Raw genomic sequence first — 288,358 nt, 5'->3', positions numbered from 1 at the left:
CTGCCCATACCGTATGCACTTATGCACCCCCATACCATCAGAGATGCTGGCTTTTGAACTGAACGCTGATAACATGCTGGAAGGTCTCCCTCCTCTTTAGCCCGGAGGACACGGCGTCCGTGATTTCCAACAAGAATGTCAAATTTGGACTCGTCTGACCATAAAACACTATTCCACTTTGAAATAGTCCATTTTAAATGAGCCTTGGCCCACAGGACACGACGGCGCTTCTGGACCATGTTCACATATGGCTTCCTTTTTGCATGATAGAGCTTTAGTTGGCATCTGCTGATGGCACGGCGGATTGTGTTTACCGACAGTGGTTTCTGAAAGTATTCCTGGGCCCATTTAGTAATGTCATTGACACAATCATGCCGATGAGTGATGCAGTGTCGTCTGAGAGCCCGAAGACCACGGGCATCCAATAAAGGTCTCCGGCCTTGTCCCTTACGCACAGAGATTTCTCCAGTTTCTCTGAATCTTTTGATGATGTTATGCACTGTAGATGATGAGATTTGCAAAGCCTTTGCAATTTGACGTTGAGGAACATTGTTTTTAAAGTTTTCCACAATTTTTTTACGCAGTCTTTCACAGATTGGAGAGCCTCTGCCCATCTTTACTTCTGAGAGAGTTTATGATAAAGTGTTGTGTTTAAAAAATATGTTGAGAATTGGACATTTGTAATTATGAAGTTGTACTTTAGTATGTTTAAAATATGTTTTATGTAAAACTGAATGACACACTACAGCTGAAATGACAATCAAGTGCTTTACATGTGCTTTGGTATGTCATTTAAAATCAGAATAAGTGTACTTTAAAGCACAACCAAACAGTATTAAAACAATTATTTAAAATGTACTAACATTTTCATGTAAAAGTTTTCATGTGACATTATAAAGGTATTTTTTAAAAGTGTACTTGTGTGTGTTAAGAAAGTGTCTTTAAGTCACTTAAGTGGTCTATTATTCATATGAAAATATCTTCAAGCACAGATTATAAAAATATACAATAACACTTTATTTTAAGGTGTTCTTGTTACACGTTACATGTACGTACTACTATAATATCAATAAATTACGCATAATTACATGCAAGTAACACTAAGCCAAATCCTAATCCTAACCATATAGTAAATACATGTAGTTACTTAATAACAGTGCTTTAATATATAATTACACTGTAACAAAGGCACCTTAAAAAAGAAAGTGCAACAAAAAAAACTTTTAATATTTAAAGTATACACATTCAATAATACATTGCACTTCTTTTCCTCGAGGGGTACTATGAAAATACTGTAACTCTTAGAACACAAGACTTCCTACCCAGTCCAAAATCAGTATTGAGTATTAACTGTGAAAAGACTGTGCTGAAAACCCTTCTGAAAAACCGCATTATTTGCAAATTATAGTATTATTCAAATGAAACAACAGTCAGAATATTTACCCTTCCATGGGGTGCACAGCGATGGCACGGGGTTTCTCCATCCTCTGCCATAAAAGCACTTTACGCTGTGTGCCGTCCAGATTGGCCACTTCGATACGAGACGTCCCTGAGTCAGTCCAGTAGAGCTTATTATGAATCCAGTCTATGGCCAGACCACCTACGAATAATAATACGGGGAAAAAACTATTATTGCTTCTACACGTTATGTATTATCCTTGTTTCCTTGCCAAAGCATTAAATTTACATTTGACATCCCTAATCTATCATTTAGTTAAAAATCACTCTGTAATACATGTTTTAGACATATATATATATATATATATATATATATATATATATATATATATATATATATATATATATATATATATATATAGAGAGAGAGAGAGAGAGAGAGAGAGAGAGAGAGAGATTTTGGTTGTTGTTTTACCTAATTTCATTAGTCTGAGTTTTTATAAAAGTCTTGTTTTGTGTTGGGAAATTGCATGCAATTATTTATTGTTTTAATCTAAGCTACAAAAGCATTAAAAATAAACCAAGAACTGTTCCTGGGTGACTTTAATGCTGCTTTATAAGTCTGTATATCAAAACCTAAACTGTCAAACTCAATGGTTAAAGGTATAGCTCTCTCAAAATTTAAATTCTGTCATCATTTGCTCGCGCTCAGGTTATTTGAATCCAGTATAAATTTCTTTCTTCTGCTTAAAACAGATGAAGAAAGCTGCTGGTATACATTGACTTCCATAGTATGGAGAAAAAAAAAAAGAAAAAAACATGGAAGTCGATGGAATCTAGCAACTGTTTGACCAAAACATTCTTCAAAATAAATCCGCAGAAGAAAAAGTTTCATATAGGTTTTGAACAACCTGAGTGTGAGCAAAATGACAGCAGACGTTTTATTTTTGAGCGAACTATGCCTTTAACCAAGCAGCATAAAGAACAAAACTGTTATTCAAACCTTGAACAAATTCTACTTAAAGTGAGCAACATAATGATCCTGGAACGCTTCCATTAACACTGAAATTGTCACTGACTACTTTAGACTGTTTAATGTATAGCTGCAGTTTAGTAGGAGTCTGAACTCCAGTTATAATCAATGCAGCGGTCTACACTCTTATGTACACTGTGTCCATGGCATGTTGACTATAAGTGTCTTTTCATTTTTGTTGCATCTTGCTTTTTATATTCAGCTAATTGGGAATAGTCATAAATCAGTGAAAATCTCGCCGTACCTGGGCTCTCGAGACCCGTGGACACGACCTCCTCAACATTACTACCGTTCAGACTGGCTCTCATGATACGGTCCAGTGTCACATCTGACCAGAACACCAGCTCTTCGCTATGATGAAAGTCCAATGCGATGGCGTTTTCCAGATTATTCAGTAATAATGTGTATTCTGAGCGGTGCGGCAGAACCTGACGGATATCAATACGATTCGCAAACAACAAAACCGGTTCTGGACCTGCAAGTAGAGAACAGTTTCTTTTAAATTAGTCATCCTAGTTACAAAATCACCAACTTTTTGCTGCTTTCACAGAAGAGATTCAGCCTCACCCAAAGCTTTGCAGCTGCGTTTGTCAGGTCGAAGCTCGTAACCTTGCACACACCAGCAGTGAAATCCTCCTTCTATGTTGGTACAGCCTTGACTACAATAACCTTCATCTGCACACTCATCAACATCTTCATTCAGACCACAGACACAGGAAAGTTTTAGAGTAATTAAATACATCACATAAAAACATTTATTAGTCAGTTTAACCTTTAACAATTTAGAACTTGCAACAATATCTAATTACACTGTGGTGAACAATGTAGAAAAGCCAGAGATATCCCTGGATTTCTACACTTAATAAAAAAACAAATGGATACGTTTTCATAAAAGAAACCACTTAAGTGACCACTTAAGCTCCTAAAATTAAACTGTCACACTTCTTACACTCTTGTGCTTGTGAAATAAATATACAGTACCGTGCAAAAGTTTTACAAGTTAGATTCTTAATTCACTTAATTGTATTGAGTCCACTTTTAATGTACTTCAAAACTTAAGTGTATTTTTAAAAAACACTGCAGATAATATATTTACAAAATAAAAGACATTGCATGATTACGTTCCTTTACACACTTAAGTACACTTTTAAAAAGTGCAATTTGTAATGGTAACATTAAAGGTTTACTTTAAAGTACATGTTAAATTGTTTTAAAAATATTTTGTTGTTCACTTTGATGTATTGACTAACATAATAAAGCACAGGTAAAGTACCTTATTATAATTTAAACTGCAATGTTTCATTTGATATTATAGAATACATTTTAAATGTATTAAAATGGCAATTTCATCATTACAAATGTGTAATTACAAATATATTTAGATATATGAAGTTTCAATAGAATTTACATTAAAGTATATTTTAGTTTATCATCAATGATTGTCAGTAACTTCAGCACTAACCGTATTTTAAAGACAATAGAAGTAATTGTAAGTATGTACTTAAGTCCTACTAAAGTGGGTAAAAAAAAATTTCTAATTAAATGTTTGATCGTTAAATAAAATAAAAAATAAAGATAACAGACAATATTTCAGATGATGTATCTATTTTCCCATAAGAAACGGGTTAATAAAACTGGCAATCCTGTTCAAAAGTTTGTCCCTTTGGACTTGTCTTAACAATCTTTTCTGCTGTCTTCTCATTTTGTAACTGTCCTTTGTTTTCCCCTCTTGTCTTTGGCCTCACCTCTGCATGCCTTCCCGTCCTGTGTTAATGTGTAGCCGGTGTGACAAGTGCACTGCACCAGACCTCGAGACATCTGGCATTTCTGTGAGCAGCCTCCATTGTTAACATTGCAGTTCTCTTCACTCGACTTGGAGCCTATAAACACACACAGGCAATGTTAACAAAGAAAAGAGGATAGAATAAGATCAATCACAGAGGAACTACCCCTACTAATCTTTTGTCAAATCTCAGGGGTACTGCATGTAATAGTGCATTTTTAGACTCACGACAGTCCTGGTGTGGATGCTCATCAGTCCCGTCTTCACAGTCCTTGACATCATTACAAACCTTACGCTGGCCAATACAGCGGCCATTTCCACACAGGAACTGATCCGACGCACATGGAGGAGTTTCTACGAAGGAGAATGTAAAAAAAAATATAATATCATAAAAAGGCAAATAAAATGTGAATAACTCTTTTACATCAAAAATATGAATATGTTTTCTACACATTATAAAAACAATCCAAGCAGACTTTTTAGAAACCATAACTATGCACAGCAGGTGCAAATATTAAATTCTTAAAAACATCACTTTTAACCTGTTTTAACAAAATGTGCATCCTTTTGTTGTCCCAAAGCACAGCATGTAGGCACATTCATTACTAGATCTTATAAATAATCTGAACAATTGAAAAAAATCCATTTCATTTGATCTATATATACTAAGTCTATTTTGGGCAGATTTGGGGAGAAATTTAGAATCACAGTGTCTCAGCGATGGTTTCTCTGCAGTGAATGGGTGCCGTCAGAATGCGAGTCCAAACATCTGATAAAAACATCACAATAATTCACACCAAACCAAACCATCAGTTAACAGCTTGTGAAGCAAAAAAAAAACCAAATCTATCATTAATACTTTTTAACTACAAACCATTGCTTCTGGCAAAAATAAAAAGTCAGTCACCTATTGTCGCTTATATCAAAATTCACCCACATATGTTTTTTTTACCAGACAACTTTTTCACTGGTGGAAGCGTTATTATGGACTCATAATATTTTAGCTGGAAAGTGAAGGCTTGAAGCTTAAAACATCTTAATGATGGATTTGATTCTTAACTGATGGACTGAAGTGAAGTGGATTACTTGTGGATTATTGTAATGTTTTTATCAGTTGACTCTCATTCTGACGGCACCCATTCACTGCAGATGATCCATTGTTGAGCAAGTGATGGAATGCTACATTTCTCCAAATCTGATGAAGAAACAAACTCATCTATATCTTGGATGACCTGAGGGCATCCTAGGACATGTTCAGCAAGTTTTCATTTTTGGGTTAACTATTCCTTTAAGAGTTAAAAAGTATAAATTGGCTTCTATGTTCCTTGCCTGTCTTTTCACAGCCCTCTTCATCACTGTTATCAGAGCAGTCATCCTCCCCATCACAGCGCCATGACAGCCGCACACATCGACCAGACGTACAGCGAAACTGTTCAGCCATGCACATCGATGTACCTGATGGTGAGAAAGAGGCGTGTGACGGATGGGAAATCCACTCACACACACACACACACACACACACACACAAATACTACAATAAACAGCTACTCACTGCAGTTCTTTTCATCTGATTGGTCATCGCAGTCGAATTCTCCGTCACACCTCCAGCCTGCATTGATACACATGCCACTGCTGCACATGAACTCTGCAGAACGGCAGGGCTGGTGGGAGGCTGCGTTCACACACACACACACACACACACAAAAATAAAAATAATGAAAATCCACACAGATACCAAAGAACCATCTTATAAAAACATTACAAAATATATACTTTATTATTGCTAAATAAAAATTAATAGCCTGAATGCACTGTAAGTTGCTTTGGATAAAAGCGTCTGCTAAATGCATACATTTAATTCAATTTTTATTTTATTTTAAATGAAACACTAAAACAAGTTCACTTGATTGTATTAAATGCACAACTGTAGTGTACATCAAATATTAAATGTATATTTAAAAAAAATATAATGATTTACTTGCAGATAATATTAATTAAATAAAGGGCCAGTTTTTAAGTGAACTTAAAGACAGACACTTTCATTCCTAACACACTTAAGTACACTTAAAAGGGCACTTTGTAATTATGTCAAAGTAAATGTTTTACTTTAAAGTACATTATAAATCATTGTTTTAATAATTTTGTCATGCTTTAAAGTACACTTATTTTGATGCGTTGACTAACATAGTAAAGAACATGTAAAGTAATAAATGATCAGTTTAACTGTAGTATTTTGTTTATTACATTTAGCCCCAGTTTCACAGAGAAGGCTTAAGTCTCGTCCTAGACTAAAATGTATGTATGGGTTAGGGTTAGTGTATGTCTGAACTGTTTCCAATAAAAGACTTGCACTGACTGATCTTAAAACATGTCACCGCCTTTGTTTTGTCTCAGATGACCAGAAAGGGCATGTTTACAAAAAAAATACTTAAATGTCCTTATTGAACTAGTCTAAGCCCTGTCTGTGAAACCAGGCCTTAAAAATAATATATTTCATTTTAAAATGTAAACAAAAATGACATTAAAGTATAGTTTAGTTTTTTTTTTATGTGCTTGTCTGTACATTCAATATTTCAGATACAATAGAATTATGAAAGTACATAAAGATGTACTTAAAACCTACTTAAGTGGCTCAAAATACTAAACTTAATTGGTAATACAAATTTAAACTATAATGCACTTGGATTTAATTACAAAGTATATTATTTCTAAGTATGCTAAAGTGTGCTTTTTTATAAGTTGAAAATAATTCAAATGATTGTGAGCAGAGAAAGAAAAGAGGCATTTCTAAACCAGAAATAAATAAATAGATTAGAAGAGAGTGAGAGTGCGATATTCCTTACAGCAGTCCGACTCATCAGACCAGTCCCCGCAGTCGTCATCTCCATCGCAGTGGTAGATGTCCAGAATGCAGCGGCCGTATGCACACTGAAACTCCTCAACACTGCATGTGGCTGTCATCACGTCAGATGCTGGAGAGAGAAATTATGTAACGTGATTTACACTCCCACACACAAACAATCCAACACATCCCTCTCCACAGCTATTTGCCATCAATAAAACAAACAAAAACAAATATTACAGAAATAAATACAGTAACAAGCAGAAGTTATGGGTTCCAAGCATATGAAAAAAGTGACTCTTTACACTATAGATGCACAGCTTTGGATGGCCTAGAATGAGCAGAAATGATTCAGAAAAATCTAAAATAATTGAATTCGACTAAAACATACATTTTCTCTTTAGCTTCACCAATATGACAATTTGCATGACTTTGACTCCATGTGTAGCGGTCAGTTATCTGAACCTTCTGCCTAAATTTCATGTTTCCACCATGTATGTTTTGTTCTATAGATTCTGTAGGGATGGATGGATGGATGGATGGATGGGTGCATATTGGATGGATGGATAAATGAATGGACGGATGGATGATGGCTGCATAGACTGATAGATTGAAACATGGATGCATGATTAATGGATGCAAGGATGGATGGATGGATGGATGGATGATGGATGGATAATGCATTGAGGGATGGATAGATGGAGACCTGGATTCATGTTAAATGGATGTAAGTATGGATGGATACAAAATAGATGGAAACATGGGTGCATATTTAAGAGATACAAGGATGGATGGGTGGATGGATGCATGGATGATAGAAGGAAACATGGATACATGATCAATGGATGCAAGGATGGATGGATGGATGGATGCATGATACATAATGCATGATGGATGCGTGGATCAGGGGATGCATAGATAAAAAAAGGGATGTTTATCTGACAAATAGGTGCACTTAAACTCAAAATCAACTTACGGCAATTCTCTTCATCAGTTCCATCTTTGCAGTCGGTGTCTCCATCACAGTACCAGTGTTCTGCGATGCAGCTTCCATCAGAGCAGCGGAACTCTTTATCAGAGCACTTCCTCTTATCTGGACACATAAGCAAGCACAATTCTTGCAGTCTGAAAAAATCTATTTATTTTATTTACTGGGGCTGGAATGAAGGTTGTTTGGAAGAAACCTTCGGGCAAACTCGGCAGAAATTAAAAATGAACAAATAAATCCCAATCCCACCCCATTTGGAAAAAAAAACTAATTAAATGGCAGGTGCAGACCTGACTAGATAACCTTGTTTTGAAAACTTCTGAATATTTTAATAAACTGATGGCTAGAAACCATAAGGTCTGCACAGCTGTCATTGCTGCAAGTGCAGGAATCTTTAATAAACAGTTTGAAATTTCGAATTTAATTTAAATTGAAATCGGTATGTGTAACATAATAAAGCCTCTGTGGGATGGCATATATATATATACACACACACACATATGCACAGTATATGCGTGTATAAAAATAATCTCACCGCACTGCTCGTCACTGTTATCTCCACAGTCATTGTCTCCATCACAGTACCACAGGCTCCTGATACAGTATCCATTTTGACAATGAAACTCATCCTCCTCGCATTCTCGTGGAGCTGAAAAAAAAAATCATAACAGATTAAACATTGAAAACAAACCATTTTCATTCAAGATGTACAGTAGATGATTACCTTCAACATCACAATAATCCACACCATTCCACTGCTTCAGTAATGTCTTGTTACAGTTGAGAAAAGCAGTTCGCAAGAAATTAATCCATTATTAAGATGTAACTTCAAAACATTGTTTCCGACTAAAATATCTATAAATCCATAATATTGTATTTTAAATGTATTTTGGCCAGAAGTGACAGTTTAAGAATAAAATATCTTAAAGATATATTTGTTTCTTACAAACACACAGATTTTGTCTTCTCTAGATGTTAACTGATGGACTGGAGTGATGTGGATTACTGGTGGATTACTGTGATGTTTTTATCAGCTGTTTGGACTCCCATTCTGATGGCACCCATTCACTGCAGAGCAAGTGATGCAATGCTACATTTCTACAAATCTGATGAAGAATAAAACTCATCTACGTCTTGGAAGGCCTGAGGGTAAGTACATTCATAAATTTGAATTTTTTTTTTTTTTTTGGTTGAACTATTCCTTATTCCTAAAGGTTTGAGAGTTCAAAAGTATATTATCTAAACATTAACCTTGTGCTCCTCACCAGTAGTGCTACAGAAAGAGCTAGCAACACACTGCAGCGACTCAATCCAGTGCACTGGTAGCGCTCATAGCATTTTATTGACACCGGTACAGGACACCAAAACAGCAGCATTAAAAGTGATGCTACTTGTATTTACACCAACCGCCGCGCCAGACAGACACACACACACACACACACACACAGGTGTATTTCTGCACCATGCTCTTTTACCTGCCATATGAAGAAAACATTTCTCAAAAGGAAAAACACAAATCAAAAAAGCACAAATCTAATGAAATCCATCACACTTTTTCTGATACCTCTTTTTTGATGGTTCCTATGTAGTAAAATATAAGCATATATGGTTAAATAAAAAAATCTCACAAAATTGCTAAAAGAAAGCCAAATACACACGAAATACAGCAGTTGTTAGGCTGATTGCATGCCACTAATTCACGATATATTAACTAATAATATAAACCAAAAGAAGAGACAAAGGCTGAAAAAGCGAGATGTTGAATGTAAGAGATGAGGCAGTGTTGTGGAAAGGAATGAAAAATTCATGGAAAGCTTATGGCAGACAGACCCCCCATCAAGAGACGAGCCTCAAGAGTGCAGCACCGAGAAATATGGGTCAGATGCAAAGACTATTGTTGCTTCTGTTTTCTGCCTCACAGCATTCAAATGTAACAACAATGGTAAGCACTGCAATGAAACTAATTCTTGGGTTCCACATCCATATACTGTACAACTAACACAAGACATTAATAGTAAGGTCCATATGCTGTTCCTTTAGTAAGCAGTGCTAAAATGAGTTTGAAAAAAGGTAAAATAAATTAAATTTCTTCTGAAGATACTAGTCATTGCATTGGTTTAAGTCTTACTGACTTTGCTCACACAGGATATAACCATTTGCTGTGTGCTCCCTATCAAAAATGACTGGCCTACAAAAAAAGGCTTAAATGTTATATTTATATAGTTATTACTAAATCTTGGACTTGATCTTTTTATCAACTGGTTTTCCCTTTGTATTTCCTTTTGGACCTGACTGATTATCAGCCTCGGTGATCTGAGGTTATGCACCTCAGTTTTGAAACGAACATCGACAAGAAAAAAATAAAATAAAATCCCAAAAATGATGTTTTTCTTTTTACTGAAAAAAGTGCATAAGCTCAAATCAATGAGCTCTACATACAGTCAGCTCCAAAAAGAAAAACAAAACCTGTGCTAACTGGAAGAAAACAAGCTGACAAAAAGATGCATCCAATATTTGGTGATAATACAGCATAACTGGACATTTAGAAGCAGTTTTTTCTGTGATTTTTGATCAGGAACACCAAATTAGTCTTGAAAAGGATTCCCAGAGCAGCACAAGAGTATATAAAATAGAAAGTGTACAACTCAGTCCAAACAGCAACCGCTGACTGGCACATATTCTAACATGTTAGTATATTAATAACAAATGCAAAATGAGGTTTTATGGCCAGTAACAAATAATTATGGTCAGTAAACTTTCCCAGTTTACCCATCATTGGCAGACGTGACCCTGGCAAACACATGTGTGACATTTTACTCATTTAGCTGGCTGGAGCTGAAGTCTATTGGATATTTAACTTTTTATGTTTTCATAACACTAATCCTCTAATTTGTGTGAACAAAGCAAGAACTGCAGGAGACATGTTTGAGCAAATCTGTGGTCTTATTCCACTTATAACCATTGCCAAAGTGAAGCCAATCTTGTCATACAGGGATCTGGAAACTATTTTATAATCTTTTATTCAATTTAGAATTGATTACTGTAACGCACTTTTAGAAAAGACAGAAAAGAGACATATTTCTCTTGTGCGGACCTCTCTTTTATTTAAGGTCAACAAAAACCATGTTGTTGTCCAGTCTAACACTTGATGGTGATCAGAACAGCTACCTCTATCTGTCATCACTCATCCTCAAGTTTTTCCAAACCTATGTGAGTTTCTTTCTTCCGTTGAGCACAAAAGTAGTAACTAAATAGTTGCTTGTAACCATTCTTTTCCATAATACACAAAAAAAATGGAATGGAAGTGAATGGCTGCCAGCAACTGTTTAGTCAAAATATCTTCGTTTGTCCGCACTTACTAATGACTGTACAACCACCTGGATTTAGTTACATGCTTGCTTTTCAGAGTTACAGTCAATAGTGACCATCTTTGAGCTTCAAAACGACTCGAAAATAGGCGTCAAAATACTTATAGCACAATTATTGTATGATAGAGCTGCTGCTGGCATGCACTCATGAATGCACACAAGAGAGCAGCTCCCCAAAGTTAAGATTTTCAATTAATAATATATGCCACTTTGGCTTGTTTCTCACCAAACCTTGCTGTATGCTTCCACAACACTAGAATATACAGCATGAGTCTTAAAAATCATTTCGAACCTTTTGTAGCTTGAAAAGATGGTCACTATCTGCTGTCCCTGTATGGACAGGAACAAGCATTTTTCAGATGTTCTCGAACTTCAGATCCCAGACCGAATTTCCTTTTTTCCTGTAGGTTATCAAAGTTTTTCGTCTTTAAACTATAAAACAAATACGAAATGTACTCACGACAGTCTTGTTCATCGGAGTCATCCTCACAGTCGTTGTCTCCATCGCATAACCACGAGCGCCGGATGCATTTTCCATTATCGCAGTGAAAGTCTAACGGTGAGCATGTGGGCAATACTGAAGAAATGGAGAAGTCAAAACCAATTTAACAAGTAAATAAAAGACAAATAACTTCAAGTTTGACATTTTGAAATTTAAGCAAATCTGGTTAAAATAGTAGTGTCATAATTATTTGATAAACATATAATACACAAAATAGTGTAATAAACAGTGTATTCATTGTACTTCACATTTTGGCTAAAATGGTTCATGTCGTATAACTGCTCTGCATCCCGTGTGTTTTGTGAAGTGAGCTCTTCAGTGTTGCTCCTCATTAGGAATCTATGGTAGCTTAGAGGAAGAAACCCCTCTGGAGTCAGAGAACGGGACATTGTTAGGGATCTTCCTGGTGCTTGTTCTGCACCTCCTGGACAAAAGTGTTGTCTGTATGGCCCTGTCGAGGTGGATACGCTCAGCTGAGCCCAGCACCCTCCGCAGGGTCATACAGTCCCATCAGGTGCCCTTTGTGAGGCAAAAAAGATGCTTTCTATTGTGCCGCCGCACAAGGATGTCAGGTATCTCCTGATTCATAGCCAGGAAATTCCTGAGCCCCTTTTTTACTACACTGTGAATGCAGGTGAACAATACCTTGTGAAAAAAAAAAAGAGCGCCTACTTGTACTGAACGTGCACTTAGTGTACTTCAAATGTTAAAAGTGTTATAAAAAAAAAAAAAACTTTTTGCAGATTATAACACTGAAATAAAAGATATTTTGAGTGTGTTAAGAAATATATATGTCACTTAAATACACTTTTAAAAAGCGCACTTTGTAATAATGTCAACTTAAGTTTTACTTAATCATTGTTTTAATTTTGGTTGTGCTTTCAAGCAAAACACTTATTTTGATGTGTTGACTAACACCTAATCTAAACTAAAGTACTTGAATGTACTGTATTTTAAAAGCACTGAATTGCAACTTCACTACAAATGTGCAATTCCAAATATATTTAAATAAATAACATACAAGTTTCAATAGAAATGTCATTATCAAGTATTTTGTTGTTTACTATAAATGCTTGTCAGTACATTCAGCAGTACTTATAACCAGATTTCAAATACAAAGGACGTATGAAATGAACTGAAGTCTTAAGTGGGTTAGAAAAAAAATCATGTGACTGCATTAAGTAATACATTTAAACCATAATACATTTTAATTTAATTGAAATTAACATGCACATAAGCATCCAAAACATTGTATTTTTACTTAATTTTATTTTACAGTACACTAAAGTGTCTAAGTATGCTTAAATGTGTTTTTTGCAAGAATTGTATACACATGCTAGACAAAGCTGCACTGCAATTATGTTAGGCTGTTAGTCCGACTTCACCAAAACAAATTATTTCAGTCAGGCTAATCTAGTTTATGAAGACAAATGATGGTTTTAGTCTGACTGAAATCGACATTTAAAGTGCATGTAAAAGCACTTTGTGATGTACAATCAATTTCAATTGATTGTAGATAAATTCTCACTTCATCCAGCGCTCTTTGTTCTCTAAAAAAATCACTTTACTGTTTTATTGAGTGTGAAACCACTACAGACTCCACAGCACTTGAAAGAGATTTCCGAATGTTTCAATAGCAAAGCATTTTGTGAACCCCTTTGACAATGTAAAATGAAGTGTGCTCAATACTACAACAACTGAACAAAGGATACTCCAGCACACATATAAATGTACACTACCATTCAAAAGAACTCGTTTCAGCAGAGGACTGAATAACAAGTTGACCTCAGAGCAACCGGTCTTAGAACGTATAAATAAATAGTTTGTGCATTTGTATGATGTGATTGCATTCTCATGAAGGAGTGTGATTAGAGACTCACTGCAGCCGTCTTCATCGCTGTGATCTCCGCAGTCATTGTCACCATCACACTGCCACTGCGCCGGGATACACGTGCACTCACCAAACGCACTGACCGCGCATGTGAAGTGATTTCTTCCACATGAGCATTCGGCGCCACCTAAAACAGCTACAAAACACACATAAACATGAGTCACCCATTACAAGTTCTCTGAAATGCTGTTTAAATATGCAAAGGAAATGTTTCACTTTATATTAGGTGACCTAAACTACAATGCACTTGCATCCAAAAATAAGTACGATGCACTTATTGTGTTTATATTGTATTGCAAAAACACTTTTGCTGCTATTGCTATGGTTTGGTACTATTGATTGGTTTAAGGGTGGGTTTAGGTGTAAGGGATGGGTCAGTGTAATTATAAAATGAAATTGCAGAAAGTTACTACAGATGTAATTATATGCATTTTTTTCCAGTGTAAAAACATGTACACAATAAGCTCATTGTATCAAATTATTATTTTATATGCAAGTATATACTAGTTCAGGCAACCTAATATAAAGTGAGACCGTTTTGTCCAATTAATATGCACTAATTTCCAAAACAAAAATCTGAACTGAATAAAATAAATGAATAATTGCAATTGACATGCAATTAAGTGTTCAAAACTTCAAAATTATATTTTCTCTTTGCTAAATTTAATTAAACTTTTTAAAAGTTAACTTTTTTTGCATTGTAAGTTTTCTAAAAATGTTCATTAAATATACAAACATGCACTAATCTGGTCAAATTTCCAGAATAGAAATCTGAACACTGCATGAAGCCAGGTTAATAGAAGAGTTAAAGGTTTTACGTTTTCTTTTTTCTTTTTGAATAAAACATTGAGATAAACAAATCCCTCAGTAAAAACCTTTAAAATATATGGCAATAAACCAGAAATTTGGTGTATTAAACTGCTGCTGAAGTGAAGCAAAAACTGATTTGGAGTAAATGGTGCATAAAATGAATGAAATCTACAGATAGAAATAGAGCAAAACGTGCCGTCTCTCAGTTCCTAGCTGTCAGTCTGGGATCTGAAGTTCAAGGAAAAGTCACTAGCCACAAACAGAAGATTATTATATGCATGTTTCAATCAAGACAAATGCAAAGAACGTTTGTGAGAATCGCCACTGGCTTACGTTCCCAAAATTGCACGGGGCAAATTATTAAACAAATAAAGATGACCCATGACAAGATAAATACATTAAAGTTCATCCAGCTTGTTTCAACCAAAATTAGTCCTCACCACAGACTAGAGTTAGAAAATTTCAACCTCTGCAATTTCTTCTGAACTCAATAATTCAAGGAAGCAGAAAAGTCTATTAATAACTATTCCAGCCCACCTCTCTTCTTTCAAGTATGTGCTTCATCATGTATAATGCATGAGAATGACGATGTACTTGGCTTAACTTCAGATCATTTGCATCTATTTGTTCCTCTCATATCGTGAGCAGCTCTGGACAGGACTGAAGAGAGTGACCGAATGAAAGGGAGGAAGACTGAAGTTGAGTTGGCGCTCAGCATCACATGGTTTGGTGCTCGTTTTTGGCAAGCTAAAATAATTACAGCCCTTCTCTTGTGGGAGATCAAGTTATATATGCCATGTTTAGTCACTAAATGGAGCAAGACGCTCATCATGTATGCTTTACAGACTTGCCATTTCTGTTTCAAAGTCAAAAACACTGTTAGCCTCAATATCTTTGAAACGGAGCAAACAATGACAGAGATAAAAATGGAATATACCCTTTATTATTCATAGTCCCAAAACCCTTTTTTTGGCATATTTTTACGACAGCTGAAGCAGGTTTTAAAAATACCTTTATTGGTTTTTATTAGTCACAAGACAACATAAGCTAACTAATATTGCTGGATAGACCTGTAGAAATTTATTTTATTTATTTATTTTTTATTATAATTTTTTTGTGAAGCAGACTTTAAACCGCAGCAAAAGTTTAAAGTAAAAAAAAAAAAAAGACATTATGCAAATTCTAAAACATTGAAATGTATTGATCTATAAATGTAAGTGTATCAATAAGTGTATTTAGCAGATGTTTTTATCCTAACATTGCATTTAAGGTATACTTTTATCAGCATCCATTTAGACAAAACACATTCTAAAGCAAATCAATTTAAATGCAATGAAATTAATACTTTAAGTATGGCTTAACTGCCCAAATATATTTTGAGGAAATTGGTTTTGAGATACATTGTAATTCATTTTGAATAATTAAGAAATTCCAAGCTTTTTAATTCTTTCATTAAACTATTGCTTTAATCCAATAGGTTTTTAAATGCTTTTTACATAAATCAACAATTCTGTGATTAATCAAGGCAAGAAATATATTGTTTTCCACTTCCACATCTAGTCATTGAATTGCAGTAATAATTACATTCTTAATTCTAAAAACAGATGGCTCAACAAAAGGTAATTAGTTAATAACAACTAAAAATTTAAAAACAACAGTTTGCATCAATCTTTTCAGTTATGACAACTTTAATGAAATTCTGTTAAACAAAATAATTAACGAGTTAAAGAAACTTAATTTGTAGCAAAAACACAAATCTTTAGGTTTTATTTAAATAACAATATTTCTGTAAAATATGGGATTATTTTTAAACCTCTTGGTAAATTTCTTAATTGCGCTCATATTTGCTTTTGTAATAAAATAAATAAATAAATAAAAAATAAAATACATATTTAAGAAATAATCAGAATCGGTACAAATGACAAAAAGTATCGGTATCATACCGAATCAAAAAGGTTTGGCATCATTCATCCCTATTAATTTAATTTAATATAAACAATTTAGTTGTTCCAACAAAATAGCAAAACAAATAGGGATCCACCGATACCAATATACACCAATAACATCAACTGCCGATTATTTAGAATGATGTCTGTCGATAACGATATTCTGATGATTTGGTTTTCTTAAGGAAACAATATCTCTCCCAGCTAATGCTTTAAATGTAGAGAGCTCTCTCATTTGTTCAATTACTATAATATTAAGAGGTTAACAATAGAACAGAGTCCAAACTGTAATATTCAACTTATATTTAATTTATGATATATTACACTAAAATAATAACGGAAATGTTTATGTTCAACTCAATTGCACAATCTTCACGTCAGATTTATTTAAATATGCATATGTAATTATCAGTAAATAAGTGTCCCCTAGTGTTTGTTTTTATAGCCAACTAACGAACTGTGAACGCTGGTTAACTGCCATATTTAGTGACACTTCATTCACAGGCTGTTTTATTGGCATCTTTCCATGGTTGAGACGCTGATTGAGCAATTATATGAGACATAATACATTTCAGTAAGTGTATCTTTCAACATACCTTCTGATGTTCAATCGTGTTTATTTCACGCTAGAACTTGCCTTGAATCTGCAATCTGAGATCATACCAACTAAATAGCTTGTTTACGCATGAAAGCAGAGCAGATTAGGACACCGATTGGCAAGATATGACTACTATTGATGGACATTATGTTATGTTAGTGTTTAGCATCCAGTAGCACCATCGTAAATTGGTGAAGGTGGCATATAAATGAGGATGCCAGAGGGAAAATGGAAAGGATCATGTTATGCAACCCACATATGCATCTCTTAAAGTCATTTACTAATTTCCTTATTTTTGCTCAAAGCAGATAAATATGGCAAAGCTTTAGAGACCAATTAAGTCCGATCACTTACACAATAAAAGAGCAGCAGATTTGTCTGTACTTGAATTATCCCAAACATCATCTTTTCATTTTCCACCCTTCCATTTTCTAAAAACCCCTCACATCTGGAATCTCTCCTCCTCTTCCCCCCGTGGCTACGCTTGCTCTCCGTTACAGACACTGGCAACAAAAAATGCCAATACCTCACTGTGTGTGCATGTGTAACTGCCGTTCTCTCTAATTTCTATCCCGTGAAATTACCCCTCAACCACAAAGATATTTCAACATGTCTTTCCAGAAAGCTGTCAGACTTTTGAGCTTAACCCCTCCAACGCAGAATGAAGACGCAGCTGCGTGGAGCCGCTCTTTCAGCAGCGAAAGAAAGGATTTACATCTAAAAAGTCCGTCAACACTTATGAAAGGTTTGCTCACAAGAGCTCAGCGGTGCTGCAAGTTGGTTATCTGATCTATTCATCGCTTTATAAATGGAAGAGAGGTTAATCACTGACATTTTTTATATTTCGCTCATTTCAAAAAGCAACTATTTCTATTAAAGTTATGCAAAGTGACTAAAACTTAAATAAAATAAAACCATAAAAAGGCATTTTCATTACTTGGGGGTGGAGGGGGGTGGCTGGGTGCACACACACATTTATATTCTTATTTCATTTGATGTTTATTTCAGCTAGACAACATAAATTCGAATCAAATTATTAACAATATTATAAAAGAATATAACAGTTCAATATAACTTAATTAGTGAAGTGAATCAAAATTGGCCTTAAAATAAACAATGACCTGGCTAAATACTGGTGAACTAAGAGCTATTATCTGATAATTAACTAATTTAGTTGATGATATCTTGTTTATCTGGAAAAAAAAAAAAGCCAACTGGATGGGCTTCAGGATCCCGAGACCCAACACTGATGGAAAAAGCCAAATGTTTTCCTTCAGACAAATGTGCAAATGGAAGAATGAGAAACAAATATTTGGGAAAAATTTGGGAAAAGATAACCTGAACTGTTTTGTAGAATGGCTTTGGGCTCACTACGTTTAAAATATCCGCTTGACAACTGTAACACAAGCCCTTTTTTAAAGACCCTAGAGAAAAATGGAAAGAGACATTTGTCTGAGATTTAAAACAAGGGTATCCTATTGCAGATGCCAAGTGTGGCTTTGAATGACGGAGGTACAGTAAAGGGGAAATGATTATGATGTATTTAGAGGGTTAAAAAAAGGACTGGCGGTTCTTTTCCATCACAGTCAGCCATTTTTAATGAACTTGGCTGTTGTAGCCTGCATTTGAGGCAGGGCTGAGAGTCAGTGGGCTGAAGGAATGGGATGGGGAAGTTTAACAGTGGCATGAACATAAAAAAAAGAGAGAGAGAAAAGAAGTTCAGCCGCAGCATTAGCAGCCTCGACTCAAACATCCCAACCGCAGTTTGAATCTGAACCAGACAGATATGAATGCAAAAAAAAAAAAAAAAAAAAAAGAGTTTAAGCAGAATAAACGAATAAACAAGTTATAAACATGCATGGATGAATAGTTCTTCACAACAAGAAAATGTGCATTTAGAACCGATTTCACGCCAACCCTCAAATCATCCACAATATGGAGTTCATTCCTTTATCAGATTTGGAAAAATGTATCATTCCATCACCATCTGCAGTGAATGGGTGCCATCAGAATAAAAGCCCAAAGAGCTGATAAGAACATCACTGTAATCCACACCACTCCAGTCCATCAGTAAATGACTATTGAATTGAAAAGCTGCATGTTTGTAAAAAAAACACAAATCCATCATTAAGATGTTTTTGATGTCTATTACTCTAATATTGCTTCATTAATTAGTCATGTCCTCTTAATCAGGAGAGAAATCTGCACCGTTTACAAACCAAAACTGCTCTAAACAAATATGTGTGTGGATTTTAATGTGAGACACAACAGGAGAAGGACTTTTTCACAGGAGGAACCATTATTATGGATTCACATTTTGACCAGAATTGACCATTTAAAGTTTAACACACCTTACTGATGGATTTTTCTCTTACAAACACTAAGCTGCTGGCTTCACAAGACATTTACTGATGGACTGGAGTGCTGTGGATTACTGTGATGTTTTTATCAACTGTTTGGACTCTCATTCTGACGGCACCCATTCACTGCAGAGGAGCCATTGGTGAGAAAGTGATGCAATGCTACATTTCGCCAAATCTGATGAAGAAACAAACTCATCTACATCTTGGATAGCCTGAAGGCGAATAAATTCTCCAGCATGTACATTACCTGTTTTTGTACAAATGTGTGCATGTGATCCTAGTTGATAAACATGATCAAATCTTTTCATTGTGCTCCATTTGCTTCTCTCACTTTAATTCCTGCTGTATTTGTGCCAAACAAGGAATCCTCTGGTGTGTTCAGACACAACGAGAAGACTGTCATACTGTGAAGTCGTATCTGTTCACACAAAACCACAGAATTTTTGGCAGATGGAAATTGTCATTGTTCTTCCAAAAAGATTTCTTCAATATCACACCAAAACCCTCACAGGAATTGTCTCGTTTGCAAAAGAGTCTGTTTTGGCTCCTTTGGAAGAGTATGTACTGTGAAAAGCACTACAGAAAAGAAATTGGACTAAAATGTGACTGTCTCAGTTTGGAAGAGAAATCAGTAATCTTGGATCATTGTACAGTCAGTCTGTGACAGTCTGAGGCGATTTGTGTAACTTGTGTAAAACCAGCATGAGCAAGGGTTACAATTTAAAACATTTGCATTCATTTGTTATGCAAAATTATGAGTGCCACAATTAAGGGAGACTTGGGTTAGCAGAGCCACGTAAGTTGCCCTCCAGGCAAGGGTAAAGGAGACGATTAAAATGAGACTAATATGACTAATTGCTAATTTCAGACTCTATTATCTAATAAGAACGTAGGAAAAAATATACTATATATAAGTCGCTGTATATATAGTATATATATACAGCGAGAAAGTGATGCAATGCTAAAAAAATATATATATATATATATATTTTTTTCAATGCTAAAAAAAAATATATATATATATATATATATATATATATATACCGGACTATAAGTCGCATTTATTTAGAACCAAGAGAAAACATTACCGTCTACAGCAGCAAGAGGGCAGGAGACGGTAATGTTTTCTCTTGGTTCATTTCTCTCGGTTCATGTCAAATTAATTTTGATAAATAAGTCGCACCTGACTATAAGTCGCAGGACCAGCCAAACTATGAAAAAAGTGCGACTTATAGTCCGGAAAATACGGTATTTAAAATCTGGTGATAATTTTGCTTTCTTATTGTAAGAAACATTCATTTATAAATAACATCTTTAAGACTAAAGACTAATTCAATAAAAATATATATATTTCTAAAGAAAATTAATTTTTTTAAAGTATGCATTTACATGAATACATAAAAAAGCTTATTTATCCAATAGTTACCATTTTTTAAATAATAATAAAAAATGTTTCATGTAATTCATGTCTAATCTTCAATACTGCATTTAAATAGTGTTTTGTCACATTCCTCTGATGTTCTTTCTATGAGATATTTGAGTTTGGCTTCACTCCAGTTGCCCAGTCACTGCTATGTGCTCTATATTGTCTGAACCAGCAGCTCAGAAAGACACCAGTGTAAAAGTGAGGCCACCCAGAGAGATTTTCACAGGACGCATGCATCAGCAATCTCCTCCCCACACACACACACACACAGAGAAAGAGAGGATCTGGATCTGGATCAAGCTGATCTAAGCAGATGTAATGACTAAACAATTCCAGCACTGAAATGATTTGTCTTCAGGCTTAAGTAGCTTGTCTGGATAACCTACAATCTCGTGTAGCCAAACTTGACTATCGGCATGAAGTCTGGTTCACTTTGCAGTTTATTCTGGCACTGAGACGGACGTTCTGACTGATTCAAAGCGACCAACCGTGATTTGTTTTGATTCTAGCAAGCAGTTTATGGGTGTGCTTTTCTTAAATAAAGCCAATAAAATACCAACATAGAGAAAAACACAACTTGAAATACAGCACTGAAGAAATGAGCTGAAACGAACAGATTTCTTTCCAGATATAACAAAATACACTATTATACTCATGGAAAGTTTCATACAGAGTATCTTAATCTCTGAATGTATTCAGAAATGTCACAATGTCACTTGATGCACAAGTTTTTGATTGAATTTGAATCCAATGTCAATTTCATACAACAACGATTTATTTGGATTAACTTGGATACCTTTCAAAGAAAATGCATGTCAATTCTTCAAGAGAAATAAATCTCTGTCAACTAAAGATGGAAAATATACAGACAACCCAGTTTACTACAATACTAATAGTTAAAAATAACACCAAAGCACAAATTATTAAATTGAATTGCTATTTTAGTTTTAGATATAATAAGTAACACTTAAAAACTGATTTGTCTAAAAACATTTATATTGCTGTTACGTCTCCTGATGGCATAGAGGTATGAGGAAGACGTCCATAATAAAATATAAACACAACCCTATAATTTTGGTCTCTGGGGAGTACTGGGAGAGAATGACACAAGGACAACTGACATGACAATAAGTGGTTCGCTTTAATTACAAAAAGAAATATACTTATACAAATGAAAACACCAACCAAAACCTTATTTACAACTATATACAAAGAAAGATAACACTAATTTGAACAGCCTCGGAGATAAGAAAATGAGTGGTGCAAAATAAACAAAAACAACAAAACATTCACTGACTAAATCTCCACCCTCCAACTGAAAACAAAACCCAAAAATAAAGTCTTCGGCGTTCGACACGCCATACCTAAAGCTTTACTAACTAACAAAACTTACACAAGGTTGCACACGCTCCTTCCCTAGTGTGTCTAACAAAGGGTAATTCTACGTGTTTGCTCAATGTAAGTCACGTGACATACTTCCTTTTCCTTCATCTCCGGCCTGGTGAAGTTTGTCAGACAAGATGTTTTGTCCAACACAACAAGCGAACCACCACTAATTCAACAGCTTCAAACAAACACTCCAAGCTTCTCCTCCTATGTTCTTCATGGGTGTCTTTTAAAAGACAGTTTTGATATTAACTTTATAATACATTGTTAAAAAGATTTATTTAAAAATATACATTAAAACATTTATAGCAGGATCAGAAAAATATAATAAATGTAATTAATTTAACAAGCAATAAAATGCATGTATCTATCAAAATGCTCCTTTCAAGTTATTTTTTCCTAGCTAACTATCAAATTCAGGGACATGGAATGCTTTTCTGAGGTAAACGTAATGTGCCTTATTGATTACAAGGACATCGTTCAATATACATTACGCAATTACATATGGCATTATATATTTCTAAGTTGTACAGTTTTTTTAACTTCTGATGTTCATTCATGTTTATTTCATAATAGATTAAAGAGCATAAAAACACTGTTTGAACATCATAGTAAAACTGGCAGAAATTAAAAAGCTTAGATTTTGCTTTATATCAAAACAAAGAGCACAAAGCTTATTTTGATTATTCGATAACAGGCGATACAAAATATTGTTTTGTGAAGTTCACATTTCAACAAAAAACTGGCATAAACGTAAAAAAAAATTTTTATATACTTTTGAATTGCTCGCATTTATTGCCAATTTCACTGTATGGATCACTTTGCATTGCCAAGATTTTATTTAAAATGCTTCATTTCAAGCCCACTGCTAAGAACTGTTGCATAGTCGTGGTTTCTTAGCTGAACATTTGTCTTTATCTGTCAGCAGGGAGGAATTCACCTTGAGGACTGTAAGACGATAGCTAAACTGACAAAGCAGCAGCACATACAGAAGTTAAGATTAATGGGATTCAGGGGTTTTGATGTGTCGGATGAAAGGAAAACCAAATTTGCCAGTTCCTCCACACAAAGATACTATACATACATTTCTTTGAAAAATCACAGATGGGCTCAAGCAGACATCTAGCACGCCTGTTTCTAATCACTTGCCAACATCCTGTCCTTAAGGAAGAACCAGCAGTGTTTTCTTCAAGGGTCACTTGTTTCCTTGTGATCATGGCTCATCTCACAAAGACACTTTTGTTGAACTATGGCTCTTCTCTCTGCTCTGATAGGTTGGAACTCTGATTTCAAGAAATCTATCCTCCCTCCCTTACACCTCTGTTATTTGTATCCAAAAATATTTAACATTTACTTGATTACCAACTTTAAAGCAACAGAAAGTTACACAGAGCCAAACACAAGAGTGGCAGATCTGTTACTGGTAAACTATAAAACTATAAACACAACATCCACTCCAATGACCAATGATTTAAGGAAAAGTGGTTTAAAAGCTATAAGTGTTCATCATAGTTGAGCAATAAAGTACAGTAAATGTTGCATTCTAACTATATGATACCAGGAGTTGCTACAGACATCCACATCCACAAAATAAATACATAGCTGCAAAGTAAATAAATATATAATAAAAAGTAAATGTATATACACTTTCGACTTTATTTTATTATGTTATGACCTTAAAACAGTTTTGCAGTAGTGCTTGATTTGTTTTATTTCTTTTTTGAAATTAGCATTACATTACCAGCTGCATATGTACAGATTTTCTGGTGTAGTAAACTTGCTAGTTAGCGCACCTGGTACAACATTGCACTTAAACCTCAAAACCTTGTATAAGGAAGCTACAATGTCTTAGTTGCTTCTGAAAAAGTTTTTATCTCGGGTTTGCTTTTGTTTACATTATCTGTTAGGTTAAGTGTAGGTGGTACATTATTTTCAAATGTAATAGAGCACTAACCTATAAGTGCTACTCACTTAGAGAGATGGTTCACCCAAAAATGAAAAATTATACCATTCCAATTGTGTCGTTACAAAACCATGAGACCTTTGATCATCTTCGGAACACAAATTAAAGTTTTTTTGATAAAATCCAAAAGCTCTCTGATCCTCCCATAGACAGCAAGGATTCTAACATGATCAATGCATCATATGTATTGCATCAATGCATCATATGCAACGTAGCAAGGAGATTGTGAGCCTTGATCATGTTAGAATCTTTACTGTCTATGGGAGGATCAGAGAGCTCTTGGATTTCATCAAAAATATCTTAATTCATGTTCCGAAGATGAACAAAGGTCTTACGGGTTTGGAACGACATGAAGGTGAGCAATTAATGATTTATTTCATTTCATTTTTTGGTGAACCATCCCTTTATCATTACATTTCCTAGCTTTTCTGATACATGCATTAACCGATGTAATAAAATGTTGCCACAGTCATGTTTAACCATTTTGGGGAAAATTGAACATGCTTTCAGTGCCACAGACTGGACATTTCACTGTGAAACTGCCGTGAAACATGCTACAAGCAATGCAATATCATGTTGCTAATTTGTAGCCACAAACAAGATCTTGTTTCATGACACTGGTCTGTTTTAAAAAAACCACATCTGCAATGGGGGAAAAATGATATGGATTCTCTTGTAGACATCACCTGAAAATTGCAGTAAAATGTACCCGTATTTCAGGTTTTGCAAAAATGTAGCCAGTTGTGCATTGTTTATTAAAGACTTGCATGAAAATGTAACCAATCGGAACGGTTTAGAAAACGTCTGAAATAAAAGAAAAAATATATATATGTGTCTTTGCTATTATTCTCAGCATTATCATCCAGATTCAATTTAAACCAAGTGCTGAGAAGCCTTTTCCCATGCCAGCCCAGCAGGACATCAGAGTACGCTGTGTGAACGCTTCTGTCTTCATCAAAAGACACAGATGAACAATGATGCCTGCTATGGGTGTGCTCCGAACAATTCCTGTTGCTCTGCCCCGCTCAATACATCCACCATGTCCAGCATCAGCAATACCTCCAGCACTGAATCCGTCTTGTGAAAGAAACAAGTTAAAAGAAATAGACAGAGAATGAAGTTACACATGTCTGAGTTCTCAGGACCCTGAATGACCTTATTATATATGAATCTTTTCCATTTTTTGTGCATCGCCCCCGGCAATGCCCACGCTTATTTGCTGACACATAAGTAATTCAAGTTTAACACCTATAGATTTTGGCAAAATGTTAGAGTACAATAGAAGGAGTAGTTGTCACAAATCAAAGATTATGAGGTATTTTTGTGTGAGGATCACTGCAAAGTTGCAGTGATTTGCACCTAAAAATATTTTTATAGCATAATTTAAACAGCATAAAAAAATGGCAGAAAGATATTGGACCTGTCTGTTGTGATAAAAAGTGATGTTTTAGCATGCATGTAGTTATGTTCCATCAGTGTCCCAATGTGTAGTGAGCAGTCACTAATTGTATCCTTCAAATTCATCTGTGATCATCAAAATCTTGGTCTTTTAATATAAAAATAATGCATTCATGCCTTAAAATGGCTTGAATGTATCACGACTCTCACTTCATTTAGTATATACGCAAACTCATGAATATGCAAATTAGCACCGCCTCCACTCAATCACATCTGCGCTACTTTAACTCAGTAACTTGTAGTAGTAAACACTACACAATGGCAAGTTGGATTAATTCAGCCATATATGTTTGATACGGACTTCAAAGAAGAGGAAGAGTGAATTATACAGAGTCATCTACAAGTCCATGTATCACAACGGAAATGCATCTACAAAGTCAGACACGTAATGCTAATCAATATCCTTAACCTCTGACTTGACTACATCATCAAACAGCTATTAACCTTCTTCTAATGTTACATAAACCATACTCCATTCACCGTCTTTGACAAATAGCTTCTAAAAAATATCAGTTATCCTTCGGTAGAAACGCCGGCTAATGATATGAGAAGCCTGGCCCATAAATTGACTGGATTGGTTATAGCTTTGTGACTCCAGGGGAAAAAAGGTTGGTTTCAATCCACGTTTCTGAGACTGACTTTGTTGCAGATTTGAGGAGAAAATGCTCAGCAATGGTGTCGACTGATGAATTTGCACATGGTTTGTCTGCATATTAAATACACCAGATAGACATGTCAACAGCATTTCAAACTAGATTTTCACTACAGGGTGTGGTGAAAAGCAGCTTTCTTACCGTGTGTATGTAAACTTACTCTGTGGAGTTCCCACAGTATTTCAAATACATTTTAAGCGTTTCTACCAGCATAATCTATAGCATAAAGCATAGCCTCCCGCTAGGCCAGGCCTAATAGTCATTGCCATTGTCCTCTGTTAATGGCACACTATATCTTTTCTTTCCACCTAAAGCGTCCTTCTCATTTTCTCTCAGTGCACAATAGAAGGGGGCCATGTCGCCAACTGAAATGTTTTTGGCTGTTAGCAAGGGTTCGGTGAATTTGGAGGAAATGTTCCTTTCCATGGAGTACTAGGGTGCAGGACTTTCATTATATAACATTTCTCACTACTATTTGGGGAGGGGGTCCCTTTTACTGTAACTCACAAAATGAGTTTAATGTCTTAGAATATGAAGATGGAACAATACTTAATTGTGCATATATTCAACACTGGACAGTGGACACTGAAATCCTTCTGGCTACTTAGTTTTTAGATCCTGCCATTGATGTTTATACATCAGTAAAGGTTTGCACCTTTGTACCAGTTCTTTGTGTGAAAGGCAAGATCATATTCCCATTGTGTATAAGACCATAAAACATTGAATCAGATGCAGAAGATAACAAAACATACAAACAGAGGCTGATAATCAAGGAAGCTACAAACCATAACAAGGAACAAAGGGGGTGTAAACTTTTGAACTGACTTAAAAATTGTGTAAAATTGGTTTATATTTTGTCTTGATAAATATATGTAAACTTCTGTTATGTGAAAGAGCTTATTCACAACCGTACCAAAAAAAGGTGTATTTAAAGCACAATGACATGGTTTAATTTGACCTCTGCTCTTTACATGGCAAAGTCACATTTTGTGTTCATGTGATACACAAAATTCATATCGCTATCTGAAAACAATAGATTGTGGAGTCAACCAACCAATGCTGTTTTATTAAACACAGACTGACACATTTTTCTTCTTGAGAGACAGAGAGAGAGAGAGAGAGAGAGAGAGAGAGAGAGAGAGGGTGTGTGTATAAGAGAGTATTAGCAGGAGGCGGACAGTCAGACTGTGTTTTAAATAGCCCAAATTATCAGCTGTTCGTATGGTGATGGCATTTGCTCAGAAAAGTATCTGTCATAAGAATTCCTTCAACAGGGTCATGCATGCTTTTAATAGAGTGCAATAAAGCCAAGACTAAAGATCACAACTTAAAGCTGCATGCAGCAATTTTTCCAGTTTAAAAGGAAATCTGATGCCTTTTAGGTAAGGTAAGATGCTCTATGAATACAGTCAGTCACCGATTTCTCTGTAAAAACATGTTTGAAAGATTCATGACGCTTCCAGATCTACTTGCTCCATCAATATTTTCACCAAATCTTTTACATTCTCATTTCGTTCTCTGCAACTTCTCGCTTTATCCCTTTCACAATATTCTTGCAATATCAATATTTGCACTTGCAAACAGCAAATATTAAGGCATTAAACAATACAAAAACACTTTAAGGATCAGATCTCACTTTATTTACGGTTTTTGGTGCTGACCTTCAATGAGCAAACTAAACCATAAAAATAACCTGCCTTTAGTTAACAATGTTTGTTTAATTAGACTGATGAAAATTAATTGAGCTCTTGGTGTGCCTCCATAAAGCATATGGCATGAAATTTCCAAACACACACGAAAATATCTCCATTTGAATAAGGCTACGCTTCATTAATACCCACAATTTTTTTTTACCCCAATCATGCCACTCTACTATGTCTGGTGTTTTTGCGCCACAATGTCTTACTAGGTATAAAGGCTGCACAATTTGGGGAAAATAATTTCCTAATACTGCTAGTATGTACTACAAGCTTGATCATTTTCAAACATAACACTAAACTTTTATTATGAAGAGTGAACTTTAATTTTCAGATCACAAGCTGCTCACATGTAAATGACCACAGTGCCACGCTTCACTCTGAAACATGCAGCGCACACATCGGTTTAATTCAGTCACAACCTTTACAATTTGATAACCACAATTCCGGCTTAATTATGATTAACCGCGGAGCCACACGTGATTAATTGCAATGTTGTACAAAAAATTCTATTAGCGTCTAATATCGATGAACATTTCATGCAGTGCCAGCTTAAACTATAATCTTTTTTAAAAGAGCAGTTTTCGATTAGTTATCAAGTAAAACTCACTACTTGCTCATTCCAGAGTGATGGAGATTCCTGGGGACCTTTTGATTTTGTCAGCCTTGATGAGTGAACCCACAGCTTTTCCCACAAGCCTTTACTGGGGAGGGTTTGTCCCACAATGCTCGGCAGGGGTGCGAAGGGCCCAACAAAAGCACCATAGGCAGAATGAGCTGCAGTTAAAAGTAGAAGAGAGTCGTGAAACTCACACTTTCTTATCCCTCTTTTCAGCGTCCCTCCACCTCCCCACCCTGCAGAAAACCTGAGCCACAGAAAAGGGCTAAAAGGAGGAAGCAAAAAGAAAGAGGCTGATTGATTGAAAGCTGTAGGTAGGAAATGCTTGGATCTCACACCAAAACACTAACAAAGCCAGCTCGCCACAGGACTCAAAACCAGCTTAGCAACACCCCTGAAAGGCATTTCACTCACATATATCCAAAATAAGAAGTTTAACATCTTGGAGCGATGATGAATCAACAATGTTTTTTACCGGTAACTACAAAGGTACCCTATGCGAACTCAAAACGGTGCGTTCACACACATAGGACTACAATGAATCACTAAACAACAGAGTTATAAAGCCAGTGCTACTTCTCGTGAAAATGTCACCGCATTTCAAAAGACATTTAACCGCAGTGAATGGTTTCATGATAGCATGATGAAATTAGAAAAGTGACACCAAGATTACACACAACCTTTGTGTTCATGTTCCCCGTCAGCATGAAACAGTGGCTATTATAGTCATTATATGGCCCATTCTCTAGAAAGAAAAACCACTGGAGTCCAACTCTCTCAGAACTGAGGTGGTTGGTGGATCAGTAACATGGCAAAAGTTGGTTCCCCTCATCAGTACAGATTCCACAAAGTACACAATACTCAATACCAAGTCAATACCACAGGAAAAAATTACAGAAAATACAAGTATAAAACTAATTATAGTGCCACTTATTATAAATTCCAAGGCTAAATTCATTTATTTAAAGCGAAACAAACTACCAGTATGTAGGATACTGATAAACCTGGGCTTCTGTATCTCTTTTATTCAGCACTAATATGAATTTGTGTGCTTTGAGCGAATTTTTATTATTAAGATTAGGCCAATTGTGTCTCTGTTCCTCACACAAATCTATTGTTTGGCTTGGAGTATATACACTTCATGAGTTTTGTAAGAAACTTTCATGATATTTTAGTTGTTCTAAAGCTTGACAGCTCCAGTTCTCATTAACTGTCATGATATGGTAAAGAATGGAAAGTATATGACCCAAAAACTCAATTTTTCTGGTCCACAGAAGCAGAATGTCATATGGGTTTGGAGACAGCGTCATAACAAGGACAGAACTTTCATTTTCGGCTGAACTAATCCGTTAGGAATACGATTGTTTTTTTCAGTGTGTTTGTGAACTCATGAGTCAAGCCAAGCTTATTCTAGCCATCCGTCTCAAGCTCCTGCTTCCTGTGTCTCTCTAATGTGGTGGGGCAAGAGAGATAAACTGTCCCCAGGAGGAGGATAATAAGGTCCGTTTGAATTAAACTGCTATGAAAGATTTAGAAGATTAGACATTTTGGGTTTGTGCATCCAGACTTTATACATTTCTATGCACATTTCCCCCCATTTAAACATTTACAACTTACAGAAAGTGATTTTGGAAAATATGATTGAAAAAGCTGGATTTATCTGAAGAAACATCTTATTTTCTACAAAAGCACTGCTGTAACTGAAAGATTGCATGAGATTCTGCATGCATACTCTAAAAAAAATAAAATTAAAAATAAAATTAATTGGCTTTGTAAATGTCACAATAATATCTATAGATCCACACACACACTCATGATAATAAACTAGTATTTTACTACATATTGCATTGCTAAAATATACTTGATACTGTGTAAAATTTTTAAACATATGAGGATGGAGAAATTATACTATTTATTTTCAAGAAATACAATTATTACTCATTCAATATATCAATATTTTATTTGTAATAATAACTTAATTTTAGTATATTGGAAAATTAACAGATCACACTCAATTATAGAGGGAAATCAGGTTTTCCCAGCATATGTTCGTATATGATTTGTTTAATGGTCTGTTATGTTGCAATTTATAGAGGTTTCTGTCACTTTGCTGTTCAGAGGACGGGCCAAGATACATAAAATGAATATAAATGGCATGTTGCTTTATATTAAAGGTAACTGTTTGTGTCATTGCAATTATAGTCTCCATGTTAATTTTGTTGGATCTACTGGAATTCATTTGTGACCCTGGACCACAAAACTTAAGTTCAGTTTTTCAAAACTGAGATTTATACATCTCAAATCTGAATAAATAAGCTTTCCATTATGGTTTGTTAGGATTGGACAATATTTGGGTGAGATACAACTATTTGAAAATCTGGAATCTGAGGTTGCAAAAAAAAAAAAAAAATTTAAATATTGAGAAATTCACCTTTAAAGTTGTCCAAATGAAGTTCTTAGTAATTTATATTATTAGTCAAAAATTTAAGTTCTGATATCTTTACGATAGGAAATTTACAAAATAGCTTCATGGAACATGATCTTTACTTAATACCCTAATGATTTTTGCCATAAAAGAAAAATGGATAATTTTGGCTATTGCTGCAAATATACCTGGTTTTGTGCTCCAGGGTCACATTTGTCATGCTATGAAATATGTATAAACAATTGGTGTAGAAACAATTTCCACTCAGAAATTACTTGTAAATTTCACAAATAATTACAATGATTCAGCAAGTAACACATTGAATTAAAGTATTTTCTTGTAAAACATACCAGTGTAGTTCTCCAGGTACTTAATATTTTATTTAACATTTTCTCAATTCATAAAAGGCATATCTCATTGATTACTATTTGTGTGTAAAAAAAAAAAAGCTTCACAAAAAAAAAAAAAAAAATGTTTTTAAAGTGCATGCGAAGAGATGTCGGCTATTGACTGGGCACAGCTGATGGGTCAGCGGAGAAAAGAAAAGGGGGAAGGGGTTCCCCAAGAGAGCTGAAGATCAGACAATGGTTCAAGGAACATGCATTAGGCCTGACTCTCCAAACAGCTGCTGTGAACCTTATGAGAAGACAGCGATGAGGGAAAGTCATAACAGATACCAAGACAAGCATGCAGAATAAAAAAATGACTAGTCAAACCATACTTTTTTGTATTGCCCAAATTTTTTTAAATCAAATGTCCATTGTGAATATGAATCGCTAAATACATTTTCACATCAACAATCAGGCAGTTCAATAAACATCTCCAAGTGGCACTGTAAACAAAGTAAATAAGTGAAATTTACAGTAAAAAAATAATTATAATAAAAAAAACAGTAGGCTGTGGTTTGCCAGAAATGTACACAAATATGGTCAGATTTTTTTTTTTTAGTTTAACGGATTGAACTTAAATGTATGGTTAAAAAAGTATATTCATTAACTTATAATAATGTAAATATACAAAATGACTCAAATCTTTGCCTGTATAATGCACTCACAACAAATTTAAACAAGTGGTAAAGAGATCAAAATGGATCAAAATGTATTAAGTAGCTTTTCTACAAGCTGAGGAAAATACCAATATATAATGCATCATGGTAACACTAAAATGCAAATGCAAAAACGTTCATCCAACAACATAAGATGTAACATAAAACCCTAATTTACATAATCAGAAAAAAAGGCTGACCGATAGTGGATTTTACCGATAACGAGAACAATGTTGAGCCGCGCTGTCCAATAACGGTTGTTAAGCAACCGATAGTTTTTAAAATGGACACTGCATGAAAAAAACTGCAACACTCCAAGTAAAATAGGGCTGATCTTTATTACAAGAATAAAAAAACAGTACTGGAACAAAGAAAAAGTATTGAGCTGAATATAAATATATTATACCTATTCATATTAGTTCATAGTATATTAATGTTAACGGACAACTTTAAAATGTAAAAACGCATTAGCAAATGTTGAAATTATGTTGAACAGTGAAAAATACAGCATTTTTCAGATGGCACAACATCTGACCAATAATCGTTTTTGCCGTTAACTGATTGTTTCAGAAATCGGTTATCGGTGCAGATTAATCGGTCGACCTTTAGAAGAAACAATAATTTCAGTGAAAAACCATCAAATGTTAATTTGTTTTTGTTTTTTTATTGTAAACTCTTTTCCACTTCCAAAAACTGTTAAATTAACAGTATTTTGAAATGTACTATCAGTTTTTCACCGTATAGAAATTTACTGTTGAACAATGTACAGGCTTTTACCATAACATTTGTAGTTTTTAACCATCAAAATCAGACATCAAACCGGAAATCATAACACATTATGGTTTATATGGCAGTTTGTATTGTATGACAGTCTAAGTTAAACTCTTACTAGTTACACTGCATATAAAGATCATTCATCCATTGATATGCTTCATTTAATGTTTGATTAATTTTTGACCTTTTCATGTTTAATCAAAATGTCATAACTCAATCTTTCTGTGGAAATGGCACACTTCTCTCTGGTGACAAATGCAGGGATTCTCAAATCATTTAGTTGCATGGAGTGTTGCTAAGCAGCTGAAAGTATAAAACATACTGGAAATATAAGAGTTTGTAGTTCTCAAGTCAACAGTAGTTTGCTAACATCTTACAACAAAAATCAGTGAAAAGCTGCAACAGTTTCACGTCACCAGTTCAATAAACTATAACTTGAATGAAGGGGCAGCATGCAAGTTTTTTATGGTTTATGTAAAAAGGTTAGCTAAGACTACTTTATCCTCTTGATATGCTTTAGACAAGTAAAACATCTGCTTTTTAGGCGTTTATTAGGCGCTTTAAAAATATACAACAATATTATTATTAGAGCCCGACCGATATGGATTTTTGGGGGCCGATGCCGATATTAACTCGAAAAGAGCCGATTTATAAGCCGATATTTTGATTTTAAAAATAATCTGGATATTAGACCCATTTCCTATAAACTGCATTTACACAACATTCAATAGCAAAATATCTGCCTGTTCTATGTATGTGGGCTGTATAAACCATTTTCCAGAATGGACTATGTTAAAAAAAAGCCTTAGATTACAGTATCAATGACTAAACAATTGCACATCAAAAGTATATATTTTTTAATGATCAAAACACAGTCTGGTTTTAAACATTTAACACTTTTACTTTCTTCCAGTTGAAGCTGGTTTTAACAGTCTGTGTATTTACTGTAAATAAATTATAATACTAAAGTTAAAGTATTTGCAGAAGTAGTCCCACACTTTGCTGCTACAGCATTCACCTTTTTCAGCCATCTGTAGGGCAGAAAGAGAGACGGAGAAAGAATAAGCATGTGTATTAAAAATATCACCATGTATCATTACTCATGTCATCATTAGAATTATAATAATAATAAACTGGGATCTCCTACATAGGCAAAAATGAGAAATATATATATATTTTTTTATTTGTCAAGCAATAGGTATTACCTACTTATATTTAACAATATTATTTCAACATTTTCCTGTTATGTCTGTAAAGCTGCTTTGAAACAATATGTAAAAAAAAAAAAAGCGCTTGTTCAGCTCACATTTATTTACATGTCCCCTCTGGTTTAATCATTTCTGACGCACCTACTGTAGTTACTGTAACTACACTATATTTGCTCTCACAGACACATTCACAACGGACCCGTATATCTTCTCCTCTTCTCTTTGTGCAGTCTGAATCAAAACATCGTCTTGCCTACTATTACCGGAAGATTACGGAATCAATTCGAAGTTGAATGGTTAACGTTAGTGTCATGAACACACCGCTGTCAATTTTGAGAAGAACCACCTTCAAACAAGTTAATAGCAAGCATTTAAGGGGCCTGCTAAAAAGGAAGCTATTAGCGTTAGAGTAACGTAACCAGCCTGAATTCACCAAATTGTTCTCTGGACCTGAGGGTAGCCTCTTCTTCCTTGCTTCTCTCTTAATTCTCATCAGCAGGACTAGCGCTATCGCTCGCTTCTTACAACGGGACAGATACATGTTTGCTGCTGACCGAAAGGGAGCTATGAAAGAGCTCCCGCTAAACGTTTTTAAAACTCCGCCTATGCCATAGCGCAGCGCAAATCGCGTTGTATCTGAAGGGCAACGCTGAGCCCAGCGGCAAGCGCCGTGCATACCGCGTCCTGTGTGAAAGGCCCAATTACGCGGTCATTATGTGGGAAACACACCGCAATAGAATAAGAATAAGTTAAACGCTAACGTTATAGTTTGACCTCCTATTAACGTTCGCGCTCTTCCACTGATAAACATGGTATTAGTATACAGATACATAACTTTTTCATCTTAGTATCAACTTAGTATCAAAGCAACAGTACTTTTTGAACTTTTGACATTAGCTTTAGTTTTCGCAAGTTGGGAGTTGATTTTACGCTGAGTTTTCTGTCCTCATTGACTGTGTCCCATGTTCAAAGGTCGCATTAAGAAATGGCTCCAGACATATGGAAACAGATGGCTACTGACCGGGATATAAAGGCTGATGTGTGAGACAGACTACATTAATCCCCCACCTTCATTTGACTGGAATACAGAAAAGGACAGAGCAGCAAAAGGTCTCGTCCACATACAAATAAGTTCTTCCTCCAGCAGGGAGTCGCATTTCAAATTCTGCCAGATAAGCACCATGACCCAGATTTGCCATGATGTCCTGTCATCCGCAGCATCCTCGTGTCTGGACACGGCCATGCTCATGAAAAAATTATCAGAGTAATGGCGGCATACTTAAACAGCTCCGCTGGGATGCCGAGACACATTTTGAAAAATGTCCAAAAGCCATTTAGAGAACATGACTTTAGTGAATGATTGACCTCAAGTGGAAAGAAAAGCATCAGTGACACAGTCCCTTTAAACAAGCAAAGAGAAAACAAGCCTTCTGACCCATGTATCAATCCTTGGGAAGAAGAAGTACATTGTAGCATACTTTTTAATTACAGTAATAATATACTTTAAAATAGAATTCTGAACGTAATGTTTTCTGGCAATTGCATGTTAACTGCAATTAAATGAAAAAGTATTATAGTTTACTTTAAATGTATTAAAATGCAATTAGACGAACTTTACAGTCCATTTTAAAGTTGGACTTGTACACCTTCATAAGCAATTTCATAAACCCTTCTACTGCCTTTGAAATGAGGCAGTTTTCTATTGAAACTTGCCATGCATTTCAGTATATTTGAAATTACACATTTGCAATGAAATTGTCATTTAAAATACATTAACTTTAAATGAAATATAGAATAACACACTAAGTTTAAAAATTTTCTTTGTGATGTTAGTCAACACATCAAAATAAGTGTACTTTTCTTTACATGAAATATAACTTAATTTGACATTATTACAAAGTGCATTTTTCTTTTGTGTACTTGAATGTGCTAAGACAACCTATTCATGAAAGTGTACTTTAAGTACACTTAAGTGGCCTTTTATTTCATTAGGTACGGTTTTAAAAAAAAAATTCAATATATACATTCAATACAATTAAACACCTCTTTTTGCACATTAGGAAATCATCAAATAATCGATAATGTGCATACAGATCATTTTGAGATAACATTATTGAACAGAAATGACCATCAACCAACAACTTATCCGAATACAAAACCCAGTCTTTATAGTTAGAGAAATAATGCAATAATACATTGAAAAATCATGGGACTCTGGATGGAAGCCAAAGGCAATCCACCCATTATCACTATTGTGGGCTTCTTTTTCTTTTTTTTTCTTAAGTCTTATCTTGCATGCTGGGAACTTAGTCCTATAAATGAATTCACTGTGGAGAAGCCAAAGGGTTTGTTTGATCTTAGCGCTATTCTACAAAATCATGTGACTCCTGACACAAGGCCCTCATTTGCACTCTATTCATCGCTTGCTGCTGCTGCTCAACATTGTTAGCAGAGTCATTCTAGCAGCGGCTCACAAGGTAATAACCTAATGGGTAAACAGTCACAAAACAGGCTCTCAAACAAAGACGTCTACTTTATCATAGTTGTCCTTTACCAAAACTATAACGCCACATTTAACAGAAACTAAATGTTTTTATACATTGTTATTTTTGTCTACAATCTACACCAGTGATGTGCAGTAATAAAGCACATTTTATATACTGTACACACTAAACAAAGGATTTACTTCACTCAGGATTAGGGCTGAAACGATTCCTCGAGTAACTCAATTACAAAAATTGATCGAGGCAAATTCCTCTGCCTCGAAGACTCTTTTAATTTATTTTAAATCTCACGTCAGGTTCTTTCGCATTGATTTTTTTAATGTGACAATGCGTTTACGTCAGACACAAAGCAGAGGGAGACACAAGCGCTGCGTCCGAAGTCACGTACTGCAAGGAGTCAACGGTGTTTTGATTTGAGGGCGCGGGCAAACGAAGCGCGTCTTCCTTTATCACACACACTGAAACTTTTTACCAAAAAGTTACGCTTTCAATAATTAAAAGATAAATTAAATTAATGTTTTATGTGTTTAATGTTTAATGTGCATCTCAGAAAATTGAACAACTGAATGGCACTTAATTCATCTGTCAACTTTATTGTCATTGTTCACAGTACAAGTACAGACAGAGAAACAATGGGTAATAATTAAATGTTTATTTTTGATGCATGCATTGCATTCTATGCATTTAACAAATAAAAACATTTTTTTTTTCTAAAAAAGGAAACTTAGTTGTTCATTTTAAGAGACCCAGGAGTCTTATTTTCTCTTGCATAATGAATATTGCACTTTAATTAAGCAAAAACATTTTATCTGATCACTCGATTAATCGATGGAATTTTTTGTAGAATACTCGATTACTAAAATATTCGATAGCTACAGCCCTAATCCAGATAATGTAATGTTAATGAGATAAAGTCTGTTAAGTGTGCCTGGAGTCAAAAAACACTCTTAAATTTCAACTAACTGCATTTAATATAAATGGAAACTATAATATATTTACATTGAATGTAATTAAAATGCAATGACATGTCTGAAAACCCTGCATTCAGTTTGCACTGAAGCGTTAAAGATAATTTAGCATACCCTATTATTATCATTATCACCAAAACTGATGAGGAAGTGCTGCACAATATGAATTCCAAAAAAATACACTGTATTGAGATACATTCTAGAAAATAATAGAAATACCATGGCAACTGAAAAGTAAAGCTAATTTTAGAGGGTTTTAAAATAATTAGAAATAAAAGTGTAACCCTCTTTTTGTATGTCAGACTGTGTGGGAAGAGTTCAAAGAATACCACATAAAAAGCAAGGGTGGGTGGAAGTAAGGGCAAGCTGCCAATGGAAAATATCTGACCATTGACTATGAAGCCAGGCACCAAATGAGCCATTTTTTTCTGTCCGCAGCCACAACTGCCCAGCAACTGGACCGCGCCATGCACCTGTCTCACACACACACAGGACAGACTCCGCGGATGCATATGCAGTAAGGTTTGTGCATGTCAAACACACACCCGCAGAGATAAAAGTGTGTACACACTGCTCTAAAGCCGCGGCACCTGTCAGGACTGTAACTGAAGGCTTAAGTATCAGACTGGCTGAAGAACACTGGCACATTCACAGCATTCCAGCCCAAACCCCCATGAATCACTGTGAAACCTGCAGGAGACCTACAGTATCCCGACACTGGAGACTAGAGGTGCCACGACACCTTCATTTAGTCTCACAGTAATACAGCAGCTGAAGGATCACCATGCCAAGTAGTATCGTCATACCATGCGTACCGCTTGTTTGGAAGAGCCAGGGTCTGTTCTCCATTAACTCATTACAGTTTGCAAAGTTTGTTACTACTGTACACTGAAGACGTATAGGAAAAAATAACATTCAGAAATTGCTAGGAATTTAATAAATCATTACGAAGAAATGACAAGTAACACGTCAAATTAAATGTGAAATCTTAGTATTTTCTTGTAAAGTTTCTCTAGTAATCTTTGTATTATTTCCAACTAATCTGAAGAACTTTAATATAAGAAATGTTTGGCACTGTAAAGGAAAGACCAAGATGCAACCGGCAAAGAATCAAGAGCATTCAAATGACATGACTTTTAAATGTTTTTAATGAAGTCACTTCTGCTCACAAAGGCTGTATTTATTTGATCAAAAATGCAGAAAAAACTGTAAATATTGTGAAATTTTATTACAATTTGAGATAACTATTTTCAAGTTAAATATATTTTAAAGTGTAATTTATTCCTGTGATGCAAATCTGAATTTTTAGCATCATTCCACTCTAAAAACGTAATTAATTAGCCTACTAGCTAATCACATCTTCAACAGTATAACTGGAGTATGAAAAGGTATGAATTATTACTAATTACTTTAAAAATTCCATATTAACCTCAAGCAATTAAAAACAGACATGAAACTACTCTTTTAGTTCTTTCAAATAAAATTGCATATTATTCTTGAGCTGACTTAAGTTTTTAGAGGTTACGTTTTAATGTTTAATCCACTACTGTTTTATATAGAATTGTTCAGTACTTTACATCATTACATCAGAAGTAACTAATTAAATTACAGAGGAATAAAGAGTAAAATTTTTAAAGTATTAAGCAATTCCATTACAGTAATAACCTAGTAATCCATTACACTCAATTGAAATTAGTTAAAAATCATGAATCTCAAGTGCAATGTTGCTCCTCTCAAGAACATATTGTGAAATTTTAAGGCCATGACTTAAATGGGTTCGTCGCCTGAGATTTCATATGTCTAAATCTCATATGCCCGTTGCTAAGCAACCACAGCAATAATCATCCCATAATTTAAGATTATTACATTTATACAGTGACAAGCTCAAAAAATAGCTCATGATTAGTAGAGGAAGCCACAAAAAGCATGAAGACACCAACAGCAGCTTTAATATAATTTTAATAAATACATTGTGCTTCTGACACCTTCTGTTTTGTGCAGTCGGTGCCAGTAAAGAAACTACTGAGCAGACTGGAAATCCTGCTGCAAAATGTCATAGAATAGACTGTTGCCATGGTTTTTCACGGTCTTTAGGCTCTGCTACCTGGAAGAAAAGCTACAGAGCTGGAACAAGACAGTGAAAAAAGTGACAAAACAACAAATTGGTGGAAAACTAATTGTGAAGCACAGTCAAAATGAAAATCATCAGTCAAATCATCTTTATTCATACAGCGCGTCATACAATACAGATTGTGCCAAAGCATTTTTATTGAGATAAACAGGAAAATAGCAATCATATTATTATTATGATGATGAGGATTATGGAAACTCAGCTATGGAGAACAAGATTCTGCTCTAAAAGCAGCTCTAAAAGACAACAATGCCATTATTTAGCTCAAGTTAGTTAAATGTTGAGTTCAATTCCAGTGTTGATGTTGCAAGATGCAACTCAGCCGTAAAGCAGCCCTACAGAAGATGATAGTGCCATAATTAGTGCTTAAGTTCAGTTCAGTTAGTGCACATTGTGTGTACTGAAGATTAGCAAATAAAACTTGAAACACATTTGATTGTGAATTTCAGAAATAGCCAGATAATGTTTGTAAACAAACTTTAGTGTTGGCTTGGCAAAACTTCGAAATAAGTGAAAAGCTTGAGGTTTGAAGATTGTACTCAGAGTCCGTAAAATGCTATTGACTTGTTCTAAAGCATTGCTAAAATGTTAAAGCAAGTTGCTAACATGATTTAACATGCTGTTGCATAAGTTACCATTATACTACCCAGTTCTTATACTTTTCTCACATTTTAACAATGTGCTAGCATGTTTTAATATGCTGCTAGCATGTTTAGATAAGCTAATAGCATGATTTAAACATGGGGCTACCAGATCACTATTCAAGGCTTAGTGTATCCCATCATGCATCAATCATGAGACTTTCTGCCGAGATCTCGCGAGAGGTCACGGAAAACTTTCCAATGCAAGTGAAATAATTTGATATTGCATATATTTTTCCAAAAAAAAAAAGGTGTTGCTATTGGTGATATTTTGTATAACAAATCACTTAATTAGAAGTTTGAAATAAACACCTGCCAACCTGCCGAATGCAGGTAAAAATCAGCTGTGGTTGGTATCACTCTCAAATCACTAGTCAATTTGGTGGGTTACTTTCCGTAAATTATGTTCTTTCATTAATTTCTTGGGCAAGTAAATTTGAACACTTGGGCCAAATACAGGAAATATGTTGTAAGTAGTCAAGTGCAAAGACCTCATGTGTGGGTATTTGAACAATGCAATAGTGTAAATACACAAGTCTTATTGTACAAAAGTTTTGACACCCTCAATGAAAGCTTAGGGAATTATTTTGTAGTTTTGATCACTCAGTTTACAAAAAACAATAAATCAGATCAGTTAGAAAGATACAGCAACCCGAAGAAGTTCGGTCTAAAGGTCTTACCAGAGCTTTGTTGTTGTAGCTTGAAAACTCTAGGTGGGGAAACTTACTCTCAGACGAAAAAGAAGAAGAAATAGGATTTCAATATATACAGCTTTGTCAAGCCAACCTAATTACATAGAAATGGCACCGCATAAAAATGGTAACATTAAACATGACTAAATGTGTAATACCGATGTAGAAAGTCTAAAATTGTACTTGTCAAACTCTGACCAAAAAAACAAAAACATTTTCCATCGTTTTCTGGCAGCAAAGATAATGTGTATAAGTTGCCCTATGTTTTTCCTCTTGTTTTTGTTTTACTAGCTCAAAAAAAAAGTCTGAGGGCTGTCCTTGTTGGGAAGTAAAAGAAAGAGGAAGAAATATGAAATTGGCCAACTTCTCTGTTTGATTCCAACTAAAACCACTTTAACTCACTTTGCGTGGTAACCACAATTTCCAAACTCATCAAATGTAGCATTAATCTCTACATCTGGCCCTTCAGAAGAAAAAGAGATCAAAGGGAAACAAAACAGTCACCGTCAAAAGCTCTTGTTTTCGCTCAGCGGGTGATTGACAGGTGAGTAGGCGGTTCTTCAGTGCTGTCAGGGCGCATCATAGCACTTATACCACATATGCGTGTTTCTGACTACCTCTAAAATGTGGTTTGAGTAACTGGATCACATTCTGGGCCCGTATTTAGAGTTTTCTACTTATGATTGAGTGACTCAAGACAAATCGTAAAACCAGCTGTAAAGAAGGTCATTAAAATCGAGGGATACTAAAAACTCTTAATGAAATGATATGCTGAAATGTTTTTTTTAGTAGCATTCATGCCCAGAAGTTTTTAACCCAAAATGTCAACACCAGAAAACATGCCAAATTGCATTCCTTTTTACACAAATTATGATTAAAGTGGCAGATTAATTGATTAACAAAGACTTATTTTCTCATGGTTTATTTTCTCTTGCACAATACCATGTTATGACCTCAAAAAACCATAGTGCATGGTTTGAAAACTAAAATATTTTGATGTTTACATCACAGTAAACATCAAAACCACCTCCATTTGTTTGCCTTTTGTGACGCAGTAAACTTGCTCGGCAGCGCACCCGGTAGAGCACTTTTTCAAAACCCACACATTATATCATGCTTCAAAACATATCCATCATAAAAATAACCATTTGAATGTCAAAAGCTTGGGAGAAAGTAATTAATGCAGCTGTTTGAAAATAAAATGCACAAAAACAGACAGGTAACAGGGTAACAATAATGCTGTATTTGTTCATTTTATGCATTATTTAATGCTAACAATTTCAGCAATTAATTTTAAAAGACACAAATTGTTCATTGTTAGTCAGTGTTAACTAATGCAGTAGCTACAAACAAATCTTACCGTAAAGTGTTACGATAAACATTATTCCCCTAATTAAGATCCTAAATTGAAAATTAATTCAAATAAAACAAAGATTATTGGAGTATGTTTTACAATAATACTCTATTTCAGTTTTTCTACTTTTTCTGTGTATTTTCTACTTCAGCTTTCTACTTCAGTTTTTGTCTGCTTTCTAGTTTCTACTATAAAATTTCACATTTAATTCAATGTTACTATCCATATCTTTGTAAATATTTCAGAAATTTCTTAGCAGCTTCTGAGTGAATTTTTTGTTTTTGTTTGACAATCCCTTTTCCAACTGCCTCCTTGTTGACTGCAAGAGAAGAAACACACACACACACACACACACACACACAGACACACAGACACACAGACACTACACCGAGTCAAAAGCTATTGTTTGCATTGGCTACATCCTATACTTCTAAGCAGAGAGGCTGGCTTGTTTGGACATTTTGTCCCTACACTAAAGGACCACTTAAGTTCTCTGACTTCATTAGTGAGTGGAGCTTTTAACTTGCATACTGCTACTTAAAACCTTGTGTTGTTGGACTATTTCTATTAGAAACCCATATTGTCCCTTTAATAGAGCCTGTTGCTGAGGCCTCTTGGATGGATGAGGGTATGCAGACATAGTGGTGTGAATGTATTTCTCTCTGTGTGTGTGTGTGTGTGTGTGTGTGTGTGTGTGTGTGTGTGTGTGTGTGTGTGTGTGTGTGTGTGTGTGTGTGTGTGTGTGTGTGTTGGGGGTTGGAGAAGGGTTTTAGAAAACGAGGGACCACAGAACGTGACATGGATGAGTGAAAGATTTCTAGGCCAAGGACACAGAAAGCCTTTGACAGAGCGAAAGAAAGACAGAGACAGCCTGGGAAAAAGAGTAGTGAGAGTTCATTAGACACAATGCACCCAGTAAATAAAATTACTTACTGCTTCATTCTATAGCAGTTCTGGATTCAGAATGGTTTCTTTAAACACTAGGAATGCAAGCCATTGTGAACACACTAATGAATACAACAGATAGCAATTAAAAGGGTAATTTGCCAATAACGGACACTAAACACCTACATGATGCACATACTAATGCTGCATACTCACTTAAATTACACACATTTTCACGTCTGAATGATATTTTTACCTTTATTTTCCTCTTTGACCATATAGATATCACTAAATGTCAATTAATAAACACCTATTGAAGTTTGCACCACATAACCAGTTCCATATGTGTGGCTTTTCTGATTTTGTAAACTTGCTCAGTAGCGCACCCGATACAACACTGCAATTGTGATGTGAAGTGATCTGATAGGAGTACTGTAAAACACAAGTCATAACACTCAGTAAATAAGATCAATTACTTCCCTAAGGCAGCAAAAATAGCACCGTTGCCTCAGCAAATGATTTTTAAGCCGAATGCCATGATATGAGCAATAGCCAACATAAAACGTTACGGCATCTGTTTATGAACACGCTTTTAGCGCCACTCCTTGGACATGTTACTTTGAAAATGTCAAGAAAACGGTAATTTAATATCAATTTCCAGAAATGTCACCCCAGGCACATTTCTCCACTGAGCCTAAGTTGAGTAAAATCATGCATGTCTCATCTTTATCATGGTATCAATGTACTTTAGTGATGACATGCAGATTGAAAATCCTCTTAAATGCAGTTGACCACTGCACAACAAAATAAAATGCCTACTCACAAGGTTTCACAACCATTTCCTCTTTCCGAAAAAGAATTGGGCTAAGTGGCAGAGACCAAGTGTGAGCGTGAACCGAAATTAACTTTTTGTCCACTTTAGCCCAAGTTCACTCGTGGTCCAATACGCACGTAACCCCAGTGCACCTATAGTGTAAACACTCATGCACTGAAAAGGTCTACTCACTTGTCAAATTAACCACTGCACTAAAACAGGCATTTCTTTAAATAGTAATCTTCTTGAAAAAAAAAAAAACCTTTACACTAGCCTAGATCTTTTTCAGTACACCTAATATGACAAAGTAACACAGTTCATGTACAGCACACACGTTAAGATAATGCAGGCACTCTAAAATAACCGATAATCCTGTTAGAAGTGTCATTTGTTGCTGGATTTAAAAGTACATTTGCAAGAAAAAGTGCACCATTTTTTGTTTATGGTTTCTACACTGTGTGACACTCTGATATTGAGAATGATGAAAGTTACTTCACATCCCGATAGCAAACACTAAGTTAAAGGGTTGGTTCACCCAAAAATGAAAATTATGTGATTAATAACTCACCCTCATGTCGTTCCAAACCAGTGAAGCATCGAAAATACATTTTGGTACAAAAATAGCAAAAACTATGACTTTATTCATCATTATCTTCTTTTCCGTGTCTGTTGTGAGAGAGAGTTCAAAACAAAGCAGTTTGTGATATCCGGTTTCGCGAATGAATCATTCGATGTAACCGGATCTTTTTGAACCAGTTCACCAAATCGAACTGAATCTTTGTAAACGGTTCGCGTCTCCAATACGCATTAATCCACAAATGACTTAAGCTGTTAACTTTTTTAATGTGGCTGACACTCTCTCTGAGTTCAAACAAACCAATATCCCGGAGTAATTCATGTACTCAAACAGTACACTGACTGAACTGCTGTGAAGAGAGAACTGAAGATGAACACAGAGCCGAGCCAGATTATGACTCGTTCACGAGAAGAGAAGACAATGCTGAATAAAGTCATAGTTTTTGCTATTTTTGGACCAAAAATGCCAGTCAAATATATATTTGGATACCTGATACATGATACGTCATCAGTGCGTTCCAGTGAGAATGAAAGACAGAATTATTGTAACGTGCTTTGTACTGTAATGTTTTTTCACCAGTAAATAAGACATGAGGTTATCTGACAGCATTGCATTCAATCCTTCGCGCATCCACTGCATCTCTCATCATGTCGCATGTTAGTTTCTGCTCTGCCTGTGCAAATTCATGTGTTTTGGAGGAGCTGTGGCTTTCCAAAGTGATTATGCAGGGAGGGTGGGATCTTATGCTTTCAAAGCTAGCTTGCTAGCCATAGCCTTTTTGGAATCACCTACCCAACCTTTAATACACAATGTCATGTCTTAAGGGAGCATAAATGGTTGGGGAAGGGGAATTGGATCTGCATTCTGTGTCAATATATGGAATCTGTTAATTAAGTCTTAAAGTGACAGCAGCTTAACATACCAGCAGTTGTGACTGTCTGCATCCTTAATGTTAATCAAACAACTAAAGGAAAAGAAAAATCAATTACTGTACTTGACTGAATAACATTTGTAGCTCTAATATTGATTAATTTATATTTAATTCATGCAGTGAGGTTTATGCAGTTTTTTTTTACATTTGATTAATTTCTGTCGTATTTCTTAGTTGAATGCTACCGTTCGATATCATATCACCTACCTCAAGGCACAGGATTATTCTGCAATTACTCACACTAGGGCTGCACGATATTGGGAAAAAAATGACATTGCAATATTTTATTTATCTGCGATATATATTGCGATATGAAATCTAATCTAATTTTTTCTTACAAACAAAAATGGGGTGAGCACACTTACATTCTCATTTTAAATTATTTAAACATCAGAGTATTATTTAAATTAGAGTAAATTATTTGTTTGTAACTTTAGGATAAGGTTTGAATTGTTAACATATTAACTAACATGAACTTACCATGAGCAATACTTTTGTTACTATATATATTTATCTTTGTTTATCTTAGTTTATAAAAACACAGCTGTTCATTGTTTGGTAATGTTACTTCACAGTGCATTAACTATGTTAACAAATACTGTACAACTTTTGATTTCAACAATGAAGGCTATAGCCTAAATGTTGAAATTAACAATGATGTAGAAGTGCAGTTTAGTAATAGTAAATGTTAAATAATGTAGTTAAATAGTTTAATAAATAGAACATTATTGTAAAGTGTTACAGATTTTTTTTTATACAGCAATTCAGACGTCTCGTGAGTTCGGTGTTGGACAGGTCAGTTGTTTAAACCATTCATTAAATTGAATTGTTTCAAAGGAATCATTAGTTCGCGAATCAAACGTGTAATTATCTCTGCAGTTTAGGATATCGCACAAGATTTGACAACACAGAAAACATTTCATCACTGGATAGTTTTTTTTTTTTCTCGACACCATCATGTCAATTGATTTTGATTAATATGCACGAGGGAGAGAGAGCAAGACAGCGCTCATGTTGTTTGAAGACGGTGAAGGTGAGCGCGTGCAGCCATGGCTCTCTCTCTCTCTCATGCTCGCTCTCTCTGCTCATTCTTATATGCGCCCTGTTAAACTGACAGGACTTAAAAACACATGCAAATGATAAACTTTCACTCTATGATGGTTAAGCTGTGCAATTAATCCGCGAATCACATTCGTCAAGGGCCGGGGAGCAGCTGGCCCGTACAGTTAATGAATAACGGATCAATTATGACAGCCTACATGGCACATCCTGCGATGTGACTATTGTGGATTTGTACATCGCGATATCGATGCTTAAACGACACATCGTGCAGCCCTAACTCACACCCACCAAATCAAACAGAAAAACGCACCATAAATGTTACTGTATAAATTATCAAACATTGTACCAACATTTAGACACTAAAATGTCTTTTCAACTAAAAACTTTGGTCTCAAGCAATGCTGCTTTAAGTCCCTTTTCCAGCATCTGCACTTGTAATACCTATATTTCCACGCATTATTCTCAAATAACAAGGATTTTTACAACAACAAATGATTCCAGAGTCACAAAGATCTCTCAGCATTTTCTTAAAATTCTTCTGAATCACTTCTTAAATTACATTCAGTAAGAGAAATGGAAAAAAACTATTATACATGTAAATGTTTACAAATCACCTGATATGTTGCTGAAGTATGTTTCTATTGATTAATTACTGAAAACCTGTTGTCCACTGTATTTAAAATATTAAACTGTTCAAATATTCACAAACACATATACACATATACATACATTATATATATACGGTATATATATATACACACACACACACACACACACACACATATATATATATATATATATACATATATATATTATACACACATATATATATACACACACACACACACACACACACATATATACATATATATTATACACACATATATACACACACACACATATATATGATTATTTTTCCAATTTTTGTTATTTTTAAGTGTTTTTTCCCCTTCTTTATGACTATTATAATATAAAAAAAACTATTTATGCACAACAAAATTTCCATGCATTTAAGAACAATATCTTCAATTAATTATTAAAAATATTAAAAACCTTTTCACTGCATCACTGAAAATGCTCCTTGGCTCTGCTTTGACTGTTTGACGGCAAGCCTCCTACAGTAATTAGGAGCATATATATGCATTTTATGAGCAGCTGAATGGGATCATGATATTAGATCTAATGCCCATAGGGGTTGTGAGAAACTTAAGACACTGCCACACATTTTCACACACTTTAAAAAAAGCCTATACACTTGTAAGCAGGACATTGATAAAGCTATATGGCTGCTAGTGACTATAAAAACAAGTATCAAGGAAGCATCATCTTAAGAAAACACCAACAAATCATCCTGTTATGGGTTTCAGCATCTCAGAAAATCTAGACCAATGGATTACGCACAATTTATAATCCTGTAACATTAATGACAAAAGTTGTAAAACCAATTCTGTACAGCAACAAGTTTAAAAGTACACAATGCAGATTTGCGGGAAAACATTAACCTTGACATTTGTTTCCTAAATGGTCAGAAATTAGTCTCTATATAAAATTCAATCAAGTAGCATCAGGTCTAGTCTTCTGCAATGTCTTGCAAAAAGAAAAAAGAAAGAAAAACCTCCAAAGAAAAACGCAAAACAAATAATGTCCATGTGACAAATCCTAACAAAATAGCTGAAATGTCCTGCCAAAACTAAACAAAGTTGAATCTCATAAAACATGATCTAAATGTTTAAGTGTGTGAACCTCAATGCCGTTTCATTCACATGCAGAATGACCTGAATGAGGTGTAGTTGAACATGACATCAAGCTGTAGCGAAACATTAGAGTGATTTGTCATTATGATGTGAATATAACACATAAGGCAAGGCTAACATAGACACATATAATTAGTGTTATGCAAGCGCTGTAATTGCATACAATTAATCATGAAATTCACAGAGCTACACTTGATCATGCCTTCTGTAATCTCGTTCAATTCAAAACTCAATCAAATTGCATTAGTGTTTCCCAAACCCTGGGAAACGTAGTGTGTCAAAGTTTAGATATTGTAGAACATGACTTCAAGCTGTGACATTTGAATTTGAACGATTTGACCGTATGATGTGAATAGTGTAAGGCATGGCTTAAATAGATGCATATAATTAGTGTTATGTGAGCGCTGGAAATGTTTGGAAAGCATACAATTAATCATGAAACTCACAGAACTGCATTTACGCACGCTTTCTGCAATCGCTCCAATGGTCTTTTGTTCCCTGTTATACAAGGGAAGACATCTAGTTGACATTTACAGGCCCAGCCATCTATTACACGACATTTCCACCGATGCAACACTCATGTTATGCGTGTAATTGTGTCAAAGCGGCGTCCGTGCGTTTCTTTCTTCAGGCCGACGCCGCGCTTTGAAGTCGCGGCATTCCTGTGCGCGTGCAGCAGCGGCTGTTCCAACATGTTGCGAATACAGCGAGCGGACACTGCTGACTTACAACCAAGAGGCGATTTTGTCTTTTATAAAAGACAGTGCTACTGAAAAGACAGCCTACCTGGGGAGTTATATTGTAGAAACGTGCACGCAAACCAAAGGCACCAAGTTGGTTTCAAAAAAGAGGGAATTTCTCTGCGCGTTGGATCAAATACTATTCATCTGAAACTAGATAGCAGTATCAGTTTCATATCTGAAAGCGGTTTTCTGTTTTAACGCGCTTTGGATGTATCACGACTCGCTGTTTTGGTTTGTTCAGTGTTTGTGTAGGAGTCTGCTGTAACTCTTAAAGATCACACGCTTCGATTCTGCTCGCACAGACTGTTTTGTAAGCTATTTTCAAACTGGATTTACAAGCACCGATGTGTTTGTTTCTCGAAGCCGAAGCAAAGAGCTCCAGAACACTTACCTTCGACGAGGAGCATGAAAGTTAGAAGACTGCCACAAAGCACCGCGGTGAGCCTCATCGTGAAGAATCCTCTCGCGCTTTATTTCGCAAATGTTTCTCTTTGAAGTATCAGCACCCTTCGGATGAACTGCGTTAGATTAACAACTCTTTAAAAACCATTGTTTAAGGCAAGTGTGATCCCGTTCAGACACAGAATGAGTTGAACTACCGACACGGCTCAAATCAGGACAGCGCAACTCCAGCAGAAACCTCGAAATGTTGTTCCACACACACTCACTCACACACACACACAGTCAGTCCGTCGCTACTACTACTACTAGTGTTTAATGGCGGTTTGGCAGACCAACATAAATGGTGCATTTCCGCCACCTACTGATCTGGAGTGTGGAGTGTACTTGGCTTTGGAAGAGAGAGAAAAAAAAAAAAAAAAAAAAAAAAAAAAAAAAAAAAAAAAAAAAAAAAAAAAATTAAAAAAAAAAAAAAAAAAAAAAAAAAAAAAAAAAAAAAAAAAAAAAAATTAAATTCTATTTACTATTCCTGTTTTATTTAGATATTTAAATAATAATTCATGAATTCTTGATTGTCTTATTCCATTTCCTAGTAATACTTTAATTGAAATTGTATCAACTCCCATCCTTCCTAACTCTTGACTTAACTGTTGTCTCTCCCTTTCATATGCAGCACATTCTAAAAGAATATGCTGCACTGTTTCTAACTCCCCGCAATTGTCACATTTTCCTGTATCATGCTTCCCTATTTTATAAAGACTATAATTTAATGCAGTGTGACCAATTCTTAACCTTGTAATAATGACATCTTTTTTCCTATTTCCATATCTTTTCCTCTCATTTCCAACCCGTTCCTGAATTTGATAAAGATGTCTTCCTTTAGAGTCATTATTCCATATCTTTTGCCATTTTTTACTAATTTCAATTGCTATTAACCTCTTGATTTCTGATTTACTTAATGATACCTTAATTTCTATTTGTGGATGCTTTAATGCTTTCTTTGCCAACTTATCTACCTCCTCATTACCATCCACACCCACATGTGCTGGCACCCAGAGGAAGAATACCAATACCCCTAACTGCCTTGCTCTAAATAAACCTTGCAAAACTTCAAAAATTAAATCTTGTCGAGATTCCGATTTTCCACTCATAAGACTAGTGAGAGCAGCCATTGAATCCGTACATATCACAATTCTTGATGGTTGCACTTCTTCAATCCACTGTATTGCTAATATGATAGCTAGTAATTCAGTAGTAAATACTGACACATGATCCGATACTCTTTTTGCAATTTTTATATTAAATGTAGGAATGAATACTGCTGCTGCTGTTCTACAAGACTCTGGATCCTTTGACCCATCTGTAAATACCTGTAATACTGAATAATATTCTCGATTTACATACTGTTCAACTACTAACTTAGTTGGTATGCTTATTTGATTATTTATTTCTTTATGTATTTGTAAGTCAATTAATGGCATAGGATACATCCAAGGGGGAATTGCTGGTATAGGAACAGAAGGGGCTATTAAATATTCTTTCAATCCCAAGCTATTTGCCTCCTTCCCTACTACCCAACCAAAGCTTTCTATTTCTTTGTATTCATACTCCCAACATTCCTTCAAAAGTATTTTTACTGGATGACTTTCCAGATGTCCACATACACCAGACCAGTATCTCATCCTCAATTGAAGTCTGCGTTGTTCCAATGATAATTCTCCTAATTCAACTTGTAATGATACTACCGGAGAAGATCTAAATGCTCCACAACAAATTCGCAATGCCTGATTTTGTATTACTTGTATTTTTTTAAGTAAAGTTTTATTCGCAGAACTATATACCATACTTCCATAGTCTATATTTGACCTGATCACTGCATAATAAATTCTTTTCAGTGACTGGCAACTTGCTCCCCAGTCCGCACCTGACAAGCATCTTAAGACATTTATTCCTTTTTTACACTTTTCTATCAATTTCTGAATATGAACTCCAAAGTTTAATTTATAATCCATCCACATACCCAGAAATCTCACTACATTGACTTGTTCCAGCTGATTACCATACATTTTAATATTTAACATAGGATTATTTTTCTTATTTGAAAAACAAATTACTTGTGTTTTTACCACAGAAAATCGAAAACCCCAACTATTTGACCATTTCTCCACCTCCTTCACTGCTTTTTGCATTTTATTCTCTACAAGCAGCCTATTACGCCCCCTTTTCCACAATGCCCCGTCGTCTGCATACAATGATCTTCCTATTCCAGTCTCAATATTTCTAAATATATCACTAATCATTAAGTTGAAAAGAATAGGGCTGCTCACACTTCCCTGGGGAGTTCCATTCTCAATTGAGAGAATCCTAGAATATGCAGACCCTACTCTAACTTGAATCGTTCTTCCAAACAAAAAACTTGAAATCCAGTTATACATTTTTCCCTCAATTCCCAAACTTTCCAATTTCATTAACAGCCCTTCTTTCCACAACATATCATAAGCCTTTTCAACATCGAAAAAGACTCCCACCAACATTTCTTTATTAACTTGAGCTTTTCGAATTTCCGCCTCCAAACTCAGAATTGAATCCATCGTATTTCGCCCTTTTCTAAATCCGCTTTGACATGCTGACAGCATACCTTTACTCTCCATTTCATACGTCAACCTATTCATAACCATCCGTTCCATAAGTTTGCATAAATTGGATGTCAATGCAATTGGTCTATAACTAACTGGCTGGGAATGGTCTTTTCCAGGTTTAGCGATTGGCACTATTACTCCATGTTTCCAACTCACAGGAATCTTCCCTGAATCCCAAATTTTATTAAAAAGTCTTAAAATTATATTCAATGATCCATCTGACAATTGCTTAATCATCTCATAACAGATTTCATCCTTTCCTGGGGAAGTATGTTTAACCCCTACAAGTGCTCTCTTTAACTCATATAAAGTAAATGTTGAGTCTAACCTACTTCCTGACGGAATCTTCTTTTCATATATATGCTCATTCTCTTTCACTTTCTGTTCCCTATACTTCTTCATATTATCTGTAATATTATCATTACTATGCACCTTTACAAATGCTTCCACTAACATCTCTGCTTTATCACTATCTTTTATCGCTATTTTCCCATGTCCTACTAAAACTGGAATATTAATATTTCTCTGAATCCCTCCCATCTTCCTAATCATGTTCCAAACTTCATTTATTTCAATGTCTTCCCCTATTCTATTGCAATATTCTCTCCAGAACATTCTTTTTGCTATTCTTATTTCTCTCCTAACCATAGCCTGAGCTCTCTTAAAAATAATGTAATCAGTAAACAATACAGATTTTCTGGCTTTCTTCATTGCTTTATTTCTTTCCCTCACTGCCTTACTACATTTTTCATTCCACCACGGGACTGCTTTTCTTCTACTTATAGTTTTCGTTTTTCCTATTACTTCCTCTGCCGTATTTCTTAACACTTTAATTACTTTCATACTTAACTCTTCTATTTCTTCAATTTCTCCCATTTCGTTCATATTGTTATTACACAGTTCTTTAAAAAGCTCCCAATTAGCTCCCTTAAATTTCCATCTTGGCATTCTCTCCACCACAGTTTGTACAATATCCACACCAATTTGACACCATATTGGATAGTGATCACTTCCCATTGAACTTTGCTTGCTTACACTCCATTCACATTTTCTAGCTAGATCTTCTGAAACCAGAGTAATATCTAATGCTGAATTACGCCCATTACTCACATCTATTCTTGTTATACTTCCATTATTAATACATACTAACCGTCCCCAATCTAGCATTTCTTCCACTATTAACCCATTATAATCTGTTTTAACACTCCCCCATAATGTATTATGTGCGTTAAAATCACCACACCATACTACCTTCTGACTAGTATTACCTCTTATTTTTTCCACTGCATTCTTACATAGCTTTTCACATGGATTATAAAAATTAATTATTTTTATACTTTGATTCCCTTCCCATACTTCCATCATCAACGCCTCTTGATCCTCACTCACTTCTACATTCCTGTATCCCACCCCTTGTTTTATAAATATTGCTACCCCACCTCCATTACAGTTTTTCCTATCTTTCCTAATTAGTTGATACCCTTGCAAAACAAAATTTAACTGAGGTTTAAACCATGTCTCCTGTATACATATAATATCTGGTCTTTTATCCAGATCAGAGATGAATTTTTTTAAACTCTTGTCCATTAGCAATTAAGCTTCTCGCATTCCACTGGAATATTAAAAGCACCATTATGAACCACCACATCCTGCTTGCGTATTTGTTAACTGCATCTTTAATTTTTCATTAATCATTTCCACAGAAATCCCCTCAATCTCTAGATATTTTTCAGCTGCTTTTATTATTATTCTGATTCTTTCAGTCCGGCTTTCTGTTTGCGCAGAACAATTCACCACTTCCGCTATAAAGGTTACAAATGCCACATTATTCTTAATCCCAAAGCTCTCTTTAGTTTTTCCCTGAGCCGTTTCCATCTTTTGTTGAGGAATTCCTTTACCTTTATCCCCTGATTCCAAAGTATTTCCTACTTTCTTCACCGCCTCCGAATATGACAATCCTTCCTTTATTCTTACATTTTGCACTTGAGCTGCATTTTTCCTCACCTCACATCCTCCATACCCCGCACTATGCTCCCCTCCGCAATTACAACACTTGGGATCAACTCCTTGCTCGCATTTGCCATACTCATGCTCTCCACCGCATCTCGCACACCTTTGTTTACCTCTGCATACAGCCGCTACATGTCCAAACTTTTGGCATTTGTAGCATCTTAGTGGAGGGGGTACGTAAAGCCTAACCGAGAAACTCATAAATCCTAAAAAGACTTTACTTGGCAGCTTATCCTCATCAAACTGAATCATCACTGATAGACTATCTCCCCTTTCATTGTTTCTATTACATTTAAGTCTTTTCACACCAATTACTGCGCCTCCCGTAAGACCTTTCTTAATCTTTTCCTCTGTTACATCAGTAGGGATCCCTGTAATTACTCCTTTAACCCATTTCTTTTCTTCTTGAACTGAACAATTCACACCCTGTCCCATGATCGTTTTAATTTCTAGAGCCTTTTTCTGTTGTCTACTGTCCTTACAATATATAATCAATCTACCATCCCTCAACTTCTTCACACTTTCAACCAGTCCTATTTTTTCCTTAATCACTTTAGATAATTTCAGTGGATTAATGACACTGAAAGATCCAGCATCTAATTTCAACAATACCTTAAACTCTTCTTTCCTTCCCCTTGTCACGTGTAATCCATTCTCACTTTCAGTTTCCGATTCATTTCTTCTATTTTTCTTCCTTTTCCGATTTCCTACTGTACTCCATTCACTATCTCCACCTTCCGCGCCAAAATTTTCATCCTCCATTTCCGGATCGCTACCGGATTCTACTCCACTTCCTACCATGCACACTCCAGTCACAGATCAGCTGTCTTCCGCCAGCCACAAAAAACACCAGTCACCCACCACCCAGTCCGTCGCTTCTGCTGGAATGATCAAAAGGTGCATTGGGATGTACCATGTGTGTTTCGGGGGTAGTTCCCATTCCAGTGTAGGATCTCTAGAGGGAAACCGAGGGGACAAATTAAAAATCGCCGTTCACTAGTAAGAAACTTGACCAAGTTCGCACTCGAGGTTTCTGCCGCTCTGGAAGTCCAATGTAGTAAAGGACTGTTTTGGAAATGCGCGCGGTTTGTGTCTCGCCACCAAAACATTGAAGTTCTTTGGACCATTTTCAACGGGAGACTACAGCCCTTCTAAACACAAGTGAGGCAATCCAAGTCAAATAAGGAGACGTCAATAGACCAGTTGACTGAACTTACCCTGACGCCTTTAACTTTCGGCTTCAGTAAACCACACTTTGCCTGCCCAGAATATTTAGTGGATGGTAGTATACCATTGTGGCCAAAAGTTTTGAGAATTAGGCCTACATAAATATTAGTTTTCAAAAGGTTTGCTGCTAAACTGCTTTTAGATCTTTGTTTCAGTTGTTTCTGTGATGTACTGAAATATAATTACAAGCACTTCATACGTTTCAAAGGCTTTTATCGACAATTACATGACATTTATGCAAAGAGTCAGTATTTGCAGTGTTGGCCCTTCTTTTTCAGGACCTCTGCAATTCGACTGGGCATGCTCTCAATCAACTTCTGGGCCAAATTCTGACTGATAGCAAGCCATTATTTCATAATCACTTCTTGGAGTTTGTCAGAATTAGTGGGTTTTTGTTTGTCCACCCGCCTCTTGAGGATTGACCACAAGTTCTCAATGGGATAAAGATCTGGGGAGTTTCCAGGCCATGGACCCAAAATTTCAACATTCTGGTCCCCGAGCCACTTAGTTATCACTTTTGCCTTATGGCACGGTGCTCCATCGTGCTGGAAAATGCATTGTTCTTCACCAAACTGTTGTAAGAAGTTGCTGTTGGAGGGTGTTTTGGTACCATTCTTTATTCATGGCTGTGTTTTTGGGCAGAATTGTGAGTGAGCCCACTCCCTTGGATGAGAAGCAACCCCACACATGAATGGTGTCAGGATGCTTTACTGTGGGCATGACACAGGACTGATGGTAGCGCTAACCTTTTCTTCTGCGGACAAGCCTTTTTCCAGATGCCCCAAACAATCGGAAAGGGGCTTCATCAGAGAATATGACTTTGCCCCAGTCCTCAGCAGTCCATTCACTATACTTTCTGCAGAAGATCAATCTGTCCCTGATGGTTTTTTTGGAGAGAAGTGGCTTCTTTGCTGCCCTTCTTGACACCAGGCCATCTTCCAAAAGTCTTCGTCTCACTGTGCATGCAGATGCGCTCACACCTGCCTGCTGCCATTCCTGAGCAAGCTCTGCACTGGTGGCACTCCGATCCCGCAGCTGAATCCTCTTTAGGAGACGATCCTGGCGCTTGCTGGACTTTCTTGGACGCCCTGAAGCCTTCTTTACAAGAATTGAACCTCTTTCCTTAAAGTTCTTGATGACCCTATAAATTGTTGATTTAGGTGCAATCTTAGTAGCCACAATATCCTTGCCTGTGAAGCCATTTTTATGCAACGCAATGATGGCTGCATGCGTTTCTTTGCAGGTCACCATGGTTAACAATGGAAGAACAATGATTTCAAGCATCACCCTCCTTTTAACATGTCAAGGCTGCCATTTTAACCCAATCAGCCTGACATAATGATCTCCAGCCTTGTGCTCGTCAACATTTTCACCTGAGTTAACAAGACGATTACTGAAATGATCTCAGCAGGTCCTTTAATGACAGCAATGAAATGCAGTGGAAAGGTTTTTTTGGGATTAAGTTAATTTTCATGGCAAAGAAGGACTATGCAATTCATCTGATCACTCTTCATAACATTCTGGAGTATATGCAAATTGCTATTATAAAAACTTAAGCAGCAACTTTTCCAATTTCCAATATTTATGTAATTCTCAAAACTTTTGGCCACGACTTTAGGTTTACAACTACTAAAATACAAAATATAACCACAAATGATTCATGTAATGCTATATAAGTGCAATAAATATATGTGTCCCTGGACCTAAAAAAAACAGTCATAAGGTCAATTTGAATAACCATTTGAATAAATAAGCTTTTCTTTGATGTATGGTTTAGGACAACATTTGACTGAGAATCAACTATATGAAAATTTGAAATCTGAGGGTGAAAAAAAAAGACAATCGAAATATTGAGAAAATCGCCTTTAAAGTTGTCCAAATGAAGTTCTTAGCAATGCATATTACTAATCAAAAATTAAGTTTTTTATATATTTACAGTAGGAAATTGACAAAATATCTTAATGGAACATGATCTTTACTTCATATCCTAATGATTTTTGGCGTAAAAGAAAAATGTATAATTTCTACCCATACGATGTATTGTTGGCTTTTGCTACAAACATACCCCCTGTGACCTAAGACTGCTTTTGTGCTCCAGGGTCAAGTGTACTGCTGAATGTACTGTCAAGAATTTGTGGTAAACTAAAAGATAATGCAATTTCTATTGATACTTGTTTGTCACATATTTCGATATATTTGTATTTGCACATTTGCAAATGATAAAGCTGCATATCATTTAGTACATTTAAAATATATAAGCTTCAAATGTAATATCAAATATCACACAGTTTTAAAAAAGTAAAACATCCGATTTGACATTATTACAAAGTGCACTTTTGTGTTAAGAAACACACAAAAATCCAATGACAGGAGAGTAGGGCTGTAACAGTATGCAAAAATCACGGTTCGGTACGTACCTCTGTTTTAAAGTCATGATTCGGTTCATTTTCGGTACAGTAAGGGAAAGAAATGCAAACATTAAACTGCAGGTTATTTATTACTAAAAACTTTTTTTAACAATTTGTTTACACTTTTTTAAAATACTTTTTAATAAAATATATATAAAATAAAAAAAAAACAAGAAATAAAATACTGCTGCAAAGTTCTCCACTAAATAAAATACTTTAGTCTTAAACCAATATCACATAATAAAATATAATGAAAAATATAAATAAATAACTATGATTACAGTGCAGCATTACCAATCCCAGCTTGTAGGCCTGCTCATATTTAAAAAATATATATAACTTTTCCAAAGTGTAAAGTGCAGCATCAACAGTTTCAGTTTTTAGACCTGCTCAGATTTCGTTATTGCGTTGGACCGATCAAAATTAAGAGCAAAAGGTCTGTTTAAATGCCGACGGGAGCTGCGTTTGAATTAAAAATCGTTTTTTTCCTAGTTGTAGTGATGTTCACACTCACGTGATGCCTTTTAAAAAACCTTAGGCCGGTGACACACTGGCATATTGCACCTGTCAAACATAGTCTATTTTGCCGTCAATACTGTTGACGGTGTCCTTTATCAGTAGGCTTTATATTTATGCTCAACATGAAGTATAGATATTGTTGTCGTGAAGACAAGATCCTGGTCTGTCGGCGGTCTCCCTCTATGTCACCGACAGGTGCGCCGCGTCGGGCACGATTCTGGTGTGTAAAGACACAGAAAATGCGAAGCAGCCATCACGCGACTGACACGCAGCAGAAACGCCACGCTCACGCCACGCAGCCAGTGTGTCACCGGCCTTAGAATCAGCTGCAGGGCGGGATTTGCGCTGAACGCGGAGACTTCCGCCACATGTTTGTTTGGAAACACGAAAATTTACCTATGTTCCGCACACAAAATATTGCATTAGGTCATTCGGTACACACGTGCACCGCACCGAAAGCCCTGTACCGAAACGGTCCGGTACGAATACACGTACCGTTACACCCCTACAGGAGAGTTATATTTACACCAATTATAATCCTGTATGAAAGTCATTTCTTAATGTTTAGCAGTAAATACTTTTCTGGGAGCGTCCTAGGCTGGGCCTGCACCCCAACAGAGTCGGAGCGGAGCTGCTCTCTGACAACATCTCCAGGACACTTCGCTCCATGTGACTAGTAAGACAAGTCTCATATAACTATTATGATGACTTTTCTTCCACCCACTTGAATGATAAAAGTACTTGCGCTGTAAAATCTATTAAGACTGTGTCTGTTCCCCGAACAGTGATTTTAAAATATAAATTTGATGTAGGATCTAGAAAAAATCTTATCGTGATTAAACCAGAAACATGTAAAGTAAATGAACAAAAACGTTGATAATACAAATGATGCATTAGCTCTTGCATTTACTGACCTAATAAACTCTTTTGGAGTCAAGCAAAATGTCACCGGGCCCACTCATAGTTTTAATCATACACTAGATTTAATTATATCGCATGGAATCGATCTTACTGCTATAGATATCGTACCTCAAAGTGATGATGTTACAGACCATTTCCTTGTATCGTGCATGCTGCGTATAACTGATATTAACTATATGTCTCAGCGTTACCGTCTGGGCAGAACTATTGTTCCAGCCACCAAAGACAGATTCGCAAATAACCTGCCTGATCTATCTCAACTGCTACAGTATTTGTACCCAAAAATACACATGAATTAGACGAAATGACTGACAACATGGGCACTATTTTCTCTAATACATTAGAAGCTGTTGCCCCCATCAAATTGAAAAAGGTTAGAGAAAAACGTACTGTGCCATGGTATAACAGTAATACTCACTCTCTCAAGAAAGTATTTCGTAGTCTTCAACGCAAATGGAGAAAAACTAACTTGGAAGTTTTTAGAATTGCATGGAAAAACAGTATGTCCAGCTATAGACAGGCTCTAAAAACTGCTAGGGAAGAGCATATACACAAACTCATAGAAAATAACCAAAACAATCCAAGGTTTTTTTTAGCACAGTGGCTAAATTAACAAATTACCAGATGCCACCTGATTCAAATATTCCACCAACGTTAAATAATAATGACTTTATGAATTTCTTCACTGATAAAATAGATAACATTAGAAATACTATAGCGAATATAGATTCTACAGCGTCTAAAGGCCAATTTATACTTCTGCGTCGAGGGTACGCCGTAGTGTACGTCGTAGGCTACGCACGTAGGTGACGCCGTCGTGAGCATTTATACTTCTGCGTTATGTCTGCGTTGCTCTGCAGTTGCACCGCCGAAACGCTAGTTGGCGGGGGCGGGTTTTAATGTTCCACTGTGTTTAGATTCCGACGTTGGAGGAAATCTCTCTCCACGAATTCGCTGCCATCTGGCAGTCTTTGTATTCTGCAGAAGACGAGTCATACAGATGGCGATGTATTTCCGCACTTCTTGAACTAATCGCTCGGTCACTTGGTCCATTTCCATTTTCTTCACTGAACTTTCACCTGAACTTCTGAATTTAAAAATGGCGGGCGGTGCAGAAGAACACGCCGGAAATGCGTAGCCGGAAATGCGATGCTACCAAGCCGACCAATCACAGATCTTGCGGTCAGTTACATTTTTGAGGAGGTGCGCGTCAGGGTACGGCGAAGGGTACGACGTATGGTACACGTCAATGCGTATGCTACGCCGTACCTTCTACGCGCACCCGACGCAGAAGTATAAATTGGCCTTAACACTTCAGTTTCATGCATCGCACCCAAAGATAAACTGCAGTGCTTTACAACTATAGGACAGGAAAAGCTAAATAATCACTGTATCTAAACCAACAACATGTTTATTAGATCCTGTACCCACTAAATTACTGAAAGAGTTGTTACTTGTAGCCGAAGAACCGCTTGTCAATATTATTAACTCGTCGTTATCTTTAGGTCATGTCCCAAAACCATTCAAGCTGGCGGTTATTAAGCCTCTTATTAAGAAACCAAAACTAGATCCTAGTGAACTGGCAAATTATAGGCCTATTTCAAATCTTCCATTTATGTCTAAAATTTTAGAAAAAGTTGTGTCTGCTCAATTGAGCACCTTCCTGCACAAAAATGATCTGTATGAAGAATTTCAGTCAGGTTTCAGGCCCCACCATAGCACAGAAACTGCACTTGTTAAAATTACAAATGACCTGGTTCTGCGTCAGATCAAGGCTGCATCTCATTTCTAGTCTTACTTGATCTTAGTGCTGCGTTCAACAACATAGATCAGGGGTTGGCAACCTACGGCACGCGTGCCAACAGTGGCACGCAGAGGGATAATCGCTGGCACGCAAGCAATAAGGAAAACTGTATAATGACGAACAGTTTGATGTAATAACTTCTCATAGTCACACAGCCTGTTAGGAGCTACAAATACTATTAAAGTGTGAGAATTAACTTGCATGGATGCACGTGCAAACACTGCACATACTAGGTGCTTCAGATCAAAGCCTCGGTCTAACAGCACTCGTCAATGTCAAAATGACTGAGATGGCCAATCAGATCAAAGTAGGCGGGGTTTACTGTTCACAGAAGCAGAGCGCGAAGCGTCAGTTTAACGTTAAAGAGAGTGAGGTAAGATGAAGCTGCAAATCAATTAACATTAGTCAACTTTGAATAATACGTTTTACCATAGAAATGTTAAATGACCTAAAGCTATATCCAGTGATGAAAAATTTTCTGAAATATGGCCATTTTGAGAGAAAGAAAGTGGGGGGGGGGGGTAAATTGTCTCTCTCTGCAGACAATGAAGCAATTTTGCCCCTTTGTTGTTGAGAAATATAATGTAGCGATTCAGTATCGATTAATAAAAGTAGCGTGACAACACTCATAGGTTTATGAGCTTCTGAATGCTACTTTTTGCACAGCACGATCTCAGATCTCTGTGTGCGAGTGGTGTGTGTTGTGTGTGTGTGTGTGTGTGTGTGTCTGTGTGTGCACGTTCATCAATTAAAGCAGTGCATTAACGTTGATTTTTATTATCGTATAATAAAAAATTGTGTATGTACAGTTTAAATACAGAATTATATCGGGGTGTGGGGGGGGGCTGTGCACACTTGGCACAGTGGTTAACCATAAAAATAAAAAATGGCACGTCATGCCGAAAAGGTTGCTGATCCCTGCCATAGATCATGACATACTCATAGATCGATTACAAAACTATACAGGTATTCAAGGGCAGGCTCTAAGATGGTTTAGATCCTACCTGTCCGATCGCTACCATTTTGTTTAATTAAATGGGGAGTCATCTCATTTATCATCAGTAAAATATGGAGTGCCACAAGGATCCGTCCTAGGTCCCTTTCTATTTTCAATATACATGTTGCCCCTTAGTAATATTATTAGTTGTCAATAGAAATTCAGATGGCCATACTGTCTGCAAATGTGTTCTCTGCTAAATTTGGACTTTTAATCTTCTGTTTATTTCAACAGCAAATATAATACTTCATGCCATCGGCTCTTATTAATAAACTGTGTAGCGAGAGTCGACTTAATGCATTTATTTAATATTGTAATATTGTAATATCAACCAGAATACCTCCATGAAATTGCTGCACCAGCATTTGCTATATTTTGTCCTTGGGATTTAAAGTAATAGTTTGCCCAGAAATGTAAATTTGCAAAAAATTTACTCACTCCAAGATGTAGATGAGTTTGTTTCTTCACCAGATTTGGAGAAATGTAGCATTGCATCACTTGCTCATCAATGGATGGCATGCCATCAGAATGAGAGTCCAAACAGATGACAAAAACATCACAATAATCCACAAGTAATCCACAGCAAGTCTTTTGAAGTAAAGAGCTGTGTTGTAAGAAATATTTAGGTGTTTTAACTAAAAACAATTTTCACTTCTGGCCAAAATCCATAACACTTCCTCCAGTGAAAAAGTCTATCTCCTGTTGTCTCTCACATCAGAATCCACCCAGTTATTTGTTTAGAGCTGTTTTCTCTTGTAAACGTTGCTTGATCTGTGGAGATTTCTCTCCTAATTCAGATCAGATGACATTTTCACTTGAGAAAGCAGTATTATGGAAAGAGGACTCATATTTTGGCTTGAAAAAACAGATTTCTCTTACAAACACGCATCTTTTTTTTTTCTCAGGACGTTAATTGATGGACTGGAGTGATGTGGATTACTGTGATGTTTTTATCAGCTGTTAGGCGAGTCACTCTGACGGCACCCATTGCTAGTAATGTAATGCTAAATTTCTCCAAATCTGTTCTAAAAAAACATCTATATCTTGAATGGCGAGTGTTAGTACAGTTTCATTATTCCTTAAACTTACTCTGTACTAAGTGTCTTAATTTGTTGTGATATTTATTATTTTGGGAGTGTAATGGTGGTGTGCAGAAATCCACAAAAAAATGAAGAAACAAACTTATCTACTTCTTGAATGGTCTGAGGTTGAGTACATTTTCATTTCTGGGGGAACTTATCCTCTAAACAGACCTGGGTTTGGTTCACTGGTACGAGTTTTGAAGACAAAGCAACTGAAATTGCCCAAAAAACATGGATCTGCTCATATGTTGAGCAAAAGGTTTCTAATTTTTTAAAAGTTTTACTTACTCTGTTTCTGGACTGATGTTAATCCAAAGTTTTGCTCAGTTAAAATTGAACACAGTCTGTTGTGTGATGTCTGCAAGGCATTTTGAAGGAACTGCATATTCAGAGGCCATCTGTTCAAGGACAAGCCACTACTTTACAAAGACTTGAATAACACTCACAGGATGAATATTGAACACTGCTGCAGCACCATCTGTTTCTCTATGAAGGCGTGTTGACACAATGTTTAAAATACTTTGGTAGCATTGTTTTTTACAGTCCAGTTCTACATGTATTTACTAACAACTTGTATTAACCCTGAACCCAACCGCAGCCCATATTAAAGGGACCGTTCACCGAAGAAGCATAATTTACTCACCCTTAGATTGTTCAATTTCTTTCTTCTGCTGAACACAAGAGAAATTTTTTGAAGAATGTTAGTAGCAGCTGCTACCAGTCCATTGACTTCCATAGCATTATTCTTCCATACTATGGGAGTCAATGGGAACCAACAATCTATACAATATCTTCTTTTGTGTTCAACATATTGCGGGTGGTAGAATTACCTGCATGGTCAAAGAAAAGCTCAACTTGGTCACGATGAAACACAAAAAATACTACTTTTTAGACCATAACAGATATGCACATGTCACATTTTAAAATAATGCCATACACACAAATGTATGGTTTAATGGAAACTAGTATTTTATATTAGTTCTAATTTGAAAACAAACTGAAAGTGGCATATAGGGATGGTTTGTCGGAGTGATTAGAAAGAAGGACACACAAGGACATGTTCGCATTATTCATGAATTGATTTCCATCTGGGACATGACAGCATCCTCTGCACAAACCAGCTCCAACCAGATCAAGTTTCCAGTCTGAAGACCTTGAGTAGTTTGTTTAGACACCAGTCAATTTCTGGACTTAAGCAAGCGTGATTTTATTATTGTTATTATTATTTTGATACTCATTTTGTGTCATTTAGAAAGAAATATCCATGCATATGTCTTAAAGCATCTCTTAAGTTAATTAACCATTTAAAATTTTTGTTTCAGAGAATAAGTTGCTATTGCTACTTACATACCGTGAAAGTTACCTCAGGTTTTGGAGCCAAAATGTGATATTGTCCATTAATTTACCCATTTATGTTCCACAACCTGTTTTCTGGAATAAACCCTTGAAAAAAAAAAACAAGTGCTGTAAAAACAAACTGATGGAGGTGCTCTGAACTAATATTCAGGCGAGGGCTCCCTCTAGTGGGCTGGAGAGGAAGATGCAGGTCACAGAATCTCTTTCTCAAGGAACTGGATTGATTTGTTTAAGGGTCTTAGGTGGTCTTAGGGGTTTAGGCTGGCTGATATCAGGGATCTTTCATACCAGAATCGCTGGTATAATATTATGCAATGCTCTGAGCTCTGTGCACTTTCTGCATCATTTATATCCAAAACCTCTGGCCCCCTTTTAAGTCCTTTTTATACAATCTGAGATTCGTTCTCAGCTGTCAATCATGACAATCAAGATAAATCTCAGAATTATGCGATTTTGATTAATATTGATTGCAGGGTTGAGGTATATGTCTTCAATCTTTTAGATTAGTGGTTCACAAGCATTTTTAAAACCAAGTATCACCTTTTTTAAAAAGTGTAGTGTGTAGTTTTAAAAACAGTGTAATATAGGTACTTTAATACAATATAATTAAGTGTAATGTTTTCAGACACTTAATTATATGGCAGTTGCAACTAGGCAAAAATGGATTATATTTAAAATGTATATTAAATTCATTAGCTAAACTTAAGAGTGTGTTTTTAACAAGCAGACTTAAGTACATCTTTATGAGTAATTTTATAATTGTCTTTGAAATACGGTTAAGGTGTATGAATGTATTGACAAGCATTTATTGTAACCTAAAATATTTCATTTCTATTGAAACATATTGTATCCATGTTTAAAATGTATTTGTTTTTTGTTTTTCTCATAATGTACCAAACTGTTGATTTGGCCTCTCCTAATGTTCCTGCTATCTCTCTGATGGATTTGTTTTGATTTTGAAGCCTTCTTTCACTTGTATAGAGAGATCCTTTGACTGCATGATGTGAATTCACAGCAACAGCTCCCAAATGAATCAGCTCCGGAACTTTCACCTCAAGATTCAAGATTCAATAATTTTATTCGTCACATACACAAATATATAGAGCATATATAACCAGCAGTGAAATGTAAGCCAGGTCCACTCCATGGACAGTGCAATTGTTAAAGAAAACAAGAATACCTACAGAAATAATGAAAGAATAGCCCATGCCTGTCCATGAAACAGCCTTTGAGTCAATTGTCCAATTACTTATTACTTATAAGTGTACTATTTATATTTTTACTATGCACACTTTTTAGGATTAAAGAGGTCAGATATTAATTTATATGTTTAACTGTACTTTAAGAGTAACAGTAGTACATTTTGATTCTTTTGCAACTATCCTTGAACAAAACTACGAGGGAACTTAGCACTTTATTTTACAGTCCTGTTACATTTTTCCATGCAATGTACTTGTTATAACAATTATAATAACTATGTAATAACTATGTACTAACACTGAACCGACCCCTAAATCTAACTACACTGTAAATATGTGTAATGTAAAATAAACTTTAACTCTGTAGGATTATACTCCTAGCCAAACTTTTGTTATGTTATGGAAGTACTGTAAAGTCTTAGTAAACTATAAATATTAATAGCAAACATGAATGAACCATGGACAGTACAGAAAAAGCTGTTGAACGTTCTAAATGACATACTCTTATTTCAACAGCATCAAGATGAACTAAACTAAGTACTGAAAATATTATCTAACTATATCACACTTTATAATCAGTATACACTAACAAAGTACTTACAAATCATTAACAAACTATTCGTTTTTTTTATAGTTTAGAAATTGCAGTTGCTGGATTTGTAATGTATTAATACGCGATTTATAAATAGCGTGTTCTTCATTCATTGTCACTGTGATTAACTGTAATTAATAATTAATTGTTATTGTTTAATTAAGTCATAGTAAAGCATTTGTTAATTGTTATAAGGAGTGAATAGTTCTCACTTTAGGTCACTGGAAATGAGAAAATGTCATTATTTAATAACCTTTATTGAAACTTAATTGCACTCACTATTTGTATCAAATCTATTCATGTATTAAAGGGGTCATATGATGTTCTAAGAAGAACATTATTTTGTGTATCTGGTGTAATTAAATGTGTTTATGCAGTTTAAGGTTCAAAAATCACATTATTTTTCACATACTGTACATTATTGTTTTTGCTTTCTGAAATGCGTGGTTTTTTACAAAGCTCATCGGTTTGAAAAGCGAGGTGTATGCTGATTGGCCAGCTATCCAGTGCTTTGTGATTGGCCGAATGCCTCAAGCGTGTGACCGAAATGTTACACCCCTTACTATACAGTGATGCATGTCCCGGTCACAACACCGGTTCCACAAAACGAGCCATTTGTTGTATCCAGTGGGGACATTATTACGGATTATAGTGACTTATAACTGTGTTTTTACACATTGCGTTGCACCGCGCTGCATAAACATAAAACCATGAAATCTACCTCACTTCAGAACATTCATTTAGGGATTTGCGCTGCATCATATACCTCTGTAAATAAATAAATACAATTTAAGTTCACGTCTCGCTCACTTCAATGCACTTTGAACGGGACATATAAGTTCGCTTTGAACTGGAGTCATTGCGGAATATCCTGTGATGTCCACTTCGCAGAGCACTTACGTTCGAATAGAACAAACATCTGAAGCCATAAGAGAAACGTGTGCAGAGCAGGGGGTATGAGGACTGGAATTGAGAACTGCTGCTCTACACTGATCAGTGGCAAATCCTTTACATATGTGAACATACTTACAGACTGTGAGTCAGAACAGCTGGCATTGTATTCTAACATACTCTCCCAGGATCAGGAAACAGTCCTCTACTAACTCTAACTGTTCTGGAATAGTGTTGTAAATTCAACTTAACCACTGATTTCTATTTGGGTCCTTTTTTGTAAGACCAAACAAAGTATTTTCGCTTTCACAAGAAACAGCGTCTCTACAACATGCTGCCGGCAGCAGGAGCGAGAATCAAAGTTATGCCTTTTATCTTTGCGTAAACTTTTGGCGTCGTTACGCAAATCTTAGCACAACATGACATAGACATGTGGGAGCGTGTCAGAACGAGCCGTTTTTGGGGGCGTGGACAAGTCTTTACTTTTATAAAGAATAGCTCTTTGGGTTTGAGAGTATATTCTCTGCAACTTTACAGATCTTCTTTATACACCATGAGCTTGTAACACTCCAAACAGAAAGGAAAACTTAAAATCACATTATATGTCCCCTTTAACCACAGTTTATAAACTATTAATTACTAATAGTTTGCAAATGCTTTTTAATTGGTTTATTACTGTACGCTTATTATAAAGTGTGACCTATCTATTTATCTGTCTATCTACACTACTGTGCAAAAGTCTTACGTTTCCATATTTAGTGAGTTTTCCAAAAAAAAAAAAAAAAAAAAAACGGTCACAAATCAGCTGTTGAGAGCAGTTTTTAAATGGGGGGGAGTTTGGCAGCGCTGCTTTGGGGAAGGAGAGCAAGAGGACAAATGTACAGCGTTTCTCACTTGATTGTGAGGAGACCTTTTTTTCTGCTCACATCTGTCTTATGTTATAGTCAAAACCACAGAAGTATTCAAAAAGAGGCTGGATTCTGAAGACGTCGAGTGTTACTTGCATTCAGATACATCACAGTCATGTGTACTAAACATTAATGAATTATAGGGCTGTCACTTTAACATAAAAATTATCCCCTGATCTGTATGAAGTGTTTTTTTAGCATGTATGTGAGTGTACATGTGGTAATGTGCATGTCTGAGAGCATAGGTTGTTTGTGGGATGGAATGTCATGTTTTTTTCTTAGCGTGGGAAAGAGAGAGAGATTTCTGGGTATAGCAGAGTAACTTGACGTAGTTTTGGGAGGAGAGAGAACGTCGTAGACGAACACACCATTCACTTTACAAGCACATATTTGAGCCCCTTCAAACTCAGCCCACAGGAGCGAGAGGAAACCGCTCTTCCCGCTCCCCCTTCTCTTACTGGGACTGTTTGTAGAGCAGCTGGGTGGAGTAGAGCTCTCTGTCTCACACACACACACACACACACACTCACAGATGTTCATAGACATGTACCTCTCAACCAGCGAGGAGTCTGATTTGGTGAGTCCCAAATATCTTAAGTTTTTTGTCATTCTTTGCTATGTTCGACATCCGTTTTCTGCTCTTTTAAACAACGCTGGGCTCCCTTCTGGAAGTTTCTAGGCTAGGATTTTGTGGGTGGGAAAAACACATTTCCTGAAAGTTTCCTGAACTTTTTTTTTTCTCCACAGTCTTGCATTGATGTGTGAGTGTGTTAGAGACTGTAAAAGTGTCTTCCCTACATATGAGATGTGTTTACACTGATTATGGAATAAACACAGCTTTTAAACATACAGAACTTTAGGTTTCTAAACTACTGTCTGCACGCTTTGGCATCATAAAACTCAAGGAATAATTAATGTAAATCCCATTAGGTTTCTGTAATGTCTAGATCACTTCTGTATTTTCTCTTTCTTTGTTAAGATTATATTAATGTGTAACAGACAAATGTGTATTCATACGTGTTTCCTCCTGGGTTCGTCATGAGGCTATAAATAAAAATACATTGCTGAAAGTTTTAGTTTTCAAGTTTAAAGGTTGTATTATTTATAGATTGTAAATTATTATCTGCTTGATTAGCAAAGTACTTTGATGGAAATATGATGCATCCACCTTTTTTATTATTATTATTTTTATTTAGTATGTGTTTTTCTAGACTGATGGACCCAAAGAAGTCTGGGTAAATATTTTTTTAAAATATCTCCAGGACAAATAGCTCTCTACAAAATAATAATAAAAAAATCTAAAGATAAATGAGAAAGAGAAAGACACAGATAACTTAAACAACTAATTACAACCTCTTAAATGCAAGCAAATCCCTTAAATAAATGACTAAAAATAAGAGCACATAGTCCTAGTATGTGAGCGTGCATGCAAATCTGTGTGATTTAGTCAATATGTGTAATTATCCATATTGATGTCTGGTGTTCTACTTCAAAATGACAGGGTGGAACAAGATCGAATGCATCAGAGTGAATTTGTGTGTTTGTGTGAGTGTGTTTTCATGATCTCTTTGACCTCTCAGAAAGAAAATCTGTGCTTAATAGCTTGAGGAGCACAGCTGTGACATGTTGACTCTATGTGACTGTGTATGTGTGTGTGTTTGTGATAAAGATAAAATAATACCAACATAGGATCATTGGGAAAATATGCCTCTACGTAGTTCTTGCGAAACTTAAAAAAATTACTGCAGTTTCCTGTTGAAGTGAACACTAGTGGCAGAATCCCTTTTCACATCTTATGATCACATGGGCAGATTACAATTTAACAAAATACTTATTTTTTCATGATATTGCACTATTACAATATTGTTTCATGACCTTAAATCACTATTGCCACGTATGATTTGTAAATGAACATATTTTGAAGTTTGCATCACATATCCAGGACCATATGTTTTGGCTTTTCTAGCATAAAGCATCTAGTAAACTTGCTCAGTAGTGCACCCGGTACAACATTGCACTTGAGTGCAAAAGGTAGTTCTGGTGCGTAGGTAGTTATAAATGTAATATAATAATGCAATATAAATATAATATAATAACAAGATGAATCACAGAAATCTGATTTATAACTAAGTGCTTATATAAGTGAAATCATAGAATAGAGAGAATGTGTTTGTTGTTTACAATTCACAAGAGTTGAACAGTTCCTGGGTAACCAAACAACTTAAGTGAAAGTGAAAGTGTCCGTGTCATACAGCCACAAGTATGGTGACCCATACTCAGAATTTGTGCTCTGCATTTTACCCATCCAAAGTGCACACACACAGCAGTGAGCACACACACACCCGGAGCAGTGGGCATCTATTTATGCTGCGGCGCCCGGGGAGCAGCTGGGGTTCGGTGCCTTGCTCAAGGAAACCTCAGTCGTGGTGTTGAGGGAGAGAGCACTGTACATTCACTCCCCGACCTACAATTACTGCAGACCGAGACTCAAACTCACAACCTTTGGATTACGAGTCTGAATCTCTAACCATAAGGCCACGACTACCCCTTTAAGAGTAACAGTACTTTAATAGAATATAATTAAGTGTGATTTGTGGTAGGAAAATGGTAGGAAATTTACAAAAGATCTTAATGAAACATGATCTTTACTTAATATCCTAATGATTTTAGGAATAAAAAAAATATTTATTGTCGGTAATTTTTACAAAAATAACAAATGCTACTTATGAAAAACCAGCCTTGGAAAAACAATGTGGTTTTGTGGTCCAAGGTCACATATATTAAATTCAAATGCAATATAAAATAAGAACATTGCTTCGTTGGTATATTAGTCAACACATCAATATAAGTGTACTTCTTTAAGGCAAATCAAAATATTATTAGAACATGATTTAAAATGAATTTAAGTAAAGTAAGCAACAGTGGTTCCCAAACTGTGGTATGTATACCACTAAACACATTTTATTTTATACCCCTTTTGAGTAAAACCTTTTAAATCTAGGACTCAGTGAAAGTCAAGTGATTTAAGAGGGGTATTTGGTGTGAGATGTTTGCAAACAACTGATGTAACATATTGCATATAACACAAAATCCCAAATATAACTAACAAAGTTAACATCACTATATATGTACATATAAGTACATTCATATATACACAGGTACATAACATTACACAAGTCAATGCCAAAATCTGAAATGCTAGAAACAACTGAGAGACTATTCTTCTCCTAACCTGAAAGTTAAAGCAGTCTAGAGATTGATATAATGTTTTAAGACGAAAGCTAAGTTTGTTGTTAAGAGCGTGTACATGAGCTTTGAATAAAAGATCAGTTTCTAGCCAAACACCAAGATATTTAAATTTTTTGGTTGGCTCTAGAGGAGAAGAATCCAGAAAATGCAGGTTAAGATTATTTCTATCTTTCTTCTGGAAAAGCATACAGTAAGATTTTGATTTATTCAGAAGGAGTTTATTAAATGACAGCCACTGCTGTACGGAATCAAAGTCATGTGTAAAGAATAATTTATGTCGGGAATATTTGGGTTGGAGCAATATATAATTGTATCATCTGCATAAAGATGAATGTCGCATCCTGAACAGTAGAGCGGCAAGTCATTGATAAAAATGGAAAATAACAAAGGCCCAAGCGAAGAACCCTGAGGTATGCCTTTATTTACACCTGACTGCCCCTGAAGGACACACACTGGTGGCGGTGATGAAAATATGAGTTAAACCAAAGAAGTGATGAACGGGAAAGGCCAATAGAATATAATTTATCCAGGAGCAGATAGTGATCAACTAAATCAAATGCTTTTGTAAGATCTAAAAAGATGGCACCAGTACACATATTGTTATCAAAACTAGAAAAAAATATCATTTGTAAATTTCAAAAGAGCAGTGGTAGTTGAGAAGTGCTTCCTGAAACCTGACTTTTTTTTATCTTACTTATATTGTATTTAATGCGAGTACAGTTTTTTTTAAATATACTTTCATGTGTACTATAAGAGCACATTCAAAACAAGGAAATTCTTTATTTTCACAAGAACACACATGCACATTTTACAGAAACAGATACACACACACACACACACACACACAAGTAAACGTGCAGTGGGATTAATCACAGAAGACGACACACAGATGGAGCCACTGTGAAGAGCAATGAAGAGCGTAGAGAGCGAGGAGGACAGGAGGGGGGGGAAGATAAGTGAATGCAAAACAGAGGACATACTGGAGAGAGACAGGAAGACTGTAGAGTGTACAGAAGCCTGGATGCCTGAGGAACACTATGGACATACAGAAGACAGAAAGGACAACGTGTAAAAAACGAATTGGCAGTTAGAGGTGCAGATCACTGCAGCAGAGGTGCTAGCGTCTTTTGCATCGGTGCGCCGGGCTCTAGTGAGCGGGGAAGGGCTCTTCATAGAGGAGCATGGCAGCCTGGTTAGCTGGTGTTGCTGCGGCGGGATGGATTGAGTCTAATTCATTATTCTAGAAGAAAACACACCTCCACTGTCTACACAGGCCACTGCATCATCCACTATGCGCAGGGATCGAGAGCAAGCACATGGAATTGCGTGCCATCGTCAACAACACAGCAGAACTCTACCTTCCCACAGCAGCAGCACATCTAGCATTGATAACATTAGCCCGGGCAACAGCCGAGATATTAGGTAGCACTTTATGTAGCTTAAATTGCAGTTTTAGTGAAAGCTAAACAAAAAAGCAGTGTCTGAATTTTTTTTTTTTTTCTTATAATTGCATTTTTGATACCAGTGGCTCTCAGGTTTGTGTATAATTTTTGCATATCATTTGGTAGATGGTGGGCAGTAGTTGTTGTTTGAGTTTACTGAAGTTTGTGGTTGGTATGGTGAGGAGAGCAGATGCTCTAACTGGATTGGCTGATGAAGGCCTCCTGGATACGACTGCTGAAACGAGCAACAGGGAACCAAGTCAAGAACAACATCGGTGTAAGAAACTACTATAACTCTTAATACACTATTTGCGTGTGCAAGTGAATGCAAAAGGATATGCTAGTATGTTGCTGATATTCTTAACTTTTGATTTAATCTTTATATGCTCTTGAATGATTAATATTAAACGCACATTTCACTTGTGACCTTGTTTTGATATTAGGTGACCGTGATTTCATGTAAACATCAACAATGTCTATCAAGTATGTTCAGGTTTAATTTCTAAATATTCTATTTTATAATCTCTCTATAGTCTATATGCAGGAAACTACATACAAAGATGCACACATTTTAGTGTATTTATGTCTTATTATTACTAAAAAGAAGTGCACTTAATTGTATTGAATGTGCACTTGTAGAACTTCAAATATAACTGTACTATAACTGTAATTGCAGATAATACAAACTATTGAAATAAAAGGTCACTTAAGTGACTTGACTGTTTCACACTTAAGTACACTTTTAAAGTTTAAAGTTGTGCTTTAAAGTACATTTTTAATCATTATGTTTTTTTATCCATTTGTCACGCTTTATAGAAGTACACTTGTTTTTATGTGTCGACTGACATACTAAAGCACATGTAAAGTATTTGATTAGAATTTTAACTGCAATGTGTTATTCAATGTTACATTTAATGTAAATATATCTTAAAAGGACCGAATTGCAACTTCATTATAACAAAACACAAATATATTTAAATATATGACATACAGGTTTCACAAGTCTTCCAAGAAAATTATATTCAGTTTGCACTTAAGTATATATATTTTATCTATATATATATATTTTTTTTTTCTTTTTTTTTTCTTTAAGTAACCATTTTTAAAGTATGTTAAAGAGTATTTTTTATGGGAAATTGTGAACAGTTGTAGTATTTTCTTTTTATCAACCCAAAAATGCAGTAATTAGGCTGTGTATCCAGACAATGTTTCAATTAAATTGAAATCCAATTTTAGTAGTAGAATGTCATGTATGTGCTGTAATTGGTCAGATGCTTGGAGTTGTTTTATATTGGACAGTCGATCCTTTTCCATCCCAACCAGTGACAGTGGTTTTGGACTAGACCAAAGTCCCTTTCATCTCATTTTTAAATCTAAATTCTTTGTTTATACGGACATCTATTTAACTAGGCATGTCACTCGTTTTGTATTGTTTCTTTTCGTCCATATTTTCTCTTTGTCTAAGGCTAGCCTACAAACGTTACACTTATTAGGCTTACTATACATATTTTTCTTGGTCATACTATACACATCGATAACGGAGATTCTTGGAATCAATCTCGACGTTTGGTGATTTGTCCATGTTTGTCTACATTTTCTTTAGCGTTTGTCCGTCGGTTCGTGTTTACTGGCAGATTACTTTTAAAGACAGATGATATGCAGTATTCCGGTTTTGTTTTACTATTATTCATTTCCGTTTCAATTAAATATACTTTATTATTTTCTAGGGTCATTGCTAAGTAGGGAGCATTCTATACGCTGCGGTGTAAGATCCTCAGAAATGATAGTGTGTACTCTGTAGGGGCAGCTGGAGCACTTCCCTTTCACTCCAATAGCACAAGGAAAATCCAAAATAACGTTTCTATTGGTTTACCAGAAGAGGAAAATATGTGAGAGACTGATTACGTTAGCCGTTGTGAGAAACACGCTACGCTTAGCACGCTAGTTCTCTGAAATAAAACGCCAAGTTAATTTAAAGGGACAGTCACCTAAAAATGAAAATGATCTTCATTTACTCACCCTCATCATTTCTTTTCAAACATTTCTTTCGTAAAATAGTTTGAAAAAGGTTTTTGTAGTGAATTTTTTTTTTTTTTTGTCTGTCATGCTTAACTTTGGCCTCAGTAAACACATAATTTGCTATTTATTACTTATTTGTAATAAGGTAGATGTTATGTTTAGGTATGGGCTGGATTAGGGGATCTAAAATATGGTCATGCAGAAAAAAGCATTAAGATGTGCTCTATAAGTACTAATAAACAGCTAGTAATGGCCATGTTAATAAGTAACTAGTTATTAGTGAGAAATTGTCCCCATGCAAATTTGTTTCCTTTTTTTCATACAATGCAAGTCAATAATAACCTAAACGAGTTACCTTTCTTCGAAATGATATATGAGAAACTATTCTGCCCTGAACAAATTACACAAACAACTTTAAAGTAGACTAGCTGTATATTTATCCTGAGCAAATTAGTAAATGTCATGGTTTTAAAATCAAGGAAGACAATCAACCATGTGTCATAATCCATGTAATTGATGAAATAAATGCACACACATAAACAATGTGTATATATAAAAAATGTCTCTGCTTTTTCCACAGGGTTCAGCGGACTCATACACCAGTCGGCCGTCTGACTCGGATGTGTCTCTGGAGGAAGATAAAGAGACATTACGCAGAGAAGCTGAGAGACAGGCTCTGGCTCAGCTCGAAAAGGCCACGGTATTGCTGCATGTTTTACTCAGTGTCTGATTAATTGGCAGTTTGACAACAAGGGCTTGTTTGAATCTGTTTTTCGGTCTAATAGTGTGTATCTGTTCAAAATAGCATAACTTCGTACTATATATAGCCTAGTATATAGGGCTCAGAAATACAGATTTCTGGCATGAAACTCTAGATGGCACAGTCCGATAGGTCTAACTCAATCTGACCTAATGACATCATTATCACATAACACAGCTGATTGGTTCTCTCCTGTATTGCTAGCCAATGAGCTCGCTGCTCAACATTCAAATATATGACTAGTGTTTGCCGTAGCAGTTGCAGCTTGCTTCAGAAACCCTCCACCTTCCCCAGCTCTACCTGTATAGATATGCTACGAGGTGATTTATGTATGCTATATGGGGGTTATTTCATGTTTGTTATATTTGCATCAGCAATATTTCTTACATGCTAACAGCAGCATGTTGTGGATGTGTTGGAAGTAGCAAGTCTTGGTCCTTGCTTTTCCACAGCAGCATCAGCGTAGCAGATCTATTCCGCCAAGACCAAATACATTAACATTGTCACGTAAATTACCATACTAATCCCTCCGAAAGTTGTCGTGACAGAACTTCTATTCTGACAGCAAAGGGACTTTTATTATGGCAGTGCAAAGAACGGCAGTTAAATTCTTTGATGTGAGTCTATGTTGCTTTTTATTTTGTCACTGTTATATTCATGTGTCATGTGTGTAGGCTATTTTGTTTAAGAAAATATAGTTTAGAGTGCTCACAAACTTGCTCTGTTGGTCAGTGTTTAGGCTACTTCTGTTTGATTCGCGTATAATAGGATTACAGAATCAAATCCTTTTTATTTTATAGACATTTTTATTATATAGATATATTCCATTATTATTATTATTTATCAAGTTCAGCTTTTTCATATTGATTCATTTCACAATTAATTATTTCTAATGTAGAAAATAGGCCTATATAAAATAAATTAATTAATTGCCTTTTTTGTGCAATTGTTATTGCTATTGCGATGCATGTTATTTAAATTCATCTTATTTAATATTTCAGAATCTGCATCAGCCATTCAAAAATGTATATGCATGTATACTGTGCACATTTTGTAAATTTTCTGTATGTATGTATGAATGCATTGAACCATATTTTTAAACATTAGCCAAAATATGCAGTATACAAACTGCATACTGCAAGGAATATATCCCTCAGTACAATGCAACTGACTTTCCATTTTCACTGTTACAAAATAATTTTTTACACAATTTTTGTAAAAGTTGTATCTAAAAATGGATAAAACCTGCTTTTTATTGAGGAACCAATACCATGAGGAACCAACAATGAGGTTGTGTGACAACAGTGTAGCATTTTATATAACCAGCTCCAGTTCGTCATGACTGGTTATAATCATAACTATGAAGTCTAGCAGGTGATTATCCTGTGACTGGTATGAATAGATTTCTAGTATTTTGGAGAATACAGTCTTTCTCATGAGACTGTTATTCTTGCTTTATAAATCATGCACTGAATTACTAAAATAGAAGACACAGCACCTTCAGGGTTTGTCAGGACATTGAGTGTGATCTTATTTTAATGCTTAATTTATAGCTGAATGCTTTTAAACACTTTCTTTGAGGCAAACCAAAGCTGTTTGGAGGTGATATATGAAATCTCCCCCCGTAAGTCTTTCCAATCTATTTTTATTCTTCTATTTAATCCTGTTTTTGTCACATTTTCCTTCACCTCTAGGGGTGATAGCTATTTTTAGAGGTTTGACATCAATCAGATTTTATAATTTATTTATTGAATGCTCACATAAATATTGATAACAAAGCCAGATGGCCTGCAATATTCTTCACTGACCATGTTTCTAGAAATATCCACAACTATTCTCTCTTCTCTCTCTCTCTCTCTCTCTCTCTCTCTCTCTCTCACACACACACACACACATACACACACACACACACACACACACAAACACACACCCACTGCAATTGTTACCTTAAAGAGTTATTTCTGCCTGATTTAGCATATAAGATATAGTTTTGTTGGTATAAATGTATTTATATTATAGCTTGGTTCAGTAAAACCAGTTAGTTTACCATTTTTAAGTTACCACGTTTTGCATGTTAAACCACTCTTGGAAGAGCCTTAAAGGAATAGTTCACCAAAAATTGAAAACTAGGCTGCATGATTACATCGTCCACTGAACATCATACAAAGAAATGCTCCAAAACAGCACAATATATTTAAAATCTTCATAAACCACCCTACAAAAATGTATTTGGAGGCATAAAAATAAAAAACAAATGAAACATAATAAACATTAGAGCTCTAAAATTGATTTGGACAGCATGAAGTAAAAACAAAAGTTTGGAAAAGAATGGAATAATGAAGCTGAAAATTCAGCTTTGATTACAGAAATAAATTACATTTTAAAATATATATCAATAGAAAGCAGTTCTTTTAAATTCTAATAATATTTCCACAATATTAATGTTATTACTGTATTTTTAATCAAATAAATGAAGACTCTGTGAGCACAAAAGACAAAATAAATATGTAAATAATTACATGCTTTTGATTGTACATAATGAAAAAATGTTCAGTTTTGCTTTCCTAGGAATGAAATAATTTCACTCAACCAAAAACAACCTGAATCTGTGTTAAGATTTAGCATAAACACTCTCAAGTAAAGCCAGCAAGCTGTCAGATGTGTGTGTTTCTGGTGAATGTGAATGAAACTGTAAATGCTAATCAGTCTGAACAGATATTTACACAAAAGGTCACAATCACTCTGTCTGATCAATACTGCATGTCAAATGGAAAGTGGTGTTACATAAGAGATAGACAGTGGCTGTGAAAGCCAAACAAGGGGTTCAAAGCTGCACAATATATATAAAAAAATGTAAAGCTATAATAAATGTTGCATTTTATTACAACAATATAGTGCATAATATAGTTTTGCATATCTTTTTATTTTAATAGAGCATATAAAGATGACGAGTGAGATAAAGAAAGGAAAGATAAAGCAGCATTGTCTTGACAGATCATGGAGAGTCAGGTTTGCGTGTGATCAACGCATCATCCCCATTACCTTTACAGGACACTGTGTCCTCTGTTTGACACACCCATAATTCATTGCGTGTGCTGCCCATCCTGTGGAAGTGATTTGCATACTGATTTTGCCCTTGTGTGTCAAACACTCATGTTCCTATTTATTATTATTTTTATTATTATTCCTGAAAACACTGAAAAATTTGTAGATAATAATTTACTCTTAATGATTTACTACGTTTTTTCCATAGAACACAAAATTACATTTTTTTTTATCAGAAAATACTGTCAACCAAAAGACAAAAATACCATGTTTTTAGGAATGAAAGTTTGTATAAAATCAGGTAAATGATGAACAAAACCCTTTAGAATATAAATAGAAATAAAACTGCTAAGTTTGGTCTATGTTAGTGCTGCTGCAGAGAAAACAGCCTGAAAAAATATGTTAAATATGTTAAATTTAAATTTTATATGTAAAATATGTTAGTTTACCCAAAAATGAAAATTATGTCATTAATAACTCACCCTCATGTCGTTCCAAACCCGTGAGATCTCCGTTCATCTTGGGAACACAGTTTAAGATATTTTAGATTTAGTCTGAGAGCTCTCAGTCCCTCCATTGAAGCTGTGTGTACGGTCTACTGTCCATGTCCAGAAAGGTAAGAAAAACATCATCAAAGTAGTCCATGTGACATCAGAGGGTCAGTTAGAATATTTTGAATATTTTTTGGTCCAAAAATAGCAAAAACTACGACTTTATTCATCATTGTCTTGTCTTCCATGTCTGTTGTGAGAGAGTTCAAAACAAAGCAGTTTGTGATATCCAGTTCGCGAACGAATCATTCGATGTAACCGAATCTTTTTGAACCAGTTCACCAAATCAAACTGAATCGTTTTAAACAGTTCGCATCTCCAATACGCATTAATCCACAAATGACTTAAGCTGTTAACTTTTTTAATGTGGCTGACACTCCCTCTGAGTTCAAACAAACCAATATCCCGGAGTAATTCATTTACTCAAACAGTACACTGACTGAACTGCTGTGAAGAGAGAACTGAAGATGAACATCGAGCCGAGCCAGATAATGAACGAAAGATTGACTCGTTCACGAGTCAAGAACCAGTTGCAAAGGTTCTCGGATCACCAGTACTTCTTTTGGACAGTTCAATTCAATAAACCTGTTGAAGAAAACGGTTCACTGGTTCTTTTGTGATCGGCGTAATGGCGTCATTGGCGATGATTGCCCTTGATTCAAGCCTTCGGTTTACCCGCGCTCATAACATTAGCACAGAATCAGTTCAGAATCAATCACCAAAAGAATCAGTTCAGTTCAGACGCTCTTAAACTGTGTTCCGAAGATGAACGGAGGTCTTACGGGTTTGGAACGACATGAGGGTGAGTTTTTAATTACATAATTTTCATTTTTGGGTGAACTAACCCTTTAAGTAATTGAAATCCACAGACACAAATGTATAATATGCAATACTTGAAAGTGTATTTTGGATGTTTTCTTTCACTAGTCATGAAAAAAATCAGATTTATTATTATTATTATTTTTTTTTGTAGTGTCTTGCATTGAATGTCAAGAAATCAACATAAAAGTTAGAGCTTGTAAATCTACTAAACACAAACAATGATTTTGTCAGATTTTTTAGTTTTAGTTTTATTACAATTTTGTAATAATTTAATTATCCTGCTGTTCCAAACCTGTATGGCTATCTTCTTCCTCCTGCAGAACACAAAATAAGAAAAACAACTTTATGTATTTTTCAAAATATCTTCTTGATTTGAAATGCTTTGAAATTAGTTGTTGTTGACATCTTTCTCTCCTGCTATTTGTTAATATTTCATTCTGAACTCACTCTTTGTTCTTCTACACAGTCTAAACCAGTGGCGTTTGCAGTACGTACTAATGTTGGCTACAGTGCTTCTCTTGAAGACGACGTTCCTGTGCCTGGAATGGGAATCTCATTTGAGGCTAAAGATTTCCTTCATGTTAAAGAAGTATGTACTTAAACATGTATCCATATCCACATTCACACGTATGCAGATGAAAATGAAGAAGAAATGATTATAAAAGTTGAGTAAAGTGTTTTTAAAGACCTGAGCAAATAAAATAAATACTGTATTTCGCTCACAACAAACACTACACACTTAAAATTCATCATGCATTACAGCTTCTTTAACTAAACGGACTTGCACACATATATAGCAAGGCCTTGAATTACAGTTTATGGCAGAAAGTATATCTGCAAATTTAAAAATAACCAAGACCATAGGCGGAAATCGCGGGGGGGTCGGGGGGGTCCGGACCCCCCCCCCCCATCAGAGGGTTGTCCCCCCCTAAAATATAATTGAAATATGTGTATTGTAAATAATATAATGATATATAGTTAAACTAATTGTGTAAGTAGTAAAACAATACAAATGCAAACGGAGCAACAACAAAAAAAGTTTTAAATCTCGATTTCCCCCTGCTTTGCCTCACAGTGCTTTGGTCCAGTGCCTGCTCCCCGTTTACCTCACCACCACACACACACGCACACACACACACACACACACACAGTCCGGTCCGGTCCGGTGCGAGAAAACAACGTGTTTCAGTTGTTGTGAAACTCCATAAGTCAAGCTTATTTTATTCACATTAAACAGCGGATAACGTGATTATTTTCTCTTTAATATAGATGATGGTGAGTCATTAATAAATCGTGTCCAAAAAATATAATTGTGTACCAATTTACTTGTCATCGATGTAGTCTGCGCTGTTAGCGATTATAACGTTTACCCTTGTTTTATACAGGCGTTTACCTAGCTTGTTTAATAACCTCTTACACACACCCATAGTGTACGCATATACAAGTCTTGTACGTTAGATTAGATTAGTGCGGGTGCGCATTTAGATTTTCCCGCATTCACTATGATTTAGTCAGTTTCAGTGGTGGCTCCAAATTGTGAGGTGAAAATGAGGAAGATTTAATGTTAATAAAATTCACTATTCATTTCAGTTCATGTCTCAGAATGTATATAATTTTGTTTGTAATTTCACACTTGTAATACCATTACATGAAAGCTCCGCTTTTCTATCGCAAGTGTGCCGAATCTGCTGATGTTATTACAACCGCTAAGTGAAAGAGAAGGGGAGGGGGAGGCCAGGGGAACCAATCAGCATCGTGTGTTCTCTTTCAGCGCTGAGGAGTGCTGAGAAAAGTAACATCATAGAGGAGGCTAGCCTCCCTTTATCAACCAACCATCATAGAGACATAAATTACGTGCTATTAGTTTGAACCTGTTTTTATACAGTATATGGTTTGAACGTCTTCCGAAGCGGCTGGGCTGATAATTTACCAACTATTTATAATGAGTAGCGATATTGAATATATTTTCTTTACGGTTTCTGACTAAAAGCTGCCAACAAGCCATTTTAAAGTGGTTAAGCAAATAATAATAATAACAATCGGCAGGGATCCCCAGACCAATACAATTAGTTTAACTCCTCTATATTAAAATCCACGAGCCGCCACTGGTCGGTTTATTTCATTTAATATAGTTGATCTAATATAACATCATACTAAGAGTGCAGTTGTTCTCCAGATATTAGCATAACAAATGTGATTTAGATTTTTATAAAAATTGAATAAACAAAAAGTTAATATTAAGTGCAGTTTAGGCACCATATTGCCTGTTTTAGCTCTATTTCACCAACGAAAAAAGTTGAAAACTAAGCTACAGCAGTAACAGCACTAATTGTGTCTTTGAGAAACACAATGAGGAGGTGTTTCCTAACTGAGTGAATTGAACAAATCAGTCATTGACGTAATAAATTATTACGTTTCCCCCCTCTCTTTCATGTCTATACTGATCTCACTATACAGTTGTGTGAGGGTGTATGTCTAAGAGTGTGTATGCCTTCATTTTGCTAGGCATGGCAAATGTTTTTATATATGCATGTTTTAATTATAACTGTGAAGCAACAACATTGCTATTAAATGTGCTATATAAATAAATAAAAGTTGAAGTTAAGTTCAAATTCCATTGTATTTTGGTGGCTTGATTGTGTAAACAACTTCAAAAACATTGCAAAAAAAAAAAATGTTTTGAAGAATGTTTTGGTCAATTTAGTCAGCTTTTTCATTGAACCAGAAAGACACTTTGAGAAGAAGGATAATGGAACGGTCTCCATGCAATAGTAAGGCTTTCCTCTTTGTACACATATCCTTAAGTACAATTTTGCCTGTTTTATCGGTGTCCTCTTCAAAACTTGCTTGTGAGAAATGTTATGTTTATTGTCCCCCCCAACATTTAGATGAGATTTTCGCCCCTGACCAAGACTGATTTTTTCAGTTACAGTTTTCCACTTTGCAAACAATAATAAAGCTTTGCTTTGTAAGGTTCTGTGGGAATGGTATTTTAATGAATAAATATGCACCATGGATGACTTCTGTGTGTTTAATGACAGAAATTTAATAATGACTGGTGGATTGGTCGCTTGGTGAAAGAAGGGTGTGACATCGGTTTCATCCCAAGTCCAGTGAAACTTGAAAGCATTCGCATCCTCCAGGAGCTACGTGCAAAACAAGGGAAATTTTACTCAAGGTATATGTTCCACTAACACACAACACATCGTTTTTCACTAAACTAAATATTACAGAAAAAAACAGAGCTTTAATTTGGCCACTTTTAACAAAACTAGGCTGTTTCCCAAAAGCATCCCTTCTGAAAAGAAGTGTGCTTAATTCAGTTAATTGAATTGAATTAATCGTGTTGAATGTGTGCTTGTAGTGTATTTCAAATCTTAAAAGAGTATATTTCAAAATCTCTACTTGCACATAAAAATTTTAATCCAGTTAAAGGCCACTTAAGTGAAGACACTTTCATGACTGTTTCTAAAAACTTAAGCACACTTTTAAAAAGTGCAGTTTGCAAAGTGTAATTTGTAATGTCAAATCAAAAGTTTATTGTAAATTTGGAGACAAATAATAATACAATTACATATAAAGATGCAGTTAGGTCCTACTTAAAAAAGCACTCTAAAATTCATTTAATTGTCATTAGCATGCAATTAAGAGTTAAATCATTACTTTTTAGTTCACACTTATTCTTTAAAGTATATGATTTCCATACTCTTTAAAAGTACTTTTTTTTCACAGGGGATCTAAAGCCTAAGTAGATTGTAGAGACGATTGGTGCCAATGTTTTCTACAATGTGCTTAGGCTTACAATGCTTTTTGTTAAGGACTTTATGTTGTTCTTTTGTTTTACAGTAAACTAGGGGCAAACTCTTTATCCAGTTTAGGAGACATTGTTTCTAACTCACGTAAATCAACCCCTCCATCCTCAGGTATGTTATCGACATTGGGTGTCACTTTAGAACTCAACAATACCTTTTATTTACATTATTCAGCACATCAAACAACTTTTATTGTGAAATACTTGGTTAATATTATATTGCAGTTTTCAACACATTGTGAATGTGGGGAATGTGAATGTGATTCACTTTGGGAATTTTATACTTTAAGACAGACATTTTCATGACTGTTAAAGGGTTAGGTCACCCAAAAATTAAAATTAGCCCATAAATTACTCTCCTTGAAGTAAGGGTGACCCCAAATAGTCCCAATAAGTTAATGTGCAGCCTATTATGAAAAAGCTGTAAGAATCTGATGGATCTTAATGGATGAGCTTTTAATTAAACTTCTCATGGACCGATGCAGTGCAACACCCGCTGAGTGGCATCAAAGCAACTTGAAAGATCAAAGACATTTTTAAATATAAAAATAAAATAAATATATTTTTAAAATAACTCATATGAAATATGATTTGTATGAATGAAGAAAGTCACATACACCTGGGATGACTTCAGGGTGAGTAATTTTATGGCTTAATTTTCATTTTTGGCTGAACTAACCCTTTAAGTACTGTTTTAAAAAGTGTGCTTTGTAATATTGTCAATTTTAACGTTTTATTAGTCTATTATCATGCTTTAAAGAAGTACACTTTAGTGTGGTAGAAGAACATTGTAGTGTGTTATTTGATGTTACCAAAATATATTTTAAATGTATGAACTTACAAGTTCATCATTACAAATGTGCAATTACAAATAGATTCAAATACATTCATACATATTCTGAAAAAATGTTATTAATTAAATATTGAATGTGCACTTGTAGTGCACTCAAAATCTCAAAAAGTATATTTTGATAACCTGTACAGATAATATAATAGTAATGAAATAAAAGGCCACTTAAGTAACTTAAAGTAAGAAACTTCCATAACTAATTTTCTAAACAATTAAATACTTTTTTAAATAGTGACCTTGTTTTTTAACATTTTTGGTTACATTTTATTTTAAGGTGTCTTTGTTACAGTGTGATTCTACATTTAAGTTCTGAGTAATATTAATTAACTACATGTACTTACCATATGGTTTTAGGGTTAGGATAAGGGTTTGGCTTCGGATTACTTGCATGTAATTATGCATAATTTGTTTTTATTATAATATGTAACAATATAATATAATTATATTATGTAACAAGGACACCTTAAAATAAAATGTTAACAAAATTTTACTTTTAAGTTTGTTCTAATGATAATTCTAATAATAATTAACACACTAAAACACATGTAAAGGACTTTATTATAATTTTAACGGTGTTGTGTTATTTGTTAATGCATTTAAATGTATTAAATTGCAACTTAATTAAAATATATTTAAATACATACGTTTCAATAGGAATGACATGAAAGTATATTTTAGTTTACCATAAATGCTTGTCTGTACACTCAGCAGCACTTAACCATATTTCTTAGACAATAGAAGTAATCATTTCCAACTTAAGTGAATCAAAAAAGCTTTAGTTTATCTAATTGAATTAAATATTAACTTAAACTGAACTAGTTTTATTTAATTGCAATTAATATGCAATCAAGTGTTTAAAACAATTACATTCAGTCCATACATAAGAAATTAAGCATTCTTTTAAGTATGTTACTCCTTTTTGACAAGGCAATGTTTTTACTGAAATGCCGTGAGCTTCAATTGTCTCATCAATTATTATCATGCATTGTCTATCTTTACATTGTGTATGAATTCCCCGTGTGTTTTGCTGAGGCTCATATGTGCGTGTGTGTATATATGTGTGCGTAGCTGTGGACATAGACGCTGCAGGGTTAGATCCAGAGGAGAGTGACCCTCCTCTCCATCAGCGTTCACCCAAAGCCAGCCCAAATACAGTAATACCCCCTTTAGCCCGTGAGAAGCGAATGCCTTTCTTTAAGAAGGTAAAGCATGCCGATGGACGCTCCCTCGCTCTGAATCTGTCCCGTCACAGCAGCATCACGCAGAGCCTGTGTCGCTTGTCTTTGTCTGATGCAAGCTTCCTCCACTCACCCTTTCCCTTCTCTCCCGTCTTGTCTTTGTTCCTCTCTATCCCAATCTTTCACTCTCCCTTTGCCTTTTCTTTTTGCCTGTTTCCTTCTTCCTTATCTCAGCCAATCAGAGGCAGAAGTCGGTAAGTCTGGCCTCACAGAGAGCCGCGTGTCAATGGATCATTCCTGTTATGCAGTACTTAAAGAGTTTATTAATTATAGCTTATTGTTATTTACACAACGACGGGAAAATTAACAAATTGGAATCTACTCACTGACCGATTTACATGATAGTTTTATCTGAAGATAATGTTGATACACTGAATATATACTAGTAAAAGTGTGGAATTACTTTTTCTTTATGTTTTTGAAAGAAGTCACTTCTTCTCAAGGAGGCTGCAGTAGTATTGTGAAATATTATTACAATTTAAAAGAAATGCTTTTCAATATATCCTAGACATGAGGGAGGCATAAAATGTACAACATAGTAGGAATGATTGCATGACACTACTTAGTAACCACTTCACTGTGTTGGTCTCTCTTCTGACATTTCTGTTATATAGCTTCAGATTTGCATTTGTTTGCGTGTGCATGTTTAACCAATAATTTTATTGTCTGTGCAATTACATAGAAAATTGCATAAATACTGATTTTCTAATTTGCTTAACACAGCACTGTTCCAAAAGCTTGATATTAATTAATCATTTCACTAAAGCCCGAAGTATGTATGAAACACCCAATCTATGTAAACTGTTGTTTTTGTTTTTAAGTTGGGTGTCAAACTTGATTTGAACTCAGGCAAAACAAATGCATTATTCAACTACAGAAATGCATTCAAGATTGTCCTTAATCTGCAGTCTACTTTTTAAATGTAACTTCAATCTGAAATCATTAACAATACAGCAATGTAAAAACTGGACATTCTGAGCCTGCTGATATTAAATTTGACACTTGCAGTCTAGATCTTGATATGCATTAGTATTTTCAAACAACACCTCTCTTTTCTCTGTGTTCAGTGTGTGTTCAGTGTTTGTGTTCTGTGCGCACACTGAAGAGGTTAATGCTGTGTGTTTTGTGCTGCTCTACAGACAGAGCATGTTCCTCCGTATGACGTGGTGCCGTCGATGAGACCCGTGGTGCTGGTGGGACCGTCGCTCAAGGGCTACGAGGTCAGCATAGAGAAGATACTAAAGGGTTAATCCACCCCTCATGCTGTCTTTGTTTTGTGGAGATGTTTGGTAAAATGTTCAAGCTGCTCGATTCCATACCGTCAAGGACTAAAAATGACAAAACATGGCAAACATTGCATTACGTTGCACTGAAAATAAACTACTTAAAACAAATTACTTTGAAGCAATTATCATTCAGAAATCACTTGTAAATTTAACAAATAATTACAAAGAAACAAGATTGAATTCAACTGGAAATTCTGAAGTAAAAAAAACTTTTATTTCTTGTAAAATGTACTCCAATACTGTAACTTCGAAGTTAACAAATCCACAAATGTTTTTTGTACTAAGTAAAAGAATATATATATATATGGATGGATGGATAGACAGATTTAAGGTTTTTTATAAGTTAAACATCTGTATATTAAGGTGCAAAAATAATATTATAAATAAAACTATGATTTAAATTGAGCTCACACATCCAAAAAAAAAAAAATACATTTAAATATAAGTAGATGCATTTAAAGATTTGTATAATTTGAATAACGTGCAAATTATTATTATGTACGTTATTTTTATTCTGTGCAATTTTGAGTTTATGTCGTTAGTGTTTGAATTTGTTGCACAGATTATTCTTGATCAAATATGATGCGGAGAACAAAATAACAGCGACTAGAGGAGCTGGGGGAAAGAAAACAAAACTTTATCTTTCTAGGAGGAACAGACAAGAACTTAAGCTGTTTTTCTCTGAAAATTACTCCATACAGTTTGAAAAGAGACACCTGGATATTTTTCTAAATATCTAACTTGTTTATAACTTCTGAAGAACTAAGGACAAACTCTGACTGGCAAAAAGATTTAGAGTAAACTATTCCTTTAAATGCCATAAATCATTCATTTTAATACATTTACAGCATTTGAGTGCTTATATTTTGACTAAACATTTTCCAAGTCTAACATGATTCCTTATTACTTCACAATTACACTTAAATTGTAAAGCATTTACTGTAGATTTACATTGAAAACATGGTGAAAAAACCCTGACATGATTCTTTCTGTGTGTGTAAACAGGTAACAGATATGATGCAGAAAGCGCTGTTTGACTTTCTGAAGCACCGTTTTGAGGGGAGGTGAGTCTTTAAGCGGTTCTCTTCCTCCTCGAGCCTCCGTTGGGATCGTTTATATATTTGTGTGTGTGTGTGTCACGTGAGTGTATGATGTTTCTTTAAATAGTCACATCTCATTGCCTTAATTGGCCATGCTGGTCCACAAGCACACAGCCGGGTCTCATGCCTGCAGCTTCCCTTGACTGCCGTTTCCCGAACACAACTGCGCAGGATTTGCAGTTATAACAGTTAAAATTATACATATCTTTTCGGTATTTTACAAAATTAAACTCCTTGCCAAATTCATATGTGCTTTAAAAGACGTTTTTCATGTGTGTTACGTCACGTACAATGGATGTGTAGATGCTATTTCCATGTTTTCTTATAGTATCTCCTAGTCATTTACAAGAAAAATAATGGACTGCTTAGAGAGAAGGGATGTGTGCACTTGTAACGGATTAGTCAGAAAACATGGTCAGATTTTATATTTGACGGCATTATGTACAGTACACTTCCGGTTAAGTGTAAGATTGTTTTTAATGTCTCTTCTGCTCCCGAAGGCTGCATGTATTTGACCAAAAATACAGTGAATATTATTAAATATTATTATAATTAAAAAAAGATGGTTTCTATGTGAATATATGTTAAACTGTAATTTATTTCTGTGATGCGCAGCTGTATTTTCAGCATCATTCCTCCAGTCTTCAGTGTCACATGGTCTTCAGAAATCAGTATAATATGCAGATTTGCTGCTCCAGAAACATTTCTGATTAATATCGACGTTGAAAACAGTTGTGCTGCCCAATGTTTTTTATGGAAACTGTTATTTATTTTATTTTTCAGGATTTTTTAATGAGTAGAACATTCAAAAGAACAGCTTTTATTTAAAAAGAGAAATCTTTTGTAGCATTATCAACATCTTTACTGGCAATAATTTTACTTGAATGGTAATGCATCATGTTTCCAGAAAAAATCTGAAGCAGCACAACTGTTTTCATTAAACAGAAAAAAATAAATTTCCCATTTAATACGATATTATGCACATACATGTGCATTGTAACTACATTTAAAGAGCTTGCATTGAATTAACATGCGTGGTTCCACTGTGTGCTCTCTTGTTTTGTGTAATTCAGGATCTCGATCACTCGGGTGGCTGCTGATATTTCTCTGGCCAAGCGCTCTGTGCTCAACAACCCCAGTAAACATGCCATCATCGAGCGCTCGAACACACGCTCCAACTTAGGCAAGTGAACGTGCTTGACGGTTCAGTGTGAATGACTAAAAAAGGAAATCTTATCTAAAATGATGAGATTTAGTAAATAGGTTTTTTGCATTCTTGCTTACAGTTGTATTCTCTTATTATTGAATATATAAACACATATAAACTCTCACATAGGGATGGGCAGTATTTTATATTTAAATATATTTCATCTTAGTAATTTTTGTAGTTTCAAAATACAACCTCTTTTACAACCAAACCTCTTTATTAGACTGCTGATTTCCTGCATCAACAAGTATACAAAAATACTAAAAACAAAAATTACTAAGATCGAATGTATTTAAATACAAAATACATTGGACTTTTCCAAAGGTTTAAAATACATGTATATGAAATACTGCCCATCCCTGCTCTCACATAATAAAATATATCTGTCATAGTATGTTTTCAAATCTGGAAATGATTTTAAACAGCGCTGAGAAATGTTATTAATATCATACAAATATCACAAATATGAGCATTTCACCAATGTATTTTATTTCAGCATTTTGTTCATTTAGATTATTTTTCTGACCGACAACCGAAGCTCAATATTCGGTCGTTAACCAGTAAGATTAGAATAAAAATTGTTCAGGGCTTTATTGCATCATGCACCTGCAGTGGAGAAAAGCAGAAATTAAATCTACAAGCGTGGCTTGACATTTCAGCTATTCCTCATCAAATTACACTGCAGTCGACCAAACATAAAAGTTACGCTGTTTATTTTAAAAGGTCCACTGTGAAATCAGCGTACAGTGCCCATCAAACATTTTTACGCTTTTGAAGGGTTTTACGTGAATGTTAATGAATGTTATATCTACAAGTCTACTAGTCTAGCAAACAAATGTTACAAATATGGCAAAAATGGAAACATCTGCATAAGACAGGCTCATGAGCCTGTTTCAGCTTTGCTTGACATTTTTGTGCTGTTTATAATAAATGCTACGAGCTTATAGTGTATATATATATTCGTAAAGGTTTCCTTATATTAACTGGATAATTAAATATAGATAAAACAACGGATGTAATTGTTTGCAGTTACAAGGTTAACAGGTGTTCTCTTTCATGAGATTACTTCCTCGTCTTGGCTGGGTTTTGTTTCTCCGTGTTGTAAACTCTAGGGGTGAGGCTTCTGAACCGGGGTGTTTTTAGGGGCTTTATGTTCAAACGACAATCCTTTTCAGCCTCCACATTTATCAATATACAATCATTCGTACGATGAGATGGTGGCATATCACACGTGAACTCTGTCTTAAGTTTCTACGTTAGATTGATAAACGAGGCCCAATAAGTTTGCGTTTGCTTTTACCACATTATTATATACTGCGTATCATTATGCTTATTATGAAATTCAATGCAGACAAAATACTACACTAAAATACATCATGAATTAGTGGTTTCAATCAATATAACAGCTCAGTCACTTATCGTTCTTCACTGCGCATAGAAAAGGTCAATTTGCCTGGTAAAAATAAAATAGAAATGTAATAAAGATTTACAAGAGTATTGTTACAATGAATTTCACTTTAAGCAAAGAAAAAAACATTAATTTCAATATGTCACTGTATTGTTTTTGTTTAGTATATGGTTAGGAATGATTACTGGACTTTAGTTTTTCAACAAATGTACTAAAGTGTTTATTAAAGGGAGGACAGTTCACCCAAAGATGAACACTGTGTCACTAATCGCTCACCCTCGTGTCGTTCCAAACCTGTAAGACTTTCGTCATCTTCAGAACACAAATTAAGATATTTTTGATGAAATCTGAGAGCTCTCTGACCCTCCCATAGACAGAAATGTAATTACCACAATCAAGGTTCAGAAACCTAACAAGGACATTGTTAAAATAGTTTATGTGAAATCAGTGGTTCATCTGTAATTTTACCAAGCTACGAGAATGCTTTTTGTGTGCAAAGAAAAATTAAAATAACTTTATTCAACAATTCTTCTACTCCAAATCACATTAAAATTATGGTTGAACCACTGATGGACTATTTTATTGATGTCCTTTACTACATTTCTGGGCTTATGAATGATTCAGCTACATTCAATTACATACATGTCTAAGGAAAGTCAGAAAGCTCTTGGATTTCATCAGAAACATCTGACTTGAAGGTGAGTATCTAATGACAGAATTTTAACTTGGGTGAACTATCCCTTTAACGAAATCAGGGAAATTGAAATGATTGAATTATTATTATTTTCTAAACCGAATCAGAACGAGAACCAGAATAGTTCTGACTCCTCATGATTCCCTTCCATAATTGTGTGGCTTTAAAGATGTTCCAGTTTTGTTGAATTCCTTACATTGCATGTTACTTCACATTATTCTTTCTGAATTGTAATGTTAGCTTAATTGGTTAAAGTGTTTTGGTTCTCTGTTATTCTAAGTATTACTCTCAGACTGTGGTGCGTGTGTGTGTGTGTGTGTGTGTGTGTGTGTGTGTGTTTATAGCCGAGGTTCAGAGTGAGATCGAGAGGATCTTTGAACTGGCTCACACGCTGCAGCTGGTGGTTCTTGACGCCGACACGATAAACCACCCGACTCAACTGGGAAAAACATCTCTTGCTCCAATTATTGTCTACATCAAGATCACCTCTCCAAAGGTACACACACATATACTTTAAAAGAGTATACTTAGTCATATACTTGCCATGTCCTACTCGTTTCGCTTCGATGGCTTCTTCGCTTCTTTAATACATTAGCTCATCCATGAACAGGATTTCTGCCGGAGTCCCATCATGGCGTCATCTAACTATTTTTTTGTTTGTTTTGAATGTGCGCCCTCTAGCGGCGAAAACCCACATATTGTAGCTATAATTGCATGTTAATGACAATTCAAATAAATCAACTTTTAATTTGACTTTACAAAGTGCCCTTTTTAAAAGTGTATTTAGGTGTGTTGAGAAACACTTGTAGCCTTGTATTTCATTAACACTGTTATCTGCAAGTATTCTTTTTACATTCTTATAAGATTTGAAGTACACTACAAGTGCATACATAATGCGATTAAGCAAGCATACTTCTTCACAATGGATCCTCTATCAGACTGTCTTTCTGTTGTTCAACACTGATATTTTGCTGGGATATTGTAAACTCTGGTTTGTCAATCCTTTAGGTTTTGCAGCGGTTAATAAAGTCTAGAGGAAAGTCTCAGGCAAAACATCTCAATGTTCAGATGGTGGCAGCAGACAAACTTGCCCAGTGCCCTTCAGTGAGTTAAACCCATCACCCGTTCTCTCTCTCACTCTCTGCTCTCTAACAGTTCATTTCCCTCCTCACACGCTTGTTTGTTCTCTATCCAGGGGCTTTTCGACATCATTCTTGATGAGAATCAGCTGGAAGATGCCTGTGAGCACATGGCTGATTATCTGGAGGCCTACTGGAAATCCACTCATCCTCCCAGCGTCCCGCAGACAAACCCTCTGCTGGAGAAACTCACCACCGTCGCCTGCAAGGACTCACTGACTAATCCACAACCAAAGGTGCCTATGAGACTTCAGCCTGCACTTACATTAGCAAACTGAGAAAGCTATAGTAAATGTAATCAATCATTGCTGCTAGCATGCTAAGATAAGTTTTGCCCTCACATACAGAAAGCATAGGTGTCCAGTTACAATACTACAGGACGTCCTAACAAAGACTTGAATAAGGAAGTGCAGTAGTGTACTTCAAATCTAACAAATATTTTAAAAACTATACTCGCAGATAACATAATAGTCATAAAAAGCCATTTAAGACAGTTTCATGACTATTTCTTAATTTACTACATAAGTGGGTAGAAAAAGAAAAAAAAAATCACATTTCCATTTAATTGCAATTATTACAAATAATAATAATGCAGGCCTTTATTGCAATCATCTGAAAGAAGATAGTCATATAGACCTAGGATGGATCAAGGGTAAGAAGTAATGGGCTAATTTTTATTTTTTTGGTGAACTATCCCTTTAACATTGGAGAGTAATAGTAGATCTATGGAAACTTGCTCGATTTATAACTTGCGATTTTTACTTTTCTGACACAGTTGCGAGTAATAAAGTCAGAGCTGTTAGATATGAACTAACTTTATTCAATTCTAAGGAAAAAGCCCAGAATTGTAAGTTTAAATCACACAAACCCGGGAGAAAGGTCAAAATTAAGAAAAGTAAGAATTGAGAGTTTTCTTGAGAGAAAATCCTGAGAGAATTGAGAGTTTATAATGCACAGTTCCAAGAAAAATGTCAGAATTGTGAGAAAAAAAACTGCACTGAGATGTTTACTTTGATTTCTTACACACAGTTTATTACAAAACAATAACAATCTTTTTGGTAAAACTTTACAGTAAGGTTCCATTTGATAACATAAGAACATTTTTAATTGCGAGGGGAAAGTAAAAATGTATAGTTTATCTCTAAATTCCTAGAAAAAAGTCAGAATTGTGAGGAAAAAAGTCATGGTTACTATAAAAGTTATGCATTGAGATGTTTACTTCGATTTTCTTACAAAACAATAAACAATCTTTTCTGTGAAACTTTACAGTAAGCTTCCATTAGTTGTCCACATTTAGTTTGTGTCTGCAAATCCACATAACTGCATTATTCCACACGTGTTGCTAAATCAGGGCAGAGCGGGTGAGCAGACAGCAGAGAGACCAGCGGACGACAGGACAGGCTTTTATGAAGAATACCATCATCATCATCATCATCATCACTACCAAACTCAGAAGCAAGGAAGTTTGGAAGACGACAACGCTGAGGAGCGAGATGCTACAGCTAACCACGACCAACAACCGAGTGAATGGAGAAGCGGCCACAAACACCACAGTCATCTTCATCATCATCACCGCCATCACAGTCGCACCACGAGGACGCTTTCCAAACAAGAGACGTCAGAGTCCATGTATCCAGAGCCTCTCGCGGGACAAACACAGGAAGAGGAACCGCCAAACCATCACCATCATCACCACCGGGGTGACAGAGAGAAGGAATACGACCACAATGAGAGGAACGGACGGCAAAGAGGAAAGCAGAGGTCACAACGAGACCCTCATCACGAGCGGGACAGGAAACAGGGAGAGGAGGAACGGGCGAGAGAGCATTACATAGAGCAGTGACACACAAACACACCGACCTCAATCTCATGTGTTCTTACAGGCCAATGACACGTGTATCCATACAGGACTTTTCCAAGTGTGGACACATTCAATAAAGACAATTATATATGATTTAACATGGCATTGATGATGAAATTCTCTTTAAAGATTGTAGAATTTTGTGTATTTATTTTTAGTTCTGTTTTTTAATTGATTTGCATTCCTGGTCTTATTGAACACATCATAGACGCATGTTAACCCAAAGGAGAAAAAAACGGGGAAAAAAGTTTTTTGGGGGGGTTTTTTTTAAATCAAAATTTAAGACCTTGCACTGATTTGAAACAATCAGCTGATGTGAGTGACAGTTTCAGAAATTAATGCAAGTTTGGGGCAAAAACGCCACCGAAAGTGACAAAAATGGCAAAATGTGTCCCCATATAGAAATCTGCTGTTTAGTTTTTTATCGTATATATTTCTTAAAATTCTTTAGGTCTTGTTAATTACTCAAATTATTATAATTATTATTTATGTAAGCTTGTTTCCGCCACAAAAAAAAAAAAAAAAGTAAATGTGACCATCTGACTTTTCTTCGTTGCAATTCAGAGAAAAGTCAGAAATCTGAGATGTAAACCGAAAGAAAAAAAAGTCAGAATTGTGAGGTAAAAGGTTGCAATTACTTTTTAGTTTTTATTCTGTGAAAAAAAAAAAATTGTGAGATAATGAATAGTTGCGTATACCTTTTTCTTTTTTTTTTATTCCATGGCGGAAACAATCTTCCATAATTATTATTGTTGTTATTGATTATTCTGTTCACATTACAGGAAACAAAAATGTTTCATATTGAATTCTCGATTTCAACTTCACTGCTGATTAGTAGGAGGTTTATTTTATATTGTGTGGCTGTCATTTCAAATGGTTATTTAATGTTAATGACTTGTGTGTTAATGTTGCAAAGGTGTGTATTGCCTTGCATATAGGATAAAGACATTACAACAACATCATGATAGTTCTGGTTTGTTTCTCCCGCAGTCCTGAACTTTTCCGATCAATTGAGCAAGAGTTAATGAAAAGACACAGGTAATTCGTTAAATTAAAGAAAACTGTTTTCGGTTCGTTTCCCCGGCCTTATTGTTTGTACTCTCGTTTGGAGTATTACTGCTGCTTATGGGAGAATAAATGAATTATAGTTGTATTGATTTGTATTCCCCATTCATTCTGATGCAGAAATACAGTCTTCTGTGCAAGTGAATGAGGAAAGAGTATCGTCAGCCACACAGTGTGAACATAAGGCGATTAATCAGTTTTCTTGAGTTGATTATGCAATTTAATGCATCTCACAGTGCTCATGAAGTTTCAGAATAATTATTGTTTAAAAAAAAAAAAAAGAGGTATCATAGAAGAGGTTTTTTTATTATTCAATTTTACTTACATTGCACAAGAAAAAATAACAGATTTGCACACACAATCCTGTTACTAAAAAAAGTCATATTCTGGTCTGTTTTTTATATTTGATGGTTGTTCACGTAGTGAAACACATACTGACAATTATACCCATTATGAAAAATTAAAAACATTATTTGATGCTCGTAAAGGCAATACACTACATTAAACCAGTAAGCATTTGAAACAGATTATCTTTTTAAATAGTCATTTTGGGAAATGCGTAAATATATAATTACAGAAAAGGCATAATAATTTACAAGGATGGCGTTTACATAACCTTCTGTTTCCTTTCTGAGGATTAATAAGTAGCAATATTTTTACGCTATGTCATTTAAATTGTGTGCTTCAAATAAGTGGTTCAAGTGCACGAAAACCTGCTGCAGAAACATCACCTCGCCTGATATTTATTAAAAATGTCTGTTTTTTGTCCATACGATAAAAGTCAACGGACCCACAACATATCTTTGATGCATTCAACAGTTTAGCAGACAAAAGTGCCATACTTCTTCAGCTTTCTACCTTTTCATGAACTTGGCAATGAAGAAGCCGATAGTATCTGCGTTGGCGTTGTGTAGGAGGCTCTCGGGGGAATGTGGGACGCCTGCTCCTCTCCAAACTAATTCTGGTCTAAATCTCTGAAGCAGTCGCCGCTGGTCACGTGACAGACCCGCTCCCGACATCCCCTCCGATCCTAAAACAGGCAGCTGGAAAAGAAGACACATCACTAACACTCATAGCCACCAGATTATAATAACCCAGTCATTCCCAAAAACACAGCATCAGTGGCTGGGCTAACAGCACATTGCTATCAGAAAACAACTGTCTAAAATACAGTAGTTAATTAATTAGATACAGTGATGCCAAAATCATTAGGATATTAAGAGAAGATCATGTTCCATGAAGAAATTTTGTACATTTCCTACGGTAAATATATTAAAACTTATTTTTTTATTCGCAATATGCATTGCTTAGAACTTCATTTGGACAACTTTAAAGGCGATTTTCTCAATATTTAGATTTTTTTGCACCGTCAGATTCCAGATTTTCAAATAGTTGTATCTCAGCCAAATATTGCTCTATCCTAACACACCATGCATCAATGGAAAGATTATTTATTTAGCTTTCAGATGATGTATAAATAACAATAAAAACTATGAACTACCTTATGACTGGTCCAGGGTCATATATATATACATTATATACTGTATGCATACATGAGCAATATCAGACTCGTAGCAATGCTTTACACCACATAGGTAATAACACCATGCCATTATACACATCTTCAAGTGTGATATTGCATTTATACAGCCGTTTTAAAAACCCTCTTTTTTGCAGGACTTATGATGGCTGAGTGAGTTCAACGCACTGCGAATAAAAATGCATGCAAACAGAAAAAACATCTGCAAATTAAGGAATCAGTTTGACAACACACACGCTGCAAATACAATTTAAACAATAAAGAAATGCGCTGCAAGCAACAGAAACATGTTGCAAACACAACAAACAAAAATGAAAACACTGCATATATATATATATAAGTTAATTGTTTGGTTTGTAGTTCAAGCAGTGTTTTATCCTCACCTGTGGCTCTAGTGTTAGACCGGGGAATGTCCTGAGAGCCCAGGACACCTGCTCTTCATTCTCCGCAAGCGTCACGGTGCAGGTGCTGTACACCAAAACACCTCCTCTTTTCAACAAACGCACAGCCTGCAAACAAAAGGGTGTAAAACAGACACATTTAATGAGCTGCACAAGACTAACACTGCACTTCACAGCTACACAGAACCTCCTCCTGTTCAGGGACCGAAAGAAACGTTCAGCCAAAACCATATAAACCACTGCAAGCGGTGTTATCATTAACTAATATTATTAAACAGACTTTTTGCTAATTGAAATAAAATATAAATATTAGACAAAACAAAACTTAAAAATGTTAAAAACAATTTCAAATGTTGCCTTAACTAAGTTTAAATTGCTCAAATTTAAAAAAAAATTAAGGCTAAGTGATAAGCATTTTTAAAAGATAAAAACACCGAACAAAACTGACTAAAACTAAAAATAAACTGAGAATATAAAATAAAAGCTAATAGTACAAGAAGACAAATAACAATAAATATAAAAAAATACAACGATGTATAACATAAAACTTTTCCTTCAATATCAAGACTTCAGTGTATGTAAGCTTGTTCCCACCACACGATAAAAAAATGACTTTTTAGCTCAGCATTCAGACGGTTTCCCACAGTTTATATCTCATAATTCAGTCTGTTTTCTTGCAATTCTGAGAAAAAAAATAATTATTTTACTTTGGGCATTGCGGAAACAATCTCTCATGCATCTTTGTTGTCATTGTGTTTTGTAAATAACAATTTTAAACGCTGAATTTATATTTTACCCATCATAAAGAAAGCTTACATTGTTTCTACCTTTCAGAGTCTATGGTTATAGCGCCACTTAGAGGTGGAAGGCTGCAAACAGATGTTACTGTGGAAAACACTGAAGCATAAAAACGTAGACTGGCTGAACAGCATCAGAAGATGAGCGTTATAGTCCTTCATTACCGTAGTGAAGAGTTTTCTCTGCAGAGGCTGGTAGGAACAGACTTCTCTCAGACTGCAGCTGTAGCTCATGTTGGGTCTCTGACCCAAACCACTGCAGGGAGCGTCTAATAATATCCGGTCGAAACTCTCCTCAGGATACGGGGGACCGTCAACAAATACACACAAATATACAATCAGTACCCCTACTTAAAATTAGGGCTGAAACGATTCCTCGAGTAACTCGAGTAACTTGATTAAAAAAAATGATCAAGGCAAATTCCTCTGCCTCGAAGCCTCTTTTAATTTATTTTAAAATTATTTTTTTAATGTGACACAACGCGTTTACTTCACCCACAAAGCGGAAGGAGACACAAGCGCTGCGTCCGAGATCACATACTGCAAGGAGTCAGCAGTGTTTTGATTTGAGGACGTGTGCAAACGTAAAGAAAACGTCGTGGCATGTGTCCATTGCAAGATAGAGCTGGCATACCACAACTAGCGCCCTATGATTTCCGCGATGCAGCAAATGCGGAAACCAGTCATAAAAACGGAATTTACAGTTTAACGCGGAATGGCACAGAATTTACAAAATTTTGAATGAATTAATCCAAAATAGGTCATTGCACTTACATCAAATCACGATATGGACTTATATCTGTAAATATTAAGCCGGAACAGACTATTTAAATATGAATCCTGCATGTTCTGCGTGTCTCTGTCAAGGAATGGAGCAGAAGCGCTTCTTCATTCATTAAACACACTGAAGTGCGCGTGACGCTCCGGTGATTTCAGCGTCTGCTGTCTCACTAAATAAGGAGGTGAACACATGAACAACATCTCCAAAACTGCTCTGACAGTCACTTTATGAGCATTTGACTGTTTGATTTGAGTAAAACTAACGTCACATCACATACACAGAACTGTAAAGGTACATCAACCCGTCAAAATAAAAGTCCGGTTAAAGACAACATTTCTTCCATGTTTTATTTTTAATAGTAAATCCCCTTTGTTTACCAAAAAGTTAAGTTGATTTTCAATAATTAAAAGATAAATTAAATTAATGTTTTATGTGTTAAATGTTTAATGTGCATCTCAGAAAATGCTTTATTTAAAACCCCAACTGAATGGCACTTAAATGCACTTAATTCATCTGTCAACTTTATTGTCATTGTTCACAGTGCAAGTACAGACAGAGAAACAATGGGTAATAATTTAATGTTTATGTATGCATTGCATTCTATGCATTTAAAAAAGAAAAAGAAAAAAAATTTCTAAAAAAGGAAACTTAATTGTTCATTTTAAGAGACCCAGGAGTCTTATTTTCTCTTGCTTAATGAATATTGCACTTTAATTAAGCAAAAACACATTTTATCTGATTACTCGATTAATCGATGGAATTTTTTGTAGAATACTCGATTACTAAAATATTCGATAGCTACAGCCCTACTTAAAATATCATCCAAACTCGAAAATAAACCTTTTTACAAATTGTATCTGCAGTTAATTAAAGTAATTCAATGAGAGATTTTATTCTTTGTCTTAAGAGTCACTTTGAAAGATGGTTTAAAATATTTAAAAAATAATGAGAAGAACTTTTAGAAAATATAGATGTCAGGAGCTTGTGTGCATAATATGTAGACAGTCCATAATGCAACTGCATATATATATATATATATATTAAATTAAATTAAATTACAATTTATACATTTAGCAGACGCTTTTATCCAAAGCGACTTACAGGGCATTCAGGCTATCAATTTTAACCTATCATGTGTTCCCGGGGAATCGAACCCCCAACCTTGCGCTTGATAATGCAATGCTCTACCAATTGAGCTACAGGAACGTGTGTGTGTGTGTGTGTGTGTGTGTGTGTGTGTGTGTGTGTGTGTGTGTGTGTGTGTGTGTGTGTGTGTGTGCGTGTGTGTGTGTGTGTGTGTGTGTGTAAATCCCAATTTGTTCTTCACTGTTGACGTAGAGTGAAATCGGCAGTGAGTCAGGTCTGTGGTGCTGGTTTATGGAGATTATGGAGGCTCACCTGCACTGCACTGAGCGGGATCTGAGCTCACCGCATTCACACTGTTACAGCAGTATGCTTTAATACAGTCCAACTGCAGCTTCTCTGCGTTCTGAACCATCTTTTCAATTTTGGATCGGACTTTTTCCAAGGCCACAACAGTACCCTGTGGAGGAGACACAGCAAAACCATGCAAGAGTCTGTTTGTTTTCATCCAGGGCTACTTTTTTCTTGCCAATATTTGGAGTACTCTTATCATATAATGCCCTCACAGGATTGCTAACAGACACACACTTGCCTGGTTTCCCATGAGAGCAGCGATGTGTGTGGTCTTTCCTCCAGGAGCGGCACACATGTCCAGGATCCGCTCTCCCGGACGAGGTCCTAAAACATGACCCACGACCACAGACGGCAGGTTCTGCGTGAACCAATCACACATGCACACTCAGAAACACCTCCACTCGGACTAATGTGAAAAAACTACAGAATCATACATAGAAGCTCCTTTAATACTGTTTAAAAAGCATCACCAGTGTCAAATTTTATATACATTTTTATAATTTTTATTTATCCCCCTGGAAGGGATTTTTGCAACAACAACAACAAAACAAAAAAAAACCTGATTTACAAAAGTCCGTGAATTTGCCAGTACTGAATGTAACATTTCTGACAAACAAAACATGTCCGTCTCTGAGTAACATGTGGTTTATTTAAATCACGATATCAACTTCATTCTGTAAACTAAGAATGAAATATACCCAATTAAATAATTACCCAAAAATCAAACAAAGTTGAGCACTTACACTATATACGAACAGACTCCTATATAAAGACTCGTTTGAACAGTGATTATCTGAGACACAGAAGCATGTTACCTGCAGAAAGAGCTGATCTGTGAGAACACCATCAAAGGAAGGGCTTTGATAGAGAGGCTCAGTCATTCGAACCGCGACACCCCTGAGAGACACACACACCCACACACACACACACACACGAGTTAAAGTGAGTCTGGCTTCCAACAGAGCACATGAAGACTTATACAGAGACCTCGACTCACTTCCCGGGTCCATCTGAGCCGAATATCTCCGAGCGATCCACCTCCGAAATCCCGTTACCCAGAAACACCTTCTTGCCTTTGAACTCTTTGGCTCCGCGTGTGCACTTCCTCTCCACATCAGAGAAAACAGACACCACCTCGCCCACTTTCAAGTCTGAAAAACACACAAAGATTTTTAACATTTAACATTTTAATGAATCTAAATCAGATATTCATGGACTGTAGAATCCTGCGGCGCCCAAAAGAGAAAGGGAATAAATCGGCGGTCATTAATCATTGATCAAAAACACAGAAGCACTCGTGCTTAGAATTTGGGCTCTGCAGTGAAATTAACTATTTCTATATGAATTGTTCATTTCAGTGCAACCCATAGATAAAATATTACAAACGAACAAATCATTTCTAAAAAGAAACACTTGAATCAACCAGCAATGAGCTTGATTTCTCGCATTATTATCAATAAAAATGTGAGCCAGTGGCTTCCAGGTGGAACTGGTTCCTTTCACTCTTGATTTTTAATGAACACGATGTTTAATATAAAGTGAGAGCACAAATACTCAGTATTTAACTGAAGATAAATGTAAGGTTAGGTTATAATAAGGTTATAATAATATATTTATTTCGGCAATTTGCCAAGACAACTTCTCATTCTCTTTTAGTGTAGCTCTGAAGTACTAAAGTAACTCAGACTAAATAAAAACCATGAAATAAAAATACAATATTTAAAATAAAACTGTATAAATACTATATGTGACCCTGGAGCACAAAACCATATCTGTAGTATTTCTGCAGCAAGAGCCAACGATACATGAGAGAAAATTATTAATCTTTCTTTTGTGCCAAAAATCATTAGGATATTAAGTAAAGATCATGTTCCATGAAGATATATTGTAGATTTCCAACCATAAAATATATCAAAACTGAATTTTTGATTAGTAATATGCATTGCTAAACACTTAATTTGTACAACTTTAAAGACGTTTTTCTTTTTTTTTTTAAGATTCCAGATTTTCAAATAGTTGTATCTCAGCTTAATATTGTCCGATCCTAACAAACCACACATCAATGGAAAGCTATTTATTCAGATTTCACCTGATGAATAAATCTCAGTTTTAAAAAACTGACTCTTATGACTGGTTTTGTGTTAAAGGGTCACACATACATTAACACTGTCATGTACATCACCATGTAAATTTCTACGAGTGTTGTCATGATAGAAATAGGGATGTCACAAAACCAAATATCTAGTAGTCAGTACCAACAATGTATTGTTGGCTGTTGCTACGAATACACCTGTGCTACTTAAAACTGCTTTTGTGCTCCAGGGCTCATTTGTTCTTGGCAGAATTGATCTGCTGCTGCTGCTGTGAGCAGGTAAGAAACACTGCTGCTGCACAGATAATGTTTATGAATAACCCCCAGATCTATACAGGTGGAGCTGGGGAGGTGGAGGGTTCCTCAAGTGTGCTGCTCCTGCTACAGCAAAGACTAGCCAAGTATTTGAAGTATTCGAATGTTTCTACCGATATTTGAGAGAACCAATCAGCTGTGCAATGTGATGATGTGTTTATGTCAGATTGAGTAAGAGCTATCACACTGCGCCATCTAGAGTTTCATGCCAGAACATTTGGATTTATCATATACAATTTATGGCATAGTCAGCAGGATCTACCTCTAATTTTAATGTCTTAAAAAATAATACTTTTCATTCAACCCCCAGGAAACAGCACACTAGCGTGAATACTTAAAAATAGAGATGTGTATGTGTGTGTGTGTGTGGGTGCCCGCTGCTCACACTTTGGCGTGCTGAGGATGCCAGGCGTGAACACATGAGCTCCTCGAAGGACAGCATTACCACACTGAGCACCCACTATCACTTCAGAGGCCAGAGGATCCACGGGTCTGCAGAACAAACACATGCAGACAAGTCAACAGCCACTGTATAACTGACACAGTCCAGCTTCTGAGAGAACACACATCATGCTGGAGATAATAATAATACACAGATCTTCTATTTTAAAGCAATACAAGTAAGTGGGAGAATACTATCATTTTCTACAACCCGAATTCCGGAAAAGTTGGGACGTTTTTTAAATTTTAATAAAATGAAAACTAAAGGAATTTCAAATCACATGAGCCAATATTTTATTCACAATAGAACATAGATAACGTAGCAAATGTTTAAACTGAGAAATGTTACACTTTTATCCACTTAATTAGCTCATTTAAAATTTAATGCCTGCTACAGGTCTCAAAAAAGTTGGCACGGGGGCAACAAATGGCTAAAAAAGCAAGCAGTTTTGAAAAGATTCAGCTGGGAGAACATCTAGTGATTAATTAAGTTAATTGATATCAGGTCTGTAACAAGATTAGCTATAAAAGCTTTGTCTTAGAGAAGCAGAGTCTCTCAGAAGTAAAGATGGGCAGAGGCTCTCCAATCTGTGAAAGACTGCGTAAAAAAATTGTGGAAAACTTTAAAAACAATGTTCCTCAACGTCAAATTGCAAAGGCTTTGCAAATCTCATCATCTACAGTGCATAACATCATCAAAAGATTCAGAGAAACTGGAGAAATCTCTGTGCGTAAGGGACAAGGCCGGAGACCTTTATTGGATGCCCGTGGTCTTCGGGCTCTCAGACGACACTGCATCACTCATCGGCATGATTGTGTCAATGACATTACTAAATGGGCCCAGGAATACTTTCAGAAACCACTGTCGGTAAACACAATCCACCGTGCCATCAGCAGATGCCAACTAAAGCTCTATCATGCAAAAAGGAAGCCATATGTGAACATGGTCCAGAAGCGCCGTCGTGTCCTGTGGGCCAAGGCTCATTTAAAATGGACTATTTCAAAGTGGAATAGTGTTTTATGGTCAGACGAGTCCAAATTTGACATTCTTGTTGGAAATCACGGACGCCGTGTCCTCCGGGCTAAAGAGGAGGGAGACCTTCCAGCATGTTATCAGCGTTCAGTTCAAAAGCCAGCATCTCTGATGGTATGGGGGTGCATAAGTGCATACGGTATGGGCAGCTTGCATGTTTTGGAAGGCTCTGTGAATGCTGAAAGGTATATAAAGGTTTTAGAGCAACATATGCTTCCCTCCAAACAACGTCTATTTCAGGGAAGGCCTTGTTTATTTCAGCAGGACAATGCAAAACCACATACTGCAGCTATAACAACAGCATGGCTTCGTCGTAGAAGAGTCCGGGTGCTAACCTGGCCTGCCTGCAGTCCAGATCTTTCACCTATAGAGAACATTTGGCGCATCATTAAACGAAAAATACGTCAAAGACGACCACGAACTCTTCAGCAGCTGGAAATCTATATAAGGCAAGAATGGGACCAAATTCCAACAGCAAAACTCCAGCAACTCATAGCCTCAATGCCCAGACGTCTTCAAACTGTTTTGAAAAGAAAAGATGCTACACCATGGTAAACATGCCCCGTCCCAACTATTTTGAGACCTGTAGCAGAAATCAAAATTGAAATGAGCTCATTTTGTGCATAAAATTGTAAACTTTCTCAGTTTAAACATTTGCTACGTTATTTAAACGTCCCAACTTTTCCGGATTTCGGGTTGTAATAATGCACATATATTGTGAGCATACCGAGGGCCGTGGACTGGAAGCAGCAGAACATCTGGAAGCTGTGAGTGAGTGTAAACCGATGGACATCTTTCCTGCTGCAAACAGACATTGAGAAAAGAAAAAATTATATATTTCACTATACATTTTAAACAACAGTATGCACAAGATTCATCACTGATTCACAGCACCATACAGTGGCCACAAAAAGTGCCAGACACTTACTAATCACTACTCTCTGAACTTCTGTTTACTTTTCTGTGACTTTTCACAGTCGCATGTTGATGGATCTCTAATGTCAATTTCGGCATTCACGAAAATAAATAAACCACATTCAATATTTTATTTTTATCTTTTTTTATTATTTATTTACAATGTAGTTTTTAGTTGTGATAGTGTCTCAGTCCACAGTATATTCATACTATTGTTTTTAGGATACCAGTCAATTTGAATAATAATAATAATAATAAAAATAATAATAAAGTTTACTAATTTAAAACTCTAGACAGAGATATATTAGTATTATAATACTTCTATTTAACTTTAAAATAAAAAAAATTATATTTGATCAATTTAATAATATATATAATAATAATAATAATAACTGTATATATATATATATATATATATATATATAATAATTTTTTTGGGCAGAAAACTGCAAGGAGACTTTTAAGTTTGTGTTAATTTTTGTTTTATAAATATTTCATGAATCTTGTGAAATTCTAAAAGCTTCCGTCCACAAAAATGTTGGTAAGTGTGAAAATCAAATGATCACAAACTTTGCAGTTTGATCATCTCACTAAGGCAAATGGCGCTATTATTTAATCAGCCCCTATAAAAACATGCACATGGTCTTTACAATTTTTTACGGGGCCATTTTTGCAAGAAATTAATTCATAAATGCATTTCTTCATATACATCTTCTGTCAGTGTGATATTACTGTATATATAACACAGCAGGTGAATGTGCACACACACACACACACACACACACACCTGTGCTAGATGTTGCTGGAGCCGGAGCTGGACGTCCTGAAGTGAGTGCAGGTGTGTGCTGGCTCTCAGACAGGTGAACAGAGGCGGATGAGACAGACAGGACAGCAGCGCTTCAAACACCACATCAGCCTCATCTGCTCCAGACTCACACACCAGCTACACAAAAACACACAGAGGACACGTGCACTGAGACACTGGAGCACGAAACCAGAAGCAGCACAGGTACACAGCCAACAATACATTGTATCATATAAATATATAAAAAAGTAATCTTTGATTAGTGATATTCAATGCTAAGAACTTCATTTGGACAACTTTAAATGTGATTTTCTCAATAAAATTTTTGCACCCTCAGATTCCAGATTTTCAAATAGTTGTATCTCGAACAAATACTGTCAGATCATAATAAACCATACATCAATGGAAAAATTATTTATTCAGCATTAAAAATGCCCTTATGACTGGTTTTGGGGTCCAGGGTCACATATTTAAAACTTTGCCCATGTCACGAGGCAAAAACAACAACAACAACAACAACGTATTTAAGTTATTAGACTGAAAAGTGCCCACCTCGTTGTTTGTATAAACACTGCGAAGATGTTCTCGCACATCTGGATTCATGGAAAGCTGAGGGAAAACTGACATATCCGTGTCTTATGGAAAATAAAATAAAAAATACATATATTAGTATTAGCGGTAAAATAACTAACTTATAAGCTCAGTCGTACAGTCTTTCACACTGTCATGTAACGATGACAAAAGATTACAGTACAAGTGTTTCAGTGTTCAAAAACTCAGATTTAGCGGTATTACAGCTCAACATCAATCATCTGTGTGCTTCATAAACATATAACTTTCACAATGACACAAGCTCTCACCGTCTTTTACTCTGTATCAGAAGTAAACAGAAAATGAATCGTTCTTCTTCTTCGTCGTCGTGTTGTTCAGTGATCCGCTCCCCACACCGCCACCTACTGTTTCCTTCTGTTACTGCTCAAAATCTCAAGACAAGATCAGGCTTCTCGCGTTAAGTTTCCATGTATTTAAGAGATTCAAGTATTTAAGAGATAATGTGTTTAAGAGATTCAAATAATAATAATAATAATAATATATATATTTATTTATTTATTTACACTGAAGTTTTTTTGTGTGTGGATGTGATAGCGTCTCAGTTCACATTATATTCCAAGCACTGTTTTGAGGAAACCAGTCAATTTGAATAAAAATAATAAATAATAATATTAATGAAGTTTATATCATTAACTAAGTTAGAAATAAATAACACTAAATATTTGAACATCATAATTGTATTTTCGACTGCAGTACTAACAATAGTTACAATACATAACATGTCCCAAATCCTTCGTTTTCAAATGTTAAAACCATCATTTTTTATTTTATTTTTTGGCAGAAAACTGCAAAGAGATTTTAAGTTATTTACATAACGTAATATTTAAAGTTGGAATATTTATGTAATATTTAAAGTTTATAATTTAAGAGATTAAAATACCGATATTATTGTGGATTGTAACAAATGCAAGACGTGCACTGTACAAAATAAATCCGTAAAATAATTGAAAGAGACCTCAATACACATGACATTATCCATTCATTTTTTACAGACATTTCTGTTAACTCTAAAACAAAATGCAATGAAGTATAAAATTCTAAATACTTTTAAAACACCAGTAAACAATAAAATACGGGAAAAAATCATTCAAATAAAAGTATATGGTGCCCTATTTTTACCATGCACAAGTGCACCGAGGCCAAAAGCTGCTTTAAACACACAGGATGCTCACTCCAAATGCTGATGTAATTTAGTTAATTGATAAAGAAACTATTTATAACATCATTTTACAGCATGACTGTAGTTTTGCAGTAGCATCTTCTGGATTGAGTCTGTCTCAGTTTGTTCTCTGTGTGGAGCACTGGCTGTTATCAGACAAAAAAAAACTCACTGGATTATTACAAATAATGGATAAATTAATTTAAATGAATGCAACTAATATTACCTACTGACACACTACAACAAAAGATAGAAATAATGGACTTGAAACCACTTTTTACATCCTGTACATACACACATACAAAAACAAGAAACTGAACATGAAAGTTTTAATAAGAGAGATTTATTCAAAATATTTAATATCATAAAATGTAAAAAGTTAGGCAATGAAATCAAACGCGATCAAATGCATCTAAAACATCAACACGTTCACATTTTTTATCATCTGAATCAACAACAACTAAAAAAAAAAGAAAAAAAGAGACTGCTTTCACCAGTTAACAGTGAGATGTGATGAAATCAAGTGGAATTTGTTCCAGTTGGCATTAAACAAAACACCGCCACGCAGGCCTGAAAAAAAACAAGTTTAAACACCGCCCAAGAAAAAAAAGAAAAGTGCATGGTTCAAGCTCGCATTTTACCAGCTCAAACCATGAGTGACATTAACTGTGCTTCTATATCATAACCTGCTCAGAATATGAGATCTTCTTCCAGTGAGTCGCACAGAGTAAACACTTCATTTTCATTCAGTATATTAAAGTTAGAGGTGGGCTCTCATGGGGATCCGGGGGAACAGACAGCACTGATTTCTCTCAACTAAAGAGGACGTGTGTCTAATCGTCTTTATCTTTGGCTCCGTGTTTAAGAATACGGGTGAACTCCACGTAGTTGAAGTTGCTCTTTTTATCGATCGGCGCTTCTCTGAAGAGCTCGTCGACCTCTTCGTCTGTGAATCGATCTCCCATAGTGGTCAGCAGCTCTCTCAGATAGTCCTCCGGAACGAAGCCTGGGGGGTAAAATATAAAAATAAAGAAATCACTGCTTCATCTTCATCCGATCTGTGTGTTTGTTAAGAGGAAAGTCTACAAATGTGAGCATTTTCCCCTCAGTAGTGTCTCTCCACAGCTGCATAATTCTTCACGCTCAAAAAGATGAATGCATTTCACCTGCATTACACAGTTTTCTCAAACTAATAGACTTAATGTGATGCATACTTTTATATTTGTCAGTCTCGCATAAATGAAACAACACTAATAATCTGAATATGCTTTGAATACACTGTATCCAGTTATATATATATATATATATATATATATATAAATAAAACATACTTAGCTACTGGTTTTAAAGGCATGCACTGATGTGGAGCACGACTGTAGCATAAATAAATGGTGTTGCGTGGATTCAATAAGAGACGATCTGTTCACCTGTTCCTTCCTCATCAAAGCAGGCGAACGCATTACGAATGACTTCCTCTGGGTCTGTGCCGTTCAGCTTCTCTCCGAACATGGTGAGGAACATGGTGAAGTTAATGGGCCCAGGGGCTTCTGTCATCATCGCCTCCAAATAGTCTTCCTTTGGGTTCTTCCCTGAGAGACAGAGATCAGATCCACAAACATATGTGACCCTGGACCATAAGCTATAAGGGTCAATTTTGACTGAATAAATAATCTTTCCTTTAATGCATGGTTTGTTATAATAAGACGATATTTGTTCGAGATACAACTATCTGAAAATCTGGAATCTGAGGGTGCAAAAAATCTAAATATTGAGAAAATCATCTTTAAAGTTGTCTGTATTAATTCTTAGCAATGCATATTACTTATCAAAAATTACGTTTTGATATATTTACGATAGAAAATTTACTAAATATCTTCATGGAACATGATCTTTACTTAATATCCTAATGATTTTTGGCATAAAAGAAAAATCAATAATGTTAACTGACCCATACAATGTATTTTTGGCTGTTGCTACAAATACACCCCAGTGACTTAAGACTGGTTTTGTGCTCCAGGGTCACATATTAACGCCTCCTACACAAACAAGCATTACACAGATGTGGTGTAATCTAGATCAATTTTACATGAGGCACCGAATGACCTACAACACGTTTTACAAGTACGAGGTGTATAAACGTGAAAAGCAGCATTGTGATCTTCCAGATGTCTGCATCATGCACTCGGGAGAAAGTACAATTAAACCGAAAACAATGAAGTGCAAAACAAAAGCACGCGTTCTCAGAAGACTCAGAGGCAGTAAAATCTCACCGAGAGAAGCGAGCATGTCATGAAGATCCTCCTTATCGATGAAGCCGTCGCGGTTCTGGTCGATCATGTTGAACGCTTCCTTGAACTCCTGAATCTGCGACTGATCGAACATAGCGAAGACATTGGAGGTGGCCCGCTGAGGACGCTTCTTGGTGATCTTTCCCTTGGTGCGACACTTGCTTGACATTTTGGCTGTTTTTGGTTTTACCTTCAAGCTGGGAAAAACAGAAGACACTTCAGAAGCAAGTCCAGACACTTAAAGATTCACATAAACAAGCTAAATATAACCACTTTTAAAAAAAGATTGAATTGTGCATTCTTTCGGTGCACCGAGCAAAATGAAAAGACATCGAGGAAGTCTTAGTGGTTTTGGAAAACTAGGTATCTGTAGGCTTTCCTTTTTAAGAGCATGTAAAGAAAACTTAAGGAATAAACTGAATATGTCACTACAGTAAGTTGACTAAATGTACATCTCTTGGGATCACGTTTGAAATACAACTTCCAAAATATCTACTGCATTACTGTGACTTAGTTTAAAAATAATAATAATTATAATAAACTTTACTGTACATTCTGATCTAATAAAAAAAGCAAAAAGTGCTGTTCTTCCCTCAGTATTTTTCTTATTTTCCAGTTCACACATCTACAGTCTTTAATCACAACATTCACTTGAGAAGCAAATTTACTAACTCTTGTTTTCTAAAACAAGAACAAATACCTGCCAGTAGGCTCAAAATCTATTTAATTCAAAGGGAAAACAAGTTTTCACACCCCTTTGATGTGTTCCTGTTTTACACAAACTCACTTCGATATCTCTAAACAAGACTTTGACTATCCTCCTTCTGCATCTCAACTCACTTCATCTTGATTTACTGCTGTTTAGATTATTCATATTGGAAAACATACATCGCAGTGTGTGCAACATTTAATGCAACGACTTGATGAAGTGAAGACATTTAAGAAGTTGTGAAAGCAGTAATTATTAAGTCTAGACCTGCAGAAACCATATAAAAGCAAACGTTTCTTATTAAGAATGTAACTTTCCCATAAACCCTCACAGGGCTTCAGTCTCTGCTGAAATGCTGCATGTTTGAGATGCATGCTGGGACGAGTTGTGCTGTTACCCAAGACACAGACTGAGCTTGTGTTGAGATCTTGAGACAAACCCAGTAAAAACAGATACAAGAGCTGCTTCATTGTTATTTCAAAGGACAACGAAAAACTAATGCGTCTCAGTGCGTCTGCGGAAGGAGCATCATCATAACCTACATTAGTGACCCATCTGATCTAATTATAGCACATCTGAGTTAATGAGGACACTGTTTACAGCTCAAGAGGATTTTAGCATGTTTTCGATGACAAGGTTAAATAAACCACGAGAAGAGACAGGAAGCAGATATAACGATATAACTGCACTTTAGCGATAGCTGAACGTTACGGAATTACAACATGTTAAACTACAAGTGAATAACACTTGTATATACTAACGTTACAAGTTAGTAACGTTAAATAGCATTTTCCGGAAAATGTTTTGAGAGTTTTTAAGAGCAATATTTTGGCTGTTCGCATAAATTTGATGTACAATTATAAACGTAATTCGATTATATCGTTAATAACTAAATCGTAAAAAACAGCCCTTAAGAACAGTCACTAAAGATCAAATAACTAAAAAAGAAGATTAGCGTCTCACCGAAGAAGTAAGATCGACCGTTTCGAGCCTCGTTCAACCACCGCCCAAACTTCCGGACTTCAGCCTAGCTTCCGCAAACCTGGACCAGACCAACGTGAGACTGAAGGGGGGTCCTGGGCGAAAGAGAAAGATTCACAAAATGCGCCGTGACCTGCCATAACCGCGAGGAAATTCTTTTAAAACGCTCTACATTATACTTATACTTTTATCATTACTTTTATTTATTTTACCAAGCTCGTTAATGAAATGTTATAAACATGCGACAGCCCTTTATTTTCAGAGTTGGTTTCTCCAGACACGCCCACAACAAATTCGACGTAATCGTTCTTAAACATGACCATATACGGTCTGAAATCTATTCTTTCCCGTTCAGCGTGAGTAGACGCGAAACTCACTGCATCGTACGTCACTTATTTATCGATTTAATGATTGATTTAATCATTGATTGAAACATTTGTTTATCACACATAGCCTACCTGAAAAACTGTTCGTTTACAACAAAAAAAAAAACCTTCAAATGAGCTACTATTATATTTTATATTAAGATTGACAAAACAATTGAGTAACTAAAATTTATTTTAATTTATAATTAAAATTGCATTAAAATAAATTAATTGTCTGTTATTATAAAACCATCTTTATTTAATTGGACAGACTTCTGTCCAGTTGTGCCTACTCTGCTTCACTGAGTTTAAACTTGACTTTTTAAAAAATTTAAATCAGATAAATTAACTTACAATACTGTTATACAAAGTTGCAACACTGTATGGTTGAAGCTTAGATAATTTTTTTATTTATTTGTTTGTTCGTTTGCATGTCTGTTTGTTGATTTGTGACTGATTGATTGATAGCAAGTATACTGACAAAACCTCATTTTAATAAAAAAATAAAAAGTCCCACAGGAACAAATTGAGTTCAGCAGTGAAGTATTCAGCAGAAGCTGAGATTCAGCTGGACTGAGTGAATTTAGACCTGCATGTGTGATCTCTGACACAGCTGCATCCAAAATTCAATCTCTAAGATCTGAGTGGGCGTGATACATTCATAATCAGGATATCAATGCAGCATTCCATCATACTCTATGGACACAAGAGAGCGTGCTTGTGCTGTCAGTGTGTATGAGATATTACAGCATGTACTCCCTACAACACTTTTCTCACAAATCTAGCTGTGAATGATAGAATATAACTCGTTATTCGTATTATACTCCGAAGTTGTATTTTTCCAGAAGTCGGGTTTAATTCTTTATTGCATTCAAAATGATGCCATATGAAAAATATCCCTATAAATTAGTTCTAGAGCTTTGTTGTCAGTCTGAATGTGCACTGGAAGCTTGTTTCACCAAGACAAATTCCCTGTGTGTGTATAAGCATACTTGGCAATACATCTAATTCTGATTCTTTTCTGATTGTTTGTATAGTGCAATCTATTTAAAGAAAAAAGCAATGATATGCTGAAAGTTATAGCCTATATTCTGCAGAAGACGCAGTGTTAAACCCATGCTACAATCCCAGGGTCAGCCAAATGTGTGCTCTTCCACACACTATTACAAAGATGAAAATACACAGGCATATTCATGACAACAAGAGTCTCATAAACAGGCAGCTGGTGTGAACATGCACACACACAAACACACGCTTTTCCAGGAAGAGTAGGCCTATTCTCTCTTGGTTGGACTGGCATAACTGGAAGTTTGTGAATTATTGCTCAATCTCAAGTGTTTTGGGATGTTTGAGTGGCATTAAGATGAGCCATAATATTTATTACTACAAGCACTTGCTCAATTTATTAGTGACATCTACCTGCTTTTACTAATTGGAATATGCCATTTTATATAAAATAACTCTTGCCTCAATGACAAACATAATGATTTTTAATAAAAAGAGTTTAAAAGGGATGAAACAAAACATGCATCCGCACATAAAAATCTAGAAAAATAGCTCTGAAGGATCGTTTTAAAGTATATTCAAACAGAGCTATTTTAAATTGTATTACATATTACTGTTGTTTTGGTCAAATGTACCAAATGTACTTGGTGAGCATAAAATATTTCTTTCCAAAAAAGTAAAAAAATTAAAAATTAAAATCTTAATTATTCCAAACATTTGAGTGGCAGGCATGCTGTGATGTCTCACGCAAGTCTAACAGATATGCTTAAATGGTGCCAGACTGCCACACACACACACACACACACATTGTTTCTGGCATGTGTTGTATGTCATGAGGGATAACAATAGCATGACTATTGTTAGTGCAGGCCACAGCTGAGATGAAGGCCTTTGAAAGGAAGAATACTGTAAGGTCAGAGGCTTATGAAGGTAATCTCTCCATGGACAAAGCGGAAAAATCTAGTTTGCTTGTTTAATATAAATACAACAGGCCCAACCTTTGCCTGCTGGTCTCTGACAGCAAATGAACCCACACTCAACCATACTTTCTTGATATGCAAGAACAATCCTCATTGCTTCTCAGGTCAAACAAGTGCGTGTTGAGCTTCAGTTTACCATATTTAAAGTTCTCTATTTATGTGCGCTGATCAATGTTTATATGCAAATAAAAGCCTTCGACTCTGGCAGCACTCTTTTGTCTCTCATGTCTTACAGGATTTGGCATTTTCATCTGAAACACTTTCCTGTTTGGGATCTATCAGTGGTGTTAGAAGTGCTGTCGAGCCCTTATTATCTGTATCTGATAAGGTTTTATTGCTTGAATTGGCCCTGCAAATTGGTCAGACTGATGCTCCAAGCCTCATCTCTGTGTCAATTTTCACAACTTCATACCAAACCGTTAGAAAGTTATCAGTGTTAAACATCAGTGTATATTCTGCCCACTGGAGGCAATAGAGAGTTTGAAAGACAGACCACAAAACTGGTCAGATTAAAGCTACAAACCTCCTTTATCTCTGTGCGAATTTTCACAACTTTTTACAAAACAGTTAAAACGTTATTAGCATAAACATCAGTGAAATTTTGACCAACTGGTGGCGCTAAAAGGTTTGAAAAATCGGAACCCCAAATCGTCCAGATTGAAGTTCCAACCCTCTTTTATATCTGTTCCAATTCTCACAACTTTTTACATATACAGTTGTGGCCAAAGGTTTTGAGAATTACATAAATATTGGAAATTGGAAAAGTTGCTGCTTAAGTTTTTATAATAGCAATTTACATATACTCCAGAATGTTATGAAGAGTGATCAGATGAATTGCATAGTCCTTCTTTGCCATGAAAATTAACTTAATCCCAAAAAAACCTTTCCACTGCATTTCATTGCTGTCATTAAAGGACCTGCTGAGATCATTTCAGTAATCGTCTTGTTAACTCAGGTGAGAATGTTGACGAGCACAAGGCTGGAGATCATTATGTCAGGCTGATTGGGTTAAAATGGCAGACTTGACATGTTAAAAGGAGGGTGATGCTTGAAATCATTCTTCTTCCATTGTTAACCATGGTGACCTGCAAAGAAACGTGTGCAGCCATCATTGCGTTGCATAAAAATGGCTTCACAGGCAAGGATATTGTGGCTACTAAGATTGCACCTAAATCAACAATTGATAGGATCATCAAGAACTTTAAGGAAAGAGGTTCAATTCTTGTAAAGAAGGCTTCAGGGCGTCCAATAAAGTCCAACAAGCGCCAGGATCGTCTCCTAAAGAGGATTCAGCTGCGGGATCGGAGTGCCACCAGTGACTCTTTGCATAAATGTCATGTAATTGTCGATAAAAGCCTTTGAAACGTATGAAGTGCTTGTAATTATATTTCAGTACATCACAGAAACAACTGAAACAAAGCTCTAAAAGCAGTTTAGCAGCAAACTTTTTGAAAACTAATATTTATGTAATTCTCAAAACCTTTGGCCACGGCTGTACATATATACAGGTCCTTCTCAAAAAATTAGCATATTGTGATAAAAGTTCATTATTTTCCATAATGTAATGATAAAAATTTAACTTTCATTTATTTTAGATTCATTGCACACCAACTGAAATATTTCAGGTCTTTTATTGTTTTAATACTGATGATTTTGGCATACAGCTCATGAAAACCCACAATTCCTATCTCAAAAAATTAGCATATCATGAAAAGGTTCTCTAAACGAGCTATTAACCTAATCATCTGAATCAACTAATTAACTCTAAACACCTGCAAAAGATTCCTGGGGCTTTTAAAAACTCCCAGCCTGGTTCATTACTCAAAACCGCATTCATGGGTAAGACTGCTGACCAGAAGCAGGGCCGGCCCTGACCAATTTGCTGCCCTAGGCAAGATTTTACCTGGCGCCCCATGCATCACAGCCCATTTCACCCTGTCATTGTGTTCATGATTTAGCATATATATATATATATATATATATATATATATATATACACACACACACACACAAACACACATTACAGCAGAACTGCTTCCAATACTCATAATAAATCATCATATTAGAATGATTTCTAAAGGATCATGTGATAGACCGGATGTCACATGTGACACTGAAGAATGGAGTAATGATGCTGAAAATTCAGCTTTGCATCACAGAAATAAATGATAATTTAAAGTATAATAAATTGAAAACAAATTATTTTAAATTGTAATAATATTTCACAATATTACATTTTTTTCTGTATTTTTGATCAAATAAATGCAGGCTTGATGAGCAGAAGAAACTTCTTTCAAAAACATTAAAAATAGTAATGTTTCCAAACTTTTGGCCTGTACTGTATCCCCCCAAAACTGCACAACTGTAGAGTAAAACATTAATAAAAAAAAGGGATAATAAAAAATGCGTGTTAAAACTGACATGATTCACAGTCTGGGGACTCAGAACTCAGAACAACTGCTAACATTAAGTTTAAGGTAAAAATAACTGCCATGAAATTATAGTATCTTACTCCTATGCAATAAATTGTTCTTTCACTACATCTCTTTACCTCTGTCTTTATCCTCTTCTCTTCTTTTTGGCACTGTATCTATGGCAGACTATGCTCATTTATAATGTGTCATGTAAATTCGGCCTTCCGTCACAATCAGGAAACTTTCACCGTGTCTAGAACTGGCGCGAGCTGCCAGGACCGTTTCTGCGAGCTGTGTGTTAACAAAAGCAGTGCTGTCTACATTGGATGCGGCGTCGGGCACGCTACACAACAAATTACCAACAACTGATCGCGCGCGCGCTCTGTTTCTGACGCACTTCAAGCACTCGATGGGCGGGGGAAGATTGAAGAGCCGGACTTTTTTTTTTTTTTTTGCTTTATTTGGTAGTATTTTGAATTAATGGTTTTTAAATAGTAGCCTATTATAAAAAAAAATATGTAAAAAAAATAAATAAATAAAATTCACTCGTTCACTCAATCTGGCGCCCCTATGGATGAGTGGCGCCCTTAGCATTTGCCTATACCGCCTATGCCGCGGGCCGGCCCTGACCAGAAGGCCATCATTGACACCCTCAAGGGTGAGAGGGTAAGACACAGAAAGAAATTTCTGAACGAACAGGCTGTTCCCAGAGTGCTGTATCAAGGCACCTCAGTGGGAAGTCTGTGGGAAGGAAAAAGTGTGGCAAAAAACGCTGCACAACGAGAAGAGGTGACCGGACCCTGTGGAGAAGGACCGATTCCAGACCTTGGGGGACCTGCGGAAGCAGTGGACTGAGTCTGGAGTAGAAACATCCAGAGCCACCGTGCACAGGCGTGTGCAGGAAATGGGCTACAGAGAAGCAGCACTGGACTGTTGCTCAGTGGTCCAAAGTATTTTTTTCGGATGAAAGCAAATTTTGCATTTCATTCGGAAATCAAGGTGCCAGAGTTTGGAGGAAGACTGGGGAGAAGGAAATGCCAAAATGCCTGAAGTCCAGTGTCAAGTACCCACAGTCAGTGATGGTTTGGGGTGCCATGTCAGCTGCTGGTGTTGGTCCACTGTGTTTTATCAAGGGCAGGGTCAATGCAGCTAGCTATCAGGAGATTTTGGAGCACTTCATGCTTCCATCTGCTGAAAAGCTTTATGGAGATGAAGATTTAGTTTTTCAGCATGACCTGGCACCTGCTCACAGTGCCAAAACCACTGGTAAATGGTTTACGGACCATGGTATTACTGTGCTCAATTGGCCTGCCAACTCTCCTGACCTGAACCCCATAGAGAATCTGTGGGATATTGTGAAGAGAAAGTTGAGAGACGCAAGACCCAACACTCTGGATGAGCTTAAGGCCGCTATCGAAGCATCCTGGGCCTCCATAACACCTCAGCAGTGCCACAGGCTGATTGCCTCCATGCCACGCCGCATTGAAGCAGTCATTTCTGCAAAAGGATTCCCGACCAAGTATTGAGTGCATAACTGAACATAATTATTTGAAGGTTGACTTTTTTTGTATTAAAAACACTTTTCTTTTATTGGGCGGATGAAATATGCTCATTTTTTGAGACAGGCATTTTGGGTTTTCATGAGCTGTATGCCAAAATCATCCGTATTAAAACAATAAAAGACCTGAAATATTTCAGTTGGTGTGCAATGAATCTAAAATATATGAAAGTTAAATTTTTATCATTACATTATGGAAAATAATGAACTTTTATCACAATATGCAAATTTTTTGAGAAGCACCTATATAAATATATATATATATATATATATATATAAGGTTTGTCCTTTATTATTAATGAGGTTCTGGTAATGTCGTTGAACTGTAGGCACTCATGACAATGAGATCGTTTCTGTTAAATCTAGTTTAGTGGACATGTTCAATATCACAGGTGTTGTTCATCATAGCATGTCCTATCATTTTTCTTCAACTTTTTTAAACAAACGGTGTTTTATAGGCTACTGTCATTCCTTAAATAAACGCCACTTGGTTATCATTATGTAAAACCCAAAGTCATTCATACTTTTTTTTTAATTATGTAGGCTATATGACAACCGTATAAACCAACACCAGTGTATTTACCGCGTAAAGAGTTACGTTAAGTGCAGAACTGCAGTGTTAATGCGCCGATGCTCCTGTGCACTACGGCTATATTTAACGGCTCCTGTGTCCATAAAAGGCCGTGAGAGTCGCTTGGACATTCCTGCCATCGCCAATATTATTTTAGTTGTGTGGAGAGCAGCTCGTTCACAGCGGCTCGTTCAGTGTGCGTCTCTGCTCGGATCTGGCTCTTGGTTCGGCTCCTGACGCGCTGCTCTCTTTTGACAAGGTGAGACGATCCGCTGCATGAAGTTTGTCAGATGAAACGGGGGGTAATTTATGAATCGTAATTGGTACCAAATCTGTAGGGAAGACTGAGGTTGGTTGTCACAAAAAGAAAAAAAAAATTGAAAATATATTATTTAACACGCTGGCTATTTGTGGGGTATGTTGTCGCATTGCATGGGCTGGTAATGGGGAAATTATGCATTTTGACACTGATACTGGAAATATTTAATAATATCTGAAGTTGCATGCATTTAGAATAAGGTAGCCTATATTTAGCAAGGATATTTAAAAAATATAAAACAGCACAACTGTAAATAACAACATGCAAACATCAACCACAGTTTTGGCCAATGGAAATTTATATAATTAATGAATTGTGTAAAACTGTAACATAAATTCCTGACATTAAAATAGCATGAGAACTAAGAGCATAAATAAATATTATATAAACACATAATGCACGAAAAAGCTGTTTAAAATTCTTTATTCTTTAAATTAGTTAAGTCTAAACTTTGTATCTATTTCTAAATGTACTGTTTAAGATATCAGTCAGATATTACTGCTGTCAAAAAAAGAAATAACAATGAAATTCAAAGCTTCAGTGCTTTAAAGCAACAGTGCAAATTGCTAATAAACAGGACATGCATCAGATATTTTCAGACTAGTTTGAGTCTTGCCTGTGAAAGTATTACTTACAAATCACTGGGTGTAATACTCATATGTAATGTGTTGATCGAAAGCTTTGAATCTTCTGACTAAAAGAGCTTGAGAACTGAAGACAGTATCTGAGCTCAAGAGGACACAATGTCTGGATCGATCCCGTTCTACCAGAAACACCACCGACATTATGATCGCGGCTACCGTAGCCGAGAGACGCAGTCTGCTATCAGTCAATACCAGCAGAGCTCTAGCACTTACTCTTCACATAGCAGCAAAAGCAGCAAGGGGTAAGAGAGCATGGAGAGATCTGTCACATCAACAGTAGATCCTTTCCAGTCCCATAACCTGAACCCATTCCAGCAGCCAGCTCTTCCTTATAATACACTTACTGTATCCTTCACCAGAACACAAAAACGGCTCACTACTGTCGCCTCTCTTGCTTTGTCTAATCCATATCTCCCACTCAACCTAAAACATCCTTAAAACATGCCGTTTATAGCTGTTTTCTGCATGCAGTGTGCTTATTGCTGACACTTATAATTTCTTTGGTTGACAGGTCACGTTCACTTTATGGTATGTGGGTATTGGCTTTACTTTTGGTACATTGGTGTTTTTTGCAGAAAAGTGTCATTGGAGCTGGTTCTGCTATCTAGAGGACTATTAGCTGAGTTTAAACGAGGGACAGTCACACATTTACAGGATCTAAGACTCATAGATTCAAAACTTGCTTTGAATTGTTTTAGGCCTTTCTGTGGTTTGGATTTGTGCCTGTGTTTTGTTTGATTTACTCGCTCTGGTCACGTGACGGTCGCCTCGTTTTTGTCTCGGCTGTTGCTTACTGGGTCACTCTGAATGTCAGAGCGTAAGCTTATCTTGTGTGTCTTGTTAAGGGACTAATGTAACTGCAGCCTCAAGAATCTTACAACAGCTCGCACGAACTGAAATCTTCCAATGCTCAGTCATGATTTTATTGGTTTCTTCATCACTTGGTTTCATGTCGTAATATAAAAAGCATTCATAACATAACTTGCCCTTTCATTTGGTGTTCTTGACGTCATGGTGTATTTACAGAGGCTACACAAGTAGATGTTATGATGTGTCACATGCACTATGCATTTACTTTTCTGAAAGACCTAATGTTTAAAGTGTATTTTATTAGATTCATATAGCACAATAAAATCCTTAATAACAGATACTCATATGCAGGTTTACTTTTTTTATCAACAGAGAGACACAAGGCACCTACAGGCTGCCAAAGGATGATTTCATTTTTACGGTTCATGGTTTCACAGTTTTTACTTCCTCGTATCAAAAAACTTAAGTTACTTCTATACAAAGGATAAACAATAATAGTTCCCCTGATGCAAACTGTCTTCTTTACAGAGTTGCATAGATGTCCACTATCTTCTTTAAATACAGTTTTGCAATCGAATATCCATACTGCTTCATATCCAGGGAACAAAACGTCCTTTTTTTTTTTGCCTAAAATGTCCTAGTTTTGTCTTTGTATTTCTACTGATCCTCTCTACAGTCCTTGTAGAATGCATGCATGCTGTTGGTCAAACTATTCTCCAGTCATTACCATCAGCAAGTAAAACAAAGCAAATCCCAGACATTTTAGAAAGGCCAGCCAGGACATGTCCAGGGAAAAAGAGGACTCATGTATTTGTTTTTATCCCTCTTTTATGAGCTGATACTGTACAGGATTTAAGCAGGATGGCAGGTTGGCTCTTAGGTTTCTGTTTTGAGCCCAAAATAACATTATCCAACGATATATGTGCTCCCAAATGTCTTTGCTAGATGTGGCAAACTGAAAGCTTTTCCATGCTAGATGAATACAGTTTTTGTCCAATCCCGGTCTTAGTTTTAGATCACTTTATCTGTCCTAAAGGCCCCCACCATCTCTCTCCTGAACTCTTGAATGTCTATTTATACACACACTCATGAGAGGCATGAGGAAGACAGTGATATGTCAAGGGTATATGAGGGGTATAGGTAGTCTGAAGGCATGAGTGTAATGACAGATTAAAAGCAGAAGAATTGGGATGTAAACACACTATGTAAATCTGAGCAGTATAATCTAAAGAGCAAAACAAATGTAGCAGGGAAACGAGGCTCAGATTTACAGTCTTATGGAAAACAAGACTTGACAGACAGCTGAGGATAACCCAATGTTTAAATACTCAAAAGTTACATGTACAAATGAGCAGCAGGTGTGCTGACTGGAGCGAGTGATTGCGACCTCTGCTAGTGAACGTCAGGCATTGCTTTGTGTGTTACAATGGATGGGCTTTTTCATTTATGAGCACTTATTTGTGTTTGCTGTTACTCAGAAAAGAATGCACAGGTCAGAAATTAAGCTTAGAATTTCATTTAGCAGATTCAGTCAAACTTACAAATGAGGAATATTACAACACAACAAATTAAATTAATTTAATATTATACTTGCCGTATTGAGTCTTTTTAACAAATAAAATTAAGTACTGCCCTGAATTTATTTTAACATTGAACATCATGTTAAATATCTTGGAAAAAAACAACAACTACACTCTGACATACTTGTAAAAACAGCACTTCCTAAGAAAATTTTACACACACACACACACACACACACACACACACACACACACACACACACACACACACACACACACACACACACACACACACACACACAACACACACACAAATATATATATATATATATATAGGGAACAATGTACTGTATTAATATGAAGGATATTGTATTTTTTTATTTTTTACAGGCATATTTTACATTTTTTATTATTTACTTCATTGCATTGCATTTTAGGATTAATGGAAATTTCCATAAAATTTATTTAACAGTACCTCTTCCTTTCTATTTAATTTAAAATAAAATACTTACATGTGAATGTAAATGTAATGCTTTTTGGAGACATAAATGCATGTAAATTGCAATCAAATGGAAATTTATTATAGTTAAAATTCAAATGCAATTTGAATTTTAAATGCAATTAGCTGAACTTTACAGTACTTTTTGACCATTATATGTTTCTTTATGTTTAACTTCTATTGTCTTTGAAATATGATTAAAGTACCACTATTTCTATTGAAACTTGAATGTTGTGTAGTTAAATCTATTTGTAATCACACATTTGTAATGATGAAGTTGCAGTTTAGTACATTTAAAATATATTAATCTCACAAGTAATATAACACACTACAGTTAAAATGATAATCAAGTACTTTAAGTGTGCTTTAGTATTTTAGTTAACACATCAAAATAAGTGTACTTCTTTAAAGCACACAAGGTCATAAAAAAACAAAAATGTGAATAATGTACAACTTTTAATTTGGTATTATTACAAAGCGCACTTTTTCAGAGTGTACTTAAACATATCAGTGAACAAACCCATAAAAGTGTCTCTCTTTAAGTCAGTTTCTTTATAGATTTTACATCATCTGCAAGTACAGTTTTTAAAAATATATATGCTTTTAAGATTTGAAGGACACTACAAGAGCACTTCCAATACAATTAAGTGCACTTGTTGTATATCCTGTAACTGTATCTTGGAATATTTCACATTATTGAAGTAAAATGGGCAGCAGATGCTGTTTTAATGTATAATTGTTTAGTTGGGTGTAGAAAAGTAAAAGAGTTCTTCAGATGTTTCTTGGAGATTAGACCACTAAAAAGCATCCCACAATTGAAAGACAGGCAATTTGAAAGTTCATAGACTTAAGTGTATAATACTAAGTGTAGATTTGAGGGTGTAGATTCTACTACTTTATACTTTTGATCTTTGATGAAGCATTTATTGGTGGTTTATTGTAATTCAGGATCACTGAGGTGATTAACCTCCTTCCCACTCACTTCCTTAACCTCATTCAATCTAAGAGGTTTTTCATCCTAACATCCTTTCTTCACAACTCCACACCCCTTCCAAAACTCATAATAGCATGTGAAAGTAGTGCTGGATACTCACAAACGTGTGTATGTTGCAATTTCTGCACCATTGCAGCATCAGAGCTGCCACATACACGGCTCTAGGTGAGGGTGGGCTGAGCCCTCAGAGAGCCAAACCAACCTATCTGGCCATGGACAAGGAGAACCAGATCATCGGTTATGTGGTGCCCATCTTCAGGGGCAGGTAAAGAAACAGTCTGGGATTTGTTTCAGTGTTGGAACAAACACATGCAGCTGCTCCGTACGTCATGATTTCTATTGTCAGCATGTGTTTGGTATTATCAAGCACTTCAATAATATGCTATTTATAGCATAGTTTAAAAAAAGACAGTGCATACTATAGGACTTTATGGCCATATCCCATTGAAGAAATGGTTTCGCATTGCTCTTTAACCCTTGTTAAAAAGAAGTACACTTTAGCATACTTTAAAAAAACGACTAAAATTATATTCTTTAAAAGCATATACTTAAGTGTGAACTGAATGTAATGTTTTTGGACACTTAATTTCATAATAATTGCAACTAAATGAAAATGTCTTATATGTTACATTTATATTAAATGCAATTAACTTGACCCACTTAAGTGTAGGATTTAAGTACTTAATTAGAATGCCTTAATTAGAATATAATTAAAGTCTATTTCTGCTGAACTATAATACACTTTAATGGCATTTTAATTTAAACTTGTATGTCATATACATTTAAATGTTTAATTACACATTTGTAATGATAAATATGCGATGTGAATACAAGATATTCATTTTAAATCTAATATCTAACAACAAACTACTCTTTAAATTATAATCAAGTACTTTAAATGTGCTTTAGTAACACATCAAAATAAGTGTACTTCTTTAAAGTACAAGAAAATAATTAAAAATGTCCTTAAAAGTAAAACTTATAATTTGACATTATTACAAAATGCACTTTTTAAAAGTGTACTTATGTTAATAAATATAAATTCTTACATGTGATTTAGTATGTTAGTCAACACATTGAAATACGTGTACTTTAAAAAACAACAAAAGATTATTAAAACATGATGTTAAATATTTAATATAAAAGTTAAGATAAAAGTGCCCTTTTATATTATCTGTAAGTATCTCTTTTAAAAAAAAAAAAAAAAAAAAACACTTTTAAGATCTGAAGTACACTACAAGTGCACATTTATTACAATTAAGCACCTTTCTTTTTCACAAGGGAAAGCCTTTGATGGGAACTATAATTTAACTTTGACAACCATTTTAATCTATGAAGAAATCTTGAGCCCACTCAGGAGTACTATACAGCCAGAATGGCATTTGGTAAGAAAATTTGCTGCAATAAAGCAATAGTTCACCCCAAAATGACAATTCTGTCAAAATTGACTCACCCTCAAGTTGTTCTAAATCTATATGTGTTTCTTTTCTCTGCTCAACACAAAAGAAGATATTCTGAAGAATGTTGGTGACCAAATATTTGATGGTAGCCAATGACTTCCATATTATTTTTTCCATACCGGGACAAAATACAAGTGTTTGGTTACAAATCTTTTTCAAAATATCGCCTCTTGTGTTTGAGGATGAGTAAATGACAGAACTTTCATTTTTGGTAAACCCTCCCTTTAAGGCTGGATGTGAGGTTGCCATAGCAAGGTGTTAAAAGTTCTCTTAAAGAACATAAATGTGACCTGGCTTCCTGTTTTTATTTTTTTTAGAAACCTTGTGTATATATAATGTGACGAAAAAATATGCTGTATTGTGCTGCACTGCTTTGTTTAATTCGAGAGACGTGTGAATGTGATGCTACATAATTCCCCCTCCCAGTCATGAGTTTCAAAGCGGCCTGTCAGACACTGAAGAAGCTCGCGCTAAAGAGAGCGCCGGGTATCTGGCACGTCGTGACCTCTTCGCTAGCGGCGTGGAGTCGGAGCGCATCGAACACAAGTCCCACAGAACCGTCATGAGGGAGTCGGCAGAGCGCATCTCGCTTAGCAAGAGGGTCAGTGGAGATCCTAGTCCTGTTCCTAAACACATAACTCACTACTGCTCTTGTGGTTAGAGATTAAATATACATTTCTCTTCATAACAGTTCTTAATGAATGGATATTTGTCAAGTAACACTTCCATCTTAAATTTACATTATAACAACTACAAATTGTTGAACTAAGCTGCAATATGGCTCTGAGTGCTCTCTTGCTTTATTACACTTGTGAAAAAGAAGCACATACTTTTAAAAAGAGTACTTACTATGTAAATGATATATTATGAAAGAATATACTTAAGTGCTAAGTGAATTAAATACTTTCCAACAATTAGCTGCATTTTATTTGCAATTAAAATTTATTTTGATTTGATTTTAAGAGCATATTTAATATAAATAGTTGAATGCTAGAATGCTTTTGACCCAGTTACATAGGACTTAAGTGCGTCTTTTATTAACAAGCATTTACGGTAACTAAATTATTCTTTAATGTAATTACTGTTGAAACCTTTATGTCATATTTAAATATATTTGCATTCACACAATTGTAATTATAAAGTTGCGATGTATTATTTTTAAAGATTTTAAGTTTAAATGTAATATCAAATAACACACTACAGTTAAAATTGTAATCAAGTACTTGGCATGTGCTTTAGTACATTAGTCAACACATCAAAATAAGTGCACTTTTTAAAAGCAGAACAAAAGATTTAAACAATGATTTAAAATATACTTTCGAGGTAAATTTTTTACAAATTATTTGTCACTTAAAGAGTACTTAAGTGTGTTCAGAAACAGTCATGAAAGTGTCTCTTAATTCACTTAAGTGTTTAATTTCATTAATATTATATTATCTGCAAAAACAATTTTCCAAAAAATATTTGTTTAAGATTTGAAGCACAGTACAAGTGCACATTCAGTACAATTAAGTGCACTTCTTTTTCACAAGAGTAGAAAAGAATCACTATTTGAACAATCTCCTAACCCTGTGTATCAAGCTTCATCATATAACTCAATTGACTTCAATGGTAACTTAAATTGTACATCCGATCGATAACAAAACCATCAAAAACATCCCAATTATGATGTAAACAGACACTAATTTTATTCAGAAATCGTAGATTATTTTTAGTAGTGCAGCAGCATTTTATGATATAAGCTTTTATTAAAAACAAACTCATACATTTGCAAACTGATTTGGCCTATGGGTAACACATTATTTTAAGGTGTCCTTGTAACAGTGAAATTATACATTTAAGTACTGAGTAATATTAATTAACTACATGTACTCACTATATGGTTAGTGTCAAGATTACGGTTATGGGGTTTTTTTAGGGTTATTGCATTATTTATTATTACTATAGTATATTATAGTAATTACATGTACAGTAACATGTTCAACAGGGATACCTTATAAAATAAAGGGCTATTGCCCCATGTTACTAAACACAAAGGTAAAATTACACACTCAATTAACAAATGAGTTTCATTGTTTCAAGTAATTTACTGTTTGAAGATTGGATTTTTATTGTTTGAACTAATTGTGCAACAGAAGATGCATTTGAGTTTGCTTTGATTGTAGGCTTTGAGGAACACTATTAAACATACAGTATGTTTCCTATTTTTAGATAGAAAAAGAGCAAGAAAGTATCACGACACAAACTTTATTTAGTTCTGATCCTGGGGCCAACAAACCGTGCCACCATGGTGCCAGATTTCAAGGGTTGTAATGTTTTATGTGGTTGTCTGGTGTGTTAATCTGTGGTGTGTGTTAAGGCGACTATGAAACTACTGTTGTCGACAAGTGATGTGCTGATCATTGCTGAGGGAATCCTCAAGGAGATTATATTTACACTGACACGACTGGACAAATAAAACCAATGACTTGTAAGGAGGCGCTTGATCCAAATGAATGTTCTGTTGAACAGCCTGAGTCTCAATGGACACATTATAAATGCTTAACACATTTTGTACAAATATTTTGGGAATCTGTTATAAATAGAAGATGCAATTGGAAGAATCACATTTATGGTAAGTTACCATAACATTCTTTGTCAAAAAGAAGTGCACTTAAGTGTATAGAAAAATATATAGGTATATAAATATTTAAGTTTATAAAAAACTGTAACTGCAGATAATACAGTATTTTAATATACAGTATTATTAAATTAAAGTTCAACTAAGTGACTTAAAAAGACACTATCATCACTTTTTCTTAACACACTTAACCACTTCAGCTGTTATTTTTATTTTTTTAAGGAATTAGGCATATGCAAAATTGGACCCACCGGTGGGTCCCCAGAGTTGATGTGGTTTTAAGTACACTTTTAAAAAGTGCACTTATTAATGATATGAATTAAATGTTTACAAAATGAAGTACACTTATTTTGATATGCTGACTAACAAAAGTCACTTATTTTAATGTGTTAACTAAAGCACATGTGAAGTACTTGATTAAAATTATAATTTTAACTGTAGTGTATTAGTTAATATTACATTTAAAGTTCATATATTTAAATTTTCTAAATTGCAAATGTAAAATGTAAAATAAAAATATATATTTACACATGTATTTAAATACAGAAGTATTATATTAATATTATATTATTATTAATATTAATAAAATAATTCAAACTAAAATATTTTAGTTTGAATTAATTAATATTTTAGTTGACCATAAATGCTTGTCAGTACATTCATAAGTGCTGTAGCCATATTTTAAAGACAATAGTAGTTACTTATAAATCAATTTCATATAAAATGTACACTTAAGTCCTATTAAAGTGAGTAAAAAACACTCTGAAGTTCAGCTAACTGCATTTAATATAAATTCAACCTATAATACATTACAATTTGATTGCAATTTAGTGTGCAAAAACATTACATTTAGTTCACACTTAAGTTTAATTTTTTCAAGTATATTATTTCCATGATAAATGCTCTTTTTAAAAGTAATGATACAGTGCACTTCTTTTGCACAAGGGATATTTATGACAGGAGCTGAAAGTTTTTACTTTGCATGAGCAAAGTCAGTAACGTATGATGTTTGATTCTTTTTAGAACAGTGTTTTTTAATATTCATTCCATTGCAATGCCTTGCCTTTTAGATTTCCATTGTAAGTGAATAACTGTAAACTGTTTTTATTTTTGTTATTTATTTTAAAAAAAATTACAAATCAAGGGATTAGTGAAAATCTTCTGAGGCAGTTTGCATCTTGACTTAGTAATGCGTTTAGTCATAAATGCATAACTGTTTTTTCCCTGCATGTTCATTATGCATTTATCACCAAAGAGTGTTGCCACGTTCTAAACACTATATGAATGGTTGCATGTCCTCAGATCCATGAGAACGAAGAGTACCATAAGCGTCTGAACGAGGACAGCCTGATGCACACACCCGAGTTTGTGATCAAGCCACGATCCCACACTGTTTGGGAAAAACAGTGTGTGCGGCTGCACTGTACCATCTCAGGATGGCCTGAACCACGTGTTGTGTGGTGAGTTCACACAAACAAACACACATGCACATATTTACACAAACACACATGCACATACTTACACAAACACACATTCACATACTTACACAAACACAAACACACATGCACATACTTACACAAACACACATGCACATGTCTACACAAACACACATGCACATACTTACACAAACACACATGCACATACTTACACAAACACACATGCACATGTCTACACAAACACACATGCACATACTTACACAAACACACATGCACATACTTACACAAACACAAACACACATGCACATACTTACACAAACACACATGCACATACTTACACAAACACAAACACACGTGCACATACTTACACAAACACACATGCACATATTTATACAAACACACATGCACGTATTTATACAAACACACATGCACATATTTATACAAACACACATGCACATACTTACACAAACACACATTCACATACTTACACAAACACAAACACACATGCACATACTTACACAAACACACATGCACATGTCTACACAAACACACATGCACACACTTACACAAACACACATGCACATACTTACACAAACACACATGCACATACTTACACAAACACACATGCACGTGTGTTTTTTTATTTTATTTCAGTTAAACTTGATGATTGAACAAAATGATTTTGAAATCAAAATTGCGTCCATTCGGGATATGTGTACACAACACCGCTTTCAACTAAAAACTGAAATATTTTAATGTGTTTTGGCTGTTCGTTTACATGATAAAGGCATGTTTCAAAGTGCAATTTTTTAAAAACGATACCGTTATCATCTCCATTTCTTTGTAATATTTGTATTGCGTTTGAGATTCTAGGGAGGGTAAACTTGGCCTTTTCAGTCAAAAAGCTCTGATGCAGTACATTATCCCAAAGTATTTCAATTAGTTCTTCTCTCCTAGGTACAAGAACAATGTCAGCATTGATCCGATGGCCAAGCCAGGGAAGTACAAAGTGGAGGGCAGCTACAGCGTCCACTCCCTGGAGATTAACAAGTGAGCACACATCCTCTTAAACAGACAGAGTGACATGCAATGATCGTGTGTGTAACATGTCTGTCTGTAATTCCAGGTGTGACTTTGATGATACCGCACAGTATCGTGTGTCAGCCATGAACAGCAAGGGCGAGACTTCTGCCTTTGCTTCTGTTGTCGTCAAAAGTAGGTCTGAAATGAATCATCACAAAATCTTCCTAATGAGAAAAACTAAAGAGTCGTAATAACGACGACACTAATGGTCAAATAGTCTGAATTAATTACGATTTTTTTAATGCTTTTGATTTAGCTCACTAAGTGAAATTAGTTTTTACAGTGAAAACAAGTTAAAAGGACAGTTTTCTATGTGAATATGTGATAAAATGTCATTTATTTCTGTGATCAAAGCTGTAAACTGATAATAATAAGAACCACTATTGATATCAAATAATATTAAATAAGTGCAAATAATAATTAATAATAACTAAGCAAATAATCATATTAGAATGATTTCTGAACGACCAATAATAATGTATGAATAATGTTTTTGAGCTATGGTGAGCAGAAGACGCTTCAACAACATAAAAAAACCTGATTATTCCAGACTCTTGACCCATAATGTACAACTTTCACAAAGACGTAACAAAAGTACAAATAAATCAATTTACTTATTATTTTGCTACTTATTTATTGTCTAATTCATTTAGTTTAATTAAGATCGTTTTTTATTTTTTTTTAACTTGAAATGTGTAAAGATGACCTGATATGGATCAAATCCAATGGTGAACACTTTTACTTGGCATCTACAGTATGTTCAAGGTTTTTTTGTATTCATTGCCATTACTTATGTCCCACTGATGGTCATAAATACGGCAGATCAGTGGAAAACGTCATGTGACTCAAATGTATAAATAGTGAGTAATTCAAATTCTGCTTACAGTTTTATTAGAAGAGTAGTTCAAGAAAATTCATAGTTTCTGTTAGGGTAGGTCATTGCTAAATGTTTCAAAATGGGTCATAAGGGGATCATAAGGAAAACATTGTCCAATTATCTGATAAAACATAAAAAATCTTGTTGTTTTGTTATATAACATTAGGATTCAAAGGAGAAGTTGATGAGTCTCTGCCGTCTCCCAGACTCCGTAAGTATTTCAGTATAAAACCTGATACTTAATTGCTCTCTTTCACAATTTCTGTATATGTGCTTTGCTGAAGTGTGTGAAGCTTTGAGCATGAGGCTAAAGTTTTTCATGAAAGCTGGCTAATGGCTATTTTGTTTTGATTCGCTGGTGCAGAAAGCAGAAATTTCGGCTTCAAAGGTAACCTTGAAGAAGGTTTTTCTAGTTCTTTTAATGTTTCAGTCTCGTCTGGTTTCAGTGACCATCTTATATGCATGATCCTTTCTTCTCATTGTTTTACTTTTCTATAACATTCAGGAATGCTTGGATAAGTTACATGCAATGTGCTGGATTAATACCCGGTTTTAAATATGGAATTGCTATTATCCCAATAGTGCATGTTTGTTTCCAATCTTGAAAAATTAAACATTCAATCGTCCAAGATTTAAGCTTTACAAAAAGGCCCGTTGTAAGTTACTTGATAGAGTCAGTTTGGAGAATAAAAATGAACTGTTGAAAAAATCTAATGAGTTTTACAGAAAATAATTCCATCACTTAATGGAATTATATATATATATATATATATATATGGATTTGGATTTGGCAAAAGTGGATTTGGACACGTGCTGAGTGCACTTGTGCCTTGCGCTTTACACTTTGCGTTTAGATCGTTAAAATAGGGGTCCTATATCTCGCAATTACAACTTCTCAATTCTTGCATCAATATCTTGTGTTTATTATTTCCGTTTCCAGTTTCTGTGTGTGTATTTGTATTCATCTTCATGGAAGTGTCTCTGTTTTTTATTCTTTGTTTGTCTCAGCATTGTTAATGCAAATGTCTTCCTATAGTCACTTACATTCATCGCTCTTTTGTTTTCTTATTGTGTTTTTTAATAATTTGTTTTGTACCTAAATGATGCCTGCTGTCAGTCTCCTTTCAATGTGAAAAGTTCCCAGATTCATTGTACATGAACTGTATGTGTATCATCTTAAATACCTGCATATGTGCATAATCCTGGAGTCTTACCCATGGATATTGCATTTTGATTATAAAGCTGAATTTAATGTGTGTGTACTGCAGTACCGTGTCTGGAGTATGGAGTGAAGTTCGAGACGCACATCGTGGAGAAGTTTGGTGTGTCTTTTGGTCGTGAGGGTGAGACGCTGAGTTTTGGCTGCTCTGTTATCATCTACCCGGCACTGCAGCGCTTCCAGCCTGAGATAGAGTGGTACAGAGACGGTAAGACTGGGACCTCTGATAGCATCTCTCGCCAAATTGATCAGTCATCAGGGGCCAGATTTACTAATAGTTTATGCCAGCGCAAACCGTCTTTAGGTGCTAAAATACAGTCAGGATTTACTAAAGACGCGCAGTGAAGAATTAGTCCTGAAAAGGCATGGACACAGTGTGACCTTATTGAATATGCATTTGTAGGAGTTTTTCTTTCAGATGCAAAATTTATGGGAGGAGAGTATTAAAATGAATCATGCAATGAGATTTACTAACATTTGTGCCATTATTTAAAGCCCCAAAAAAGCATGTCTTAAAGCAGACACTAATTTGTGCTGCTCTTGGTAGATTTTCTTGCTCATTATAGAAAGGATTTGGTTGCGTCTGTGTTCTTACGTATTGTAAATAAATCACACGCAGAATCACCAATGTTAAAACACTTCATATTTCTGTGGTAACTGAGAGTTCAAAAAGATTCATGAGATATTTGAAATTTAAATCTTTTAGATGGTCTTTATTAGCACTTTTGATCAATTTAGTGCATTTTAGATGAATAAAAAGTATAATGTTTTATTTTACTTGGTAGTGCATCGCAGTTTCCACAAAAATATTAAGCAGCACAGCTGTTTTCAACATTGATAATAATCAGAAATGTTTCTTGAGCACCAGGTCAGCATATAAGAATGATTTCTGAAGATCATGTGACAGAGACTGGAGTAATGATGCTGAAAATACAGTTTTGATATTTCACTTTTGATTTGTTATTTTAAATTGTAATAATATTTCATAATTCTACAGTTTTTACTGTATTTTTGGTCCAAAAATGCATTCTTGATGAGCATAGTTCTTTCAGAAACATAAAAAACTTTTGACTGTATATTTTCCTTTATTTTCTAAAGTGTATTTTCTGCCTAGGGACACATAATCAGAATCAGAATCAGAAAGAGCTTTATTGCCAAGTATGCTTGCGCATACAAGGAATTTGTTTTAGTGACATAAGCTTCCAGTAAACAGAGACAACAACACACAAAAAAAAAAAAAAAAAAAAAAAAAAAAAATTTACAGGAGAATTACAAATTGGCAAATAAATAAGTGTATAAACAATTGTGCTATAAATGATAATGGAATAGGATTGAGTGAGATGCAGGAATGTTCTAGGATGGAGGGGTAACAAATAAATATAAGGATATTGCACATTTTTGCATAAGCATAAGTTTAAGTGGGAAACATTTAACTAATGCATGGATGTATTTATTTGTGTTTCAGATAAACTGCTGGTGCCATCAAAATGGGTTCAGATGCACTGGAGCGGCGACCGAGCGACTCTTACTCTCTCACACCTCAACAAGGAGGATGAAGGACTCTACACACTTCGCGTCATCACCAAATCTGGCTTTGAGACTCATTCAGCATATGTCTTTGTCAGAGGTGAGGACTAATACACTCAGCTATTTCTAATTGAGCCTGCTGCATTATTACAGGCCAAAAGCTTCATACTGGTAATATTGTGACACACTATTTTGGCTTGTACTGCATGAGAGATTTGCATGTCTCTGTAAGCCTCGTTCCCAGCTCATGTTTCTTTCTAAATTTATCCCAGTCATGCTGTTTCTGTGCCGTCATGACATTCAGATGAAGGAGCTGTGAAACTGCCTTGAAGTTCTCAACACTCCCTTAGTTAAAATACTGCGATACACTTTATAAAACTTCATTGGCATTTAGATTTTAATCAACAACACTGTACTATGCTTTGTGAAAAAGTACACTTAAGCATAGTTACAAAAAGAGTACTTTTTTGAAAAAAAAAAAAGTATTTTTCTTTATTTTATTTTTTTATTATTAATTATACACTTGCTATACAAGTAAACACAAAAACAGGTGCAGAAAGTTTTCACAAACAATTACAAAGAATTAAATTCAAAATTTTTAAGCTGAAAAACTGATGTAGAGCAGACTCCAATAATCTTTATATTCAACTTTGAAAAATCTTTTTCTTTTTTTACAGTTATATATATATATAAAGTAAATTTCAATTAAGTTATATTTTTAAATAAGTACTGTTAGCTGAACTTTTAAGTGCTCTTATGATCCACTTAAGTAGGAATTCTATGTAATTTTAATAACAACTTCTTAGTCTTTGAAATGTAGTTAAAGTATAAAAGCCAGTTCAAGCCTATATGATAATTTGAATATACTTTGTATGTTTTTTAGTCTATGCATCAAAATAAGTATGCTCTTTAAAGCACAACAAAATATTATTAAAATAAAACAATTTAAACAGTAAAACTTAATTTGACATTAATACAAAGGGCCATTTAAAATATGTATTTAAGGGTGTAAATAAACAGTCATGAAAGTGTTTCTCTTTAAGTCACTTAAGTGGCCTTTTATTTCTTTAACATTATCTGCAAGTACAGTTTCATAAACATATGCTTTTAAGATATGAAGTACACTACAAATACACATTTATTACAAATAAGTGCACTACTTTTTCACAAGGAATAGCATGCAGTTACTAGATGCAAACTAATTGTGATTGCTTAAAGGATTCATTCAGACTTTATTTGACTTGTGTGCTTGTTAGATGCTGATGCGGAGGTTGCAGGAGCTCCTGGTGCACCTTTAGATGTCCAGAGTCTGGACGCCAATAAGGACTATGTCATTGTTACCTGGAAGCAGCCTGCTGTGGACGGAGGAAGCCCCATTTTAGGATATTTTGTTGACAGGTCACTGCATCTGTATACAAACAACACACAGATTCTAAAGAAAACAATTGGTTTTCTTTAGAATCTAATTGAGAGATTGATATGGCTAGAATAGGGAATTGATTTTTACTATATCTTTTGATCAAACTGCAAAAAGTGTCTCGTTTTCCAGTGCAAACCACTAAACAGTCTTAAATCAAGATACAAAGCTTATTTTCTGAGAAACTGATTAAAATGAAGTGAGTTTATGTTTGGAAAAGAACAAATATCTGCGAGTGGGTTTAGAAAATAACATAATTCAAAGGGAAAACTAGTTTTCATATCCCATTGACAGGTATTTGTTCTTGTTTTAAGAATAAACCGACATCACATTATAAATTTCTCAGAAAACAAGACTTTATATCTTCATTTTGCATCTAAATTAAATGTATCTTCATTTAAGCAACATACTTAGGAATATACTGAGGAACATCAGATTGTATTTCTTCATGCATTAAATTGTATTTCCCTCCCTCTTCTCGCTGCAGGTGTGAAGTTGGTACGACACACTGGTCGCAATGCAATGACACTCCGGTGAAGTTTGCACGCTTCCCTGTAACAGGTCTGGTGGAAGGACGAAGCTATGTGTTTCGAGTGCGTGCGGTGAACAAGGCAGGCATGAGCCATCCATCCCGTGTGTCTGAACCAGTAGCTGCTATGGACCCTGCAGACCGCACTAGAAAAGGTACAGCCAGGTCAACAGAGCAAATGCACAAAAACTAAACGCAAAGCAAGCAGTAAAATTCACTGTTGTTCTGTAGGTCCCTCTGCTCCTTGGACTGGACAAATCATTGTGACTGAGGAGGAGCCTGTGGGTGAGAAATGTCAAATCAAAATGATATTTTTTACGGGTTTAGGCTGTTATTAAAAACCTTTAAATATAGAGAGTACTATAGAAACCACCATAGTTCAGCTAAACATGTGATTCTGTAAGTCATAATAGAGAGAAACTTAATAATCATGACTTATACTCATTTTATTGAGAAAATATTTACTTCCTGTATCATTAATATGGCTTAGAATCTCAGTATCTCATAATAAAAAGAAACTTTCTCATTACAAGGAATTTCTCATAGTAAAGACTTTCTTTATCTCAATAAGAAACTTTCCCTTAATTCTGACTTTCTCATAATACTGATAAACCTTCTTGTATTCATGAGTTAATGTTATAATAATAACAAATCTCTTTATTATGACTTAACATCTCATAATATTGAGAAAGTTTCTCATAGTGACTTAATATCTCATAATAATGAAAACTGTGAGTAAATGTTATGAAATTAAGAAAATAAATATCGTTATTATGATTTAACATTGCATTAGTGAGAAACTCTTTTACAATAAGTAATGTTTTCATAATATCTCATTATAGAAAATTACTCAAAGTAATGACTTTCCATATCATATCCATGAGACACTTTCCTGTAATTATGACTCAGTATCTTATATTTTTTATGACGTAATGTTATATTTAAAAAAAATCATACATCTTAACATCTCACAATAAGAAACTTTCTCTAAAAACTTCTTGTAACAAGAAACTTTCTCATAATAATGACTTAGTATCTCATAATAATGTGAAACTCCTTGATATTAATGAGACATTTTATCGAGTTAAAAAAAGAAAATAAAAGAAATCTTATTATGATGACTTAACATTGTATTATGAGAAACTTTCTCATAATGACTTCGTATCTTTCAATAAGAACATTTTTCTCATAAAAAACAGTTCTTGTAATTTCTCAAAATTAGAAACTTTCTCATAATAATGACTGATAAGAAACGAATTGCTTATTTAGAGAAGTTTCTCAATTTCACAATTTTACAAGAAACTACGGCATTGCTAAGAGAGCATTTCTCATTATTATTAGATGGTAATATTATGAGGAAGTTTCTCATTCTCAATCTTACAGATTTTTACTCAACTTCCACAGGGAATCTCTATTAAATAATTGTATAAAAATCCTGATACAGCTTCACAAGCACATGGAAAAGTGCATTGGTCAAGTACTGTATTTCCTTGTCCATTGTATTCTCTTTCAAAATCCCAAAGTTTGTTACCTAAAACTGATCAGTTAACTTTCGGTACCAATATCACATGCTGCATTTTGCATTTGATCTTGAATTCATGTAGAGGGAGTGGTTCCCGGCAGACCTCGTGATCTCTCAGTCATTGAAGCCACTAAAAACTATGTGGTGTTGAGCTGGAAGCCTCCAGGGGACAAGGGCCACGAAGGGGTTATGTATTACGTGGAGAAGGTCAGAGAGCAAAACAGAAATTAACTTCATAACCACTGCCAGTGGCATTTATATATTTATTAATGCTTTAGTGTATGTTGAAGACTTGTTGTAAATGGTTTAGTAATAATGTATGTGTGTGTGTGTGTGTGTATCCAGTGTGTGTCTGGCACTGACAGCTGGCAGCGAGTCAACACTGAAATCCCCGTCAAATCTCCACGTTTTGCTCTTTTTGATCTGGCCGAGGGAAAATCTTACCGCTTCCGTGTTCGCTGCTGCAACTCAGCTGGTGTTGGTGAACCATCAGAACCGACTGAAGCCACCACGGTTGGGGACAAGCTGGGTATGATATGTTCAATATCAGCCTCTAAACCAAGCAAAAGATACAGGAATATTTGATGTTTTTATGAGTATGACCTCTTTAAATATATTATACTGTAGCATATATTAATACATGTCTCTCTGGAATACTTGTGGTAATTCTGATTGGTTTATCGCACATCGGGAAAACGGAATTCAGTGCTACTTTCATGTCCTGCTGTTCTTGTTTTATACAAACGCAACTAGTGGCATCTTGTGTCTTAATTATTGATAGCTATTAGAGCACTGAAAACTTAAAAATTGTAACATCTAACCTAAACCTAAATACATTAATTTATGCCAAACAATACAAATTTTTATGGATTAAATCAGGTAGAAAAAAACTCTTTCAGGTAGAAAAAAACTCTTTATGGTAAAAGTTGCTGCTTTTTACAGAGCAGTTGTTTTGAAAATTTAAAGGGTTGGTTCACCCAAAAATGAAAATTATGTCATTAATGACTCACCCTCATGTTGTTCCAAACCCGTGAGACCTCCGTTTATCTTTGAAACACAGTTTAAGATATTTTGGATGTAGTCCGAGAGCTCTCTGTCCCTCCATTGAAACTGTGTGTACGGTCTACTGTCCATGTCCAGAAAGGTAATAAAAACATCATCAAAGTAGTCCATGTGGCATCAGAGGGTCAGTTAGAATATTTTGAAGCATCAAAAATTCATTTTGGTCCAAAAATAGCAAAAACTATGACTTTATTCAGCATTGTCTTCTCTTCTGTGTCTGTTGTGAGAGAGAGTTCAAAACAAAGCAGTTTGTGATATCCAGTTCGCGAACGAATCATTCGATGTAACCGGATCTTTTTGAACCAGTTCACCAAATCAAACTGAATCGTTTTTAAACGGTTCGCTTTTCCAATACGTATTAAAGAGATGGTGTTCTGCATACCTTGACCGTAACGAGTGGTTATTTGAGTTACTGTTGCCTTTCTATCATTTCTAACCAGTCTGCCCATTCTCCTCTGACCTCTGACATCAACAAGGCATTTTCATCCACACAACTGCTGCTCACTGGATATTTTCTCTTTTTCTGACCATTCCACGTTCAGAGTCACTTAAATCCCCTTTCTTCCTCATTCTGATGCTCGGTTTGAGCTTTCACAATCGTCTTCAGTTTCTGCCATGTGATTGTCTGATTAGCAATTTGTGCTAATTGAACCGGTGTACCTAATAAAGTGGCTGGTGTACAAGTGGGTGCAAGACACAATAGTTCATTAATGTAAGTGAGGATAGCAAAATAAAGTAAACTGTGACATATTACACCCAAAAACTCTTCAACAGTGGACTACCAGTAAAATTGATAAAAATTTGGGACCAAAAATGTTATTTGTTACTTTGACCTGATAATGCTTTGTTGCATACCATTCTATCCAAGTTATCTGACATTATCAAGATGAATTTGTTCTGGCACAGTTTAACTCTTGAGTTCTTGTCATATGTTATTAACATTTTCTAAACTATGGCGAATAAACTGTGATAATGGGAATGTGTCTGAATAAATTTAGGTTTGACTGTTCTTGTGGGATTTTAAAACCATTTAAACTCATGTGCCTATTTCATTTCCATGTCATTATTTTTGGCGGGTAAAAAGCAGAATGACTGTACATGTTTGTCTTGTTAAAACTTAAAATCTTGGTTAAAAGCTGTTTGCTGTTTTCCTTTGCAGAAGCTTTGATTGTATTACCAAAATAATTACTGCATTCAGATAACTGTTGGTTGGTCTTAAATATAATACATTACATTATATAATAGCATAATGTGTCATAGTTACATTTTTATGCAGATATCCCATCAGCCCCTGGCCGTGTGGTTCCTACTCGCAATACAGACACATCTGTGGTGGTTTCATGGGAAGCTTCACGTGGCGCTAAAGAGCTGGTGGGCTACTACATTGAGAGCAGCATTGCAGGGAGCAACACTTGGGAGCCATGCAACAACAAACCAGTTAAATGCACAAGGTATAACGATGCATACAATGTAATTATAATTAATGAAAACACACAAGCAAGAGTGCTGCTATACTAAATACCACAACTGTAACATGGCCACAGGTACAAGGCAGTGATCACAATCTATAATTCAGTACAACAGTTTGATTCCAAAAGTGATATTGCTTTTAGACAACATTTCTATAAACTATAAAACGTTATGAGGTGTCACATTATTTTCAGGGAAACGCACGTCTAAAGTAGTTCCAGGCAGGTTTTGACCGCATTACAATTCCATATCACTTCTCCAAATGATTTCAGATTTATTTCAAATGTCCTTAAACCTACTGCAAAACAACCAAAACCTACAAATACACTGACCAAGTTCAAAACATTGTAAACGATAGGATAAAATTGACTATTCCCCACAAATTCACAGCAGAATGACTGAAAGCATGCTTTCTTTTCAAACACATAGAATAAAGACACTGTTTGCGTCATGGCCGCATTGCCACTTCAAGTGTGGATTACTTTTCTGATTATTCAATGACCTATTGGCAAATATTCTGTATTAAAAAAACGCTATGCAAATATTTTATAATCTCTTTTTCCCTCGCATTTTTAATAAATCAGGCCAGCCAATAAAATTGTCTCTTTTAGTCACATGTTAACAGCTCTGCCGTTAAAGCTTCGACTTTTATCTTTTTACTTATGTATTTGGTGTTACAGCAGTTTGAACAGCAGTTTAAAAGCAGTTAAATATTGTTAGCCAGGTTTTCCCCCTCGTTTTCTGTGAGAAACAGAAAGTTAACTGGGATATTTCTAAGCGCCACCCGCTGGCTGAGAGTGAAGTTATTTTTCTATTCAGGCCATTCGCCTTTTTTATGCATTGCTCTGAAAAGACAAATAGTCTATATGGAAGCCCCATTTCTGCCACTGAATACTTTTTTTTAAAAGTAATTGCAGCTTTTTATCTCAATTCTGACTTTTGCGAGTTTTTGTGAGAAAGGAAGTCATAACTGCAAGATGTAAACTCGCAATGCTGAGAACATAATATTGTCAGTCTTTTTTTTTTTTCCTCAGAACTGGGCTTTATTACTCGCAATTGTGAGTTTATATCTGACAGTTCTGAGAAAAAGTCTGAATTGCGAGATACAAACTCACAATTGCAAGAAAAATTGTCACAATTGTGAAATACAAAGTCACAATTGCAAAAAAATCATAATTGTGAAAAAAGTCCGAATTGCGAAATATGAACTTGTAATGCAAAAAAAATCAGAATTGTGAAATACAAACTCGCAATTGTGCAAAAAGTCAGAACTGCAAGATGTAAACTCGCAATTCTGATAAGATAATATTGTCAGTCTTTTTCACCACAGAACTAGACTTTATAAATTGCAATTGCGAGTTTATATCTCACAGTTCTGAGAAAAAAAGTCAGAATTGTGAAATGTAAACTGGCAATGTGAAAAAAGTCTAAATTGTTAGATACAAACTCACAACTGCAAGAAAAAAAGTCAGATTTTTTTTTAAATACAACCTCGCATTGCGGAAAATGTCATAATTGTGAAATACAAACTCGCAATTACGAGAAAAAAGTCAAAATTGCCAGAAACAAACTCGCAATTGCAATTTTTTTAAAGTCAGAATTGCGAGATGTAAACTCGCAATTGCAAGAAAGAAAAGTTACCTTTTTTTTTTTTTATTCGGTGGTGGAAATGAGCTTCCATACATCTGCGAAATGTGAATTTTTTTAACTGGTTGTTGTAAAAATGTCAATAGGGAGTGAAGGGTTTATGAAGGGTAAATTAACAATAATATAAGCAACAATACAATGTTCGTCTTAGCACGCTTCACTAATAAATGCTTGAACTGTTTGTTTGAGATTTAAATTTTAGGTTGTAACATTAATATCTGTTCATGTGTTTATGCAGGTTTATCTGTCATGGCTTGACCACTGACGAGAGTTATGTTTTCCGAGTAAGAGCCGTCAATGCTGCAGGAATCAGTGAATTCTCCCAGGAATCAGAAGCCATTAAAGTTAAAGCTGCTATTGGTAAGTCATTAATGCACTCCTATTGGTATCATTAAGGTCTTTAGAATATGATTTCACTGTTCCAGCTTTCACTTTTTAATTCCGACCACTGTACTCGACTGTAACGCATCCCACATGTCCTATATGACACATTTGTGTCAAGGCCACCAAACTCTAGCTCCGCTCCCTGCATTCCTCCCAGGGGTCAGGACTTGTAGACCTCCTCTAGTTTGGGTCACAACTGATCCAACATAGTGGTGACTACAAAACCAGCTCACCCACTCTCCCACGTACACTCCTTCCCACTCCCTCAATCTTTTCAAACCCGTCCCTTCTGCATGTCTTTCACGCTTTCTATGTCATGACCTTTAACAGACATGAGACTTTCTGTTGAGCGTCATGCTCACTTATTCAAGCTTTTATTAAACACACCTTTTTCTAATCAAAGCAGTACTCTCTGGCATAAAAACTCAATGTGAACAGATACATTTACAATAATTACAACAATAAAACACAATTCAACATAAAACAGCGTAAATTGGAATTGGACTTTATAACATTATGCAAAGAGATCTATTTAGAAGAGTGTTTTTTGATTGCTGTCTCTGTTTGTTTGCTTTTTAGCTTGCAAGATCAAAAAATAATAATAATAAAAAATTTTGATTGGCAAAAGTAGTTTCATATTGTAAAAGTTATACTATTTTTAACGTAGCTTCAGATATGAGGAAAAATCGGTGCCGGTTAAAATATAAAACTACCCATAAACCATAAATATTAGTATTGCAATTTTACTGTTGTTCTGTTAATACACACACACACACACACACATATATATATATATATATATATACTTGAGTTTTATGTGCCTTGATGTAACACAATAGTGTGATGTTGTTATTTCCTTTTTTCATAAAGGTTTAACAATTGCTTAAACCTGTGTGACTTTAAAATGCACAAACTAAACTAAATAACTTTATCATCTGCCTAAATTAAACTTTCCTTTCATTCCCCTTAGCTCATTTCTCCTGAAAATAACTTGCTGTTTTATTGCTTGTTTTCATTGCCTCTTTTCATAATTTGAACAGAATATTGCAGAAACAAATGTGATTATCTCTTGCATGCATACAGACTTATGCTTAAGTTTTCTACTGAGATGAACTTGTACAGTTAGACTAAAATAATTAAATGTGAAGCATTCTGAATGTGATTGTGTTTGAATTCATGTCTGCTCTCTCTTGCTGTTTCTCTGCTAACTCCTATAGGGGGCGGTATTCTTCATGGTGTGTGTCTGGAGTCAGGGGGTAATGGGGTCGAACTAACCCAGCACAGCTCTTGCGGAGTGGGCAGGCATGCAGCGCCGCACTCCCCTGCTGACACGCATCTAACACACGTAGCTAATGCTAGCAAGAGGGTTGAGGGAGGGGGTCAAAACACTGGCCACAGAGGCCATCCAACTGCATCAGATGAAGGCAAACTGGGCAAAAGGGACAGTCAGCGAGAAGCAGAACCTGCTTGTGGGCAGGAAACTACTAAACAGGTTGCAAACTCTAGCACTGAATTGTTAAAGCCCAAATGTATCCTTAAGGAGTCGGCAACAGAATTGCCGGACAGTCGTAAGTCTGCCGTAAACTCTTCTCCGGAACAAGAGAATGCAGGAGAGCGAAAGAGAGGACGAAGAGGCGCAGGTGAGAAGAGAGAGAGAAAAGCATCTCTCTGGAACGTCACCCATCGCCATCCCTCCTCAGAGTTGGCCTGCCTCCATTTTCTCCTTTCCTGTTGTTTTTCCATTCATTTTTAATTTCACTTCTTTTGCATCTTGAATTTTCACTCTCTATCCTTTTGAAACACTTATTTAGTGTACTGCAGTTTATCCACTTATCCGCTCATTAATCATTTATTTGCTCATTATTGTCAGATTGACCCTTGAGGAAAAGATGTACATTTTATCATTTTTTAAAAAGAGTACTAATTACAGAAAGAATATAATCTAACAGTATATACTTAAATACAAACTGAATATAATGTTTTCATACACTTAATTGTAAGTTAACTGCAATGTAATAAAAACATTGTATTTTACATTTCTATTAAATGCAAATATAAACTATAGTTTACATACATTTAGAAGATTTAATACACATTTTTATTATACATTTAATACACTTAAGTGGGTCAAAAAAGCACTCAAGTTCATCCTATGCAACTAAATGAACTTTAGAGAGTGCATTTTTGACACACTTAAGTAAGACTTAAGTACATTTTATAGTTACTTTTATAATTTTTGAAATATGCCAAATTTTTGATAGGCCAAATATATTCACAATCATTTAAGGTAAATTAAAATATACTTTAATGTAAATTCTATTGAAATGTGTACATCATGTATTTAAACACATTTCTAATTACACTTTTGTGTAATGTAATAATTTGCAATGTAATAAATTTTAAATATATTAGCTCTAAATGTATTGAATAACATACTAGAGTTAAAAATATAATCAAATACTTTGCATTTGATTATTTGATTTATTATTGTTCTTAAGTGTGTTTTTGAAACAAAAGATTAGTGAACATTAATTTAAATAACTTACAATGGTGTAAAAGTAAAAGTTTTACATTATTACACTTTTTAAAAGTGTGCTCAAGTGTGTTAAGAAACTGACATGAAAGTTTCTCTCTTTAAGTCACTTAAGTGGCCTTTTATTACATTATTATATTATCTGCAAGAACTGTTTTTAAAAAATATAATTTTAAGATTTAAAAATTCACTACAAGTGCACATTCAGTACAATGAAGTGAACCTCTTTTTTTACAAGGGTCGACATAAGACTCTCATGAAATTAGCATATTGCAGTTGTTTTATTGTGCTTGTAGTTATGCAACATGCAGATAAGACTGCTAAAATCAATTGGTTGGTCAACCACAACCACATTGGAAAATCCAGATAAGACCAGTATCTAATGGTTTCTTGCTGATCCAAGCTGGTCTACAACAGTTCTAAAAACAAACATGACCATCTTAAACTGGTCTAACCTGGTTTTTCCAATCAGGAATTTTAATACATGGTAAGTCTTCTCAGCTGCAGACTTTGAAACCCTCAAATAACATCACTATCCACACAAATGCATCAAGGGATCCTCTTTGGCTTCTTTTATGCCACCAGCCACAACTGGCAATATGCTGGACACCTCCATACTATACAATACCCTCCTTAGTGCCAGTCTGTATTTTTACTGTTCTGTGTTTGGTTTAAATATGTTACTCCACATACGCTGGTACACGCTCAGTCTATCATAATTTCCTGTATACTGTAAATATGCTTCACTGCTAACTGTAGTGTTCTGTTATGCCAGCTTCACCCACCCCACCCTACGGCATCTCTGTGCTGGAGTGTGTGCGGGACTCGATGGTATTAGCCTGGAAACAACCCACTTTCATCGGCGGCGCTGACATCACTGGTTACTTCGTTGATTACCGTGAGGTCATCGGTGGAGTCCTGGGAAAATGGCATGAGGCGAATATTAAAGCTGTCAGTGAGCGAGCTTACAGAGTAAGTAGGACATTTGTGTATTAACAAGTAAAATATTAGACCATGCTGTGGCTGATTTGTGAACTCCAACCTTGTCTTTCTGTCTAGGTTTCAGAGCTAAAGGAAAACATGCTGTACCAGTTCCAGGTACGTGCTGCCAACATGGCTGGTGTGGGCATCCCGTCTCTTCCCAGCGAGACATTCAAGTGTGAGGAGTGGACTATTGCTGTACCAGGTAGACACACATGAAATATGTTATAAATCTGTTAGATACTCAATGATTTGTATGCTTGCTCCCACACACCTTGATACAATAACACACACACACACACACACACACACGTTTGTTTTTGTGAAAAGTGTGTTCATCCCATAGGCGTTATGGTTTTTATACTGTACAAACTGTATATTCTATGGCCCTACACCAACCCTACACCTAACCCTAACCCTCACAGGAAACTTTGTGCATTTTTACTTTCTCAAAAAAACTCATTCTGTATGATTTATAAGCGTTTTGAAAAATGGGGACATGGGTTATGTCCTCATAAGTCACCCTTTCCTTGTAATACCTGTGTCATACCCATGTCATTATACAGAGTTGTGTCCTGATATGACACAAAAACAAGAGCACGCACACACACACACACACACACACACACACACACATACCATACTAACACTTACAAGAATACATTTACAGGAGTTATCAGAATGATCTTGAAATGTTAGCTATCAGTATATATGTTCGTTTGTCCAAGTCATTTTGTATTTGGCACCTATAAACATTGTCACATTCTTTACTTGCATAATAAAAAATAAAATAAAAAATCCTAAAGAAATCCAGTTAAAATCAGAATTTGGAACTTATCCTTAAGGATTCTATATATTCCAAAAAAAGCTAAATAAAAACTAGACCTATTTGAACATAAATTTCCCATGACTGTTATGATTCCACTAGAATAAAACAGACTGTAGTTTTAAAGCATGTGCTTCTGAATTTTAGAAGAAGTGTTCATATGATATTTAACTTCAATCTGAAAATTAAAGACTATTAAACTTAAAGACTAAAAGTACATTTTCACTTCATTCATCACATCGGCTCTATCTACATTAAAAACCTGTTTTTAGGACCACCCCATGACCTCCAAGTGCAGGAGGTGCGTAAGGACTCTCTGGTCTTGCTCTGGAAAGCGCCGGTCTATCAGGGTCGTGATCCTGTCAATGGATTCTACATTGATATCAAAGAGGCTGACGCAGACTTTGAGATGTGGAGAGGAGTCAATGAGAAAGCTACTGACAAGACATTCATGAAGGTTTGTATGCATTGTGACATTGGTATACCCTTGAGAAAAAAGTACTCTTTAGAAAATGTTTAAATCCAAACACTTTTTCAGTAAATAATATAGTGTATTTAAGAATTTACTTAAGTGTGAAATTGATGCAACGTTTTAGGACACTTAATTGCACATTAACACAAAATTCTTAAAACCCAGTGACTCAAAATGTACTTTACAACTTTTAATTTGACAAAAAGTAAATTTCTTAAAAGTATACTTAAGTGTGCCATGAAAGTGTCTCTCTTTAAATCACTCCAGTGACCTTTTATTTCATTAATATTATATTATCTGCAAGTACTGTAAAGTTTTTTTAAATGTACTTTTGAATGTTTTAAGTATACTCAAAGTTCACATCTAATACAATTAGGTATTTGACAAGGGGTAGGTTTATGGTAGTAAATGTTGTTTCTGTTGTCCTAGATCAAGGATCTGAAGGAGGGGGAATCGTATGTTTTTCGTGTGCGTGCTCAGAACAAGGCTGGTGTGGGAAAAGCATCAGATCCTACAGAACCAGTTGATGCAGTGACTAAACCAGGTACTAAACTGAACTAAACCAGAATTTGACAATAATAACATATTATTGTACTAGATAGATATGGCACATAAACTTAAAATAATGTGTAATGAAAAATACTTGTGTACAATTCACCTGTCTTCATTATCTTTCTTCAGATAACTTGAAATCATTTTTCTTTTTTTTCTTTTTGGGGGGGGGGGGGGGGTGACATCACCTCTCCTTATTTTTCCACCCCTATCCTCCAAACACAGGTTCTATAGAGACTATTTTTCATGACCCAAACAATTCCTGATGGATAAAAGCAGTTCTGACATTTTTCCATTGAATATCCTGTTTGAAATCGGTTATTACAGTAGTGAAAAGGATTGTAAATACGGTTGACTTTAAGTTGAAGCAGGCCACGCTGAACTTGATTCAGAGTATATGTTGAACAAAACCATATGTGGCTATATCAGACTGAACAGGAAAGACCAAAACAACACAAACACATCATCTTTACAGTGGGTGCTTTAGGAAGTGAGGCGTCTGTCTAGAGTTCTTCTTAAATTCAGGTTAACCCTAAAACAAACCAAAATCGGCAAGTCCTAACAACTCTCAACAAAAGCCAACAAGCTATTTCTTTCTTCACAGGTACGGCTGAGATAGTCGTGAATGTTGACGATGATGGTGTCATTTCACTGAATTTTGAGTGCTCTAACCTCACCGCTGACTCCAAGTTTGTCTGGTCCAAGAACTACATGGAAATGACAGAACCTGAACGCATGACTTTAGAGACCAAGGGTAGCAAGTAAGTGTGTGCGTAAAATGGGTTTTGTTCAATTATTGATATTTAAAATAATGTCTTCAAGGGTTGGTTCAACCAAAAATGAAAACTCTGTCATTACCACCCTCATGTTGTACCAAACCCATAACACTTTTATTCTTATAAAAATGAAGGAAAATAATTTAATCGGAAATAGCGTGCGTCCACAGGTTTTTATTGTTTAGGGTTAGGGCGCGCTTTATCCCAAAGCAGCATCCATTTAATAATTTTAACATTTTAAGTTACACTCAATACATTATTATTGTATACTGTTTAATAATGTGCTACAATACTGGGGAGCAGATATCTGCCACTATTTGCACTAGATAGCATCCATAACCATTATTACTGCAAAGAAAACACTCCTTACATAGTGTCAATAGAATACATAGCATCTACCTGCTGCATTTTTAAAATAATAGATCAACCAAAAATGAACATTTGCTGAAACTTTACTCCATTCAAGATTTAGATTAGTTTGTTTCTTCACCAGAAAAGATTTGGAGAAATGTAGCATTGCATTACTTGCTCACCAACAGATCCTCTGCAGTGAATGGGTGCCTTCAGAATGAGAGTCCAAACAGCTGATAAAAACATCACAATAATCCACACCACTCCATCAGTTAATGTCTTGAGAAGCAAGAAGTTGCATGTTTATAAGAAACATGTTTGTCATTAAGATGATTTTTAACCGCAAGATTTCAATTTTTGGGTGAACTATTACTTTAATATTCATTTTTGTGCATTCACTGAAAGCCTTGGTAGTCAACATTTTCAAGTGTCAAAAAATACATAAAGACCAATAATTCATATGAACAGAGCGGTTTAATCCATATCTTTGGTAAACTGAGCAAATCTATGACTCAAATATGCTTGATGGACCTCATTGGTTCTGCATGCACATTTGAGCTTCTGTTTGTTATCTGACTTTTTATGGATTAACAAAATAATGAGAGAATATGAAAATAAAATAAAAAATAATAGTTTTTTTTTGTGGAAAGATTAGAGTTTTAAAAGATGACAGACTTTGTGTTTTTGGTTGAACTATCCCTTCAATCCAACTTGTATACCTTCTAATCGATCATATTTAAAATCTCTTGGGCTGGATATTTACAAAAATATATTATTTATTAAATGTAGGAAATAATTAAATCACATTTCCAGAGCTGTATCTAAAAAAAGAAAAAAGAAAATTAGCATCTTTGCAGTAATTCTTCGATATTGATCTGTAGGTCCAAAGCCATCTTTAAAACCCCTTCAGAAGAAGATCTGGGCATCTACTCTTGTTTTGTGACACACACTGATGCAGCCTCTGCCAGCTACACACTCTCTGAGGAAAGTGAGTTCACTGACCGTTTTCATTTTTACATGTTTGATTTTACCAAGCTAACGCTGGTTATTGATTCTGATCCCTTCTCTGTCCTGTCCCTCGCAGCTCTAAAAGATCTCCTGAAGATCAGCCACGAACACAAATTCCCCAGTGAGTAAACATCACGTCACATGCACTCTTGAAACGTTTCATTAACTTCATTTTGAAAGTGTGAGCACTTGATCAATCCTGTACACTTCAGCATACTTGTAAGAGAAATAATGCTTTATACTTGAGAAAGTAATACACTTAAAGGGTTAGTTCACCCCAAAATGAAAATTAAATCATGAATGACTCACCCTCATGTCGTTCCAAACCCGTGAGACCTTTGTTCATCTTCAGAACACAAATTAAGATATTTTTGATGAAATCCAGGAGCTCTCTGACCCTCTCATAGACAGTAAAGTTCCTAACATGATCAAGGCTCAGAAGCATAGCAAGGACATTGAATAATCCATGTGACATCACTTTTGCAATGGAATCATTTAAGTGTTTTTATTTTTAATGAATTTGCAAAGATGTGAAAACCTGTTTTTTGATGCTTTTCCATTATACTGTATGGAGTGTAGACTGATGTAGGAAATAAAATATTTAAAGCAGTTTAACATAAAACAGCAACTGAAAAAATGAAGGGATATGAATGCATTCACAGGGCACTGTAAGTGTTTTAAATAGTGCAGTTTTTAATTCATTTGCTCAATAGACATTTTTCACAAGAGTAGTTCTATTAAATATACAGTATTTAAAATAGCATACTAACCACTAACTGTTGTGCTCTATAAACAAAAGCAAATTAATGTGTAAAATAAAAAAAAAAATAAAAAAAATACATTTCCTACATTTAAAATACAGCTCTGTGATGTAGGATTTTATAAATTAGATTAACAAGAGTGACAAAATATTGTGCCGTCTGACACTTACCCATGGTTAAGACAAAATCTTGTTCACCATGAAAGATGTATTGCTTGGCAGTTTATCGATTGCATCATGCCTGGTTACGACATTGCGTTTCAATACAAAAACAGAGCATATGTATCAAGGTTCAGTACAACTCCCATCCTGCCACAGGTCTCCAAAACAATAGATATTATTCAGCTCAAAATTAATGATTTCAAAACCTTTTCACCCCTCTTCTCCAGTCATCCCTCTGAAGACAGAGCTGGCCGTGGAGCTGCTGGAGAAGGGCAGGGTTCGCTTCTGGTTGCAGGCTGAGAAAATCTCTGCCAATGGAAAAGTTGAATACGTGTTCAATGACAATGTGATCCACCAGGGAGAGGTCAGAGGAACACCGAAACAAGCACGCAGCACATGAAGCATTACACATGCTGTTGACTGGAAATAGACCTTTGGCTTGCTTCTGCGTGAACACTTTCTCTGTGTTGTAGAAATACAAGATGAACTTTGATAAAAATACTGGCGTCATTGAGATGTTCATGGAGTCTCTGGGCAAAGAAGACGAGGGAACGTTCACTTTCCAGCTTCAAGACGGCAAAGCCACCAACCAGTCCAGTCTAGTGCTGATTGGAGATGGTACATTTGGAAGTCCATATGCACATACATATATATGCATCTCTTGTATAGAGTGTGTACCAATAACACCATCTCATTTCCTTCAGTGTTCAAGCAGTTACAGAAGGAATCAGAGTTCCAGAAAAAAGAATGGATTAGAAAGCAAGGTGTGATTATATATGTGGAGTATTATTTGGTATAATACTGTATACCCACTGTGCTTGTGCATTAATCGTGCCGTTCATGCTCTGTAAGGTCCACATTTCGTGGAGTATCTCGGTTATGAAGTCACACCTGAGTGCTGTGTGAGACTGAAGTGTAAGGTGAGACGTCTCTCTCTCTCTCTGATTAAACACTCCCATTCAACTGTAATGCTGGCCATTTCTTTATTATTGGCATATTAACATGTGACGCAGGTTGCTAATATGAAGAAAGACTCTGTGGCGCTGTGGTATAAGGATGGACGAGAGATCAAGGTCAATGAGAAACTGGATTTCTCTGAAGGAGTGTTGACTTTGGAGATCACTCAGGTGAGCAGTGTTATCCAGACACTGAAAACATGGTCAACGATAGACCAGGTGACAAATATGGCCTCCACAAGCATTTAATTATAAGGGGAGATGTTTAGTTCATGATAGTTCAAGTTAATTGGTATTGCTAATGTTATTATACTGTAAATGGCTATCTTCCTTTATTCATATCAAACTGCACAGGCAATACAAACACTGAAAATCCTGCAATAATTAACTAATATAACGTAAATATAACGTAAAACCTAAACATATTAAAGGTACAAAGCCCTGCACATGACGTGAAAAAGTCATTCCCAATAGTTACAAGCACATTGTATTCCTTCTTTCCTTGGTTTTAGTTAAATCATTGCTTTGTTTTTAATGAATTAATAAATCATGCTCAATGATTTCTAAATTCATGGCCACAGTTAATTTTTTTCATAGGAATAAATGGGTTTAAAAAGGACAGATAATAAAACTATGCAGCATGTTGAAATACATGCATTATTATGTTTTATTTATGATAAAAATCTATTCTAGTCTTATTTTTTATAGCAAGTAGATTATAACATACAATACAATGATATAAACACTTGTTTAATGTTAAACAATATAATATATCGGGGTATTAATAAACTGACACAATGACTGTTTTGACATATATATTAACGTATAAATCACAAACATATGTGACCCTGGAGCACAAAACCAGACATAAGGAGCACAGGCATATTTGCAACAATAGTCAAAAATGTATGGGTCAAAATGATAGATTTTCCTTTTATGCCAAAAATCATTAGGATATTAAGTAAAGATCATGTTCCATTAAGATATTTTGTCAATTTCCTATTGTAAATATATAAAAACTCAATTTTTGATCAGTAATATGCATTGCTTAGAACTTCATTTGATCAACTTTAAAGATGATTTTCTCAATATTTCGATTTTTTTGCACCCTCAGATTCCAGATTTTCAATAGTTGTATCTCAGCCAAATATTGTTGTATATAATCCTAACAATCTATACATCAATGGAAAGATTATTTATAAGCTTTCAGATGATGTGTAAATCTCAAAAACAAAAAAATGTGTTTGTGTATGTCAATGGCAGATCTCCAAAAAAGATGCCGGTATATATGAAGTAGTTCTGAAGGATGATCGAGGCAAAGACACCTCCACCCTCAACCTCACAGACCAAGGTAAATGGATTCGAAAGTACTATTACTATTTTTTATAGCTAATTTGTGCTGTATTTTTAATGCCATGCTATATATTTTACATCAAAATCGTCCATTAACGCTTGTACTCTCAGCTCCAGTAAAACATTTGATCATATTTAAATCCATTCCACAGATTTCCTACAACAATCGCTACAAAAAAATTCCAAATTTTCCTTTTTGACCTACTTATTTCTTGTTTATTACTGATATTATCAGTCTGTTTGTTGCTCATCATAATTCATTCAAATTGATTTTCAATCATGTGTTTTTCAGGATTCAAAGACCTGATGAACCAGGTTTTCAGTGTTATTGGTAAGACTTACAACATCATTTTCAAACCTAAATTAATCTTCACTCTCACAGTATATCTTTACATTTAAACGTATAGTTTTAGCAGCATGACGTTCTTTCTGTCCAGCGAACTCCTCCACTCCACTGAAGATCCAGAGCACTGAGGAGGGAATCAGGCTTTACTCCTTCGTCAGCTACTACAACGACGAGCTGCATGTCACCTGGCATCACAAGTAAGAACATGTGACTCTGTTTAAAGGGACAGTTCTCCAAAATGACCATTTACTCACCCTCAAGTTGTTCCAAACCTGTATGAGTCTCCTTCTTTTGTTGAGCACAAAATGAACAGCTAATGGTAACCACTGAACATAGATGGAATAGAAAACAAATAGAGCAATAGCTAGTTTTAGAAGCCCTTTTGTTTTGTTTTTTTGCTTTTTGTGCATTTGATAATAAGTAAAAAGAAAACAAATAGAATACAAAAAGAATAGGGAGACTAGTCTTTGTTAAAAAAAACAAAAACACGCAGTTATTAAATGAATAGAATGCAAGTTTTGGGTCGTTATATTTCTCACAGATTTCGGCTCGTTCTAAATCAGATATAGATAAAGTAGCACAGTAAAGATTACATTTATGTGAATGCATTAGTGAGAGCGATCGCGTGTGTGAATTAATTCTACATGGAATCGTCTCTAGTAGTGACGCTGTGGGATTTAATTATTAAGAAATATATTGTTGAACTTTTCAGTTTCTAAGCTATTTTATTGAGAAATCACAGAACAGTGTTGACAGTAAATTTTGGCGCGGAATGTTTCTGTGCACGCGATCTGCGCGTTACGTATGAGCTACTGTCTGTAGCCTATGTGTGTGTGTTACAGTGCAGCATTAGATTAGAACGGTGATTAATTTACTCTACAATTGGCTGTTTAAAATGTGCATTCTCCCGTTCAGTTTCGAGCATCCAGTAATATAATCACGCATGTCTTGTGGAGCTTTTGGAATATACATTTATTTGTCATTTTAACTGTTAGGAAACGGAGCATAAATGTGAAAGTCCTTTGAATATTTCTTATCCTGTTGCACCCCCTTTAGGACCAGCGACTAGTCGACGTCAAGCTTAAAGCGTCATGGCAGAGCATTAAAGTCGACTAGTCAACCCCTAATATATATTTTAAGTTAAGTTTAGTCCGAAAACTTTATGTAAATGTTGAAAATTTCTAAATTACAGAGCCACACACATGACATGCAGAAAAATACACAGTGTCATTCACGAGACACATGCACATTTTATTCTTTTGTTACTTCATTTTAGTTAATCCGTGGCTATGGTTTACTTCCTATATTGTAAGGAATTTTTTTTCAGCAATAATTTTGTTCTATGTACTGAAATATGCAGCTTACATACTATGTGTACTGTATGTGTGTGTGTGTATATATATATATATATATATATATAAAATCAACATACAATTTAAATACGTTAAGTACAACATCAGTATGTGGGCTTTCACAAACCAACATTATTAGTTTCTCTGTAACTAGTGTTCACTGTAGTGTATGTGTGTGTTTATCAGGGACGCTGCGATTGCATTCACTGAGCGCATTAAGAGCGGAGTGGTGGGAGAGCAGCTGTGGCTGCAAATATCTGAACCCACAGAGAAAGATAAAGGCAAATACGCCATTGAGTTCTTCGATGGGAAAGGAGGCTTGCGCAGAACTGTGGAGCTGGCTGGACAAGGTGAGGAAACACACAGAACATGCTCCAAACCTTGCTGCCTGCTGCCTTCATTATATTACGACTGCGACTGAGTGTTGACTGCAACAGTCAGATCCGTTCTCCTCTGAATAATGAGTGAAAAGAATTTCATTTTTTATAATCTTTTGTAATGTTTCAAAGTACACTTATGTGATGTGTGCCTAGCATACTAAATAAAGTACAGTAATAAAGTACTTGATTGCAACTGTAACTGTAGTGTGTTAAATTTAAATATGTACATATATTTTTAAAATGTGTTAAACTGCATATTTAATATTTTGTAATGTGTAATACAGATATATTTAAATATATTAAATACAAGTTTCAATAGAAATGGCATTAGAGAATATTTTAGTTTATCATAAAATCTTATCTGTACATTCTGCAGTACTTTCAAAGACAATACAAGTTATTATAAAGAAGTATTGAAGTACTACTTAAGTGGGTCAAAATGACTCTAAAGTTCAGCTTAATTGCATTTAATAAAAATTTAGACTATAATCCATTTATCCATTTATAATCCATTTATAATCCAATCCAAAACTGATTTTAGGCTATACTCATAGGAGTGTAGGATTTTTAGAAGTACTATTAATTTTTATTTATAAAAAATATATATTCATTTAAAATGAGGACTATATTTAATGAGAAACTTAAAATGCTGTTTAATTAGGTAACTCAGGAGGCTTTGAGACAGACTGTTTATGTAAATCATGCATTTAAATAGAATTTTTATATTTTCAGCATTTGACGATGCATTTGCTGAATTTCAAAGACTCAAGTGAGTACCAAAAATGATTTGTGATTTTTGACAGATACTATTCAGATTGAGCGGCTGATTAACTAATGATATGATCTTGTCCCATCTTCATTTTTTTCCCTCAGGGCTGCAGCTATTGCAGAGAAAAGTGAGTATATATGCTTAAGCCTTCATTGCCATTGTTTCTTCTGTAGATTGTACCGGAAATCTTCTAATTATTATGCTTTTCACAGATCGTGCGCGTGTGGCAGGTGGTCTGCCTGATGTTGTGACCATCCAAGAGGGCAAGGTAGTCTACATGCTTCTCCGTATGGCTTGAAAAGCCAAAAATGACGAAAAAATAACAAAACTGTCTCTTCCCTCCTCTCTCGTAGTCTCTGAACCTGACCTGCAATATCTCGGGCGACCCTGTACCCGAGGTCACCTGGCTAAAGAACGAGCGCGAGATGGTTTCCAACGATCATTACATTCTGAAGTTTGAGTCGGGCAAGTTTGCCAGTTTCACCATCACTAGCGTCAATACGTCTGACTCCGGCAAGTACAGCATCCTGGTAAAGAACAAGTACGGTACGGAGAGCGGCGACTTCACCGTAAGTGTCTTCCTCCCAGACGAGGAACCCGGCAAGAAAAAATAAAACAAACCAAAGAGAAAAAAATAAACATTAGGATAATGCAAAACTAGAAAAAAAAAAAAAAAAAAAAACCTGCAAGATTTAGATGACACGTTGACAGTTATACCCTATTTACATTGACAATCTGAAGCTACACTACTGGTCAAAAGTTGGGAATAATTATGATTTTTTTCATGTAAAAAAAAAAAAAAAAGAATCTTCTGCTCACCAAGGCTGCATTTATTTGTTCAAAAATACAGTAAAAAGGCAAAATATTTGTACTATTTAAAGTAACACTTTTCTATTTAAATACATTTTAATATGTAATTTATACTCGTGATGTAAAGCTGAATTTTCAGCAGCATTACTCCAGTCTTCAGTGTCACATGATCCTTTAGAAATCATTCTAATGAAATAATTTTACTGTATTTTTTTTTAATGTAGCCTTGATGAGCATGAGAGAATTTAAAAAAGCCTTTATAAAAAAAAAATCATAATTATTCCAAACGTTTGACCATTAGACCATGGTGCTAATATCTTGGTTGCAGATTGAAAAGAGTTGGTCCAAGTTTTAATCCATCAATGTCAAAGTAGTGCTATAATTGGAAACAAATCTTTTTCTGTATAGATCTAGTTTCAGAGCTTGCATTACTTGACCATTTTCTCCATCATGGTGTTAGTAAAATATTTTAAAGCCCAGATTAGAGAATGAATGCAGTTTGACTCCAGGTAGTTGTGAGTGTAGTTTTACTGAGAAGAAACAGGTGCACTGAAGTGCATGAAAGATTGACACTTTTGAATTGAGGGACAAATGGATGCTCCATTTCTGTATAGCTTATCATTACTCTGTCCTGAAAAGCAGCGGCTTAGTTTCACAAATAAACATCAAATCGTCCATATTACCATCAATGCTGAAAAGAAATCTTTAAATGGTGTTTAAATGAATCCATGCCCCTGCCGTTTCGATTAAGATTTCAGTGGATTCTCTAAAATGTTCTAATGAATCACTGCATGTATGATCCCAGTTATGACTTCACCTCCTGTTTGACCTCACAGATAATGATGACTTCCTCTGTTATTTCCAATAAATGGAGCACAAATTCTCTCGACTCCTCTCTGTGTGTCCCTTGTTTTTGTCTTCGCACTTTCCTCATCATGCACATCCCTCCTCTTCTGAAATCTGCATCTGAGACGGATGATGTCCCGTCATCTGGAACCAACCTGAACACCGTCACTAACTTCACCCTCAACTTCAGATTTAACATGCACACTCACACAGAACAGTTCATAAATACTGTTTTTCATAACCCAATCAAATGTTCAGAATAAATGGCAAATATGCACCACTGGAACAATACTACATGCTTTATTTTAAGGTGTCTTTATTGCAGTGTAGTTATATATTTAAGTATCGAGTAATATTAATGAACAACATGTGCTTACTATATGGTTAGGGTTTAGTTTAGTCTTAGTTGCACGTAATTATGTATAATTTACTGTTAAGCATATAATAAGTACATGCAACATGCAACAAGGACACTGAAAAATAAAGCTTTACCTTATTTTCCTTAACAACCTGTGCAAACAGAGATTGCTGGATGCACACTGAATTAAATCCAGACTGGAGAAGGAAAATATATATTTATGAAAAATATATTTTATTTATATTGTTATTTATATATTATTTATATAAACTACTTAAACAAGTATAGTGTAGTAGACTTTCTCCAGTCTGGATTTAATTCAGTGTGCATCCAGCAATCTCTTTGTTTGCATTGACTTTTTTGGCTTTACACACCTAAAGCAAACTGATTATTACTCAGAGAGCAAAAATCTCTTTTAGTACATTAACAAACTGTAGAAATTGCAACAAATTGAAAAGCAAAAGGTTTTTTTATAAAAACATTTTTTTAGTGCAGCAGAGGGGGTTTAATTCCAAATAATAAAATTATCAATTTATGCCATAATGAAAAACAGTCACACCTTGATTTGTTTATTGGTGCATCTCTAAATTCAAGTCATGAAAAACTAGTTTACTAGTGTAAAAATACAAAACATCAGCAACGAACATGATTTTATTCAGTATTCACACAACTGTAAAAACAAAAATTACTGTAAAGGAATAAGGGTAGATTTGCATTATGCAGTGCATTTTAGAAACTTTCTGTATGCATGTACTTTTGGTCAAAGACACACAAGAATACAAGATCAACTCACATCACCTCACTACCTCGCCAAATTTCCCACTCTCAGGGTATAATGAATTATGTATAGTATCCAAAATACAGATAAAAAAGAAAATCAAGATTAATATGAGAACTGCACTTGTATGTCCACGTAACTTGTGCCTCTTGCTCTCGCCAGTTGAATGTGATCGAAAGCATGGTCGATTTTGGTGTGATGTCATATCTGGCCGACGCAGATGGAAACGTAATTGTTGGACCGACAACTCCTGTGCCAACGCCTTCAACCAGATCAGTTCCCACAACACCCAGCCCAGCTGCCCCAACCCTAACATCAACCCCGGCCAATACAAACCCCCAAAATAAAACTAGAGCTACCCCAACCCCCAAAAATCAAACCCCAAGTATAGAACGTTCCTCAACCCCACCTGCTCAGATCCCCAAAAACCAATCCCCAGGTTCCCCGACCCCTCAAAATCATACGTCAGATACACTGATCCTCTCCACCTCAAACACATCCACTCCTCAACCCTCCACTCCCACATCAGGCGAGAAGTCAGCCAATACATCAATGGACAATGAGAAGATAACATCGATGCTGAAAGGTGAGAAATGGTGCAGGAATACACATGCACCTGGAAAATACAGACCTGAATGTGATTTACGGGTTTTGTTGTTTAATACAGATTCTGTGGATAATCTGGGGTTATCCACCTCAGAGACGGAGCTGGTTGATGCCATGCATCTCACAGAACATGAGGCCACAACTTCATCAGAACCAGACGAATCTACACCAGCCCTTGAAACCGAAAACCTCGAAAATGTGTGTGAAACCAAAGATGATTAAAAATGCTTGAGGACACAGCTTAACTGTATTAATATGCTTTAGATCTTGATATAGGACATGAACCATGTTAGTTACGCTTTTAGAGATTTCTTTTCTTTGCTTGTTCACCAGTGCTTTAGAAAAGTTTGATGTGAGGTAAAATTATATTTCAAGGCCTTTGCGTTGTCTGAAATATGGAAGATGATTAGTGCCAAGCAGTAAATATATATATATATATATATATATATATATAAACATCTTAGGATTTAAAATCATTATAATGCGATATTAAACTTGCAGTTTTTTTTTTTAAGTCTAAATAAAATGATGAAAACAAATTTTTTATTCAATAATAAAGTCATGGTTTTTCAAGAAAAAATACAACTCAAAATTTCCAAGAAAAAAGTCAAAATTAAATGTTGAGAATTAACAGCAATTTTGGGAATAAAGTCTTTGTATTTTGAGAGAAAAAAAAACAATACATTTTGAGTAAAAAAGTCGAAATAAAATGTTGAATATAATAAAAATCAAGAATAAAGTCATTGTGTTTTGAGAAAAAAATAAAACATTAAATCGAGAAAAATAAAATGTTGCGAATAAACTGTTAATGTACAACAATACTGAGGTGCAAATGATATCTGTCACTATTTAAAAGAACTGTATAAACAGCATCTGATAACTATTTACACTAATTGCAAATATCTGCTACTTTTACTTAAAGTAAATAGAATCACTATTTCCACTTAGTGTAACACGTCGCTAAAAAATGCTGCTGTCATAGTGTAAAGAGAATATATTAATATTTTCAATAGCTGTTGACCTAAACTAAAACCTCAAGGCATTTCCATTAATGGCTGTACAGATGGTTACAGTCATTTTATTCTATTGAAGGAGGCGTAGCCATCAATGATCCTATAGTTATAGACAGTTTTTCTGGAAACACAACTTTTTCTCGTAATTTAATGAGTTTCTTGAAATTTTTTGTTTAATTTTGCATTATAATGACTTTAATCTCGAGATGGTTTTATTTATTTTATTATTCCACGAACCAAAACACAACGCTTCTCTGAGAACTCAAATGTTTTTACGGAGCCCCTAAAAGTACAAAATGGTGGGTTGAAAAAAAATTCAAAGCTTTGGCGTTCTCGTGCAAACGTTTGCGTTCGGCTGAACGAAGACAGTGATATAAAAAGCCCAAATTTGGTATACAGTTTATTAAAAATATAAAAGCAGATGACCCCAGAATATAAACGCAACACAGTGAGCTGTTATGTAGAAAACGCCTACACAGCGAGAGAATGAATCTGATTTTTAAATAGCACAATTTCACAATGCCTGGTTTAATTGTGTACAATTAGTCATTACATGTTACTCCAAAGAAAACTAAATGTAATTGAATACACCCACTTTTCACCATCCACCCATCTACTGCCCTTTTGCTGGAAATCTTTAAAAAATATATTTTTTGTTTTAGCTTGCAGTAGTTTTACCGACACTCACCTAGCAGATGTTTTATTTAAATTAGCTTGCAAAAAAAAAAACAATACAAGCACAATATATTAATCTAAACTATGTTATTATTGTATTAATCTATTACAAGTAGTGCTACTATAACATTTCATGTATGCATGTTTAAATGTTTGATTAAATAAAATGTAGAACCAAACAATTGAGCAATAAGTGTATTACTAAATGACAATCATCAATAAACCAACACCTCAGTTATTGTTACTCCATGTTTATCACCTTTTACCTCATTTGCAACCTTGGTTAATAGAAGAGATGCAGAAAGCCACTCATTAAATGGTCACAAACACAAGACTTCCAAATCCAATTATTCATAACAGGACATTTATTTGCTGATGAGATTCATCTTCACACGCCTTTATAGCAGTTTGATTCTGATTTTTACTGTATATATTTTTCTAGAATTTCTACAAGAAAGATACGAAGATGGCAGCAATAATGACATGATTGTGAACATGACATTTAAAATGATGAAACTTTCTATAAATTGTTAGATAAGATACAAAGATTCAGGTAGTTACAGTTAATCGAAATAAAAACACATCTAGGAGCAGGTTTTTTTTTTTTGCACAAATTTCAGTAAAATGATTGTTCTATAGACAAAATATCTAATGTGTTCTTCACATAAAATAAAACTAATCTGCCATACTATTTATGCATTTAAAATGTATATGTAGGTAAAATATCTTCTTTGAAAGAAATGATTTATCTGTCAAAAACTGGGTGGAAATGGTATGTAATAATGTCTGAGTTTGGGAAAAGGCATAAAGACGTTTTCATTCAGTCATTGGGTGAGGTGATTTCTATTTTAAGCCTGGTGAGGTTATTGAAAACTGATGAAAAACGTTAGTGTTGAAGGTTTTAGTGATGTGTGGAAAATTCAGATCAGTGAATTGACCTAGATCTGGTGTAGGGTCAAGTTTGCTACAATTTACTGATATCTTGGTAGCACTTTATTTTACAGTCCTGTTTCTCATGTACATACTATGTACTTATTATAGTAATTACAATAACTATGTAATAACTAGGTACTAAACCTGAACCTACCCCTAAACCTAACCCCACCCCATGTAGTTACCTTGTATTACCAGAACTTTCTTGGATAAATACACTGTAAGTACACTATAAGTACATGTAAGCACACGTACTGTAAAATAAAGTGCAACCGATATCTTTGTGCATCCCTGTTCAATTTTCCTAAAATTATTGAAAAGATTTTCTTTTCAGGCATTTTTTTTCTTCCAATAAATGGACTGCGGTCCACATTTGGATCCAATATTGGTTCCACCCAGAATGTGAATCATTTTGTAAAACTCATAGCTTCATCATTATATTAACCACATACAAACAAAGCTGTTCTGACTGCTCTGTGTGGTATTAACTTCTGAGAAATGACTCTTTATGATTGAAAAAAGATCAGTAGATTTACTAGCACCCTACCAGATAAACTTGCAAAATCATGTTCGTTCTTCCAATTAATAATCAATACAAAGTTTCTAAATGCTGTAGTCAGTTTTTGTTTTTAAACGGATTCTCATTCTGTTTCTCTGCTTTAATATATGTCTCAGTTGTCAGCGCTTTACTTGAAGCCTGTATGTATAATGCATACATACAGTGACAAATGCATTGTCACTTTACAATTCAGTACATGATCTCATGGGTAATTGCAACCAAAGTTATAAGGGCCTTTCGCACCGCGAAGTTTAGTTCCTCAACTAAAGATACAGTATTAAAGTACTGGGACGATTTTGAGTGAACTATTTCCCAGTGCCATTCAAAGGGTTGCATTTGCACCAGCAGTGTGTACTAAGAAGTGACATAAGCCGGTCCACAGCGATGCCATTTGTGTGCGGTGTTCAACAACGTTAACAAAGAAGAAAACGTTAACAACAGGAGGATGGAGGTCACTGTGATCAGAGCTGTGTTTTTGTTATGTCTCACGGGTCTCATTGTGTCTTCACAATAATGGACATGGAATGTCGACGTATATGTAAAGTGATTGAAAGAACGGAAAGGAGGACTAAGAATCCCCAACGACAACTGGCAGTGCTACATTTGCTCAAGTGCCTGCATCGATTCATTTATCGTTGTTCTCCATACTTGCGAAATAAGTGGACACAGTGTTAACAGTATGTTACACGCCGTATTAAATCATTGCTGGTGAGGGCATTTTCAAACACGTCTGGCCAATCAATGTCTTCTTACGTCACAGGTAGTACAGCTGTGCTGGTTAGACCCTTCTCCGCAGTAGGATCTAATTTGGTTCTCAAAAAAGGCAGTCCGGTACTAAAATAGCACCTAGTTCCGGTGGAGCAAAAAAGTCCAAAAGTGGGTAGTTCCATAATTAGTTCTGGTACTATGAAGATGTTCCAGCGGTGTGTGTGGCCCTATAGCTAAAGGGTTACTTCACCTGAGAATGAAAATTTGTCTATCTTCTACTCACCCTCGAAGCATCCAGGGTGTATGTAACTTTCCTCTTTCAGAATAATCCAATCCAATCAAAGTTATATTAAAAATTGTCCTTGCTCTTCCAAGCCTTTCAATGGGGGTAAGCGGGTGTTTGTTGTCAACAGTTCAGAAGATGTAAAATAAAGTGCGTGCATCTGTAATAAAACGTCTTTCAAACGGCTCCAGTGCAATCAATGCATTTTTGTACGATAAATATCCAGATTTCAAACATAATAAACACTTTTTTTCTCACTTCTGTTGACTGTTGGGAACCGGAAGACGTGCAGCTGTGCAGACGTATGGGTCACGTGTGCACCTATGGCAAATGTAGGAGCAAAGGAAACAAAGTTTCCATACTTTAGCAAAGGAAAACCAGTTTCATCTTGGCTTATTTTGAAATCCTCCTGATGTTTTTCTTTAAAATCCCCCCGGAGCCGTGTGAGGGATGTTTTATTTCAGATGCACGCACTTTATTTCACATCTTCTGAACTGTTGACAACAAACACCTGCTTACCCCCATTGAAAGGCTTGGAAGAGACAAATTTTTATATAACTTCCACTGGATTATTCTGAAAGAGAAAAGTCACATATACCTAGGATGCTTCAAGGGTGAGTGGATGATGGACAAATTTTCATTCTCGGGTGAACTAATCCTTTAATACTTAATTTTTACACCATTAGAAACTAGCATGATGATCAACCAATTTCTAGTATAAGAAATCTGCAAATATTAAGCAATCTGTGCATAATATTTATGCAAAATATAAAGTTTTTTAATTTTGTATACAATTATTCATGAAAGCATATAATGCTTTATAATGCATTATTCATAAAGACTTCGAGTAAAGTGTTTTTTAAACAAAAAATATCTTTAAAGCCATATAAGCATCTCATTATTCAGAAAAATGTAAGTCAACCCTACACTCTCAGAAAAAAAGGTACAAAATCTGTCAGTGAAATAGTACACTTTGAGAAAATATTCATTTGTACCATTTAGGTACTAATATGTGCTCTTCGGGTAATAATATGTACCTTTACAAGTAAATAAGGTACAAAATTGAAGGTACAATTCCAGTGAAAGCTTTTTTTCTGGGAGTAACCTTGTAGTTCAGCAAAAATGAAAGTTTTAGCATCATTTACTCAAATTGTTCCATACCTGTATGAGGCTCTTTCTTCTGCTGAACACAAAACAAGATATTTTGAAGAATGTTGGAAACCAAACAGTTGATGATAGCCACTGAGTATTATTTTCCATACTGTTGAAGTCAAGGGCCACTGTCGTCTGTTTTGTTTTTGAACAGAAGAAAGAAACTCATACAGGTTTAGAACAAGTAAATGATGACAATTGTCATTTTTGGGTGAACAGTTACTTTAATGTTTGCCATTGGCTGTGGGCTATCGCTTGCCTACAGTTGGGTAAAGCAGAACTCCGCTGAATGAGGACAGGATTTCACTGGATGCTGAAATCGCCAGTTTTCCTGATGTGAGCACCAGTCCCGTCCTCTGGCCCCGCTTCAGATGAAGAGCAAGACTTACAGAGACGGTCCCTCCACAGACGCAGTCCTGAGTGTCTCTGCCGCCTGTTGCAGCAGTGGAAAGCTTCTGGATGTTGCGATTGGCTACTGAGAGAAAGGCCTCGAGGCTTTCTCCCGCTTGAGCGGTTAATACAGCGCTAAGCAGGTACCGTCCGTCCAGGGGAACCATGAACACACCTAGAAACAACAATGGTAGAATGCTACTGTTATTGTGTATGATTTTTCTTTCTACAGAAAATTCACTGGCCGGTGTGGAAAAGGTGTATGGTATTCTGTTCAGAATGCATGTTAAATGCAATTTTATTAAACTGTATTATAGTTTTATTTTGTACCGTTTTTTCCGGACTATAAGTCGCACTTTTTTTCATAGTTTGGCTGGTCCTGCTAAATTAATTTATCAAAATTAATTTGACATGAACCAAGAGAAATGAACTAAGACAAATGAACCAAGAGAAAACATTACCGTCTACAGCCGCGAGAGGGCGCTCTATGCTGCTCTGTGCTCCTGTAGTCTACACTGAAAACATAGAGCGCCCTCTCGTGGCTGTAGACCGTAATGTTTTCTCTTGGTTCTAAATAAATGTGACTTATAGTCCAGTGCGACTTATATATGTGTTTTTCCTCATCGTGACGTATTTTTGGACTGATGCGACTTATACTCAGGTGCGACTTATAGTCCGAAAAATACGGTATTTAATGCAGCTAGCTGATTTTTTTGGAGCTGCTTAAGGCTCCTTTATATGTAATTTCATAATTGTATTGTCTATGGTTAAAATACTGCTGAATGTTCTGACAAGCATTTATGGTGAACTAAAGTACACTTTAAAGACATTTCTATTTAAGACATTTGTAATAATGAAGTTGCAATCTAGTACATTCAAAATTTATAACTGAATAACAACAAAAGAGCATAAAATCATTTTCAGATACTTCACGTGCTTTGAAATGTTGGTCAACACATTAAAAATAAATGTACTTCAAGCATGACAAATGATAAACGATCAAAACGTAATAATTTAATTTGTACTTTCAATTAAAACTTTTGATTGGACATTACAAAATGCACTTTTTAAAAGTGTACTTAAGTTTATTAAGTAACAAATCTTACGTGTTTACTGTGTAAGTCAACACAAAATAAGTGTGCTTTAAAGCATGACTAAAGATTATTAAAAGAAAGATTTAAAATGTACCTTAAAAGTAAAACTGTTAATAGTTATACTTTACATTTCAACTTTAACATAATATAGTTATGAAAGTTTCTCTCTTTAAAGTGATCTTATTTCATTAATATACGATTTGTAAGTAAAATTTTTTTATAAATATTTATATATATTCTTTTAAGATTCTTTTAAGATCACAACAAGTGAACATTCAATACAATTAAGTGCATTTGTTTTTCCACAAAGGTAGCTTTTGAAAAACAATATAATTAAGTGCTGATTTATGATTTTGTCTTGTCATAAATTAATGTACCTGTTTGTGGATCATAGTGTCTTCCATCATTTAACAGAACATTGTTGAATCGGATGATGCCGATTTCTCCAGGGAATGGCACAAGTGTCAGACCAGCCGAAAATGACACATAGGTCATCATTCGCCCTTCTCCTGCATAAACACACATACACACACACTCACTTTTCTGTCACTTATTGACAACACAACTCTGTAAAATATATGGGATGTTTAGTTGTACCTGTGGCCATTTGTACTGTCCTCAGTGGAATCTGTGCTGTAGATGCAGGAAAGAATCAGTTGTGAATACACTGTATAAAACTGTAATATTCAATACATACTTTATTTGTTATATTCTGCCAGTGTTGGGGAAGCAGCTTTAAATTATGCATAACTTGTAGTCTGGCAAGCTACAGTTTTAAAGTACTTAATCTACAGTCAAGCTACTAGAATTCAAACTACTGAAAAACTATTGAAAAGCAATGAGCTTCACTACTAGTGAGCTACACTGCAAGTTAACAAAAAAGTAGCAAAAAAAGCTTTCTTTGTTCATTTCTAAACACTACTGTTATCAGTATGTATATATCAACATAACTCAACACTTTGAGTGATAAGAGGACTGTCACTTGTATCTTACTGCTGATACAGTTTTGACTTTCATGGAGCCTGTTTCATTCCACCCGTCTCTTACATCTCCCCCTTAGACAATCTAGCGGCATGCTTTAATCTCTCCAGTCCAGGGCTTTTAACTCTGTTGCCCCCTTAAAAAATCAAGTCTATGGTCTCTGTGAGGTCTCTGGGACCCCTAAAATCCCATGCAGAAATAATGTTGGCATTGTATAAATTAAAAAGTACCCGAGTGAAATGCTATTTAAAGTTATAGGAGTCATCTCTCTAATCTACTTCTTTTAGATCTCAGTGCTGCTTTTTTGACATATTTGATCATGATATCTACTTGACTGACTGCAGAACTGGGTTGGGTCTATCAGGTCCAGTCTTAGACTGGTTTAGACCCTACTTAAAAACAAGGAATACTACATTACACACAATCCTCACACCTTTAGACAACATGTGATATCTTGTGGTGTGCCTCAAGGCTCAATCCTGGGTCCTCTATTATTTAACTTATACATTCTTCCTTTATCAAGTGTAATTCATGAATATAATATTTAATTTCATAAGTATGCAGATGAAATGCATCTCTATAGTACAGCAATTATCCTGTCTCCACATGAAGTGTCTAATGCATCACAATGCACAACAATGAAGGATGTCCTTATTTGCAAAGTTACTTCAGCTTTGAGCAGACAGCGGATTGGTCCGGTGAAGGTAGTTTGAAAATGAACGATGATATTTATGATTTGAAAGTAAAACATACTTTAAGTATTTCATAGTTATATCATTGTATAATTTTATTTCTATGAAAGGAGAGCTATCTGATGCAAAACCAATAAGTATCTTGAAATGGAATGGGAACACATACTTACTGTACATGGCAAGAAAAAACTGTAACCTGTACATCTGTACAGTGAATGTGCGATTGCTATGTGTGTGTGAGAGAGAGGTAAAAGAAGTTAATGAATGAGTGTTATGTGTATGTGAAAGGTAAAAGCTAATTTGTTGTGTGTTTCGTGTTCGTGTGTAAGCATTTTGTGAGTGTGTGCATGCATTTTGTTTGTATCTGTGAATGTTTCCTTTGTCTATCTGTGTTCTTCAGAATTGATGCAAGATACACTTATTAGATTGTAAATTTCTTTTAAAAATAAGTTTACTAAATGTATTCCAGCAAGATCAGTTAGACCATCCAGGTTTATTGCTGATTTCAGGCCATACCTAAACACACAGACAAAAATGGTGGGCCATTGGGAAAATTATTATTAAATAAGTTGTCTTTACATACTTCATCAGTTACTTAGGAAAAATATTTGAATGATTTCATCACTTAATTTAAACTAAGGGCAATTAACTTTTATTTTTCAATTTTTTTCTTCTATTCACTGAAGTAAATTTTGGTTAGACATAACTGAGTATTTTTTTTTTTTGACAGTACCCAAACTTGAACTTCACTTTGTTCAGTTGTGAATGGCTGATCCCTATAAAATTTGGCAAATACTAAGAGGGTTTTCTCCAAATCATGTAAAAATCAGACACAAGATTGCATTATGATAAGCTAATTAACTTTTTGTATCCATTTCTGTAAGGAAATCATTTTGTATTTGCTATTAAAATCTTACTTTTAAACTCCTGGGTTGTATGTCTGATTTAAACAAAACTTAGTTTGAATCCAGTATGAGCTACATAAAAAAGCTTGAACCCTGATAATTGTGGCTATTTAGTTTATTTAGTAATTCCCCAACACTGTTCAGCTACAATGAAATGATGAATACCAGAAACGGAGTCAGGACTGATAGCGGCAGCTGGAATCCCTGGATAACCTGTCAAGAACAAATTAACAGATTCTTTGAGGTAACCCTGATTTTCTTTTATGGTTTTTATACATACACACACATACATGTATCTGAATACACTTACCTGGTGCTCCTGCATAGCCTGTGATGGACGGCATGCTCCCATTGATCCCCTGAGGGGTGCGAGACAAGACTTTGGTTACTCGCGGTGCTGCTTCCCCAGACGCCAGCGATGGGAGTGGTTGACCTCCCTCCGTGGAAACTTTTACAGCCGCTGTACCTTCAAGAACACCTGGAGAGATGCAGAAGAGTGATGGGTGAGACGGAGAGAAGACCACGACATCAAGATTGCCTGACAGTTAACAGGTGTGACTTTGCTATATATAAAAACTTAAATCCATCCGGTCCAAAAGAAATCTCAGCATTAGGAAGAAATGGAGAAACTAGAATTCATGATCCAATTTCAAAATAAGTATTTTATGCATCTTAATTTATAGCAACAGTGTAGGGGAACAAATGAACTTAAAGTGGCTTGTTGCTAAATTCTGTGTAAGGATTTTACATGTAAGTCATACTTAAATATGTGTATCAGCCAATAGAAACAGAATATGCTGCAATAATAATCTAATATTACAGGCAGCTCCATGGATTTTGTTCTGTGCAAAGAAAATGCTGCTTTAGAGTAATCTTAAACTTAAACTTAGCAATCATCTTGATTTCTGTGTATAAAAACATTTAAGCTAAATTAAAAATAAGGATTTATTTGAAATAAAAATGGACATTTTGTAGATTAATTAAATATACAGATTTGTTTGACCATATATATATATATATATATATATATATATATATAATTGGTAAAAGACTAAAGAGTGTAACCCATTTTGATCTCTACGGTATCTTAACAAGTTCTAAAACTTGACACTATAAGATGTACTCCAAACGTGGTTAAATTCTGGACTTCTATAAGTACTTTGGTTTAACTGCCTCTGAGCCCAGGGGTTTGTATGAACGCTTGTGTGTTTCTCACTAAATACTGTGTGCTCAATGAACAGAAATTACATGCTCTTCAGCTACTGCTTGAGTATATCATGCAGACAGATGTTCAACATAGAAAAGCCCTAAAAGGCACAATGGAAAAGGTTTTTATATTTTCCTGCTGTAAAGCTTTTCTTAATTTTTCTTAATCAGTGTTAATATTTAGTGTGCTAGGAAACTGCAATATATGAAAAAAAGTATCTTTTGGCTAATAATACCTAGTGTCAAATGTTGGCCACGAGTCATAAGAAACAAATCATCCCTGAAAAAAAAAAAATAATAATCTGAGAGCTAAGTGTTCAAGAACTGCTATTGTAATGACAAGACATTTTTTTTTTTTATGGTAAAGTTCTTACAACCACAGTTGGCTTCTTTTTTTTTTACTGTAGATTTCACAGTTTTTTTAACAGTTTTCTCATGCTACTGAAAAAAGGAGAGTTGGAGCTGCTTTACATGTCACACCCACTCGCTCACATGATCTCATCTAGCCTGCTAAAACACACACATATGTTGGCACTCCTATTATTATGAAAACTTTCCATAAGCGTCATGGTTGTTGTGCTGAGCTAGGACTACTCTCTGTTCCCTAAACCAACCCTTAAACAGAAAACTTTTTACTTTTTACATTATTTAGTGTGTTTATTTAGCCATTTAAATCACAGGGTCAAGTGTGTTTATACAATTAACACAATGATGCATGAGCCTATTATTAATTATTTACAGTGTGATGTGAATGTGAGGGTGTTGCTGAGAACCGCAGGCGCTGCCTCTACATCACTATATTTGGCTGATTATGTGATTATGTCTGCTTGTCATGCTCACAAGTCACCCTGGGTGGGTCAAACTAGCGGAGTGGGCAATCACAAAGTGTTCATCCACTTTCTCATCAACACTTTCAGTCACGTCCAAATCTAAATCAACTTCATCTGTGAGTTTCCTGGGAGTTTTTAGCGACATCGTAGATTACTCAGATATCAAAGCACATAATTTTGGATTAATAAATCAAAAGTAGGTCAGTACACTTCAAATCATGATTATGATGGATTAGTGCACTAAAAAATTATTAAATTGACTATTTATTTTTTTTAAGGTAAATGGTTGCAATCAATTTATTTTAGCTACACTTAAATTTAGGTCACTACCATTAAACTTTTTTTTAACCGCATCTAAAAATTAATTGTTTGCAACCACTTACCTTAAAAAATTTAGAATATTTTTTTTTCAGTGTGTTTAAGAAAATTAAACCAGAAAAATAAAACAATTAATTGAATTCTGTATTTTTGAAAAATAATGTCATTTAATTTGAGAGTATAATTAATACATTCATTTAATTCAATGTAATCTTCAAAGAAAAAGTAAAAAAAAAAAAAAATGGAATCCAGAAAATTGAAAATGGAGCAAAGATAATTTCGGAAAAAAAAAAAATTATAAAATGGAATGTGGGGAAAAAATTTAATTGATTTCATAGGCCCGTAATTATTGTAATTGTTAGTTCTTAGTTAGTTTGGTAAGCTAATTTGTAGGCCTATAACATACTGTAGTGTTCTGTTTGCATTTAAACTGTGTAAATAAAAAAAACCCTGCACTTTTACTGGACTTGAAGCCTGCTTCCTCATTTCAGTGGCATTCTAATAAGATGGAAAGGGGTCAGAGACAGGCATGCAGGAGGGTTCGATGACCCTCTACATGTGTTGCATTTATCTTAAGAAAGGAATGCAATAAAAGAGAGCTCCTGTTTATTACAGAGAAAGGAACAGGAAGCAGGAACAAAGGGGACATTGAATCGTGAGATAGTGCAGTGGTTATATCGATGTCTTTCTGATAAACTAATAGCCACTCTCCCAGAATGGAGTCCCACAATTAGACCAGCAGATAAAATATATAAAAATACATGTGTGAGCAGTGAGACATGCTTGGAGGAAAAGATCCTCTCAGAGGTCAAATGTCACATGTGACCGAGAAGGACGAGGCCATTACTATCACAAAGCTGCTCACTTACAGATAAAATTCACTCACGCACACGTGATTTTTCACTTTTATTTACATTAGGATCTGCAAATGCATTGGTTTAAATAAAAGATTCCTGTTATAAGAGACAACTCAAACATATTAATTAGTGCATCATAACCTCTCTTTTTCCCGTTTCATATTAGCCACATGTTAGTTTCTTATAATTACAATAACTAGGGAATTACTAGGTACTAATCCTGAACCAATCTTAACCATGGAGATTACCCAGTACTTACACTGTAATTACAAGTAAGTACATGTAATGCAAAAAGGTCAACCACATGCACACAAAATTCATATTATTAAAGAGACCTTGAGTATATCCGTTGGATTTACTGCGAACAAACCTATGTTTGCTATGTTTCCCTAAGTGTGTTGCAATAGTATCAAATGCATTATTCTGAATGCTGCTAGGTGAAACACCAAGCTGAACATCTTGTAAATTGCAAACACAAAATCACCAAATGAGAAGCAGATGCCCACATGCGTGTTCAAACACGCACACACACTATAATCCCATAAAGGTCCAAACGTTGCACAACTCTGGAGTCAGTCCAGTTGCAGCATGTGTGTACAATTAATACGAAAAGGGGAAATACTACTTACAACACTCACACACATTCTTGTGTTTGTAAAGGAAATCCCTCTAAAAACACAACCTAATGCGCACCGTAGCCTACATTTGCATTGTGGAGCTCATCCAGCAGAAGCTTCCAAAAACCCAAAAGATGACCAACAAAATACATCGTTTTGACTAGCAGCATTGGCAAAAACAGACCAACTGCTCACACACTTAAATACTGATTATTCATTGGCATCTATCCATGAAGATCCTTCAACATTCATATTGCACAAAATGTTTTTTCAAATGGTTCTTTTAAGAGTTCTGGAAGGTTCTTTTTGGAACCAGAAATGGTTCTTCTTTGGTATCACTGTGAAAACCCATTTCTTGGAACCATTATTTTTATTTTTTCGATCCATTTTTTAGACTTTTATTGGAAAGTAGGGACAGGACGTTACTAGGGATATTGGGAATTTCACATATACAGCCTTTTTATGGAAAATAACAGTTCGGTGATCATACATGAAAAGGGCATTTTGAAAAAGAAAAAGAAATCCATCCTTCCAGATTTCTGGGAAGTTGTAAGCTAACTGGTAAATAACTGGTCAACAAATACACAAAATTACCAGTTTAAGCACATAAAAGGTCAGGACACACTAGTGTAAGAAGTCTGCTTTGGGCCAGTCATAAAGATCTAATGGAGGTGATGTATGATTGAGGTGATGTCACTTTTTATGGTAACATTTTAACTCGAAAGTCAAAAAAGGTTTTTAAACTGGACAGAGAAAGAAACGTCACCGGTTACTATCGTAACCTCGGTTCCCTGAGAGACAGGAACGAGACATTACGTCAGCTAAGACGTATATGGGAACTCCTCCCTTCTCCCACTTTTGCTGAAATCTTATTGGCTAACGCCAGCTGGGGACAGCTGGCCAATTGACGCGAAGCATGCAAATACTGACAGGTTCGCGGGCAGTATAAATTGCATGGGCGCGAAAATTACGTCAGAATCACGACTGAACGCTAGCACAGCTGATCAAACAGCGACCACGGCGGCTAACGTAATGTCTCGTTCCCGCCTCTCAGGGAACCGAGGTTACGATAGTAACCGGAGACGTTCCCTTTCGAGGCGGGAACTCAAAATTACGTCAGCTAAGACGTATATGGGAACTGTATAAAATCCCGCCATGAGAGCAGTGAAGATAAGCCCTGAACGGAGTCAATCACCCTCACACATAAGCAGGACAGTTCTAGCCAATGGCCGTGTCGCTAAGAGTGCTTGCTTGCATCTGATAGGCGGAACTAGACCAATGAGACATAGCTCCGAACCCTAACAAAATTAGCATATCTTTATGCAGTAAATGTGAAGCCCGCACTAAACAGGGCAGACACAACACAAAAGCACTCAAGCTTGAGAGTAAACACAGAGTCGACAGTTTAGCGGTGACAACTGCATAAACCATTTAAACCATAACACAGAGTTAGCAGCCATGGTAACTACTGTATAGCTGGTTATAACAGAATGAATAAAACTTAACTCACCGAAAGTACATGTGACGCAACAGAGGGTAGATCCAGCTTGTAAAACCTGGCGATTGTGTTCTGGGAAGACCAGCCAGCAGCAAAACATAAATACTGGATAGACATACCTCTAGACCAGGCCCATCAGGAAGCATTTATATCGTCCTCGCAGAATGAGCTCTGATGTTGAGGGGATAACCCTTCCCCTGGCATTCGATAGCGTCTACGATCCAGTGACAAAGTCTCTGTTTAGAAACAGCACGTCCCTTATTTCATCCACCAAGCACACGAACAGCTGGTCCGACTGACGAAAGGCGGCCGAGCGATTCATATACATCCGTAAAACCCTAACAGGGTCTCGGCGCTCTGAGTATCAGCGTCACGCGAGGCTGAAGGCTCAACAGATAAGGCGGGCAGGGAAACAAAACGGTGTATTGAGTGACTTCGGAACGAAACCAGGTCTCGGCCGGAGAGTGATGTTACAGTCGCCAGGTCCGAAACCGATGCAATATCATTCACCAAACCCAAAGCAGACTTCAGGGAAGCTCCTTAACCGCAATCGAAGCTAAGGGCTCGAATGGTAGTAAGAGATAGAGCCCTCAAAACTAGAGCTAAATCCCACGGCGGCACGGAGGGCGGCCATGAATTACACAATCTCCTTGCTCCCCTGAGAAAACTGATTACCAGAGCGTGCTTACCGATCGCTTGCCCGTCAACCGGGGAACGAAAAGCGGCACTAGCGGTCACATACACCTTCAGCGTGGATGGTTTCAAACTCCCGCTATCCATACTGTGCTGTAGAAAGCGCAAAACATCCGACACGGAACAGGTCCCCGGGTCAACATAAATGTCCTTGCACCATTTTGTGAAAACTCCCCACTTCTGCGCGTAGCAGTGAATGTTTGATGGTGCTCGCGTCTCCGTAAGTGTGTTTAGCACTCGTGAGTGCAGAGCGTCCCGCTTATTATAGTCCACGCAGCGGCCACACATGAAGGTTCCACAGCTCGGGGCTGGGGTGCCATATTGTGCCGTTCGCCTGAGACAGCAGGTCCTGCCTGAGGGGGATTGGCCATGGGGGAGCCATCACTAACTCTCTCAGGTCCGCGAACTAGGGCTGATTCGGCCAGTTCGGGGCCACGAGTATAACTGACGCTCTCTCCTCCCTGATTTTGCACAACACAGGCAGAATCTTCACCGGAGGGAACGTGTAGGCCTGGCTTCCGGCCAACGCGATGTCAGAGCATCTCCCGGCAGGGGGTAGTGAGATAGCGAGAAAAACGTCTTACAGTGTGCGTTCTCGCTCGTGGCAAACAAATTCACTTCCTCCCTCCCAAATCATTAGATCTGATCCTGGGTGAAGCCTCCATCTCCTTGAGGAATCCCGTTCCTCGAAAGCATGCTCACTCCACGGTTCAAAGTACCGGGGATGTGCGACGCTCTTATGGAGATTAAGTGTAGGTCCGCTCACAACAGGAGCCTCGCTGCCTGTTTGAATAGAGATCTGGAGCGCACGCCGCCCTGGCGATTTATGTACGAGACCACAGACGTGTTGTCGGTTTGTATCAGTACAAGTTGCCGCTCCAATTTCGACCGAATGGATTGCAGGGCTAAGGACAACGCTTTCAATTCCAAACGGTGTGTGCCACCTTCTCTGTGACTCCGACCACAGGCCTGAGGCAGGTACACCCAGACGCACTGCTCCTCAGCCTGAAGTAGATGCGGTCGTAGAGAAAAGAGCTCCTGGGCTGAACATATCCGGGCTGTTCCACGGTCTCAGAGTGCTGACGCAACTGTGAATGACCGTATGTGTTTGTGGACCGAAGACCACGCCCTCGGCGGAACTCGAGTTACAGCCAAAACAGTAGCGGCCACAATGTAGCAGACCCAGATGGCAGACTGAAGAAGCCGCCGCCATTCAGTCCCAGAAGCCTCTGAAATTCCCTCAGTGTAAACGACCTGCCCGGTCTGAAACAGCGCATAGTCGATGAGATGCTCTAGAGAGAGATGGGCTCGCATCGCCATCGAGTCCAAACATATTCCCAGATATGTTACAGTCTGACTCGTAAAAGCACGCTCTTCTGCTTATTCACACGCAGTCCCAGCGTATCCAAACGGACGAAGCATTGTTTTCACGTGACCGATAGCACATCTCTCGAGTGGGCTAAAATCAGCCAATCGTCCAAATAATTCAACATGCGCATTCCGCTCGATCTGAGGGGAAAATTCGCTCTATCGCTCCCTATCGAGCAGACTGAGAACTTCCTGTTGCAGAACAGGACGGTTCTGGGGCAAAGTCAGTGATGGGACCACGCCATTGAAGCGGGGAGGTCTGCGTTTGAATTAGAGAGAATATCCATTGTGAATATTCCCAGTATCCACGGTGAAACGCCCGGGATAGCCTTTCTACCGTCCATGAAATGACACCGCGGACGCGTTACCTCTACAGCCACGGATGGCTTATTATGACCAGGGCCCCGCCCCCACGAGGCTGGAAGCACTGGCGGGAGGGCGGGTCACGTCGCGTAATGGTGTGACACTCTTGCGCCATCGAGAGGCCATTATAATCATGGGTTTGTGGCTCTGCGCTGTTAGAGACAGGGCGAGTGACACAATGTTGGGTGCAAGAATTTGGATACATGCTTCTAAAGTAAAATTTTGACTCACACAAACATCATATAACGCATATAACAATCGTCACCCATAGTGACATGGGGGACACGATGCATGTTTTTTGTGGTGTTAGCACTCTCGCTCGCTCGCGAGGCCTTTATAATCATAGGTTGTGGCTCTGCACTGTTCTGAGACAGGGCGAGTGACACAGTGATGAATGTAAGAGGAAGTAAAGCTCTTTTGTTGATTTTATACATGCTTTTATTGTGGAACTCACACAAACAGCATTTAAACAGACATAGCAATCGTCGCCCGAAGGAACATGGGGGACATAATGCATCTGAACATGGAGGGTGACACCGTGTTTTTGTGGTGTTGGCACTCTCGCTCCCTCGCGAGGCCATTATACTCATGGGTTGTGGCTCAGCGCTGCTATGAGACAGGGCGAGTGACACAGTGATGAGTGTAAGAGGAAGTAAAGCTCTTTTGTTGATTGTATACATGCTTTTATTGTGGAACTCACACAAACAGCATTTAAACAGACATAGCAATAGTCGCCCGAAGGAACATGGGGGACATAATGCATCTGAACGTGGAGGGTGACACCGTGTTTTTTGTGGTGTTGGCACTCTCGCTCCCTCGCGAGGCCATTATAATCATGGGTTGTGGCTCAGCGCTGCTATGAGACAGGGCGAGTGACACAGTGTTGAGTGTAAGAGAAAGAAAAGCTCTTTTGTTGATTGTGTACATGCTTCTTTTGTGGAACTCACACAAACAGCATTCAAACACACATAGCAATCGTCGCCCGAAGGAATGGGGAACATGATGCATTTGAACATGGCACTTGGGGGCGGGGCCTCCCGCGCACTCACTCTTTCACTATCGGTCAGTCAGGGAGACGGCTCGATTGCGCGCTGGCTCTCTCGCGGCGCGGGGTCCTAAACCGACCCTGACGTTTCCTCCCAGGTTCTTACCACTGCTGGTTTCGGCCGAAACGAGCGTCCGGTTCAGAGCGGGGTGTCACGGCGGGCTATTTTAGCTGGTCTTAGACCCTGACGAGGTGCATAAGAGCGGAACCTCGCAGATGAAGACTGGAGTGAGCGACGGGGTATCACATGGCTCATCGCCTTGGCGCGCTTTCTGCGTCTCTGAGAAAAGCTCCATGACGTCACCAAAGAGGCCGGAGGGAGCAACTAGAACGTTTAGGAGCGTCCCATGGTCCGCGTCTTCCAGGACAGCTAGGGTAAGCCATAGGAGCCATAAGCAGAGCGCTTAGTAACCATCAGCGTGAGATCAGTTGCCGTGCGCAGATCCTTGATGACGTCAGCGCTACTGTGCCGCCGTCTGCCTGAACACCTTGAGTATTGCCCTGGCATGAAGAGCAGAAGCTGCCTTCCCTTTTTTTCAGAAGTATAGGCTTTGTCCGTCTAAGGGCCGTGAACCGCACGGCTTGGAAGGCAGGCTGTGGTCCGAACCAAATGCAGAGGGAGACGGGCACAGGTTGCAAGCGAGACCCAGCTCTGTGACGGCCTTTCCGAAGACCCTGACGAGCTCCCCCTGGAGGTCTGCAGGGCCCTCTTGGTCAGGGCGATCCCTCTTTACTGAGAGGTCCAAACCTTTTCCGACGTCGAAAGCGACATGGAGTCGTTTTCCTCGCCAGCTCCGAAGAGGACGAAGTTCGTGGGGCGGAAGCTATCGCCCACCACGCCGACGTCAACTCGTCTTCGGGCGGGGGAGGGCCCACCAGCGGCTCGCTGGCGGCAGTGGGCCTCATTCTCGCTGTTTTCCGAGCCACTCTGGCTCTGAGGGCGCGCACTGGCAGCTCAGCACAGTGGGCGCACGTGTGGTCCGTGTGAGAATCCCAGGCAGGTCACACAGAACTGGTGAAGGTCCGAATCTAGCATTAGCAGCCATCGGATGCGGAGAGGAAAACAGGGTGAGTAGTCCTCTATTGCAACTTCCACGATGACTTAGATAAGACTTCTAGCGTGAAGAAAGAGATTCTGACGTAATTTTCGCGCCCATGCAATTTATACTGCCCGCGAACCTGTCAGTATTTGCATGCTTCGCGTCAATTGGCCAGCTGCCCCCAGCTGGCGTTAGCCAATAAGATTTCAGCAAAAGTGGGAGAAGGGAGGAGTTCCCATATACGTCTTAGCTGACGTAATGTTGAGTTCCCGCCTCAAAAGGGAACTAAAGAGATTCTTCTCATCCAGGAAGATAAATAAAATTTTGCAGTCAGTGCATTCAAAGGTAGTTTTCTATGACTGACACCACAGAGTTTACCAATATTTTGTTGCTGATTTGTAAATGTCATTGCTTGCATGAACAGTAGATATGGTATAATTACCAAAAAAGAAAAAAAAAAGCTGAAAAATGCAGATTACCATTTCCATAAATGTATCACCAAGCAAGTTTTATGCAAAAAAATCTATCTACATACACTGACATGTTTTCATGCATTATTAAAAGGTGATTCCTAACAATAAGAATTAGGAACATGGTGTAGAAAATGGTGCATAAAAATATTCCACTCCTCATCTACAATGTCAAAACGATTAGTCTAATAATTCTATAACCTATATGGTTTCTGGATTTTTCTTAGCCGGGGCTCCAACAATGTGCATTAATGTGATGTGTGTGGCTGTTTGTAAGTTCTTTCTTTTCTTTCTTCACCCAAAGTCTTTTTTCAATACATTATTGAACTTGAATTGTTCCCTTCAGCGCTGTGGGAGTAGGGATAACTTGCATATGGAGGAAAAGGACAATCTTAAGTCTCTACTGAGATCTTTGTGTCATTTTAAATTAGCACCCCATCATTTTCCAGAGAAACGGGTTTCTGAAAAGTCAGGTACCTCTAATAGGACTGTCCTAACAAATTATTACAGTATTATTATTACAGTATTATTATTTTTTGTGATAAACCAATCTGCAAAACACCATTTTTGTTATCGACAGATGAATATTGCTTACCTGTAGGTACATCAGTGATCCCATCCTGGCCATCTTTTGAAAGTTGTGAATTTGCTCTAAATGTGTTAAGGTCTCTTGTATGTGCGAGCACTGTACTGTTCAGCTGACGGACGCAGGTCCACAAGCCATTGACGTGTTTGTTCAGTCCATCTTTAATCCGTTTCAGACTGTCTGACATTGGCTCAAATCGACCACAAACGCCTTCAATTCTTGCCACGCGTCCATCAAGCCCATCAAGCAAGCCATTTATTGTCCTCACTTGCTCTTGGCTTCGCCCAGAATCCACCTCTAGATTTTCCACCCGTTGCAGGAGGGTTTCAAAACTCATGGTCTGATTGAGATCTTCCTTAAGAGAGCCAACCAGGAGCTGTGTGTGTTTCTCCAAGACTTCCAGGCGCTGATCAAGACCAAAGAGTAGCTGAGAAGTGCTGTTGTCCCATTGAACACCACTGATCTTCTCTTCGAAAGCTATTCTTTGGTCTTCCTCTTCCTTAAGTCTTTCCCTTCTCAGTTTCTCCTCAAGATAGAGGCAATGTACCTCTGCGCTCCTTTCCGCAAGATTAACCCTTGCCTCCAGAACGTGCCCTTGTGCATTTATCTGTGCAATGGAGGCATTTTGCTCCCTAATTGCGTCTTGGAGTATCTGTTGAGTGTCCTTGAGCTTCTGGACCTCAGCATTGTCCAACTCTTGGGTTTTTCCAATGGGAAGCTGGAGACGCAAGTCTTGGATCTCTTTGCGGAGTTCAGTCTCTTTGGAGTCAAGGAGCTCGGCTAGACTCAAGTAAGAGGTTTCTTGTTCCTCACACTGTTCTTGCACTGACAGCATCTTGTAGTCACATGCATTCTTCATGTCTGCTATTTTGATGTCCATTCCTTGAAGAAGCTCGTCACGTAGGGCTGAAAGCTTCTCATCTATGTATGCCTGACATGCACACTCATTGGTTGCAGCTGTTGAGGAAGGCTGAAGCGGTCCAGTGCTGCTTGCTTCTGTTAGTCGATGCATCTGTCCATCAATGTTCTGGATCCTCATCTGCAGATCTTGGATGCTATTAGTGTTGGTACTGATGGTGTTGGAGAGCTGGGTAATGTGGTTCTGGAGTTCATCAGTGCCTGGTGATGATGATGAACGGAGGTCATATGGGAACGTAATGCTCTCTATTCCACCCGCTTTGACATCCTGTGGCTGTTGCAAATTCCCCAACATGTTTAGGACATATTTGGTCACATCTTCCTGTAAATCTAGCCGTAGGTTCGCATTGGCAGAAGTCATGGCTTGCAGGCCGAGTACAGTCTGAGAAAGACGCTCCACTTCTTCTTCTAATGCCTGAACTCGTTGACTCTCGTATTGACGATCTCCATGATCTCCCAGCTGACGGCTATGATGTCCTTTCTGCCCGGGTTGAGACCATGGATGAGTCTGAGAGAACTCTTCTGGTCCTAGAAAAAACCAAAATAACACTTGTACTTGTTTCACAGTAACTTAGTGACTAAATTTAAAAAATACAGTCTGCATCACTTTTTCTTTCATTTTATGACAACTTCTAATAAAACGACGTTCAACCATTGAACTAAATGGAGTTAAAGAAACAACAAAAGTTTTTAAGCTAATTACTAAAAAAAATATATTCTGACTAATTTCAAAATTGAGATGTGGCATTATTTCAGCTTTTAACATCTAGCATAGCACTTGTTAGTTTATTACTTAGAATTTAATTTCAGAGTGTACTAATCCAGATCAAATATTGCTTATTTCACTTTTTTTTTCAAATATAAACTTAAAGACATTTACCCAAGATGCTCTGTTGTTGGCTGCGTGTTGAAAGAACATCTTGACGTGGTTCCTCAACAACACTGGGTCTCTGTGGGGTATTTTTCAGCTCGGTACAGTCATAGCCTTGATATCCTGGACAGCACCTCCATTCCAGTTCAGTCACTTGTTTGTAGCCTATTTTGTACATAGGCCTCATGTGAGAATGATACCTAGAAAGACAGTTATGGATTAGGATGTTACAAACCAATTTCTGACCATAGTTTTTGATAGGACACAATTAAATTTGAACTACAAACTTAAGGTTTCCATTTGACATGATACAATACACTGTTTTGGCCTCAGATTACTAGCCACTTTACTATAACATCAAAAATTTCTCCCACTGCAAGGATTGTGGGGAATATTAGACAAAAAAGCATACACAGATGCACTGATTTAGTGAGATACAAGTCCTAATAATCATACCCAATTCATATCACCGCTCTTTAACTACTACATACAAACATTTTAGTAAATCCTTTGATGTAATTTGGTGTTCAAACATGTTTTTAAGTTATACACTATATTTTTTGCAATGCAACATGAAGATAGTAAGTAATGATTCATTTTCTGGCACCTAATAATGTGGAGCCAAAAAAATCTTTAAAATCTAATGTGACATGTTTCTAAGAAATGTACTCTTTGTAGACCTCTCATAAAATAATAAGTGCAATTATATTGCATGTGCATTTATTGTGTATTTCAAAGCATATTTTTAAAAAAGAAAACCTGTACTTGCAGGTAATAAATTACTGAAATAAAAGGCCACTTACGTGCACGTAAAGAGAGACACTGTCATAACGTGTTTGACACTGTTGTGAGGTTTCTCAACACATACACTTTTATAAAAAGTGCACTTTGCAATAATACCAAATTAAATAGGAACTTAAATGTTTAAATGCTTATTGCATTTAATATAAATGTAATCTTAATACATTTTTATTCAATTGCAATTAGCCATCTGAAAAATAACATTTGGTACGTTCTTAAGCATATTTTGAACTACATTATTTCTATAATAAGTACTGTTTTTTAAAGTATGCCAAAGTGCACTTTTTCACACGGGCGTGCTGGTTTCATATATTTAAACCTTTATACCATTACCAAGAAATGTTTCAATTTAATGAGTCATGTCACAAAGTGGAATGATTGTATATAAAATAAAAATATCTTTACACTTTTTAATCTTTATTTTTCCAAAAGTAAATATATTTAAATGTATTGCTTAAGGACAACATGACCTTAACCTAAACTTATATTGCCTTAGTACATAAAAATATCATATTTACTCTCTATAGTCTCCGCACATTAATTATTTAACCAATAAAATACACACTTAAGCTTTGACTACCACATTATAGCCAGTATGTTTACTGAGTAAACAGCACATATTCTGGATGTTTGCTGCATGTTTCAGAAGAACCAAAGTAACAACATTAGTCCTGTGAAATTGGAAAAATGTCACTGATCTTCTTCGCCTAACCACTCTGTCCACAAAAGGAAGCATGTCTGTTCTCATGAGCCATGCAAACATAAACAGCAAAGTGCAGAATTGCACACATAATTTATTAGGATTTATTCCAGCAGTGACACACATCTGGAGTGCAGCTTTAAAAGCAGGCGATGTGCACGAACATGTGTGACTTTCTAATTGCAGCATTTCTGAAAAGTTCTCATGGATTCTGGACAATTTACACAGGCTAAAACAGACTGTTCAGTGTGGCCCCTGGCCCTTCAGAAGTCGTAAATAATTTGGAGACTGATAAAGCAAAGACCTGCCACTCAATGGGTCCAATTTAACTGCACTGCTTCAATCCAGTTCTGATCTCATCTAATCTGATCTCTGGTCACTTCCGCCAATAAAAATGTCCATGTTAACCCCCGGCCCCTGCATGCGCTCTCCAGAGACACTTACATCATCTGCTGTGTGCAGTCGGGCTGATGCGGAGGACAGGGCAGGAGCTGTGGCTCCATGACGTTCTCGTTCGCTGCCAGCACTGCGCATGTCACGTTCTTATGCACCACAAAAGCACACCAGTTTCTGTGAAAGAGTGAAAAACTGTGAAAACTAATTTATACTCTACATTCAAGAAAATCATTGTCACATAAAAAAAAAAAAAAGTTCGGTAACAGTATAGGGAACAATTCTCACTATTAACTAGTTGCTTATTATTAACATATTGGATGTTTATTAGTAACACATATCCTGCATGACCGTATTCTACATCCCTAATTCTACTCAACACCTAAACATAACAACTATTCGTTTAAGCAGATTAAGAGTTTATTGAGGCAAAAGTTGTAGATAATAGTTTGTTAATAGCGAGAACCGGACCTTAAAATAAAGTAAGACCAAAAGTTCTATTAGTCTACCGTTCTCTGAAAGTTACAAACAAACGTTTATTGAATGTTTGTATGAAGTTTTCTGAATTAGCATGCACAAAAATGTTATTTAAGCCATTTGTGTAATGTTTTTGTAACATTTTAGCTAGACATTGATTATTTTAAAATGTTTTTTTTTTCATGTGTTACGTTTTAAAATGTAACTACTTGTTTCAGAATGTTCAGAGAAAATTAAAAACTAACATTTTGAATTGTTAGAAACTTGTATTGTTGTATCATTATTGTTTTATTTCTTTCTCTTTTTGAATACTGGTATGTTTTGCACAACGAGGAAAGCTCTAGCCACTCCCACTGATTAACCAGCTGTCTTTGATTACTAATTGTTTAAGAATAATTGAGGTGTGTCCTGAAGCTGAAACACATACTCGAATTATTTAGCCCAGTTAAATAAGGCTTTTTATTTTTACTACACCAGTGCCTTGGAGTATTTCATCTTCTCAGTGTAACATTCCCACAATGTTTTTTAAAATGTTTAGAGCATTCCAAAATAACATTTTCTTAACTTAAATGGAACATTAGCAGTGTTCTTTCAACATATTATTGGGTAATATTACCCAATCATTCATAAGGAATTACTAATTACTTGGAAAGCATGATAACTGCCTATAAAGCCTGAAATCATTGTAGGTTTTTGAGGTTTTGGATGGTAATTCCTTCTGACAGATTTAGTAGCACTTTCTTATAAAGGGTTACTATGAACCTTGCCTTTAATAAGAAAAGTCCATAAAAGCAGATTTTCCCATATTGATTTCTCGCTGGTGTTGTATCCCAATTTTGAATTATCCATTGCATTGTTGTTTTATGATTAAAGGAATGTCTGTAAATTTAATGGATGATGCCCTGGCAGAAAATAACCAGTGCCCCTTCTGGATATTAGGAAAAAGCGCTAGAAAACTGCATTTAAAAACTATTTCTTCAGAATGATCCATGCTTAGTATGAAAGATAACAGCCTACTAGGTAAAAATTATTCGATCAAATTATAATTCGACTATTAGGCTACCTATTGATTATGTAGACCATTGTGTACAGGAAATTAGTTGACAGGTCAAAATAGTTACGTGTCCTGCATTAGATTAAATAATGCATTAATTAAGTGCATGTAGTTCCGGTTACAGTGCAATTATACATTTAAGTACTGAGTATTATTTAACAAGCACTTAGTAACTAGGCTATAAGGTTTAGATTTATGCATGTAATTATGCATAGCTAATTCACTGTTATTACTGCATGTAACAAGAACACTGTTAAGCTTTACCTGATATCTTAGTAGTTCTCAGGAAGGCATGAAAACCTGCATTCAGCTACTAATTCGTTAATCAGTTTCTTGTTAGTTAACAGAAGTTAGGCAACTAGAATGACTACAGAATCAGAATGAGCTTTACTGGCAGGTATTTTAACACATAACGAGGGATTTTAATTTCAATACCAATGTATCAGTTTCTTTAAAATATCTGGAGAGGGGGGAAAAAATGAAGATATGTGTTCCGTGCAGTTTGAATCGTAACACTATTGATAATAGTGCTACATATTACATTATAACTCTCAAAAACACATTTTACCCGAGATAACTGATGCCCCAAGTGTTTTTTCTCCAATGCCATCTCCACAATAGGACGGACACTTACTTGTTTCGTTGTCTCGAAGCAGAGCTGGAATAAGGACTGCCCTGGAACAGACTATACCTCGACGGAGTGCCATCAGTCAAAGGAAAGGGCATGAGAATAATAAATATAAACGCTGTGTAACCTGCGAGGACGCGCTTCATCTCCAAACACCCAACCAGAGTCAGCGTACACCTTATCCGAGGATTTATAAAAAAAGCTCGCACAGAGTGTTTTCCAGAGTTTCTTGACAGGGTGATGATGGTAGTGAGATGGGACAGTGGCAAGAGTCTGCAAGAGCCCCCGCCCCAATGAGCGCTTCCTACTGGACGCTGCGCGCGGGATCAGGTTCCCAACTCCATTAGTTCAGGTTCCCAACTCTACACTCATTACTACACGCTGCTTTAGACGTGCTTATACTTATGTTTCTTCAAAAGAATGCAATCTTTTAAGAATCTCATCCAAAAAAAAAAGAAAGAAAGAAACCCAAGAATATTGACCCCTTAAGTGCCCCCGCCCCCATTTTTGACCATAGACGTGGAAGTAAACTAACCAAACTTCAATTGTTACAATTCACGAACGCTTTGGAATACAGACCCAACTATGGACTCTTTTTTTTAAGGACAATCTGAAGTGGAATAATTTAAAAACATGAAAGTATCAAAAAGTTATAAAAGTTTACATTTAAACATTGTAAAGATAATGCACTGTATAATTTTTTATTTTATTTTATATAGAATAAATATTTTACAAAATTGATATAAAACTAAAGCGTTATGCCTAATTAAGTTATGTTCCAAATTTGAAGTTGATATAAAAAAAATTAAGGTTCCAGTTAAATTTTATTTAGAGCACTATACCACAAACAGCCACCGGGTGCCATCTGCCATTTTAGCAATTTTCTGTCACAAATGTCTAAAATTCTCTGTCAGTATTACTTCTATTACAAAATAACTACCAAATATGGAATCTTGAATCATCTCTGACGATATGTATTGTGTCAAGATTATAAAAAGTTTTGATTCTAAAAGACCATAATATGATACTTGACTCCACCCACTAAGGGGTAGGACACCCCAAAAGATTTTAAAGTACCATTTACATGGTAATGCAATTTCTGATTAAACATTTTGGGGTTCTAAGCTTTTAAATGATATATAATTATGATGATTACTCAAATATGTTATAGAGCAAAATAGGCAAAAGTCATAGTTGATATTTTGTTAATAGTGAGAGTTGGTACCAAACTTAAGCATGAACCCAATCCTAAATGGTCCAAATGGAAATTTTCTTGAAGCACTTCAGATTACAAAATAAAAACTTGACATTATTACAATACAAATAGATTTTCTTGAGTAAAAATATCCTTTAGAAATGCAAGCTTATATTGAGTGCATCTTATTAAAGCAATATTTTTAAATGCCATTATGACTGGTTTCAAATCATGAGCGATTCTCTCTTAAGATTCTGGAGACTTTATGAAACATTTAAGTCATTTTGAAAGAACATCTGATACAATATAAACCTATGCACAAATATGTATACAGCCTAGCATTTGGTGTTGACCACGCGTTTTACGGATTAGTAATGTATATTATATAATACCCTTAAAAGCTTTGTAAACACATGAAACTATTATTATACAGTATACTATATATGTACTACAAAAATATGCCAAAGTTGAGCTTTTGTGTAAAGCAAGTTACTTGACTTCAGCAAATCAACACATTTCAAAAATTTTCCATTTAGCACTCTATATGCCAAAACTATGGAAGCCCGTTTCCGCCACTGAATAAAAAATAAATTAAAAAGGTAATTGCGACTTTTTATCTCGCAATTCTTACTTTATTTCTCAGAATTGCAAGTTATAGTCAGAATTGCAGAAGTCGCAATTCTGAGTTTTTCTCGTAATTACAAATTTATCTTGCAATTCTGACTTTCTTGTTTTCTCACAATATCTCGCAATTCTGACATTTTTTCAGAATTGTAACTCGCAATTACGAGAAAAAAAAGTGAGATAAAAAGTTGCAATTACCTTGATTTTTTTTTATTTAGTGGCAGAAATGGGCTTCCATACAAAACTGTGTGAATAACATTTTTAAACTACAAAAATGGTTTATTATAGAAAAAAATTAATTTAGCAAAGAATAGAAAAGGACATTGGTTTGTTATGATAACGAATAGCTGCCATGCTGAAAAATAAGTTGGATACCCTCATACATTATTTCCCATATTAGATCACTATATAATCCACTGGAAGGTGTGAATGAAAACGATTGGTGAATGGAGACTGAGTGGAAAAGTGAACTCAATTATGTCCACTATGGTACATGAAGTTTAGAGGGTGATTTCAGACAGTCCAATGTGTCTTTAAGATAAATTCTAACTAGAAATTGTTTTTAATTACAGGCTTTTTACTTCTGGCTATTGTATTTAGGCTTCAGAATACATAAAAGCTGTGTTCATTTATGAGGATTATCATGAAGAGCAATACTTTTGTTGGTCACAGGGCTTATTTTCTGAAGCCAATGGAAAAATCTTATTACTGTTATTGTCAAGGAGCTTACAGTTTGGCCTACAAAAATACATCATCATCATCATGTCAGTGCAGTGTTTTAAAGGCCTTTGGTTTAATGGACTATCTGTTGAAATGCTACTGTAAACTTTATGCATCCACTACAATTTATGCGTGCAAAAACCAATATACACTGAACTTAAGAAAACAATCCCACTTGAACAGAGCTCCAGTGAAAGTGTGACTGCTTGAAGGTTTGTTTTGAATTAAAAAAAAAAAAAAGACAAGACATGATACAAGTGTAAAAAAACATTTTTTTTTCCCCTTAAAGAAAGATACAAAATATATTACGGACACAGTCCAATTATTTAACTTTTTTTTTGCTTTCTGCTTAAATCAGACAAGTCATAATCAGTAAAGAGTGGAAAAAAGAAGAATTTGCATTGAACATAAAATAAGAAACAATCTTTAACACTGAATAAACTAATAAAAAAAGCACTGCGTCTGCTGTCAGCTCGTGCAGCTTCATGAATCTGCAGAAACAAAACAACAACAAACTATTAAGTTCAATGAAAAGTGACAGACAAGTCAAAAAAAAAACGACTGAATATCAAACACTTCAGAGGACTGTTGATGTACCCAGTTTGCGTGTTTTACGCCTAGATCTTTTAGAAGGGACTGAGGGCTCAAGCGTTTCTGGCTCAAGGATCCTTTTCACTCTTACAGCGTACGGTCGTGTAGGAGTGCTGGCTGCAAACACACACACAAACACACGCACACTTAAATTATTGTCAGTATTCACCAATCACAGAAAGGACAGAGTAAACAAAAAGTTAAGAAACTTGACTACCATTGGCAGAGGAAGAGCTGCATCTTCCACCAAAGAAATAAAAGTGAACTACCTGTACCATACTGAATTACACAGCATATTTTTTATAGCACTGAATCGTGTTAAATCAAATTTAATTTGGATCGCACTGCATCGCAATGGGCTCGCATCGCATCGGTAGCTGCTTCATATCCTCCTGAGACTCATAAAAAAAGCTTTGTAAATTTAGTATTTTTTCATTGCATGGTTTTAGAGCATAAGACAAAAATGGAAACATTTTTGAAATATTATATTTTATTCATATGTTATGTCCTCTGTAGAGGACACCAGAACTCAATTTTTCAAAAAAATAACATGACACGAACAAACATGACAAGGCAAAGACAATAGCATTTTTTGTTTGTTTGTAACCAATCAATTATTAGGTTTCAGGATTAGTTTTTATACCGAACTCTGTTAAAGGATGATTCTCAACTATGTTATAAAATATATAACCGAATTATTTGATATACCATTATGCTTTATGTAAAATTTCCAAAAACCTGTTTTCCCATTAAACACAATGTTATCTGTACACTGCATCTAATTTGCATATTAATGAGCTGCGGGGAAAGCACACTGAAAAAAGAATAATAAATGGTACTAATGATTGGCCAGATTTTCATAATATCTAATATTTCAAAGGAATATTGATATATAATGTATTCTCCTAATCAGTTGTTTTGTCTCCCAAAATGCGTAATAAACATGCTTTTAGCCCTGGTGTCCCCTACAGTGGACATGTATGAAATGATGTCCTGTTTCATAACAGAAAATCATATTTTGATTTGAAACCCCATAACATTTTCCTGAGATGTTGATTTTTTACATTAATCAGATTTAGATGATAATTACAAAATACTATCATATTTCCACAAGGATTTACTATTTTATCACTAAATTAATGTCAGCTATCTTCAAAGACCAAGGAGAGGGGAATGTTCATGGTGAAAACATCCAGTAATTTGGTATCTCTGAAAAGCCCTGACAGCCAAACTTAAAACGGTGACATGTGAGTCCAACACAGAGGCAAAGACTCCATAGCTGGGTCTCAGAGGATATGCATCTTTAATGTATCATCTAGGGTAAATGGGACAGTTTCTAGGGTGTTCTCGGGATGGTTTTTAAAAATGAAAATTTAAATCTGTAAAAATGTCCCATTCTTGAAAAAGTCTTAAGTTTTCAAACATTTCCTTACAACATCTACTTTATACGCCACAATGACAGATCTGTGATAACTATATGCCAATCATCGAAATTCTGGTTTTGCATTCATAAATTAAGAAGCCCTGCAATGCCAAAAACACATACCAAGGGTTTCCTCAAGATCTCTTAACTCCTGCTCTTGCTGCTGGAGGTCTTGTTTTTTCTGTTTCATCTCAGGACTCTGCAGGTACTGCAAATGACTGTTATACTCAGACCGGACCTCGGAGGCCTTCTGCATTGCAACACGACACTGCTGCAGTAACTCTGTACACACACACACACACATACACACACACACACAGACACACACAATCAAACATAAGACACGGAGGTTACATACACTTCACATGCATGAGACACATGCCACTAGTAAACTCACAGAAGTGTTTTTTTAAGGCAAGACCCAACAAGAGAATTATAATTATAATAATAAAAAAAAAAATCGATATCTCATCAGCTGATCAATGATGGTACAGTAATATATTTTTTTTTTAAGATGCATATTGGATTTTTGCCGATATCCGATATTTTTCAACTCATTTTGGCCAATGCCGATATTTTTCCTTTTGTTTCTAAAACCTTTTTAGAATATATTATATATATATATATATATATATATATATATATGAATAAGACTGTACATTTTAGTGTCAGAGAGTGTGTCTGAAGTGGAGAAAAAACTCTTTTGAGAAAACAGCCTTTAAAGATATGTATTATAAATGAAACATACAAAAGGCACTACATAAAGTTTAATAAACTAAACACTTAAATGTGTATTTTGGATGCTTTCTCATAAGACATGTTATGGAAGCTAAATGGTCCAAAAACTGAACCGTTCATGAAAAAACAATGTTTTTTTTCTTCCCCTTTAGTGTCCTACCTTATAAACCATAAGAGTAATCGATGCATTTTGCCAAAGCATTAAAATAACAACTTAACTAATTAGCTTAACTGTAACTTTTACAAGAAGAGAGATCACATACAAAGTATTAGTGTTGCTTTCGTCAACGAAAATTATGATTGAATATCGTCGTCAACGAACCTTTATCATGTGACAAAAACCTTGTTTGAAACAAAAAATTTTGGTTTAGTTTATACTACTAGGTACTTGTACTATATTGACTGGGTTAAATAGAATTGCATTACTAAAAAGAGACTAAAATACAATTTTCATACCAAATAGTCATGGATAATTAGTTGACTGAAACTTGACTAGACTAAAAAAAAAAGAAAAAAAAAAAAAAAAAAGAGTATAAACGTGACTAAAACTAATAAAAACTAAAATGACAGCTTCACACAAAGACTAGACTAAAACTGTAATTAAAACAGGCCGCCAAAAACAACACTACAAAGAATCTCAGATCACTCAGAGTACAGTTCTTCCAGTGCACAAGAGATGGTGTACTTATTTCCTGCTATTGCTTATAAGTTGGTTACCTGTAGAAAAGATATTTTGCACTGAGCCCATAGTAGCAACCAGAATTGTTTATCCAATTGTTTATTTTCTTTATTATATATATATATATATATATATATAAAAAATTGTGTAGGCTTATTTTTTGTTGTTGTTGTTGTGAATCTCCCAATTGAGGTACACGATGTGAAAATTTCAGATAAATGTTCATGTTATATATTTTGGTTGCATTTCTGAGTTAGTAAAAATGTAGATGTATAATATAAAAATATCAATATATATAAATCGATATACATCTGTATCGAATCGTATCGTAATCATTTTTGAGGTATGGGCAAATATCGTATCGCCGGGTATGAGAATCGATATTATTTCGTATCACGACGAACCTTCCAATTTACACCCCTATTTGTTACCTATCTGATGGCGTATGTGGTTGTGCTCTTTGGGTAACGGCGCTCCAAACACTTGTCCTCGAAGTTTCTCAATGGACGGAGCCTTGTTCTGCAGTCCTCCGAACTTCCCGTTGCTGCGTATCCGCTCTCCATGACGCGTTAAGAGCGTGGGACACTGCATCTTATTCTGAACCACCTACCAAACATACACGTTTATATGCATTTTGATGTAAACACTTGAAAATTCTTCATCACAAACACACACAATCAGTGTCTTACCCCCCGTCGATAATCATTAGCAGAATCCAAGTCATCAATTAGTATGGTGTCTCCAAGAAGACTTGCAAAAACTGAAAAAGAGTCAGAATACATAAGCCCCCTTGAAGTTTGAATGTCTGCCCTGGTCATACTCACAAAATAATGCACTGCCAGCATCCACAGGCTGCAAATGTTTCATGCAAAGATGATTGTTCAATCCAAAACACACGTACACACACACACGCCATTAGATCATCTAAATACTGCCAATGCAGCCTCTGCCAGGATTCATAGATGTGATGAAAGCTTGCAAATAATTAAATTCCATTACATCATTGTATTACATAATTTTGTGATGCATTAAATGAACAGTTCACCCACACTAACTAAAAAAGCTTTATTATGGATTATGGACATACAGCTGGATTCAATGGTTTGATGATAAATTTGTTAATTAAAAACACACCGCTTTTTGTCTTCTCCAGATGTTAACTGGTTGACTGGAGTGGTGTGGATTATTGTGATGTTTTTATCAGCTGTTTGCTGGACTCTCGTTCTGAAGTGATGCAATGCTACATTTGTCTAAATGTAATGAAGAAGCAAATTCCTCTACATCTTGGATGGCCTGAGGGTGAACAAGTTTTCAGCTAATTTTTCATTTTTTGGGGGTGAAATGTTCCTTTATGCTGGCAGTATTCTGGAAAGATTTAAATAAGAAAATCCAAAACATATACACACAACTGAATGCAAAATGCACTTAACACCTTCCTCTGCCAAAATGTTCGGCTTATTCCACAATACATTTGAAGCTACTAAATGGGAATAAATCTATTATTAATAATTTGTCAATCACAGGTTTTTTTTCTGGAAACTTTGTTTCGCATTTATTAAGTTCATGAGAATTCATTATACTATTTTTCAGCAAGCACTAAATGAGAGTGGCAACTGGATCTGTTTATTAAATAATGAAACGTTATAGAGGTGCAGCAGGATATAACAGCTGTAAACACCAAATAATTCATAATAAATGACAGAACGGAGTTAAAAATTTTGACATTTGCTGTAAATGCAATTATTTGAATCATTAACAAAAAGAGAAGAATAAAACAGTATAGCAAGTTAAAGGGCTACAACAACTAATAACTCAATCGGTCTGTCATCTGGAGAACAACAAAGATACACTATTAAATACACAAATCCCTTTCTGGGAGATTTTTTACATTTTTCTTAATCTTATTTTCTCACAATGGTGTTCTTGTGTGCTTATTATCATGTGTGCTTTTGAGCTCTCAAGTTACCTTTATTGCAGCTTTCTACGTGCTCAGGAAAAATGAGCATGTCTTTTACGAACACAGGATTGCCAATGGGACAGAAGAGAGGTGAGCCATTCCTGATGTGAGGCAGAGGCCTAAGACACATGAAAAAACATGCACAGAAAAAGAAATGCGTACAGCTGAGACAAAATAAATGCAATAAACTACTCACTTATTGTTAATTAAAGAAGCACACGCACTGTCACATAGCATGAGAGTACTGAACTAAGTTCTCTTTCATGTCTTATTGCACTTGAACTGTCAAATACACACAAGTTTACGTTAAAAACACACATGAGTTATATCTGTGAAAGAAAACAGCTGGGAAAGAAATTGCATGTTTATTTGAAATCTGTATGGGAGCAGCATAATATATTATATATATATTTTTTTCACAAGCTTACAGAGAAAGGCTTACTAAAAATATATATATATATTTGTTTTTTCATTTTCTGGGTTGGTAGATGTCTTTAACACTTTTATGATATGTCACCTTTAACTTGATTTAGTAAAATAACATCATAGACCTTTACAAAAAAAAAAGAAAAAAAAAAGAAAAAGCACACAAAAACAAAACGGCACGTATGAGTACCTGTCATTTGGTCTCCAGAAGACCGTCTCGAGGGGAATGACTTGTTGTCGTCCCTGCGTGTCATCATAGATTCTCTTGGCAGCAGAAGTAGTTTCAGTAACCACACAGTCCATGTCACCCAGAAGATGCCAGGAGATCACCTTCGCTGCAGCATCATCCTCCACCAGAGCTAGATGACCCACCTACACACATCATTCACCACATCAACTATCATTTCTCTGGAAGAGTCCTCTGACTCTCATCATGTTTGGATGACCGTCCCCTTCACCCCCAGACCCCAGTTAAAAACCTTGAACAGAAAAACTCTAGATTTGTGTTGTTTGTTTGCTCCATGCAATTATTTACGTGTTTTTAATGCATTAAGAACGTTTACATTTTATTATGCATTATGAATGTGATACCAAACCTCCCTATTTTTTAATTCAACAAAAATAGATTTGCAGATAGATTTGTTTTTAAATGGGTAACAAATGTCACATGCATTTCAGATCACTATTAAAATAGTTTTGTTGTTTTATTCCTTGTTCAGTAACTGTACTGGGTTTAAGATTGCATGATCTGGTAAATCAAAATTATGGATGAAAAGCAAAAAATTGTGACATTTGAAGTCCTAATCATGTTCTAGTTATAAGATTTAAAAAAACTAAACAATTGATATTCAAAATTGATAAAAGGTCAAATTGACTTTTTATGCTAGATTTTTCTTTTTGTTTTGCTGTTTAATCCGAATAGTTTGACTTTATTATTTGACTTTATTATATGACGCCATTATTTCAGCGTTGTTATAATTTTGACTGTCATAATTTGTCAACATTTGAGTTTTTGTCGTAATGACTTTTGTCTCTTAGGTTTAACTTGTCATGAATGAATGTTAAAATTAAGACTCAATATGTCAGTTTTAGTAGTATTAGTAGTTTCATAGTCATAATGACAATGTAAATTTGGACCTTTTTGTCATAATTGACTAAGTATGACGACTTTTTGTGTCATATAATGACTTCTGAATTACAATATTGCCATTTTATGTCAGGTTTTTTTTGGGGGGGGGGGGGGGGGGGGTCATAATTTTGACTTTTCATGTCACATTTTGTTTAAATTGTGACTTAGTATGTCATTATTTTGAGTTTTTGTCATAAAATGACATTTTATGTTCGTTATAGTGTATGTCATGATGACATAAGTCATAATTTATATGTCATATGTCATTATTTCTGATTTTCCAAAGCATGGTATTTGTACTTATGTGGCGGAAACGGCTTTCCATAGACAACAGCCAGTTTAATCTGAATAAATGTGTCTCAGAGTTTCACAACTCAAACATTTAACCACCTCTATCGCTCACACTGATAAAGCACTCCACCACATGAATAACACGCTAACAGGCCGGCGCTGGGGTTTTAATAAGGATGAAACTTTTCTTCAAGTACTAATCGGAGGACAGCGTATTTCCAAGACTCCTTTCACCCTGTTGTGAAGAGACCATCAAATACAAACACATACGTGAAAACCGAATGCACACCTTTCCCAGAACCTGTGGGCTGCCTTTGAAAGGGTCAGAAATGCTGCATTTGCGCCGAGGCTGATTCTCTATATTGGTCAAAATTGCTTTCTTGTCATGTATAACTTTCTCTATTGTGGATACCTGGACAGATACAGAAACAAAGAGACAAGCAAACATCTGTGATGGCTGGAATTAAATGCATGCTTATACAATAAACAAACAGCAAGAAAACAGTTTGCATGTTAGAGTGCATGTACAGACTCACAGTGGTTAGTTCTGAGACGTCTAAACCACATTTCGTGAGCTCTGGTTTGAGCTCGTTTAATTTGTGTGTTGCATCTCGCACCTGACCTGCAGAGACGAGCAGATATACGAGTCACACATGACCGGAGCGAAAACAAATGAATGAATCAATCAATCAATAATTAACTAAACCAAAATACGCAGTGCCTACATTCAAGTTCAGATGTTAGTTGACCATTGGTATCAAAAAATTCCCGATACATCAAAACGGTTTGGGAAAGGCGATCTTTTTTCTTACTGAGACTCACAACGACTTTCTGACGTTCTGCATCTGAAAGAGATCAAAATATCAAAAATGGATTGCTTCACACCTCCATTGCAAATAATAACATCTTCGTAGTTTAAGAAAATTAGTTCACTTAGTATATAGTAAGAGTTCAAAGGAATAGTCACCCAAAAATGACATTTGTTTACTTTACTCACCCTCAGGCCTTGAAGGATATACATATATATTTCATTTATATAGAACTGTGCAATAATAATTCAACAACACAGATGCATATATAAACATAAATACACATATGCTACATTACATTTTAATTATGACATGGACATTATAATTTTCTTACCTTGTTAAGTATAGATTTAATTCTAGTTACATTAGAATACAGACTGATTTTGATTGGCTGCAGCAGTTTTTCACTGAACTCGGAGACAGTCAGTAGTAATGTAAGTAATACTGGGTCGTGTGTCTGCTGACTAACCGTTGCAGAATCTGAAAGGCAGGCTATATGGAGCGATGGTAACACTTTTCTGATGAATCTCAGGACTGAACTGGAGGATGTACTCGGCTCCATCCACACCAGGACTGTTCTCCAAAAGTGCCAAATCCTACAGCACACACATTTAAATTTCTTCATTTCATTTGGAGTAAATGTGTGCAGTTTGGGTGAATCCATACAGAGGCCATGCATAAAAGCAAGGGATTTTTCAAATTTAAATTTATGCATTTGGAAGACTGCTTTAACTCCAGCCCAAGTTTGGTTTGTTTTCATGCATTTTAACTCACTGAATGTTTATCACATCTTACAATCATTCAATAGAATTGTTTTTTTTTGTACCTGGCTATTTTGTAATTTTTTTGCATAAATCTCTCAAACTTGAATGGGGTCTCTCTGCAAGTGTGTGTTTTATCTAAGATTTGTGTGTATGTGCGACAGCTGTTTTGTTGCTTCGAAAACTCACCACAATAATAAATGTTTTTAACAAATTACCATTTTTTGGTATATTTCCACAAGTTTTAAATAAAAATAGTTTTCGTTGATTAAAATACAGATAAAATTAAAAATATCTAAAAAAAAAAATAAAAAGCAAAACTTGTTTGTAGTAAGAAACACATACCTCAAATGAGGTATTTCTGTTCAGCTTAAATTTCTTTTTATTTCAGTTTTAGTTTAAGTTAATTTGCTATGCGCTTTTGTCATTTCTATTTGTTTTCTTTTTTATAAAAATATCTACAGGTTTTTTTAGTAATTAGCTTTATTTAAAAAAAGAAAACTAATAAAATTACCAAAAATGCATATCAAATTGAGCAAATTCTAAACATGAATAAATATTATAATAGTACATGAATAATGCTAAATGAAGACTGATACAAACAAGCACTCACAGTAATGAGCGTCTCTCCGTTAGTGAGGCTGTATGACACACTTCTAGCTCCATTCTCAAACACAGGAAGCACCACGTCTCCTGTGCCTTTTACTGTCACAAGCACTTTTCCATCTAAACGCTCACCAGCAGCGTTACTGTATTGGTCCTGCAGAGTAAGAAACAAACACTAACTCAAGCTTTCTGCATTTATCTGATCTACATGATGTGAGAATACGAAAATGACAAGAAAAAGGGCATGTGCAGAAATGGATCACATGAATGCTCCAAATAGAATAAAAATCATTTAAAGAGATAACTAGCGGAGACCGAAACTCACCATGACCTTCAGATTGAAGCTGTCCAGCAGTGTGCGATTGGTCCGATTGCTACTATTGGACACAACAGGGGTAGAAGGTGGAGCCTCGGGGGATAATTTCACCGCTTTATTGGCAACAACATTCAGTGGAGTCTAAAACAGAAACACACATGCATATCATGGAGTAAGCAATAGGATATAAATCTGCACATACAACAAATTGGGCCAAATAAGCTGTTTTCTCACCTGCTTGCTCCACAGATGTTTGGTTTCGTCCAAAGCCAACACAAACTGGACAACATACTGTCCTGCAAGCTCTGGAATCTGCTTATCCCTAAAAAAACCACAAAACAAAAACACAAGGGTCAAAAACGGAAATGAATGTACATTGTGAGTAATATTTTACACATGTACCGCTGCTATTTATTTCAATCAAACAGACACAGGATGATGCGTTTACCAGCAAACAAAAGATTTCATGATTTTTCTAATGTTTCAGTAAATTCCAGTAAATTAGAAAAAAACTAAAAAACTCTCTGCTATAGTCAGGTTTTTCATGAAAGTGTCTTTAAATACTGAAAATGCAGGACATTTCGTAGAGAATCGGCACCAGTGGTAGACAAAAGCTTTTAAAATACTAACAATGCTTAAAAACATAACTGCTTAAATGTGTATGTATACATTACATGTGTACATTATATATATATATATATATATATATATATATATATATATATATATATATATATATATACACACACATGTGCCTTTGTATATATACATGCAATAGCAATTTCTAATATGTTTTTGTGTCTAGAGGATTCACAGAGTAAGAATTTCATTGTAGAGTGTAACTGTGTTTGCTTTACATATGACAAAAAACTCTTGATTAATTGATTGATATTGACTGATTCAGTTGTTATAAAGTAAGAAAAAATACTTATTTCAGACGTATGTTGCTTTATTACCTGAAGCAGAAGCAGTCATCCTTTTCTGTGTCTTTGCGTTTACTACACTTCAGAGTCGAAGCCTGAGTTAAAACACAAAACATTGTCCGATTTACTCAATTTTTCTAAATATTTTTGCGGCTCTGTATGCCATATAATTCCCCGGTGTTCAAAATGCATGACTTGTCAAAATTGTATTTTATAATGCCTGTGCAAAAATGCCTGTTACATCATGTTATCAGTCACAAAGAGAACTTAAATGTTTTAGAATACTTCCATCAAATATAATGTAGCGTCTTTTAGATTTGATGCATCAACTTGATGGAGATTTTATTCTACCCCTCTTTTTTTCCTAATTTCATAGGTGTGATTGACAAAGGGCGAAAAAGCAGGAACCCCCCCCCCCCCCCCCCCCCAGTGACATAATATATAAAGTATAATAATAAATTAATACAAAATATTGTACTTGTTTTTTGTTTAAATGAATTTATAAATTAAATAATTAAAAAAGGGAAGAAACATTTAAATACACATCTAAATTAAATGATTGAACAAAAAAAAAAAATCATAAAAAAGAAGTAATGTGGGAAATATGCTTCAAAGACTGGGCAAAATAGGGATGAAATCCAAAACATCTGTCAATAACTTGCTACTGACGTGCACGAAAACTAGCCATTTATTGGGCATTTCTTGTCCTCCCAGATGTTTTGTTTTTCTTTATTTCTATGGTGTCCTTTACATCTATTAAAAATAACATCTTTATTTGCCTCTATATTTTTGAAAGGTATCTTTTCTTGTGTTTTTGTTCAGCCATTTTGTCAGTGCTTTATTATAGACTTCTATGATTGCTAATTCACAACAGAAGACGATTATTAGGTTGAACGTTCAGAATACAATTCCATAGGTTATGTTTCAGCACGAATTTCGCGAATGGACAGCACGTAGAACGCGTTCATGTCAAGTAAAGTTTTCGGGAAAAGCACGTGGAATTGCGGCGAGTGTTTATAACCTTGCACGTTGAGAGCGCTCTTCAGAGCTAAGATACATTGTTATCGGGAAACTCGACCCAGATCAGATTTAAGCATTCATTAAAGTGAATCGGTTCAAAGGAGTCATTAGTTCGCAAATCGGACGAGTCATTATTGGACAGATATGCGATATGCGCATATAACGTTACTCCCAAATATATTTTTAGGTCGCACAGATTAAATTTCAGGAGCATATGAGACAAAAATGTTGGCAATTTCGAGCCTTGTAGAAGCTGCTAAACTTTCTAGCTAGAAGTAAGCAATAACCAACATGGCGTTACTTTGCTAAGTTAGCCCAGAATCGTTTAACATTAATGTTATGGAAGCATGACAAAAGTGATCAATTGATTGGTCAAATTTTACTAGACCTGCATATAAAAATGAAAGCCAATATATTGGATTTGCTTACATGAATCACCCGTGTTCTCGGTCTTCGTCAGTCAACTGAAGCTGTTCACGTGAGTAGATGGTTGGGTGTGTGCGCATTCAGAACGGTGCGCGTACACTTTGAACTTCAATCGTGACAAATGATTGGACTACTTGCGGAGTGACATGACGACATGATTCAAAGGCACAAAAAACGTTGACAGCGGTGAGCGATCATTATGTTTACCAATACCCAACCCATCACAACCGCCTACACCCCGACCCGCAAAGCAAACAGTTGATGGTCCCCATTGACCTCCATAGTAGAGAAAGAAATACTATGGAAGTCAATGGGGACCATCAACCGTTTGCTTACCAGCATTCTTCAAAATATCTTCTCTTGTGTTCAACAAAAGAAAGAAACTCTTACAGGTTTGGAACGACATGAGGGTGAAGAAATGATGACAGAATTTTCATTCCTGGGTGAAACTAGGATTGAATTGTGACTCAGATTATAATCTTGACACATTCTGGGAGACTTGGGGCTTGAAGCAATATGTCAAAATAAAGACTACATCGGGTGACTCACAGTAGAATGTGGATAGGATCCTGAGACCGTGCCCTTCCACAGCAGCATCGAGAGGTTCGCCGGGCAGATGTTTCTCACCGGCGTGCCCTCCTCAGAAACCACCATCACTGTAAACACTGAAATATGACATGCACACTAATCTATACTGAAATTACAATATAATGTTGGCTTCTCTAGGCTTATATGCATCCACACACACCTGGAAAAATGTCCCCTGCATTTAAGGTCGCAGCACTGTCATAGCTAACAGAGAGTTCGACAGGTTTGTTGGGGTCAGGAATCAAGTTTAGTTTTACTACAGGTCCAGGAATCCCCTTCCTGCCAAAAGACCCTAGAAACTTCAACTGATGCACCCCTCTAAAGAAAGAGAGAGAAAGAGACAGAACGTGAAAGAGAGCGTGTTTTGTTGAGCATCATATTTGATACATTAGGCTTTTATGGCTCATATATTGATACAGTGAGTTTTCCTTTCAATGAGATACTCGATATGACTTTTCTAAAACATTATGTCTGGATAATTGGAAGTTGATTCTGTCCAACAGCGGTTCATACGGAAATATTACTAACAATATTTAAATTATTCTTGCATTTGCTTTATAAAAATCAGTTCGATTGCATGGCAAAAAGACTTGTGAAGCACGAGCTAAAGGTATTTAGTATATATTTACACTAAAGACCTTTTACTTGATACAAAGTTTGATCGTGATGAACATTTAGAGGCCTCGGAAATCCATCTGTCAAATATAACACAGTAGGCTTTATAGGGTTCAGTATGTACTTACTTAGGACCACTTATAGTTTCTAATACGAAGCAAGCTTTTCCTTCTGAATCCACAGGCTGAGATGATATTAAAGACTTTATCTGAAAGAGACAGACAAAAAAGTATTACGAATTGCATTACTTCAGTTGAATAGTAGGGCAGTAAAATTTAAAATATGAAAAGTTTATCTACAGACCGCACAGTAGGAACTCAGTTTTGTTTGTTTTTTTAAATTCTATTGCAATTTTTGTTCCATTGTGAAGGCATAATGCAGATAAACACAGTCTATAGGTCAGAAACTGAGAAGGGGAGGGATTTCACAATTGTAAGTTTCATGTTCATGCATTTTTTTTTTTTGTGATAGTTCATAATATAGTAGTCAACATTTGTAAGTGTATCAAAAAAGTTGTCCAGAGACAAGAAAGCATTTTGGTTTTAAGTTTTAGGACAACTTTGATGAAAGCCTTTGACGCACTTCAAATGTTGACTAGTGCAGATAAACCCTCAATAATTAAATTATTGAGAAGTGATAACATTTCAGATCTTTTAGTGACATTGCTCTGGCTTGATCTCACTTGTTTTACTCTCCTCCAAGTACAGCCAAAAGTCTTTTTTTTTATGTGTGTGTGATTATAAAGCAAAAAATGCCGCTAGCACTAGCTCGCTATATTCATTTCTATTCTATCTGTTTTCTTTTAATTATAGAATTTAACGGAGACTTGCTCATTGCTCTTTTGTTGATTTTGATTGCTCCCATTGTCCTCATTTGGATAAAAGCATCTTCTGAATGACTGAATGCAAGTGTAAATAAATCCACAGTCCTCTCTTTGCCCAAAGTACCTTCAACTGTGGCATCAGAGGCTTCATCATGATCTCAATGCGCTGGTCTGGTGAAGGATTTCCCCATTCGTCACACAGCTGCACGACGAGGGGCGCGTCCAAGCCCTGGCCGTTCACCACCTGGAGAGGCTACAGAGACCAGCTTTACTCAAACTGACCTCCTCATGAAAGTCAGTGTTGGGGATGTGAAAATGTGACACACCATCTCTGGCTTCTCCAGCAGCTTTATCTGCACTGGAGGTCCAGCGGTGACTTCGATTCGCACAAATTCCTTCATGGCTTGATACTTAAAGCATAGCTCCCTCATGCCAGGTGTTCCTCCTACGAACCGAACGCGGCATACAGAAAACTGTCCACTGCTGGCCTGCAAAACAGTAGACAAAATCAAAACATGACTGGGGTGTGCATGCTGAATGACTGACAGCCACAACAGAGAGAGAAGAGATTACGTGAACTGTAATATGGCAGTATAGAGGGCATCCCTATCAAAAACTGCTCATTTTCTCGTGTCTGTGGTTGTGTGTACAGTACCTGCCATTCAATGACCAGAGCTGATTTATCCAGACCATCAGCAGACACACTCAAAGTCTTCACAACATCAGCATTCAGACGGTCCGTTTTATTCCCATACTGATCAACAACGTCTACATCTGAGAGAGAAACACAGGTTTCAAAAACTGAATGTTTTCAACAATCACAAAACTGGTGAGTGGTCTACAAATGGAGCGTCTGTGAAAGGACAATCAGTTTCAAAAGAATGGACCACAAGACCTGTCATAAGGGTCGGTTTCTTGAAATTGAGAGTTCTACATCATCTGAATGCTGAATAAATAAGCTTTTCACTGATGTATGGTTTGTTAGGGTCGGACAATATTTGGCTGAAATGCAACTATTTGAAAATCTGGAATCTGAGGGTGCAAAAAATCGAAATATTGAGAAAATCATCTTTAAAGTTGTCCAAATTAAGTTCTTAGCAATGCATATTACTGATAAAAAATTAAGTTTTGATATATTTAGTGGCAAATTTACAGAATATCGTCATGGGACATGATCTTTACTGAATATCCTAATGATTTTTGGCATAAAAGAAAAAATGGATAATTTTGACCCATACAATGTTTTTAGGCTATTGCTACTGATATACCCCATGAGACTTAACTGAACTTTTATAGACACATTACAACTCGCTGATTTAAAGTGAAACCCAATTATGATATACCTAAAGATGATACTTACATATGTTTCCAGACAGAATTTCTCCCATTTTGACAGTCGACTGGCTGAGGTTGACCCGCAGACGCTCAGGCTCATCTGGACGAGGCCTTCAGAGACACACACATGTTTGGGTATATAACGGAAGACAGACAGACACGTGATGTAACGGTGTGTAGCTTACACAATGATGAAGGAAAAGTTGACCGTGTGCTGGTCGTGGAAAGACACGTGGTAGAAATGCTCTCTCTGTGCTTGAGATGGGACGCTTAAAGGAGGCAGTTTTCCCTGAGAAAGCTCTTCTGCGTTTATATCTGCTGTCCAATTCACCTACAAGACACAATATTATTTTGATCCTGTGCACAATATACACACTGCATGACAAATATATATCACACATAAAAATAATAACAAAAAATTGCATCCATTTCAAGTACAAAATTGTTTAAGTTAAATAACGGTGCAAATGCCAGTTAATCGACGAGCAAAAACATTAGTGAACGTTGTAGCGTGATTCTTTTTAATGCTCTCCTCCAATAACTTTTGTTTCTGAAAGGGAAATTCATTGAAATGCATATTCAATACGGTCAGGTACCAATTTAACGTCAAAATATGGTTTACGCTTGCACAAGCTGTTAGTAAAACTGTCCCTATGCAGATTAATAAATGCTACAAAAATTGTTAACTGTTACTTTATGACACCCAATTCATTGATGAATGTTTACTTATGTGTATATTACGTATTGCGTATACTTCTAATTTATTTTGTGTGTTTTGTCATAAAAAGGTTGTCAACAAGGTTGACTCATTTTTTGGGGCTGAGTATTACAGTAAGTCAGTGTAAACAGATTTAGTCACTGAAAGTAAACCTTAATCATGCCGGTGAGTTTTGGCTGAAGGGAAACCAGTCTATTGCCCTCATCATACAGTCTGAAGCGCAGGCTTCCTAGCGTGTCTCCCGCCGTCCAATCAATGCGCTCGGCGTTCTGCAGCACCATGACATCATCAGAGCCCTCTTCCTGTCTGTAGATCTCCAAACGAGATATTCGTGAGCTGGGCAAGACGCGGAGCCGGCGTTCAACACACGCCACTGTCCTGTGGTTCTACATGCACATAAACACACAAACAAACAATGATACAAATAAAACAGACAATAATACACTTTACTTTTATGAAAGTTTCATTAAATTTTAAAATGAGTTGGAGGCATGTAAGGTCAATAAAATTTGTAAAATAGATATGCTGTGGCTTTATACAAACAGCCCCTGATGCTGATTATCTAGATTTTATACACATACCGTATTTTTCGGACTATACGTCGCACCTAAGTATAAGTCGCATCAGTCCAAAAATACGTCATGACAAAGAAAAAAAAAACATACATAAGTCGCACTGGACTATAAGTCGCATTTATTTAGAACCAAGAGAAAACATTACCGTCTCCAGCTGCGAGAGGGCGCTCTATGTTTTCAGTGTAGACTACAGGAGCACTGAGCAGCATAGAGCGCCCTCTCGTGGCTGTAGATGGTAATGTTTTCTCTTGGTTCATGTCAAATTAATTTTGATAAATAAGTCACAGGGCCAGCCAAACTATGAAAAAAGTGAGACTTATAGTCCGGAAAATACGGTACTTAAATAGCAAAGCAGACAAAAAACAATTACGAGCATTAATTGTACCAACACATTATTCTTAAAAATGTGAAAAACTAAATTTAACAAAATAGTTTAATCACTACAAATCAAACTCTGAAATTTTAATTTAAAGTAGAAAAGGCAGACAATTTTTCAATACTTTATAAATGTTTTTTTTTTATTATTATTTGCTTCTAATATCAGCCAAATTGAACAATATTGATAAAAACACTGATGGCAAATGCTTAAAGTCACAAATATAATGTGCATGCCTATTAAATATGGATTAAATGTACACAAAGCAACATGCATCTGAAAATTAAAAGCTAAAGATTTATTTCCATAATAATTAGGGATGCACGATATTATCGGAATGATTTTGTAATGTAAACATTGGCATCGGTCCGATATATATATAATTGTGCCGATAAGACAAATAACTCACATTTTCCCAGGGTGTGCTAGTGATAAGATCAGCACTATGGTCATTTTTTTATTTTTTTTTTACCTGAATGGTGATTAGATTCACTGTTTTTGATTAGTGGTCGACCAATATTGTTTTTTTTTTTGACAGCTGATGCCAAAATCTTGGAAAGCAAGGGGGCCGATAACCGATACAAAGCCGATATAACTTTTATTTTAATTAATATATAAGAAATTTAAATCGTTTGACAAAGGATAAATAAATAAATGTGTAAAATAAACATACTTATACTTTATACAACAAAGTATTTTCCACAAATATATAAATATTTTATAAAAATATAATAAAAAGGAAGTAAACACTGTAACCAACAGAGCACTCCGTATTGTGGGAAGTTTGTGTGCATTGGGAATCACATTTCTCAAGTAAAGCCAGGGTAACCCTCATTTTTATTTTTACATACAGCACACATTGAAAATGACATGAATAAGACACTGGGCAAATGCATAAAGCACAGCATCATTTGAAATAACGAGTTTAAAGTTTAGAGCATTCAATTCACACGGACCGACTGTCACACAGAGAACACACGATCATGCTGGATACACATACACACTTCACATGATCTCAGAGCTGGATTCAACCAAGTCTGCGAAATTAAATGTTCATTAGTCATTCAAAGATTTGTTTAAATTAAATAAATGCGTATTTGCTTAATGCTGACGACAAACCAGAAAGTATTATAATGTTTGCCTTTCCATTACTAATAATATAAAAGCAATCGTTATAATACTTTTTGTATACATTAATTCTTTTGTTTAACCGTTCTACCTGATTATTAGACCCACTTCTATCTGAATTAGACAGGACTGCTAACAACGACGGCGCACAAGAGAGAGTGTGTGAGCACTATGTGCACAAGCGCTGCCGCTCTCAATGCAATCAAAATAAAAGTCCCACCTTGAACACATCAGCCAAGCAGAAAAACTTATTGGCCAATGCCGATATTTGAAAAATGTCAGCTATAGCCCGATATATCGGTTGACCACTATTTTTAATTGCTGCATTTGAACTGAGAATGCCCGTCAGGTAAGGAGTTTTAATTCCTTAGGGGGCGCTGTTGGAATAAAATGAAAGTAAAATGCACAAATAAAATTAAGATTGTATTTCTGATTAAATTAATCAGTAGTGTTAGTGATAAACTGGTGTAGTAAAATCAAAAGTATGTTTTGATTTAAAGGTCAGAAGATACAGCTTACATGATTAAAAATCACAACCATGACACTTGTAAATTAAATCATTTTATACAGATTTATTTTATTAAAGTGTATTATGTTTTTTCTTCACTCTTTTTATGTTTTTTAAACTCTTTTTCTTTAGACCATCTACAAATTTTAACTCTTTAAATAAAATGTTAAGGTTACCACTGCATCTGTCTAAAAAAAGTGACTGATTTATAGTTAATGTATAATTATTTTCAAAGCTTTCAGTGTTCTCTCATAATAAAAACTTAATTTTAATTCAAAAAAATATTTTTTGTTAAAAACTTACTAAAATTAAAAATAATTTGTTCAGAATCTCTGCACAGGAGAGACTTGGCGTTGTTTCCAAACAAAAATACATTTATCAGTATCGGCAAAAACTAGTTGAAAAATATCAGCATATCGGTTATCGGCAAAAAAATACAATATTGTGCATGCCTGATAATAATATATTGGTTATAAACAAACAGATTAGACACAGAGCAAATGATGCATCTTACAGGAATGTTGAACTTAGCCGTGAGAATTTGTTCAGCGTTTACAGTCTTCAGCAGAAGTGGTTTGGTCAGCAGGAGTGCAGAGCCAGTGTTACTGCAGTCCACAACATCCACGGGCAGATCAGGGGCTCCCAGCAACTACAAAGACACATTTACCATTAAAAGATGAACTATAGTTCTGTGCCATTGAATGGAAGGTCTTTCATAAAGCTAAGTTTACAAAAGTGTAAATTAAATGAAACATGCAACAGGTGAAACATGCAAAATGTAATTATATTAAAAACAGTGTTCTTATAGGCAGTTTCTATATAAACCTTTTTATGGATATAATTTTTTTTACTCAACATCATTGTAGAAAATAAACATGTAATCCGTGGCTCTAATTCAATTTTGTCTTTGTGACAGATTTATTAAAACAAAAGAAAACATGTAATGAATATGCAATATAGTAGATATATTGATCAACATGCTCCTCTCTAGAGTTATTTCTTATTTTTTATTTAATTAATTTTTATAGCTGACTATTGAGATTGTGGACATTGGCTTTCCTGAGGTAAATATAATGTTATGCGACATTGCTTACAATGTCTTTTGTTCTGTTTGACATCTTTCCAATGATTGAGCGATTACATAAGACATTAAAACATTTCACAAGTTATTTCAATAGCTTCTGATGTCCATTTAAGATTAATTTGCCTCTGTAACTAGTATTAAAAAGGAAGAGATTAACCTTTAACGTGCCATTTGAACTGATGTGGATACAGCCATCTGTCACTTGACATTGAAGAGCAAAAACCACAATTTATTATTTCTATTCCATGATAAAACTGACTGAAAGCTGGGACTTTGTTTTTAATATTAAAAGCAACAAAGCTCAAAGCTTCCTGCGATGACTGGACTGCAGGTGCTACAAATAATGTTTAGTGAAGTTTATGCAACAGAAAACAGCACAGACTAAAAGACTGATGTTCAGATTTAAGAATCAATATCACTAGAGCTGAAACAACGAATCGATTTAATCGATTAAAATCGATTATTAAAATAGTTGTCAACTAATTTAGTCATCGATTCGTTGCTAAATAACTTTTATTTGCCGTAAGCGGCTCATTTCGTGCATATTTCAAATCTGCGGTGACCAAAGTGTGGCAGTAATGAGCCACCGGAGGTTTTACTCAGCCAGTACAACAGGAGAAGTAGCGAATAGCCAATAGCTGGCCTTGTTTTATGTCACGTGCTTCCCGAACAGCGTCTCTGCAGCCATAGACATGTCTATGTCTGCAGCATTCAGCATGATGTGGGAGTACTTTACATTGAGCCTTTAAAAAAGAAGAGTAACCTGTAAACTCTGCACTACTGCACTGTTTAAGGGGACGTTCACATATCGCGTCTTTTGCGCGCTCAAGTTCGTTATTTCCAACACCGCACCGCATCGAGTTAAAAACATTTAAACTTTTCAGAATGCAGCAAGCGCACCGCGGGTCATGTGACAAGAACTAACCAATCAGCTTCATCCTTTCCCATAACAACGTTAAAAGCTCAGTCAAGATGAAGGAACAGCTGATCATAGCTGTATATGGATTTCCATTTTGAAATAAATTTAGTAGCAGAGCTACTGCAAGCGATTTTTTGAGCTGCAAATCCATTTATCCTTTGCTGAAATTTCCGCGTCTTCAAGGAGAGAGCACGTCATGGTTGCTTAGCAAAGGCAGATGCCTCAGGGGCGCTTCTGCACGAGCGCTTTGGAAAGGAGAAAGCGGTGCGCCTAGCGTTTTCCACACGTTTTTAGGCGCGATTTGTGAACGGCCCCTAAGACTTTCATTTGTGCAGATTCTCCAGTACAATGTTGTTTGCAAATGTTTAGTCGTAAAAGCTGATAACATTGCTTTTTAACAGTTAACATTTAAAGCTTTACAAACATGTTCTGTGATCAGTTTGTCGTTTACCAGTTCAAAATTCAGTCGTGCAGCCTAATTATGACTGAATGAGAGAGGTAAATGTAGATATTTGAAATGCACTTTTTTTTCTAAGTATTATTCACTGCTCTTTTTCACACAGCAGGTTTTTTGTGTGTGTCCTATTTTTTTTTCTGGACAACCTTCTGATGGATTTTACTTTAAATTGTGAGTTCCATTCAGGTTTCATGCCATTGGCACTTTTTTTGAAGGATTGTTTACAATTTCACAGCAAAAGCTATAAAGCTTTTTCCCAGTAAATAATAAAATACAATGCACTGCAATTTTATTATGTTTTATCCTTATTCTTCGTGAAAATATGTTCTGAAAGATTCCTTAATAAGCTTTGTTCAGGATGTTAAACTACTTTAGGAGCTCTAAGGACTGCCATGGTGAAAACATTATTTGAAATCTCCTTGTGAAATTTGCTAGAGTATGGGTCAGTGTTCTGATTGCAGAAGAGTTCGACAAAGGATTACTAACACGATAAAACATCTCCAGGTATATTTTTGATGAGGATATGACAGTGCAAAATGGTTAAAATCTCTTAAATCTATGCTGAATGATAAAGACCATTTATTAATAATTTACTTGGGGAAAAAATGGAAAAAACTAAAATATAAGTACATAAACCGATTAATCGATTAATCGTAAAAATAATCGACAGATTAATCAATTATCAAAATAATCGTTAGTTGCAGCCCTAAATATCACTATCGATTAAAAATGAGAAATTGACTTTTAATCTAGCATTAGCATTCACACAGCTGACATGTTTACCTATTGTAGTCTATCCACTTTGTGTGCACGAAATAGACACTGACACCATCAGAGAAACATTAATTAAACAGAACTGTTTCAGTCAGTGATTTTGGCCCTCAAAACTATTTGGACTAAAACAGAAATTTGCCTTTTCGGCTGAAAATTCAGTTGCCAAAATTTCAGTGCATTACTAATTTGCATAGTACAAAAAGGTTATATAAAACATTCATCTAACTTTTGTTATTATTTTATTAAGGAAAATTTGGGTTATTTTATCACAAATCCCTGCAACCCATACTATACTTATTTTTAAAAAAATCACAGTATTTGATTTGATAATTGCACTACGCTAGGGCTGTGCAGTATAGACAAAAAAAATAATAATTTTGATACATATTTCCAAAAGAAAACCAATTAGATTTTTATCAAAAAGTTGTAACGTCTCTAGAACAGACTTAAGTCTTAAGTCTTTACTTAATCACTAAGTAAAGGTGTGTCAAAATGTCTAGACAAATGGCAAAAAAAAAATCCTGTGTCCAGGGTAGGGTTCTACCGATAGACGATAGTATCGTGTATCGGCGATAATCATAGATATCAACAATAGCAGATGTCTCTGTCGATAGTCAAGACGATATTAGGCTCATCCTCCTATTAATGTATTAAATTATAATAATAATATTAACTATTATGTTTCGGCTATCAAACTGCCCAGCTATTTCACTCCAGCACCGCGTTTCAAACACACAGACACGCAAAAGAGGATGAGCCTATAGCCGGTGAAGGAGTCTCCATCCGCAAACAGACGTACATCGTCTGCAGATATAAGGTATTTCATTACACTTAAACATGTATTCTGAATGGCCTATATGTGTGCAATATTTTAAATGAGCCCTCACAAACTGAGTTTAATGCCACAGTTATGTTAGAATGCATCTCTTTCTTGTTTCTGTGGCGGTGCGTCGGTCTCGTCATGAGACGCGCAGTCCCGAGCGATGTATGACTAAATCGTCGGTTTATACTTTCCGCGTCCACGAGTCCACTATGGACCGCTAGGTAGGGGTGACATAAAAATCATCATCGGAGAGTGTGCGTGGCGGCTCTGCCTCTCATTTTTTATCACCGCGCGGACAAGTGCATTTTGAATACTTTATATTTAACGTGTTCGTTTATGTTCAATATTAGTATTAAACTGTTGGACTTTAAATGAAATCTACTATTGATTTTCACCGTTGACATTTAGACTGATAACTTCTGTGCGCAGATGCGGCAAATTTGTCAAAGGACGCGCGATATGACAGTTTCGTCCGACTATAGTATATGAACTAGCTGTTTTAAATACAGTATTTTTATATTTAACGTTAGTTTATTAGTATGTCTGAAAGTATAGTTTTTCAATTACTGGTGATTCCATAGGCTCTCTCTGGCGCACATGCGCTGTTTAAAACACCAAATAGTTATGCTATGACATGAACAAAGAGTCTCTCTCTTACTCCACACATGCCAGATAATATCGTGTATCGTCGATCTCACGGGCTGACGATATGATGATTTGAAAAATGACCATATCGCCCAACACTAGTTCAGGTTTTTTTTTTTTTGTTTTTTTTTTTCATGCATTGATCAAAGAGCTCATTGTAGCAGTGGTTCAGGTGTTGAAATAGATTTGTTGTGCCAGGTTCACACGTACTCTGTCTGCAGTGCGTATAGTCTGTATATGCGGTCCAGATTATTATAACGCAAAAGCACATTAATATAATGTGCAAGCACGAATCTCTCTGCAAGCATACAGATTTCCCAGAGAAAGTGTGCGCACTTAAAACTCGCTCATGCTGTGTCCCGTGCACTCACAAATCTCTCTAGGCTCATGCGCTAGATACAAATTATTATTTCGATTGCAGAAAATTATTAGATTTTCAACCAGAAGCAATCCTTCGTTTGAGAAATCCTGATTTAATCTTCAAATGTTTCAAATATCTGTTTATAAAGACAACAGAAGTCTACTGCATGTCCCCAATTAGACAGGCTAATATGCATGCCAAGTAAATGTGTGTGCATTCGCCAAAAAAATAAAACCGCTACCTGGCAGCGGACGGTGAGTTTAGGATGAGTGGTGATATTCTGATATTCATCGTGAACCTCAACTCTGAAGTCTGCTGGAGTTCGATTCTCAACAGAGAACAAATCTTCTGGAAACACCACAAGAGTGTGCGGAGGGCCTGGAAAATAAACATCACATGGTTTTTAACACACTCTTTATATTTCCTCATTCTGTTGCAGTTTCTGTGTTGTTTGTCATACCAGGTTGCAATACGATTTGAAGAGACTGGCTGTCCTGCTTCAGTCCTGGGATGTGCACCTTCACTGTGTACATCTGTTAAAAATATCACACATATCCAAGTTCTGTGCTAATAGCATCATTGCAAATATATATAAAAAATCCTTCATGCATATTTTTAGCAAGAGTGTTCGCATAATACAGTTTATGTAATACAGTTTAGGACAGATTTCAGAAATAAATTGATTAACCCTTTCTCTCTTAACTAACATATATAGATACCTTCTTGTTGATTATTTGTGATTAGTTTAAGCTGATTCAGAGCCTAAACTAATCACAAATAATCAACAAAAAGCAGTGTTGGGTAAGTTAGTCACAAAAAAAATAATTACTAGTTACTAACTACATATTCAACAGTGTAAATAGATTACTGTACAAATTACTCTCTCCAAAAAGTATAATTACTCATTACTCTCTAAATCCTATATCAATCTCGACAAGTTAATGATAGAAGGATAGACATGAAACGGTTCTTTTAATTCTTTCAAATAAATAATATTAATAACTACATAAATTATTCTGGTCACACTTTAGATTACAGTCTCACTATTAAAACTTTTGCCTCAATATACTCCTGTTATATATATATTTATTTATATATATATTACTGCTTATTAATACATATAAAGTAGTTGTTAAGTTTAAGAATTGGGTAGAATAAGACATTAATATTTGTTTTTTAAATGTATTAATTGTGACGATCGCGATCCAGTAAGACACAGGGAGAGAGAGATCCAATAGCAGGTATGTTCTTTATTGGGGTAATCCAAATCATAGTCGAAACAAGCCAGGTCAAAACCAGAAAACAATCCAACAGAAAACAAACAGGTAAGGAACAGATAGGGAACAGGAACGCAAACTCGGAATACGAGGAATCTCAGCGGACGTGAAGACAGGATCACGAAAGGAAAGGACTTCATACAGACAACAGGAAAGGACTGGTAAATATAAGGAGGCTAATGACAATTAAGTGAAGGCACCTGGTGCAATTAGCAGGAGTGCAATTACTGTGATGAAGGGACAAGGCTAGTGGGAATTGTAGTGCCTACGGTGAAGTGCCTAAGGGGAAGTGAGCCCACTAGTGGACACCCAGGGAAACAGAGACTAGACAGCGTGACATTACCCCCTCCTCCACGGAGCAGCTGCCAGATGCTCCACCCGAACCCAAAAAGAGACAAAAAGACACAAAGAGACCAGGAGGGAGGTGGAGCGGCGGAGGACCAGGGGGAGGGACGGAGGGCCAGGTAAAATGGGGAAACAGAGACAAGAGAACCAGGTAAAATGGGGAAACAGAGACAAGAAGTGCAAACACAAAAACTAGGAGCCCAGGAGGGAGGTGGACCGGCGGAGGATCAGGGGGAGGGACGGAGGGCCAGGTCCTTAGAGGGGAACAGAAAGAAAGACAAAGACAAGAAACCCAGGAGGGAGGTGGACCGGCGGAGGATCAGGGGGAGGGACGGAGGGCCAGGTCCATAGGTGGAAAACAGACAGAAGAACAAGAACAAAACAACCACAAAACATAAGTCCAGGAAGGACCTAATGTGAAGCCCACCAGGGCAGAGCAGAAGACCACCACATCCGTGTGGTCGAGACTGAAACCCACCAGGGCAGAGCAGAAGACCACCATATCCGTGTGGTCGAGACAGAAGCCCACCAGGGCGGCGCAGAAGACCACCGAATCCGTGCAGTCGGGACAGAAGCCCACCCAGGCGGCGCAGAAGACGACCACATCCGTGTGGTCGAGACAGATGCCCACCAGGGCGGCGCAGACGACCACCACCTCCGTGTGGCCGAGACAGAAGCCCACCAGGGCAGAGCAGAAGACCACCACATCCGTGTGGTCAAGACAGAAGCCCACCAGGGCGGCGCAGACGACCACCACAGTGGGATCGAATTAACAGGAGAGCAAGTCTGGTTAGGCAAGTCTGAAACAGAGAACATGAACAAGCTAAGGGTAGCCTCCGTGGCCACGACAGGATCAGTCGAGCGCTCAGAGAGTTCGGCTGAGACGTGACGAGGCTCTGGAAGTTCGGCAGAGGCGAGGAGAGACTCTGGTAGTTCAGTCGAGATGAGGAGAGGTTCTAGTAGTTCAGCAGAGACGTGGAGAGGCTCTGGTAATTCAGCAGAGACCTGGGGAGGTTTTGGTAGTTCCACAGAGACGTGGAGAGTCTCTGGTAATCCCATGGTGTTTAGACTGGTTTCCAGAAGATCAATGCTGACTTGACTCTGCTCATGAAGATCATTGGTGGCCTGACTATGCTCATTAAGATCACTGGTGACTTGCATTTGTTCATGAAGATCATTGGTGACTTGCATTTGTTCATGAAGATCAATGGTTACTTGCCTTTGTTCATGAAGGTAGTCGGTGACTTGACCTTGCCCATGAAGAACACTGGTGACTTGATCTTGCCCATGAAGATCAATGGTGACTTGACCTTGTTCATGAAGAGTACTGGTGACTGGACTTTGCCCATGAGGATCATTGGTGACTTGCCCTTGTCCATGAATTTCACTGGTGACTTGACTTTGCCCACGAAGATCAATGGTGACTTGACTTTGTTCATGAAGAATACTGGTGACTGGACTTTGCCCATGAAGATCATTGGTGACTTGACTTTGTCCATGAATTTCACCGGTGACTTGGCTTGACTCCGGAGTGTCAACGGTGACTAGCACTGACTATGGAAGGTCAACGGTGACTAGCCCAGACTCTGGAAGGTTAACGGTGACTAGCCCTGACTCTGGAAGGTCAACGGTGACTAGCCCTGACTCTGGAAGGTCAACGGTGACTAGCCCTGACTCTGGAAGGTCAACGGTGACTAGCCCTGACTCTGGAAGGTCAACGGTGACTAGCCCTGACTCTGGAAGGTCAACGGTGACTAGCCCTGACTCTGGAAGGTCAACGGTGACTAGCCCTGACTCTGGAGGGTCAACGGGAACCTCACTCGACTCTGGAGGGTCAACGGGAACCTGACTCGACTCTGGAGGGTCAACGGGAACCTGACTCGACTCTGGAGGGTCAACCGGAACCTGACTCGACTCTGGAGGGTCAACCGGAACCTGACTCGACTCTGGAGGGTCAACCGGAACCTGACTCGACTCTGGAGGTCAACGGGAACCTGACTCGACTCTGGAGGGTCAACGGGAACCTGACTTGACTCTGGAGGGTCAACTGTGGCTGTCATCCTGTACAGAGGTGCTGGACAAGCAGCCATCTTGTGCCATGACTCTGGACCAGTGGCCATCTTGGGCAGTGGCGCTGGGCCAGCGGCCATCTTGGGCAGTGGCAATGGGCCGGTGGCCATCTTGGGCAGTGGTGCTGGGCTGGCGGCCATCTTGGGCAGTGGCGCTGGGCTGGCGGCCATCTTGTGCTGTGGCGCTGGGCTGGCGGCCATCTTGCGTCGTGATGCTGGGCTGGCGGCCATCTTGTGCTGTGGCCCCAGTCTAGAATCGGCCATCCCACCGGGAGAGACAGGTGTGGCTGGGGTATTCCACGGAGATCGATGACTTAAGTAAAAAACAAACTCCCAGAAATTATAGGCGTCCAACTGATTCATCTCAATTTGAGGAACCGGGTCATCCAGCCCAATATTGAAAGTGTCTTTAAGGGCCGCATCATTATATCCCATGCCCTCAGCCAGGGACCAGAACACCCGTGCCATGGCACCCACCTCATTGTCCTCTTGGCGGAGGGTGATCAACTTTAAATATTTTGCCCTCCACTCCACCATACTGGCTGGGGAGGAAACACCAACAAACATACCGCTGGATCTTGTCTAGATGGGAGTCCTTCTGTGACGATCGCGATCCAGTAAGACACAGGGAGAGAGAGATCCAATAGCAGGTATGTTCTTTATTGGGGTAATCCAAATTGTAGTCGAAACAAGCCAGGTCAAAACCAGAAAACAATCCAACAGAAAACAAACAGGGAAGGAACAGGAAGGGAACAGGAACGGGAACTCGGAATACGAGGAATCTCGGAGGACGAGAAGACAGGATCACGAAAGGAAAGGACTCCATACAGACAACAGGAAAGGACTGGTAAATATAGGGAGGCTAATGACAATTAAGTGAAGGCACCTGGTGCAATTAGCAGGAGTGCAATTACTGTGATGAAGGGACAAGGCTAGTGGGAATTGTAGTGCCTACGGTGAAGTGCCTAAGGGGAAGTGAGCCCACTAGTGGACACCCAGGGAAACAGAGACTAGACAGCATGACAATAATAAACAGCCATTATCCCAGTAATATTCATGCTAATAACCAACTAGTTAATAGTTGGACACTAAAGTAAACCAATATTATTATTAACTCATAAAGTATTGAAATTGAGAAAAGTACATAAAAAGCATTCATTTTAAAGTTAGACTTTAATTTTTGTTGTTAAATCCATTATTGTATTGTATTGTTTGTAAATGTTCCATTACATAAGAAGTAATTGTAACTAAATTACAGAAAAAAATAAGAGTAATCCCTTGCTTTACTTTTTCAATGAAAAAGTAATGAAATTATAGTAACTAATTACTTAGTAATTAAATGCACCCAACACTGGCTCTGATTAATTCAAAGACTTCAGTTATTAGTTAAACTCAACAAAGACCAACTATGATTATTGTGAAGCTAAATGCAACACACTGCCAACCTTGTTCTGATGACTGATCTTCCCCATGGCCCTCACATTTTTGATGACACAAGTAGTCCCAATTGAGATTCCCTCATAACGTAGCTGTAGTGAACTAATGAAAGAGATTTTACCATCAGAAAATCATGCAAGAATGATGCTTACAAGATAGAAATTCACATTCTTGAGCATATGAAGTGAGTGCATTATTCAATATGATTTTAAATAAATTTGCCATAAATAAAATTGTTACAAACAAAACCAACAGCAGAATTAATCATTGCACATCTCCAAAAAATGCAGTAGCACCATTTCTGTTTGTTAAAGAACTGGTCAAGTGAATAATTCAACGACTCACACATAAAGATAGTCAATTATCATCACCTTTTAAGGTAACCTACAGAACGAGTCACAAAAAAAACTTTTTATAAGCTCTTAAATCAATTCAATATTAATTAAGTTACAGTGAGTGTGTTTACATGGACAACAATATTCAGATTTTAGACAATACTTTGATTAAAAATGTAAACATTTTTGATTACCTTAATCCGGCTAGAGCCATAGTCGAAGTAAACACAAATAGAATTAAGACATGTGGAGTATTCCTATTTTAATCGCATTATTGAAGTGCAGTATAGACATGTACACACCTTAAATCACACTATTACCGTCGTGTAGGATTTCTTGGCACATTTTGCAACAGGATACACACTACAGTGCTTCAACAATGCCGTCATCTGTTTGCACGTACAGCATGACAAATAATTAACTGCACTTGAAGCTTTCATAAAATTAAACACCAGAACTGTATATCGCAGCATAACGAAGATGAACTATATGTTACATGTATTATAACATGTTAAAAGGGAACATGAAAGGAATATTTAAAAAGCAACTCATGTAAACGCCTTCATCATAATATTGTCTTATTCAGAATAAAGTAAATAATCAGATTAGAATTTGTGGAAGACCAAATTAAAACTCTTAAGTACCTTTTTAAGAGCTGCAGAAACCCTGGATGTTATTTTGCTATAAGAATTGTGTTTTCCGAATTATTTATTTTAAGATACGCCATTGCATTCATTGTTTGTTGGTCTGTTTTGGGGCTTATTTTGTTTACAGAATAGTCATTTGTTTTGCACAAGGTGTCCCAATTCTGAAGCTAACCTAGCCCATCATGCAATGCTTCACTTAGTAACATATTTTGAATGTGGCTTTTTTATTGGATCCATTGTAAAACAGAAGCATCACAGACGAGCATTCGGTCAAGTGTCTGAGAAGGAAAGTGATTTGCGTGCATGTGCATACAAACACATACACTATTAACATTGGTTAATAATAGCAGTACAAAGCAATGAACAGCAACAGGAAATGGTGGAAAGGATTAAATCAATGGTCAGACAAACTTGTGTGTGTCTATACTTTGACCTACCTACATTCCAGCTGGGGTTTAATGTCACAGGGTGCCTGGGTGGGATAATCAAACTCATCCCTAAAATCTAGAGGAATACTGAAGGGAACTCCGACATGGACAGGAGAGGAAATGATGCCTAGAACAAAAGATACTGCTTCACCTTCTGTTGGAGAAACAAAGAAGACAAAGAGTGAGAATTTAACATGGCATCTAACTGGAGATGAGTTGCTTCAGTCAAGCATTGTTTAAGCATCACTGAGACACTACTGTAGTTAATATTTGTATTTCATTTGTCATATTTAAAAATTTTTTATTGTAGTTAAAGATTAAGTCATTTTCTTATATTTTTAGTAGGTTTTTATAAATTTTTTAAAACAAATGTCTATGCAAATTTTAATGAATTACGTTTTTTTACCCCCAAAATTAGACTAAATGTGTAATGAGAAATGTTGCCTTTGCAACCTTCTGAAATAAAAAAAATCGTTTTATTAACAAAAATTTCAAGATGGACAGTTTACGGTTTATTACTAGTAACAAAAATGCTTTCTACACTTTTAGTTAACTATAACAACCCTGCTTCACTCTTAAAACAGTATTTATTACATTTATCTATTTAAATCGTTCATCCAAAACTGAAAACTTGTGTGTTTTCATGGAATATACAAGAACAATTTCAGCAGCTTTTGCCATACAGTGACAATTCATAGTGACCCAAACTGTAAAATTCTCCCTAAAACTCTCAAAATTATTAAATCACACCAACAAATATTTATCGAAGTCAGGCTCTTATATACACAATGCAGTCATGAAAAACTGAAAATCAATGCGTTCCTGCTTGCAAATTTCAAGTATACCTGCGAGGACGAAACACCATTTTTATTCTTTAAACTTTTTGTGCTTTATAAGCTCACAGTAAGAATGTCAATTCAACTCGAATGTGATCACGAGTGGTCACAAAAACACAGCACACACATTATACTCCCAGGTATAAACAGCTCACCTAATCACCTGCGAAGGATCTTAAAACAACTACACACTTGCATACTCCTCCTACAATTTTTACTGTGAGAATAGTATGCTGTTCTGAATTCAGCACAGATGTGAACAGGACCAGTGTGTTGGTCAGTTTTACCTTTAATGGAGAACTTGAGGGTGTGGTTGGGGAGTCTTTTTCCAGCCCATTCGCTGGCCGAGTTGTCACTCAGTATGGTCTGCAGATGCAGTGTGTACTGCCCAAGCTTACTGAGATTCTCTGGAAATAAAAGAGACACTCTTTGAAAGTATATAATTTGATTTGACTGAGAATTAAAAACAGACATTTTAAAATGCAATTGTATTAATCAATTTTATTTGAATAAAAAAAAATTCCATAACCTTTTTTTTTGTATTTTGAAGTAATAATATTACCAAATAAATTACATTTTTATAAGAAGCATATTTGAATCATGTACAAAACATTTAAACTCATTGGTACATTGGTAGCACTTAACAATAAGGTCCAATTAGATAATGTTAGTTAATACATTACCACCAATGAGCAATACATTTGTTACAGTATTAAATAATCTTTGTAAATGTTAGTTAATTTTTAGTTCATGTTAGCTCAGGTACACTAAATAATATCAGACACAACTTTGGATTTTGAAAATGTATTAGTAGATGTTGGAACGGACATTAATTAATGCTAATAAAAGCTATATTTATTGTTAGTTCATGTTAATGAATTTCTTTTTCCCAATCACCTGCCATATTTATGATCATCAGTGGTGCAAAGTAACAGCAGTGGATTTCTAGATCCACATTTATATATTTAATCCATATCTGCCTCTCTCTGCATGCAATGCTATAATTGGAGATGGACTGTGGATTAAATACATCTAAATGTTCACAGATGAACCAGATATGGATCAAATCCAAGATTTGTCTGTTTTTCTTGATATCTCTTTTCATGAGCTTTTGTATTCATCAGAAATACAGTGCCCTGCTGGTGGTGAATTATGGCGAATCAATGGAATCGAATATGAACATATGTGACGATTCACAGATTTTTACCCATGGACTTGAACCAGTATTCCCACTTGGATGAATGAATGCCAATGTGGGAGTTCGTCTGGACGTCCCCTTTAGGAGCTGAAGGAAGAAACAGATAATACTGTATGTCACAACAAGTATTTCGTGCATAAACATTACAAAAACATGCATGAACAATACTCATGTTATTGCATTTATAAATATACACATGGCATACAAAAACATGATGAAATTATCAGGCACCCAACTACAAACAATAATGCAGTAAATGCGACTCACAGTGCCAGACGACTTTCAGCTCAATCAACAGTTTCTTAGTAGTGCCAGCCACAGGCAGCCGAGACATCGAGTCTCCCTTTTTGTTCAAAATCTCCACTTTAATTGGACCTGAACAAGAACAGATTGATACTAAAACCTTATAGTCAAGTCACTTTCTCTACACGTCTGTAGTGCTGTTGGTACAGGATTAGGTGAAGGATCCGTTTATGATGAGAGTATGTTTTCTTTTTCTATAATGTAATAAAGTTGTGAGTTAAAGGAGTAGTTCACTTCCAGAGCCAAAAATTTACAGATAATGTACTCACCCCCTTGTCATTTAAGATGCTAATTTTTTCTTCAGTTGTAAATTAATTGTTTTTTTGAGGAAAACATTTCAGGATTTCTCTCCACATAATGGACTTCTATGGTTCCCTTGAGTTTGAACTTCCAAAATGCAGTTTAAATGCAACTTTAAAGGGCTCTAAATGATCCTAGCCGAGGAAAAAGGGTCTTATCTAGCAAAACGATTGGTTATTTTCCCCCAAAAATGTAACATTTATATACTCTATAACCTCAAATGCTCGTCTTGTCTAGCTCTGCATTAACAGTTTTTTAAGGTTCAATACAGTTAGAGTATATCTTAAAACTGCCATCGCATTTTCTTCTCCAACTTCAAAGTCGTCCTACTTTGCTGCAGAAGTACTGACCCAGTGTTTACAAAGTGAACATGCAAAGATGATTAAATGCCCTTTACAAAAAAAATAAATAAAAAAAGGTAAAACCGTGATGTAGGACGATTTTGAAGTTGGAAAAGAAAATGAGATGGCAGTTTTTAGACATACCCTAACTGTCATGAACTGTAAAAAAAACTCAGAGATAGACAAGATGAGCGTTTGAGGTTAAAAAGTAAATAAATTAAACAAAATTACTAATCGTTTCGCTAGATAAGATCCTTCTTCATCGGCTGGGATCGTTTAGAGCCCCTTGAATCTGCATTTACACTACATTTTGGAAGTTCAAACTCAGGGGCACCATAGAAGTCCATTATATGGAGAGAAATCCTGAAATTTTCTCCTCAAAAAACAATTAATTTACAACTGAAGAAAGAAAGACATGAACATCATGAATGACAAGGGCTAGAGGTCGACCGATATATCGGCCGATATTTGGCAAGTTTTTCTGTTTGGCCAACGCATTCGAGGCGGGACTTTTATTTTGACAGTGACTCACAGTGCTCACATTCTCCCTCTTGTTTACGGTCATCGTTAACAATTCTGTCTAATACGGATAGAAGTCAGTCTAATAAACAGATAGAACAGTTAAACAAAGGAATTAAAATGTATACAAAAAGTATTATAACAATTACTTTTATATTAGCAGTAATAGAAAGGCAAATCAGCAAATACGCATAATTTACACCATTTAAACAAATCTTTGATTGACTAATGAACATTTAATTTCACAAACCTTGCAGACTTCGAATCCAGCTGTGAGATCATGTGAAGTGTGTATGTGTATCCAGCATGATCGTGTGCTCTCTGTGTGACGGTCGGTCCGTGTGAATTGAATGCTCTAAACTTTAAACTCGTTATTTCAAATTATGCTGCACTTTATGCATTTGCCCAGTGTCTTATTGGTTACGGTTTACTTCCTTTTTAATTATATTTGTTTTAAATATTCATTTATTTGTGAAAAATACTGTCATCTAAAGTATAAGCTGTTTCTTTTACACATTAACTTTGAAATCCATTGTCAAATTATTTCACATTTCTTAAATATTAATTAAAATAAATACAATTACATTGGCTTTATATCAGCCATCCTGCTTTCCAATATATCGGCATCGGCTGTGAAAAAAACAATATCGGTCGACCACTACAAGGGGGTGAGTACATTATCTTTTTTTGTTCCAGAAGTGAACTGCACCTTAAAAGTCTTTGGCCAATACATATATGGTAAGTTTTGCACTGCAAGGTGTTTGTATGTGAGTGAGTTTGTTTACCCATGGGTGTGCCGGCCGGACGAGCTTCATTCTCAGTCCAGGCGTTTCCCTCAGGCCACGTAAGCCTCAGCTGATCTGGAAGTCTGATGGTAATTAAATTTCACACAGTGCTTGGTTATATAGGCCTATAATTCATTCACTTAAAGAGGAGGGTACCTGGATAAGACTTTTTTATACTGATTATAGTTGAAAGAAAAACAGAATTAGCTAGGGACATAATATTTTTAGATTTAATAATAAATCTGTGATTGTGATTAAAAAAAAAAAAAATGTAAGTTTGCTGTTATGACTGCAGTTTGACCAAAATTGTGCTCCTATATCAATATGGCTACATAATAATTATTATTATTATTATGGCATTTTATTAGTATTGTTGTTTTATTTACTTATAGTTCAGTATATATAGTAGCAGTTTTATATAACTATAAATTAAACTGTAAGGTTATGACATTATTGTTTAATTATTGTTTTATTGTCTTGAGTGTTATTAATGCGTGTTGCTATTATCATTTATAAACAATATTACTGTTATTAAAAACAAATAAAAATAACTAAAAACAGAGCATAACTACATAAAACATCAAATAATAATTTCATTATGTATGGGAAGATGGCTGCCCAATAAAGCGACCCAAACTCAGAGCAGATGCTCTTTAATTCTCTTTACTGTCAAGTTGAAGTACAGATTACAGAGATAGTCTTACTTTGCGAGTTCATCCTCGATTTTCTTCTTAATGGTTGCGGCTGCAGCCAGCCTGTCGATCTTCGAGATGGGAATGATCTTCAGCTCATCATACAACTCCTTTGGTTCCTATGAAAACAAATCGTAGAGTCGTACACCGAAGTAAAAAGGCACAAAATATTCAAAACATTGAGTTTATACACTTTCAACTAGATACAGAATATATCGGCCACCATGTCACATTCTGGTAAGCACATAACTTAGTTTAAGTTCACTTGTGTATTTTGCATCTTCTTGTACATATATAATGTATTACATTGTATTATAATGTAAGTTGCACTATAATGTTTATGCTGTATAAATATCTGATTAATCTCATAAATCTCAAATTAACTTAAAGATGTTTATCAAAAACACTGATGTGTTATTAATAATAACTACAACTTCTCCTCTCATTATCACCAGCAATATTAAAAAGTTTAATTCAAATTATTTTACTATTTCCGTGCAGAGGCTATTCCACTTAATTTATCCATGGCATATGCACTTAAATTCTTTATGCGCAAGTAACGTTGTCCAGTGACTTGTTTGCATTATTTTTGAATCACGTTATTTATTTGTAAGAAAATTGATGTTGTTTGTTTTTGGACTAAGCTGACCATTTTAAAACTTACATTGGTTCAAACTAGGCTACTGTACTTGATATATTTGATTTATGTTGAAGTGCTTGGGACGTGGCTTTAAACGGTGGGACTTTTGTATTTGTAATCAGACTCTTAAATATTATATACAAATTTGGATTTATTGGCCAACACATCAGTTATCTATGGAAGCCCGTTTCCACCACAGAATAAAGATTCTGGTTATTTCGCGACTTTTTAATCTCACAATTCTGATTTTTTTTTCTCGCAATTGAAAAAACTAATTAGTTTTCTCAGAATTGTATAAGTCACAATTGTGAGGTATAAAGTCGCAATTCTGAGAACATATCTTCTTTTTCCCTTCAAATTTGGACTTTATAACTCACAAGTGCGGGTTAATATCTCGCAATTCTGAGAAAAAAGTCAGAACTGCAAGCTATAAACTTCTGGTAATTCTTGTAATTCTCACTTTTTTTACTCACGATTGCGACTTTATATCTCAAAACTGGAGATTATAAAGTCAGAATTGAGATATAGTCAATATTCTGACTATAAATTTAAAATTGCGAGTTTATATCATGCAATTCTGACTTTTTTCTCACAACTAAGACTTTATAACTCACAATCGCAAGTTTATATCTCGCAATTCAAAAAAAAAAAAAAAAAAAAAAAAGATTTGCGAGATAAAAAGTCGCACTAACCTTTTTTTAAAATTATTATTCAGTGGCGGAAACGGGCTTCCATAGTTATCAGCTTCCAATAAAAAATAAAAAATATCGGTTATCAGTATCAGCCAAAATCTATATGTGGGTGCATCTCACTTTCAACACACAAGAGCACACTGCATTCATTCAGTGTAAATGAACGAGTGAGTTGAATTATCCTCACCAGTGCGATCTGGACATATCCTCCTGTGCCATACACATCTCCTTCATGCTCTCCGTAGAGCAAGAACTTAACTATAGAGCCAACAAACACAGGGTTTGTTTTCACTGACTTCACCTAAAGATGCAAAAGACAATATTTAGGATGACTAGAATTACAACCTATGATTCATAATTTAATAAATGGCCTGATTCACATGCATTTTCATGTTATAGACTTTCTTGACACAACTAAATATATTAATTACACATTTAAACAGTCTGTATGACGCTTCACAACACCTGGGCAATACTGTGGAAACACCACACTTACAGAATAATTGTCTTTCAATTATTCACATTTAGTTAAGATACAAAAGTAATCAGTCATTTTCTATGACTCCTGTAAACTGGTGTCGTCTATTAAGTGTGAAAATATGAAAACGACTCAATCTCACACATTGCCCTTTCTTGTAAGTCTTGCCGTCCCACTTAATGGTGTGAAACTGAGCCCAGGGTGACTGAAGCCGTTTGGTAGCAACATCTGTACGAGTCGTCGAACCCAGAAACCCCTGAAACATCACCTGCAAACATGACAAAAAAACAAATCTGTTGTTTTAGTTTTATGAGGTTAACTGTTTTTTTTTTTTGTTTGTTTGTTTTTCTAGGCTTGATTGTGTTTATGGGGTGCAATCTAACATGTGTTAATGCTTCGTTTAAAAAAACTAAAAAAACATTATTATTCACTAAAATTGACCTTTATTCAACACTGCTCTGTCCCATCCTCTTTTAAACACTTAGATGATTTCCTGCTTTTATGAAGCCCCACCCTCAGAAATAGATTATGGGCTTTGATTGGTTAGTTTAGCCCACTGTTTTGTGATTGGCTAAACCACCTCTAGTGCACGTCTTAACTCCACGCCCCTCACCTCAGTGGCAGTTGTATAGTAAACAGTGGCATTGTTGTCATTATTGCTTATCAATTCACACAAAGAGAATATCAGTGAAGAGGATCACGCTGAGCAAGCACGGCTCTTAATGGCATGTTTTCTGATGCTGTTGTCTCATAGTTTTAGATACGCTGTTATTTGTAAATGCTACTGCTTCTGTTAGCTTCTAATATATGGTTTAATCCTGATTAAAGCTTTAATACAGTACGGCAGCCGCAAATTTAACGCTTCTCATAGCTGTGTGAAAAATATCTATCTGTCTAAACACATAATGTGTGTAATTGAGATTCATATATGAATAGATTTTTCCATGCAGCCCTAGTTTTGACGGCAAGCCTACAACTCTTCCTCTTTTTTAAAGCAGCACAACATGGTTTATCTGGGTTTGTGCAACATTGCAGTCCCTACGAGCCGTTTTTATATGCATTAATCTGCCATAATTTTACAAGACAGTATCTCCGTTTGCATTGAACTAAGCATTGTAACTTTGCAGATATGGTTTATGCTCAAACAGCAACATTACACACTAGCTAACGTTACAAAAGTGAAATCGCAATCAACCACCGCTTTAATATAATTCAACTTTGTTATAACTATGTAAGCTTCAAAACTTTGGTGCTTCTATTTATTGGCAACAGTTACAAATTGATTGCTTGTTGATTGATAGGCTTGTGTTTAGTATGATACTAATAACAATGCAAATAATACGAAGAACAACACTTCTATGGACTTATAAAGCACATGTTTTAAATGTTTAGTATTTAACGCTCTCATCTGTAAAAAAATGAATGCAATGCCTTTGATTTGGGGGATTTTACTCACCAAATATTTATAGTTTATACATGCAAAAGCATGCATTAAGCACTTGCATACCTGGCCTTGCACATACCTGCTTATCGAAGCGTTCATTACACTCTTTTAACCAGTTAGTAAACTCCCTCTGAATATTCACCCGCAGCTCCTGGATAAAACAGAACAGACTGTGTGAACTGGGCCTTCGATCATGTGCATGTAAGCAGTGTTAAAATGTGTCTTTCAGAGTTCAGGAGTGTGTTTCTGTACCTGGCCATTGTGCACTCTTTTGAATATGGTGTTGTTGTCACGTAGCTGAAGCTCCAGGTCCATGAAAGTAAGTTTGTTAGTACTGACTTGGAATCGGTCGTTGGCAAAGAGAACGCCTGAAATCCGGTTATAACACTCCAGCGGCACGGCACCTGCTTTCTTAGGCCTTGCACACCACTCGAACCTAACACACACATAACCATCCAGCTTAGGCAAAAGTGAAATCAAAAGATATCAAATCAATGTGTCATATGTTTCTTTCAAGCACTGTTGTGATGCATCCGAATTTTGTTGTAATTCTTGTATTTCGTTACATTTTGTTTCCTATAAAATGCATGCGAAGACTAAGCTTGATTATATAAAAAGTTAAGGCATTTCATTCATTTTTGAATAAGTATATATGTACTCTTCAGGCCAATACATATCTGATGAGTAATACAATTTCTCCTTTAACTTATTAACAAATATTTTCTGCAACTGCTATAAAAGTGCCATCATACTGCCATCAACAGGACATTGAAGGTACTTGTCTGTTTTGCCCTTGCTCACACAATCTGTCAATAAAGCTGCTTTGTGCAAATGTAAATGCATTCAGGTAGCTGTGAATCGCAGGTGTTTCATGAATAAGATGAGGACACGACTGCAGCCAGAAATGAAAAAAAAAAACGGTTGAGAAGAAAAGCAGCATTTTAACCACAAGGGCCTTTGAGAATGAAGAATGGGAAAGTTACTCTGAGACAGTTGTGTAGGGAATAAGCCGCCCATTCCAGAAGCACTCAAAGATCGGCCGCTTGCCCCGAGCTTCAGAGTTCAAAATCACACAATCTTCATCCTCATCCTCTGAAGGACCTAAAACACAAACACACAGAGCTATAAAGAAAACATATCTAGCGGCGCACACCATGTCAGAGGTCAAACTGGAATCGGCTTCTATTAGAGCGTCTTTGTTCAGTGTGGAATAAACCTAAAGCATAGGGATCCACGGGGTATGTTTCTCGATCATAGAGGAACGGATGATAACGGATCAATCCCTCCACTAATGACTCTCCAACGCCGGTGGCTTTGAACTCAAAAGTGGAAAAACTAGAGTTGATGTACAGAGTCTGCATGTCATTATCCACCTCCCTCAGATTCATCACACGGGGGACTCGAGGGGAGCGCTCGAGCAAAACGATCTGAGAAAATAAGACCGAAAGAGCTTCAGAGAAAGCAAGGATTTCAGAAGGTGCATTAAGTGGCACAAATACATACGCATCTGTACCTGAATGTCAATGTTGGAGACATGGTCATTGATTCTCTCTTTTTTCTGCTCGTTTCCATCAACTCCATGTATATAGTAATGGTAAGTATGCCTGAAATTATACAAACAGCACTAAATGGCTGGTCTTAAAGGACCAGTTCACCCCATTTAAAGAAATGTAGCATTGCATCATTTGTTCACCAATGGATGCTCTGCAGTGAATGGGTGCCGTCAGAATTGAAATATAGTCCAAACAGCTGATAAAAACATCACAATAATCCACACCACTCCAGTCCATCAGTGAACATCCTGAGAAGTTAAATGATGTGGGTTTATAATAAACTAATCCAACATTAAGATCCAATAAGATTGATTGGAGTGCTGTGGATTATTGTGATGTTTTTATCAGCCGTTTGGACTCTGATTCTGACGGCACCCATTCACTGCAGAGCATCCATTGATGAGACACTGATGCAATGCTACATTTCTCCAAATCTGGTGAAGAAACGAACTCATCTACATCTTTGATGTAGGGTTAAAAGAATTGGCTCATAAAAGACATTTGTTTGCAAGTCAGACGTCACAGGTCATGCTGTGCTTATTGCCGTGTAAAGCAAACAATGATTAAACTATTAAAATAAACTTTTTGAAGAACCAGGACTCCAGAAGTCTTGGAAAACAAAGATGTAAAACTTTATATGTTTAGCTTTATTCGGTAGCAATTAAAATGTGATTAAAATAAGTATTTTAAATTTCTGAATCCAGTAACACAAGGTTAAAATGATTTATTTGGTTAAATGCATAAATGAAATTTAAACTGTAAATCTAATATATGAAATGTAGCTTTAAACTTTTAATTAGAATTAATGCAAATCATTTTCTATTTACAGATCCTGCTAAAATATTAATGAAAACAAAACTATGGTTGACGAGCCTTTAAATATCACTGTGAACAACGGGAGACAAAACAGTTAACCACCATTTCCTAACCAATTAACTTCTACTAATAAAACTGAGAAAGAACTGTCATGCTAAATTGAGAATAAAAAAATAAATAAATTATACTTTGGCCTGATCTAAGGTAGGAGTTCATGTTTGTGCATTCGAGACGTACGCCAGCTCTCTGGTCCACAGACTGTAATTGTGTTTTAGGAAGGAGACGTGTTCCTGTTGAACTCCAGTGATGACAACTGCAGTAAAACTCTCCTTTCCTTCTTCTTCAGTCACAATGGAGCGCAGAAACTGCTCCTCGCTTTCCTTCACGTGTGAGAAATCGCCAGGCTGCAAACGAAAACACACACGCATATACATTTACAAATAATATGCATGCTCCAACAATAGCTGCGTTTACATGGAGCCTAATAATCAGATCATAACAGGAATATCAGAGTTAAAGTCACATCCAGTATCCATTTTAATTGGATTTGATTCCACCAGATCTTGATCGGATTGTAAGGGGTGGTTTAATCCTCTTCTAAACACTTGATCAGACGCTTGTGACATATAAACACACATTTCAACCCGATCGCTTTATTTAGCGTTCATGTAAACGACACGTCGTTCGGATTCGTCAATCAGAATTAACACATTCCAATGGAAGCAACAGTGTCCATGCAAACGTGGCTTGACTTTCCCTCACCTTCCTGTTTCTAATGAAGCCCGAGTAAATTTCTTCCTTGTTCATCTCCTTGCGCTCAAAGTCTTCTTTAGACATGATAAACTCATGAACATCTGGAGAGCCTGCAGGTTTACTGATCATCTGGAACAGACGGTGAATTAAAGGAATAGTTCAATCACAACAGGCTTTCTGCAGAGTTTTTAAAGACCAAGTAAAAGAAAATGTAAGGACCAAATCAACTGGAAAACAATCCGTCAATGTGTTCTATACATGTAAACATCCCTGGAGCAGAAAATTAGTTCTATAAGTAACTTACAACAGATCTGTAATACTTCTTTAATTAATTTTACAAATAACTATTACTGTACCTTTAGATATTACAAATATCTGCCAAAGGGCTTCGAAAACACCTTTTCATACCAAACGTTTGCTCTTGTTTTTAGCATAAGCTCACTTAAGTTAAGAAAACATGACTTTATCTTCAGCTTGTATTTCAAGTACATCTATCTGGATTTAAGACTGTTTAGAGATCTGTATTTGGAAAACAACAAGATATTCAGTTTTTGCAGTCTACACAAGATTTGATGCCATAACCTTATGTACTTAAGACTTTTAAATATGTTATTAAAATCATTCAGATGACAGACAGCATGCAGTAGATTGTGTAATCATTTGGACCATTTGTGTATCAAATGCAATACAGTAGGATTTAAAAGATTAATTTGCCATTGCTCACACAATTTCTAGGTATTTCCAATAGGAATATCGAAAAAGTCTTAAATCGAGATACATTCAGGTGTACCTGAAACCCATAAGGCTCTTCAAGGGCACAAATTAAAATTTATTTTTTATTCTCTCATCGTTTTTAAGCATTGCATGCAACAAAATGCACCAAAAATGTGAAAGACATTGTAAAAGTGAATCGAGTTCATCAATGCTCTGAAATGCACTTCAAAGTAGGTGTTTACACTTTTCACTCACAAGTTGTCTCTGCTTATTAAGCTGGATTAGAAGAGAACACTTCTGCTTTATTTAAAAGTAACACAAATTAATACAATAGATGTGTTACAAGTGTTAAATAAAAGTGAAGAAACTGCATGCAAACATACTCGGACAGACTGGCCGATGTAAAACACAGCCTGTTTGCCTCCGACTCCAAAATACGAGATGTCACTGTTCAGACTGCGTGGGACTGGATCCGGCCGCACATAACCGCTTTCTTCTCTACATCAACAACACAGAAGAGGAAGACAGCTGACGGTTTTATCAAGGCAAGCTCAAGTACTTGACAAGTACTGTCAAACGATTAATCGCGATTAATCGCATGCAAAATAAAAGTTTTTGTTTCCATAATATGTGTTTGTTCTGTGTATATTTATTATGTGTATACATATACACACACACACACACACACACACACACACACAGTATGTTTTAAAAAATATATTTATATTCATATAATTTATTTTATAAATAAAACTACTTAATATACAAGTATAACATTTTTTTCCGACATATATACCTGCATGTGCGTGTGTTTTTATATACATAATAAATATCTACAGCACACATGCATTTATTATTTAAACAAAACTTTTATTTTGGATGCGATTAATTGTTTGACAGCACTATTTTTGACTCATAATCTTCACTGTATGACCAGAATAATGCGTTGTTTTGCAGTGGCTAATTGCATGTCATGATAAAAATAACCCAGGGAAGACAAAGCTCATGTTTTCTGCAGAGCACACCTCTTCATGCCGTTTTCTCGAATGAACTTGGATAGACGGTAAATGGCCCAGTTGTTCATCTGTTTGGATGTCATTCCACAGCCGTTGTCCATCACCACAACAGCAGGTCCTCCCTGAGACTCGTCAAACAGCTGGAAACACATAGACAGAACAACACATCCAGTTCAGGAAGACTAATACTTGGTCAGTGTGCAATAAGTGTCACAAAAACTACTGCTCGTCCTTAACAATGCACTGAATTAACTTCTTTTCGTTATTTTTCTCAGATGACTATAAAATGTGTGATATTTTCATATTGCAAAGGGAAAATGCATGCAAAATGCATTAGCATGACAAGCATCAAACCATGAGGTAACTAGACAAATAACATTTTAGACCTCATCAATCACACTTCTTTATGAGTTACACTTTGATTTGGCCAAAATCTAAAAACTGCAAGTATACCTTGCAAAAACAAAAGAGAGAGAACACATTATAATTTTATGTATAATTAGCCCATAATATTAGGAAAAATTGTTCAATCTAATTATATATGATGTAATTCACCCCAATCTTAATATATAATTGCCTTTTTAATTGAAATTAAAAAGATTGTTAAATTTTTTTGGTCAAATTGTCATTTGGATATCATAATATAAACTAAAAAATATGCTTTTAAACTTAATTAAGTGTGCAATAAACATAAGGCATAGAGCATCTAACATGTAAATGTCTGTAATGTTTAGTTTGTTTTAATCAATGAATGAAAAGCCCTAATGATCACCAGCACTCGAAGGTTTAAGCACTTGACGCATAAAATTGATCAATAGCTACAGTAAAGACCTTTATAATCTTGCAAATGTTTCCCATTTCAAATAAATACGATTCTTTTTATTCAGAAAAAAATAAAGATATAATGGTTTCCACAAAAATATTATTCATTAAAACTGCTGTTTTTTTGTTTTGTTTACATAATTGTTTAAAAAAATGTTTCTGAATCAGGAAATCAGTATATTGGAATGATTTCTGGAGATCATGTGACACTGAAGACTGGAGGAATGATGCTGAAAATACAGCTGCGCATCACAGGAATAAATTACACTTCAACATATTTGACCAAAGAAAACAGTTCTTTCAAACTGTAATATTACACAATATTATTTTTTACAAAAAATATTATTTACAAAAACTCTAAAACACATTCAGGTGACACATTTGTAAATAAATCAGTTAGACACACCTCTGAATAAAACCACTGTCTATTTACATTAAATCCAGCAAAATATGTTTCACAGTCATTTTAGTTCGTCAAGTAAGGCCTGATGGTGGTTCTTCACCTTTTAATAAATATGTGAGTCTACCTTTAGCAGGTAAAACAATGACACTGGGTTTGTTACAAAGACAAGGTTGAACTCTCACCAATCTGATTTCAATGCTCCTGATTCCTGTGTTGTCTGCGGTGGCTGACAGAGCGTTATCAATGAGCTCAGCGAAGGCATAGGCTGCAACACAACAGAAAGAGAAACTGGCATCGTGTTCAAGCATGGCACAGCAGAGGTGAGCGTGCAGACTCACGCAGCGCCTTCTGTCCTTCACTGGCGTAGTACTCGTACATGCCACACTGCACCAGAGTATGGTAGTGCGGCAGAAATTCAATCCGCTCTTCAGTCGCCGCAGTCAGCTTCTGATCCGCAGACTCAAACAGGTGCAAGGTTTTCCCATCGACCAGCTCCTCTGCAGCACCACAACACACACAAACCACATCCGTGCATCCATTAAACCCTTCAGGAAGAGTGACACGACTGAAGACTGATTTTACTCCTCATGCTACCAAATGCTAATGATTTAAAATTACAGTTATTTTGACAGCTTATAACTTCAAATAGAATTTAAGTTTCAGTTTTAAAACCATTAAATATATATATATTTTTTTTTAAATAATAAAAATGATTAAATATTTTATTTTCAGTTTTGAAATATAAATATATTAAATATTTAAAAATAGACTGAAAAAGTAAGTAAATTTAATATTTAAAAATACTTTGTATTTTTATTTTATTTAGAGCTTTTATAGTAATAGTAAGAAAAATTATTAACACACTGTAAACACAATCAAAGCTTCAAAAAAGCGCGAAAAACGTGACCTTTAAGCTCCCACTGTAAAAGAAAAAAAGGAAATATATTGAGCACTACTATTTTTATATTTTTTCAAATGTAAAACTGTAAACAACAAAATACAGCATGGAACATAGACACATAAATAAGTTCAAATATTTTACTTATTTACGGTTTAAAATCACGATAAAAATATATTTAAAAACTAACAAAGCAATCAAATAGATAATAATAATGACACAATGAAAACAAGTGAATAAATGCCATATTTAATTGTTGGGGTCTTACTGTAAAGTTCTGCGTCGATCTCTCCTCGGTCCGTAGTGCTGATAACAAAAGTCTCATTTGTCGACAGTGAAAACTCCTGAAAATGAAAATAAACCCATGACATGTCACTAAGGCATGAAAACTAAATTCGAATTTTTTTCTTAAATATGATCAATATTCAAATTTAAAAGGTATAATGAGCTTCTGGCTTCTTTCATGTAGCAAAATATTACTAATGCAGTTTCTTCAAGGCAATTAAATAACAGACTACTTTTGAAAAAAGCGCATAATGTTTAATGTTTATAAACCATATATAATTAATTTTAATTAAACTATCAGAAACAAAACAGCATCATGCATGTATGTATGTATAGCTTAATATAAAGGACTATTACAGAGTACTTTTTCATTTAAAACACATTAATGGATGTTCGAATTGCAAAAACGTTTTAGATGTGCGTCATGCAGCCTTGTCACTGGCTCAAGATGTGTTGAGATGAAGCGTGGTTGCTTTTTAATGTTTTTTTTATATATATACTTATTGCATTTCCTAAAGGGACATTAATTTTACATGCTTTCGCGATAGATATCCCTTTAGGAAATGCAATAAGTGTGCGTTCTGTGTGAACGGCTTGGATTCAGTTTTGACGTAAACAATAACAACATCTCTGCATTGATTCTCTCTTTTTTCTCAATATTCTGAGTGAAAGACAGCAGCGCCGCACAGTTGCTTCAACTGGATAAGATATATATAAAAAAAAAACATTAAAAAGCAACCACGCCTACATCATCACATCTTGAGCCAGTGACAAGGCTGCATGACGCACATCTAAAATTCGAACGCAAAGTTTTTGCAATTCGAACGTTGATTTTTATTTTAAATTCGACGAATATTCGAAATTCGAATTTTTTGACAGCGCTACATCTCATACCTCCTTCTCACTGGATCCAAGCAAATCTAACGGGGCTTATTTTGATCTTTTAAAGGTGAGTAGTCAGTGGGAGGTGAGGAGCTCGCATCCCATGCACCTGTCTCAGAGCCCGTTATTTTACTCTGGGAAATTCTGGTAAACGGGCGGTGTTACCTGTCTCAGAGCCCGTTATCTTTCTCTGGTAAACGGGCGGTGTTAACGTTACCTGTCTCAGAGCCCGCAGGAAGCCGCTGTAGTCAGCCTCCGAGATGTCGAGGGTCCGCGGCGGCGCGGCGTTGCTCCCCGGTCTGCAGTCATACACACACACCGTCCTCCGAGGTGTTATGCCCCGGTTTCTCTCCGCTCCGCTCTCGCTCATCTTCGTGTCGTCACACATCACCGCCAAACCAGCGACCTCTGACACATGATAAAACACAATATAGCGAGCTCACCGCTTCGCCCCTGACATGTTTATCTTCAGGTCCAGGTGTTGTTGTCTGTTGTCCAGCGATCTAATATTCAAGTGTAGCGTGTTGATTTTATGAAGTGTGAAAATTTAAAGGTTTCGCGCCAGGACTATCAATCCGAATTCCGTCTTTCTGCAGCATCATTAGTTCTTCTGTGACGTTTGATGGCGGTCTTGGCACTGAAGCTTAGAGTTCTAGCTCCGCCCCCTACTGGGATGGAGAGTGAAACGTTAAAAAATAATTTAATTTAAAAAAATACTATTATTAATAATAATAATGATAATAAATACATATACATGTTCTTTTATTATAAATAAATGGACACACAATTATATATACAGGATAAATTTTATGTTAAATAAATTATATGTTAGGAGAAAATTGTTAGCCTGAATGCAGTGTAAGTCGCTTTGGATAAAACCCTCTGCTAAATACATAAATGTAATATATATATATATATATATATATATATATATATATATATATATATATATATATATATATATATATATATATATATATATTAAACTATTTACATATTTATTGCCTTTAGTTGACTGTCACATGCAGCTATATGCACATTTCATTAAAATCTTATGTGGTCGAAAAGCCAACCCCAGAACTTGTTTAAAGTGCACTGCTGCTGCATACATTGTGCTGTAACTAGATAACTACTATTTTAAGAATTCTTGCATAAAAAGAACCATTTTAGTTCTTTTAAGCATATGCTCAATAAATTATTTCTCATAAAAGGCCAGCAGAAGATACCAAGCATCACAACAATATGAAACATCAACAGAATACTAAAATAGTTTCAAGTATTTCCATAACATTTCAAAAAGTACATGACCTGATACTGCATCATCCAACTTTCTCATGTATTTCATGTACTGTGTCACCTATTCCTCAAACAACTTATTTTCTAAGAGACAGGAAAGTGTCTATGTTTGATATTTTGCTCACCGTTTAATCTAAAAAAAACAAAGTATTATATATAATTATGTAAAATATATATATATACATTTATAAATATATGTTATTTATATATAGATGTAGAATATACAAAGATTTTATTATAGGCTATAATAATCCTATCTCACGTTGATTCTCCACAGTCCAGTCGATGGCGGTAATGCACCGAAATCTGACATGCAACCGGCCGTCAAACATTACTGAAGCAGCAGCAGCACACGTGAGATGAGATGAAAGTCCCTTTCAAGGATAAGTGTATCTACAGTATAGCCTTTGGATGAGATGAAACATAGCTTAATTGAACAATAGTTTAATTTCCAGTATATGATTCCTCTGTAAAAGTCTGTTGAGTGTGCTGCTCTCACATCGATGAGGGTCTCCTCTAAAAAACACGTAGGCTATTTATGTCACATTTATTATTGTAATTTTAGATTATATTCTTTGCTCGATTATTTAATAAACTTCTCTGGAGGTTGCTGCATGATACTTCACTGTTTGTTTTTATTTGCAACGATCTTAATACAGGAAAGTTAGATACCCATATTTATCATGGAAATGTGACAATACTAGCTGGTTTTATTTTTCAGAGTAGTACAATTTCATCACAATAATTTGGTAAATAATTGTAATGGGATCAATTAAGATTTTTATTCTATTTGTATAGTTTTTATTTTATTTGATATTATAATATTTTGTATTATCATTATGCACTGTTAATAAAAACAACTTTTAAAATCTTTTTTTTTTTTGACATGATGAACATTATCGTAGCTACAACAGTATGACTAAATTGTCACATGAATCGACCTTTCGGGCTCTATCATACACCCGGCGTAATGCGGCGCAAGTGTTTTTGCTAGTTTCAGCCCGACGCAGTTCTTTTACCCGTTCTGCGCTACGTTGTTTAAAAAGCAAATGCATTTGCGCGGCCATGGTCATGCTGGGTTAAAAAAGTTATGTTCAGGCAGGCGCATTTTTGGTGCATTGCTATTTGAGGAACTGAAAATAAACTGCGCCGAACCTCAAACTCAATTTCAAACCTTGTCTAAAGTCTGACACAATATTTTTTCTTTGCTATTTAAAGAGCGCTTTAGTAGCCTAATATGTGCCTATAGGCGGGTGCACAACGCGTGTACGCTTTGGTTATTACACACACATGGAAACGCAGCAGCACACACACATTTTTACAAATTAAAAATTACATTCTGCCATGTAAATAGAGATCCCGCCATAGCGCGAGACCACTGACTTTTAAAGGGGATGGGAGATGAGACTCTGACTGGTTTATTGCACGTTACGCCCAAAAATCACCCATTGCTCATTAAGAGAATATGGACTACCGTTTAAACCGCGCTGGGTGCGCAGACCGTTTTCCCGTCGTTAAACTAGCAAAAGTGGCTTCGGACACGAGTGCACCTGCGCTTAGATCGTTATAATAGGGTCCTTCATTAACTCCGTGTGGCAAACAGTGGTCATTTTTCATTGCATACATAAAATCAAATCAGACAAATCAGATAAAAATAAAGATTCCAGAAAAAAGTTTGTCACTGGAAAATGAAAGTTGAGTTCACCGGAAGGTTAAGTGCTCAGTGATATATGGTAGTCCACATATTTTGTTGTACCACATATTTTGGCAAATTCTATCTTAGGGATAGGCAGCATGTTTGTTTGTATTAAAAAAAAAGACATCATAAACTGTTTCCTTTTGAGGTGTTCCGCAAGGCTCAGTTCTCGGTCCACTTCTCTTTTTAATTTACGTGCTTTCCATGGGTCTGATTATTCAGCAGCACGGCTTAAATTTCCTTATACCTCATCACCTTTAACAACTGCATTCATGGTCTGAAACCATGTGTGCTTCTAACTGTTTGAAACGAAATACTGACAATTCTAAATGAATTTTTAGTAGATCGTTCATGTACTCTGCACAGACTGAAAATGGTATGATTCATATGCATACTGCATACTATTAAAAAAGATCTTATTTTATTTTACTACACTTTTAGAAAAAAAAATACAGTTACAATACAAAATTTGTGTCACACAATAAGAGTATCTTTGTTCATTTGAATTTCTGATAAATGTTTTTGTTTTTGTGGGGCTTGAAATTCTGACAATTGATGTTGAGACAGATAGACATAGAATTGTAAATGTTACTGAAAAAATAAAAACAATAAAAATGCTGTCAGCATGATTGACAGGAGAAGAAAATAAAACCTCTGATGCATGACTGAGAACCAAGGTGTGACATTTCCACCTGAAATAAACCTTGTTAATGAGAACAGGCTCTTTGTGTATTCTGCTGCCCTCTTTCATGACAACAATCAGACATTTTTCTATTTTAGAATGGCTTGTAATTTCGGTAAATTATGAAAACTCTCAAGGTAGCTTAATGAGAATAAAATAATATCATTTAAATCTTGGAAAACAATATCAAATATCACAAAGATTTGTAAAGTGATAACTTCACTTTAGTAAAATATATTACTCTAATAAGCACAATTTGAAATGTCAAGACAATGTAATGGTCTTTATTTGAAATCATTCTAAATGTATAAACATCCTTATACATCCTTAACATCTCTTATATATTTCTTAAAGTTGCAATTTTCCAAACTTTTCACCAACAAAAATAGGTTTTAAGTCAGTTATTTCTATCTTTTGCTGTGGTGTGTCAGTAGGAAATATCCATTTACATTTCCAAACATTCATTTTGCCATTAATTGTAATAATCCAGTGAGATTTTTGTCTGACAGCAGCCAGTGCTCCACACAGAGATCTGATCTGATCTGATCATCATCAGTCTGTCTGGAATAACATGAAGAAACAGAAAAAAACTGAGACACTCAATCCAGAAGAACTGTGTCTCCAAGACGCTTAAAGAAATGGCTGGAATGTCACAGATTTGTACATAAACATATACATCTTTGTCTATATGTGTGCAGTTTTGGGAGGAATAAAGATGACAAGGAGACCTTTATTGGTGTTGTGACTGAGATGTGTGTATCTGCCCACAGTAGCGACACGGGTTCTTTCTCACTCTGCAGAAGGGCAAATGTCCCAGAATGCCTCTCAGTGAGACATGCTTGTCACTCCTGTGACCTCCAACCCTGTGGAGATCTTTCTGCTGACAGGATCCGGGGCGTCAGACGCCTCTCATTTCCAAACACTGTCTGACGGGCCCCTATGGAGGTCAGGAATACATTTCCCCTCGGAAAGCCTCAGTCACTGTGAAGCAAAGCACTTTCAATGAAGAGAATAAATATGGACGCTTATTTTTACCACAGGAAAATTAGAAATCTGTCTTGCAATTCTGTAATAATGTCTCACTATTCAGACTTTTGCCTTATTTGTTATCATCTCACAATTTGGACTTTTATTCTCAGAATTGCAAGATTTAAACTCATAAACTCATTTCTAGATGCTGAGTAACAAAGTCTGAATTGTGAAATGAAAACAATTGTACACATTTTTATATATATGCAATATTATATCTTGCAATAATCATAAAAAAAAGTAATCGTCTTTTTATGTCACAGTTTGGACTTTTCTTCTCAGAATTGCAAGATACATTATGAACTAAGAATTTATAGAAATAAAATCAGAATTGTAAAAACTGTGACAAGTTTGTTTGGACACACACAAAAAAAGAATGAAAAATATTTTAAAAAGCAAAAAAAAATTGTATCTATCAAAATATCTAACAATATTTTTCTTCACAAAAAATTTTTCATCTCAGAATCGTGGGATATAAACTTGTAATTCTGAGAAAACAAAGTCTGAATAAACTCACGTTTGCGAGAAAAGCTCTTTTAGTTTTTACTTTTAGTCTCACAATTCTGACTTATTTCCTCACGAGTCTGAGTTTATATCTCACAATTCAAACTTCTTTTCTCACAACCCTGACTTTTGTTTTTTCTGGAATTTTAAGTTATCTCAAAATTCTGACTTTTCTTTTTAGAATTTTGAAACAAACAAAAGAAAATATAAACAAAAAAAAAAGTCTGAATTGTAGGTATACACTAAAAAAGTGTGAGGGGAAAAAATCTGTAACAAGCTTGTTTCTGCAACAAAAAAAAAAATAAAGCTAATTAAATTTTACAGTATATATTTTTTTACGGTTGTGAGTTTATATCTCACAATTCAGACTGTTGTTTTCAAAATTGTGAGTTTATTTAACAGAACTCAACTATAAAGAACAATAATACAAAGAATCAGAACATGTTCAATATCTATCTTTTCTGGATTGTAATGTTTTAGTCCAGATGAACATATGAAAGGCTTGAAAGTGTTGCAAAACCATATAAACCTAATAAAAATACTCTCAAAAATTACATTTCAAATAAAATGTCAGGCATGCCCAGAGAAGAGAAATCTGCTTTGATGATACATTCAAACTTCAATTCAATAATTCAGTAACAAAACACATCAAACATAGCATGGTTCCTGCTCAAGTCCCAGGTGCCTCAGAGTGAGGAAAGCAGTAAATATTTAATCTGCATCTGGATACCAGAAGATCTGTGTACATGCAGAAATATATGTTAGGTTGTGTTCTTATCACTCAGTTTTAAGTGAAGGGAAAGAGGAAGAGCATGCTCAAATACACAGCACATACATCATTTCTGAACGATGTACTGAATGTACTGAAAACTAGTAAACTAAACCAAGATCAGTTCATCATACAAAGTGATTGTATATTTTCAGATTACATGGATTAAATCACTTGATTCATACGGATTACTTTTACAATGTCCTTTGCACTTTTTGAAGCATGAAAATTGGGAGTTGTGTTGACCTTTTTAATGGATGCTTTCAAAAAATCTATTTATTACCAGAATAATTTTGCTTTTAAAGAATATAAAAAGTGTGAATTTAATATAATGTTTAAGAATTTATTGCACCCAATTAAGTTAAGTGCATTTAAATGAAGATGTATTTTAGTTTAAAACTATATGAAATGCAAGCTGAACCACGTAAAGACTTAAAGGACTTAAATACTGCTGAACAAGCTTTAAGCATTTATGATAAACATACATACATATAATGTAAGTTCTAATGATGATGCAACAGTAAAATATATTAACTTTAAACATTTTAAATTAATGTATTATTGTATTATCAAAATAATTATTTAAAATGTACTTTAAAGGCTACCCATCCATTCATTCTCTAAACCTCGTAAGCATAGAGAAGTAAAACAAAATGTTTTATTTGACACTGTTTCATGAAAAACATGTTACAAAACCATCATAAAAGTGTTCCTTTAAATGCACTTAAATGTTCCTCATTATATTATATTATCTGCAAGTTAATTTTATTAAAAGTATATTTATTAAGAACATTTGAAGTATATACCTACAAGTGTACATGCATACAATTAAGTGCACTTGTTTTTCACAACTCAATCTAATGCAAAGAAATTTCCTCTGACTGCAGCTTAATCAAATCAAAGGACTGTGTTCGTGCTTCTCTGTGCATGAATAAAAAAGGACAGGGATCTTTAAAGTTGAAGTACATGTCACACTTCTCTGTTTATTGCTCTTCCTCATACAACACCTCACGCAGACCATCGCCTCTAACACCTCGAGGATCCTGTAAAAGCGGAAGTGTCAAACCATGAGTAAATTATGAATATCTTCCAGTTCTTCCTACAAGACTATAGCAGGAAAGACATCAACACAGATGACTGTTGACACTAATGATACCTATGAGAATGAGAGATTTTACACTAAAATGACTTTGCCTTTGGATCTTGGATAAGCTATGTGACCAACAAAAGTTTACGATCCTTAAACCTTTTATTCATCATGAAAGTCTTCACAAATAAACACAATTTTGAAGCATAAATACAATCCGCTTAAGTTAAAATGTAAATCTAGAAACAAACTACATAAACTTCAACATCACCACCATTATGCTTATTCAGTCTTTATTTAAAATCACTTTCCCTGAATGTTTGAATAAAATAGAATGCAAGATTACCATTGAATTTGTGTAGTGCTTCAAACACAAGATTGGATCAAACCCGAATCCCAGACGCCTCATGGTACCATCACAGAGAGTCACAAAATCACTTTCCAGAACATTTTCTTTCTCTGTTCCTGGCTGGTGCAATCTTCCTAGCCACACAAGGAATGCTGAATCACTGACAATTTTCCAGGCAACAGCTGAAAACTTCTCTTTAGTCGACATTTGACTGCATCCTAATATAATCCCTCCCTGTCGAGTGCTCTGAACACTGTCTGAAACTTTATATCATGAGCACTTTCTCTGTTTATTTGCCTCTTTATCATGAATCTTCAATTCTCAATTGTAAGTTACTTTGGATAAAAGCGTCTGCTAAGTCAATTAATGTAAATGTAATGAAAAAGTAAAATGTAGTTCCTACCCAGTATGCAGTAGATTTTGGATGCACCGATTGACAGAAATGGCCAAACGCGAAATCAGTTTCAGATTCTGGCCTATTTTGTAAATATTTATAAAAGAACGTGTACAAAAGAGAAAGATACAAGGGAACAGGTTAACCTTTATACCATGTCACTCTTTGCTGATTGGTGATACAGTGTATGTCAGACAGATAGGTGTTACTCCCAGTATGCAACTGCTATTTTTGTGTTTCAGTATCCCACAGTGAATTCATTAGCTCATTCTGAACAGTGTGTTAAATGCCATTAGCCAATTAGCCTCCTATAGTTTGAACTGTCACACATACCCAGCATGAGGGTACAAAAGAACTGTTGTGACAGTAGGCTAATGCACAGTGAATTTTTGAGAATTTATGGATAAATAATTTTTTTTAAATAAACAAACGAAAAAACAGCAATGAAGGTGTAAAATTATGTGTAATAAAATGCTTTCTCTTTTCTTTTTCTACACGATGTCCAGGACAGGAATGGACGTGATGTTTTGAAAAGGATTAGTAAATTGACTCTGATTGGCTGTTGGGGAATTATTGACAGCTGTAGCTTAGCCCCGCCCCTAGAGTTCGTTAATATCCAAAGAGCCGTTGAAAAAAGTCTGTTAATCGCTGTACTACACTGCCAAGAGCTCGAGTGTGTTCAAGCATAGTAAATAAGAGGGCGTTAATGCCAAAGTAAGTTTATTTACATACATACACATTTTTAAATTTTGTTTCTGTTTGAATAGTTTTGTATTCTATGTTCAGATGTAATGTGTAGCCTAAGTTGTCAGCATTTAAATGAAGCTAATGCTTACGATAATAGCTAGCCTTAATGATAACATTACAATCATTCAGTAATTCTGACATATCATATGAATCATATCTTAACTTAAATGTTAATGCTATAAACGGCATTTCCCAGTCAAGTCCGAGATATTATTAATAATTCACCGCACAATGATAAGGTTGCTGCAAGATCCAGTGAGAATAAATCAAATTCTGCACAGAAATCTCTGTTATAAACAGCGCTGATATACATCAGGAAACAAGAAGCGGTAATGCCAACTGTGAACATGCTGTTGTGGTAGAAATAGTCGAATGCATTATATCATTCATTTCAGAGTTTGTTTAACCTTTTGAGAGAGAAATTCAAGAATTTTTTAATGGCTTCCAAGTATTTCACACAACTAGCTCGAAGATGATCCAGTTTGAATGTTAACATGTCAAATGTAAACAATACATTAAATCACTATTATATCCAGTAGACAACAGCAGAGGAGCTCTTATTGGCTTATTATTCATTAATTTCTACTTTTCTCTATATTTTGAAATCATAAAATCATTATTATAAAATATGAAATCAAGAAATAAAGTTTGTTTGTGTATGAAGTAAGAAAAGTCACAAACTTTTATTCTATTTGCTATTAAACCACAAATCACTGAAGTTGGTTAGCTCCATTTGTTAGAAAAATAATGGTACATTATGTAAGGAATAATTGATGACGGGCCGTTTAATTATTAGAAAAATAATGCACACCCGAGGTGGTGATGCGGTCACGACGCGAAGCTGGGAAATGCCATTTATAGCATTAACATTTAAGTTAAGATATGATTCATATCATATGTCAGAATTACTGAATAATTGTAATGTTATCATTAAAGGGTTAGTTCGCCCAATTTGCAAAATTATGTCATTAATAACTCACCCTCATGTCGTTCCAAACCCGTGAGACCTCCGTTCATCTTCAGAACACAGTTTAAGATATTTTAGATTTAGTCCGAGAGCTCTCAGTCCCTCCATTGAAGCTGTGTGTAGGGTATACTGTCCATGTCCAGAAAGGTAAGAAAAACATCATCAGTAGTCCATGTGACATCAGAGGGTCAGAGGGAATATTTTGAAGCATCGAAAATACATTTTGGTCCAAAAATAGCAAAAACTACGACTTTATTCAGCATTGTCTTCTCTTCCGTGTCTGTTGTGAGAGAGTTCAAAACAAAGCAGTTTGTGATATCCGGTTCGCGAACGAATCATTCAGTTCACCAAATCGAACTGAATCGTTTTAAACGGCTCGCGTCTCCAATACGCATTAATCCACAAATGACTTAAGCTGTTAACTTTTTTAATGTGGCTGACACTCCCTCTGAGTTCAAACAAACCAATATCCCGGAGTAATTCATTTACTCAAACAGTACACTGACTGAACTGCTGTGAAGAGAGAACTGAAGATGAACACGGAGCCGATCCAGATAGCGAACAAAAGATTGACTCGTTCACGAGTCAAGAACCGTTTCTGTCAGACGGGTCCGATTCGAGAACCGAGGAGCTGATGATAACTGCGCATGTGTTATTCAGCGTGAATCAGACCGACACACAGAGCGTCTAAACCGAACTGATTCTTTTGGTGATTGATTCTGTACTAATGTTATGAGTGCGGGTAAACCGAAGGCTTGAATCAAGGGCAATCGTCGCAATGACGCCATTACGTCGAGCGCAAAAGAACCGGTGAACCATTTTCTTCAACAGGTTTATTGAATTGAACTGTCCGAAAGAAGTACTGGTGATCTGAAAACCGATGCAACCGGTTCTTGACTCGTGAACGAGTCAATCTTTCGTTCATTATCTGGCTCGGCTCGGTGTTCATCTTCAGTTCTCTCTTCACAGCAGTTCAGTCAGTGTACTGTTTGAGTACATGAATTACTCCGGGATATTGGTTTGTTTGAACTCAGAGGGAGCGTCAGCCACATTAAAAAAGTTAACAGCTTAAGTCATTTGTGGATTCATGCGTATTGGAGACGCGAACTGTTTAAAACGATTCAGTTTGATTTGGTGAACTGGTTCAAAAAGATCTGGTTACATCGAATGATTCGTTCGCGAACCTGATATCACAAAATGCTTTGTTTTGAAATATCTTACAACAGACACGGAAGAGAAGACAATGATGAATAAAGTCGTAGTTTTTGCTATTTTTGGACAAAAATGTATTTTCGATGCTTCAAAATATTCTAACTGACCCTCTGATGTCACATGGACTACTTTGATGGTGTTTTCTTACCTTTCTGGACATGGACAGTATACCGTACACACAGCTTCAATGGAGGGACAGAGAGCTCTCGGACTAAATCTAAAATATCTTAAACTGTGTTCAGAAGATAAACGGAGGTCTCACGGGTTTGGAACGACATGAGGGTGAGTTATTAATGACATAATTTTCATTTTTAGGTGAACTATCCATTTAAGGCTAGCTATATATAAAATATATATATATAAAAATGAAAAACGCAATAAATGTAAGGAAATGTAACTGGGGAATACACCATATTACTTATGTTTTTATACTTTTCATTGTAAACACCTTGCTTTATGTTCATTTTGATTTAAAATAAATTAAAATGCTTTTTCTAATATTTCTATATAGAAATAAATGGTTCATTATTATTTTCTATCCACCTTATTCCTAAACGCGGAAGTAAGCATATGGGTGAGACTTCAGTTTCATTAGCCGCTAATGAGAAGAATAATATCATGCAGTAAATGATAAATCTGCTTGCATTACAAACCACTGTGTTCATAATTAAGATAATACATTAAAATAATATGGTATGGCACACCAATTTGTGGTATCAAGCAGCGAAATGAAACCAGAAGCCTGAAACACAACAAACTCGAGTTATGCATCAACACAAGGCAGTGACTTTGATGTGGTTCGGAGAAACCTCTTTTTTATTATTATATTTTCTATAGGAAACGGTGGTTCTCAACTGGCTTTGCTTCAGGGCCCAGATTTTACATTTGGACATCAAGTGACTGGCACATTGTGGTATTGAACACTTTTTAAATACATCACATTAAGAAAGTTTAAAATGAGTAATTGCGATTTAACTCCATGTCAAAGACACTGACGTACGGAGAGAAAAAGAATCAGAAGAATAAACCTGAGAAGTGACAGTATGTCAGAACAAAGCCTAAGTGAGAAAAAGTCAATAATGGTGAAAAATCTGAAGGAAAGGAAGAAGTTAAGGGGCTGACAATTAGAGCGAGTGAAAGTGTTACAGGAGAAAGAATACTTCTTTTTGGATAAGGTCTCGGTCATTAGAGCTTGCTTCTTTGCTGCAAATGTTATACAATTGACATTTCCAGCAAAATGAGTCTTTTATTCCTCTGTAATGACCTCCTAAAGGTTAATGATCCTGTTAAATCTCAAATCCTCTCCTTTACTGTCCTGAAACAACTATCTTTTTATAACAAAGCTTGTTGACAGCTCTCTGCAAACCTTTGGATATTTTTTAGATATGATAAGTAAGTTAGTGTGCAATCAAAGATAGCAATTGAGAAGCATATCACCTTTCATATCACCATGTAAACTGTTTCTAGAGAAAGATGCACTGGTATATTTTTGTTAGCTTTTTTTATTGCATTGATACAAGGATTTTATTGAACTCGATATTCAGCGGCCATAAAAGTATTGTGTCTACGTTAACAGGATATTACATTTAGATACTTTCTAGAATGGTTTGTGTGTGTACACTAGATTTCATGCAAGTTAGCTGAATACATATCTATAGCCAGTCACGGATGCTATAAAGTGTTTATTAAAACGTAATGCTTTGTGTCAAAATCAAGTCATAGTTACAGCGCAGGGCATACCCTTTGGGCTTTTGTAATGAGCAACAATAAAACAAACATTTTAAAAGACAAAGAGCCACTATTACTGTAAGGACTATTACTTGTTTCTTTGTGGGAGTTTGGAAATAAAATGTCCAGAGAGTGGAGCTAAAACATTACTACACTATCGCATTTGAAAATAAAATCCTACCTACATTAAACCCAACCCTAGATCTAACAGTCAGTGTGACCAAAAGCAAACAAGGCATATGATGAATTTTACCAAAGCAAATCTACAAGTGCAGTGCTGTACCAGGTGCGCTACCGAGCAAGTTTACTACATCAGATAAGACAGATATATGAAGCTGGTTATGCAAACATCAAAATGTGTTAGTTTATAAATCATGCACTTTGGTAAAAGTGTTTGACATTATACTGTGCAAGGAACAAAGCAAAAATAAGTCTTTATTAATCAACAATCTGCCCCACTTTGTAACTGCAGTCAAGTTTAAGTATGTAAGCTATGTTTTGGGGGTTTGAAAGGCACACTTTTCCATTGAGCCAAACAACACTTAAAGGAGTAGAGCCTTCTAGTGGCAGGTGCACATGCCTTTACGATCATCTCCATTACCAAAAAGAACAATACCATGACTAGTCTGAAACTACCACATACTGTAAATCAGTGTACACTTCTATTCTGATTACAACATGGTGACCATTGACTTGTGTCTGCAAGACCAGAAATAGTTTAATGAAAGAACTGATACAGATGAACATTCTTCTGACTGTCTCTGTAATATGATTAAATACAGTGCATTAGCCTATAATAATGAATAGCTATTTCCAGCTGGACAAGCACAGTGAAAAGTGAGACCACACTGGTGATAAAGAACCACAGGTTAATTACTATAGCTCTAACACAAACAGATAGTGAATGAGATGAGTGCAGAGATGGTGCCCTAATATGAATGTTTAATAAAGATGTTGATGTCTCTCGTAAATAAAAAGGGAAATGTCTGGCAGTGATACCTCCTGCATTTAACAATAGAGCTCTGAACAAAGACCCATCACCATCTATCCACTTAGCTGCATTCACACATCCCACAAACACACACAGTGGCTGTGAATATTAATAATTAAAGTGGTCATTAAGCTGGTGATTGAAGAGTAGATAATGGAATCGGAGAACAGGAAAAGAAGAAGTGGTGGATAAGAAAGAGACCAAAAAGAAGATCAATGCTGTATTACTTTATATGAAAAGACAAACCTATAGTAGTTAATCTAAAGATCCTAATAAAACTCTCAGGTGTCTCTGTAAAATGTTTGTACAGTAACCAGGACAGGGAAATTATATTTTTTTTATAAGGTAACCTCTCAGATAGGCCTGATAGACACCACGCTAGCATGCTCTCAATAAAGGTAATAATAAAGACAATATACTCAATTCTACAGTAAGTTATAGGCATTTAAACTAAATTAGAAATAAACTGAATAAATGCTCTTCAGATTCTAATGCTTGCATTGTCTGCAGTAGCAACTAGATTGCTGTTGATGAATGAGATCTTGTGTAATATTTAAAAGTAAATAAATAAAAAATCCTCCTAAATTAAAACCCAAATGGCTAGTACATCATGGATTAGGATCATAGTTAGACTTTAAACTGTCTTTGGCTGCACCCAGAATCAGAATCCTTTGAGTAGGTACTTGTTTTAAATAAATAATTACTTCACAATCATTAAAACAGCATGTTCTGTATAGTTTGAAGGTGAATGAAATCTGGACGTACTACATTGGGTAAGGAAAGTATTCAGACCCCCTTAAATGTTTCAATGCAGCCATGAGTCTTTTTGGGAAATATGCAACAAGTTTTTCACACCTGGATTTGGGGATCCTCTGCCATTCCTCCTTGCAGATCCTCAGTTCTGTCAGGTTGGATGGTAAACATTGGTGGATAGCCATTTTAGGTCTCTCCAGAGATGCTCAAGTCAGGCCTCTGGCTGGGCCATTCAAAAACAGTCACGGAGTTGTTGTGAAGCCACTCCTTCGTCATTTTAGCTGTGTGCTTAGGGTCATTGTTTTGTTGGAAGGTGAACCTTCGGCCCAGTCTGAGGTCCTGAACACTCTGGAGAAGGTTTTCCAGGATATCCCTGTACTTGGCCGCATTCATCTTTCCCTCGATTGCAACTAGTCGTCCTGTCCCTGTAGCTGAAAAACACCTCCACTGCTTGATGCTGCCACCACCATGCTTCACTGTTGGTACTGTATTGGACAGGTGATGAGCAGTGCCTGGTTTTCTCCACACATTCTGCTTAGAATTAAGGCCAAAAAGTTCTATCTTGGTCTCATCAGACCAGAGTCCTTCAGGTGTTTTTTAGCAAACTCCATGGGGGCTTTCATGTGTCTTGCACTGAGGAGAGGCTTCCTTCGGGCCACTCTGCCATTAAGCCCCGACTGGTGGAGGGCTGCAGTGATGGTTGACTTACTACAACTTTCTCCCATCTCCCAACTGCATCGGTGGAGCTCAGCCACAGTGAACTTTGGGTTCTTCTTTACCTCTCTCACCAAGGCTCTTCTCCCCCGATAGCTAGGAAGGGTTCTGGTCGTACTAAACGTCTTCCATTTAAGGATTATGGAGGCTGCTGTGGTCTTAGGAACCTTAAAGGGTTAGTTCACCCAAAAATAAAAATAATGTCATTAATAACTCACCCTCATGTCGTTCCAAACCCGTGAGACCTCCGTTCATCTTCGGGACACAGTTTAAGATATTTTAGATTTAGTCTGAGAGCTTTCTGTCCCTCCATTGAAAATGTATGTACGGTATACTGTGCATGGTTAGAAAGTTAATAAAAACATCATCAAAGTAGTCCATGTGACATCAGAGGGTCAGTTAGAATTTTTGTAAACATCGAAAATACATCTTGGTCTAAAAATAGAAAAAACTACAACTGTATTCAGCATTGTCTTCTCTTCCGTGTCTGTTGTGAGAGAGTTCAAAACAAAGCAGTTTGTGATATCCGGTTCGTGAACGAATCATTCGACGTAACCGGATCTTTTTGAACCAGTTCACCAAATCAAACTGAATCATTTGAAACGGCTCGCGTCTCCAATACACATTAATCCACAAATGACTTAAGCTGTTAACTTTTTTAATGTGGCTGATGCTCCCTCTGAGTTCAAACAAACCAATATCCCGGAGTAATTCATTTACTCAAACAGTACACTGACTGAACTGCTGTGAAGAGAGAACTGAAGATGAACACCGAGCCGAGCCAGATAAAGAGTCAAGAACCGTTTCTGTCAGACGTGTCCGATTCGAGAACCAAGGAGCTGATGATACTGCGCATGTGTTATTCAGCGTGAAACAGACTGACACATAGAGCATCTGAACCGAACTGATTCTTTTGGTGATTGATTCTGAACTGATTCTGTGATAATGTTATGAGTGCGGGTAAACCGAAGGCTTGAATCAAGGGCAATCATCGCAAATGACGCCATTACACCGAGCACAAAAGAACCGGTGAACCGTTTTCTTCAACCGGTTTATCGAATCGAACTGTCCGGAAGAACTACTAGTGATCTAAAAACAGATGCAACCGGTTCTTGACTCGAGAACAAGTCAATCGTTCGTTCGTTATCTGGCTCGGCTCGGTGTTCATCTTCAGTTCTCTCTTCACAGCAGTTCAGTCAGTGTACTGTTTGAGTAAATGAACTACTCTGGGATATTTGTTTGTTTTAACTCAGAGGGAGTGTCAGCCACATTAAAAAAGTCATTTGTGGATTAATGCGTATTGGAGACGCGATCTGTTTCAAACGATTCAGTTCGATTTGGTGAACTGGTTCAAGAAGATCCGGTTACATCGAGTGATTCGTTCGCGTACCGGATATCACTACACTGTTGTGTTTTGAACTCTCTCACAACAGACACGGAAGAGAAGACAATGATGAATAAAGTCATAGTTTTTGCTATTTTTGGACCAAAATGTATTTTCGATGTTTAAAAAAATTCTAACTGACCCTCTGATGTCACATTGACTACTTTGAAGATGTTTTTATTACCTTTCTGGACATGGACAGTATACCATACATACATTTTCAATGGAGGGACAGAAAGCACTCTGACTAAATCTAAAATATCTTAAACTGTGTTCTGAAGATGAACGGAGGTCTTACGGGTTTGGAACGACATGAGTCATTAATGACATAATTTTCATTTTTCGATGAACTAACCCTTTAAGTGCAACAGAATTTTTTTTGTTTCCTTGGCCAGATCTTTGCCTTGCCACAATTATGTCTCTGAGCTCTTCAGGCAGTTGGACTCAAATTAAGGTGTAGAACCATCTCAAGGATGATCAGATGAAATGGACAGCACCTGAGTTAAATATATGAGCGTCACAGCAAAGGGTCTGAATACTTAGGACCATGTGATATTTCAGTTTTTCTTTTTTAATAGATCTGCAAAATTGTCAACAATTCTGTGTTTTTTTGTTAATATGGGGTGCTGTGTGTACATTAATGAGGAAAAAATGAACTTAAATGATTTTAGCAAATGGCTGCAATATAACAAAGAGTGAAAAATTTAAGGGGGTCTGAATACTTTCCATACCCACTGTATATCAGTCATGTTGTAATTGTCGTGATCTACCAGCATCAGTTGTGTTGCTTCACACATTCTGTTTCCATGTGTCCATCAGATCAGTGTTATAGAGGGGGAAGATAGAGAGAGGAGAAAGGAAGCAGAAAGAGGTCAAAATGAGCTTGTTTTCCCTTAAGACACTTTAAGTCCATCGCACACACTTATGTTTTCAGAAAGAGCCTCATTTTGTGGTGCCATCTTTATTTATTATTTAGGATTTTCAAATGGTGCTGCTTTTTGTTGTTGTTGTAACCAGCAACCATTTTTCAGGGACATTACATAATTCTGTCATACACATACACAGGCTCACAGTCAACCATGCTTGGATTTTTTGGATGTAGTAAACTTGCTCGATAGCCCACCTGGTACAGAGTATTGTGATACACAAGTATGTTGCTTCAGCAAATGCCTTTTGTTTTCTTTAAATTACTGAGATTTAGTTAAATATGGATGTCTAATTTGACAAGAATGCATGTGAATCAATCAACTTGTATTGATCAAGTCACTTGTGCGTTCATCAGAGCCACACCCAGTTTGCCACACCTAATCTCTCTGACTCACTGATAAAAAGTCTATTGTTTTTAGACCATTTGTCTAAAGTTCTGTCCCACTGAGAGAACTATGGGTGAAGAACTGTGCTACACTATCAATAAATGTACTACTGCATTCAGAAATAAGCATACTTTTTTATGTACTAGAAGAAATCGAACATGCTAACAAGTCAACCGATGACTGCTCAGCCAAATACATTAACATTTTAAGTAAAATAAAAAATAAATGAAAAGTACATGAAAACTGTAATTATGACCCCTTTTTAAAAAAACTGAGGCTTACAGATTAAACTTTTGAATACTATAATCATCCTATTAGACCCTTGTTTCCTGACAATGGGTACAATGCGTGTTTGCATGAGATCAGTCAGCTAGCTAAACGGACATGTAATGAAGATGGGAAAGGTCAGTGTTTTTGCCTGCTGTGCTACAGCGATGTAGGGGTCCAGTGTGAGATTATTAGCTCTGATCTGCTCTGACGGGAACTAAAAGGTTCTCCATATCCTGGTGCCTCTGCTCTATAACACCAGTCACAGGCTGGTGGGTGAATACACACAAACACACACAGACGTGTACTTTCTCTGTTGCCAGCTACTGTATATATTCAGCTCTGCTTTAAGCAATTATTTCAGTAGCTTAAAAACCTTATTTCTATGAACTTTTGTTCCTATATTGTGTCACTTTTCACTTTTCAAGTTATTTTTGTGTGTTATATTCCTTTGATCATGCACTATCAGAAAAAAAGGTACAAAAGCAGTCACTGGAGCAATACCTCTTCAAAAGATACACCTTTGTACCTTAAGCGTCCTATATGTGACCCTGGAGCACAAAAGCAGTCTGAAGTCTCTGTATATATTTAGCAATAGCCAAAAATACATTGTCGGGTCAAAAATGATTGATTTTTCTTTTAAGCCAAAAATCATTAGGATATTAAGTAAAGATCATGTTCCATAAAGATATTTTGTAAATTTTCTACCGTAAATATATTAAAACTTGTTTTTTTGTTTTTTATTATTAGTTATATGCATTGCTAAGAACTTTATTTGGAGAACTTTACATTTGATTTTCTCAAAATTTAGATTTTTTTTTTTTTTTTTGCACCCTTAGATTCCAGATTTTCAAATATCTGTATCTCGGCCAAATATTGTCCTTCTAACAAACCATACATCAATGAAACGTTTATTTATCAGATGATTTATAAATCTCAATTTTGAAGAATGTACCCTTATGACTAGTTTTGTGGTCCAGGGTCACATATTATTACCCAAAAGATACAGAAGTGTACCTTTTGAAAAGGTATTTCCCCAGTGACAGCTCTCGTACCTTTTTTTTCTGAGAGCGTGGGTTATATTTCTATTTATTTTATTTTATTAATCTGACATCACATTTTGTTTGTGAAGACGTGATCTTTCTAAATGTTTTGATCACTTGCAGGTGTGTGTTATATTTATTGCACATGTATTTATGATCCAAGGGTGTTTATTCGTGTTATTGGCGACTTTGTTTTCTTCATAATCATCAAAGATTAGGCGAAATTGTTGTTTACAAAAATTTATTCATACAAATTTTACAACACAGGTTTTTTGTTTGTTTGTTTTGATTTTTGTTTCTTACATGTATAATGGTGCCCTTGTGTGGCTCCCGTGTGTTATTGTATTAACGATCAACACAAGACAGAGGTTTATCTTAATGTTTAAGTAAGGCTTTGGGCACCATCAGTCTCCGCACACAAAATGAATTTCAAGGCTGAGAATGTTTAATGAATTCTACAACACACTATGCATAGAGAAGTTAAATCAAATAACCAGAAAGCCAGGTGGCACTTAAACAAAGTATGTTATTTGAGAAATAGGAGATGTGTGAGCAGGTGATTGCAGCATTTGGAGGGCCACTTAAGTGCCATCTGAAATTGGTGGCCATTTTAAAGATGAAGCAAAGGCACCCAAGCCGCTAGCTGCCTCCTGTGTCACAAAGCCTGCAGGAGAATGCAGAATTAAACACAGATTGATTTCACATGTTCACCCTTTTACACACACACACCAGTAAAATGCATATGCAAACATGTACATCTCACTAACAAGCTTAAGCATATATAACACTGCCAAAAACTGTAATGAAATTTGGAGGAATGCTTTTAACAGTTTTACATCAAAACATATTGTCTTTTATTTCATTTTTCACAATATTATTTGTCTTGCATGCAGGGATTATTACAGAATACATCTGTTATGTATCACACCAAACTTATCTAACAATGCTCTACTAATACTTATAACCACACACTAAGATGCAGATACACACGTCTCCATTAACTGACTGCTTTACGGTCATAGACACAGAAAAGACATTTGACACTGATGTGAGAGGTGGGCAATGTGAGAAAGATAGAAAATTGTGGAAGGAAAAAAGAACAAAGAAAGAAACATTTATATGTCTGAACCACTGTAATCAAGTCGAATACACATTACACACACATTCATAGATGGATTTCAGTTTTTCTTGTTTGTGAGATTTCAAAGTGGAGCAATTGCATGCTATAAGAGTAAAGCAAGAAGAACTGGATAGTGTTTCAAAAAGAGCATCTGTGTGAATTGGAGTGTTTGAAGATGCAGATTTAATTAGCATTTATATACACAATAAAGGCCTGTTGAGTTCACACTACAAATTATGACTATAAAAACGAATTTGATGATAACTATATTGATATCCACAACAGCTGTATGGTTTGTCATCTGCTGCTTTAAATGCTCAAGCTAGCCAAAGTCAGGTGCATCCTGATTGGCTGTCAGTTTTTATTGTTCACCAGCTAAAAAACAAACAAACAAACCAACACATTCTTTAAATGATTCAAACACCATTTGGACTTCCATATTCACATTGAACTGGAAATGAATAAACCTTTATAGTTCTAGCTTTTGTCATAGTTATTGTCCATGGTGTGAACGGGTCTCAAGAAGCTCTTTTTTTTTTTGGAAAGGTTCTTGCAAGATAAGAAAACGTGTTGAATGGCTTGTGAGATTTAAGCCATAGATGACAGTGGGAAGAACTTGACGTGAGTAAAAGCATGGAAGAGATGAGAGAGACCCCTCAGAAAAGCACTATGGCATCGAGCCTTAGAAACTCACCAGGAATTCAGGAGGCAACTGTCAGCAAATCGAACAAAAATGCCACAATCTCATCGTCTTGTAGACATTGGTGCAAATCTAAGTCTTCAGGGCTGTTGTAAATAAAAATAAAAATAAAACTTCTTTCTTAATGTCAGGAGGAAAAGGAAGGTATCGTTCAATGTAGTGATTGTCTTTCAGACTATTTATTTACTCATATTCAGACTGATGTATTTATAGACAAGGCATTGAAACAAACATGAATGAATAAATAAATAAACAAATAAATAGCATTGTTAGTATTGGTAAAACTATAAGACTGGTCCACAAGGAAGATCGTTGCATTGTCAGGTGCTTCAGTACAAAAGAAAAACAATATTATTATCAAAATATTGTTCTTAATGTCTTTACTTAATACATAAATACATGTTTATAAAGGACACATCTTCATAAATAGTGACTAACTCGCTCCAAAAGCTGTACATGTACATGATAGACGCGTTTGAAAAAGGCTACAAACAGGCGAGCCGCCGTCCTCTGCTTCTGTATCTCTGTCTGTACCTTTTGCCCAGGACTGCGGCCAGATACTTCTTCACGGCCATCTGCTTCCGGTAGTGACTGTAGCTGTCGGTGAAAACCCCGTCCGAGTGACGCTTTGAGAGCGGCTCGTTGTCGTCCTCTATCGTGCTTCCTCCCCTGCGTTAGAGAAAGGACAAAGCGTTCAAGAACAATTCAGAAACAGTCCACACTGACTGTGAGAAAAGAGCCCTGTCTCATGAAAATGCAATTTCGCGATTTTTTTTTTTTTTATTAGTATTTTGCATGCTATTTTTTACGCAAAAACTGAATTTGGTGTGCATGATACGCACATGATTGACGTGCATATAATAGCCAGTTTTTGCGTGCACGTGAAACGCACTTTGTTGGCATGCGCATTTTGGCGAAGATATAACACGCACATACCCACACCCCTAAACCTAGGCACGCCAATGTCCATTTTTTGCGTGTAAATAATACGTCACATAGAAACAGAAAATTGTGCTATTGAAACTCACATTCATTAGAATAAAAGTCACCTTTTTTGGACTCAAGTGTGCATATGTTAATAAATAATCTAGTTGTGTGGAAAGTTACAGGGCTATTCACAATGCTTTAATTTGGTCTATGTTTCGGAATATCAGTCTCGCCCCACTATTCGGGTATAGAGTTTGGTTTGAGAAAAAAAAAAGAAACAGTTTCACACTTCAAAACTTCGCGGGAGTTCTGCATTCCATTCTGTTGCGCTTGTTTTCAAAAGCAAGAACGCGTTCCTGTTTGAACGCCCCCTTATTCTTCCAGACTCAGAGGTCTTACGAATGTTGAAACCCGGACATATAAAGTTGATAGAGCGTTTTTTAAGGTCAAGAGTAGGAAGTGAAGTAACTAATGAGAGAGCGAAGAGGAGAGATGGAGAGAGCAATAAAAAACGTTTCTGTTCTTACCCCACGCGTTTGGCCATCAGTGTATGCAGGTATTTCCGCGCGGATAACTGACCGAGCGCTTTCCGGTAGGCTTTATTAAACATCCCGTCAGCGTGCCTTTCCAATCTGGAGGACAAACTGACAAAAATATTGTGCCATTTATTTATTTATTTTCTTGCACAAACGTCTTACACAAGAGAGTGTCTCGATTTGTCTTAGCAAGCAGAACAGTGTAACACAAATGAATCACATTATTAAACAGATGGGTCGCATTTTGGGAATGCCTAGAAATAGAATAGGAGATAGGCTATGTAAGAAAGAAGTATCACCTTTTCGATGGAGGACTGTATAACGTGTATGCGTCTTCAGTGACTGAAGGAGAGCTCCGAATAGTGATCTGGTCACTGTCAAAGGTCAGATCCGTTAGTGAGTGTCCCTCCTCGTCAAATCCTGCGGTCTCCATCCTGCAACAAGACATCAAGTCATTTCATTCGCAAGGAATTAACACAGGATACGTTAACACGTGCTCTAAATGTTTAAAATACATACTATTGTAGCCTATAACAACAAAATATTAAAGACATTTCTATAATATTGCTTTAAAATTACAAATAGCGTTTTGTGGAAATTGTGTTCTTTTTTTTAGGGAAATGTGATAAATAGTTTTGGTTGTATTACACTTTATTATGCCGCGTAAAATGTCTTAAAATTATTGACGATCATAATAAAATCACGTTATGATATTAAATCAACTGTAGCGCACTTTCTAATCAAAGCGCGTTCACACTTTTGACGCTCTTTCAAATCGTTCGATTCTACGCGAAACAGAACACTCAACACGTCTTGAGTATCCTATATAACTTGTTAGTTATTATTTGTTTTAAGATATACGTCCAACAAAAAAGAGACATATATCCAAACATTTAGACACATTTGTTAATAAAACGCTTTATTAATTTATAGTGTTATAGGCCAACGTTTTCTCGTCCAACTACGCTACAGGCAAATCCTCCCAATCCGGATCGTTACCGAGCGTTAGGTGAGACCTGTTTTTATACAGTCTATGGGTGAGACGGACGGTCAGTTTCCGTACCTGATGCTCGGGTAACTCAACGGCGAACACACGTGGCATTGTACGAGGAGCCCGTAGATGAGGAAAGCAAGAGTCGTTTTGCTGCTCGTCATCATTCTGTAGAAGATAAAGATATAATTAGAACACAGAGAAATATTTAGAGCTTTAACTCTTCGACGTTCCAAATTGTATCGTTCCTTTGTCCCTCTATTAGTTTAATGGCAGCAGCAGGTGTCTCTTCAAATATACAAATATGTACTGTCAAAACAGCCTACTTTTATCTCAGACCCGAATGAGTGTACACGGAGTACCGGTCTCTGCAGCAGTGCTTCACATACACGGTCCGGTGGAGACTGCGACGACGATGAGATGAAGCTCTCTCTCTCTCTCTCTTCCAGTCTGCTCTTTAAACTTTTCTGTGCGTCACCTTGTTATCCTTATGAGCACAGAACGGATTTTTCCTTAGATCTCCGTGATGACAGTCGAACGGATATGAAACGAGTTATCATTTGTCTTCATCTCTCATTATAGCATCGCGAGTTTTATTCTTGGAGCCCTTGCTTCTGGACCCTTTTCACTCCCCACTTTAGAGACTGTGTCGACGTCATCCTCCCTTTTTATGGAGAGATCACTGTACTTTTCCTTCCTCCAGACAAAAAAACACGTGGGGTTTCCGTGTTTTATGGGGGACTTTCCATAGAAATAATTATTTTTGTACTGTACAAACTGTATATTCTATCCCATAACCCACCTTACAGAAAATGTTCTGCATTTTTACATAAAAAAGGAGTATAGGCTACTGTGTTTTTCTAATGGGGACCAAAAAATGTCCCCATATAAAATTAAATTTGGGGCATTACTGATCCTTGTGGGGCGTTCTTAGCATTTTCATTTCATGCGTTTTATATTAATAGTGCATATAAATAATATAAACTGTTTTTAATATATTTAATATCTGTTTATATATTCAAAAATATACATGATTTAAAAGAGATGGTTCACCCAAAAATGAAAATTATGTCATTAATTGCTCGCCCTTGTGTTGTTCCAAACCTGTAAGTCCTCTGTTCATCTTCAGAACACAAATTAAGATATTTCTGATGAATTCCGAGAGCTCTCTGATCCTTCATAGACAGCAATAGTCCACTTGAACCCCTGATGTCACCTTGACTACTTTGCCAATGTTTTTGGTACCTTTCTGGACCTTGATCGTGGTAGGACCCTTGCTGTCTACCGAGGATCAGAGAGCTCTCGGAATTCATCAAAAATAACTTAATTTGTGTTCTGAAGATGAATGAAGGTCTAACGAGTTTGGAACAAGAGGGTGAGCAATGACAGGATTTTCATTTTTGGGTGAACTAACCCTTAAAGGATTATTCACTTTATAATATACTTTAGAGTTATTAAAGTGGATGATGGATTTTAGCTTGCATAACAATTTTGTTTTTTTTAAACAAATTAGTAGGCCTATTTTTTGAACATGTTTCCTAAAACTGTAAAACTTGTAAGAGCCTCTGTTGAAAGCCCAGGGAACCAAAATTGTCATATTTTAAGGTCCAATTCTTACTATTAACTATGACGTTTGCCTCAATAAACTTCTAATTTTCTGCTAATTAATAGTTAGTAAGATAGTTGTTCAATTTAGGTGTGCGGTATTAAGGTATCATCAATATGTTCATGCAGAATATGAGCTTTATAAGTAGTAACAAATATGGTAGCAATGTGCATAATGATAAGCTACTAGTTAAAAGTGAGAAGTGGAACTTAAAATGAAGTGTTACCACCAAAACTTTAAGTGTCTTTACACAGATTGCTCTGTGCCTGCTTGAAAATGGTCAGTGAAAAGCCAGTCTAATTTCTTCCTGCTCTGACCCGCCTCATAGAGATGCAGTTGCTGCGTAACACCGAGCAGCATTACAATGTCTGTGTAAAGTTGACTAAATGCCACTTCAGAAGCATTGTGAGTCACTTACGTGTTTCCCCCTATTTCCCACTTAAATATAATTTTCTAAAATATTTTGTGATGTTTGAACTGCTATATTTGATAAAACATTCAGATATATTCAGGTTTATTTTGAGCCTGTTTTTGTTTGTCCTAACCAGGTTTGTCAACACAATCTTTTCCGATCCTAGACCAGGGCTGGTTTGAGAAACGTGGGAGATAGAGATCTGTGTCAAAATGTGCAAAAGAGACGTCATTGCATGTTCCCTGCCATCTTCATGAAGCACACGTAAAGAGGAGAGACACACCTCTCAGGTGCGATTAAATATGTTTCATCATTACTAGGGATGAGCTATACAACTTAATTTATTTTCAATACAATACCGATACTTTTAAAGGCCAGTATCGTCAATATCGATAAGATACTTCTAAACTGAATTTTAAATTATGAAATTAATAAAATTACTAACAGTAACATGGGTAATGATATCGCAACTTATTAGGTTATAAATATATATATATATATATATATATATATATATTTACACGTGGTTAAAATATTTTACTGTAATGGTAACCATATGGAAATCTACAAATATAGCTGAAGTCACTTTTGTAAAATCATGGTTCTATTTCATAAGGGACAAGCTGTTGCAGGCATAAAGTGCATCCCTTTTTATTCGGACAGTGTATGATTTATATTAACATGACAAAATAGAACATGATCAATATAAACTTTAACATTCCATTTAAATCAATGTAACTGCACAAACTATGTAGGCTACAATTTCAGTAGGTTTAATGTGAAGCAACTCTCCTTTGTTTCCAAAAACATCAATGCTTTTCTGTGATACTTTTGAGAAACACAGCCCTGTTTGTAATGAGTCAACGCTCTGTGATTGATTCTGTCTTGCAGATGAGGAGGAGACGAGGAGACAGAGCTCGGGTTTTAATGGACGTCGGTGGAGAGACTGGGCTGGCTTATCACTTAAGTAAATCCGCACCTAGGCTAATCAGATTTGCAAATAAAAAATTAATTTTGGATTTATCTATCTTTGGAGTTAACACCGGAAAAAGCTATTTTAATTGCCTCTTGCAGTCAGGGAGTAATTGAAAACGGAGCCGTCAAGTCGGACAGTTCATGCCTCGGTGACGGTGTTTGCATTATTTATCACAGAAGATGAGGATTAGATGTGACTTTTGTTAAAATATGGGCTACACACGTTTACATGTAGCAGCAGAAACATTTTTAAGTCAGTATTTTCTGAACTGCTTCATACAGAGCAAATCAGAAATACTGTAGACACAGAATAACATATTTGGAAATGGCAGGGACGTTTTTTTTATACCCATAAAAATATGTATTCTATATATTCTAAGATCCCATTAAGGGATGAAAATGTTATTTCTAGATGGTGTCTAAATGTTTAAAAAGTTGTGTTTTTTTGTTTTAAAGTTAGTTGCTGTTAAACACGGAGGGAACATTCCATTATCATTTCAAGTAGTGTCCAAAAGTAGACTATCAAAATAAAGTGTAACCCATTCATTTAGAGTGAACCTTGTAAGATCATTAGCCAAAGTTTTGGGCATGTTCTCCGTTAGCTGGGTAGAAGCTGTACATTTTCAACCATGCACGCACACACACACACACACACACAATATACTGGAAACTGCAGAAAAAACTCCTAAAATTATTCTGCTTATGCTGCATCCACCTCTAAGGTTAGCCCTAAATGAACATACACACACAGAGTTTTGTTGCTTATTGTTAATTATACTGCATCAGACAATGTCCCAGTCATAACCCATCCAGTTTTGTCCCGTGTTTGCTTTTATTGCCCATTTGAACATATGTCTCTGTTTGCCTTAATTAGTAAAATATGCTTGTGTCTGGGTTCTTTATGAGGCAAATATGACATTTATTTTGTGCATAAGGAAGTGTGCACAACATACGACACTGTCAACATGCGTGCAACTTGTTTAAACAAATAATGCGGCAATTTTCTTCAAATTAAAAGGATATTTGGATTCTACATGCTCGGAGACCATTAACCTCTTCATTCTCTTGGTTTCACACATCCCTGTGCTTAAATTTCATTTTAATGTCAAATTATTAAAAATTTGTAAAATACTAATTATATAAAATTAAAAACTAACAATTCACATTTACTGTAACAAATTTACAGACCTGACAGTAGGAACAGTCCATTTATTTAGCGCTATAGAGTATAAAATTGCATGCAATTTTGAGTTGCCATTATTAATTTGTAAGGTTATATATAACTGTTTGATTTACTGTTGAACATTGGTTATGTGTATCACTGCCACTGTTAAATGATGCACATAAATGACAGGATTCAAAGATTCTGGTATTTTGGTTGCCCACTTTAAATGAAAATTAAGGCATGCCATAATATTGACTCCAAAGTACGTAATACAAAATATATCCTAGGCTCTTTTTGTGGATTTTGATGGCTGGAATTTGTGATTGTCTTTAAAAAATGCACCATTCAAAGCTTTAAAAGCTGACAGATAGCCAGTCAAGAGATGATCAAATTGTGCTGATATTGTTTCTTGGCACAGCTGCTGCATTTCTAACCACATGAAGCTTTTTAATCAAGCCTGCATGGTGTTTACTCGGTAATTCATTACAATAATCTAGGCTTAAGGTCATGGACACATTAAGTCATGTGTCTTAGTTTAGCCACATTTTGGAGTTGGAAAAAGGCTGTTAATTGGTGCAGATTGGAAATATGATTCATTACTGAAACCTGTGTTGTAAAAACGCCATTCAAATTGGGCAGCGTACTTGGTCGGGTCATAGTTTTCACTTTTTCTTCTATCAAAGTAAGTATGTACACAAGTTTATGTTTAGACTTTCATATACATTAATGGAATCATCTGCTTAGAATCCTGCAGAGTTGATCAGCTGTACTGATTTCAGATATATCAATGATTAGGTCAAGGATTGTTCTGGCATTGAAAAATATTTAGCTGCTGCATTCATATAATATATACTTTCATTTCTCTTTTAGATCATTGGTAAAAGCCAAAAGGGGGCAGCAAAGTAGAGGTATTAAAAAAACTCAAGTGACTTGAAATCAGAATCATTCTCATCAAAGGTTCAGTACTTCTCCGATTAATAAATGTAGATTTATTTTGATCTTTAATAAGGTCTAAACAGCCATTTGCATTTTGATTGCAGGATGGGGATTATAGTCATAGATCTCAAAATCCTCTGCTTGGAAATCATCAATTCGTTCAACTTTGCGTTTGATCCTGAGTTTGGGGAATGGACGTGGCTCTCGTTGAATCTGTGGATACAAGACAAGTGTCAGAATCATACTTTCTGCATATTTACACTGGAGTTGGACAGTATTTATGGGTGAAGGTGATAAAAGTCAAATCTAAAAGGTCTTTGCACACCAAGTCTGAAATTCTAGTCTGAAGTTTTTGCATGTTAAACGATAAATACGACCTCATGTTGTGTTGATCATGTTTACGCACTGCCTCCAAAACTTTCGCTCATCATAACTTCGGTGTTTTCACATTTGTAGTAAGTATTTTGATAGGAAAGGATGATGCATATGAAAAAATCGGTAAGAACGCATACGAAAATTTCAGATGCAATGTGCAAGGACCTAAACACCTACAGAAATACCTGTAGAATCATGCATATAGTTTAATTTTATTGAATTTATGCAACCTACTTGCTCCTTCAACGCCTCAATGTGATTGGTGTAGATGTGGGCATCACCTAATGTATGCACAAAATCCCCAGGCTACAATAATAAAAAAACACAATAAAAGAGGAGTACAAAGTTTGGTTAGTCCATGAAAAAATAAAATAAAATGGCATGATTGTAGATTTCACAAGCTTTGATATGAAACCATTAAGCAAAAAAAATGTTTGTTACACTTAACTAAAACTAGACAGATATATAGACACTGAATGATTAAATGGTCAGTGTTCACCTTGAGTCCGGTGATGTGGGCGATCATGTAGGTGAGCAGAGCGTAGCTGGCGATGTTGAAGGGCACACCCAGACCGATATCACCAGAGCGCTGGTACAGCTGACACGATAACTCACCATCAGACACGTAAAACTGACACAAGGCATGGCACGGGGGCAACGCCATCAGAGGGAGGTCTGCCAACAACACACATCCATCAGCATGCAGAAATACACTAAGATCTGATACTGGAGTGCATCGGTTTTATTACTGACAAAATCTACTTACTACTTTAAATGTATTTCACACTTTTTAATCTTTACATATACTTTTAGAAATTGTTTTCAGTTAATTGAAATACAGCTTAAGTAAAATGTTACATCGAAAACTTCAACCCTTTATTTTTTTACTTTTTGAAGTGCTAAAATTGCTATTGCGCTTAAAGTGAAGACAAAATTAATTACATTTGGAAATTGAAATAAAGATGGAAAAATATAAATGTTAGATGAAAAGCTTAAGCTTAAAAGACAAATAAACGTGAAAATAAGAAACCTTGATAACTAACTGAAATAATTAAGTACTAAAATTGTTTGAACTAATTTGCTAGTTTTTTTTGTTAATTGAAAAACTATTAAAAATGTTTTTGGTAACTAGTAAAAAAAATAAAATAATAATAATTATAATATATATATATATATATATATATATATATATATATATATATATATATATATATATATATATATATATATATATATATATATATTTTTTTTTTTTTTTTTTTTTTTAGAACTTGAAATTGTTGCCCTGGTAATTAAACAAAATAAGTTTAAATACAAAAATGACTGAAACTTAAATTGAAATAAAAATGAATCTAAATATTAATATTTTAAGAAAAAGCCTCTAAGTGGCATTTAATATTATTTTCTAAAATGAGCGTTTTTCTCAGACTCCTGTGTTTGTTCAGTTATTTGACTTAAAAAAAGAACGTATTAATTGCCATTAAAATGAAACTGAACTGACACAAAGAAGCCTGATAAAAAAATAATAATTTTAGAAGAAAATTTCAAATGCCACTTAAGAGGCTTTACATCTGAACTCTTCTCAAAACGACAAAAACACTTTACAAAATTACTAAAACGTACAATGAAAACTAACATAAATGAATAAAAGGAAATCCAAAACATTTATGAATATCATACTAAATAAATAGCACTAAAGTAAGACTGCTGGAGGGTTATGAAGTCAGTCGAGACCTTTGGGGTTCCACGCACACATGATGATCCTCCGGTCCTCTGGGTTCGACCGGATGGTGTCGATCACCTTCTGTAACTGGTCAACACCTTGCCCAGAGTAATCTTCATGGAGAGAAGACATCACAGATGAGCTCAGACACAAAGTCCTACCGTACATGCATTAAAAGAGAAGTGTTGGAAACCGCTTTCAACTTTTACGAATATACCAAGTGGTCTTTCAAGTAACGAGATCTTGAAGGTTGCATGTAGAATATCATGTAATAAAGTGTCGGTCCTACACCATATGCTCATCGCTGCTATCATATGTCATGTCCATTGGCTGTACATAAAGAAGGGCACTTACCAGTGTGCATGTCTTTGTATTCAGCTCCAAAGTGCCTCCACTGAAAGCCATACACGGGACCCAGATCTCCTTCCTCTCGATGGGTGAAGCCGCTCTTATCCAGAAACTCCCTGGAGCCGTTAGCATCCCAGATCCTCACACCCTTCTCTGACAGCTCTCTGGCATTGGTTGAACCCTAAACTCAACAGAGAGGTGCAACTAATTCAGTAAAAACGCACACTGAATAAAAACTTCTGGAACATCAATCAATCAAGAGTTTATTGTCATGTGGACAGAAAACACAGTCACGCTCAACAAGGAAATCCTCTAGCAGCCAGAGACGTATGAATAAGTACAAAAACATATTATAAAGTTACAACTGCTGATGCATGTACATAAGTGTGAGTGCAATAAATCCTGCATGTATGTATATATATAGATATGCATGTGTGTATATATATATATATATATAAATATATATATAAATAAAGGTGAAATATATACAATCTATACATGTAAATGGCCAATAATAATAAGGTATTTTAAGAGAATATGCATATAAACATGAAGCATATTCATGCATGTAAAGTGTTATATTGGTGTATAAAGTGAGTAGTGTAATGTAAACAGACAAATATGCATGGATTAATGTAGGTTGGGGACATACTAAACATAACAAATATCATAAAGTAGCAGTAGTAGTGTATTTTTATTTAATGCCATGTCAGCATCTTAAGCTATTTTCATCGCAAAAACCTATTTTCAAAAAATACAAGTATAACAAATACAATAAAAACCAGCAAACAAACACGTGTTATATTACACATTTTTTTTTTTAATACAGGGTTTTGCACAGAAAATGCAAAAAAATAAATTCCAGGACTTTTCAAGCAGCACTTTATTGGTTTTCAAGGACTGAAAGCAGAGATCATGTTTAAAGTAGGGTCTTCACCTTTAAACAAAAATGCATGAGACAGTCTTGTATGACTTATCTGGTTGAAAAGAAAAGAAATATCACAAATAGTGTGGGATTTTTTCCTACCTTGATAAACCACAGCAGCTCCTCCAATATGCCTTTCCAGAAAACCCTTTTGGTGGTCAGCAGAGGAAACTGATCTGTGAAAGAGATTTGTAATTACAGATTAGTACCATTTCAACATTAGAGTCTACAGAAGAAACAAAAGCATCGACATTTTAGATAAACATTTTCAGCTATTTTTATTTGTGGTTGAACTATTCCTTTAAGACAGACATAATCTACTAATTCATGTATTGTAATTGTTAATGTTTCTATACTCGGACACCTAACAGAAGTGACTTTTTATTCATGTTTGTGTTGTTATCTGGTTTCCTGGTAAGCTTACGTTTGACTTATTATCATTTTTCCATGAACACAATGCCATGCAGCGGTTGTAGACCAACTCATCTTCAGGGAAAGTTGCTAAAGGAAGCTAGAGTTGTTGCGAAAAGAGGATGTGATGTCGTTGCGCGATGACGTCACCAAGACGCAAAACTGTCAATGCATCAAATCTCAGCAAATAAATAAATAACTACTATTTATCATTTAGATTTGTTTGAAAATAATATAAATACATTATATAATACTAAAATATAAATAACTATTTTTTAAACACTGAATTACTGAGCACGTACGTTTTTGAACAAGGGTTTTTTTTTAATAGCCAGTAAACTATGAACTGTACATTCTGTGCAATTATATCATTATGTATTTGTGTGACGTAACTGAATTAAGAAAAATTCTGCAAAAAATAAATAAATAAAATAACTGATCAACAATCGCAAGTCAACGGTGTACCGTAGCTTTGATAAACAAACAATTACTCAGTTATTATAATTAAATGGAACAATTGCAAAAGCAGCTATATATATATATATATATATATATATATATATATATATATATATATATATATATATATATATATATTCATGTAATGTGAAGAGTGAAGACATGTTCGGTTTCCTCTTTTTATGTAATTTAAGTGGAAAAATACATGCAGTTTTATCGTTTGTGTCACTAATAATGGCTAACGTTGAATTTGTTGCAAGGTGCTGACGGAAGAAGAAAAAAGTTGCTAGGGTAGAGTTGAAAGTTGCTAGATTTAGCGACAGAATAGCTGATGGAGCTGACCTCTGAGGCTGTATCTGGCCTGTGTCCCGAACACAGAGATGACTCCGGTCCCGGTCCGGTCTCCTCTGCTCGCGCCGCGCTGCAGGACACACTCCACCAGACTCAGATACCCGCGCTCGTCACAGAACAGAGACACGTGCTGCTGCCCCCCGCGCGCGCCCGCTGACTCGGAGCCGTGGCCATTGGTCAGTTCCTCCGCGGTGCTGGACATCTTCTTCTGATAGAGATTATATTTAATTCTAAACTCGAGTCTGAAACAGATGCACGGTTTATTATTCCCGCGAAAGTGTTCGTCTTCTTCTTTCAGTTTTTTTGGCGGGTTACAGACAGTCAGAAGACAACAGCTGCATACTGCCACCTACGATACTGGAGAGTCTAAAATCATCTCTTCATTCATCTGTGTTTATAATGTCCCAATATGACCGTTTCAGATAACCTTATTACACTGAGTAGAAAGTAGAACTGTAATTTTTCTTTTCCATCCAGTTTTGATAATAACTCATTATTTTGATGATAATGAGGCACCAAAACAACCTGGGACCCCAGAGGGTCACAATGATAGTTGTGTGTGAGAGGGAAAATAATATTATATTCAACTTTTTAAATGGTGATATAATCCATTTCATGTTTATTTTGTTCACTGCTTACTTACAAATATATATAAACTGCATATAGCTCCAGATTTTGAACATGACTGCAACAAAGTTCATCAATGCAGAAAATCTGGTGTTTTGTTTATTAATCAGGGGCCTGTGGTCCTTGACGTAAAATATCAGCATATTTCATATATTAGTATTTCTAAAATATCAATGTTTTGACATTTGTGATTTTTTTCCATAGAATAAAAAGCAAATCATATTTGTGCATATAGCTAAATATTGACAAACTAACTTACAGTGAATTATGCAATTAGACGCCACGAAGACATCATACCAATGAGACAAATGTTGGTTCAGTAACGTATAAATCTACACATTAAGAGGAATAAAAGGCTTATTTCAAATAATGAAAATAATAATTTAGTAAAAGTAAAAAAAAAGAAAAAAGCTCGTTTAATCCCAAATTTTTCCCAGACATGAAAATATCCAAATAATTTGTAATTAGTAACTCTTTGAAATAATCCCTCAATAATTCTTTTCAGAATTGTTTTGGGAAAAATGTGTGAAAATTTGTGTTTTATGGTCAGTCATAACTGTGACCGGTGGGATAATGTGTATAAATGAATATATTTCTGTAGTCAATTTTTTTATATATATATCATAGTAAAGCTATTTTAAACAGTTTGATCATATTCTAGGGTTACTGTTATGCATTTAAAAAACTTATAAAACACTGACAGTAATACTGAGATAAAAGACAAAAAAATAAATAAAAAAATACAACCATCAACGTATTTCAAAATTGTAACTTTTTTGTAACATATATACAGTTTTTTGCTACCAGTTTTACAACATCAATATTGTAACTTATTTGAACTTTTAATTTAGTGCAATTTTTGCCATTGCAACATTTACATAGACAATTAGTGTATTGTGAAGGAGAAATACTGTAAATATTAAAAACATAGCGACTCCTGGCTGATCCGTTCTGCGCATGCGCGCATCACATGTTGCTGTGTTGTCATTGCCAGCGCCGTACAGTTCGTGAAGGGCAGAAAGCGGCTGGATTAACGCTAGACTCGGACTGCATGGCAGGATGACATGCCCAGATAACACGACAGCACATGCACCACTGATAAAACCAACTGTCGCCGCATGCGTGCGTTAAAGCTGTCGACGTTCAGTCGCGTTTAGTGCGCTCAGAGATGGACGCGCATCTGTGGGATCATCTTCAGGCTGGCAGCTCGGAGGTGGACTGGTGTGAGGGGAATTATCTCATTTATCCCGGAATAGCGGAGTTTTATAACACAGTGCGTCACTCTTCTTTGTTTAGCTGCAGTGTCACATTGTGTCACGCGCGCGTGAGCGGCTGCTATTGAACTCTGTTAACTTTAGACTGTGCTTTTCTCACATGCATTCGTCTAAAATACGATTCCTGTCTGTTTTCAGATAAGCAACGTGCTGTTCTTTGTCCTGCCTCCGATCCTCATGTGTCTGTTTCGTCAGTACGCCACGCACTTCAACAGTGGCATCTATCTGATCTGGACTCTGCTGGTGGTGGTTGGTGAGTTTCTTCTCTTGTTCTGCTCTTCAGCCGGTGTTTGACTGACTCACAGGGACTTCTGTGTGCCGGAGCTCTTGTTTTGCAGCACCGTTAGGAGCTGGCAGTTTTGTGCAGTCCACTCTTTCTCCTTTTTAGGGTCTTCAGGAAATAGCTGAGGCGAACAGGAAGGGCTACTGAAGGAAATAACGTGATCTCAGAGAAAATAAATTACTGTTAGCTAGGCGAAACTCTTTAATATGAGAAGCCTGCAATCAGAGCCATTCTGGTATTCAGTATTACAGAACAACTAGAGAGAGAGAGAGAGAGAGAGAAAAAAAAAAAATATATATGTATGTGTGTGTGTGTGTGTGTGTGTATTTATATATACTAGTATATATAATTATATATACTGTCAATCGATTAAAATATTTAATCGCGATTAATCGCGTAATTGTCATGAGTTAACTCATGATTATTCGCAACTTCATCGTGCATTTTTATCTGTTCTAAATGTACCTTAAATGAATATTTTTCAAGTTTTTAATAATCTAATCAACATGGGCATGGAAAAAATATGGATGCTTTCTGCAAATGCATGTTTATTATCAGTGAATCATAGTCATAGAGCTTGAAGACTAGACATGTTTCAGAGGTCATAGATGTTTTTCATAGAACTTCTTCATGTCTATTAGACACATGTAATAAGGACATTTATTATTAAATTTGTTTGCCTCTCTGTGCCCACATACTATATTTTTTGACACAGCTAAATTCTCAATAAAAAATTTCACATAAATATTACTTTTAAAATATATTATAAATATATTTAATATTATCTGTGTGTGTGTGTGATGTTAGTTAATACTACTTCTTTTTTTGTTTGTTTGTTTGTTTTTTTTCTGTCTTGTTTCTGCACAATTTGTTTATTTATTTTGGAAAATCATGCATAAAATATCCCCAGGGCCTGGCAGGTTTCACGGGTATCGTTTCCTGAGAAAGGGAACACAAACAAGGGAGTGACCAGCCAATCAGAAACACTCTCTGCCTGTCAATCATTCCATTCAGAGCAGCTGGCGTTGAGTTGGTTCTGCTCTGAATAACCACAACATTACAAATGTGAAACATTTCATGACCCAGGGTTAAAACGACCTTAACTCGGGGTTAAAAAAAAAAGACATTAATCCTGGCTTAAGGACATTGTGAAGAGCTTCTCTCATTCATGGGTTCCTTTGGTTCAGTTTACAGAAGGCCACACAGACCACACTTCACTAACTAATCCGTGAGATGTGTTAATATTCCCATGACCCAAGTGCATTCACATTCACTATGTCCCTCTCAGTTTTAGGTTTAGCAGAGCTGTGGTTCTCACACTGGTGTCGGCTTCACTGCTTTCTGACAAACAGCTTTTATATAGCTTCTTTCTTTCTACATACAATTTGGGGCATGTTGCATCCTTCTCCTCCTTTAATAGTGAAGGGTAAGACAATCGCTTGGGAAACTGGTCTGTGCAAAACTGTGACTTCTACACCAAAAATGGCTGGTGTATTTAAAGCAGCATGAGAAAGCAGCCAGCTCAGCACAAATGTCTCCAGAGTTTTTCTGCTCTGGAGGAAGCTGCTGATTTAATTAATCCAGGTGGGATTTTCAGAGTTTAAATCGAAGCATGTTTTAGGAACTCTTTGAAGACTTAAAAGGTTAGTTCATCGAAAAATAAAAATTATGTCATTAATAACTCACCCTCATGTCGTTCCAAACCCGTAAGACCTCCGTTCATCTTCAGAACACAGTTTAAGATATTTTAGATTTAGTCCGAGAGCTCTCAGTCCCTCCATTGAAACTGTGTGTACGGTCTACTGTCCATGTCCAGAAAGGTAATAAAAACATCATCAAAGTAGTCAATGTGACATCAGTTAGAATATTTTGAAGCATCGAAAATACATTTTGGTCCAAAAATAGCAAAAAATTGCAGAAACTACGACTTTATTCAGCATTGTCTTCTCTTAAATATCCCGGAGTAATTCATGGAGCTGATGATACTGTGCATGTGTGATTCAGCGTGAAACAGACTGACACACAGAGCGTCTGAACCGAACTGATTCTTTTGGTGATTGATTCTGAACTGATTCTGTGCTAATGTTATGAGTGCGGGTAATCCGAAGGCTTGAATCAAGGGCAATCATCGCCAATGACTCCATTACGTTGAGCGCAAAAGAACCGGAGAACCGTTTTCTTCAACCGGTTTATTGAATCGAACTGTCCGGAAGAAGTACTGGTGATCCGAAAACCGATGCAACCAGTTCTTGACTCGAGAACAAATCAATCGTTCGTTCATTATCTGGCTCGGCTCGGTGTTCATCTTCAGTTCTCTCTTCACAGCAGTTCAGTCAGTGTACTGTTTGAGTAAATGAATTACTCCGGGATATTGGTTTGTTTGAACTCAGAGGGAGTGTCAGCCACATTAAAAAAGTTAACAGCTTAAGTCATTTGTGGATTCATGCGTATTGGAGACGCGAACTGTTTAAAATGATTCAGTTCGATTTGGTGAACTGGTTCAAGAAGATCCGGTTACATCAAATGATTCGTTCGCGAACCGGATATCACAAACTGCTTTGTTTTGAACTCTCTCACAACAGACACGGAAGAGAAGACAATGCTGAATAAAGTCATAGTTTTTGCTATTTTTGGACCAAAATGTATTTTCGATGCTTCAAAATATTCTAACTGACCCTCTGATGTCACATGGACTACTTTGATGATGTTTTTCTTACCTTTCTTGACATGGACAGTAGACCGTACACACAGCTTCAATGGAGGGACTGAGCTCTCGGACTAAATCTAAAATATCTTAAACTGTGTTCTGAAGATGAACGGAGGTCTCACGGGTTTGGAACGACATGAGGGTGAGTTATTAATGACATAATTTTCATTTTTGGGTGAACTAGCCAATTAAAAAGATTTATAATTAGCAAAATAGTGTTTGCTATTGAATAAATGGGGGCTCAGATATTGACACAAGAAATAAAAACTTCTAAGAATATATTTCAGAATAAATTGTGAGTGGGTCTTGTCTGTGCTGAACTGAAATCTGTGTTTTTCTCCTGTTTCATCACGCTCCTGTCATCCAGTCGTGATAGTAAAGCTATTATTAGATAGTGAAGTTATTATTTATGTTTGTGACTCATGCCACAAATGTGCTGAAGCATAATACTCAGTGGTTTGTTGCTTTAGAAAACACTGCTGGTATTTTCAGGCCTCATGAGATGGTGGTTGGGTTTTAAGTTTTAATATATAAATGTATGTATGTATATGTATTTTGGAAATGCTGGTATTATATATATATATATAATCTCACCTTAATGTTTGATCATGCACTGTTTTTACGATCGTGTGATTGTTGAACAACATCGTCCACAGCACAAGCCTGATTTTGTGAGCTGTATGTGAGGTTCACACACACACACACACTCTGTTTGCAGTGTGTATGTAGTCCATGTGTGATAGAGAAGCAGCAGGAGTCTGCTCCTGATCCGTGGCTGTTTACCACAAACACAACATTTATCCATTATTTTGATTTTAAATCCAAACATTGTTAATTAAAATGCTCTTTCAATTAAAATGATTCTTTGTTTACACAGTACAGTAATACAATCTTTCATCAATTATTCAATGCTTTTTACTTTTGCATTTACATTTAAAATTTTTAAGAACTTTAATTAAGAACTTCAATAACTTTAAACATATTGCCTTGTTTATCTAAAAGTGCTTTTCCCTTTAAACCTAGCCAAAAAAAAAAAAAAAAAAAAACATAGCCTCTGTGTTGGCTGTGAAACACAGTAGAGTTTAGTTATATGCATTTATGGTGTAATTACTACATTTTTGTGTCAGTGCAGAAACTATCTCTGTCCTGCTGCCGACACAACATAGCTATAATATGCACAACATAGCTACGTACTGCAAACAGAGTAATGTCAACTTGGCATTATTATGTGTGTGTGCTGCAAATGTGTATGAGTGCATGGTCTTCAGGAAACGGCGCGAGCATTTATAAAAATACAGGTGCTGGTCATATAATTAGAATATCATCAAAAAGTTTATTTATTTCACTAATTCCATTCAAAAAGTGAAACTTGTATATTTTATTATTATATTATAACACAAGTTTAAACAACAAAACCCAAATATGGGGTGTGTGAATGTCAATTTCAGTAATGTAGGGCAAATGCATGGACGTATGATGTATATGAGCGCAAGTGTTGAGTGTAACATAGAAGACATAAACATAAATAAACTCAAATGTGCATCTGTGAAGAATGCTGGCATCCCGAGCGATGCATGGACCTGAACAGGTCGACCGAGCAGCGTTCAAGCTTCTAGCCACCAGAACCGAGCAGGAAGACAGAGCAATCCAGCAGCGAAGCTCCTATTTAAACACCATTCTTCTCAGGTGACAGCAATTAAGTCTGAAATAGAGGAGGGGCAAGAGAACAAGCAAAGACAGGCCAAGAGCCGTAACAACTGAAAACTAAGGAAAATCCCAAATTCAGTATCTCAGAAAATTAGAATATTGTGAAAAGGTTCAATATTGAAGACACCTGGTGCCACACTCTAATCAGCTAATTAACTCAAAACACCTGCAAAGCCTTTAGATGGTCTCTCAGTCTAGTTCTGTTGGCTACACAATCATGGGGAAGACTGCTGACTTTACAGTTGTCCAAAAGATGACCACTGACACCTTGCACAAGGAGGGCAAGACACAAAAGGTCATTGCAAAAGAGGCTGGCTGTTCACAGAGCTCTGTGTCCAAGCACAGAGGCGAAGGGAAAGAAAAGATGTGGTAGGAAAAAGTGTACAAGCAGTAGGGATAACCACACCCTGGAGAGAATTGTGAAACAAAACCCATTAAAAAATGTGGGGGAGATTCACAAAGAGTGGACAGCAGCTGGAGTCAGTGCTTCAAGAACCACTACACACAGACGTATGCAAGACATGGGTTTCAGCTGTCGCATTACTTGTGTCAAGACACTCTTGAACAACAGACAGCATCAGAAGCGTCTCGCTTCAAAAAGGACTGGACTGCTGCTGAGTGGTCCACAGTTATGTTCTCTGATGAAAGTACATTTTGCATTTCCTTTGGAAATCAGGGTCCCAGAGTCTGGAGGAAGAGAGGAGAGGCCCACAATCCAGGTTGCTTGAGGTCCAGTGTAAAGTTTCCACAGTCAGTGATGGTTTGGGGTGCCATGTCATCTGCTGGTGTTGGTCCACTGTGTTTTCTGAGGTCAAAGGTCAACACAGCCGTATACCAGGAAGTTTTAGAGCACTTCACGCCTTCTGCTGCTGACCAACTTTATGGAGATGCAGATTTCATTTTCCAACAGGACTTGGCACCTGCACACAGTGCCAAAGCTACCAGTACCTGGTTTACGGACCATGGTATCCCTGTTCTTAATTGGCTAGCAAACTCACCTGACCTTAACCCCATAGAAAATCTATGTGGTATTGTGAAGAGGAAGATGCGATTTGTCAGACCCAACAATGCAGAAGAGCTGAAGGCCACTATCAGAGCAACCTGGGCTCTCATAACACCCGAGCAGTGCCACAGACTGATCGACTCCATGCCACGCCGCATTGCTGCTGTAATTCAGGCAAAAGGAGCCCCAACTAAAGATTGAGTGCTGTAAATGCTCATACTTTTCATTTTTATACTTTTTAGTTGGCCAAGATTTCAAAAAATCCTTTCTTTGTATTGATCTTAAGCAATATTCTAATTTTCTGAGATACTGAATTTGGGATTTTCCTTAGTTGTCAGTTATAATCATCAAAATTAAAAGAAATAAACATTTGAAATATATCAATCTGTGTGTAATGGATGAATGTAATATAGAATTTTCACTGTTTGAATGGAATTAGTGAAAAAAATCAACTTTTTGATGATATTCTAATTATATGACCAGCGACTGTATTTTACCTGCTACTGTGTAAAAGGAATACTGCTGTTTAAAGTTGTTCGATTAAAGTTTTAGCAAACCAAATGTTATTACACTTTTGTTCCTATACTTTTAAATGAAAAAAGTGCACAATACACTACTTTTGAATGCATTATTAGTTTTGTGTTTAACAATGCGATTAATCGCAGACAATAATGTAATATAAGTATATATATATATAAGTATATATATATATATATAAATGTGTAATATAATATAATGTGAATACTGTGTATATATACACACAATAAAATAAGATTTAAAAAATGCTATTTATGAACAATTATATAATTGTCTTAATGTCTTAATTTATTCATTTTCAAATGTTAAAACATCAGACTTTTATTTTGACAGAAAATACAAACCTTCTATGTTGTTAAGTGTATGGGACGATGGTAAGTGCATGTTGCGTTTCCAAATGCACATTAATGTGACCCAAATGAATCATGCAGGCCCAGCAGTAGGCTTCAAACCATGCAGACTTCTGTGTGTGATTGCTGTAATAATGCTGTGTTCTCCTTCAGGTATCGGCTCCACTTACTTCCATGCGACGCTGAGCTTCCTGGGGCAGATGCTGGACGAACTGGCCATACTGTGGGTGCTCATGTGTGCCATCGGCATGTGGTTTCCCAAGAGATACCTGCCCAAGATGTTCCGCAGAGACAGGTGCGCTCGCAGATCCACACTGGAGAAAAAACCTATCGCACTCAACTTAAGTTAACTCAACTAGCAACCGACAAAAAGTTCATCTAATGATTAAAAGTCAGTCTATTGAGTTTGAAAAGATCGGTCAGATCAACTAAAGATTATTTCGCATTTATCAGTGCTAATCCTCTTTCTTTTAGCTTTATGTTTATAATCAAAGCATAATAGGGGTAGTATCTGTCTCTTAAAACTGAAGGCAAACATTTATGCTGGTAGACAAATGTTTTAAATCCAGAAGTTGTGATGAGATGCAGATATACCTCAGCACACAATTCTCAAACATAGTGAGGATCAACAAATGATAAATCAGTAAAAATACAAACTCTGAGCCATACTTGAGTATCTAAGGAAGGTAAACAAAACGGCTTTCTCAAAATGTTTCCTCCACTTCTTCTCTAAACTTCAGGGAGCCCTTTTAAATCACTATAAGGTTACAGATTCAATTACTATTTGTTTTTATGTAATAATCAACACTCAACTTTGAATATATATATATATATATTTTATTTTATAACATGTTAAATAATTAGGCGAAGACATCACTAAGAGATGAAGTAAAATATAATGAGTATATTAGTCTAATGTTTTGAGAAATGCTCTTCATTCCTCCAAATTACGAGCTGTATAGACACTGATGACTTGTCGTAGGTTAATAAATTGCCACATGATATTTTGTTTGCAAGCTGTTTTATTGATGTCTTTCCACGGTTTAAACACAGATTACATGATGCACAAGATGTTCATTCATCTTTATTTCTCGTTAAAACTAGTAGTAAAGCGGAAGGCATGCTTCCACCGTCAGAACTGAAGCTACTTTTTTTTTTTTTTTTACAAGATGGACATAATTTGAAAGATGAGACTTTTGTTTCTTATCAGTATATAAAACTGGAATTTTCCAATGAAGTTCCACTGGTGCAGTGGTTAAACCAATGCTGGATTTGTGTTTGTATTTGGCTAGATCCAGGTTCAAAATGGCCATCGGCGTCCTCTCGGGGATCACCACCTGTCTGGCCTTCATCAAACCAGCGATAAACTCCATCTCTCTCATGACGCTGGGCATCCCGTGCACTGCTCTTCTCATCACTGAGCTGAAGAGGTCAGAGCTGTACAAACACATGCACTTCAGTCCTCTAGTGCTTTCCATGTTATCGCTTTACGTATTTATTCCTGACTGTATTCGATTGAAATCACAGTGACAGCTCACGCTATATAGATGTCTCTCTCTATATGGCAATGTTTCTGTCATTTAAATTTAATGTAATGGATAGGAAATCCTATAAAGTAGAGCTAAGTAAAACTAGCTGTGCCTAAAGTTAACTTTAAGTCCAGTGGCTTGATGAGGAGAGGTGTATTTTAAAAAGAGTGCAAACTGAATGTAATGTTTTCAGGCACTTAAATACAGTTCAATGAAATGAAGTATAGCTTAAGTTTATGTTACATGCAATTAGCAGAACATTAGAGTGCTTTTCGACCCATTTAGGTAGGATTTTATTTGTAACTATCTTTGAAATATGGTTAAAGTGCTGCTGAATGCACTGACATGCATTTGTGGTGAACTAAAAATTACTTTAATAGTATGTCGTGTGTGTGTGTGTGTGTGTGTGTGTGTGCTCTTGTTTTTGTGTCATATCAGGACACAACTCTGTATAATGACATAGGTATGACACAGGTATTACAAGGAGAGGGTGACTTATGAGGACATTTTTCAAAACACTTATAAATCATACAGAATTTTTTATTTTTTATAAATACAGAGTTTTTTTGCGAAAGTAAAAATGCACAAAGTTTCCTGTGAGGGTTAGGGTTAGGTGTAGGGCCATAGAATATACAGTTTGTACAGTATAAAAACCATTACGCCTATGGGATGAACACACTTTTCACAAAAACAAATGTGTGCGTGTGTATATATATAAATTATAATGAAATACTTTATGTGCTTTAGTTTGTTAATATACATAAATGCACTTCTTTAAAAGTGTTACAAAAGATTGTTAAAATATAAAGATTGAAAAGTACTTAAATGTAAGGGGAAATTTGGTAACACTTTATTGTATGGTGTTCTTTTACTACTTACTATTATAATAACAATGAATTACAAGTAACCCTAAGCCAAACACTAATCCTAGTAAGTACATGTAGTTAATCAATATTACTCAGTACTTTAATGTATAATTACACTGTAACAAGGACACCTTAAAATAAAGTGCAGCCTAAAATTTAAAGTGTTTTTACTACTTTTTTAAAGTGTACTTAAGTGTGTTAAGAAACGGTCATGAAAGCGTCACCTAATAGGCCTTTTATTTTTTTTAAATATTGCATTATCTAAATAACAGTTTGTGTACAAGGAGTAGATATTTTCAAACTGTCAGTTTAACTTATGGCATTTACTGATGGATAAGTATGGAGATAGAATTGTTGCTTAATTTCAAATAAATAGATTATGATCCACAAATAAATGTTTCAAAATGCGATTTACAAATGAATGCCATGCAAAGTTGTATTTGTGGATTTCATTCCATTTATTTGTCAAAATGTTTCATTTTTGTTAACCTCTTTACAATTATTTTGTGAATCATGATCTATTTATTGTGAATTAAGCAACGATTCTAGCCACACAGATAAGTCATTCTCTCAAGAAACTCTTGTAAGTAGTTTTAAGTCGAGTAAAGTAATCCAAGCAGGTTTATCAGTGGCTTCCTGAAAGCAAGATGTGCTGCTGTGGTTTTCATGATAGTATATCTCTCTGTGTTCAGTCCAGTTATCTTACAGCAAACCATGTGTGTTTGTAGTTTGAGTTTGTTGTTTGATTATTTGCCGTGGATCACTGTGTGCTTCGTAGGAACCAACTGGGACTAACACGTGACTAACAACACTGAGCACAAAGTTCAACTTATCTCTGTTTACAGGAAGTGAAACGGTGTGTGTGTGTGCATATACTTGACCCTGGACCACAAAGCCAGTCATAAGAGTCAATTTTTTTTAAATTAGATTCATACATCATCTGAACGCTGAATAAATAAGATTTCAACTGATGTATGGTTTGTTAGGATTGTACAATATTTGTTCGAGATACAACTGTTTGAAAATCTGGAATCTGAGGGTGCAAAAAAAATCGAAATACTGAGAAATTCATCATTAATTGCCAAAGAAGCTGTTCACAGAGTGCTGTATCCAAGCATGTTAACAGAAAGTTGAGTGGAAGGAAAAAGTGTATAAGAAAAAGATGCACAACCAACCAAGCAGTGTTAATTTTGGCAGGCATTTTTTATTTAGTCTTAGTCTTAGTCTTGAGATGAAAATGCTTAATAGTCTTAGTCACATTTTAGTCATTTGAGTCTATATATATTTTTTTTTTTATTTATTTTTTTTTTATATTTTTATAAAGTAGCACAATTAGACAAATACAATAGAGATACAAATTAAACTCTTTTTTCAGATACTGTAGGTTTTACTTAACATGTATACATTTATTTAACATCTTTTGTTGGTTAACATTAATGACAGATAGGTATTTAATTTGGAATGCTGTCCTTATAAGACGGATGGCATGCATGAAATACTGACAGACGTTCAGTTTTCACCCACCTATTCATGTTCACTTAATCCATAACCTACTGTATTTACGTGAGATACTCTACACAATAAACATTGGACTGTTGTTGTGTGTGTTTGAGCGCTGAGAACTGATCGCGTGCTGTAGATGAGAACTGTAAGAGAGAACACTTCTATCAGCGTGATTCCGCCTATCCCGTCTTCACTAACTTTAAGTTAATCGACAACGAATTGTGACTCCCGCGAAAAACGGGACGTCTGGTTACCTTATCCCTACCCCTTTGGTGCTGAGGCCATTGTTTCAGATCGCTAGTTTGTGTTTTATTAGTCTATCCATCCACTGCGGCTGTTATACTGAATAGATATGCTAACGGTCCTTATCCGATCGCAATCCAATGACAGGGATGCACATTTTATAAGACATTAGCCTATAGGATGCATTTTGAATGTCCGGTAGTCCTCAAATAACATTATAGTACAGTCTCGTCTAGTTAACGAAAACGCGGCATAAATTTTGTCATAATTTCGTCATCAGATATTATTTTTAGCTTGTCAACGTCTCGTCTTAGTCACAGAAATATTTTTCGTTAACTAATATTTTTCGCAGTGTCTTCGTTAACGAAATTAACACTGCAGCCGAGAGAACCGCAGCCTTATTTAGATTATCAAGCAAACTGTATTCAATAATTATAGTGAACTTCACAAGGAATGGACTGAGGCTGGAGTCAAGGCATCAAGAGCCACCACACACAGATGTGTCAAGGAATTTGGCTACAGTTGTCGTATTCCTCTTGTTAAGCCACTCCTGAAACACAGACAATGTCAAAGGCATCTTACCTGGGCTAAGGAGAAGAAGAACTGGATTGTTGCTCAGTGGTCCAAAGTCCTCTTTTCAGATGAGAGCAAGTTTTGTGTTACATTTGGAAACCAAGGTCCTAGAGTCTGGAGGAAGGGTGGAGAAGCTCATAGCCCAAGTTGCGTGAAGTCCAGTGTTAGGTTTCCACGGTCTGTGATGATTTGGGTTTTTTTTTGAAAACCAAAGTCACTGCATCTGTTTACCAAGAAATTTTGGAGCACTTCATGCTTCCTTCTGCTGACCAGCTTTTTGAAGATTCTGATCATTCATTTTCCAGCAGGATTTGGCACCTGCCCACACTGCCAAAAGCACGAAAAGTTGGTTAAATGACCATGGTGTTGGTGTGCTTGACTGGCCAGCAAACTCACCAGACCTGAACCCCAGAGAGAATCTATGGGCTATTGTCAAGAGGAAAATGAGAAACAAGAGACCAAACAATGCAGATGAGCTGAAGGCCACTGTCAAAGAAACCTGGGCTTCCAGACCACCTCAGCAGTGCCATAAACTGATCACCTCCATGACATGACGAATTGAGACAGTAATTAAAGCAAAAGGAGCCCCTACCAAGTATTGAGTACATGTCCAATAAATCAACATACTTTCCAGAAGGCCAACAATTCACTAAATGTTTTTTTTATTATTATTATTGGTCTTATGAAGTATTCTAATTTGTTGAGATTGTGAATTGGTGGGTTTTTGTTAAATGTGAGCCAAAATCATCACAATTAAAAGAACCAAAGACTTAAACTACTTCAGTCTGTGTGCATTGAATTTATTTAATACACAAGTTTCACAATTTGAGTTGCATTACTGAAATAAATGAACTTTTCCTCGACATTCTAATTTATTGAGATGCACCTGTATATATGAATGTATACTGTGTTAAAGATTGTGTTATTAATGTCAAGAAACTTCAGTTAAAAAATACAGAGAGCACACAACAGGAGGTTTTTTTATGCAGTAATAAAGTCTAAAAATTTGTAACAAGTTAAGTTTCAATACAAGTGACATTAAAGTATATTTTACTATATCATAAATGCTTGTCAGTACATTCAGCAGCACTTAACCATATTTGAAAAAAAGACAATAGAAGAAATTTTGAAATAACATAGAGAGATGTACTTAAGTCCCATACTTAAGTGTGTCAGAAACACTCTTAAGCTCAGTGAATTACATTTAATGTACATTTAAACTATAAAACATCAAGATTTAATTGCAATTTAGTCCAGTTACATGTTTAATGTTTATTATGTCCATAGTAAGTATTCTTTTTTAAGAGGAACTGAGAAATTACAAACACTTTTAGAGCAAAACAAGGCTTTTTCGTTCTCAGTTTGTCAGAGTAACAGTTTGCACTTCCTGTAGTGTTTCACTTCCTGTCTCTCTCTCTCTCTCTCTCTCTCTCTCTCTCTCTCTTCCTCGTCTGCAAGCCCTAGATCATTGTTTTCATCACTCAAATGATTTAACATTTTTATTGTAGAGTATATTTTAAAAGCGTTTTCATTAGAGCACTAATCAATAGTATTTAAGTATTACTTATACCGAATACAATTACAGTATTCATATTTTGAATTTATTTTATTTTTATTTTCGTTTTTCTATTATATTTAAATTTTAGTAATTATATTATGTGTTTAATCATCTTTATTAGTTGTGTGTGTGTGTATGTATGTATGTATGTATGTGTGTGTGTATATATATATATATATATATATATATATATATATATAACTAATAAAGAGACTAAAATATAAAATAAAAGCTAATTCAAATCATCAACACTGTAACTGTATGCAGTATAATTAATACTTTATTTATTTACATTTTATATAAAAATGAAAAATATAAATATTACTTAGAAAAACTTGAATAAACAACAACAAAAACTTAAATAAGAAATGTTGACCACTAAATAAAATAAAAATAAATGTTTTATATAGTATATATACATATATTATTTTACATTTATTTAATTTTTTATTAATTTTCACATTTTAATTTCAGCTTTATTTTAATTGATAATAATTTGAAAGTCTTTTTAAAAACCTTGATTTAGCGACAGTAACACTGTCACTGATGTTGTCATTCTCGGCTGTGTGATAAACACTCACCTGATGTCTGGGGTGTTTGTTTACTGTAGGAACGGGACAGATTGGGTTTCTGTGTGTTTAAATGATCAGCAGTGGGATCCCATCTGTGGAGAATCATGACTAACATCACTCTCGAATTCAATTCAAGTTTATTTGTATAGTGCTTTTTACGATACAAATCATTACAATGCAACTTTACAGAAAATCAATTTTCTACAATATTAAGTAGTAGCTTATAAGTGGTGACTGTCAGTTTGTGTGCGTATGACAGGATTTTTCAGAAAATTTAATACAAGTCGTAGTCAGCCAGATGATGAACATTATTAACAGTAATTATTATATGATGCAATCACACTTGTAGCAATATTTGTTAGTTCTGTTTGTTGATTCAGGGTTAGAATCATCTGTGGTCCTCTGAGGGTCAGCATCATCTCTTCTCAGGTGTTCTGGATCCAGACTGGAGCTTGTGTAAATACTAGTTACCATGGGATGTAAATCCCGTGGTAAAACATAGAAACAAATAGAGACATCATTAGCATAGCTGCTGATCCAACAAAGTAAAATTAATTAGTTTAACCCAAGCTAAAGAATAAGAATGCGCATTTGATCAGATACAACTGCAGTCACAATTTAAGAGAAGTATTATTCGAATGCTTGGCGAAAGAGATGCGTTATTAATCTAGATTTAAACAGAGTGTGTGTGTGAACCCCGAACATTATCAGGAAAGCTATTCCAGAGTTTGGGAGCCAAATGTGAATAAGCTCTACCTCCTTTAGTGGACTTTGCTATCCTAGGAACTACCAAAATCCAGCGTTTTGTGACCATAGGGAGCGTGATGGATTGTAGCGTGGTATACGGCTAGTTACGTACGCAGGAGCTAAACCCTTTAGGGCCTTATAGGTAAGTAATGATAATTTGTAACTGATACGGAACTTAATAGGTAGCCAGTGCAGAGACTGTAAAATTGGGGTAATATGATCATATTTTCTTGACCTGGTAAGGACTCTAGCTGCTGCATTTTGGACTACCTGTAGCTTGTTTATTGAAGATGCAGGACAACCACCTAGAAGTGCATTACAATAGTCCAGTCTAGAGGTCATGAATGCATGAACTAGCTTTTCTGCATCAGAAACAGATAACATGTTTCATAGCTTGGCAATGTTTCTAAGATGGAAGAATGCAGTTTTTGTAACATTGGAAATATGATTTTCAAAAAACAAATTGCTGTCTAATATAACACCCAGATTTCTGACTGTAGAGGAAGTAACAGTACATCCGTCTAGTTGCAAATTGTAATCTACAAGATTCTGTGTTCTGTTTTTTGGTCCAATAATTAATATCTCTATTATTGGTCATCCAATCTTTTACATTTTTTACACACTCTGTTAGCTTAGATAATTGGGAAGTTTCATCTGGTCTCGTTGAGATATATAGCTGAGTATCATCAGCATAACAGTGGAAGCTAATTCCGTATTTTCTAATAATATTACCAAGGGGCAACATGTATATTGAAAATAGAAGGGGACCTAGGACAGATCCTTGTGGCACTCCATATTTTTGGTAATAAATGAGATGACTCCCCATATAATTAAACAAAATGGTAGCGATCGGACAGGTAGGATCTAAACCATCTTAGAGCCTGCCCTTGAATACCTGTATAGTTTTGTAATCGATCTAGGAGTATGTCATGATCTATGGTGTCGAACGCAGCACTAAGATCAAGTAAGACTAGAAATGAGATGCAGCTTTGATCTGACGCAAGGAGCAGGTCATTTGTAATTTTAACAAGTGCAGTTTCTGTGCTATGGTGGGGCCTAAAACCTGACTGAAATTCTTCATACAGATCATTTTTGTGCAGGAAGGTGCTCAATTGAGCAGACACAACTTTTTCTAAACTTTTAGACATAAATGGAAGATTTGAAATAGGCCTATAATTTGCCAGTTCACTAGGATCTAGTTTTGGTTTCTTAATAAGAGGCTTAATAACCGCCAGCTTGAATTGTTTTGGGACATGACCTAAAGATAACGACAAGTTAATAATATTGAGAAGCGGTTCTTCAGCTATAGGTAACAACTCTTTCAGGAATTTAATGGGTACAGGATCTAATAAACAATGAAGAACATAATTTACAGTTATTTCATGTCAAGTGAACAGTCTGTTGGACGTCTGTCCAGTGCTACATCAGATAAATCACTTATAAAAGCAGCAGCAGCAGTACACATATCTCCTCCACAAGCCCTGCATGTTACTGTAACATTATAGCATCGATTTCAGGATTATCACAGCTTACTAAAAATGAAAAGAAAATTAAAGGCATAAAACATTTTTGTTACTTGAAATAAAATAAATGTTAACCGAAACATTTCTAAGGTGATGTACTAAATTAACAGGAATTGAAGTAAAAGTTAATAAAAAAATGTGTAGACCTGTGTATAAAAATGAGTAAAAATGACAAAAACACAAAACAACTAAAACTTAGGCTGTAATGAAAATTGAAAATATAATAAAGATTCAAAATATTAATACAAATTTTCATAGTATTTCAATGATAAAGTAACCGATAGGTTTTTTTATTTTATTTAGAATCTTTTTATTGTTATATTTTCTGTATTCATTATAATTTTAGTTAAAGTTTTAGTCATTTTGTTGTGTTTTATTTTAATTTTTATTTTCAGTTGTAGTGATCATATGTATTTAGTTACGTATTGTGTAGTTATTAGAACTGCATTTAGAAGTTTAACTAAATAAAAATGAGCATTGTTGGTTTGGCAGTAAGCTGGAATTAAATAAAATATAAAGAAAGTTTTTATTTTATTGTATTTTATTGACACCTCATGAGTTGTGTGTGTGTAGGTGTGATAACCTGCGTGTATTTAAGCTGGGTCTGCTCTCCGGTCTGTGGTGGACTCTGGCGCTCATGTGCTGGATCAGTGATCGTATTTTCTGTGAGATGTGGTCTTCTGTCAACTTCCCGTATCTACACTGTGTCTGGTAATCAAGTGCACTCAACATATAGCATCTAGTGAACACATTGCTTTTAATTGCTGTTGTGACTCCTGTGATATTATTCTCTCTTCATGTTCCCTCTGTGTGTGTGTGTGTTCAGGCATATCCTCATCTGTCTGGCGTCTTATCTGGGTTGTGTGTGTTTTGCATATTTCGACGCGGCGTCAGAGGCTCCGGAGCAGGGGCCCGTCATCAAATTCTGGCCCAGCGAGAAATGGGCTTTCATCGGGGTGCCATACGTCACTCTTCTGTGTGTGCACAGGAAGCCCTCTGTTAAGGTGACTTGAGCGGTGCTCACTAAGGTATCCGACTACTCTTCAGTGCACTTTGTCATGGGCTTTCACACGCAGGAGAATCCTGCCTTTGTGTGTGGTTTTGTCTTTAGGGAAGGCTGACGGTCAATCAGTGTTATTCATCTGAGTATTCAGCACAAAATCAGCTTTCAGTTTACTTTCGAGGGGAAGACGTGTGATTACATGATTTAACGTTACACAGGGTTTCACTTACGGTCAGAAGTTTTGGAATAAAATAGATTTTTATGTTTTTGAAAGAAGTCTCTTCTGCTCACCAAAGCTGCATTCATTTGATCAAAAATGCAGTAAAACAGTAATATTGTGAAATATTATTGCTTAATATTTTTATGCACTATCATTCAAAAGTTTGGGTAATTAATAAAAAAATACTTTTAGTAAGCAAGGATGCATTAAATGACAGTAAGGACTTTTATTACGTTACACTTTTTTTAAATAATAAATGCTGTTCTATTCATCAAAGAATCCTGAATCATAACTGATAATTAACTGAGCAGCAAATCTGCATATTATACTGATTTCTGAAGATCATGTGACTCAAAATCAGCGCTGCATCACAGAAATAAATTAGATTTTACAATATATTAAAGTAGAGAACAATTATATTAAATTGTAATAATATTTTCTGTAAATCTGATCAGGAATAAGAGACTCGGTGAGCATAAGAGACTTATTTAAAAGCTTTCCAAACCTTACCACATATAAAAACAAAAAAGGAAGGGCACTTTTAAAATACACGTTCACACCAGCAATTGAGTTTGAAATCAAATATGAGGATTTCGTTTATTTGTGCATTAAAACTGTGGAAAGGCTCATTTAATCTGCTCCTGTAATGAAGCAGCTCAGCCACAGATGAGTGTTACCTGACTGTGTTAACACAAAGGATCGTATTTCACAGTAGTACTATGAAGTTGCCTTTTATTGCCAACACTGTATGGATTTAAAATAAAAAGCTGCACTAAGTGATTTCTGGCTTAACATAAGAAAGGTGTTGGATTTTACACTGACACCTGTTGGTGTGAACACAGCTTTACACAAAAGGAAAGGTTTTCATTATTTGCATGCGTTGAGTAATTTTGATATGGAGGATCTCATGTGAAGGTACATCATTTTAAGTACTATTGATTTATTTTAAGTGGGAAAAATGACTTTTAGGACACAATCATCTCCAGCGTCAGGGAAAACATTGAGGTTGTTTTTACCCCAGCCATACTGAGTTATGATGTCTATATTTAACGCAGCATAAACTGGACTGTGTTGCACGACTGTGAAATCAATGCAGTGTATTTGACTGATTTTAAAACACTGCATGACAATAGTTTCCTGAACTGAATGTATAGGAAATCTCCCTTGAGAGAGAAAGTTGGTCCTTGCTTTTCTGAATGTCTTCACACAATAATGTTTATATAAAGCCTAACGCTTTCTCATTTTTTCCTTAGTTTAGTTCTTTAGGCTTTTTGCGGTTTGTATCTTCATTTGTCAAAGAACAAATTGCCTTTGATCATTGCAAGAACCAAAAACCTTATGTACAGTATGCAATAAAAACACAGATTCAGCTGTGGTTTGTACATTAATGACACTTTCATGCTGCTTTCTTCGGATGCCACAAAAATGCATCAGTGTTTCAAAGAGAAACTGACCATCAGCTGAGTTTCGTAATGTTTCACCACTCGTCCAGAGCTGTAGTTTTCTAAAGCAGTGTGATTTTTGTGTAACTTTCTGCTCATGTAATGCAAAATGTGTACTGTAAGCCAATGCAATGGCTATAACGTGTGTGTGTGAGAGAAAGTGTGTGTGTGTTTGTTTCTGCTACATTGAGGATAGTAAAACATGAAATGTTTGACCTATGAGGAAAAAAAAATATTAAAAATAGTGAATGATGTTCATCTGTCCCCCGGACCCAGATGCAACAAAGGGACCAAGTATACAAAGACTATTTATTTTGTGACTTCTTTAATAATTTTATAACTACCACTAAATAATGGTTTTGTAACCGAATGAGTTTGATTGTATTTTTACACCTTATATAATAAAAACATGCTGCGAATTAACACGATTGAACAGCGCATGATGTCTTTCTTAATGTGTTGATGCTTAAACCAGCACCTAACCCTTCTAAAACACTTGCTAACATTTCTGGACGTATTGATGCTGTGGTTGTGAAAGGCTGCATGGAATGTGTTTATATTTGCAGTAGACATCTTCTAGCCTGTCCTGTTGTATAACAGCCTATTTAAGCATTATTTGTAATACGTCAAGTTCATATACAATTTATTTGTCTTCATGCAAAAAATATTTAAAGGAATAGTTTACCTAAAAATGAAAATTTGCTGAAAATGTGCTCAGCCATCATGATGTAGATGAGTTTGGAGAAATGTAGCATTGCATCACTTGCTCACCAGTGAATGCTCTGCAGTGAATGGGTGCCGTCAGAATGAGAGTCAACTGATAAAAACATCACAATAATCCACACCAATCCAGTCCATCAGTTAATGTTTTAT

General features: G+C 35.8%; 10 protein-coding genes and 1 long non-coding RNA gene across 25 annotated transcripts in view; 3 read left to right on the top strand and 8 right to left on the bottom strand.

Moving 5' to 3' along the window:
* Nucleotides 1-49,912, bottom strand: part of lrp4 (low density lipoprotein receptor-related protein 4) — an 81,606-nt gene extending 31,694 nt beyond the window's left edge. For 3 of the 4 annotated variants that reach the window (XM_059539174.1, XM_059539183.1, XM_059539199.1), the window contains exons 1-13: nt 49,624-49,912; nt 13,795-13,941; nt 11,873-11,989; nt 8,580-8,693; nt 8,033-8,149; nt 7,058-7,186; nt 5,767-5,886; nt 5,544-5,669; nt 4,443-4,568; nt 4,177-4,311; nt 2,999-3,124; nt 2,676-2,906; nt 1,444-1,600 (exon numbers count right to left, since the gene is read on the bottom strand). In XM_059539174.1, the coding sequence (XP_059395157.1) occupies nt 1,444-1,600; nt 2,676-2,906; nt 2,999-3,124; nt 4,177-4,311; nt 4,443-4,568; nt 5,544-5,669; nt 5,767-5,886; nt 7,058-7,186; nt 8,033-8,149; nt 8,580-8,693; nt 11,873-11,989; nt 13,795-13,941; nt 49,624-49,681 (1,703 nt within the window). In that variant the 5' untranslated portion in view covers nt 49,682-49,912. Of the gene's footprint in view, nt 1-1,443; nt 1,601-2,675; nt 2,907-2,998; nt 3,125-4,176; nt 4,312-4,442; nt 4,569-5,543; nt 5,670-5,766; nt 5,887-7,057; nt 7,187-8,032; nt 8,150-8,579; nt 8,694-11,872; nt 11,990-13,794; nt 13,942-48,935; nt 49,097-49,623 lie in introns of those variants that run through there. The other variant, XM_059539190.1, reaches the window with a different exon arrangement.
* An 18,676-nt stretch (nt 49,913-68,588) lies between these two features.
* Nucleotides 68,589-94,897, top strand: cacnb2a (calcium channel, voltage-dependent, beta 2a). Of its 4 annotated transcripts, none has more exons than XM_059539130.1 (13): nt 68,589-68,761; nt 75,475-75,594; nt 80,539-80,661; nt 83,114-83,250; nt 83,919-83,995; nt 86,146-86,165; nt 87,111-87,191; nt 88,263-88,321; nt 89,431-89,540; nt 92,011-92,162; nt 92,675-92,770; nt 92,862-93,041; nt 94,157-94,897. In XM_059539130.1, the coding sequence occupies exons 1-13, from the start codon at nt 68,717-68,719 to the stop codon at nt 94,646-94,648; spliced, it is 1,692 nt and encodes a 563-aa protein (XP_059395113.1). In that variant the 5' UTR covers nt 68,589-68,716; the 3' UTR covers nt 94,649-94,897. The 4 variants fall into 4 exon arrangements, with proteins under 4 accessions (XP_059395113.1, XP_059395096.1, XP_059395088.1 ...); XM_059539113.1 differs by lacking the exon at nt 86,146-86,165 and adding an exon at nt 85,802-85,935; XM_059539105.1 differs by lacking the exons at nt 68,589-68,761; nt 86,146-86,165 and adding exons at nt 72,330-73,152; nt 85,802-85,935.
* Nucleotides 94,898-96,120: 1,223 nt separating this feature from the next.
* nsun6 (NOP2/Sun RNA methyltransferase 6) lies at nt 96,121-107,252 on the bottom strand. Of its 4 annotated transcripts, none has more exons than XM_059539140.1 (12): nt 107,139-107,252; nt 106,841-106,923; nt 106,271-106,426; nt 105,296-105,369; nt 103,480-103,586; nt 101,685-101,838; nt 101,503-101,584; nt 100,926-101,045; nt 100,650-100,793; nt 98,635-98,784; nt 97,655-97,780; nt 96,121-96,774 (listed from the first exon to the last, which is right to left on the bottom strand). In XM_059539140.1, exons 2-12 carry the CDS (start codon nt 106,913-106,915, stop codon nt 96,586-96,588), a joined length of 1,377 nt encoding a protein of 458 aa, XP_059395123.1. In that variant the 5' UTR covers nt 106,916-106,923; nt 107,139-107,252; the 3' UTR covers nt 96,121-96,585. The 4 variants fall into 4 exon arrangements, 3 of the variants coding, with proteins under 3 accessions (XP_059395123.1, XP_059395141.1, XP_059395132.1); XM_059539158.1 differs by having other exon boundaries at nt 106,841-106,918; nt 107,150-107,213; XM_059539149.1 differs by having other exon boundaries at nt 107,149-107,180.
* Nucleotides 107,253-108,382: 1,130 nt separating this feature from the next.
* Nucleotides 108,383-112,177, bottom strand: LOC132127297 (myosin regulatory light chain 2, smooth muscle minor isoform-like). The gene is made up of 4 exons (XM_059539096.1): nt 112,020-112,177; nt 110,330-110,544; nt 109,487-109,648; nt 108,383-109,065 (listed from the first exon to the last, which is right to left on the bottom strand). Exons 2-4 carry the CDS (start codon nt 110,514-110,516, stop codon nt 108,893-108,895), a joined length of 522 nt encoding a protein of 173 aa, XP_059395079.1. The 5' UTR covers nt 110,517-110,544; nt 112,020-112,177; the 3' UTR covers nt 108,383-108,892.
* A 6,856-nt stretch (nt 112,178-119,033) lies between these two features.
* On the top strand, nt 119,034-159,297 carry myom1b (myomesin 1b). Of its 6 annotated transcripts, none has more exons than XM_059539049.1 (40): nt 119,034-119,189; nt 119,951-120,135; nt 123,853-123,981; nt 125,603-125,777; nt 129,099-129,256; nt 130,190-130,282; nt 130,359-130,447; nt 131,359-131,403; nt 132,461-132,619; nt 133,877-134,038; nt 135,195-135,336; nt 135,843-136,039; nt 136,116-136,169; nt 137,489-137,613; nt 137,752-137,935; nt 139,745-139,919; nt 141,824-141,945; nt 143,187-143,204; nt 145,278-145,474; nt 145,562-145,688; nt 146,582-146,766; nt 147,211-147,325; nt 147,938-148,094; nt 149,342-149,448; nt 149,545-149,589; nt 150,618-150,754; nt 150,864-151,008; nt 151,095-151,154; nt 151,243-151,310; nt 151,404-151,517; nt 152,610-152,697; nt 152,992-153,030; nt 153,137-153,242; nt 154,584-154,747; nt 155,510-155,546; nt 155,651-155,673; nt 155,759-155,814; nt 155,900-156,115; nt 158,501-158,924; nt 159,006-159,296. In XM_059539049.1, the coding sequence occupies exons 2-40, from the start codon at nt 119,993-119,995 to the stop codon at nt 159,164-159,166; spliced, it is 4,941 nt and encodes a 1,646-aa protein (XP_059395032.1). In that variant the 5' UTR covers nt 119,034-119,189; nt 119,951-119,992; the 3' UTR covers nt 159,167-159,296. The 6 variants fall into 6 exon arrangements, with proteins under 6 accessions (XP_059395032.1, XP_059395056.1, XP_059395050.1 ...); XM_059539067.1 differs by having other exon boundaries at nt 119,045-119,189; nt 119,929-120,135; nt 159,039-159,297; XM_059539040.1 differs by having other exon boundaries at nt 119,045-119,189; nt 119,929-120,135.
* Nucleotides 159,298-160,979: 1,682 nt separating this feature from the next.
* On the bottom strand, nt 160,980-162,561 carry LOC132127290 (uncharacterized). The gene is made up of 2 exons (XR_009427508.1): nt 161,839-162,561; nt 160,980-161,596 (listed from the first exon to the last, which is right to left on the bottom strand). It is a non-coding gene; the product is annotated as an uncharacterized LOC132127290 (long non-coding RNA).
* Nucleotides 162,562-163,983: 1,422 nt separating this feature from the next.
* On the bottom strand, nt 163,984-185,341 carry emilin2b (elastin microfibril interfacer 2b). The gene is made up of 9 exons (XM_059539016.1): nt 185,069-185,341; nt 182,955-183,080; nt 181,019-181,209; nt 179,230-180,666; nt 168,640-168,807; nt 168,495-168,542; nt 166,349-166,384; nt 166,129-166,260; nt 163,984-164,832 (listed from the first exon to the last, which is right to left on the bottom strand). The coding sequence occupies exons 1-9, from the start codon at nt 185,206-185,208 to the stop codon at nt 164,516-164,518; spliced, it is 2,595 nt and encodes an 864-aa protein (XP_059394999.1). The 5' UTR covers nt 185,209-185,341; the 3' UTR covers nt 163,984-164,515.
* Nucleotides 185,342-187,339: 1,998 nt separating this feature from the next.
* smchd1 (structural maintenance of chromosomes flexible hinge domain containing 1) lies at nt 187,340-234,935 on the bottom strand. The gene is made up of 49 exons (XM_059539028.1): nt 234,551-234,935; nt 233,435-233,510; nt 232,607-232,765; nt 232,451-232,533; nt 231,053-231,183; nt 230,411-230,525; nt 229,323-229,442; nt 228,798-228,964; nt 227,705-227,795; nt 227,408-227,618; nt 227,175-227,292; nt 226,444-226,627; nt 226,271-226,342; nt 224,890-225,015; nt 224,457-224,570; nt 222,950-223,056; nt 222,246-222,328; nt 220,265-220,372; nt 220,007-220,084; nt 219,087-219,206; nt 217,973-218,117; nt 216,562-216,655; nt 211,886-211,958; nt 211,667-211,803; nt 206,877-207,011; nt 203,928-204,161; nt 203,243-203,388; nt 203,083-203,168; nt 202,378-202,496; nt 202,049-202,210; nt 201,847-201,975; nt 201,028-201,107; nt 200,445-200,602; nt 200,246-200,361; nt 198,284-198,345; nt 197,562-197,649; nt 197,337-197,468; nt 197,019-197,165; nt 196,114-196,240; nt 195,561-195,680; nt 195,372-195,457; nt 195,125-195,247; nt 193,606-193,787; nt 192,999-193,108; nt 191,722-191,792; nt 191,464-191,638; nt 189,739-189,897; nt 188,199-188,309; nt 187,340-188,092 (listed from the first exon to the last, which is right to left on the bottom strand). Exons 1-49 carry the CDS (start codon nt 234,719-234,721, stop codon nt 188,085-188,087), a joined length of 5,949 nt encoding a protein of 1,982 aa, XP_059395011.1. The 5' UTR covers nt 234,722-234,935; the 3' UTR covers nt 187,340-188,084.
* Nucleotides 234,936-253,681: 18,746 nt separating this feature from the next.
* LOC132127228 (glucagon family neuropeptides-like) lies at nt 253,682-257,813 on the bottom strand. The gene is made up of 6 exons (XM_059539004.1): nt 257,605-257,813; nt 256,841-256,975; nt 256,533-256,637; nt 255,613-255,747; nt 255,073-255,164; nt 253,682-253,922 (listed from the first exon to the last, which is right to left on the bottom strand). Exons 1-5 carry the CDS (start codon nt 257,697-257,699, stop codon nt 255,080-255,082), a joined length of 555 nt encoding a protein of 184 aa, XP_059394987.1. The 5' UTR covers nt 257,700-257,813; the 3' UTR covers nt 253,682-253,922; nt 255,073-255,079.
* Nucleotides 257,814-262,656: 4,843 nt separating this feature from the next.
* tyms (thymidylate synthetase) lies at nt 262,657-267,531 on the bottom strand. Its single transcript, XM_059538992.1, has 7 exons — nt 267,210-267,531; nt 266,100-266,173; nt 265,079-265,253; nt 264,736-264,837; nt 263,501-263,676; nt 263,236-263,307; nt 262,657-262,839 (listed from the first exon to the last, which is right to left on the bottom strand). Exons 1-7 carry the CDS (start codon nt 267,418-267,420, stop codon nt 262,702-262,704), a joined length of 948 nt encoding a protein of 315 aa, XP_059394975.1. The 5' UTR covers nt 267,421-267,531; the 3' UTR covers nt 262,657-262,701.
* A 1,278-nt stretch (nt 267,532-268,809) lies between these two features.
* Nucleotides 268,810-285,963, top strand: acer2 (alkaline ceramidase 2). The gene is made up of 6 exons (XM_059538979.1): nt 268,810-269,118; nt 269,258-269,372; nt 275,860-276,001; nt 276,999-277,136; nt 285,394-285,531; nt 285,647-285,963. The coding sequence occupies exons 1-6, from the start codon at nt 269,014-269,016 to the stop codon at nt 285,831-285,833; spliced, it is 825 nt and encodes a 274-aa protein (XP_059394962.1). The 5' UTR covers nt 268,810-269,013; the 3' UTR covers nt 285,834-285,963.
* The last annotated feature ends 2,395 nt before the right edge of the window (nt 285,964-288,358 follow it).

The sequence above is a fragment of the Carassius carassius genome, chromosome 3, assembly GCF_963082965.1.
Source record: "Carassius carassius chromosome 3, fCarCar2.1, whole genome shotgun sequence".
Taxonomy (NCBI): Eukaryota; Metazoa; Chordata; class Actinopteri; order Cypriniformes; family Cyprinidae; genus Carassius; species Carassius carassius.
The sequence above is the reverse complement of the archived record's forward strand: the minus strand, read 5'-3'. Positions and strand labels throughout refer to the sequence as shown.

Coding starts and splice junctions, on each gene's coding strand:
- cacnb2a (XM_059539105.1), top strand. CDS start 73,087: ATGAAGGCCTCCTGGATACGACTGCTGAAACGAGCAACAGGGAACCAA. Junction 87,192..88,262: donor CGTCGCTCAAGGGCTACGAG/GTCAGCATAGAG, acceptor GTGTGTAAACAG/GTAACAGATATGATGCAGAA. Junction 88,322..89,430: donor AAGCACCGTTTTGAGGGGAG/GTGAGTCTTTAA, acceptor TGTGTAATTCAG/GATCTCGATCACTCGGGTGG.
- nsun6 (XM_059539140.1), bottom strand. CDS start 106,915: ATGTCAGTTTTCCCTCAGCTTTCCATGAATCCAGATGTGCGAGAACAT. Junction 105,370..106,270: donor TCCAGCAACATCTAGCACAG/GTGTGTGTGTGT, acceptor GTCTGTTTGCAG/CAGGAAAGATGTCCATCGGT. Junction 96,775..97,654: donor GTCTAACACTAGAGCCACAG/GTGAGGATAAAA, acceptor CTTCTTTTCCAG/CTGCCTGTTTTAGGATCGGA.
- LOC132127297 (XM_059539096.1), bottom strand. CDS start 110,516: ATGTCAAGCAAGTGTCGCACCAAGGGAAAGATCACCAAGAAGCGTCCT. Junction 109,649..110,329: donor TGACATGCTCGCTTCTCTCG/GTGAGATTTTAC, acceptor TCTGTCTCTCAG/GGAAGAACCCAAAGGAAGAC. Junction 109,066..109,486: donor CTTTGATGAGGAAGGAACAG/GTGAACAGATCG, acceptor TTTACCCCCCAG/GCTTCGTTCCGGAGGACTAT.
- myom1b (XM_059539049.1), top strand. CDS start 119,993: ATGTCTGGATCGATCCCGTTCTACCAGAAACACCACCGACATTATGAT. Junction 120,136..123,852: donor AGCAGCAAAAGCAGCAAGGG/GTAAGAGAGCAT, acceptor GCACCATTGCAG/CATCAGAGCTGCCACATACA. Junction 155,547..155,650: donor GCTGAATTTCAAAGACTCAA/GTGAGTACCAAA, acceptor TTTTTCCCTCAG/GGCTGCAGCTATTGCAGAGA.
- emilin2b (XM_059539016.1), bottom strand. CDS start 185,208: ATGAAGCGCGTCCTCGCAGGTTACACAGCGTTTATATTTATTATTCTC. Junction 183,081..185,068: donor GCTTCGAGACAACGAAACAA/GTAAGTGTCCGT, acceptor ACTCTTTCACAG/AAACTGGTGTGCTTTTGTGG. Junction 181,210..182,954: donor GACTGCACACAGCAGATGAT/GTAAGTGTCTCT, acceptor CTGTCTTTCTAG/GTATCATTCTCACATGAGGC.
- smchd1 (XM_059539028.1), bottom strand. CDS start 234,721: ATGTGTGACGACACGAAGATGAGCGAGAGCGGAGCGGAGAGAAACCGG. Junction 202,211..202,377: donor CTCTGGTCATTGAATGGCAG/GTACTGTACACA, acceptor ACTGTTTTGCAG/GCCAGCAGTGGACAGTTTTC. Junction 197,650..198,283: donor GATGACTGCTTCTGCTTCAG/GTAATAAAGCAA, acceptor TGGTTTTTTTAG/GGATAAGCAGATTCCAGAGC.
- LOC132127228 (XM_059539004.1), bottom strand. CDS start 257,699: ATGATGACGAGCAGCAAAACGACTCTTGCTTTCCTCATCTACGGGCTC. Junction 255,748..256,532: donor CTGATGGCCAAACGCGTGGG/GTAAGAACAGAA, acceptor TCTCTAACGCAG/GGGAGGAAGCACGATAGAGG. Junction 255,165..255,612: donor GCCGCAGTCCTGGGCAAAAG/GTACAGACAGAG, acceptor TATTTACAACAG/CCCTGAAGACTTAGATTTGC.
- tyms (XM_059538992.1), bottom strand. CDS start 267,420: ATGTCCAGCACCGCGGAGGAACTGACCAATGGCCACGGCTCCGAGTCA. Junction 266,174..267,209: donor GGCCAGATACAGCCTCAGAG/GTCAGCTCCATC, acceptor TCTCTTTCACAG/ATCAGTTTCCTCTGCTGACC. Junction 263,308..263,500: donor CCCACATCACCGGACTCAAG/GTGAACACTGAC, acceptor TTATTATTGTAG/CCTGGGGATTTTGTGCATAC.
- acer2 (XM_059538979.1), top strand. CDS start 269,014: ATGGACGCGCATCTGTGGGATCATCTTCAGGCTGGCAGCTCGGAGGTG. Junction 269,373..275,859: donor GACTCTGCTGGTGGTGGTTG/GTGAGTTTCTTC, acceptor GTTCTCCTTCAG/GTATCGGCTCCACTTACTTC. Junction 276,002..276,998: donor AAGATGTTCCGCAGAGACAG/GTGCGCTCGCAG, acceptor GTATTTGGCTAG/ATCCAGGTTCAAAATGGCCA.